At 39.0% G+C, this 227,359-nt stretch overlaps 3 protein-coding genes and 1 pseudogene across 3 annotated transcripts; 2 read left to right on the top strand and 2 right to left on the bottom strand.

Annotated features, from left to right (window-relative positions):
* Window positions 1-80,271: 80,271 nt before the first annotated feature.
* ASCL2 (achaete-scute family bHLH transcription factor 2) lies at window positions 80,272-83,342 on the bottom strand. The gene is made up of 2 exons (XM_026706560.2): window positions 82,308-83,342; window positions 80,272-81,136 (listed from the first exon to the last, which is right to left on the bottom strand). The coding sequence occupies exon 1, from the start codon at window positions 83,073-83,075 to the stop codon at window positions 82,317-82,319; it is 759 nt and encodes a 252-aa protein (XP_026562345.1). The 5' UTR covers window positions 83,076-83,342; the 3' UTR covers window positions 80,272-81,136; window positions 82,308-82,316.
* A 20,682-nt stretch (window positions 83,343-104,024) lies between these two features.
* On the top strand, window positions 104,025-144,647 carry TSPAN32 (tetraspanin 32). Its single transcript, XM_087922969.1, has 9 exons — window positions 104,025-104,131; window positions 106,885-107,002; window positions 108,709-108,806; window positions 119,680-119,754; window positions 129,115-129,216; window positions 131,033-131,125; window positions 133,588-133,671; window positions 137,449-137,594; window positions 144,542-144,647. Exons 1-8 carry the CDS (start codon window positions 104,066-104,068, stop codon window positions 137,557-137,559), a joined length of 747 nt encoding a protein of 248 aa, XP_087779095.1. The 5' UTR covers window positions 104,025-104,065; the 3' UTR covers window positions 137,560-137,594; window positions 144,542-144,647.
* An 11,625-nt stretch (window positions 144,648-156,272) lies between these two features.
* Window positions 156,273-221,498, top strand: CD81 (CD81 molecule). The gene is made up of 8 exons (XM_026706558.2): window positions 156,273-156,540; window positions 186,445-186,559; window positions 201,424-201,521; window positions 202,928-203,002; window positions 208,875-208,985; window positions 213,685-213,756; window positions 215,818-215,907; window positions 216,870-221,498. The coding sequence occupies exons 1-8, from the start codon at window positions 156,475-156,477 to the stop codon at window positions 216,930-216,932; spliced, it is 690 nt and encodes a 229-aa protein (XP_026562343.2). The 5' UTR covers window positions 156,273-156,474; the 3' UTR covers window positions 216,933-221,498.
* On the bottom strand, window positions 171,549-172,015 carry LOC113440274 (rhombotin-2 pseudogene; annotated as a pseudogene).
* Window positions 221,499-227,359: the final 5,861 nt, after the last annotated feature.

Below are 227,359 nucleotides of genomic sequence, written 5' to 3' on the forward strand. Positions count from 1 at the left end.
TAAGCCAGACTTGCTTCAAAAAAAATCAGATACAGGAATACAGAAACCTCTTTGCTATATTTGCAGTTTTTCAGCCCACCTGGTAGTAGAACAAGCAGTAGAAGCTAAGAGAGGGAAAGATAGGGACTATGGAGGAAGTCATGGGGATAAGTCAAGTGTGTTTAGACTAAAAGGATTATGAGCACTGTATTGCTATGGGATAGAATAATAGCCTCCAGGCACAAAGCTAGTCTTCAGATTAGGGGAAGAGTTCATAGGGGGGCCAGAAGGTAGCACTGAGATAGAAAAGGGTGAGATACTTCTATCCCTTTCATTTACTTCCCCCAGTAATAAAGCATTGGTATAATTCCATGAGTATCTTCTGGATAGAAGTTAGACTCTCCATCTGATAATCTGTGGATGTTCTTGCCACAGCTTTTATCTTCTACATTCCTGTCATGTCCACTTGGCATCATGTATTTCTCCGACAAAAGGGCAACCATGAAATATCCACTCAGCCTTTTCCCCTTAGAAAAAAGCAATTGAATTCTCAACTTTGTTCCTTTTGACTCCTTCCCACTCCTTCTTGTACCCTATAAAAGTTGTTCCCCTTCCTGCCAGAATCTTGGAGAAGGGACCTGTCTCCCTTTGGACTGTGAAAAGTGTCATATACTTCAAAAAAATACTGTAACAAGACCTTTCCACATCCAAAACACACTGGTAAAAGAATCATGAGCTGCTTTCACTGCCAATATCTTTCTACCCACATAACTCCTTGCAATTATTTAACATATCATGGAAATCTCAGAGTGAAATGGATGGCATATAAATTTAATAAAAAGTGTTTTGAAAATTGTAGGGCAGTTAAACAAGAACATACACCAGGAGATTTTTCTAGTTATATGGAAGGTATTAGATAGTTACTTGTGTGGGAGACAGCATCAAATAAGAAAATTACACTTTTTAATTTTGATATCAAAATGATCAAGTAGCCGCTTTCCAAAAATAAAGATTATTTAAATTTATTGGCCACCCAACTTCAACGAACTCAAAGTGTCAGACATACTAAAGTTTAAATATCATTCTGAGAGTTAAATATTTTTCATTATTTATGTAGCCTCTGCTTCTTATTTACTTTAGGATTATTTGGGACAATTTCGAACCACAATTTGGATTGAGAGGTTTAATATTTTCCCATCAACCAATTTCCTTGGAGAATTTTTTATCCGATCCTTCACTCCTAGTTTCAACAGGGATATTCTTTCTTTTATCAATTTATATATTCTCCTACTCAGCATCCAGTTCATTAGTAAATAGTAATTGTATCTCTTGCACAGGGAAGAACATTCCTAAATCATAGCAGACAGAGCAGAGTTCATAGAGATTCAGCAGGTTCTGACCAGTTCTGGAGAACCGGTAGTGGAAGTTTTGAGAAGTTCAGAGAACTGGCGGTAACCTTCCCCCAGGAGTGCGGAGGGAATGGAGATTTTACAGCATCCTTCCCCTGCCATGCCCACCAAGCCACGCCCACAGAACTGGTAGTAAAAAAATCTGAATCCCACCACTGAGATGGAAGAAAACATTGAATGGATTTTCTGCACAATATATGGTATTCCTTGACTTACGACCACAACTGAGCCAAAGTTTCTGTCGCTAAGTAAGGAGTCTATTGAGTTTTGCCCCATTTTGCAACCTTTCTTGAGTGAATTAAGAGTTAAGTGACTCACTGCAGGCATTAAGTAAGTAATATGGTTGTGAAGTGAATCTGGCTTCACCATTGACTTTGCTTGTCAAAATGATGCCAGGCCAATGTTACTCTCATAAATATCAGTAAGTTGCTAAGCATTCAAATTCTGACCATGTGGATGCTGCAAGGGACATAAATATGAAAAACAGTCATAAGACACTTTTTTCAATGCCATTTTAACTTTGAATGGTCACTCAGAATAAGTGTTGCAAGCTGGGGACTATCTGTACATAATTAAGACAATGAATATTTTGATATTGTCATAGAGATATTATTGTTGCTATAAACGTACTCTAATATATCTGTTCTTTTTCAGTGGTGCATGTATTTAGTCATAATTCTTCCCCAAATTTACATATAATTCTCTTTGCAAAAGAAATTGTGTGAAATTTCCCATTTGTTTTCATACACAACTTTACATTGTTTATCTTAATATCTGCATTATAATATATTGTATATATGAGATAGAAGCTATGATTGTAACATTTGAGTAGCATAACTTGTATTTCCAGGAAGTGTAAATCATATCATTTCTAGGAAATGTGAATTAGGTGACTTCAATTTAAAGTCAAAACCAACCAAATTTTCCAATGTTTTTAATATGAATTTCAAATTCCCAGAGGTTGTGGGAGGAGCTGCTGGCTGCTTGTGAAGGAAGCAGAGGGTTAGTAGAAAGGAGAGAGGCAGTTTGAATTGCTTCCATTGCATTTCAAATTCCTAGAGGTTGTGGGAGGAGCTGCTGGCTGCTTGTGAAGGAAGCAGAGGGTGAGTAGAAAGGAGAGAGGCAGTTTGAATTGCTTCCATTGCATTTCAAATTCCCAGGGGTTGTGGGAGGAACTGCTGGCTGCTTGTGAAGGAAGCAGAGGGTGAGTAGAAAGGAGAAAGATAGCAGCCTATGTGCCTAATGGTGCACGAATCGTATAACTATAAACAAAGAATACCAATAAGAAATTTAGGATAAGTGCACTTGAGATTGTGATTTTATTTTATTTCAAATTGACCGGCTTTGTTCAGTGTAATAATTGTTTTACAGCTGTCTTTCGCAGTACTCTTTTCAAACTTGGATACTGTCCTCTTTGTAAAAAAAATCACCAGTCTACATGGACAGATTAACTATCTAGAATCTCTAATCTGTGCTCTCCAAGAAGAAATTAGGTACCCAATCCAGCCATCTATTGAGCTGCTGTGCTACCAGGCCCCACTACCACAAAGATCCTCCAGGAAAAGGGCAGTATAGATAACCATGGGATCTGGCAGGGTGAGAGCTGTGGACCATAAACACAAAGCTTTTGCTGTGTCCCAGCATAACAGATACAGTGCCCTTGCTGACCTTAATAGGGACACTAAAGTGACAGGTCAAGGTAGTTGTGATAATGACAACTCAAGTAAGCAGACATGGTCCTAGAAGAAGAACTTACTTTGGAAAGGAGAAAGTGTGAATCAGGTATTACGCACCAGTCACACAACAAGAACAAAGCATCCAAAGAGAGAAACCACCTTCTGGTTGGGGACTCAGTTGTAAGGGATGTAAATTTAGGAAAGGATACTGAGGTTTTGAAAGAGGTCAGGTGTCTACCGGGTGCTACTGTCAGCAGAGACAAAAAGCGTATTCTTAAGATAGTCAAGGACTGTGATGTGGATGCTATTATACATTTTGGTAAAAATGATCAGAAGGATGTACTTTCTGTTCAAAAAGACTTCCAGAGCTTGGGGTATGAACTTAGTAATATGGGCTGTAGGCTTATCTTTTCAGAGGTTCTACCAGTATACAAGGAACAAAAAGGGAAAGGGCAGCGTGTAGCAGAGTTTAATGTGTGGCTAAAGGAGTGATGTAAAAGGGAAGGCTTTGGTTTTATTAGTCATGATGTCTGCAGCTGGTCCAATGAAAAACTGTACAAAAGGGATGGTTTGCATCCATCAAAGAAAGGGACTGAGTTACTTGGCATTAAATTCACAGATTTCCTGGATAAACATTTAAATTGAACAGTGGGGACAGAGAATTAATGGATTCAGAACATTTCTGTCCCCAGCAACCTAAAACTAATAAGGATATCAGTGCATGCAAAGTAGATGTTTGTGCAGGTAAGATTATCAACCTTGATGCCAACCAAAACCAAGCATTTAATAGTGAGTGCCATACCATGCACTAATCAAACAGGTGGCAAGAAAGTAGGGGCAGGCAGGCACAACACAGGTTATGTAGACAGTAAACATAGTCTCAGACATAAAGATCTCAAGTGCCTATATACAAATGCACAAAGTCTGGGGAACAAACAGGGTGAACTTGAACTACGAATACGTGAAGGTAATTATGATATAATTGGAATAACAGAAACTTGGTGAGATGAAACCCATGACTGGAACATACTGGTAGAAGGATACAAACTACTCAAAAAAACCCAGACCCCATAAAAGAGGACGTGGAGTTGCACTGTATGTAAAGGACCACTATATTGCTACAGAAATGCATGAAACCAAAGATGAAAACCTCCTAGAATGCATATGGGTCAATATAAAAGAATGACATGGCCATAGGTGTATATTATAGGCCACCAAATCAAGCAGAAAATCAAGTTTGCCAGCCAACTAACAAATATATGCAGGAAACACACAACAATAGTAATGGGAGACTTCAATTATCCTGATATCAATTGAAAAATTAATTCTGCACCAAGTGAGAAATCAAATAAGTTCCTAACCAACCTAGCTGAGAACTTTGTTGTCCAAAAGGTAGAGAGTGAAACTACAGGGGCAGCCATACTGGACTTAATTTTTACAAACAGAGAAGAAGGGATAGAGGGAGTTGAAACTGCAGGAACCTTGGGTGAGAGTGACCATGTCATACTAGAATTCAACATAACACAAACACAAGCAACAGAACATAATGACACCGGAGTCTTGGACTTTAAAAGAGCTGATTTCAATAAACTCAGAGAAAACTTGGGAAAGATCCCATAGATGAAAATCCTAAAGGGGAAAACAACTCAAGAATCTTGGGAAACTCTAAAAAGTATGATCATAGAAGCCCAGACCAGCACAATACCACCAAGAAAGAAAAACAAGAAATCCAAGAAGAAACCAGCATGGCTACATAAAGATCTCTCTGGCAAATTGAAAGAAACAAAGGACAAGTACAAAAAATGGAAAGAAGGACATACAACTAAGGCAGAATATCAGCAGATAGCCAGAATCTGCAAAGATGAAGTCAGGAAAGCAGAGGCTCAGAACGAACAAAGACTTGCAACAAAAGTCAAAGATAATAAAAAAAAGTTTCTTCCAACATATAAATAACAAGAAAAAAAATCAAGGAAACAGTCAGTCCACAAAGAAAGAAGATGGCAAGGAAGTAATAGGCAATAAAGAGAAAGCAGAACTGCTTAACTCATTCTTTGCATCCATCTTCATGCAAAAAGAAACTATAGCTCAACCCACCAAAAACATAACTGTAAAAGACAGACCAGAAATAAAAGTTAAAATAAGCAAAAAAATAGTAAGAGAACACCTGTCTGATCTTGATGAAAACAAATCACTGGGGCCTGATGGATTACATCCCAGAGTTTTAAAGGAGCTGGCAGAGGTCATCTCAGAACCACTGCACCATATCTTTCAAAAATCCTGGAGCACCGGGGAACTACCAGAGGACTGGAAAAGAGCTGATGTGGTTCCCATCTTCAAAAAAGGAAAAAACAGACCCAGGAAACTATAGATCAATCAGCCTAACATCAATACCTGGGAAGATACTGGAAATAATAATAAAAAAACAGATCTGCCAACATCTAGAAACAAGTAAAGTAATAACTAGCAGTCAGCACGGGTTTGTTAAGAACAGATCATGCCAAACCAATCTTATTTCATTCTTCGACACAGTGACTAAATTAGTAGACCAGCAAAATACTGTGGACATAATATATTTAGATTTCAGCAAGGCATTCGACAAAGTAGACCACAACCTATTTCTTAGTAAGCTAGAAAAAAGTGGAATAGATAGCACCACCACTAGATGGACTCGCAACTGGCTGACAAACCATACTCAACGAGTAGTCCTTAATGGGTCTAAGTCTACATGGAGAGAAGTAAGCAGTAGGGTGCCACAAGTTCCGTCTTAGGCCCAGTACTCTTCAATATCTTCATTAACGACTTAGATGAGGGAATAGAAGGGGAACTTACCAAATTTGCAGATGATACTAAGCTGGCAGGAATAGCTAACACCCAAGAAGATAGGCTCAAGATCCAGATGGATCTTGACAGACTAGAACACTGGGCCATATCTAACAAAATGAAATTCAATGTAGAGAAAAGTAAAGTCCTACACTTAGGCAAGAAAAACCAAAAGTACACATACAGACTGGGTGAAACCATGCTCAGTAGCAATAACTGTGAGAGGGATCTTGGAGTCTTAGTGGACAACCAGCTAAATATGAGCCAGCAGTGTGCAGCAGTAGCCAAAAAAGCTAATGCAATCCTAAATTGTATTAACAGAGGGATACAATCAAGATCAAGGGAGGTACTAATACCACTCTATAAAGCCTTAGTAAGACCACACCTAGAGTACTGCATCCAGTTTTGGCCACCGCATTATAAAAAAGACTCTAGAGTCTTTACTCTAGACAAAGTACAGAGAAGAGCAACCAGGATGATTAGGGGACTAGAGGCTAAAACATACAACAAACAGTTGCAGGAACTGGGCTTGGCTAGTCTACTAAAGAGAAGGACCAGGGGAGACATGAGAGTGGTCTTCCAATATTTGAGGGGCTGCCACAGGGAGGAAAGGGTCAAGCTATTTTCTAAAGCGCCTGTAGGCCAAACAAGGAATAATGGATGGAAACTGAACAAGGAGAGATTTAACCTGGAAATAAGGAGAAACTTTCTGACAGTGAGAACAATCAACCAATGGAACAGCTTGCCCTCGGAAGTTGTGGGAGCGCCATCACTTGAGACTTTCAAGAAGAGATTGGACTGCCATTGGTCAGAAATGGTGTAGGGTCTTCTGCTTGGGTGGGGTGTTGGACTAGATGACCTATAAGGTCCCTTCCAACTCTGATTATCTGTTATCTGATATATGTCCAGAGTACACATCCATATTAATACCCTCAAATTCTAAATTGTTTCCTGTAAGTAAACAACTAGAGTCGAATAAAAAATTGAATGCAATCAGTCTGAGAGTGAAGTCTTTAGTTCTAAGCAAACATAGTAAAGATTGAAAATTTAACCCTACCAATAATTAAGCTTTGCCATTTGGGACAAGTAGAGTAGTATATATAACAAAGAGTAATAAAAAGGGGGAAATTGGGAAAAACTGAAAAAGGAGAACTAATTTTTTCCCTACTAAGGAGAAAAATGAAGAAAATTAGAAAGGAAGGAAAACTGCTTGCTGAACATTGAGAAAAAGACTCATACAACTCTTACACTTGGGCCCTAGCTAGTTCATTGAGATAACTTGCTTCCCTAAAATTTAGTCTTTATATGTGGGAAAATAAATTACTGTATCCCAAAGAAGATCTTCTCTAGGAAATTACCATTCCCTGCTGCTATTAAGTTTATTTATTTATTTATTTCCTTGATTGCATAAATAGTCTACAGTCTTCTTCATGGACTCATATAGGTAGCAATTTATGGCAGGGTGCCAGGAAGGACACATAGAGATGCTATTTTAGTAATATTCCTCTTGACATCATAACACAATCACCTATACAGATTAGAATTACTTTTGTTTTACCAATTGGAATCCTTTTGAAAGATGACTTCATGTTTCCAACTGGCTCAAAATTACAAATCCTCCAAGATTAAATTTAGCTGAAATTGCCATTCCCATTTTGGATTATTTTGTAGAAATCTCATGCTGGTTGACTTGAGAACACATCTTTAAAGCTAATCAAACCAAAGGCAGAAGGTTTTTGAGGAGGGAAAAATGATGATACGATGAAGATAGTGATGAGTATGGTGTGAGGTAGAAGGGAATGAGGCAAAAATATAAACCCTTGAAAATATAATTGTGTTATACTATATAGCATGATGTCAAAACACCGTTTAAGTCCCTGTGCAACAAACACCTGTAGAAGTTTCCCAAAACTCAGTGATATTGAACTACAGTGACCTTGGCAAACAAAACAATCAGGGAGACTAAAAACTTTTGATGGGAATGTTCAAGTGGTTTACATAACCTCCAGTTTTAGTCAGGGGTGGGATTCTACTAGTTCGGACCAGTTCTATAGAATCGGTTGTTACGATTCTGTGCAATTCGGAGAATAGGCATATCGCACCCCTAGCTCCCCTCCCCACCCATCCCGCCCAGGAGGCTTCCCTGGGGCTCAATCAGGGATGATATTCAGGGGGTTAGGGGTGGGAGAAGTGGCCTGAGAGCAGAGCTGAACCTTCCTTAGGATTGAAGCTTCTATTTTTCAGTGCAGACTCAGGCAGCAGATTGCAAAAAGATAGATCTGGGAGTGAAGTTTTGATTCTGCAAGTAGTTCAATCTGCCTGCCTGCTTTGCCTGATTTTGGGTAAAAGTTGCTCTTTTTTAAAAAAAAAATTCAATCTTTACATATATATTTACAATATTTACATACAAGCCATGCCCAGCCATGACCACACCAAATCATACCCACAAATTAGGTCATGCCCACAGAACCGGTTGTTAAGAAATTTGAATCCCACCCCTGGTTTTAGTAGAAAGATTTCAAAGAAGAATATTTACATCAGTCTTGACTAAATCATTATGAACCAACTACTTTTTAAGTAATCACAAGCAAGAGTGGTCAGCTTTAGATCCCTAATGGTCTTCATACTCTTCATACCACAAGCTAGGGACTAATACCTATTATCTATGTGAATGGCTCTCCCGTCTAAATTGTGAGCTCTGCACCAGTTTTATGTCTTTTTTAGTCAGCCATTCTGGCAAGAATAATACTCCTACCTTCTAAACAAGACTGCAAACATTATTTGCATCCACCACGATTAGATTTTTATTTTATTTTACTCTAGCAACAGCTTATTCAGATTACATCTGCAATTTCCAAAGGATTCTAATTTACTGTATGTAAATTTTGTCTGAGACCTCCCTCTGCTCCCCGTATCCTTAATTCCTCTGATTAGTTCCCTAAGCTGCCCAATCAATATCTGAGGTCCCCACCCTATGCAAAATTAAAGTAACCAATGGAGGCCTGATTGTAAGGATAACTTTGATTTGAAGATAAATATGTCCATGTAGAACCTCACGGACATTTTCTTTCTCCTTAAAGCAGGTGTGTCCAACCCATGGCTTGCATGCTGCAGGTGGTCTTGGACAGCTAGTAATGCAGCCCCATGCAATAATAAAAAAAAAAATAAAGGAAGTTTGTTATTTTATAAACATTAACTCTATTGGATATTTTATATGCAGCCCAATATAATTCCTCTCATTCACTCAATGTGGCCCAGGCAAGTCAAAAAATTGGGCAAACGTGCTCTAAAGCATGTCATGAAAATGTGCCATTTTATTTGATTATTTTGTTTTTCATCAGGCTACAATAGTATTGCCACTTGAAGTTCAGGAATGATTCATTGGGATTAAAAATTCCCAGAAGTTTTTTGAATCAGGACAAGTGACTTAAAGCCATTGACCAATCTCAGTGAATATAAAGCTGCCATCAATTCATCAGATTCCGACTTTAGCTTGAGTGAGAGCCCAGTCCTACATTAAGATATGTTATGTGCAATTCCAAATCCATGCTACATTAAAAATTAAAGTGACTTTAAAGAATAGGGAATGAGGAATAACTGTGTCTAAAAAGACTGAAATATAAAATATATTGTGCTTGGATGAAAATGGGAAAGGGCCATCTGGGGAAGATGGGAAAGAAACAGATTTAAGAAATGGATTTGCCCTGCTGTCCATCTCAAGTTTTGAGACTGCAATGCTATTTGAAATCAGACTGAAAGAGGACTCTAAAAAAAGAACCACTGATTCCTGGTGCAAGCAACGGACTCAGACATATCAAAACTAAAGTACTGTGAAGATGCAAGGGACACAAAAATTAATATTGGTACCATGAACAAAGACAAGGAAATATTGGTTAACCATACTTTTGCTGCATTGCAGGGGAAACCCATTGATCAGATCTTCCAGAAATAGAACAGCTACATCCCGGAGCAAACAAATCACAGGTCTGTATTTCAAGCTGCAGCATGCTGGCCATTGATATCAGCAGGTCTCCATCACAAAGTCCCAGTGGCAGCTCCTCCCAGACTATAGAGTTCCCTGCCTGGCAAGAAAGAGAGACGCTGTAAATGACTAAGAGTGAATGGAGAGCCTTGCTCCAGGCAAAATATTTGGACACGTCCACCAAGGCTGAGAAAAGCAGCTAGCATGAGAGGACATGACACAACCTGCTATAGGAATTGTATTGAAACTCCCAAGCATGTCAGAGCAGGAGAGCATCAGAGCAGTGACTGGTGAAAATTAGTTTGGAAGGAAAAAAAGGAATGCTATGTCAAAGAAAACTAGGGGAGGGGGGGGCATAATCAGGGTATGAGCAAAGAAAGGTTGGGTGCAGCCATCAGTTGGATCTGGCCTTTTGCCAAAATACATATATGTTAATTGAGCAATCCTGTTCCACCGCTTTCTGAAGGAAGTAACAAAAGGCTGAAACGTGCAAAGTTGAGTGTGTGTGTGTGTGTGTGGATACGTGTGTGTACTGGGGAGTGGGAGGGGGATTAAGAATGCATCACTGGCAGGGTGGAACTATTTTCAGATCCAGTTTTCACATTTTGAAATGCTGGATTGACCTGGAATGTTCCAGAACTTTGCTCCAAGCATTCTCAAAGGTGAAGTGACTCATTTTGCAATGTCTTCTGAATGTATTATGCTTTGAATTATACTGAGAGAAAATGACTTGTGCTACCAACCATTTATTTGGTATGAGCAACAAGCATTTGGGTCTTTGCACCACTGAGTATCAAATCCGCAATAGCCATTTTACATAAAAGGAAATGAGGTCTTCAAAGAGATCACTTGTCCAAAACCATCCACTGAGTTCACCACTGAGCAGAAACCTTAATCCAAGTTTCAAATTAGTCATATTTTTGGTCTTTTAGATAATTTCACCAAGAAGGACAGAAATGACTCTAAAAACATTTCTTATGAAAATTAAAAACTTATAAAAGCATTATTCATAAACTTATTGACAGATTTCATGGAAAAAGCAAGTAAGAAACCACAAACATCACATGAGTTTGGAGTCAATATATTTTTCATGGTGCAAGGTATAATCCTCCCACTTTCTTTGCAATGTAGGGTATATGGAAGGCATACTTCCCCCCATTTATTCATGAGTTTGACAGGACACTTTCTTCTGATCATTTCATGCTGGCTTGTGAGGAGAGGGGCGGGAGAGACAGATCTGAATCCTTTCAGGTAACTTAGATCATCCCATTATGACTTCATGTGCAAACAAAGTCCTTTAATCAAAACTAGACTTCTAATTCAGCATAATGATGTAGCATAAAAGAGTAGGACAAAAATCAGAAGGTCCTCTTAAAAAAACATAAGTAGTTCTTTCTAGCTAATTGTTACTCTGGTGGATTTCCTAAATTAGTTTCTCTCTTGCATGGTATATTGCTTCCTTAAATATATCAAGATAACAAAAATACCCTTATACACAAAAGTGAGCAGTAATTATCCAGCAGAGAGAAAGAATAATTTATTCAAACTGTCCCTTTCTATTTGCATTCTTGGAAGTGTTGGGGAAAGTTGGTCATTAAGTGAAATAAGAAGCTGGCACAATCTGTTAGTAAGCCAAACAATTCAAGAGATGGGTATTTAAAATGTGGATATAAGGAAGGAAGAGGAGGAAGAAGAAAGGAGTAGTTTCCTCTGGCGCAAAAGATGAGAAGAGTTTAGTCTGAGCTAAATCTTGGGTGTACTTACTTAAGCTTTATGCAGATTAAATTCTGGAGAAACGATTCTTCAAAGAAGAGAGAACCAGAACTTTCCTCCATACCAGACAATCCCACCTAAAACATACAGTTACCTTCAGGGGTGGGCTTCAAAAATTTTAGCAAAGGGTTCTCTGCCCGGTTGCTTTGAGGGTGTGGCCATGGTGGGCATGGCCTAGTCGGCCTCCTGCATCACAGTGGGAGGGGCATTTTTGCCCTCCCCGGGCTCTGGAGGCTTCCCTTGGGCCTCTGGGAAGGTAAAAATGGCTTCCCGGGCTTCAGAGGCTCTCTGGAAGCCAGAAACAGGCCCATTTCTGGCCTTCCTAGACTTCCAAGAGGCCCGTTTTTCACCTTCCACAAGCCTCCACGCATGCCCTGCACTTACCTGCATCCAAAGCAGGTTGCGTGGGGACTCCTGGGAGGGGCGGGACAGGTGGGCTAGGCCAGTCATGAGTGGGATTTGGGGATTCTCCAAACTGCACAGAATCTTAGCTAGGGGCTCTCCCGAACCCCTGTGAACCCCCAGCAGCCCACCCATGGTTACCTTACTCTGAATCACATTTCTCTCTATATGCAATTTCAGACAGGAGTCCTATCCAGCCATGTGAGGAGATGCCATTGAAACAACAACCTGTGAGATAACTTTTACATATTAAGCAGGCATTTCAAAACATAAGACAAGCAGTGATCCTTCCTTGGTGCGTTAATCATGTATATACATGAAGTTCTCTGCATAAATGATTTCAATCAATCCTTAACATAAACTAATCCTTAATACAAACACAGGCTGTAAGGCAACCACATGTCACTCCATTGTTCTACACATTGGGTTTGGATTGAGGTAATACATTTAAATGTGTGTGTATGTGTTTTCAAAAGAATTCTAGAGTGTCTTTTCCACAGTTTAGGACTAAGCATAAAGAATATAAGTGTAAGTGCTATTGCTATCCCTTAGGATAATAGACCACTCTGAACTATATGGACAATAGGTGGGCTCACCTAGTATAAGACATGTTGCTAAATAGAAATCATTTGAAGGTTTGCAGAAAAGTAGACAGGTTCTAAGGGAGTCTTTTGCAACTTGATGCTATTCAGTTCAGCTGGCTGTGGTGGCAGAAGTATCAAGAACTTTTGGGATTATACTAGGCTGAATTAGATCCAAAAACACACTTTTGCAAGTTGTACAATATAGGCAACATATTGGCATGTAAATAGTGCCTTTGCTAGAGCATACTTCATAAAGTCTATTCCAACTCCTACAACTGTTCATGAGCATAAATATCACTACCCACAGAGAACAAAGTCTGAACTCACAATTGGCATACTGTCTAAGAACTTTGTGGTTGTTGTTTTTTTTACAATGAATATTCTAAATCAGATTTGCCTGGCTCTGATGTTTATGGTTTCTACATAATAAATATGTGAGAGCATGTGTGTCAGTTCATCCAGCAAGTAAGTTTTTAGCTGTTGTGCAGAAAGCAATTCAGGACATGCACGAAAGGGAATAATCTTTCCAACTGAAACTGTGAAGTGAAACTAATTGAAATGCCTATTTGTCTAGAGCTCTGAATGTATATGAAAAATGCCCATGGCAGAACCTCTAAAGGCACAAGGATGTTGGTTCAGCACAGTAGTTACTCAGAGAAAACAATCATACAGGCATGGGATAATGAGAGGCAGTGAATCTGTTGACTTGGACAAATGGGTAATGATAGTGAGGCAGCTTTTAAGTTGTTCATTTCCTAGCATTAGAGCTCTATGAAACTCAAAAGCTCTTATTTATCATAAACTAGAGAAAAGGTATCAGCACCTCTCTCTCTTTCTCTCTCTCTGTATTTGTCTTAGTAAGCAAGATCTTAGTTACATGAGCAATATTGTGTGGTGGTTGTTTGAGATATCTGAATATAATGATCATTCTGAGACCATCGAATTAACATGCCCAAATATAGCAAACTTAAATAAGCATTTAGAGGGACAATGTCAGATCAACCGGAAGACTGAGAATTATATGAAGTTCTCCTAAACTTTAGATATATGAGTGAAGCAAAGCCAATGGATACCCCTAGTTTTTTATGGTGTATTTTATATCATTTCAATTTAAAAGCTGGTAATATGTTCTGAAAAGGCATCAATTCAACATCTGAAAAGAAAAGTTCAGTAGTTGACAATGATAAAGAGGAATTTAGGATAGCATGGAAAAGAATCATGTGACAATGGCTATATAGATCAAGTTTTTTTAATGAAAACATGTCCTGTGAATGGAATTTATTATTCTAGAAGCCCCAAATATATATGTATTGAGAGGAATTTGGACTCCAAAGAGTCAACTACTTTAGGGTCCACTTTAGGGGGCCCTCAAGAAAAGGCAAGATGGCACCTGTGGCAGTCCAATTTAAATCCTATCCCTTTCTATACACATGTAATGTTGATGTGCTACCATAATTCCCTTCTTGTCTATTATTACACATATATACACAAACAATACATATAGGGGTAAAATTTCCATTTTTTTTCTCCAAATTTCTTCATTTTCTGGGTATGGGCTCTTGTAAAGTTTGTTTGTTTGCTTGTTTAAAAGATTTGTAAGCCTGTCTCAGAGCACAATTTTAAACAGTCCACAACAATTAAATGTTTCTTAGGTCCACTAAATGACAATATTTAGCAATAGCAATAGCACTTAGACTTATATATTGCTGCACAATGCTTTACAACACTCTCTGGGCAAATTTACAAAGGTCAGCATACATCCCCCAACAATCAGGGCCCTCATTTTATCTACCTTGGAAGATAAATGGAAGGCTGAATCAATCTTGAGCCTGTCAGGATCGAACACCAAGCTGTGGGCAGAGCTAGCCTGCAATACTTCATTCTAACTTCTGTGCCACCACATTTAAGAGAAGGGGCCTGGGTATTGTGACTCTATCTGACCTGGTGAGGTGGGCAAATACTGATAGAAGTCATATTTCAGGCAATGGTGATGTTCATCAGTGTGTAGAAATAGGAATTCATCTGTTGACATGATGGTTAAAATGGGTCTCCCTTGTTCATATTCTGCAAAATAGCTTATCCCTCCTTTCCTTACAAATTTCACAAGATTTTTCTTAAGAAGCCTTACACTATCTAAATCCAGATAGATCTTACTTTACTTGAAAGATGCCATCTTGTTCTAGATGGCATTGAGCCACAGCCAGTTCCTGAAACAGCAAGTCATCTTTAGAAAGGCACCAACATTGGAAGCAAGGATCTTATCCTTTCCATCACACTGTTTAAGGAATCAGGGTTTGCATAAAGGAAGAGCTTCATCAGATGGCAAAACTTTCTCTCTCAGTCTGCAAGGCAAATGGTTTTTCTTTAGATAAGTTGGTAAAAACACGGTTCAGGAAAAGAAATGGAGCGCCTCAGGGACTAAAATTAACCCGAGGAAAAGGTTGTGGGATAAGCCAATTGGAGATCTTCTTCCATTACGGAAAAGGAAGGAAAGAAGGTTTAGTATTTAGTATTTATTTGATTTTTCAATCACTTACAAGATACAGGTATAAGAATAAATATAGTTTTGAATACATGAGATAGATACTTATAAGGAAAAAAAACAATAGGACAGGGATGGTAGGCATGATTGGTGCGCTTATGCACACCCCCTACAGACCTCTTAGGAAGGGGGTGAGTTCAATAGTAGACAGTCTAAGGTTAAAGTTTTTGGGGTTTGGGTAAGAAACCACAGAGTCAGGTAGAGTATTCTAGATATTGACCACTCTGTTGCTGAAGTCGTATTTTCTGCAGTCAAGTTTGGTGCGGTTAACCTTGAGTTTGTATCTATTGTGTGCTCTTGTATTGTTATGATTGAAGCTGAAATATTCATTTGCAGGTAGGACATTGCAATGTATGATTTTATATACTATATTTAGATCGGACCGGAGGCGGTGTAGTTCTAGATTTTCTAGGTCTAGAGTTTCAAGTCTGGTGGCATAAGGTATTCTGCAATGAGTAGAGGAGCGGAGAACTCTTCTTGTGAAATATTTCTGGACTTTTTCAATTGTGTTAATATCAGATACATGATATGGGTTCCAGACTGATGAGCTGTATTCAAGTATAGGTCTAGCAAATGTTTTGTACGCTCTAGTTAGTAGTGTGATATTACCAGAGAAGAAGCTACATAGGATTAGATTAACAACTCTTAATGCCTTTTTGGTTATGTAGTTACAGTGGGCTCTAGTACTTAGATCATTTGAGATGAGTACTCCAAGGTCCTTGACAAAGTTTAGATCCTCAACAAGGTCTTGACTATTTAGCTTGTATTTTATTTTCTGATTTTTTTTCTGCCAATATGTAAGACAGAGCATTTATTTGTTGAGATTTGAAGTTGCCATTTGATTGACCATTCTGATACATAGTCAAGATCTTTTTGAAGGGTAGCAGAATTATCTGTGGTGTTGAATAGCTTTACATCATCAGCAAAGAGAACACAGTTGCTCTTAATATGATCACAGAGGTCATTTATGTAGAGTACGAAGAGAGTTGGTCCTAAAATACTGCCTTGGGGGCAGTGTTTTAGGTCAGGCAAACTTCAACGTAGTTTGAAAATGAGGCTTCTGAACAAACATGAGAAAGAATCTAGTCATTTAAAAGGACTGAATTTCAGGTAAAGCAAATTTTAAAAATCAGGAATATATTCCGGAAGAGAGGTTCCAGAGTACTTAAAGAATTAAGCTAAATGAAAAATGTGAATGCCATGTTTTTTGAAGGAAGTAGTTGCCAAAAGGTAAATTAAAGCATATAGCCAAAAAGATGCCCAAAGTATGTTTTAACCCACAGATCTTTCAGAAGGGTAGGTGTTAGGATTGGACTAGATCAGTTGTTGTTTTTTTCCTGGAGTTGGCTCAGCTGACCAATTTGCAAGTATCTTCATGAGTTTAGCAGTTGGACAATGACTTGGGAATTAGGTAAACATGTGTATGTATCTGCAGCTCCATGGGAGCATAACTAAAGGAAGCATATACTGCAAGTAATTGGGCTCCAATCCCTCTACAGTTCTTGGGAATTCATTTCCATTTCTGGAAGCCATCCAAGCATCTAGTGTGTGCTTTGTTTTTGTTTCTGGAACAAAATAAGATTACTGAGGCAAGGAGCCAGAGAAAATTGCAAGGCATGCTTACATGTGAAAAGAGCCAGTAGGATGAGAGCTGTTGTCTTTCAAATGGTCATGTCGACATGTTATTGCTTTGTAAAATTTAAACTTGCATTTGTTTTCTCTTCTGTCTGGAAATTAACATCCCTACAACTCATTTCCAGACTTATTCTTGTGTAAGCTATTACAAGAATCCTCAATTTACAACACTTCACTTAGCAAACGTTCAAAGTTACAATGGCACTGAATAAAAACGGAGACTTTTGACCATTTTTCACACTTATGTCTGTTGGCCATGGGATTTACATTTGGAGGCTTGACAACTGACTCCCATTTATGATGATTACAGTGACCTGATTTTGTGTGAACCCTTTTTGCAACCTTCTGACAGGCAAAGTCAGTGGAGAAACCAGATTCACTTAACAACCAACCGTGTTTCTAATTTAATAACTACAGTGATTCACTTAACCAAAGTGGCAAGAAAAGCTGTAAAATGGGGCAAAATTCACTCAATGCATTTTTCACTTATCAACATAAATGTTGGGCTCTATTGTGGTTGTAAGTTGAGGACTACCCTTATTATTGATGCAAGCTCTGAAATAATGAAAATTAAATTAGGAAGTGATAAAAAAGATAAACAGCTGTATGTCCATTATCAATTAATCCATGAAAACATCATATTTAAGATTGACAAAAAACATAAGATCCTAACAGGAAATAGACATTTGGAATAGAGGAAAAGAAATCAAAGGACAAAAAAAATGATTTTCTATAAACAGATCGGTCTATCAAGCTTTCATAGACATATCTTTGTAGTTTTTTTAACAAGAGGTTTGCTGCTGTCTTCTTCCAAATCCTCCTCCTGCTCCCATCCCAGTCCAACCAACAGCACTGGTACTCTTTATCCAAACACTAGCCAGGCCAAACACTATTTAGTCTTCCAGGATCACTCTGGGTTACCTAGTTGCTGCAGTAACATAGTTAGCTGCAGTGCAGGAATGAAATATCTGGATCAGGCTTATATTATCTCATCTCTTGTGTGCTTAAGTCACCCTAAAGACAATGCTGTTACTACTACACCCAGTAATACATGTTCAGGCATGTGTGCACAGAGTCACAATCTTAGTTTTAAAATGACCGTATAAGAATATGCTCACAACTCAGGTTGTCTCATGCAAGCACTTGTTGAGGAATCTTTTGGGACACTCATATTTTGCAACACTTACAGAACAACTGCAAGCTCTACCAAAGGCAGCAGAGCTTTCCATCAGACATAAGTCCAGACAAATTATTATCACAATGATACAACTTGTTTGAATGAGAGCCACAGTAGATTAGCCGATTTGTCCCCTGTCATCAACTCCCTCTTTCTCAATCAATGAAGCCCATCAATTTTTGGAGCTAAGTCCCGCTCTGAGGAACGATCACTTCTTTTGGCAGGGTTGGGGTTTTTTGTTTTTTTTTGCTTCAGGTATTTACCGAAGTCCTTGGAATGCAAGGTTACTGACCTCCACGTGGGCCCACACCTACATTCCAGCACACAGAGTGTGCCCTCCAGCAAGCTGGATAAAAGAACCTGCTTGCAATTGGGCGTTTCCATTATACTAAGTGTTTGGATACATAGCTGGAGGCTTCATTTTTTTAAAAAGAAGAAGAAGAAGAAAAGAAAGCAATGTAAAAGCACACACACCGATGACACCACTTTAGTTCTTATAAGCCATTGTGAAATATTTAACCCTTCGAGGCACAGTGGCAAGAAGAAGAGCAGAGACATTAATTTTCTGAGAGATTTGCCTGCAGTCATACCCTAATTCTTGATCTTGCCCAATACAGAATCTGCCCATTCCAAGCCACGTCTATAGTTTGACTCCTGGAATTGGGTTTTCTCAACTTAATGCCATAGTCTGGGTCGTGCATCCTCTAATGTTGGCATATCAAAGAGAAATGGCACAGAAGTGGAATATTTCCTGGCATTCAGTTCATGTCCTAGTCCACATTTTTTGAAGAATGACAATGAATATTTAGGTACCAAATGATGGTTCATCTCTCTACTGTTTGGAAGGATTTGATTATTCACTTGGGAATTGAAATAAGGAATGTTCATAGACTGACTGGTCAGAGTCCTAAAACTTAACCCAGAAGCTGCTAATGATGCATTGAAGAATCATTGCCTATCAGATTTCAATAAATTAAAGTATATCTATAAACTGTATTAGTGCTGATGGCACTTACTCTTGTTTTCAGGATTGCTGTCCATGGCCCTGAAGCATATTGGCCTTGAACTTCAATTTACTGTAGGGATCTAAGATCTGTCCAAGGTCCTGACCTCTTTCATAAAATGTGTTCTTAGGCAATCCTGGCCTTATTTCCCCAAATCTTTTTTGGGCTGCTGTAAAACAATGTGTGTTGTTCTCTATATTTGCAATCCTTGTCTCATCTATATGGAAATACACTCTACCCTCCTGGATTATGTGGTGTTTAGTCAAACATGGTTTTGATTGACACACAGATACATAGACCAGTGAAAATGTATGGATGTGCACATTCAGTTTCAACTGAACACTAGTTCTACTCTAACCAATTCCAACAAATCTCATCCAAAACTGTGAGATACCAGACTGGTACCAAAGGCAAAACACTGCAAGATCTATTGTACAATTCATTCAAATTGAGCTTAGGGACTGTTAATCATGGCATACTTCTTGAAATTGGCTGTCTAGGCCAGTGGTGGCTAACCTTTTTGGGCTCCTGTGCCAAAAATTGTGTGTACACTTGAGTGCACGCACTCATGTACCAGCACCCAGAAGGCAATGTGTGTGCCCCCCAACAACCCCTGTGCATGCATGTGCAATCCCCCTTCCCCCCCCCCGCTGCCACCCCCTTACCTGCACTGTGCCTCCCAGTTGATTTTCAGCCCGCTTGAGGTCTTTTTCAGCCTCCCAGAGGCTTGAGGAAAGCTTCTGCAGGCTTTGCAGGTTGAAAAATGGATATTTCTGGAAATACAGGAAGTGATGGAATGGGCCTATTTTTGGGCCTGCAAAGGCTTTCCTCAAGTCTCTTGGAGGCCAAAAAAGGCCTCAAACAGGCCGAAAATCAGCTGTGAGGCATGCACATGTGCAGTGAAGTAAGTTTGCCTGTGGGTCGTGTGCTGGCACAAATGGCTCAGCGTGCCACCTGTGGCATGCGTGCCATAGGTTCGCCATCACAGGTCTAGGCCCTTTTCTGCTACAATGTAGGAATCCCCACTAGGCTCATAGAGTTTGCCTTGATCAATTCGAACCAGAGCTGTGGTCACATCTGTTTGTTATCATTTACAGGCAATCTACCTGTATTGGTTCTCTGACTATAAATCAATTTAGGCATTTTCCCAATATTTCAGGCAAACATTTCTAGTTTATTAAACAGAGTACACAACCCAGCAGAATATCCTTGCTACATACTATTTTACTGGTAATGATAATGTGCATGAGATTAAGTGATGAAGTATTTTTTGTAGAATCATAACTGAAGTTCACTGTGAAAACAGTCATAATATGACCTTCTAAATGATCAAAGACCTATTCTGAAATGTTGAACCATAATCTTAACTTTCACAATGATTTTTTATTAATGTGTTTATTTTATTATTTATTTGTATCTCACTTTTTTATTTCTACAAATAACACAAGGCAGAGAATATATGCACTTTCCTTCTCCTATTTTCCCCAGAACAGCAGCCCTGTGAGGTGAGGTGAGGTGGATGGAGAGAGAGAATGACTGAGCCAAAATTTTCCCCAACATTCTTGACAAATTCATAGGTGTATTGCTGTATTTCTTTTTGATTAATAAAGCTGTAAATGGCCGAGCCTCTGCTAGGGTTAGAAACTAGGTTCTTTGGGATTACTTAAGAATTGGATAATATAATCTATTTTCAAGCAACAGGTGACCATAGCATAAAAAAAGATAGAGAATTTTACTTATTTAACTGCAGAAATAAGTAAGAACATTACACACCTTAGTGCATGCTTTCTTTTGTTGCATTGTTTTCAAATGCTTTGAAATCCAATGCCTTTAGAATCGAAAGAAGTACACACATACACACACACACACACACATGTATATATCTCATAGAATTGGAAGACAATGAAAATGACTGAAGAAAACAGTCCAGTATGTAGCATTTCCTAAGGGATTAACCAAACTATTTTGTAGATAAATACTACCTGTACAGCTGCAAAGTGTAATGATTGTAATGAATAACTTGGTTTAGGATAAAGAGGGATGATTATATGTGTGTGCAAATGTGCTTTATGAAAGAGGGCACGGCAACCTGGGCTATGGCACAATCGAGGGAAAGCAGAACTGAAATTTCTCTAAATACACATTGACACATCCAGATCAAAACTGCATATGCTTCAAGAAGAGCAACATATTTAGCAAGTCAAACATCTGAGATTCAGTTCCTGGCACCTCCAGCCAGAAGGACCAGGTGATAAACAGGAGCTGGACAACCACTCAGTAGAGAACCACTGATACAACCTATAAGGTAATACTAAGCTAGGTAGACAAATCCTGCATGAACCAAGAGCAAAGATGGAAAAAGAGCAGCACCCAATCTCTGTTCTTCTGAACAGAGTGGTGGGATTCAAAAAAAAAATTACTACTGGTTCTGTGGGTGTGGCTTGGTGGATGTGGTTTGGTGGGCGTGGCAGGGGAAGGTTACTGCAAAATCCCATTCCCTCCCCACCCCACTAATCTGCTTTCCAGCTCCATTCTCCTGTGCAGGGCAACAAAATAAGACCCAGCCAATCAGCTGGGACTCAGGAGGCAGAGAATAGTTGGGGGTGGGCCCAGTCAGAGGTGATATTTGCTGGTTCTCCAAACAACTCAAAATTTCCACTACCGGTTCTCCATCTCAGCCGTTGGTCTGGATATTCCTAGATAAGAAACATGAGTCAGCAAACTAGAAGGTTTGAAGTACTTTATTCTTCTACGCACACAGCATTCAGCAAGAATGGTTTACATCCAATCCAGGTTAGTGCTGGGAGCATCTGCCTTCCAATGCAATTTATTCTAATATCCCACCCACCTAATCGCCTCTAACTCCACCCTAGGAGTATTCTGGAGTATCATTAAAAAATAAATTGATGGCAGAAGATCCACCAAGATCTACCGATATACATTTTTAAATAAATAAAATAACTCATTTACCTGCAGATGGTAGCCCCTTGCAGAGTATAAAGTGCACCTGTTTCAAAAAAAGATCAATTACTGTCCATATTACTGTGAAACTACGACTACTTGGCAGTTCCACTATGAAATCCATGGCAATATCCTGCCATGGTTTGGTAGGATTGGACACCATCTGTAATAATCCAAAGGGTTGTCCAGGACGTGATTTATTAATGGCACATACCGTATATCCTTTGACATAGTGTTCAATGTCTGACCGCATAGAAGGGCACCCAAATTGCTGTTTGGCTAAATGTAGTGTTTTTAAAAACCCATAATGCCCAGTTTGTTTACTGTCATGGCATTGTTGGAATACTTTATTTCTCAATACAACAAGTATGTAGAGTTTTGTTCCCCTCCAAGCCAATCCTTTATGTATATTACATTGTGGTTTGTTCTCCTTTAACCATGAATCATACTTCAATAAACTTGGTAGATCTCCGCCCAACACTCCAGAACTGGTCAGAACCTGCTGAATACTACTATGTTTCTGATCCATGGAACCTGCTCCAACCCCTGCTGAATTTCAGTAGTACAATTACCCCCAAATCAGCTATAGTATCCTGCTGTTTTTAAAGAGAACCCAAGTAAAATGCTGTGTAAGGCTTAGAATAGATTTAATTTTCTCATAACCAAAAAATCCTCCCCATCCCAAAAATGTAAAATGCTATAAAGATGCAATGGCAATCTTCAGCCTGTGTCATCTTGACATTCGCTCGCTTCAAAAAAAAAAAAATGTAAAAAGTCATCAGAAGTCATCTCCCCTTTCAGATGCTGACAATGGGAACTAGTGAGACAGACTACATCAGAGGGGCTAATCTGCGTACGTACATATATAATACCTATGAAGTTGGGCTGGAAACCAACACAGAATAAAGCAATTCTCGCCCTTGGGCTGAAAAATAGCTAGAGATACATCAGAAGGAACTCTGACCCACTAGCAAATGATGGTGGATTTTTTTCCTATTTGGTGTAGCAGGCCTTGTATCATATATTGCCTCCACACAGTTATATTGTATCGGCAGGATTTCAAGTGATTTATCTGCAAGTGACTTATCCAGAACTTTCAGTACCTTTGAGTGTACAGGCACTTATCATTAAGCCGTAATTGTCGATTAAGATAAACAATGGCAGCATGTCATAAATGTCTGTGTTGCAAACTGAAGGGGGAGCACGCACATGTTTTCTTCCACCAGTTTTCTTTTTAAAAAAAATAAGAAAGGAAATAAACGTTTGTACATTTTTATAGCCCCGAAGATAAAAACTGTTTTATTGACAAACGGAATAGAAATCTTTTTCATTCTGAATCATACAGCTTTCAACCAGTAAAATTCATTCACTACTAAGGATTCTATTTGTATAGTCTGGTTTTATATATGTGTGTGTGTGGGTACATAGACATACACACATCCCAAGAAGAATGACTCTCTTATGAATCAGAGAGAGAATTATATTAAAAAATTAAAAAAAAGCCATGCAAGAAAACTAGTCTGGATATGAACTGAGCAAAATTGCAGCCAGCATCTTTAAACTGCCTAGCTGAACAACAAACTTTTGAGATTCCAGTCAGCAGCCAGGTAACATGCAAATGCTGATAGCATAAATAAATAAATGAATGAATGAATGAATGAATGAATGAATGAATGAGTGAGTGAATGAATAAGAATAAGCAGAAAACTGGTTCTCTCCAGAAGCCAAATTCTAAGAAAATTGTACAGAAGAAATTTACTGATATTTTGCCAGCTGGATTAGATCAAGCATTAAATTCTTTGTGATTTGGAAGGACATTTTTAGAATACTTTCTTGTCTTACAATCATCTGTTTTAAGGAAGCATCCTATTTTATTTGTTAACTTGGTACCAGGATTGAGCCAAGAGACAATCAAAAAGGCAAGAGTTCAGATTTGCACTAAGACACATCCAATTTTAAAGAGTTGTCTTGACTCAAAGGCCATTTGGGGTGGAATGGGGACAGTGCAGGACTACAAATACGTTTACTATCAGAAGATTGTTTCAATTTAATCATCTAGCAGCTGTTTAAGCAAATATGCTGCCTTTAAACCTTTTAGCTCCAGATTATTGTAATAATGATTATTTTGAGGGGGCAGGGGAAGATGTTTTTCCCATTATGGATGATCCTACTTTGAAACTGGAACCCCCCATAGATCAAATATAGAATGTCTGCATACAAAACATGGTTCTCTGAATAGGTCACAGTATGGTATAAACTGTGGTTCATTCACCACAATGACTGGCTTTATATATTGCACCAAACCAGAACTACTCAACCCACCTTTTTACTAATTGCATTCCATACAAACCATCTGCCACTGCAAATAAATAATAGGCACCCAAAACAAACAAATCACTAATGTGCAGAAGACTGCAGATGTACAATCCAAGCTTCTCTCTTTATGGGCTAAGCTCCATTGATAAGACTTATACCTTTGACTGCACAGGTTCACCTTGTTAAACACAAGCTGGAACAAAAGATAATTTTCCCCTTGAAATGCAATTGTTATCTTTTAATTAGAAAGACAAACAATTTTGAATGAAAGTAGTGTTTCCACTTAAACTGTTGGCATGAAGAGGTAACTCCACCAGAGAAAATGCAAAGGATCCAAGCTTGACACGATAAGATTTTTCATCATATTCCTCTATGTTTATCCAATACAAATAGGTGTAAGACTCATATGCTCTTTATTATGCCATGCACTTGCCCGAGCAAGAAGTCCCTTTACATTTTCTAGATGCTGTAGGAGAGGGGTTGTCAAACTCTCAGCCCACAGGCTGGATGCGTCAAGTGCTGGCCCCACCCCCGTCCAGTTTAGCGAAGGGGGAAAGAGTCCTGATACATCACATGATACCACCATGATGACATAAGTTTGACAGTCCTGCAGTAGCAGTTGACTCACTGATCCTGTTCGGTAAAAGTTCCCAAGCTGCATTTCCTTACAATTCTTCTACAGTATACTTAAGCATAAGTGGCATGTGGAATTAATCTAGGCCTCCTCCAGAGAAAGATGGATGGATGGATGGATGGATGGATGGATAGATGGATGGATGGACAGAAGGAAGGAAAGGGGAAGGGGGGAGGGAGGGAGGGAGGAAGGAACGAACGAACGAAGGAAGGAAGGAAAGAAAGAAAGAGGGAGGGAGAGAGGACCATATTTTGTGTCTTCAGGAACAAAGTGGTTAATTTCTGTTTCTAATTGCTTTTGCACTTGTATAAAAGCAAAAACAAATATCCAAAAGAAACCATTTGGAAAAAAGCAGAGAATCGTATGCAAACTATAAATAAACTGCATGATGTACAGTACCAAGGAACCTGATCAACAAAACAATGTGAAATGACACTTCCTCTCTCCCTTTTTCTGCTTAAGGTGCTAGTCTCCAAAATGGGGTGTTTTTTATCTTCCAAATGAAAATCAGCAGAATGAACATTTGGCTAAATGAAATAATTAGGGAAACTAGACAGTGTAGGTTTTAAATCAACTGGAATGCCAGCGATCTCTTCTTTTTCATAGTGATCTCATTTTATTTATCACCACTTTTCCTTTTTTTCACAAGTGGCCTATCCCCCCATGGGGAAGTCTGCTGTATGGTTTTCAAAACGGGGGCCACCATGAGATCCTGATCAAAGGGGTCTCAGTAAAGAAAGGGTAAGAAGGGGGCTGTGGTAATTGGCACAGAGAAAAATCTTCCCCGGTGAGGAGCGGACAGGAGCTCTGATTTTGGAGATCCTGGGGCAGCTGCTCCTTTATGAGGAACACAGGGGGATTTGGAGGGAGAGGCTGATGGAAAAAGCAAAATTCCTTTAAACTGGAGATAACTGAAAGGGGAAAAGGAAGCACAAAATGGCCAAACAATAGGAAGGTCAGAGCTAATGAGTTAAAGATATACATGCTCTCTCTGCAGTTTGAATCTGTTTCCTGGAAGAAGTTTTATTTTATTGCCGCTGAAAGGCTGAAAACTCTATGAAGCCCTTGCCAGCTGGAATAGCCTCTTTGCACCTGTCTTTTTGTTTACACAAATCCCTTCTCTAATAGAGCTAATCACTGAGCTTTGATAAATTTGCTAGAACCCCTGATAGGAACTCCATTCTCGTCCTGAGCACTAAACAAACAGAGCATTGTCTCCACCCGGCTAGCCAGCCTGTTAATAGTTAAACTGGGGAGAGTGAGAGAGAGGGGATGGGGGCACCCCACACAGGATGAAGCCTCAGACAGTTGGGTTGCAAAATGAGCAGCTTGTTTATGCAATTTTATGATAATGCACCAAAGCTGGGATATTTGGGACATCTGCTTGCATCTTGCCCAGGACGGAATCGGATGCAAAAATTTTGGTTTCCTGCAAATTGGATTTTTCATTTCTTTGTAATGCAACCGACCAAAAACAACAACAACAACACAAAGGAAGACAAGATTCTTGCTCTTCTGGCTGCCAAGGAAAAATACATAAATGTTTAGGTAGGATCTGTAGAGGTCTCAAGAGCAAGAGACAAAGCTTCTAGTGTGCTAAAGCTGAGCTTTGCTACTGGGTGCAGCTGCCCCTGGCTGACAGCCCTGCTCCCTGCAGAAAAACTCAGCCTGTGCCTTTTGTCCTTCCTTGTCTTGAAGCAACTTTTTAGTGCTTGGCTAAAAGTACCGAATTAACCAAGGATACATGCCAACCTAGATGTGCAGTAAGATGGGCTCTGCAAAGGGCATGATTTGGGCTTACATAGTTCCTGTTTAAATTAAAGTAATTAAAGCTACAGAGATACCGTATAATTTGAGAGAAGGAAAACATCAGAAAAGTGATGTCAGTCAGCCCTGTCTTCTCCCCAGTTTCCCTCTCTAATTGCTGGACCTGGCAGTTCACTGGGAAACTGGGCTACCTACCCACTAATAATGAAGCAATCAGTCTGCCTTCTTTAGCAACGTGCTGAGTCAGCTTCCCTAACCTGGGCACCCTTTTGCAGAAGTCTGGACTTCAACACCCACAATTCCCAACCACAGCTGTGCTTTTTGGAGAATTCTAGGCGTTGAAGATGATAAATATAGAAAATATCAGAGTCATCACCAAGGAATAGGTGAAGTCTGCCACTAGTTAGCAGCACACTATGGATCTTTCCATGAGTTGCTCTCCAGGCTGTTTCTAAAACTGGCAGGCTGGGGGATTGCATGCATCTTGAGGACATATACAGCTATAGTTCTCAATTTACAATGATCCGTTTAATGACTGTTCAAAGCTACAATGGCACTGAAAAAAGTGACTTGCGACCATTTTTCACACTAACAATTGTTGCAGCAACCTCATGATCATGTGATCAAAATTTAAATAGATAACCGATAACAGATTTGGAAGAGTTGGAAGGGACCTTGTAGGTCATCTAGTCCAACGCGCTGCCCAAGCAGGAAACCCTACACCATTTCTGACAAATGGTAGTTCAATCTCTTCTTGAAAGTTTCAAGTGACGGTGCTCCTACAACCTCAGAGGGCAGGCTGTTCCATTCGTTGATTGTTCTCACACTTGGCAGCTGTTTCATATTTATGACGGTTGCCATATCCCAGGGTCATTTGATCTCCTTTTCCAAGCTTCTGACAAGCAAAGTCAATAAGGAAGGCAGATTCACTTAACAAACCTGTTGCTAATTTAACAACTGTAGGGATTTACTTAACGGTGGCAAGAAAAGTTGTAAAATGGGGCAAAATTCACTTAACAACAGTCTCACTTAGCAACAGAAATTTTGGCCTCAGTTGTGGTCATATGTCAAGGATTACCTATAACTATTCAGTGCTGCTGGATATTATATTTATATGGAATATTCAGGATAAAATAATTCTGAGTTAATCTGGGGCAGAAGGCAGTTTTAATCCTTTCCCACTGTGTTACTTTCCCAAAAGAAAACTCCACTCCTATTAAATTATATAGGTACATACAGTTGTAACATACAAACATCTGTTTATATTATCCCCATGATTCAAATAGCCACAACAAAAAATTTTGAACCAGAAAGATCACCCCCGCCCCGATGGGATTCAATTTTTTTAACAATCAGTTCTGTGGGTGTGGCTTAGTTGGTGGGCGTGGCTTGGGTCATGTTATTGGCTGGGCATGGCCAACTCAATATCACTCACATTGAGGCACGGACCTCCTCGCCTGGCCTCTCATGACTGTGGGGATGTGGGGAAATTGTAAGTGTGAAAAATGGTCATAAGTCACTTATTTCAGTGCCATTGTAACTTTGAATGGTTACTCCACACAAGCAAAGTACCAGCAAAGGAGGGGAAAAAAACTCCAGAGAAGTTCCAGAGACAGGAAGTCTAGTCCTGCCAAGAATGTAATAAGGGTTAACAGAGAGGCAGTTCCTGTAAGCAACACCAGAATGTTTCCTTCCTGCCTTCCTTACAGGATTAGGCCAGTAATTTCTTCTAACAACCGGTTCTCCGAACTGCTTAGAATGTCAACAACCGGTTCTAGTGATTAGGTGCGAACTGGTAGAATCCCACCCCTGAACCCGCTTCCAATGAAATACTGATAAATCTTTTATGACAATAATAACTTCCCCCTTGCAAAGCAAGTCCAAAACTTATAAGCCTCTACATCTAGTTGCAACCCCATTGACCTTTCATACACTGCATACATGAAAGCAAAAAAAAAAAAAAAAAACCAACAGTTAAAGGGATAAAACTGTGCAGGAGCACAAGTATAAACTGAAAGGTAACAGCTTCGTCAATTTTACTGGTTTGAAGCAAGTAGAATAGCGGGCTCTTGAGAAAGCGTCTGCAAGTAGTTCTTTGAAAAAGTGAATGGGAAAGGAGATGAGGATCTGAATATTGCATGATGCATACAAATCCTGGCTTGTCAAAACAGTTCTTTACATTTTGCAGTAATCTAATTCTGCTATAACATATCTAATCTAAAAGAAGTGCTGATGTTCTTTGAGAAAGCTAAGTTGCAAAGAGAGGCTTAGTGCACAGGTTCTGCAGGCAACTATCTAGCAAAGAGAATGCGAAATGGTGAAGGCGAGGCAAGGAAAACCCCTTCTCCCATATATCTGGATATTTTCACAAGAGTGGGTAGTGTGAAATCATTGTGAGCCTTCAGATCATGAGATAAAATGCTTCTGTTCAATAATTACCATTCTGTATTTCCTTTGTTTCTTGCATGATTTTTTTTCTTTGCACAATTTAATTATTTTGCTCATTCAAATTGATATGCAGCTTTTTCTTCAAGAGTTCCAAATGTATACATCACATTCCTTGTTTCATTTTTCCCTGTGAAATGAGCTGCATTGAGAGATCGCACTTGGCTCAAAATCATCCATTAAGCTCAAGATAGTAGACTTGAGCCTGGGTCTCTCCATTTCTAGCACATCTTAACCATAATATCAAAACATGGCTCCCTCAAAGGCAGGAGACTGAAAGAAATTAGCATTGTAATGCTGTGCTACACTGGAAATATGCCAGTCACAGACATTCATCTCAGTGTGAAAATTCTGGGGAGTGCATGATTATGATAACAGATAACAGATAATCAGAGTTGGAAGGGATCTTGTAGATCATCTAGTCCAACCCCCTGCCCAAACAGGAGACCCTACACCATTTCTGACACATGGGAGCCCAATTGCCATTCCATATTTGTAGGGCATAAAACTGAAAACACTGCAGCAGGAAAATCTGATGAATAGAAGTAAGGGGTGTGGAAGAAGAACGTACAAATAGAAAATGGGAAGTTTTATGCATGTTTAATAATTACTGAAGCAGTCTGGTGTAGCAGTGAAGGTGGTGGGCTAGAAAGCAGGAGACTGTGTGTACCGCCCGTAGACATGAAACCTGGATGGGGGATGTTGAGTCACTCACTCACTCTAAGATCATCCTGACTCACAGGGTTGTTTTGGGGGGAAATGGGAGCAGGATTAGATATGTTTGCCACCTTGAGTCATATATAAAAATATGGAATAAAATAATAATACCAAAAAGGCTGTGATGGCAATTTAAAAAATCTGTGCATTGACAAAATTTCCATCTGTCAGTTACAAAAGATCACATTGCTTGGAATTGCACATACTATGCTAATACATTACAACATCCTAACTCTATGTGTATGGGATGTTAATTACGTGGAAAGAGAGGAAAATCAAAATAGAATCGATAGAACAGGCCCAAGATTTTTATCAACAGCTCACGGATACGAATGGTCAATCCACTAAAGAAGAACTTAAAAGGAGACCACAGGAGGACCGATATCATCACAGAACCCAAAAGGAACGACTTTCTCCAATTTTAGGAAGTGATAAACCCAATTTGGAAAGATCTAAGGGAAATGCAAAAAGGCTATGATAAAAATGCTGAAGATGAATTTAGCAAAAACCAAATGAAAAAGCTAATAACAATAGTAGAAATGTTTAAAAATCAAGTGGAAATGTTACAAAGGAGATCTGAAAATAATTGCATGACTTTTGGTCAAATATCTGACAAGCTTTTACCCAATTATCACTAAACAGTATAATGAAATATTGCATAAAGGAGACATACATATCTGGTTAATAATTAATAAAAAGTCTTTGATTGAAAAACACCCAGCAAAAGAAGCAATATCAGAAAACTATAGGTCAATAACATGCTTGCCTGCAACGTTTAAATTAATCACAGGCATAATAGTGAACAATATCCAAGATAATTTAGAATAACATTCTTCCAGTAGATCAAAAGATAAATAAAAGGAAAAGCTGAGGTACAAAAGATCAACTTCTAATTGATAAAATTATTCTGAAGAAATTGCAAAAGCCTAAAATACATATGGTCTGGATTAATTATAAAAAGGTGTTTGATCGTTACTGCATAGCTGGTTCATCAAATGTTTGGAAAAAATGGTGTTAATAAAAACATTTAAATGTTTATAGGAAAAGTAATGAAGCAATGAAAGATAAAATTGATGATTGGTAATGGAAAATATGGGCTTGTCAACATTTAGGAGAGGCATCTTATTCCCCTTATTATTCGTCTTTGCCATGATCTCGCTTTCAGTGAATCTGAAGAAAATCAAACTTGGCTATCCAACAGCGAAAAATACTAACAAAACTTGCTTTTGCTTTATAAGGGGTGATCTGAAGCTTTGTGGAAAATCAGAAATCCAGTCATTGAAAAACTGTAAGAATTTTTAGCGCAGATACATCAATGAAATACTTTCACCATCTGCATAACTACAAAAAAAAAGATTAAAAGGGCAGGAGCTAAGGAAAGTTGAGGTACAATTCTTAGAAAGTATTGTGGGTAGGAGCAGTTGTGTAGAGAAAATGGCAAAAGAAAATGGCAGAGGAATTAAGCCTATCACTTTGACTTCTGAGAGTGTGTGTTTTGTGACTGTCCACTCTCTCCATGGAAGACAGTCAGTGAGCATTCATATTAGATGTCCTTAGATTGTATGTCTATGAACCCATAAATAGGAAGCTTGCAACATAAAGTATCATGCACCATCTTCATCTTTTCTTGTCTTTCTTTTGAATCGCCTAAAATTCCCTAGGCAATCTTACAAAACAAAGGTAGTACATGACTGTAGCCCAGAGCTTTGATTTGAAGTGTCTCCTCTGCCCACAAAAAAAAAGAGATAAGCTGGAGTGGTAGAGTGCATCCTGGGGGCAACAGGTTGGAGGAGCAACTTCCCCTGTTTGCCTTCTGATAAATGTCTGATTTGAAATCGACCCTTCCTCCTGTTTTCTGAGCTCTCCTCATGTCCTCCCCTCAATGTGTTCTCAACATTTCCAATAGCCTTGAAACCTTGTCTACTCTCAACCTGGATTAGTTTACTGCTCAGTGTGGATGTAAAATTGTAAACGTTTCCTACTCAAAATTTTTAGGCATTTAATTTACCAGATGAAACCAATCAAATGAAGTGCATACCAGCCAATACAGTACATTTTACCTTTGCCCTCTGTTAAAACATCCAAGTGGAAGTATTGCATGATGCTCCCTCTTGGCCCACACTTTCCTTTTCTCTTTATGGGTTTTGTTTTATTTACAAATTGCTGCTCAGAAATCACTTGTGTTGAAATTCTTTCCCCACCTCCAATCTTATTAACATTCTTTGAACTGGTTTTAATACCCCAAGGGCTTTTCATGGCATGCTCAAATGGTGCAGGCTGCAAAATGAGCTGGTGTCTGAACACCAGGCCTCCTCCTCTTCCTCCATCGATCCTGGAGACTGAGCAACTGCAGGAACAGTGAATTTTATAGTCTTGAATAGTGACTTTCCCAGCAAATATCTGGGAGCAACCCCTCACTCATTTGGCCTTTTTTCTCTGTGTAAAGCTGACTATTAGCTGAATGCCTCTATACCCATCATTTCCATTTGAGAAGCAGACTGAATGCAAGAATCATCCTTAATTCTCCATCTTCATAACTCATTTCATTCTGCAGCCCTCCCTGTATCTTTCAGTCCTCCTTTCTCATTTTTCTTCCTTCATAAATAGACTTTACTAGACTATACCAGAGAGTTTAGATCAATCTAGCATGCCCTGTATTATACCAAATCTTTGTACCAAGTTTACCCATACTTATTGTACATAGCAGATTTTAAATTACCTCATGCTTGTGAGTCAATTGTTTCTTTCTAGAAATCTTACATGTTCCTTTCTCGGAGGCAGTTTTGAGAGTAAACAGTACAAGGGGGAAATCTAACCAACCTATCTCGATGGTCTTGGAAAACTAGATATGGAATGTTGATATTGAGACTTCAGAATGCTAAAGTAAATAGTATGGGAGGGGTTCAGCTCATTAAGGAAGTGCTGATTCATATAATGTAAAATAGTTGTTGCACAGTGTGTGATCTCTTTTCTGATGGACCTATTTCGGCATGTACATGTTTATTCAAACCCAAGCCATTATTAGTATGACTTGAAAACCCAAGTTTTCAAGTCATACTAATAGAGTTGTTGGTCAGAACTCAGCATATATAGTCATCACCCTCCCTCAAAATATGGTTGATCATGTGCCTTCAGAAATAAAAGAGTACCACTGGCATTTAGAAAGCAGTTAAGGGAAATGGGCCTCTGAGATTTTATTTGCAACATATATTGGGCTACACTGTTAGCTGAAGACATTCTGAAAACCTGGCAATAGAAATGAACAAATCAAAAGGATGAAAATGGCTAGATCCTTCTGTCAGGTTCAGGGGTTCTCAAACTCATGACTCACTCACCTCAGCATAGTTTGTGTGGTCTGCACCTCACTCCCACATAGCAGGAAAGTGACACAAGGAATGGAGCAGCAACTTCTTGTTCTCCTGTGTAAATGAAGGTTCAATCATCCAGGCCAAAAGTATCTAAAATGGTCAAATCATGGCAACTGGACCAAAATTGATTAAAACTGAGATGTTTCATTAATCATCCAAGTAACTCCTTTAGTCAAAAAGAGTTGGTTTTTTTTTTCAACCTCTGATTCTCTGCATACCCACATTTTCATTTTGACTGAAGAGGCTATTTGGATGAGTAACGAAACATCTGTTTTAATAAACTTTGGGCCAGTTGCCATGATTTACCAATTTTAGATATCCTTGTTCTTGTTGAATGTTGGATATAACATTTGGGAAAACATAAGCTTATTTCTATTCAGTCATAAAACTCCTGGGTTATTACTGGTTCTTGCCGAGATGTACCTGCTTGACAGAACATGATGCCGGCTGCCTTGGGAAAATAGAAAAATTGGAGCAACATTTCATTAAGCTAATGATCCAATGAGCTTTTCTATTAAGGTTTCTCCATCCCAGTCTTGAAGTCCCTTTGATGATGCCATACCTTGGAGATCAATGCAGAGGCATAGCTCAAAGACTGATTCGTTTAATAAAATTAATACTGTATTGATATTGGCATTTGCAAGGAAAAAATACTTTATTAAATACTTTACCACCAATACTTTATTAAATTTGTGACAGTTATGAATTTATTGACAAGGGCTAGATTATTTTTTTAAGCATGCAATTGAGCCATGCATTTTAAACTGTGAGGCTGACAAGTGAGTGAAACATGCCTCTAACAGTTTGGGTAGCTCTATTTCACACCAAGTCATTTGGTCAGTCAGGCTTAACATCGCTTCTAATTTGGTGGCTTACCAGAGATTGATAAAAGAGAAGCCTCGTATCTCCCTGCCCTGAGAGGTTGAGAATCAAACTTAATACCAGTTGCACGTAAAGCTTGTGCTATGCCACTGAACCTCTGCATCTGCCGTCCATACAGACTTTCCTGTTCTCATCATTTTGAGAGTAAAAGGCAGTATTTAATCTTCATCAGAAAGCTAGGCCAAATAAAAGAATTGGCACTCCAAATCTTGGATTTGTTCAAAAGATTTATTTGTTTGTTTGTTTAATAATTAAAAATTATTGGCCACCCATCTTACCATATAGTCTCTCTCTCTTCCTCTCTCTCCCTCACACACACACACACACACACACGCACACGCACACACACACACATATAAATTAATGACACCTGCTAAAATCCAAATACAGATGGGGAGGCATGGGCAGGGTGTGGGCAGGGTGTGGGCAGGAAGTGGAATCAGTTGTTAGCTGATCAATCACCTCCATTGTGATGCTCCCCCATTGGGGATCCAAGCTAACTGGCATTGAAAGTTTTTAGGTTCTTACTCAAGGTCGGGAGGATAGGGGCCAACTTTACATGGGTGGGGGAGTTTTTTGTCATGTGTTTCTGTTATGGAAGTCTGTACCTTTACAGAGATGCATAGATGTGAGTCAGCCTTGTCTGTTGTTGTGCAGGTACACTGAGAGATTATGCACTGGAGACATATTCGTTATGTGTCTTACCAGGTGGCAAAATAAAGCTATTCTATTCTATTCTATTCTATTCTATTCTATTCTATTCTATTCTATTCTATTCTATTCTATTCCATCCCATCCCATCCAATCCCATTCCAATTGAATGTTGCAAAGGAAGGGTCTCATCAAGGCCTAATAGGACTTAGAGGGCTGAGGGGAATGTCTTTGAAGGACATGACAAAGAGCTGCTACCAAGGCAGAAATCGGATAAACAGGACTTGAGATCGGGCCAAGAAAATAACTTGAGAAAACATCTCAAAAAGCCCCTCCCTAATTCACAGCACAATAAAGGGAGGGATAGGCGAAGTACATTCAGACTTGCAAGGTTCTGAATTGTAACAACTATTACAATAAAAGTAGTTCTGACCTACAGTATATGGCTCTGGTTTCTTATTTTGGTTAACCTTGTTGGGTTGGCCTTGTTGGGAAGCTACATGTCTAAGGATCTTTGCTTCGGGATATTGTTATAAGCAAATTAGCTGTGTCTCAAGATATCTGGTATGTATGTGTCATTCCCAGGACATCTATTTATGTATTCAGGACATATTCCTCAGAATTTATTTTTTTTTGCAACCATAGTAATTTGATTGCTCTATTATCAGGGGACGCAGTGGCTCAGTGGCTAAGATGCTGAGCTTGTCTATCAGAAGATCAGCAGTTCAGCATTTTGAATCCCTAGTGCTGCGTAACAGAGTGAGCTCCTGTTACTTGTCCCAGCTTCTGTCAGCCTAGCAGTTTGAAAGCATATAAAAAATGCAAATAGGAAAATAGGGACCACCTTTGGTGGGAAGGTAGCAGCATTCCATGCACCTTTGGCATTTAGTCATGCGGGCCACATGACCACGGAGATGTCTTTGGACAGCAGTGGCCGAAGGCCTTTGAAATGGAAATGAGCACTGCCCCCTAGAGGCAGAAACGACTAGCATAGGTGTGCAAGGGGAATCTTTACCTTTACCTTTATTACCACATTCAATATAATAAGAAGGAAGAAGTTGACTTAGTTTACATTTCAAGATAGGAAAACTCATTTGGGGGCATTACAGGTTGTCTTTAACCTACAATCATTCATTTAGTGACCATTCAAAGTTACAACAGCACCAAAAAAAAGGGATTTATGACCATTTTTCACACTTGTGACCATTGCAGAATCCCCATGGTCATATGGCCAACATTTGGATGAATGGTGATTGGTTCATATGTATTTATTTATTTAATACATTTTATTAAATTTCTATTTATTACATGTCTCAGTGCTTAATAAACATCATGTTGAATGGGCATTTAAGTTGCTTAACAATACAAATTCCCTTCTTATTCACCACCCCTTTTTCCCAACCATGGAACTTATTTTAGCAACTGGTTCATATTTGTGATGGTTGTAGTATCCTGGAGTCAAGTGATGACGTTCTGCAACCTTCGGACAAGCAAAGTCAACGAGGAAGCCAGATTCACTCAACAAACTTGTTACTAACTTAAGAACTGCACTGATTCACTTATCAACAATAGCAAGCAAGATAATAAAACAAGGCAAAATTTATTTGCTTAGTGATAGAAATTTTGGGCCCAATTGTGATTGTGAATCAAAAACTATCTGTATGGCTTGGGCCTGTAATGAAGATTGCAAACAACCACCTCATCCTGTCCATACAATTTATTACTTATTTACCCATTCCAGCCAAATATTGTAAGGTGGATAAGTTAATATCTTGAGTCAGGTTCTGTACTTACAAACGTTAATGACAACAAAATTCTTGGAACCTTTACTTTCCCAAAATCCATTTTCTACTCTTTGTAGAAGAGTAGAAAATTTGTTTTCCTTTATATGTTCCTTATTTGGAAATGGGTGGGGCTACATTTGCAGCATTCCAGAGTAGAAGGAAATTTAAACACCAATAAAAAGTAATTTGAAATAAGTAATAAATTGTATGCTCAGGATGAGGTGGTTGATTGCAATCTTCATTACAGGCCCAAGCCAAAGTTAATTGAAAATGATTTACATTCCAGTCCCTCTGTTCATGAAGTCCTGATTCATCATTTAGAAATGCGTTGGGTTCTTGTGGTGTCACACATACTACAAATTATGATAGAAATAATAGACACATTAGAAGTAATGTCTATACATTTTTCTTTGCCTAGGTGCCTTAGCCTGAAGTAAAAAAAAAAAAGACTGAGAATGTCTCTGTATGTGGAGCAGATTAACCTCCATTCTGAGAGATCAGAAAAACCTGCTTTAAAAGCCATATATGGTTGGAGGTTTGTATAGGCTCTCTCTCTCTCTCTCTTTCTCTCTCTCTCCCTCTGTGTGTGTGTGTGTGTGAGAGAGAGAGAGAGAGAGAGAGATTTCTATTGTTAAGAGTTAAAGGAGAATTTAGACTAACTAGAAACTAAATAAGTAAAAAAACCAAAATGATTGACTTTACCCATTACCCAAGTATCTCCTATCCTAGTCATCTTGAGGTTGGAATATTGTATTACCCTCTACATGGGATGATCCTTGAAGAGTATTTACAAGCTACAGCTTGCACAGACAGTCCTAGGGGACTCTGAGGGAGTGGGGGACATAAACACTGTTACGTAAGTTGATCTGACTACCTGTTCGCTTTGGGATTCAATTTAAGGTGTTGGTCATTATATTTAAAGCCCTTAATGGCATGGGACCAGGTTACCTTTTTAATGTTTTTAAATATTTTAATGTTTATTTTTTGCCCTCATCGCTCTTTAAGTAACTGAATTACTATCTATCTATCTATCTATCTATCTATCTATCTATCTATCTATCATCTATCATCTATCTCTATCTATCTCTCTATCTCTACCTCTATGTGTGTGTGTGTGTGAATGTGTGTGTGTAATGTAAATAATGAAGTACTAATTGTACTAAGAGTATCACTGAAGATCAATTGTTTCAACTGAATTTAAGTTTAAGTTTAAATGCCATTGAATGGACATCACATGAATTTTAAGTGTGTGTCATTTCTATCTTCACAACATTATTTAACCATCACTGAAGTAACAGAAAGCCTGTCTACATAACTGTTATTTTGGCAGAAAGATGGTTGGATCCCTCTGGAAGACACCCTAAATCATTAGAATAGGAACCACCATTTCCCAGGCCCCATTAGAGAATGGCCTCTGTGGTGCAACTGAAAAGCTTGGCGTGGCTCCATCCCAGAAAAGGCTGTGCACTCCTGCTGTAGAAGGTTATCTCTTGCAACATCCTGTTGAAGCCATGCTTTTGAAGACCTCTAAAAGACAATGAAAAGCTCACGTCTTGATTGCTCTCCTCCTAAAACTACAACCACATATTGAGAAATCATCAGACAAATGAACTCAACATTAATAAAACTGTGGTAGAAATGAGAGGAAGTCTAGTTTGAATGCCTTTGGGGGGGTGGATGGAGACAGAGTCAGTCTCTGACTGAATGGGCCACTGTTTGGTGCAAGACATTCTTAGTGTTTCAAGAGTCAGAGCTTCAAACTTCTTCCAAGGAACTAGGGAGGAGAAATAGTGACAAGTATGGAAGTGCCTGTCTTTTAAAAGAGATAAAATCCGTAATATCCATTTATTCACACTGTTTTCGGTGAATGTATATGTAGCCATTCCAAGAAGTCCTATTCTATTGTTGACTGGCATAAGTACATTTCTTTTACAATCTCAGACTCACTGTCATTCCAAACTGGTAGGAATCCGAATGCTTAGAATGCTTAGAATGAAAATTGTACCCACACGATTAAGCCAAGAAACCATGATTTGAGTCAGGAGGCCTAAGACCCTGCAGAACCAAATCAAAGACGTGGGGCAAATCATAACTGACCATTGGTTTTACTCAGTCTGTTCCTTACGTACAGATCTTTTTTTTTTTCCTTTTCAAAACAAAGCCTTGGGATGCAATGCTAAATCCACTTACCTGGAAAAGGTCCCACTGAATTTGCTGGGGTTTATTCCTAGCAGGCGTGGGCAGGATTATACTGTTAGATAATGCCTCTCTCCTTTTGCACCATTATGAGCTGAATATTCAGGGGAAATTGTAGATCAACACACATATACACCCAAATACAATTAAAGAGCAAAAACCTGTAAGGAAACAATAGAGATTTTAGGACAATGCTAGCTGAGCATTTCAAGGGGGGTGGGGAGGCAGCTTTCCAGAGCACTTTGTAACTTATGTCGCAATAATCCTTGTATGGGAAAGGCTGCCAGGCTTGTCAAAACCTGTTGCAGGTGTATAAGCGATGCCCTGCCTTATGCCTTTCACAGCTCAAAGCTTGAAGCCTAAGGGCAAGAGAAAAGAATGATGGGGGGGGGAGGGGGAGAGAGAGAGAAGATAACATGTTCAGAAATAAATGGAGCAGAAAAAGAAATTTAGATTCTGCACTGCCTCCACCTGCCCATGCCGAACAGGTTCAACCTGATACAAGGGGAGAAAATGCACTAAGAGATTCAGACAGATTGTCTGTTCTCCCCCCACAAACCATCCCCCACATGTCTGGGCTGAAGAGGTATGATGGCATTCTTGAACAAGTCAATCAGCCAAGCTTTAGAAGTAAGGCATGAAAGCCAAGAGGAAATTGGAGGCAAGGAGTAATCTTTTGAGGTTTCTCTCCCCAGCAGTTCTTTTGCAACTTTGATTACAAGGATCTGGTTTTATCATACAGTTCTGTCTGTCTTTCTTTGCCCCCATCTTTCTCTTTCCCAATGGTGTGGCTATAAATCTCCCCACTCTCTGCATCCGTTTTTGGGAACTGCATAGGAAAGGAAGAAAAAAGTAGCCAGGGATGCCTAGCTTCTACTCAGCTCTCCAGCAAAACTCAAGCTTCTGAAAGTATATTTACATAATTGCAGGTGAGCTGATACCAAAGCTGGCCTCAGGATCTCAGTCAATGAGAAGTGCTAACACCGAGCATAGCCTTTGGAGCAAACAATATGTAAGGTGGGGTTTCTTGTGCATTCTTTGTGCACAATAAAAACCTGTTATATAGGGGGCTGGAAAACAAATCTCAGACTCCACCTAGAGAATATTATTAACTCCTGAACCAAATTTGGGAGTCTTGGTCTTCTTTATTCATCTTCCAAATCAACCTGTGTAGGAGATGAAAGGGGATCGCATGAAGCTTGAAGAAGCACCTGCTGTGGCTCAGTGCCTGAAGGTGTGACTATCAAAGAACTGTTAAGTTACTGCAAGAGTCCTGCTTATGGAGTCTCCTCAAATGATTGGAGAGAGATGTTGGAAGTTAGATGACTTCATCAAGAAATAAACATATTTTTGAATAATTAAACCAAAGGGGGTGTCTAAAGGTAAAGTCTGGACATTAACTTCAAATGACCTTTTTTATTCATCCCTGTAGTTTCACGGCAGTAGTGTGAAATTGGTTTGCCCCTGCCTTCTTCTGGATTTTTCTTTTAATTTTCCATTCCAGGCTTTTCCATTCCAGCCAGAAGCCCTCGGGTTGCCTGATAGCTTCCTATTCAAACACTAACCAGATCCAATTTTGTTTAGATTTTTGAAATCAGCCAAAGTGAGATAGCTATTGCCATTGAACTGCCTAAATTATTTCATTCATTTTTCATAAGTGGTTTGGCTCATAGTTTCGAAGTGTATTGTGGGTGAGTAAACTCATCTTGGTTCTATTTAGTTCCCCTTGGGGACTCCTAAATCCCCACCATAGCCTCACCATGTAAGAAACATTTGCCACTTTGCAGATTTTTTTTCATTTCTAGAGAGATAGATCTGATTCACTATAACACCCATAACTTTAGTGCAGGTCTTGCTGGACAGGAATTATGGGATATACAGTATAGGAATGGCTGATGCATGTGTAAAGGGGGCTCAGTTCCAATCAAGTAATCTTAGGCATCTTAACAGTATAATTTCCTGCTAAGCACACCCATTTCTTAGAACCAGAGATAGGAAACTACCATTAAATCACTTGGTATGTCACAGTGGAAGACAGCATAGAACTTCATTGAAGAAAGAAAGGAATAGCATTCATGGAGGTACAGATGTGACATGCTGTAATGTTCCTTTGTTCCCAGGCATCCTCAAACTGACTTCAGAAGTTGTAACATCAAGTGTGGTGAAGAAGAAGAAGAAGAAGAAGAAGAAGAAGAAGAAGAAGAAGAAGAAGAAGAAGAAGAAGAAGAAGAAGAAGAAGAAGAAGAAGAAGAAGAAGAAGAAGAAGAAGAAGAAGAAGAAGAAGAAGAAGAAGAAGAAGAAGAAGAAGAAGAAGAAGAAGAAGAAGAAGAAGAAGAAGAACCTTCTAAGAGAGCTCATTGGTTTGGCTTGGGTATTGCTACACACTTTAACAGAGACTCTCCTCCTCCTCCTCCTCCTCCTCCTCCTCCTCCTCCTCCTCCTCCTCCTCCTCTTCCTCCTCCTCCTTCTATGACTAGATCAAACTTTAAATTGCCAGAATGAAGCCACTGTCTTGGCTTTGTCATTGGTCAAAAGTAAGTCATTATTGATACATGTTTCTGGTAGTAGCCAACGTACCAGCAGATGGGCCAGGCTCTGCATCTCTCCACATTCACAAAGCATGTTGTGATCAACTAAGAGTGTCCACTTGAGCATATTATGTTTACATTTAGACATTTCAACTCTCAACCTATTCAGAGTCTTTCAAGAGGTATAAGGGAGGTCAGATCATTCAGCCATATCCTCTATTAATGTTATTCCTTGTTTGATGGTCTCCTTCCATCTTTTAATTTTATTTTGTTGTGTATCTCAAAATAAAGCTGTTTCTGGATCTGAATCAGCGGTCTTGTGGCATATGTCCTTTCAAAGGATGTCGAGGATCATTTTTTGCTTGATTCTTTTGGCATCTGCTACTAGTTCTCTTCTGATCTTAGTGGGTAATGCCAGCAAGAGGATATATTTTCTCTGTTAGTGTAGATTTGACCTACCTACACAACCTATCACTAAGCATACTGTTTCATTGATGGCAATATCAATTTGTTTCAGGTGTGCAGATGCATCTCACACTGGATCAGCTTACAAGACTTGCCAGACAAAGAAGTGATTGATTCATCCCAGCCTTGGAATCAGGAGACCCTCGTACTTTCAAAACTGTCATATCGTGGATGTCAATAGTGACCTCTGTTTGTCGATCATCCTTTAATGTATTAGCTTTCAACACTGTCTCTCTCTTGTGAGGTCATATTTGGCATGGCAGAAAGATTCAGAAGGAGAAAGGATGCTGAGCAGCATGTGGAATGATCTAATGCAAGGGCAATTGGTCAGGGTGGAGCAAGAGAGAGCAAAATAATAGGGTCTCCCTTGCTCCGACACTTTCACCTTGTGTTTGTGAATTCAGTGGCCTTTAATTAATAATAAATTGTATTCATTCAGTCCAATATGATCTATTTAGTTAGAAGCAACTTATACTTATGCTGACCTGTTTTTCTCGTCCTTCTAATTTTCTGTAAGCTGTTAAACCTATTAGTCTTTTTTCTTTTTAAAAAATATTCATACCATCTGACCAAAATGAAAAGGAAATGCTAGCTGACCAAGATATCACTTTTTTGTCTAATGCAGCTCAGATTCCATTCTCCCAAACCATGGCCATGCTCAGATTGTCACTTTGAAAATGTCTTCCTTTATGGATATTAGCAATAGCACTTATACTTATATACTGGTTCATGATGCTTAATAGTTCTCTCTAAGCAGTTTACAGAGTCAGCATATTGCCTCCAGCAATCTGGGTCCTCATTTTACTGACCTCAGAAGGATGGAAGGTTGAGTCAATCTTTAGCCAGTCAGGATGGAACTTCTGGCTGTGAGCAGAGTTAGCCTGCAGTACAGCATTCTCACCGCTGCACCACTATGGCTCTATTAATCAATTTCATCTTTTCCATCTGGTATCTTTCAAATATGTTGCAACATCAACTCTGAGAATCCCCATTCAGCTGAGACTCAGAAGTAAAGCAATGACAGAGTATGATAGAGTCCCTGCCAATTTGGTGTTAATAAGGTTAATTAATTGTTAATAAGGAGTAGACGTGTGAGTGACACCTGGAACAAGTGATTCAGGTATGTGAATTGAGAGCTATAATAAACAACCATCTTTTTCCCTCTTCAAAAAAGGAAGTCAGATGTCATTAACTGGTATACAAAGCACCTATAGTGACATCCAAACCAGGTCCTCGTGAACTGGGCATCATCCATGAATCCAGGAGGATCCTTTTCCCTTTTTTCAGTATTTTACAAAAGTGAAGTCTGGATAACCTCCAACTATGAAGCCTGCATACTATATCTTATGAGAGTTCCTTTCTTGAGAGAGAAGCTTCATGCATAAATCAATGGAGTGTATTTAACTAGGGTTGGGTTATACCTTAGCATTACTTGAGGTATATAAGATTGCATGAATCCAGGATCTTACCCATCAGCATGTATTATTTTAATATATAGTGTGTGTAGAATGATATATCATAGTACAATTATAGGAGGTTTCAGTTTTGCTATACAACATTTATAATTCATCTTAAAATTAATATATGAGCATTAAGTACTAGCATTTCTGACTACTTGAGCAAGTAATCAGATTTGGTATAGTCAATGCAGTGATAAATGAGGAGGCATATCAAATCATTAACTCTCTGGAGCCAAAGGGAGAACCATTTATCATGCTATGAAAACCAGCATGGTATTATGGTTAGGTAATGATACAGTGGAATGAAAGACATCCTGATTCAAGTCCATCTTTACTTATGGGAAATTACTGGGTGACTTTGAGGCATCCCAATCTACTTCACAGGATTGCTATTGTGAGAGAAGGAGAACAGAACCTCTGGAGAAAAGTGAATCTAAGGAATGAATAAATGTTCAAAGAAAAACAAATCCTGTTATGACTTCCATGAGTTTTATAATGCTATGTCTATTGGTAACCCTAGTGCAGAGTTCCCCAATCTTTCTGGCTTTACAGACCGGTGGAGGTGGGGAGGAGATGGTTTCATGTGAGCGGCCTGCATGCCCACTGCTCACACAAATAGAGAGCATGCACTTGCCCGTTGCATGGGCTCGCCTGTTACTCACGAAAGTGGGGGTGCGAATACGCCCACACTCACCCACTGGTTGCAAACAACTCAGAGGCTGAGGATCCCTGTTCTAGTGTGCAGTTATTGATGGCATTATATTTCAAAATTGAACAATTTGTGTGGATTGCACTGATTCCCACATTAAAGAACATCATTCTGAGAAGAGCATCACATGTACAACCACACACATTATGTTTGGTAAACAGGTGCATTGAAGTGGGTGTCAGATGTCTACCTATAATAACACCTGCAATACAATGTCTGCCTACTGCATAACATGGAAGAGAATGTCCGTATTCATAATTGGATAGAATGAATGAATCACTTTCTGAACATCACTTTCAAATGTGTTTAACTCTACTTTGCTCTGTCTCTTCCCTACATTCATCTATGACTGAAAACAGAACCACGTTTGCACAAATAATCAGTATATGATTTGAACAAACTTTACATTAAGAATGCATACAAAATGTAATTCATCTTGAAGCAGACATTTATACATGTTTTTTAAATGCACATTTAAGGAGAATCTCAATATGCAAATGATCAATGAACATTTTTGTCTCAGAGAAGATCCAGTGATTATTGCTGGGATCTGCAAAGATCTGATTCTTCCAGCTGTCCTTTCCTTGCTATTGTATATATCTCTGAATCTTTTTTGAATGTTGTAGTAGGCTCTTTAGCTGCACGTTAGCAGTGCAGCTCCATTCATTGGCTGTTGATTTCCTTTTAAAGGAGGAACATAATGTTGGGCAGATGAACAAAGTTCAGTTTTATCGATTGCTTCATAAACTTTCTTTCTTGTTAACAACTCCTTCCTGGCACATTTATTGAATGTGTAAAGGCTCAGTCTTTGACCTCATTTAACAGATAGAGAGACAGATCAAAAAAAATGTCTAAGCCGTTTGCATGGAAATATGGGTGTTCTCTTTTTTTAGGGTGTAATCTCTATATTTTAAAGAAATGTACTTATAATCTTCATAAGATTCTTGATGATACTGTATATGTTCGTTGCTAGGTACATAAAGCCCAGTTCACCATCTAGTATAGATACTTTTTTTTCTATTCAAGTCCCAGCCACCCTAAAGTAGCAGCCTTATGCTAAGGCAAATGAATAAAATTATTTGATTCACGGAAGAGATCTGAGCCACTATATCATTTGAAGCCAGCCAGATAACATTAACCTTTTTTTTTTTTTGGATCCTCCCAGCATAATATTCCCCTATGGCGCTACACTGGATTTATTGCTGTCACATTTATTGCTATCTTTCTCCTTAAGGGCTCTTTATGCAATGTTCAAAACCTTACTCTACAAAAAGCAAAGGACCCAAATGTAGGATTTCAAAGAGTCTTCTTAAAGGAGAAACAGATTGAATTTCAAAAATAAAGATCAATTTTTTAATTTTTTTTTAAAGTTTTTCTTTATTAAACAAATAAACAAACACAACACAAACAAAGATACATTTAAAAAGTTGAGCCTGGTACAGTCATTCCTAACATCAATCTTTGTCATTACTTTGCTAAATCTAATAATAATAATACATAATTTCATTCCATATACATCAAATATACATATAATCATTCCTTATTCTCTTGAATCTTCCTCATCTCTAGCCAACCATAAAATTTTTCCCATATTTTATAATAATCCAAATCCTCCTTATTTTTTAGTTCCTTTGTTAGTTTATCCATTTCTGCGCACATCATGATTTTCTTCAATATTTCAAATTCATCTGGGGTATTTTTACTTTTCCAATTCTGTGCGTACGCCAATCTTGCTACAGTAATTATATGAATTATTAAATAAATCTTTTCTTTGTCATGTTTCCTCGTGTTAATCCCTAGCAGAAAGAACTCTGGTCTATGTTCTATTTTCATTCCACAAATTTCTTCTAATCACTTGTGTAGTTTTTGCCAATATTTTTGGCCTCTTTGCAACTCCACCATAGATGGTAGTAGGTTCCTTTATCTTTATTGCATTTCCAGCAAGTGGGAGAAGATTTTGAATACATTACTGCCAATCTTGATGGGGGTATGTGCCCTCTATAAAATAATTTATACAAATTTTCCTTAAATTGTATATCAAGATCAAATTTGACCTAGTAGTATTACTCATAAATATTCCTTGATCAAAACAAGAGATAAAGAAGCTTCATTTCAGTATAATATTAGTATGTCTAACTACTTAAAATTGTTCTGGGCCTTCAACTCAGTTCTTTTTTTTTCTTTTTTTCTTTTTTTTTGTGATTCCCTTCTTTCCCTAAGCTTAACATCCTTCAGATGCATTGGATAATAAAACCCATGTTCCCCATTCAATCTGTGTGTGTAAACTTTGTCTCTTCAAATGAACTTGTCAGGGCATGGAATCTAAGTGGACGTAGACTTCTAGGTTGATAGATGACCACCAGAGAACCCCAGATCTATAGACTGGATTGAAAAGTCAGAAGGCCTTTCTGGAAGAAAGCAATGGCAAGGCAGTTGCATGGATATGCTCATTAATCACATGAATTGAGTTTAATTTGAAGAAGACTTCACTGACTTTCCAGATTATAGAAAGCACATGACACCAGGCAGACCAGAAGGAATGGGAGGAAATATTTCATAAGCCCTTATTTGTAAATCTGTAATGTTCCCACAATTTTTGGATTCCATATACTTGCCAAGCATAGCCAATGGTTGCAGATGAAGAAAGTTGCAATGAAAAACTTCTGAATGACCCATATTTGCACTTGAAAACACCAATGGAAACTTATGGCATACTAAACATATAAAAATGGCATGATCTGAGAAGTCTTAACTACTAGATACCACTATGCCTTTAATGCACTTGGGATCCGTTTCCATTTCCATTGTTGCTACTGTAGCAAGATATCTCATTGTAGGAGTTTCAGAAAATGGCAAACAAAATATTCAAAGATGAAGCACTTCCCTTTTAGAAATATTGTGATGGGCATTAGCTTTAGAAGACAAAAGGAAAAACTGGCAGACCTACTGAAAATTCAGGTCACGAATAAGATCAAGTACTTGGGGATATACTTGACAGCAAGATGCAGTACACTAAAAGAAAATAATTATATCAAACTTAAATAGCAGATAGTGCTAGATTTGGCGAAATGGGAAAATTTACAACTGTCACTAATAGGGAGAATCTCAACAATCAAGATGAATATATTACCCAGAATTTTATATTTGTTTCAAACAATTCCAATTAGGCTTGGAAAAGACTATTTTGAAGATTTAAATAAAATTGTGTTGAAATATATATGGCAAGGTAAGAAAGCGAGAATAAAGTTAAGACTTTTGCAAGATGCTAGAATTAGAGGAGGATTTGGTTTGCCTAATTGGGAGTTGTATTATCAAGCTACAAATTTGATATGGGTTAAGGAATGGATAACATTAAGAAATACTAGATGGTTGACATTAGAAGGACATGATCTGTTGTTGGGGTGGCATGCTTTTTTATGCTATAAAGGAACTAAAACACAGGGTACTTTAGAAGACATTATATACGGGAGTCTCTGTGGTTAAACTGGGAGAAGATTAAAAGACAATGTTATTTGAAAATTCCAGTCTGGCTATCGACTATTGAAGCATTTTCTTATCCTATAATATACAAAAAGGAACAAACAGTTAGATATGGTGAAATATTGAATGAAAAGGGTGAACTTAAATCTATACAAAAACTAGAGGAACAAGGTATAAAGATGAATTGGTTTTCATATGCGCAAATACATTCAAGGTATGATAAAGATTCTAAAACAGAAGGTTTCTATGATAAACTGACTGATTTAGATAAGATTTTGACAGGTACTGATGAAAAAGTGATTAAAAAATTGTATGGATATTTATGAGAAATTAAGCTAGAAGAAGAACAAGTTAAAGAAACTATGATTGCTTGGGGGAAGAACTTTGGATATGGGATTGATCTAGAGAAATGGCAAAAATTGTGGTCTCAAAATTATAAAATGACAATGTCAACAGCTTATAAAGAAAATTTGTATAAGATGTCTTACAGGTGGCATTTCCCCCCGACAAGAATAGCAAGAATGTTCAAGAATAAATCCAAAAAATGTTGGAAATGTCATCAGACACCTGGCTCATATTACCATATGTGGTGGACTTGTGTGGATGCTAAAAAATACTGGACTAAAATTCACATGTGTTTGGAAAAAATGACAAAAAAACATATAGATTTGAAACTAGAGATATTCTTATTGGGAATTTTACCTGAAATATATAGTAAAGACTTGAAATACCTGATTGTAAATGGATTAACAGCGGCTACGATTGTATTTGCTAAAAACTGGAAAAATGAGAAAATACCATCACAGGAGGAAATTATTAAGAAAATATTGGAATGTGCTGAAATGAGCAGATTGACATTTGAAATTAGAGAACAGGATGATAAACAATTTTATAAAGTTTGGGATCTATTCTGTCAATGGTTAGACAATAAAGTATAGTAACAAAATATGTAGACTTTTAGAAAATACTAAATATATAAAGATGTATTTTTTCCTTATTATATCTACAAAATGATTTTAGGATAGATTTGGGATGATAATATGAATTGTCATAAAACAAATTAAGTAAAATATGATTATTTCCTAAAGCATGAATAAATAAAAGTATAGTCAAATGATTGATTAATAATGATACCAATGTATTTAATATTGGATTGAAAATATGAGATCATATACAATGTAATTGTAATTGAAGACTACGAAATGGAAGCACAAAACAATTTGTAAACCAACCGGCACACTGTATGTACATATATGGATGATGACCTGATGTTTTATGTTTTGTTTGTTTATGTTTGTTTTAAAAACCAATAAAAATTTTTAAAAAAGAAGAACTGGAATAGAAGAAACCCTGGGGGACCTCTAGCCAAATCCTTGGCCAGGAAAGGAATCATACCTTTACAGACAGATGGCTGCCTGATCTTTTCTTTCTTTTTTAATAAATTTTATTAATTTTCTATTTATTACATTCCTTAGTGGTTAATAAGCATCATGTTGTTGGGTATTTCATTTGCTTAACAATAGAAATGCCATTTTTATTCTACACCCCTTTTTTCCAACCACTGGTAAAATAAATTCCAAGTTTGATAATATCCTGTGTCTTCTTTCTGCTTGATTTTCAGTGTAAGTCTGGTCTGATCTTTTCTTGAAAACGTTCCACCAGTGATGGAACACTTGTGACTTCAGGAGCCAGTCTGTTTCACTGCTTAATAGTTTTCGCAGTCAGGAAATTCCTCCTTATTTCAAGTCTGAATCTCTCTTAATTAAGTTTCCACCCAATGTCTTAGCCCTCAAGGGTTTCAGAAAATAGACCTACACCCTCTGTTCTGTGACATCCCTTCACATATTGGAAGACTGCTATTACGTGTCCCCTTAGCCTTCTCTTCCTTAGGCTAAACATGCCAAGGTCTTATAATCACTCTTCATGAGATTTATCTTCCAAGGCCCTTCCCATCCTCGTCATTCTTCTTTGCACTTTTCCCAGTTTTGCAGAGGCACTATCCTTTTCCATGATCCCGACTCTGTATCACTGTTGATGCAGCTCAAAATTGCTGTGGCAAATTGCTGGCTCAAGGTCTACCAAGATACTTCTTACAAGTACTACTACTAAGGCAGGTACTACCTCTCTTGTATCCCTACACCTGGATTTTTCTACCTAAGTATAGATTCTTACATTTCTCACCATTAAACAATATTTTGTGAGAAATGGAACCAATGTTCAAGAATATCAACATCCTTTCCAATCCTGTATCTATCTTTTGGGGCATTGATGATCGATCGCTCCCCAAAGTTTTGTGTCGTCTGTAAATTTTATAAGCATCCCTTCTATTCTCTCATTTAAGTTATTTATATAAAAAAAGTACTGGGCCCAGGACAGAACCCTTAAGTTACCCCATTTCATACCATCTCCAAGTGGACACAGACCCATTAAAATTAAAAACCATGTGTGGCAGTGGTAAGATTCAAAAAAATTTACTACCGCTTCTATGGGCGTAGCTTGGTGGACATGGCAGGGGAAGGATACTGTAAAATCTCCAGTCAGAGGTGGTATTTGCTGGTTCTCCAAACTACTCAAAATTTCCGTTACCAGTTCTCCAGAACTGGTCAGAACCTGCTGAATACCAGCTCTGATGTGTGGGCTGTGATTGCTTCAGACTCAGAAAGATAGACAAGGCAACCTATTCTGCTGCCCTGCTGGGCCAAAATCAGGTGACTATCTATTAAACAAATTTTCATTGGCTTACTCCTGATTCAGAGTCATTCAAAAACTGCTCTCTGATTTTTGGCAATTGTTATACTGCATAACATATCAGAATATGGTGGAATGCACTGACTACCACGGAGAGGTAACAACTCCATGTTGTTGGCAGGGGTTGCCAACCTTTTGGACCTCAGGGACTACCAAACTCATAATTTTAAATTCCAGGGACCACTAAACAGTTCTGTGGGTGTGGCCTAATTTGTGGATGTGGCTTGGTGGTCATGTGACTGGCTGGGCATGGCTTGTATGTAAATATTATCAATATTTATATAAATATTGATTTTTTTTATTAAAAAAGAGCAACTTTTACCCAAAATCAGGCAAAACAAGCAGGCAGATTGAGGTGCTCACAGAATCACAGATTCATTCAGAGATCTATCTATCTGCCATCAGCTAGCTCAGTCTGTCACATAAAATTTGCTTACCGTGAGTCTACACTGAATAATAGAACCTTCAGTCCTAAGGGAGATTCGGATGTGCTTAAAAGCAGAGCCGAAGATCTAAAGACTAGCTAGAAAGCAAGAAATCCAATCATTTCCTGCTTCCTAGCTAATCTAAATCTCCTGGCACTGCAGAACAGATGATGGTCGGAAAAATAGCAATTTAGCAGGCACGTTTGCTGAGTAAGGAGTGAGTGGGCAGGGAGGGTTCCCACAGGCCCTGTGGGCAGCACAGCCTTGTGTTTCTGCACAACCTGGATTAATTCCTTTGGGGGGGTGCTCTGGGGGGTGAGATTTCTCTGCGGCCCACCAAAATTTTCTCGCAGCCCACCAGTTGGCAATCGCTGTTCTAGGGAACCTTCTTAACCCTGCGTGAACAACAACTAGATGAAACAGTAACTGCCTTTTTTGCCCCCACCAGTTGGCTTTCCAGAGATATGAGACTGATCACTATGGAAAGCAGCGTGGTATCGCATTACTTACAAATCTGATTCAGGGCAGCTCTTTTTCACGTCTTTCATTCTGCATCAGTTTTGCTCAAGATTTCAAGGGAAACACAGGCCTGAATAAAAGAAAGCATGACTCTAGCTGATCCTTATCAGAATGGTTCCTATCAAAGCTCATATCCCATTTCAGGAAACCAGCATCTCATTCATTTCCAGCTATAGTCTTAATGTTTATACTCCAATTTATTTATTTTCTTTGATCCCTGACAAAATTGCTCAGCTAAAAGCAAATATATATATATATATATATATAGTTTAGGTGCAAAAGCCCTCTCCACCCCCAAAGATAAATTCTGAATGTATAGAGAACATTGGGGAATAGATACTGGAGCTTGGATTAATTCAATATCTTACAGTGGTTTATGTAAAGAAATAAAACTGGCAAGTTGCCCTACCACTAGTTTTGTTGTAGTATTTATACAATGAAAGTCCCATACCTGTTGCACTGAAAAAGCAAGGATAGTAACTTATAAAGGAAGATTTCAAGCCAGGTTTTTGTCTTACTTTTCATTGTATCCAACAGAACCCCATCCCGCTTCAGTTAATTTGAAAGTTTCTGTGCAGGGACAATATTTTTTTGAGTTGCTTGAGTCTTACTTGCCTCACCAGAGGACTTATAATCAAATGTATGCTACATTGCTCCTACCAATCTTTTCTCCAAAATGTAAATTTTTAAAGCTGACAAACAGATACCGATGGGGCAGATTTCAGTGGAAGAATTGTAGTTGGGTGAGGCTGCTGATGCTTAATCTTTTCTTTAGGGCAAGTCATCCCTCCCAAGCTGTGATTTGTTTGTTTTCTTTCCTTTAAGGAAAAAATTAATACTAGTATCAGGGTTGTAGGCTTGACCAGGATTTTTTTTTAAAAAAAAAAAAACCATCCTGGAAGAAAGCAATGGGAAACTATTTCCACATCTTGCCTAGAAAGGTGCATTGATGCCTCAAAAGCAAGCCAAATTTGAGGATTTTACTGTTTCTCATCAATTAAAAGAAAAGAAACCTGGTTTTGCTAAGAGTCCGCATAATATAAGAGCCTAATAGTTCTGTTAGGGTCTTCTTTTTCCCTTTTCTAGCAGAGCTGATTCTTTTTTTCCCACTGTGATCCAAATGTACTTATGTCCCAATGTTAGCCATGTCCCAACTTAGATGTTTAGGAAAGAAAAACCCTCAACTCCATTTGTAGGAAAGGTATACTTTTACTAAAGCCAAGTGGTTGGAGCGTAAGCAAAACCAGATCTGAATATTCCCACATAAACTCGGTGATTTTCCCTCCTCCCCACTTGGTCTTCTTGTCCATGCCAATGATGTTCAAACTAGGTGTTTTGGTAACAGCTCTAAAGGTTGGTGCCTCTTTGATGGAATGTTTGCATTCCATTCCCATCCTGGTGTCGGATCTTTCAACATTTTTCTCTGGTTGGCACTTCCAGTTCCTTAAAAAAAAAAAAACTCTCCCTATATTCCCCCCTCTTCCTTTTTCATGGTAGGATGCCATCACAGCAAAGCAAGCTGAAGTGGTGTGATGGCAGATCTGACACCCATCCCTGATTTATATACTACTAAAATCCATGTCTATTTGATACTGTTACCTTCAATTGGACAAAATGGTGCATCATGAAGCAACAGTGTTTGAATCAACATGTCTAAAATGGGCTAAGCTGAAGAACAGAAGTCCAGTTCCTTGCAGTCTGGGGGTCCTTGAGTTCCCACTCATCCCCCCCAGCAAAATGGCTGGCAGTTCCATAAATCAGCCAGGGAGGAGAAGAAAGTCACCAGGAGACTCCTGAGGATCATAAGAGGAAGTGAAATGGAGTAGGCCTATATTCTAAGTTGAAAGAGAAATGACAAGGACATCACCAGGATGCCTACTGGTGAGATAGGGCGTACTTAAATAACACCAAGTGATAGGTGAACCCTGCTCCTCACTGGAGGGAGGGGGGCTTTGGGACACAGCAGAATGGGGAGTGAGCAGGGGTGGAATACTACTGGTTCTGCCTGGTTCTGTGGAGATGGTAGCTCTGAAGAGCAGCAGACATCGAACCGGTTCTGTGTTTGCTACTGTTTGGCCCATCCGGGCTCTTACCTGTCCTTTATTTCCTGCGTTTTCAACTTCAGCTGCTTTGCACGACACAGCTGAAGTTGAAAAAGCAGGAAAAAAGAGGCTCTTCAAATGTTGCTCGCCTGCGCGCTGCGCTTTTCAACTGCAGAGCTTAAGGTTGTTTTAAGCATGCAGCATAGTCACCGAACCAGTAGTAACACCAGTTGAATCCCACTCCTGGGAGTGAGGGCAGGTTTCTTCACCACCAGTACAAGTAGTCCTCCACTTATGACCACAATTGAGCCCAAAATATCTTGTTGTTAAGCGAGACATTCATTAAGTGAATTTTGCCCCATTTTACAACCATTTTCACCGCAGTTGTTAAGTGAATCACTGCAGCTGTTAAGTTAGGAAACTGTTTCTTAAGTGAACCTTATTTGACTGTGCTTGTCAAAAGGTCACAAAAGAGGATGACATGACCCCGGGACACTGCAACAGTCATAAATATGAGCTAGTTGCCAGGCATCCTAATTTTGATCACATGGTCTTGGGGATGTTGCGAAAACTGTTCATAAGTCACTTTTTTCAGTGCCGTTGTCACTTCAGACACTAAATGAGCTGTTGTAAGTCGAGAATCTCTCTTCATACTCCATCCTTAACTGATTTTTATCCTATTGAAAGAAAGATGCTTGTATCAAATCAGTTCCTTTCTGCGAGAGGGAGAAGAATGAAGATGGAGATTTGGGGTGAAGAGATTTGGAGTGACAGAGAGTAGGTAAAGGCTAGGCATTCTCTTCCCTGTGTTCTTTCAAAATGTATGCCTCAGAAAACACTCTTTTGGTTGGAAAAAATGATAAAACAACACATAGACTTTAAACCAGAGATCTTTTTAATGAGAATTATACCAGAAATATACAATAAAGAGCTGAAACATTTGATTGTAAATGTCTTAACAGCGACTAGAACTGTATTTGCTAAGAATTGGAAAAATGAAAAAATACCTATGCAGGAGGAAGTCATTAAGAAAATTATGGACTGTGCTGAAATGAATAAATTGACATTTGAAATTAGAGAGCAAGAAGATAAGCAATTTTATATGATATGGGATTTGTTTTATCAATGGTTGGACAAAAAGACATGGTAATGTAATAGATTAGATATCTTTGTAATAGAAGTTCAATAGATTGATATAAAACACAATACAGATATGTATAACCATTGAATGAAAGTTCAATATAAATTTTAAAATAAAATTTGGAATATCTCGTATAAAATGATGGAATAAATAGTTCAGTCATGGATGATTAAGAACTGATAAATATATAAGCATATGGTACTTTGACAAGGTGAAAAATTATATAAACTGTGAGTAATGACTACAAAAGGATAGTACAAAAGATTTGTAACCCACTGACACAGTGTATGTATATAAAATGGAAGGTGGTTCTGTGGTTTTATGTTTTATTTGTATATGCTTGTCTTAAAAAATAAAAACTTAAAAAGAAAAAGAAAACACTCTTTTGGGGCTTTCAAACGATGTCCTCGATAACCTGGACTTTGACCTACAATGGCCAACAAAACACTATGTCACAGTTCATTATGCTGAACCATAATTTATTTGAATTCAGTTGGTTTTGGTTTAATGAAATGTGTGCTCCTGGCCATTGTGGTTTGGCGTGTGTGAAACTGGCTTATATGCTTTAATCTTTAAAGTGACACCAGATCCTTTCACCTTTTCTCGGTGCAAAAGGAAGATAGAGGAAGAAGAAAAGAAGGCTAAGTACTGACCGAAATTCCATGACAGATCCAAAACCTCATATAAGTAGCTTTAAATACCACAAATGAGTTTCCTAATTTTGCTGCACAATCACTTCCAAGAGTTTTATCTTCCTTATACCAGACACTCCAGAGTGACTTGAGGCAGACTCATTGACCTGACTCCTGAAAGTATTGTGCTCGAAGGGGTCTTGTAGTTGGTGTAAATATATAATTATAGTCCACAGGCTGTTTCAGAAAGAAAAAAGAGCCACTGAGTTTATTGAGGGCGAAAGATGAAAGCTTTTGAACTTAACTAAAGATGGGTGAGCAATGCGAAAACTATCTTGAATTATGCAAGGTTCCTTCTGACATCTCCAAACATCAAATCTCTAAGTTAAGATGATGACAATACCTGAACATCACTAATGCTTTGCCATCAAAAGATGGCAAACAGTAACCTCAGGCAATTGCTGAAAACAAAACTCTGTTGGGAACGAAGGGGTTTCCACCTCTGTGTAGACTAGTTTGCATCTTTCTTTCTTTCTTTCTTTCTTTCTTTCTTTCTTTCTTTCTTTCTTTCTTTCTTTCTTTCTTTCTTTCTTTCTTTCTTTCTTTCTGTCCCTCCCTCCCTCCCTTTCCATCTTTTTTTCTTTTTCTTTCTTTCTTTCCTTTCTTCCATCCTTCCTCTCTTTCATTCTTTCTTTTCTTTCTCTCTCTCCCTCCCTTTCTTCATTTTTTTGCTTGCTTGCTTTCCACCGTACAGAAGAGAAAAGTAGCTAGTGCCATCAGTTCAATTTCCTTTCTGCCCCCAAATATCTTGCAGTGTAATTTGACTTTATTCTGTCACCTGTCCTAAAAACAAATATCATATCCTAGATCATAAAAATGCTGCTCTTCCTGCCCGCTCCTTTTTTTTTCTTGTTGTTCTTTCTCACTTTTTTATCTGCTGAAATGTTTTGCCTTGTAAACAGTGAAAACACGACCCACATAATACTGGAATAAAAATTAATGCTAATTATGCAAATACACACATTGTTACAGTTACTGAATTTACATTTTGACTTGCTAGACTAATTGTCTGGAGCCCTTAACAAATGGCCATGTTATTTCTTATTCTACTGCTCCAAAGGGAGTCAGAAGTCAATGCCTTTTTTTTTCTTTTTCCCTTGTTCTCTATACTTTTCTCTTTCTTTTCCCCCTCCCCTACTTTTCCTATTATTTGTGTTTGTATTTTGTATTTTATATTATAAACTAGTAAAAAGGAAGGATTTCTCATCCTGAGTTTTTCTAGCCCCATGAAGCTTATTTAGAGAAAAACTTGTATCTTTAAAATCAAAGTATATTTATTATATTTGTCCTCTTTATTTTAAATGCTATGCTTCCATTGTTCTTAGCATTTAATTGTTTCTAATTCCTCAAGGCCTAAATAGGCAGAACACTCCCATTTTTATCCATGACATTGAGTGCCGCTTGCCTTGGGTGAGGTCAGCGGGATGGTAACAGGTGGGTTGTAAAAACAAATGCAGTTTATCAGTGAGAGGAAGGGAGGAAAAGGAAGGTCCCAAAAAGAGAGGGAATTAGCTTTAACTCAAAAACAACTAGCATCAAGCACTTAGCACACAACCAACAAGAAAATGTAAACCTTGACTTCCAAAGTATCTCTACTCCTGAATGTTTTTGGCCAAACACAGCTTACTCTTTTCCAAATGATGAAAAACTATATGAGTTTACATATTATTTGACATAAGTAGGCACTGTTTGCAAACTGGGGGCACATTTTGGATTTGAAAAGTATATAGTGAAAACACTCATACAATGGCTGCCATTAGAGATTTACAACTCTTGTAGATAAACATGATGCCAGAAGCTAAGTGACTGGTTTTGAGCCTCCCAGTTTCCTGGTTTTTCAGTGACTAAATACTGTCGTACATAAGATGCTAAACATCATCTCTGCAACCTCCATAAATACACTATGCACAGCATTTATGGAGAGCATTAAAAAATACCCATAGGAATATGGATCTCTAGTAATGTTGGAGATTTTCAAAATACAGTATTTACTTATTCCATCAGTATTTTTCATATGGCTTTAATGTTTTGAAATAATCATAGGCTTTTACCACTTATAACTTGACCTCTCTATGCAATTTTTCATAGCATTTGGGGATCTGCAACAATTTTTCCAATGGACTCTCTATTGAGACAAATGTCAACAATATATGTCTTTCTTACAAGTGGAATTCTTTTGAATGCAGTTTCTCTAAATGTTAGCTATCAGAAAGAGCATATATTTGATGGATAAAAGCTTTTTCTTTTTGATCATTAGAAATCAAGTTCAACTTGAAATGGGATTTACCTTTTACCTGCTGGAGAATGACATACAATGGGCCTCTCCTTTCGTGCTTCTGTAAAGGCCGGTTTGGGTGGATCATATCAATATATTTCCATAATTAGCATTATTATTAACATTAGGGTGAATTACTTTTGCATTTCCAATAGGAGATATCAAGTTTTACGTGACTCTTCCTTACCTCAATTTTTGAATTAAATAATATATGTTTTAAACTCTACTTGGTCTTCAAAGCTACTTACTAGGTAGACCAACTGTAACCACGAGGATAATTTCAAAAACAGAGCCAGCTGTTTTAATAGGAAACATTTGCTCAGGAGAGAATGGAATACTCTGTGGAGAACACCGTTTAGTCATTCAAATCATATTCACAACTGTGTACTCTGTGCATTACAGTGGTGGGATTCAATTTTTTTTTTTACTACCAGTTCTGGAGTGTGGCTTGGTGGGCGTGGGAAGGATACTGTAAAATCTCCAGTCAGAGGTAGTATTTGCCGGTTCTCTGAACTACTCAAAATTTCTGCTACCAGTTCTCCATAACTGGTCAGAACCTGCTGAATACTACCTCTGGTGCACTACAACAACTTGTTCATGCCAACATAACATTTGGCATAGTACTAGGAATAAGAATATTTAGTGAATAGATAGGATCTAAGAGATCAGATATCGCCTTCATCAGAGGTGGTATTCAGCAGGTTCTGACCAGTTCTGGAAAACCAGTAGAAGAAATTTTGAGTAGTTCAGAGAACTGGCAAATACCACCTCTGACTGGAGATTTTACAGTGTCCTTCCCCTGCCACACCCACCAAGCCACGCCCATAGAATTGGTAGTAAAAAAAAATTGAATCCCACCACTGGCCTTCATCTGTCACATAATTTACTTTTTAGAATATGGAAAATGTTATATACCAGTTATATCACCATTGAGGACCACCTATGGCACTAAGTTCTAAATGCTAAACTGATAGCAAGTGGTGTATGCCTCTTAACCCAGGCCTAACTAAAGAGTACTTAGATACAATGCACTATGCTTTTAAGGCTAACAGTGCACAAAGGACATGCAAATAACAGACAAATATTTGAGATTGATAAAGGGCTACTTCAGAAATGAAACTCGGCAGGTTTTGGGATGGAGCACTGAACTTATTTGAATATTAATTGGATTTTGTTTAATCATTTGCATGCTTATCAGTGGAGGTACAAGCTTTAAAGTGTTCAGGGAGGCTCACTGGCACGTAACACCAGTCCATAAAACTTTGTTTCATTGTGAGTCAAAATATTTGTTTGATTATAGGCCAACTGAAAGGCAGAGAGGAAGAGCAAGACTGAAACACTGGATGTAGTAAAAGTTATAAAAATGCACATCTATGTCTCATTACAGCAAAGCTTGACTTGATTCTTGAATGAGCCCTGAAAGATGCTTCACTTGTTTTGTTTTAGCACCTAAAGAGATAATGTGGGGAAAAGAGAAGGTGGAGGTGGAGGTGGAGGTGGAGGTGGTGTTGGAGAAGGAGGAGGAGGAGGAGAGTGTATGTAATAAAAAGAAAGTGATTGAGTTGAACAATCAAAGATATTGCCCGAATGCCTCTGAGGTCTACCTTAAAATGGAGTTTAAATGTGTGGCATTTCACTGTCATACTTATATCAACCCCCAAGAACAGACCTCCAAGTATCATGAACTTATACAATAGAGAGCAAATTAATAAAGAAATTTCAAGGCAGGGCAGCTTTATACCTTGAACTTAAGTATCTCTGATGCAAAATGCCTCTCTGTATTGCATTGAATTGAACCATGTTGTCAAAGCAATGAAAAATCCTCACCTACTCATTAGTTCTGAACAAAGCAGACAGCTGGGATCTTATTCTTCATTTTCCTTCAATTGCTCCTCTATTGTCCTTCTTAATATTGTTCTATAATAACAGGGTCTTTCTTTTGTCCCATGACTTTTAATTTGATTAAGGCCTAAGTGAGAGAGTCAATGATAAGTTAGTAGCTGCTAGCAGGTGACCAGGAAGGAGGGAGGGAGGGAGGGAGGGAGGGAGGAAGGAAGGAAGGAAGGAAGGAAGGAAGGAAGGAAGGAAGGGTGGATTAAGTCCTGAGTCTTCCTGAAAATCTCTCACCAAAATTAATCCCTGTTGTTTACTTGGTCCAGTGGTGCAGGACTATGCCTCATTGTTGAGGCAACAATAGAAGGAATCAGAAGGGTTCTGTTCCCTGCAATAAGTACCACTGCACAGTGTTTTTTTCCCCTCATAACATTCCTTGACATCCTCATTCACTTTATTTATATAAGGCAGCACACACAACATGCTATGGAATGGCATAATCCTTGTTCACATTTTAAAGAGCTAAGCAATGGAACCTATGCAAAGCAGCTTTCCTCTTGAACTGAGAGGCTCAGTTTGGTGAATGGAGGCTGAGTGAGCCAATCTAATTAAAGAGAGTTGACTCAAAGATGAAATAAGCATGCAGTAGGCTTTGACATGCAGGCCCACCTATCACAAAGATCCTAACATTGGGGATCCTAACACTGTTGCACCAGTATTATTGAAGAAAACCTGTTTCCCCCTGAAAGTAGCTAGGAAGCTTCAAGAAAAAGTGTCCTGTTCTAGGGCTAGGCAACCTTTAGGAGGTTAACATATTCCTTAGTAAGAGAACCGTTTCCTTTTATACCAAGTTGCCATACTGGATACAGGTTTTGTCTTCTGAGAGAGGGAGAGATCCTGCAACACACTTCAAAGAAGGTTTTGATACCCCTCTATTTCAATATGAGAAGAAGAGACCTGTTCTCGAAAGACCTGGAATAGGACTTGTTTTATTTCATTTGATTACTTAGCATGAAGCTTAACAGGGGGAGGAGCACGGGGTTTTAAAGGTTAATCGCAAACCAACTGCTGCATTCATTGCGGGAATGGCAGATTGATGATCACCATTAATCATTGACCATAGAGCAAAGGATAATGTTGAACCACTGGGGTGGGAGTTTGTATAAGGATAAAGGAAGAAGGACAATGATATCCAGACGCGAGCCAGGACCCAATCAGTGAAGACTTCAAGTGGATAGGTGATGGGGAGACATGTGATTTGAACACCTGCTTGCAGCTGGCGAGGCTGAGATACTTTGTGCAGGCTACTTTTCTAGTCTATTGTACTGTGAAGCACCAGATATTCTACAGCAAAAACATGAATTTGTGTCAGAAAAGGAAGGAAGGAAGGAAGAGAGGGAGGGAGGGAGAGAAGGAAGAGAAAGAAAAAGAAGGAAGGAAAGAAGGAAGGAAGGTTGCAAACATATACAATTAGTATTGTTGTTTGCTTAAAATGTTTGAACATGGCCTCCTATTTAAAGGATAGAATAGAATAGAATTCTTTATTGGCCAAGTGTGATTGGCCACACAGATGCACAGATGCACCCAGTGTATATAAAAGAAAAGATACATTCGTCAAGAGTCAAGATCTCAAAGCAGTTGTTCTTTTCATTTCTACATAATAATTCAAGTGAAATGCTTTACTCAACAAATATAGTGCGTTGCTACAGGGAAACAAAAAAGCAAGAGACAAGACTTGATGATTTCTCATTACTAAATAAACTTGTTTGGAATTTTATTTACATAAAGACAAAGTAGTAAACACTTACCCAGGTTATTTTTCTGTGGAACATTCAACATTTCCAAATGTGGTAATGACAGCTATTGTACTTTTTCAGAAAAGCATCTCTAAAATCAAAATTCAAGAAAACAAGAAGAGTAAACTAGATGCATGACCATGAGATACACTTATTTGTACCTGATTTTTGAAGTGGAAAGTATGCACATTTTATGGACAAAATCTTAAAGCTGCTGTGATTCAACCATGAAAATTCAGCAAACAAATGTTTATTACAAGCAACACGGTTTTCCCTAACATGGAACTGGCCTTGAAGTCCACCTGGATTCTGGAAGCTACAGAAATGGAGTGGTGCAAGCAATTACAGGCATTTGCCATTATATCTCTATGAAGGGGTGGGATTCAAATTTCTTAACAACTAGTTCTGTGGGTGTGGCCTAATTTGTGGGTGTGGCTTGGTGGTTATGTGACTGGCTGGACATGGCTTGTATGTAAATATTATAAATATTTATGTAAACATTGCATTTTTTATTTAAAAAGAACAACTTCTACTCAAAATCAGACAGAGCAGGCAGGCAGGCAGATTGAGTTGCTCACAGAATCACAGATTCACTTAGAGATCTGTGTTTCTGCAATCTGCTATCTGAGTCCAATGATTTCCTGCTTTCTAGCTAATCTAAATCTCCCAGCACAGCAGAACAGCTGATGGTCGGAGAAAAAGAAGGAAAAATAGCAACTTAGCAGGCAAGTTTGATGGCGTGCATGGCAGGTAAGGGGTGAGTGGGCAGGGAGGGGAGGGGCCAGCCAATGGCGCAATTTACTGATTCTCCAGCAGGTAGAATCCACCCCTGGTGAGAGTGCATGTATGTAGTCCATTTCCTAAAAACCTCAGCTCTGCCCCCTGACAGCTGACAAGCTCTGCGCTCAGGTACGCAGTGTTTGAAAATCTTCATCTTTCCTGCTTTTTCAACTTCAGCTGTGCTGCACAAAGCAGCTGAGGTTGAAAAAGCAGAAAATAAAGAACAGCCAAGAGCCCAGGCAGGCAGGTAGGCCAAACAGAGCAGCAGACACCAAACCAGTTCGGTGTCTGCTGCTCTTCAGTGCTACCAGTTCTATAGAACCAGGCCGAACCAGTAGCATCCCACCCCTGCCTCTATGTCATTACTGGTATACGAGCTTCTGGGTGCAATTCAAGGTGTTGGTCATCCCCTATAAAGCTCTTTATGACATAGGGCCTGTTTATCTGCTGGACTATTTCCAATCTTCTTTTTTTTTAATCCAGCTGGTGTGTTCAAGCAGACTGTGTGCACTCCAGGTCCCCTCAATGAAACATGGAAGTGTGCCTTCTCTGCCCCACTCTCTGGAATAGCATCCCTCCCCAGAGACACATATGACATCAACTTTCCTGTGAAAGCCTCTGGAAGGTCCTTAACAGCCAACTCTGTTCCCATCACTTAGCAACAGAAATTCTGGTCCCAATTACCATTGTTAACTGAGGACTATCTGTAACTTTATCTACTTAGATTATCTAGGAACAAGAAAGTAGATGGTACACGTGTGTCTTTTTTGAATATAATATATTAAACCAGATGAAGTTAAAAAAAAATAATCTTCTGTGTTATAATAATATTGTGATCTTTATCATCCTAACCTTTAGGGAAGAAGATCATTTTTCCATTTGAGAAAATTTGCAATGCATTTCCCACCATAAGGAAATATTCAAATCTTTTCCTGATTTCCAGGGTCTTGTTCCTACCTGTCTGATCGCAATCAATTTGTTCAGTTTCAAAGTACTGCTTGGATTATCAAAGACTTTGGCAAAGTCATCTTAGGATGTACAATAATTAAATTTCAGTCTAAAAACATTTAACAATTGTACAGGACTACCGCATACTGCATATTGAATAATACAAATCTATCTACAGTTTCTCCAACACATGGGACTTGAAATCTAAATATTGCCTTTTACACAACTGAAAATGAGATTACAATATCACATAAGTAGCAACAGTGATAGTAAAATATCAATTCCCGGTTAAAGCTGTTATGTCCTGAGGACTCAAGGAGTTCTCACTCAGGTCCACTCACTTTGTGTGGGCGATATTCCCCCATTCCCATTGGTTGGTTCTCCCCAGCAGCCAGCTATAAAAGCAGGCTGCGGGGTCCAACTGGTTGCTGATCTCTGCGAGCCAGTTCCAGGCTTGGCAAGCACGGTCAGCCCTTTATTTGTAAAATAAAGTACTGTTGCACTCATGCTCTGGTTCAGCCTCTCATTGCTCAAACTTAACACTGGCGACGAGGATGGGATGGCTACCAGATGCACCATGCAACCGCTGAGTCACTAGCCACCGATCCGCAGCCCAGAGAGAGCGATCGGCTGGCGATAGGGAAACGCTGATCCGCAGCTAGAGAGAGCGGTCAGCTAACAAAACGAGCGATCAAAAAGAGCAAACGCAGATCCGCAGCCAGAGAAAGCGGTCTGAGTCAAAAGTTAGAAGCGTCTGTAGCCGCTTGTTAGCCCCGCTACGGGAAAGTGAAGCGCTGCGAGCCGCAGCCGCTCTGCATTTGGCGCGAAATTCAAACGGGTGTCATTTGAATTTCGAGCCAGTAGGAATCACAGCACAGCGCTGTAGAGAGTCACTAACGCCCACTTTTTTGGCGCGAATCTAGACACCTCCAACGGCTAGCAGCCAACGTGGTAACCCAGAGAGAGAAAGAGAGGTTAGCAAAAACCTCTCCAGAGCTGATTTCACTAGTAACTCACGAGCTCGTAGTCCCAGAGAGATTTTTCCGCAGGTAGCCCAGCCGTTCCAGCACCATGAGTTCCAACCCAGTATTCCCGGCGTTTAAACCAGACGAAGAGAAGTGGGAATCGTATAAGAACCGTTTCAATCATTACATCGATGCGGTCGGCCTGGCGGATGCGGGAGAGCATCGGAAAAAATCCTATTTCCTAATCTACTGCGGAGCCACTGTTTACGATACCGCCGCAGCACTCGTAGCGCCGAGAGAATTAAAAAAACGTTCCGTGGTCCGAGTTGCTTGAGATCCCCACTAACCACTACGCTCCCAGACCTTCACAAATCGCCAGGAGGTTCACGTTCCGTATGAGGAAGCAATCAAGTAAGGAGACCATCAATCAATATATGGCCGCCCTCAGAACAGCAGCCCTGCACTGCGGGTTTGGAACATACCTGGAGGACATGCTCCTCGATCAATTAGTTTGTGGGGTCAAGGATCTCAACCTACAGAGGCGACTGCTAGCTAAAAAGACCTCAACCTTGCGCAAGCGGTAGAGGAGGCCCTAGCAGCTGAGCTAGCAACGAACTCAGCCACCGAAATTCAGGGCCCAAGTGCCAAGCTAGCATCGTTCCCAGTCCATTCCGAAGAGGTGGAAGCGGAGGAAGCCCACAACGATGAGAACGATGTCCATCGCCTCACCAATGACAGACGGTCGCAGGTAGGGGCCAAACAAGAATACACCGGTCCACCCAAGCACATCACGCTGTGCCTAGCCTGTGGGGGATCACATCAAAGGGCCACCTGCAAGTTTAAAGGAGCCGTTTGCAACAACTGCCATAAGAGGGGGCACATTGCGAGAGTCTGCCAAGCCCCCAAAGCGCTGCACACAGACCCCGTCCTCGCACTCGGGACCACAGAGGCAAGTATTAAACTGTCGCACGCACCGCCGTGCCAGGCGTACTGGCCACACTGTTAGTAAAATTTCTCTCTCCGTTTCCCTAGAAGGTAAACCGTGCCACATGGAGGTTGACACAGGGTCAGCGCTCTCAATAATCTCGTGGAACACCCTCAAGAGACTCCACCCCAGCCTATCTACTACCCGGCTTCAGAGATGCCAGTTCGGTCTGAAGGACTACCAGGGAAGGCTATTCCCGTGATCGGCAGAGGCAAGTTCTTTGTCAGTTTTAGAGCTTTTAAAGGCCACCTACCTCTAGTGGTAGTTAACGGCAATCTACCCACCTTATTGGGGCTCGATTGGTTTCCCCACCTCGGCCTAGGGTTAACAGGAGTCCATGCTGTCTCAACCTCAGACACTGACTCCTTATTCGCTGACTACGCAGATGTGTTCAGCGAAGAGCTGGGAGTGTTATAATGGAACCCCCATCTCGTTCACCGTTGACCCCCAGGCAGTCCCAATCAGATTAAAACCACGTAGAGTTCCATTTGCTATTCGACCAAAACTAGACGCTGAATTGGATAAACTACTAAAACAAGGGGTCATTGAGCCAACAGATTTCGCCAAGTGGGAGACGCCCATTGTCACACCCCTCAAAAAGATGGTAGCCTGAGAATTTGCTCGGACTACAAGACAACAATCAATAAATATTTACAAGTTAGCGCCTACCCTGTGCCCGTCATTCAGCACTTATTGCACACATTCGAACCGGGCAGTGTTTTTGCTAAATTGGACATGTCTCAAGCATATCAACAGTTCCCTGTTGATAACCAAACAGCGGAACTTCAGACCATCGTCACTCACAGGGGTGCCTTCCGATGCAAGCGTCTCCAATTTGGCGTAAGTGTTGCCCCGGGTATTTTTCAGTCCCTCATGGAGCGGATTTTACAGGGCCTCCCTGGTGTAGTACCCTACTTCGACGACATCTTGGTCTCGGCCAGGGACAGACCCCAACTCTTCCAGAGAGTGCGAGCAGTGTTAGAGAGGTTCAGACAGCATGGCCTCAAGTTAAAAAAAAGAAAAATGCGCCATTGCCACTAGACAGGTGGACTTTCTGGGTTATAAAATTGACGCCTCTGGCATTCACCCCCTGGAGTCCAAGGTTAGGGCGATCCACGAAGCTCCCACACCGACCTCCAAAACGGAGCTACAAGCTTTCTTGGGGCTCCTAAACTTTATGCATCCTTCTTGCCCCATAAAGCCTCAGTAGCCGAACCCCTACACAGATTACTAGACAAAAAGTCACCGTGGCACTGGGGGCACAAAGAAGACCAGGCGTTTAACGCCGTCAAATCACTACTTACGTCAGAGGCAGTGCTCATCCAATTCGACCCCAACCTTCCTTTAGTACTGGCAGCAGACGCATCCCCTTTTGGAATTGGGGCGGTCCTTAGTCACCGACTCGCCAATGGCGCCGAGGCCCCCATCGCCTTTTTCTCCAGGACGCTCTCGGCCACGGAGCGAAATTACAGCCAAATAGACAAGGAAGCCCTAGCAGCTGTTGCAGCCGTGAAAAAGTTTCACAAATTCCTTTTTGGCCACTTCTTGAACTGGTCACCGACCATAAGCCCCTTCTGGGCCTACTGGCGGCGACAAACAGACACCTCAAGTCCTCTCCCCTCGGATGACACGGTGGACACTTTTCCTAGTGGCCTACTCTTACAAACTTATCCACCGCCCGGCAAAACTCTATCCCACGCTGACGCGCTCAGTCGCTGCCCCTTACCCGCTCCGGCTGAAGACCCAGCTCCTGTCAATGCCATTTTTGAAATCACCCAGTTGGACCTGCCCATCACCGCCCTGACATCGCCGCCAAAACCAAGGCAGACCAAACGCTCGCCCAGGTGCTCGACTGGGTGAGGAGGGGTGGCCGGGAGGCAACGTTGATAACAAATTCGCACCCTTTAAGACTCGCATGCAGGAGCTGTCCAGTTTGCAGGGTTGTCTTCTGTGGGGCACTCGAGTGGTCATTCCGACCTCGCTGCGTACCCGAGTCCTGGAGGCGTTGCACGAGGGACACCCGGCATTGTGAGAATGAAGGCGTTGGCACGCAGCTACGTGTGGTGGCCGGGTCTAGACGAGGACATTGTCAATTGGGTAAGTTCCTGCAGCATTTGCCAGGAATCTCGTCCTGCTCCCCCATCGCCACCCCTACCAGATGGGAGAGCGCCAGCGCCCCTTGGTCTAGAATCCATATCGATCTGGCCGGCCCGTGCATGGAAAGATGTTCCTAGTGGTCGTGGACGCTTATTCCAAGTGGATAGACGTGGCACAGCTATCCACGACCACCACACTAGCAATCACCAACGTGTTAACGCGCCTGTTCGTTACACATGGACTACCCGACTCCGTGGTCTCCGATAATGGCCCACAGTTTGCATCAGTAGAATTCAGCCGTTTTGCAGCCAACCTTGGCATTCGCCACATCTTCACAGCCCCATTTCACCCTGCGGTAATGGGTTGGCTGAAAGGGCCGTCAGGACCACCAAAGAGGCCCTCGCTAGGTTTGGCAGAGATGACTGGCACCACAAACTCTCACGGTTCCTGATGAGCCAGCACTCAACCCCCTGTGCAGTCACCAATAAGTCCCCAGCGGAACTTCTGATGGGCCGGCGCCTGAGGACTGTATTAGATAGACTGCACCCACAATACTGCCCTGACTCTCCCCTCGCTTCCACTTCGGGGTTAGACATTTTATGTTACAGGAGCCGGTATTCGCAAGGAATTTCGCTGGGGACCCGCTTTGGATTCCGGGCGAGGTCATCGCCGTCACCGGGCCGAGATCGTATAGAGTCAGGCTGGAGGATGGTCGCGTCTGGAGGAGGCACATAGACCAACTCAGAAGGCGCCTCAGCAACCTCGCAAACAAGAATCCAGAGCCTCCAGTCGAAGGGGAACCGTCTCATCCGCCGCCCAGCCACACCGCACCCAGCGACCAGTCTGCGCCAGCGGTCGTTCCGGTCAGCCCAAACTCGGACAACAGCGCCCAGAGAGTTGACCAACCTGGTCCAACCCACGAGAGCTCGACCCCAGAAACCAACCCGGTGGTTCCCGAGGATGCCCAGTCCAGAGAGAGTGTTGGCGACACTATGCCAGCTCAACCGTCACAGACTGATACCGAACAGACAGACAATGTTCCCGAGTTGCGCCGCTCCGGGCGCCAACACAAACCCCCCGTCTACCTCAAGGACTATGCGTGTTCGCATCTGGGGGGAAGGGGTGTTATGTCCTGAGGACTCAAGGAGTTCTCACTCAGGTCCACTCACTTTGTGTGGGCGATATTCCCCCATTCCCATTGGTTGGTTCTCCCCAGCAGCCAGCTATAAAAGCAGGCTGCGGGGTCCAACTGGTTGCTGATCGCTGCGAGCCAGTTCCAGGCTTGGCAAGCACGGTCAGCCCTTTATTTGTAAAATAAAGTACTGTTGCACTCATGCTCTGGTTCAGCCTCTCATTGCTCAAACTTAACAAAAGCTATGAAGGAATTCAAAATAATATCAGTTTGGCAAAAAGTTATAAGACCATGTGAACATATCTGGATAAATTTTATTTCTAACATGTTGAAAGTAAAAGGAATGGGGAAAAATCAGTATATCAATTTCTCATGGAGGACAACAAAATATTTCCAGGTAATAAAATAAAAATTATGCTATTCCATTTTTTTGGGCACTCTTCTATGTATGAAACTGACCAGGCAGCTGTGAAGAATAGATGATGTTTGAGATTGACAGAAATATGGTCAAGGGATGTCTACTTATTTTGAATGAGTTTAAATCTCCAGATCCATTGGAACTGCAACCTGGAGAACTGAAGGAATCTGTTGATAGTCTAGGGGTGTCAAACTCAAGGCCCATGGGCTGAATTCAGCCCACGATTGGGCAGTGGGATATGGCCCATGGGGCCATCCTGGCAACAGTGAAGGACAAGCCTGTGGTGCCTCTGTCAGTAAAAACAGAGCTCAAGAGGGCTGCATTCGGCCCTCCTGATCTCTGTTTTCACTGGCAGAGTGCTGGAGGTTGTTACAGCAGAAAGCAGAGCCTGTGAGGGCCCTATAAGGCCCTCTTGAGCTCCATTTTTGCTGGCAGAGGGCTGGAGGAGGACGCCCCCAGCCCTGCCCAGGCCACCACAGGGCCCCCCGGCATGAGTGATGTTGAGCTGGCCACGCCTACCCCAGCTATGCCCCCTGGCCCCCTGAGATCAAACACAATCTAGATGCGGCCCACAATGAAATTGAGTTTGACACCCTGGTCTTGCTGAATATGTAGTATTGCTGAGAAAATGTGGAGAGGTAATAAACAGTCAAATGACTGGAAGCAGCAAATTCTGTCCCTACCTTTGTTGGAAGCAGTATCCTTCTGGGTTCAGTTGCAAGTGTGGAAGAAGACACTGGAAATATGGAGGCTGTTTGGAAATATGGTTTAATGGTGTACAGGACCACATGGCTTGGAGCTCCAAAGTGAAAGGGATGATCACATGCTTCAAGATGTTGGGTGAAGGAAAAGAAGGGCCAAGATGCTGAAAGACCCTTAGTGTTATATCCTGTTGGGCCCCACTTTAGTGTTTTCTGTTCCTGTGTAAGAAATGTATCCCATTGGCTGTCAGACTTCCAGGGGCAGGGGTCTTCGCTGGACCACATGGCTTCACCTGAGTGCTAGCTGATGCAATCTTTCCAGGCCAGGTGGTGAGATAGGTAGAGGCCTTTGTTATATAGAATACTCTGGTCCAGGCCTTAATGGCCCTCCCATTAACAAAGATGGGGCTGAGTTTCTGCTTCTGAGGTGAGTTTCTGCTTCTGAGTTTCTACTTCTCTTTTTAGGGGATATATTCTGCCTTTTTAATATTTCCTAGGATATTTCATTTTTCTAGGAGAGGGGTGGTGCTAACTTCCTACACCTTCAAAAAGCAGAGAACAGAGAATCAGGAGAATTTACAGATTACTTAGCTTGATACTAAACCTGGACTGTTCTAGAACATATCATAAAGCCATCAATCTGTAAGCAGCTTAAAAACACATTAAAATAATTACCAAACGTTAATATAGAGTTTCTGTCTTATCATCATTTCATTTAGGTAGCTTGTTTGGTACTTTAGGAAAATACATCAGAAGGAAGGAAAAATTGACAACACTTTTACTATCTAGTACCTAAATGACCAGAAGGGCAAGATTTGGTCTCTAGCACTCCAGACTGCAGGCAGATTCCATAGAATGTTGGACAGTTAAAAAATGAGAAACTTTCCAATAGTAAAAGCTGGTGGACAATAGAACCCATAACTCAGAGAGTTGGTGGGTTTTCTTTCATTGGATGTATTCAAGCAGAAATTAGGCAGCTGTCTATCTAGGATGTTTTAGTATTCCCCCACTCAGCAAGTGGCTTGACTAAATGGCTTGAACTGTCATTTCCATCTCAATAGTACTAATAGATGACAAGCACTCATGAATACTGCTTTTTAAAGTTGGGATATTTTATAAAACTGTTAATTTATACCCAAAGTGCAACAATACAAGGTTGTTCTTTAACTCATTTGCAGATTAATTCTATACCTAAATCATTACAAGCTGCTTTTGCCTTTTTGAAATGATTTATAGGCTGTGCTCACTGCCAAATCCTAGTGAACCATACCCAACAGCTAATTATATTTAGCCTAGTATGCTGTGTGAACTGAGTCCAGTTTCTGATCCAGGTGTATGTTTACAAAAGCAGATTTAGTAAACAATAATTTGGTAAACTAAAGATAAGCATATCTTGAAAATATAGCTCTAGGGTTCAATTATACAGCAAAAATATTTTTATGTGTTATATTTGATCAAACCATTGTTCTTCTTTGAAGATGTCAGTGTATACGCACAGACATACATTAGATCTAGCTAGCTTTTAAGGGCTGGGAAGGAGTGATTTTCCTCTCTGTTTCATGAAAAATAGGCTGTCCAAAAATCCGATTAACAGACTAGAATATTGTCTAGAATAGCAACAATAGTGCCAGGATATACAAGGAAAAGAGAAATAGGCAAAATACTTGTATAAAAGATTGTATAAAATACTATATATAATAAAGATCCAGCTTGGTCTAGTAGTGAAAGCACCAAGCTAGAAACCAGGAGTCTGTGAGTTCTAGCCTTACCTTAGTCATGAAAGTTAGCTGGGTGAATTTGGGCCAGTCACCTCTCTTGGCCTTAACTCACTTCACAAAATTGTTGCTGGGAAAACAGGAAGAAAGAGTATTAAAAATGTTTGCCATTTTGAGTATTTCTAAAAATACTAAAGGTGGGATAAAAACAATATCTGAATACACCTCCGTTGGTAACATAAAAGCCACAGTTCAGGGAGGGAGGGAGGAAGGAAGGAAGGATTCTCCTTTCTTTCTTAAAAGCACAGGTTTGTGGGCTTTTATTTTACACATATAGTACAGGATATTTATTTATAAAATATTATAGATTTAATGTAAAGGCTCATTACTGATGACAGAGCAGTAAAATTTACATTACTGAGAACAGCATGTAAAAATTAATGTAACAGAGTCTGTCTGATCTATGTTTCTAATTGTTTCCTTAAGTTTCAGATCAGGAGGACAAGTTCAAAGAGGTCCTTCATTGTTGTTTGTTTTGTTCTTAACAATAATACTTCTGTAAATGTCTACAAAGGAGTTCTAAGGTAGCACTATCTCATAATTTTATTACCCTGTAAACATTAATGAAATGATCTGCTATTACTTAGAATTTTTTGTGTATTAGATGCATGCCTTGACTGTTCCATTATTGTACAGAAATTGCTTTGATTGTGTGCTCGAACGATAACAATCAGCATTGACATGCAAATGAATGAATTTCAAAAGGCAAACTATAAATAAAACCAGTTATTGTATAACTAGAACTATAAAAGGGGAATTTTGTTGTCCTAAATTCAACAAATTATGAAACTCCTGATTTGAGAATTCTTATTATTGTAGTTGTGTCACTTAAAGACCTAGCAGCCACATGAGCAAATGCACTAAGTTTGTTAGTTTTAACCCTGGCTTGATTCTAGGTCTCTGCATGTTACACAAGCCTAGTCTGTTTGGTTAATTTATGGCTCTATGTATTATTCAAACTCAGCAAAAGGATTAACTTGTGTTCCAGGTTAACTGTGTGTCTAATCAGCATCCAGATATGACAAAAGTTTGTACATTGTTCCCCAACTCACACCACTCATATAAAGAAATTGTTGAGTGCTGTTTGATGGACAAGACACTTCAAGCCATTTTTATTTTAATTATAACAGCATATTTGCATGGCAAACAACCCATTTTAAAGCAATGAAATAAAATCTGAAAAATGCTATCCCATCTAGCTCAGTGCTGCCTCTTCCACTTAAATATTTCACAAAAATATTTCACAATTTCACAAAAATATTTCACAATTTCAGTATTCACCCAAGTCTTAAAAAACCTCTAAAACTATGAGCCAACGTTATGCGACCAATTATGCAATCATGAACAAAGATATGGTTCAAATTGTAGATAACATTAAAAAATAGGTTATCAAATAAATTGGGGAAAGGAGGTGCTCAGTTTGCATTATCAAATCCTCAGGAGCCATCATCATACCAAAAATCATCTATTTTTAGCAGCAAAACTGAACTAATATTTGTGTTAGATGCTTGCATAGGATAACTATAGATCTTTTAGAATAACAGAGTTGGAAGGGATTTTGTACGTCATCTAGGTCCTTTCCAACTCTGTTAATCTGTAAGATCTGTAGATCTTATAGGTCATCTAGTCCAAACCCCACACCCACCCAAGCAGGAGATCCTACACCATTTCTGACAAATGGCAGTCCAGTCTCTTCTTGGAAGCTTCCAATGAACCTCTCACGATTTCTGAAGGCAAGCTATTCCGTTGGTTGATTGTTCTCACTGTCAGAAAGTTTCTCCTTATTTCCAGGTTGAATCTCTCCTTGTTCAGTTTCCATCCATTGTTCCTTGTCTGCCCTTCATGTGCCTGGGAAAATAGATTCACCCCTTCCTCTCTGTGGCAGCCCCTCAAATATTGAAAGACTACTACCATGTCTCCCCTGATCCTTCTCTTTGCTAGACTAGCCATGCCCAGTTCTTGTAACCGTTCTTCATATGTTTTAGTCGCCAGTCCCCTAATCATCCTAATAAGCTTGGACTACAACTGCCCAGTGCCAGCTTCCATCTTTTCACATGAAATAGTGGCCCACTCAAATAATTCCTTAACAAGATGCTTTGACTAGAGAGATGACTGCGTAATGAAAAATATTATTTGCCTATCTTGTAACAACCATACATATATATACAGGAACATCTTATTTGGCCCAGGAAGATTTTTTTGCTTTGCCTCAGAAAGCAAATTTTCTTTCATTCAGTCGAAGAAGAACTGGTTGGAAATAAATTCAGAAGAATGTCATTGCTGAGCACAAGCTGATTTGCAAATGAGGACCCTATATATTATGTCCTCCAATGACTGTGGCTTATTCTATACAACTATCTGCCCTGTTTCAGTTCAAATTCACCAAGGGACAGGTGAAAGGGGGGGGATCCCTCCCCCCCCCCATTTCAATAGCCTCTCCTCTCCCTCTGCTCCCTTTCACATCTCTTTACCCATTCCCATTCTTCACTCTACAGACTTCATTTACAAGGAGTGGGTCAAGATAATGGGGGAAGACAATGGGGATAATGAAGTGCAAACGGCCTTCACAAAAGGCTGAATTGAGCCAGTTCCAGAGAGGGAGGGGAAGAGTACAAGAGAACCACTTTGATGGTTTTAGAGAAGGAGAGACAGAGGGGAGGGGAAGTGGGGCAAACAGGGAGGAGGCACCAACAACAACAATAAAAGAAAAGAAAACCTCTCCCAGCTGGTACACCAGCTTTATTTAGATGGATAGAGCCAGGCAGAGTAGACATGCTGAAGCATTCCTATTGTTCCAGAAGTTGCTCTGAACAATTTTAGGCCCTTCCTCTGTCCCCAAAGGATATTTTCCTGCCCTTCATTTTGCTTTTGTTCCCTTGTTAATTTTCGTCAGGAAGGGAGGAAGGGTGTCCATAGTTGTATAGGAGAAGAAAAGAGGAGATGGAAAGGGATGGTAATATAAATGGAAAGTGAGTCGTCTATAGCAAAATTACTCTCACCTTATTTGGGAGCATATTTGTAAGGAATGGTTCAGATCACCTGAAATCAGGCTTAATTCTCATCACAGAGAATTGTCTGTCTGTCTGTTTTATCTGTCTGTCTGTCCATCTATCTACCTACCTACAACTCTGTTAATCTGTTAAATTTCTGTGAAACTATCTATCCTTGATATTCTTATAACTCAAGGCAGAAAGCATATGTAATCCTCTTATTTATCCCACAATAGCAATAGCAATAGCACTAAGACTTATATACTGCTTCACAGTGCTTTTGCAGCCCTCTCTAAGCAGTTTAGAGTCAGCATTTTGTCCCCAGCAAACTGGGTCTTCATTTTACCAACCTCAGAAGGATGGAAGGCTGAGTCAACCTTGAGTCTGGTGAGATTCAAACTACCAAATTGCAGGCAGCCGGCAGTCAGCAGAAGTAGCCTGCAATACTGCACTCTAACCACTGTGCCACCAAACAACCCTTTCTGATAGGTCGGGCTGAGAGAACGACTGACCCAAAGTCACCCAGCCAACTTTCATATTTTAGGTGGGACTAGAACTCACTGTCTCCTGGTTTCTAGCCTGGTGTCTTAAACACTAGAACAAACTGGCTGCGTGATGCCCCTTGTGCTAGTTTGTTGGTGTTGGTTTTTACTGAAACCTGAATAAGCATTTTTTCCATGACCTAAACTAAGTTTTTGTTGACTCTAGTAGAAATTTGGTCCACGTACACATAGGATTTAGATCTCAGCCAGATGGAGAAAATACTAAAAGAAAATACTAAAATGAGAATTACTTTTTGAGAAAGTGAAAGCTCGTTTAATAAGCAAACTGCCACCAATGGAATATATACTCTGTGCCTTTTTGTATTTCTGGCATATTTCAGCTACATGGTGATTCAAATTGTGGAAAGATAGCCATTCATATATGTGACATTGATTATTCTGTAAGAGGATAGCCAGTTGATTCCTGGAAATATGGAGATATGAATTCAATATCGAGGGGACATAAAGTCAATAGAATACACCTGCAACCAGATGAGAGGTGCTCTGATCATGGTCACCAGGAGTGACCCAAAAGCTGGAATTCTATGGATTTGGATAATACCAGCTTTGTAATTTGGGTTGACCTGGGAAGCCCAACCCTACACAACCTCTGGCCCTAATATATAAAAAATGTTCTATCTGAATAACTGTTCCATTTAACCCAACTTGCACTTCTGGAACCTACATCTCACGTATGTTTTCTCTGAATTAAGACCCACTACTGGTCACTTTCGTGACATTCCATGACAGATTGTTTTCATTCCAATAATGTAAAGCTAGTTGACAAGTGTCCTCTTCTGGAATGTTACAGTTTTCACTTCCACAACAGAAGTCAATCTGTCCTGATCAGCACTTACACTCCTATAATGACCAACCTGGACAAGATGAAAAACAAGTTCTATGAGGAACTAGATGCCCTACTAACAAGCTGATCATGCTCAACAATTTTAATGCAAGAGTAGGGTGCGAGTCTGCAGCCAGGCAGAGAGTTGTTGGGAGACATGGATGGGCAAGTGTAACAGTAACAGCCTACTCTTACTATAGACCTGTGCAGTATAGTGCCTTCTCATCACTTACTGCCTGCCTATCTGTGATAAGACTTCCTCTATGCACCTCAGCTCTAAGCATTTTATTGACTATGTCACTGGCAGGAGAGAAGACATGCAGGATGTCAAAGTCACCAAGACCAAGCGTGCTGTTGACTGTTGGACAAATCATAGGCTCACATTGTCTCCAAAAGGAAACTCTGCATTACATCCGAGGCAACTACAATGAAGCAAGGCCATAGAAAGAATTTGTGTGGCAGACTTCAGCACTGGCTGGGAAGACTTTGCAACCAAGCTTGGTGACCTATGCCTTGTTGGAAGTGCTGAGGCACACTGGACACACTTCAGGAATGCTGTCTATTCATCTGCACTTCTGAGACCTTCTGTCCATTAGCAGCATGAAAGTTTGATGACAATGAGGAGATAGTGGCTCTACTTGTTGAAAAGCACCGCCTTCATCATGTCTATCAGAATAACTTTTCATCAGTTGCCAAGAAAAATGCCTTTACCAGTGCTTGTAGGAGTCTAGAATAAACCCTGTAAAATACAAGATGCCTAGCTGAGTGCTAAGGCAGACAAAATACAGGGATACACAGACAATAATGACTTAAAGTGGTTCTTAGTTTTTCAAAGTTCCCCCCTCCTGAGTACAGAAGCTACTATTCTCATTACAGAGAAGTCTTGAGATTCTACAGAAATTGATTGAACACTTAAAAGCATCCTCAACCAACTATCATCTTAATAATGATGAGGCAATAGGCAGGATTCCCCAGGTCAACAACAACAGCCTTGGATAGATAGTAGCTTGTAGTAGCTGAACTTACAGACCACTGGCTTTGTAGATCTCTGCAGGTGTGGTAGCTATTCAGTGGCAAAGTTCCAGGGCAGATGCCACACTAGACATCTACAAAAATAGCGGTCCTTTACTTATAGAGAAAGTGAGCAAATTGCTACAGTCTTTCCAGAAGCAAGGATCCATCCCTCAGGAACTTAAAGATGCACATAATGCTACCAAAGGAAGAGCAATTAGCAAGTATGTGACAACTACTGGCTGCTCTCCTTTGCAGGGGGGAAAAAAAACCTTGTAAGAGTCTTGCTAAATCGTTTGGTCACTCATTCAAGGGATGGGCCTCCTGCCAGACTCATAGTGTGGCTTCCATAAAGGTAACAGAACTACTGACATTATTTTTGCTGCACACTTTCAGAAGTATCGGGAGCAGAATTGAGAACTTTACATCTTTTTCTGATCTCACAAAATCCTTTGACCCTGTTACAAGGCTTGTGGGAGATCATGCTGAAGTTCAGCTGTCGTTCATTCAGACAGTATGATAGTTCTATGATGACATGATGGGTGCTGGATGAGGGGGAATCATTTAAGGAAGTTGCACTCATTGGTGTCAAACAGGGTTGGTTGGGTGCTTGCACCCACGTTGTTCAGCACAATGTTTGCTGCCATATTGAATAATGCCTTCCTGATAGAGAGGCTGGAATCAGCCTCACGTACGGAGTGCATGAGAAACTCTTCAAGTTGAGGAAACTTCAAGCTATCAAAAGTGAAGGAGACTGTTCTGAGAGACTGCCTCTTTTATGATGACTGTGGCTTGGATGCTTGCTCAGAACCAGAGATGCAAATCAGTATCGATAAATTCTCCACAACTTGTGATAACTTACTGTAACATCCAAAAGACTGAAGTCATGCACCATCTTGCTCCTCATGCACAGAACCTAAAATCACAAAGAGCATTTACTACAGCCAATGGACTAATTTAATTACCTTGGCAGTGCCCTCTCCTGAGCACGTAACTATTGTTGCAGAAGTTAACTGCGGAATAGCAAAGAAAAGCAGGAGATTGCCCTGCGTTGTGTGGGAACATCAGGGAATCAGTTCAGTGACAAAACTGAAAGCCTTACATGCTCTTGTACTTACTGTTCTTCTCTGAATTCTTCCACTTGACTTGACTTTGCCATCAGATGGCAAGAGAAAGTACCAGACACTGAAATTTTTATCTAGAGTGAATATCCAAGCAGCTCTTTTGGAGTGGAACTCTGCTGGAAGTTGCTCTCATGAAGAGCAGAAGAAACATTTCAAAGACATAAGAAAGATCTCCCTGAAGTCACTTGATATAGACAGGACCACCTGGGAAACTCTGACACAAAACTGCCCTACCTGGCACAGCTTCATCTACAAGGGCTGTCAAACTTATGAAGCAGTGGACAAGCTGCTAAAATGCAAAATAATGTGAGCTGCATAAGACCACAGCCACTAGTACAATTGCAATGCCTATACATGTCTAACATGAGCGAGAACATTTTATGCCCGAATTGGCCTGATCCGTCATCCTTGGATACACCATATCTAGTCTTAACATGATTTAAAATAAAACATGGTGTCAAGGTCTTCATCGACAACAATGGACGAACAACAACAACAACATGGAATTAAAAAAGAGCTACACCTCTACTTTTTCCCCGAAGGACAGGGAGGCTCAAGAAAATGACAATACATAAAAACTTTTCTTCATCCTATAATCCCCTTTCTGTTGGCTAAAGGCATTTTCTCTGCAATTTTTTTTCTCCCTGTCAGTTATAATAAAAGTCAGTAAAAGTAACAGCCATATTAATGAGTTGTTGCTGTTTGCTTTCAGCAAAGGCTGTGTTGTAAGACAACTTCCTGAGCAGGGTATTAGTAATTTTACTGGCACCGCTCAAAACTGTCTCCTCCTCCATCCTTGAGGTCTGCACATTGTCTACTCTCTATAACTGGGTTCACACTTTTCATTGAATATGCTGTAATTTGTTTGGTTGATTGAGCTTTAGTCAGTATATTATGACTGATAAGAGTCATGTTTCATGTCAATCCAATTTATTTAAAAAAATTCTTAATTGAAGTTTAATTGTAAATGTTAAACCATGACTTAGTATGAGTGAAACTAGTCCATGCATTGCATATGGTTGCAAATAACAGCCACTTGAAGAAAAAAGGCATACCATTAATCCATACGTTCTTAGGTAAATTCCATTTGAAAAGGGATGTCACAGGTCTGACTCTTGTTAGTATAGATAAAAGGTTGGTTCTGATTTCCAAAGCTTCCAACACTATATGTTGATGAGAGAGAAGTCCCATTGCCTCTTTCTCTCTTGCAAACATGCTTCCTTTTTATTGTATACTTGACCCATGGAATAAAGAATTACAGCTTTTTCTGTTCCTATCAGCAAAACTGATCAATGTCTGTCTTCTGTTTTATAGTAAAGATATTTCATAAATATTAAAAGAAAGCTTTTTGGACAGATGAACCAGTGAACCCAATAAATGTTTTCATTCAAGACTCAAAGACACGAAGGTTGGAGTCACACACATTGCACGCTAACAAAACCATCCAGCATTACAATTTGAACTACACGTGTTCAGCATACAGTAACTAAGTTTTTTTTAAAAAAAGCATTCCCTACTCCTCACATCATAATACACCACTACATTATTTTTATAAACATGAACCATCTATGTTTAGTGAAGTCCAGCTATTTAGGAAGATCCACTAATACCTTACTGAATATCCTCAAGCCCATGGGACATTTCCACAACTATTCTTATTTATGAATAACATAAATTAGTAAAAAGTTGGTGGCTAGAAAGGGAAGCACTTTTTTGAAGAAAAAAAAAAGCAAAAACCTGTGCTACTTTCTTATTCTGCACATAAAACAAGACTCGGATTTTTGTTTCCAAACAGAGGGATTTGCAGGATCAAAAACTTTCACCAAAACAACTAAGTCAGCATCACTGTCCTGATACAAACTCCACCCCTTTCATACATTACAATGTCCTAAAGCATAGACAGCAACTTTATTACAATGGTGCTGTTAAGTTTCCTTCTACCCTGGGGGGACACCTGCATTTCCAAACAACAAGTTATCTGTTAAAATGGTTTAGCAAACTCTCTTTTCCCATCAGGATTTTCTTTTAAGAACAATTTTATAAACTGAAAAGCGATTTTGAACTACTCAAAAGGAACGCAAAAGAAGATACTTGTCACACTGGGAATCCAGGCGTATCTTTGAAATAGTTCTAAATAATTTAAGGATATACTGGTATGTGGAACAGATAGTCACCAGTCCTTTGTGCTTTCCCCTTTAGGAATAAAGGAAATTCTGATATCCATGGTTAACCCATTTTAATACAACTTAACCTGAGCATACCACAACAGCAAAATAGCATATAACGCAACATAAAGTGATCACACCAGTCTTTAATTTATTGCCATCGAATACCACAACTATTACTTTGGCTGTTCTCTGTGGTTTAATTCAAAATGAAGAAAGATTATTTCATTCAGTTACAAACTAGATTCTGTTGTACCAAATGTTGATCACAGAAAGTAAACCCCAAGTTATTTTTCGTTAACCCAATGGCTTTGTTGTTTTTTAAAAAAATTAATCCCTTTATTATTTCTATAAATAACTCAAGGGGATGAACATACCTTAGTATTGTATTCCTTCCTATTTTCCCACAACAAAAACCCTCTGAGGCTAGTTGGGCTAAGAGTATGTCTGGGCCAAATCAGCCAGCCAGCAACTTTTACAGGTGTCTATTCTTGGATTCCTTTTGATAACTCAATGGATGAGATTACATTAGTTTGCTTTAGTCAGATTTTCAAGGCAATACATAATGGCCTGGTTCACCTATGCTGAGCCATAAATCATGATTCAAAAATTTCAAGAGCCTGATCCACATGTAACCCTTAAACCCAAACTAAGCAAATTAATGTTTAGTGTAATATCGCTACTAGTAGTTTAAATAATGTATGGAGAAATGAAAGAATCCATTCTATTGATAATATGAAGGTAGATATTTAAATCCTAGATTGTGAAAAAGCTATCATTTTCAGTAGTTTTACTTTGTCCCTCTGGTATGTGAAGTAATATTTTTTCCTTGTCAGCACTGAAAATACATAACAATATAAACAGTGTAGTTACCTATTCAGCAATTATATTAACTGAAATGTACAAAGTATTTCTCCATGGCCTTATCTTTCTCACAAACCCTGAAAACAGATGACATTTATGGAAACAGAAGCTATTATAAATAGATTTTATTTATAAAGTTGATTTACATAAAATAGGATACTCTTTAAAAACTGCATATATGCAAGTCAATAAATCTAGCAAGTGCATACAAAAATACCTTCAATACATTAAAAATAAAACTTCAGTTTTTTCTGTTTTTTTAGATAAATGAACCTTCACACCAGACCCAAAATAAACAAGCGAACAAAATCCTCAACACATTTAAGATAAACAGCTCTATGCTTCCTTAGTACAAAATGTTAAGAAATTTGTCTAGATTGGGTAAGTTCTCAAACTTTCTAGCTGATAGGGTTAATAAGCAATTTTCTATAAATCTTTCCTCTTGCATTAAGGAGACTTGCACAAAAATTAATCTTCATATTTGTTCCCATAGGCAGCTCAAGTTACACAAATAAAGTCTACTTCTGACGTTCAAACAGTCTCCTTCCCATTCAGAAAAAGGAAGCATCAAGTTTTAATTATTTCACCCCTGCCCTTATAAAGTCGACAGACATTATGTTGGAAGCCCAACAGATCTCCAGCTGCCACTAGATTCAGAGAAGCCTTTTCATTGGTCGTTCAAGAGTCAAGAGGGTACCATAAACTGCTGTACAACAGCAGATAAAAACTATGGCCCTTAGAATGTATTTACATAATTGCACTTTTTAAAAAAAAAGAATCAAAACCACCAGTCTTTTGTTTCATAAACAAACACCCAGAGATTGTGGTTAGAAAGATCTGACTGTCCAACATCCTTTGCAATGAGGCTTGAAGAGAGTAGGTGGATGTTAAATCAGGACATTCCTGGTGCTCTTCTGCTGCATAGGAGCCTGGGACAATGAGGTACTGAGGTTCTACAGTGTTGCTTTTTCAGTATTGCTAGAAAAGAAAACAGAAAAGCCATTAGGAACATGTGACTGACAGAAAAGATCCAAAGAGCTGCCCAAGGCTTTCCTTCCTGATCCCAAAGCCAGACTAATGGGAGCATTGTGCCCAACTATCAACCTCTGCTAAAGAAATTTATTGTCCCGCATGCCTACACATTCCAAGTACTGTTTGTCCATATGTCGTCTCAGTATCTACCCCTATTTCTATAGGGAGACCAGGTCTATAAATCTACCTTCCTTCTGCTTTCTTTCAGAGGATAGAAAGGGGAAACAATAGCAGCATTCTGATGAAAATTTCCTCTTGCCTAAGTCCCAACCAAATGAACAAAATCCCAAAGAAACTCATGGGCCTTGCCTACTCGATTGCTTAATCCCTCAACGTTCTATGTCAAGGTTGGTTTGTAAATATTAAGTACTGATTGTTATCCATGTTGTTTTTTTCCACCAGGAAACATCGGTGAACAAAAAGTTTGCCACTGGAAACTCAGAATGCAAAGCTGTTTCAGACTGTGCAATATTTTACTTGAGATCATCAAGAACAAAATTGATGTCATCCATTAGATGCAACGTTAAAGCCATTTTACACATTGTGGCCTCCCCCCACTTCAACCCTCAGAAATAGAAGAACACTCCAACGTAACAGAGTCATGAGCTCTCCTGTTCTCTAAGCCCGCTGACCCAGTAACCTTTTTGCATTCGAAAGGACTTTCGTTTTGCAAAGTTGGGACGAGAGGTGCTTGCAGGGGAGCCAAGTAATTGCAGAGACGTTCAAGAGACATATTAGCACTCTTGTCTGGGACTAGCCGGATGCTATTCCTAAATCTTGGCCGAGCAGAATTCTCATCAGCGTTTGTGGTTTTCAAATCGGCGACGCTCCCTTTCAATTGCATCTGCCCGGGTGGGTCTCGCGCGCGCAACGCCATCCCAAAAACCCAGCCCCAAAGGAAGCTTAGATCACCTTGGCTCTCTCTCTCTCTTTTTAATTAACCAGAATGCATTACGTGCTTCCATGGAATTCCCTGCTCTGCCCCCCCAAAAAAAAGTTTTGCAATGGGATATAAAACTATAATGCAGGAGGAAGGTTCTAGGAAGGTCCAAAATAAATAAAGAAATAAGCGCAATCCTAGCGCGCTTCCTCAGAAATCAGCTGGCCGGCGCCTTACCATTCCAGCTCAGCAGCTCCCGAACCAACTGGTGAAATCGAGTAGCTCTTGTTCCTCCGGGCTGAGCGCCCCCTCGTAGCCACTCTCGTCCGACGAATAAGCCGAGTGCGGAGAGCCCGGCACAGAACTGCCCTCGCGGCCGTCAAAAGAGGGCGAAGTGGAGGAATACGAGCTGCTGCCGCTGCCAGCGCAAGCAGCGGAGGCAGCGTCACGGCCGGCCGGCAGGAGACCGTCCTGGAAGGCGGCGCTGACGGCGTCGTGCTCGTCCAACAACTGTTGCAAGGCTCGGATGTATTCCACGGCGGAGCGGAGGGTCTCCACTTTGCTCATCTTCTTGGCGGCGGCGCCGTTGGGCACATGCTGGCGCAAGGTCTGGAAGCCCAGGTTCACCAGCTTGACGCGGTTCCTCTCCCGCTCATTGCGCCGAGCCACAGCGGCCGCGCCGCCGCTGCCGCCGCTTTGCTGGGCTGTCAAACCCGGGAAGGCTAAGCGCCTCTTGCAGCGCAGCAGCTCCGGCGAGCTGGAGCGCCGCTTGGAGCCTTTGCAGCGCGTGGCCGAGTTGGACTGCAGAACCTGGCCGGGACAGCCCGTGGCAGCACCCCACGGTTGGGGCATCCCGGATGAAGAGGAACCCGCGCTCTGTCCTGCTTGCACCTTGATCCCCAAAGATCCGCCGCCGCCGCTGCTGTTGTAACCGTGCAGCGAGTAACTTTTGCAAACCGCGTGGGCTGTTGGTTGCATGGTTGTTCCTAGAGCCCCGCTGTTCATCTTGGGGCATTTACCCCGGTGTTGGTCTTCGGGTAGATGCAGTTTGCGAAAAGCCCGATTTTGCTGCCCAAAATCAGTGGCCGTAAAAAAAATAAAAATAAAAAAGAATTGAAAAATGGGTACTCTGCTTCTTAAGATGTTAAAGTTGAACGCGCAACCTGCGCAAGGACTCCTAGCTGCGCTTCGGAGAAACGCGGGTTCTTTTCTCCTTCCTTGCAGGCTTGTTCCTTGCGCTCTGTCAAGGCGCCTCTGCTGCGAGGTCCTCGCTGCTCCGGCCCCTTATCAACACGCGCTGCTGCTTGCGCCGCTCGCGGGCCCCCGGGAGCAGCACGCGACGCGCCGTGCGCCCCACACACAAACACACACTCACACACAAAATCCCCGCCGCCCGCTTGGCTCCCTAGCCGCCTCCCACCCAATGGGAAGCTCGCTTGGCAACTTCGTACGCCCGGCGCGTGGCTCTGGCGGAGGTTCCATAAACAATCCCTCTTCCTTGCGAGGAGCACGCGCTCCAGCTCATTTGCATCCCAATGCAACCTGGTCGGGGTCTGGGCGTGCTTCTTGCCTGCATTCTAGCACCTGAAAAGTTGTGTTTTGGGAAGGAAAGCAAGCTCTGCTTTGCTCCCGATCGTGGCTTTTTGCCACAAGACCTTTAAACGTTCTTCCCTAATACTCTTAAATTCGGCTCTTCGGGTTGCATTTCAAAGAGAGAAGCATAGAATAATCCTGGCTGCGGATCCATCCGCAAAGCTGCCTTTTTTTGAAAAGGCTGAGTCATTTCAACCCCATTGTCCACTTTGAGTGATAGAATCCCAATGCATGTGAAGTAGATGCCATTATTCAAGTGAACAAGAGGTTAGATCACACACAGGGTCCCTTTTCCAAATCTTCATATACTCAGTACAATGGATTGGAGGACTCTGGATATATGGGGAGGTTGGGGAGGAACTCTCTTCCTGCACCTGGGAGGCTGGCTCTTCTAGATGCCCAAATTGTGCAGATCTAATCTGATATGTTCACCTGAATGGACAAAAACTGTATGGACACTTGGGAGAGAATTTGGGAGAGAATTTACTCATAAACCCATAGCTTTGGAAAGGGAATATCCTTGGAAACCCATAGCCTTGGAAACTCATAGCCTTGGAAAGGGAATTTAGGCTACCAAAGCCAACCTCCTGCTCAGTATGGGAATGTAAATTAAAGCATCTTTCATAGGTAAATATTTGGTGGTGGAGAGAGGCAGGTTACAAGTTTTAGCATACTAGCCTAGTCCTCTTTGTGTCCGTATAGACCTGACTCTCAAGATTTCCCCAAATCCACTTCAAATGACTGAACTTGAAAGTGCATATAAAGAAAAAGTTTCATATTTTGGGGGTAGTATACACACTCCAAGAAAGGCAAGGAGGTTATTAGGAAGAATAAAAAGTATTGGGACCAAAACTAGTGAACTTTCAAACTGAAACAAAGGAGGGATGAAATTATCTGGGAACCAGAGGTGGTATTCAGCAGGTTCTGACCAGTTCTGGAGAACCAGTAGTGGAAATTTTCAGTAGTTCAGAGAACCGGCAAATACCACCTCTGACTGGAGATTTTACAGTATCCTTCCCCTGTCACTCCCACCAAGCCGCGCCCACAGAACCAGTAGTAAAAAAAAATGTGAATCCCACCATTGCTGGGGACATCAAAATAATTTTGCACCTGCTACCACATCCATCTTTGTGCCACAATATTGACAGAATACATGCATGTTCTGAATCGGATCACTTTATCTGCCATCTGATCTGTTGGGACTGCAGGTTTGCACCCTGGGGTCCTTTCTCTGACATTATAGGAATTAGGAAAGGCCATATGCATGCAGGAAGAATGGCCTGCAGCTGAGATATAAGGCCACTGCAACCTTTAGCACTTTCACACCATACATAAATTTGTTGCAAGTGAAGTAATTTTGAGAAACCCCTTTCTAAGACTCAGCCCCTTCCTCCAGCTTCAGAATTGTTTTGCCCACACAGATTGGAGCATCTTCAAACAACAGGACTTCGAGTTATACACAGAGACTGTGCTTTTCTACATGAAGACCTGTGTAGAAAATGTCACTGTGGACATACAGACCTTCCCAAACAGGAAACCCTGGATGACCAGAGAAGTCCAGACTCTGATCAGGGCCTGTGACCTGGCTTTCAGAGCAGGTGACACCTCACAGTAAAGCACTGCCAGAGCTGAGCTGAGAAGGGGCATCAAACATGCTAAGGAGGAAGGTCAAGGGCTATTTTACTGACAGTGGCCCATGGCAGATGTGGAGGGGGATACAGGCCCTGACCAACTGTAAAGGCCAGGGCCCAACAAACAGCGAGAGCAGGAGCACTCTGGCAGAGGAGCTAAACAGCTTTTTCGCACACTTTGAGACCACCAAGAACCTGGACATACTGCCTCACGAGGACCACGACACTGCACCTCTTTCTCTTCAGGTGCATGAGGTGAGAAAAACACTGAGAGCAGTAAATCCCAGGAAAGCTGCTGGGCCTGATGGCATTCCTGGTGCAGTAGTTAAAGCGTGTGTTGACCAGTTGGCAGAAATACTTACAGAGTTGTTCAATCTATCTTTAACACATGCCATCATCCCACAATGCCTGAAGGCTGCAACCATCATTCCTGTCCCCCCAAAAAACAAATATAAACACTCTCAATGACTACAGGCCCATAGCGTTAACAAGCTCCATTATGAAGGTTTTTGAGCAACTAGTTTCACAGCACATCAGAGGCTGCCTCCCACCCTCCTTTGATCAACATCAGTTTGCTTATAGAGCAAACCGATCTACAGAGGATGCTGTGGCCATCACACTTCATAGAGCGCTGAGTCATCTGGAGAACAAACAGAGCTATGTGAGGATGCTCTTTGTGGACAACAGCTCTGCGTTTAACACCATCATCCCAGATATACTAGTAACCAAACTGTATAATCTGCAGGTTCCCATCCGCACATGCTCCTGGATTAAGAAGTTTTTGACAAACAGACCACTGTCTGTTAGACTTGGCCCTCACCTTTCTTCCACTATTACACCCAGTACTGGTTCCCCTCAGGGTTGTGTCTTGAGCCCCCTGCTATATGCCTTGTACACCTCTGACCGCTCACCAAGCCACGCAACAAACACCATCATAAAGTTTGCGGACGACACAACTGTGATTGGTCTCATCTCCGGAGAGGATGAGACGGCATATAGGGCAGAAGTAGAGAACCTGTCTATCTGGTGTTCACAGAACAATCTGTCACTGAATGTCCAAAAAACCAAAGAACTTATTATGGACTTCAGGAAACATGGACAAGACCACACCCCACTCATCATCAACGGAGAATGAGTGGAAACTGTCCCTACGATCAGATTCCTTGGCATCCATATTTCAGCTGATATCTCCTGGTTCCCTAATACCAAGGCCATAGTGAAGAAGGCACAGCAGCGGCTGCACTTCCTGCAGGTTCTCAGGAAGAACAATCTGGATAAGAAGCTGTTGCTGGCTTTATATAAAGCCTCTGTGGAGAGCACTCTGACATACTGTCTGGGTGCGTGATATGCAGCTGAGGACAGGAAAACTGTACAGAGGGTGATAAACACAGCTGAAAAGATCATTGGTTGCCCTCTGCCCTCCCTGGAAGACTTAGCCAGGTCCTGCTGCCAAAGCAGAATCAAGGCCATCATAGAAGACCCCTCACATCCTGGCAATTATCTTTTTGACCTGCTGCCGTCTGGATGGCGTTTTAGGTCAATAAAATCCCACACCACTAGACTAACAAATAGTTTCTTTCCCTGGGCCATCCGAACCGCAAATAAACACAAAGCCACTACCTTATTAAGGTGTGAAAAGATGTGAAATCTCAATACCCCATTCAGATGTATAATAACATATTACAGTACAATCCATCTCTTGTGCATTATACTCGGCTAAGCGTTGCAGTCAGTGTTGGATGTATATTTTGTGTATATTCGTAGATATTGTACTCTCAAATTGCAAATGGAGACGTGGGTACTCTATTTTTCTTATCTTCATTTTTAAGTGCTTTGGTTTCATTGTATTGCGAACAGTTGCTGGGGTGCATCCACAGTTTCGTTGTACAATGACAATAAAGTTCTTCTTCTCTTCTTCTTCTCAGTTCAACCCCAGTAGTGGTTTGGTGTTCTGTCTGAGGTGTGCTAATCAAGGTCTCCAGTTGGTGAACGCTCTTTTTTCTCTTTTGTGTGCCATTTGGGCCCCTCAAAAAGAGAAAAAAAACCCAGTCACTTTCCTTTCAATGGGCAGGTTGAGGAAATGGGGTTTCCATTGACAGACATTTTCTATTATTTTTATTGATGATTCCCTTTTTTTATCTAGCATAGACCAGAGGAAAAGAAAAAGAATTAGAAAGAGCAGAGGTGGTGCAGTGGTTAGAATGCAGTACTGCAGGCTATTTCTGCTGACTGCAATTTGGCAGTTCAATTTTCACTAGGCTCCAGGTTGACTCTGCCTTCCATCCTTCCAAGGTGGGTAATCCAGTTTGTTGGTGGCAAGAGGCTGATTCTGTAAACTGCTTGGAGAGGGCTGTAAAGCGGCATATAAGTCTAACTGCTATCGCGAATGCTATTTGAGCATTCTCCTGTCATTTAGTTAGGGAGAGAAAGAGGTAGAAGCCCTGTCAATTTCACAAAAAGAAAGGGAAGAAGGTCTAGTTTCATGTCTACCAATGAAACTCTCTTTTAAAAAAATTATACCCACTTGGTCTGGAAAGGGAAATTGGCAAAAATGTTGTCAATTTCACACTTTTAAAAAAAATCATGAAAAAACATGTTTTAAAAAAACCTCTTAGAACTGTTTTTGATTTTTAATGTTTTAAATATTTTCTTTTTTTAAAAAAGGCAAGTGTTAGGAATAACATAGGTTGTTTGGGTAAAAAATATATATATAAACTATGATAGTAAGTTTAAGTGTGTGTCACTTTAAACTGCAAAGCATGTAATTTTGGGTGCGGTGTGAAACCGCCATAAGAGGGAGGAAGAGAACCTGACGATTCCTGACGATTGATGGTTTGATGGTTTGATGGTTTGCTAACTGCGTGTTTTTCCCTACTGCTGAGTTGCTGAAGGAAGAGAGGAGTTTTGACTTTTTCATATCTCTACTGCAAGGAGATATATTACTGGACTGATATTTGTAAGTTTACTGACCTCTCTTTTTCGACACTGGAATTTGCAACTGAATAATCCCCGGACGGACTGAACTAGTGAATGATATATGGACTGTTTTGACTATGCTAAAACTATTACTGGAATAAACTATTTAACTAGCACAGTGTATCTGTTTTACTGAGTGTAAGCTACAAAAACGTTTATCTCACATATTTTGCCTGCCTGCCTGCCTGACTGACTGCCGTGCAGATTCTGCTAGGGTGTATCCCTAACAGCAAGCATTGCATTGGTGATCAGAACAAGAGTACAGAAAGCATGAAGTAGAGGTTAAAGGTCAGCATGACCTTTATAAACTAACACCATCACTTCCGACCAATGTATTTGATAAGGGTTGTAGGAAAAAAACTGTTTTATTTAAACAATATTTACATTACATTTACAGGGTTTGATTTTTGGATAGATGAGTGTAAAATAGTGGCCTTCCCTTCTAATGTTTTCATATTGCCTTGATCATTTATACCACATTGCCAACTCCTGTTGGCATGAGTCTTTTTTTGAACTGGAAGCTGGATATAAATTTGAGTATATAATTAAATAAATAATGCACTTGATATGCTTGGACTCTGCCATTGAAACAAACTAGACATGACTTCACAGATTGCCCTTTCATTTAATACTATTTTCAAAAAATCATACTTTCATGGTTGGATCCATTTGCAACTCAAAAATATGTGCCCCCTTGGGTTTTCTTGAGAAATGTTTTGTCAAAGGAAGTTTGGTGGGGAATGAGAGAGAGAGAGAGACAGAGGAAGGAACAGAAGAAAGACTTGTGACACATATTTTCTATAATATATAACATAATTGTTATACAGGTAGTCCTCGACTTACAACAGCTCTTTAAAGTTACAACAGCACTGGAAAAAGTGTCTTATGACCATTTTTCACATGACCATTGCAGCATTCCCCTGGGCATATGATCAAAATTCAGATATTTGGCAACTGACTCTCATTTATGATAGTTGCAATGTCCGGGGATCATGTGATCACCTTTGTGCGACCACGTGACAAAAGCAAAATCAATAGGGAAGCCAGATTCACTTTAACAGCTGTGTGACTAACTTAACAACTGTGGCTAGAAAAGTCATAAAATGGAGCAAAGATGCATTTAACAGCCGTCTCGCTTTAACATAAAATTTTGGGGTCAGTTGTGGTTGTAAGTCAAGGGTGTTAGAAGTTAAAACCCACCCCTCTCCTAGGAAAATGAAATATTTTAGGATATACTAAAAGGGCATAACGTTTCCCCTAAAAGAGAAGTAGAAACTCAGAAGCAGAAACTTACCTCAGAAGCAGATGCTCACCCCCACCTTTGTTAGTGGGCGGGCCATTAAGGCCTGGGTCAGAGTATTCTACATAACACAGGCCTCTACCCACCTCACCACTTGGCCTGCAAAGATTGCATCAGCCAGCACTCAGGTGAAGCCATGTGGTCCAGACAAGGTCTACAAAGTTAGCTAAGACCCCCACCCCTGGGAGTCTGATAGCCAATGGGATACATTTCTTACACAGGAACAGGAAACACTAAGGTGGGACCTAACAGAGGGCATAAAACTCAGGGACTCTCAGCATCTCTTCCCTTTTCTTCTTTTCCTTCACACAACATTTTGAAACATGTGACCATCCTTTTCACTTTGGAGCTCCAAGCCATGTCGTCCTGTCCACCATTAAACCATCTTTCCAAGCAGTCACCATGTTTCCAGTGTTTTTCTTCCCCACTTGGAACTGAACCCAGAGGGATATTTCTTCCAACAATAAGAAAAGAAACAAAGGTGGACACCATGTTAAAAATACTGTTGACTGCATCAACATCATTCTCAAGTATATCCCACCCCACTTCTCTTCTGTTTTAAAAGAAAAAGAGGCATGAAAAAGAGGAGTCACCTGTTTTCCTGGGCTCATTTTCTTTTTACAAGAGGAAACACAGTAGAACCTTGTCTACTTGTTCTTTGCAAACATTGTAAATTCTCAGTGTTACTTACTGCATGGTCTAGATTTGTTTATACAATAACAAACCCTCCGTGCAACATTTATTTAATTGCATACTCAGCTCTTTCATCAACTTAGGGCCGAGTTACAGTTTTAAAGGAATAATCAAAAGAATGTTTAAATACCATTTGTTGCCAAAATAGACTGCTTTGTGTTGTAGAGTTTAAATAAATGTTCGAGATCAGGCTAAAGGAAGAAAGGGGGAAAATATCTCCACAGTTTTGTCTATGGCTTCACTTGTTTAATCTGGATTGGAACTGATACTGTGCCAAACTCAATTTTCCAATCACCTGATTTCCCCCTCACCCACATAGAGACATATGTCTTTCTATGTCATCCCTAAATGGCTGTACCATGTTGTTTTTTAAGGATTTTTACTTGATATTTTTGTATTTATTCCCGAAGGTTGGATGAGGGTAGTCAGTGGTGGTATTCTACCAGTTCGGCCCGGTTCAGCCAAATCAGTAGCTCCGAGGATTATCTGTGAGCAAACAGGTTCGTTCCAACGATCAGCTGCTGGGCCGACCATCCGCCCTGGCTCTATTCTTACCTTTATTTCCTGGTTTTCAAGCTCAGCTGCTTCGTGCGACATAGCGAATTGCCACACATCAACTGTTTTACACACAGGGCTTGCAGCAGGAGGTGCACGCGTACAAAGCACACACTCACGCCGAACCAGTAGGAAGCATTCTTGAAACCCACCACTGAGGGTGCTGTTGTTTTTTCCATATTCCAGGCTTTTAAATCCCTTTGCATTATGTATGGCTGCTCTCACTTCATCTCAAAAATGCCACAGAAGTAGTTCCCCTATCGCAGTGGTGCCTAACCTTTTTTGGCTCCCATGATGAAAATTGGGCTCGTGTGTCAGCACCCAGAAGGCAATGCACGCTGTCCCCCCCCACCCCCTGTGCATGCGCGCTGCCCCCCTGCCTCCTGTGCATACGTGCACCTCTCCTGCACACCCCCACCTCCTTTGCATGTGCACCAGATACCCGACAATCAGCTGTCGGTTGGGCAGCATGTGCGCATGCACAGTGGGGCTCTTCAGGGCAACCTCTTACATGCCAGCAGAAGTGGCTCTGCATGCCACTTCCGGCATGCGTGCCATAGGTTTGCCATCATGGCCCTATTGTCTTCCTTCAGAATGTAATTGATGTGGGAGAAGCCAAGGAAGATGTTGAAGGTTATGGGGCAGCATTGTGGCCTCTGTAGGAAGTCCTCAACTGATGATGACAATTGAGCTGTTGTTTTTTTTGTTGCTAAGTGAAACATGTGTTAGGTGAGCTTTGCCCCATTTTACAAAATGTTTTGTCACAGTTGCTAAGTGAATCACTGCAATTGTTAAATCAGTAACACAGTTGTTAATTGAATTTGGCTTCCCCATTGACTTTGTTTGTCAGAAGGTCGCAGAAGGGGATCACATGAGCCTGGGACACTGCAACCGACCTAAATATGAGACAGTTGCCAAGTGTCTGAATTTTGATCATATGACGGTCAGCGTTCCAGCGTTCTAACTTAGAGCTACTTAATTGAAATCACACACACCCTTCCACTCTCCCAGGCTATGTGGCAGCGTGTAATATGGCTTCCAAAGCTGACAATGACCAGGGAAATGCTGCAATGGTCATAAGTATGAAAAATGGTCCTAAGTCACTTGTTTCAATGTTGTTGTAACTTTGAACTGTCACTAAATGAATAGTTGTAGATTGAGGACTACCTATGTAGACATATATGAATCTAAATAAAAGTTTGCATGCCACCTACTTCAGCCAACTCAATTGTGGTTTACAGGAATACAGTTGTTAAAAATTAAAAACAATACCCCATTTTAACTGTCAAATTAAAAGTAGTTCTGTGATAACAATAGCATAGCACTTAGACCTATCTACCGCTTCATGGTGCTTTACAGCCCTCTCTTAGCTAAACAGAGTCAGCATATTGCCCCTCAACAATCTGGGTCCTCATTTTACCCACCTCGGAAGGATGGAAGGCTGAGTCAACCTTGAATCTTGTAAGATTTGAACTGCCAAATTGCAGGCAGCCGGCAGGCAACAGAAGTAGCCTGCAGTACTGCACTCTAACCACTGCGCCACCACAGCTCATGATCAACCCAAATGCTCTGTGAAATAAACAGGTTAAAGAAACCTCATTCAAATTGTTGTAAGAAGTAGTTGTTCCAGAGTATTGGGGAAGCCCTAGATGAATATCCTTGGGTCCTGATCACTTAACTCCCATGGGCGGGAGACCTTCAGCACCCACCTCATTCAGAACAGTCAAAGCTTGCCAAGATAAATTATTGTGTCTGGTAAGTACCTGGCAGTTCAGTTGTATATGGCTATATTGGTGATAAAAAGCACTTTGATCCAGAAACAAATTGATAACTAGGGTAACAACTACAGTACCGCTGCAACTTTGCCCGTAGTTACTAGACAGTCTGCCACATCTTGGACCGTGAGTAGCTGTTGTCCTCAAATTTGAAGTAGCCATGTAGTATTTTCTGAACAGGTACTCTTTTTCAACATCAATCAATGGGAAATATAGAAAGCATTATAGAGATGCTGCCTACGGAAAGGAAAGGTTTTGTGGTCTTGAAACTTTATTTATAAAAATGTGATGCTTTAAAATGCCAATAAACCTATCACTTGTTTTTTAATAGAGCTGCATAACTTTTGCTAAAGAATAATAGAATGATCTAAATTAATAATCCAATGATCTAAGTGCTAGAGCTCACTATAACTACATAGCCAAAAAGGCATTAAGAGTTGTTAACCTAATCTTATGTAGCTTTTTCTCCGGTAATATTACACTACTAACTAGAGCATACAAAACATTTGCTAGACCAATACTTGGATACAGCTCATCAGTCTGGAACCCATATCATGTGTCTGATATTAACACAATTGAAAAAGTCCAGAAATATTTCGCAAGAAGAGTTCTCCACTCCTTTACTCGTTGCAGAATACCTTATGCCACTAGACTCAAAATTCTAGACCTAGAAAACCTAGAACTACGCTGCCTTCGGTCCAATCTAAGTATAGTATATAAAATTATATATAGCAATGTCCTATCTGTCAATGAATACTTCAGCTTCAACCATAACAATACAAGAGCACACAATAGATACAAACTCAAGGTTAATCGCACCAAACTTGATTGCAGGAAATACGACTTCAGCAACAGAGTGGTCAATGTCTGGAATACTCTACCTGACTCTGTGGCTTCTTCCCCAAACCCCAAAAACTTTAACCTTAGACTTTCTACTATTGATCTCACCCCTTTCCCAAGAGGTCTGTAGGGAGTTTGCATAAGTGCACCAACCTGCCTACCGTTCCTGTCCTATTGTTTCTTTTATTTTTCTTATATGTATCCATGTATTCATAATTATGTTTTTACTTATACCTATTATCTTGTAAGCAATTGACAAACCAAATAAAATAAAATAAAATATAATAAAATAAAATAAAATAAAATAAAATAAAATAAAATAAAATAAAATAAAATGAATATCAGAATAAAATAGTTTCTGAATTCTTTCTAAGTTCTTCAGCTTCCAACCAAAGAATTATAAAACTTAGATGTAGCTTTTCCTTTATTCTTTTACAACCCAATGTTCAACTTCTATACAGCCATTCAGCCAGCTCTATAAAGGAAAGGAGGGGCAGAAAGAAGGGGAGGAAAAAATAAGAGAAAATAAAAGGGTAGAAATGGGGGAGGCTGTATTGAAAGAGAATTTAGGATATGGACTCTTACTTGTTTCAGCCTCACTTCAATATTGGCGCCCACCCCCAAGTAGACTGCACCTTGGAGAATACCACCCCCAAAAGAACAACAGTTTATTTCACTTGAAACTCATTTATTTTTACTGCTAGGAGATGAGAAATAATAGAGTTCTGAGAGCCATTTAAAAGATATAAATGAATAGTCATTGTTTTGTTTGCATTAACAACAATGTTGTGCTGTCCTTCCTTTACAGATACAGGCTCCGTGCCAGCCATACTTACACAATAGACTGAAATTTACCAAATTCAAGGAACAATTCTATAGAATAGGGGTACTAGTTTGGGAGTTCATATATCCAGAACATCACTATACAGTGCAGAGTGAAAGGTTTCTCTCTCTCTCTCTCTCTCTCTCTCTCTCTCTCTATCTCTATCTCTCTCTCTTTTTTTTTTCCTCTGCCAGTTTTTCTCCAAGTTGTTCAGGATAGCCCATATTATTTTCTTTCCTTCACTTCCCTTTTATTTTCACATCATGTGAAATAATTTAACAGTGTTAAGATTTGAACCTGAATCTACTGAACATTGATAATAAATGTTACATATATAAAAATAAAATAAAAAGTGAATTCAACTTAAAAAAAAAACAGATTCCATTCCATTTCCATTTAAAATGTCTCTAAATTTCCTTTGCTTTCTAAGCTCTCTTTTTAATTATTCATGAGCTTAAGTAAAAATGAATGTTAATAATTCTGTCTTCATTTATGTGAGTTCCAAATGGAAATTTGGGAGAGGGAGTGCTAGCTCCTGCACTCCTTATTTTGCAAGAGAAATGAAATGCTTTAATTAAAATGTTTAAAATTTAAAATTTATTATTAGCATGCTGTGGAATAACAAGGAAACTATAAATCCCAGTATGGACTGAGTGAGTCATTGGATTTATATGTCAGAGACACATCATGCAGAGGTAAAGAAACATTCATTTTTAAAAAATGAATTTAAATCTTACATTTCCACTTCAAATCCATATTTTTGTTTACAAAATTCTTTTGGCAATTCTACGTTTGTAATGCCGATGATGTATATTATTTTAAGTTTAATTGCTTGAATTTTCTTTTACATCTGTTTTTTTTTCTCTACAAGATACATGAGAATTTTTTAAAAAAAATAGAAGGGGGGAAATAAACTGAAGACTTTGTGGGCAACATTTTCAAAAGATTTTTCAAGCCATTCTCCTTGGCGTCCCAATCACTCCCTTCAAGCTATTTCGAAACTGTCTAGATACATTCTGAAAACCTTTATACTACCTCGCCTCTTAGCCTCTTTCCCTGCTTTGTGGGAGCTGTATCTGTGTGTGTGCAGAGGGATACTTCTCTTAGTTTGCTCTCTTTTAAGCAAGCCACAGTCAAACTTTGCTTCCATTCATGGTGGAGTCCCATCATGAATGTTAATCCTGGCAACCTCTGGCAGTTTCTCCCTCCCCTCCCCTCCCCTCCCCTTCCTCCACACAACCCCTTCCGCTTCTTCCCTTCTTGCAGAAAGAGAGGGGCCTGGGTTTAAAAGTTTATTTTAGCTTTGATTGGGCGAAGCTGCTAATGCATGTTAATCAGCTTTCACAATGCATCCTTGTGAGGCACCAGAGAATGCAGGCTTGAATTTGTAGGGGCTTTTTGTTCTCAAGTAATTGTGATTGTGAAGGGGAGCTTAGGCTAATTAATTTAGTTAGTGTGTGTTCTGCTGAGGAAAAAGGAACTTGATGATTTATAGTGAATCACTTTTATTCTTTTTAGCAGGCAAACTCTAAAGCGCATATAACCATATTATAGCCAGTAGGTGAAAGACTCAATGCCAGAGTGCCAGAGGAACACCCCCTGTAATGTTCTGCTCTGTTCTGAGACTGGTTTCTGCAGGAAAAAATGAGTTTTTTCAACCCTTGGCTTCCTTGGCTGTCTACAATGAATGTCTGGCGTGAAATTATTTTTGTTTCATCTCAATTCCAGAAGAATTCCCCAAAGATTCAAGCCCTTAGTAATGTTGCCACAAGAAATGCCAGCTGCCCTCAAGTAGTAGAGGACATGTTCTCCAGAACAAAATATTTACTCCACTATGGCTTTCTTCAAAAATTAAAGGCCAAGGCTTTAATACGAAGGTGAGTATCATAGCAGGTCTAATTTGATAACAAGAAATAGAACATTTTCTGGCAGGGAAGAATTAAGAGACATGGAGCGCTTCCACTCCCCCCTCCCAGAAAAGCCTATATTTTTATAGAAAGTGATCTTGATTTCTAGGTACAATGGAAGACAAACATCCTATTGTATTCCTATTCTGACAAAGAAAATTTGGGATTGACCCCTACCTCAAGAGGGCCTACTTTAAAACTAAGTATTATAAATAGCCTTTCCTATAAAAGCCTTTTCTGAAAGACTTCCTTAGGGACAGGTCTTCACGGGAAAAATCTATCTATATATAGTCACCAGGAGTTAAAAGTGAGTTGATGGCATATAATCAGTTGATTTCTAAAAACACTTTAAAATGGAATGCGTGCAATTTGTTTGTCAATAATTAGGTTTTTAACCTTACTACAGTAGCAAGAATCTTAGCAGTTCACAGAAAGTATACGCAAAAATAAAAAGGTCAATGGTAAGAACAAAAATATATAACATTCTAAAATTCTTAAAAATCAAACTTTAAAATTCTTAAAATCAAACAAGTTGTACAGGTATCATACAACTCATCATAGGTCTTCCAGACTATCTAATTTTTCAGGGAGTTTTCTGAAATCCAGAATAGTTGTGTGGGGCAAATTAACTTCTGAGGGTAGTTAAGAGGACATTAGCCCCCTTTCCCTTCAGTTTTGACAGAATAATAAAGAAGATAACGTTGATTGAGTATGTTAAAGTTGTTTGGTGTAACTTTCCAGGTTTCTCCCCCCCCCACTTTTTTTTTTGTCCTTTTAAATTTGAAGTCACTTCACCTTGCTTAGACTGTTGTAAGGAAATAGAGGTTTTGCTAGGTGGTTTGATGCAATAAAATATCAGCTAGCAAGTATTCCTGAAGAAGCATCTTGGAAACTTTTTAGTCAACTTTCAACAAGACTTCAGATGTTGATCAGCTCAAGCTAAGGATCATCATTCTCAGAAGCTTTTGGCACTATTGACCATGATATCGCTTTAGATAATTTGCAAGGATTTTGTGTATGGTGGGAGTTGCCATTTTATTGTAGTTACAGACTTTTCTGAGTGGACGATTCTCCCAGGTGAATGTGAAAGGAGGACTCTTAAACTACCCCAGTTTAAGATGCCCCTCCTCCCCCTGCATCATCTCAACTCTCTAACAGGAGTGGGCACTGGTTCGGGCGAACTGGTAGCTAATTTTATGGCCACTTCAGCAAACCAGCAAATCACACCCTGGCTGGCCACGCCTGCCACGCCCCTCCCAGGAGTCCCCAAGTGACCCATTTTGGATTCCAGGTAAGTGCGGAGGCTCAGGGAGGGCAAAAAATGGACCTCCTGGAAGGACAGAAAAGGGCCCACTTCCAAACTCCAGAGAGCCTCTGGAGCCCGGAGAGGCTGTTTTTGTGCTCCTGGAGACTCAAGGAAAGCCTCCGGAGCCCAGCAGGGCGAAACCCCCCCCACGTGGCCCATTTTCACTCCCAGGCCAGGGTTGTGCAGGGAGCCAACTAGGCCATGCCCCTCATGACCACACACATGCATACACCAACCGGGCAGAGAACCAATTGCTAAATTTTTTTGAAGCCCACCCCTGCCCTCTATCCTATCTTATTTAACATCAACAAGAAGCTGATGGTATCTAATTATACAAGTCTTTCACGTAGGCCAGTCAGGAGATGTACTTGAATCCTTGACCTGATATCTGGAGGCTGTAAAGAACTAGAAGGGAAGAAACAAGCTGACATTCAACCTCAGCAAGACAGAATGACTGATACTTCAGACGTCAACTGACTCTGCAACCATATCCATTTTAGCTCTTAACGGTTTTGGGCTTCCGGCACCTTTGTCCAAAAATGAACCGGTATACAATTTGGGAATTCTAGTGCGGTCTCTACTCCTACTCAAAAAGCAGGTTCTTCCCAGTTGTAATCGACATATCAGTTATGGCCATTGTTTGAAAAAGAGATGCTGGCAATGTTTGTGGAGGAGGAAAAATCCCCATTGAGCTACTTTAGTCAACAGCTTATCTGTTTCTAAAGGTTTGGCTCCCCCTCCTTATAGCACACACACACACAAAAAGAAGAGGATAAGGGAACACAGCCAGAAGGCAAGGTCTCTTGTAGGTTATGATAATACTTGATCTTCTCACCCTGGGAAACCTCCCACTTCATGCCCCCAAGGTTTGTTCTCAAAGTTCTGCAGTTGTGCCTTCTTTATTGTCTTAAAAAAATTTACTCCAAGGTACTGGATTTCCACCCAGCTTGATAGTGGACATGTCTTTAGGTGTAGAATCATAATAGGCTCAGGAGCACGGACCAAGAGAATGCTGGAAATTATCCTTTTCGTATAGAAGTCACAAATGAAGATTCTAATTTAGATATTTTTTCGGGTTTCATAATATCTCAGGAGACTGGGTTGATTGGCAAAGCAAAGGATGGTTCTTTGGTTTGGATTTAAACCAGAAGTAGACAACGTATGACCAGGGGTGAGATTCAAATCTTTTAACAACAGGTTCTGTGGGCGTGGCTAAGTTAGTGGGCATGGCTTGGTGGTCACGTTATTGGCTAGGTGTGACCAACTCAATATTACTCACATCGAGGCACGTATCTCCTCGCCTGGCCTCTCATGACTGTGGGGATGCTGCAACAGTCGTAAGTGTGAAAAATGGTCATAAGTCACTATTAACAGTGCCATTGTAACTTTGAATGGTCACTCCACACAAGCAAAGTACCAGCAAAGGAGGGGAAAAAAACTCCAGAGAAGTTCCTGAGACAGGAAGTCTAATTTCTGCCAAGAATGTAATAAGGGTTAATGGAGAGGCAGTTTCTGTAAGCAACACCAGAATGTTTCCTTCCTGCCTTCCTTACAGGATTAGGCCAGTAATTTCTTCTAACAACCAATTCTCCAAACTGCCTAGAATGTTAACAATTGGTTCTAGCGAATAGGTGCAAACTGGTAGAATCCCACCCCTGTGTATGACCCATTGATACACAGAATGACTCATTCTTTTGACCTGAAGAACCATCAAGATTATGCTGCTGAATTTTTGTTTTGGCAGAAGTGACGGCGGGGGCGAAGGTGTGTGTAGAAGAAACAAAATAAACCCTAGCATGTTTGAATGTTAAAAAATAACTGTTTAAAAAGCAAGTTTCTGCTTCACTATCTCTAGTAAGGTCACTGGGCTATCATCTTATTTTCTAAATGCATCCGTCAGAAGCCTAAAGGAAAAAGAATAATAAAGGAAAATACAAAAAAACAACCTTAAAACATCAGCTTCTTTCTTTTTTGCATTCCTTCTCTTTTTCTTTCTCTCCATCTGAATGGGCAACACAGAAGCTAAGAGAAAATATTTATATGGGAGAACATATTTAAAACATAACCCAAAGACATATTTCTTGATAATATTTTTAAAATATTCACACAGCATAAGATGGAATAGTGAATAAGGAAATATTACATGGTCTAGGTGCAGTATAGAAGGGTTGTCCGTCTCTATCAGAATATTTTGGAACTTCTAAAACCCCTGTAGCATAATGTCATGGCAATCCTTTTTATGCATTAATATTTAAGAAGCAAAGGCTCACGTACCACAAACAAGATGTTTCACAATTTACTATTTTATACAGAGTTGTGCCAAGTATCAAAGACCTGCAACTATTCTAAATATTTATTTGCTTTTTTTAAATCTCTGAGGACCTCTAGTGGAAATATTCTGAAGTTTCCTTGTTTGATTTCTGGAAGGAAAAACAGAGTAATCTATTTATATTCACTCAGTAACAGTAATTCAGTAAAATTTAATATTAGTGTTAATACTGGGCTGGTTCACTAAGAAAATCTAAGAGGTCAAGGGATAAAATTTTGTAATTGTTTTTTTGGTGAGAAGGGGTCAAATTTATTTCATACCAAGGTTTGATTTACATTAAAATTGGCAAAGGTAGGGAATGCAATGGTGTAAATTGTGTAACCAGTTTTTAATATTGGTGGCTGTGTTAATTATTCAGTCAGTTTTCAGTTTGTACCATGCAATGCACTTTCCTTTCCTTCCCTCCCTTCCCTTCCTTTCTCTTCCTTCTTCCCTCTCCCATTTCTTCCAAAAAACCCTCTTTATTTCATTGTTATAGCCAATATTGTTAACTTTTATGTCTAAATAAATAATACTTCATTATTACCTCATCCTCTTTTACATCTATTTGCATTGGGGTTGCCTATTGATATTAACTTAGAGGAAATCTACCTATCCATCTATCTACCATATCTATCTATCATCTATCTACTGGTATCTACCATATCTATCTATCTTTCTATCGATCTATATCTATCATCTATCTATCATTATCTAACATCTATCTATCATCTATCTGGCCATCTGTCTGTCTAATCTCTCTCTCCGCAAAGTAACTTCTTTTATCTTCAATATGTGATTCTTTATATCTTCCTCATTTCCAGGAATTATCATATTAATTGTTGTTTCTCCCACCAATTTTCATTCTAATTTCTGTCTTGTTTGCTTTAATGTTCTTTTGAAGGTTCAGTTGACCTACCCCCCACAAAAAAGGAAACATAAACAGGCTCATTGTATTCAAGTATGATGAAGTATGGTAGGAGCAATGATTCATTGGAATATCTTCAAGAAATACCACTTGCTTGCAAGGAAGAATTGATGGGACCATAAAACAGACTCAGTAATAGAATACGAAGCTGAAGTGCTCTGGGACTTTTGAATTCAAACAGATAAATACCTGCTATTCCACACTTAACTGGATAGTGGACATGGCAGTGAGGCTGTGATCCCTGATAAATTGGACAAGACTGCAAAAATGATCCTCAATCACTATTTGATTCATGTCCTTCCTGGCTTGTTAAGGCCACTCAGAAAATGACATGTGGTTGAGTCCACACAGTAGTGTTGGCTTCTTTGAGGAAGGAGATGGCTCTATCAGGCATAAGGAAGTGGGCATCCTTTTTCAACAAGCCATCACTAGACCCAACAATTTGCACATTTTTCCCCCCAGGGTCCAACTCTCCTTTTTTAGGGAAGGTTACTGAGATGGTGGTCAGGTTACAGCTCTAAATAATTCTGAGGAATGGATTATTTAGACTTATTTTAGTCAGGTTTTAGATCAGGGCATAGCACAGAGACAACACTGAACATTATGACCTTAAATAGAGCTGAAATGGGAGTCATACATCCATCCTGATTTTACTTTGATTTTCTCAGCAAGAGAAAATCAGTCATGGTTGTCAATCATGGTTCTGGACATTGGAAGGAACACAAGAGTGTAGTCTGATTCCCTTGCTAACCAGTTGTGGCAAGGCACAAGCCATACCACAGATGAAAGCAGTGATCAATTAACTTATTAGGGTTAACAGGCAGCAGCATATGGGGCACAAGCTGCTTTGGACGTGAAAGCAGTAACCAATTAACTTATTACGGTCTTATTAAGGCAAGGAACTTGTTAGCTTGTGGTTTGTGCTTGTTAAGCAAGCAGCACACTACGGAAGAAGGCCACTCAGGAAGAGATAGCTTGTTTAAGCAACCTTCCTCCCAGGATTAAGGAAAAGAATGGGTCAATCACGGGGCAGGGAGGGATTCCTTCTTGTATTGGTGACAGCTATGACCAAGATTCATCTTGGGCAACAGATTCATCTTGAGCATCAGTTGTGCTCAGTCCAACATTTGAGAGGTTCTTCAGACAACCACTCATTCTCTGGTGACCTCATGCAGGTGGACTACTACAATATATGGGGCTGCCTTGAAGACTAATCAGTGCATTTGTGTATATAATATATTAAGCAGTAAATACATGCTGAGGTAATAAGTTGTTTTTATATTTTGTAATAAGTTGTTTTTACATTTTGCATCTCTGCTTTGGGATATAACTGACACTGATCTATCATTAACAAGATACATCTCAAATACTGAAGAGTGTATAGACAATAATCTGGGGACTAGACAGTGTTTTGCAGGTACAAGGTTCCAAAAAGCCAAATCTAAAGTCCAAAAGCGCAAAGAGTCAATCCAGTTCCAGAGTCAAGGTGCGAATCCATGAAGGCTCAACGAATACACACACAAGTTGTTCACAGCGTCACTCTGCTCCAGGTCCTGAGTTAAATAGTGGCTAGCCAATGTAGCTCATTAGGAGGAACGAGGCCACCCTCTCGCAAGTAGCCTCGCTGACCTTTGCTAGCCTTTCCACCCTGCATACCCATTGATCAAGTGAACAAGGCAATTCTTCCTCATCTGCATTGGCCAACTGCAGCTGTTCACCTCCCCACCCCTGGTGCTGGCAATGGGGCCTCAGGAGTCTCCAGCTGCCAGTGGGGCCTCTCATGTTTCTGCTTCATCCGGCCCTTCATCTGGTTGTCCCTTTGGTCACCCCTCCAGCGATCTCTCCTCTGTGTTTGGCCCCTCTACTCCTGGCGCAGTCTTCAGTAGCTTCTCATTGCTCCTCCTCACCTCCATCCAAAGTCCCTGGAGCTGGCTCTTCCTCCTCTTCCAAGTTGGCACCTAGGGAAGCTATCACATTATTCTGTGTAAACTACCTAGACAAAGAAGTGAGCAAGCCCCCAAATTTCTTGCATTGCGACTACAATAACAACAAAAAGGCATCAGTACTGTATGTTTTATTAAAATGCAAATGCCTCACGCTTTTCTAAATACTTTCAAATGACGAATATTTATTCACTAATTCTTTTGTTGCACTCATACCTCACCACAGATTAATGACTCTTGAAAACTCACATAATATGTGATGCAGAAAACTATTTAAAACATTCACGGCATGAAAATTAAAATGACTAATTTGAATAACAGCTATGAACCGCAGAAAAACTGCAAACTTCTGGTCAAAAGAAATCACTGTTGTTGAATACTGACAATCACTATAAACATTCAGCTCTATTAATATCTGTAGGTGGATGTCAATATATTAGAGAACCAGACAGACACTGCTTGATATAGGCAGAAGTATGAATGTTATGTGCTGTTCTTTACATTAAAAGACAGGCTAAACAGCCTTTTAAAATATGGTTAGGGAACACACTAATTAATTGTCCAGATAACTGTTATTCAACCAATGCATAGAGAGCATTTATGCATTGATCAGATATCTATGTTGTTAAAACTCTCAAGGTGTCTGCCTGTTGTACCCACAAATTAGCCCAAATGGTGCAAAATACTGCAATAATTTTTGAACCAAGTACCCAAAATGCGCTAACTTAAAGAATGTGTAAAAAAAACTCCTTTACTCCTGTGGAATTAACGTTTCAAACCAGCTTCCCTGTGGCTGCATGATTGTGATTTCTGATGTCTGATATAGACAAAACTGTCAGGAAGTCAGAAGCTGTTTCTGTTTCCACTGTTTTTTTGTTCTTGTTTTGCCCAACCATGGTCATTCTTTTCCTCTGTTTAGCTAAGAAAATATTGACTTCTTATTGAAGTTTATTTGCCACTACAATTATTTCTCTATGATACATACTTTTCTTAAGTGATTATGGGACTGTCCAGCATTGGGGTAAAAAGAAGTATGGCTAGCCTAAAATTTAATGTCCATTCTGGTCACATCAGACCGCACTACCTTCCTTTCAAAGAACAATCCAACAGCTCAGGATCGTCTAGCTTGCCTCTGGATATCCAGTCATTCTATGGTCAAATGAACAATATGCACACATAGTAATTGTGTGTGTGTGTGTGTGTGTGTGTGTGTGCGCCACTGGGAACGTTTTTTCTGGGCTATCAAAAGAAAATTGTTGCATTAAAGTGTACCAAAATGAAACTTACACACACAAACACACGAAACCACAAATGCAGTTCGTCATCATGACTACATTTCCCAAGATGCAATGATGCAACTTTTTCTGGCAGTCCCTTTAGCAACTTCTCTAATAGTTAGTGATAAGAAGTGGAAGGCATGGGAAAGAGATCCTGGGTCCGAGCTATGAAATGCCAGCTGCTGGTGTCCAGCCTCTTCATTATGGTAATAAAATGGGAAACGTAGCAGATGTAGGTTGTACCAGGTTGATTGCTGAAATTTGAATAAGGGGGTAATTTCATTATGCAAGTTATTAGTGGTGCTGAATGTTTAAATAGCTTTAGGAAGTCTGAACTTAAACTGAAGGGTTCTGCAATGCTGAAGGTCTTATCAGGACTGCACAGCTTTATATTGTTTTAACCAGTGGCTTGCGGTTTCTCTTTGTCAGTTGTAGTTAGAAATGTAGTCTTGAAAGTTAGAAAGATCTTAACATTGCAGCCTTTGTGCAGAGGCAGATAAACACACGCTCCTTTGCCCAGAAAGCGTTGTATTATTATCATGTGTGAGAAACACGAACGTAAAGGCTTTTAAAAAATGGAAAGTGATATAGCACCAGGTTTTCAAACAACTTTGCTTCGTAATGTAAATCTTGGGAGATGCAGCTTTGGATGACTTTTAGAATAACTTAAACAGGGGAAGCAAATGGTAGCTTCTGACATTCCTTCCAAGCCCTTTTTCATCAGCAGCCGAAGAAGGTATCTATTCAATGTAAAGAAGTAACCTGTGGCATTTGCGTGTGCTCTTTCTTCCAGATCTAGAGGTGTGCATGTGTATTGTGCACCTGTCTTTGGGCCTTCCACTTGCGTTGAAGCTGTTATGTGTTTTCCCTCTTGATCATGTGACCAGGGAGCTTTAGAATGGAGCAATTGACAACATTCTAAGCACTTCTTACCCCTCCCCTAAGGATTCATTGAGAGTATTTCTTCAGCAACGTTTATCTCTGCAACCCTGGCTGGATCAAGCTCATGAGTCCAAGCTAAACTGCAGCTACATGCAGTAATGCATGGAATGCATGTATGTGATAGACTTGATGAGATCCCCAGCTCGGAGACCCCTATACCTATGGACATCCCCAATACCCATCCACTCCCCGCTTAGCTTGCTGATTCATCAGATCCTTTTAAAGGACTCTTAATGTTTGTTTTTAGAAAAAGCAATGTTGGATGCTAGCATGTTGTGCATGAAGCTCACAGGCATTCTTAGAAAAGGAGAATAAAAGGTGGACAAAGCCCAATGCTTTGTTTCCAAGGGTGTCTACATGCCAGAACAGAAAGACTTCATTAAGGGACTGGCGTTTTGTCCTGGAAATTTGCCCCTTGAAATAATTAGTCTTAGTAACTTCTTTCCCTAAAGACTTCATCTCTTTGTGATAATCTTGCTTTTTTATATATTCCATCCCATACTGTGAAGTGCAAAAAAAAAAAAATGTTGGAAGCTTCTAGATTCAATTCTGGAAGCAGACTGGGAAAATTTTTACAGCCCCATTAAAAACTCCCCTCAAATATATTCCCCAAGGCAAGTTTCTCCCAGTCCACAATCCTGAAAATCCCATGTAATAAAAGTAAGCACATGCTGTTTATTCCCTTCTCATCAGAATATTTCAGAAGCAGCAGCAGCACACCTGCAAACCAAACTAAATTATCTATTTTATTGGAATCAAAAAGTAGTAGCAGAATCTAAGCGCCTGGAACCAAATCACACTTAATCAGTTCAGCTCAATTACTAATGTGTATACAGGTAGCCTCTGTTAACGATCATTTATTTAGTAACCATTCAAACTTGATACAGTTCTACAGAGGAATTGAGTCTGTCATCTGCACCTCTATAACTGTCTGGTTTGGTTCTGCAACCCAACAGGACAGACACAGAGTTCATCAAATAATTAGAACTGCAGACAAAACAATTGCTACCAACCACCCTTCCACTGAGGACCTGTATAATGCTTGAGTCAAAAAGAGGGCTGTAAAAATATTTACAGACCCCTCACATCCTGGACATAAACTGTTTCAGCTCCTACCCTCAAAATGACGCTATAGAGCACTGCACCCCAGAACAACCAGACATGAGAATAGTTTTTTCCTGAACGCCATCACTCTGCTAAACAAATAATTCCCCTAACACTGTCAAACAATTTACTAAGTCTGCATTACTATTACTATTACTATTCATCTTCTCATCCTTCCTTTCACCCATCACCTCCCACTTATGACTGCATGGATGTAACTTTGTTGCTTGTCTCCTTATGATTTTTTTTAATTGACTGTTTACTAACATAATTTGATCTGACTTGATCGCTTATTATTATGTTTCCTAGTATGATTTGATTGCTTATTTGTACCCTTTGACTACTATTAAGTGTTATACCTATGATTCTTGAAGAATGTATTTTTTTTCTTTTTATGAACACTGAGAGCATTTGCACCAAACAAATTCCTTGTGTGTCCAATCACACTTGGCCAAACTCATATTCTGAATTAACTATAAATAAGGAGGCTGTATGTTGCTTAAGAATTGATGAGCCAATGCCGAACTGGCACTTTTTTATATTTCTTGGGTTTCTTTTGTTCTGTTGTTTTGTTTTTGACTGGGATCAATAGGTGAAGATTTGCTAAAATTCTCTAGAATTCTAGAGCTCAGGACTACAAACTTGCAAATGACCACTAGATGGCAGCAACGGACTTTCTGCATCTCTTTGCTGCTCTATAGTGGCAATCTGGAATTCTGTACCTTTCATAAGCTGACCCCAACTTAGTCTTACTTGCCTTTTCCTGCCAGCCTATACAGGTAATAAAACCCAAACAGTTCTATCCGTGTTTTTAATGAATAATTAAGTAAGTCATGATAAATATTGACTTGAGCTTGGCTTTTTCTAGTCCACATCCAACTTTGCAAACATGCCTCTTTTTTTCTCTTCTTAGCTGCTTGGGGTATCAGTTGGCATACTGGCCATTATCACCCACAGTGGGAAACACTTCACTGTTATAAATTCTGCCTCTTCAGAGACAAATTCCTATTATAGAAATTTCCATACTATTGGTAAGTGTTGGGAAATTCAAGATTCAGTCCCTCATACTGGAGTACAAAATTTAAAGTAATTTATTTCACTGATGAGATACGAATTTTGTTCTGTTTGGTATTTGTTTATTTTAAAGATTGATCATGAGCTGAATTTCTGTAATTTACATTCCTTGTATGGAAAATATATATAATTTATTTAAACTTTTTATGGTTTCAATTGGTTTAATTATATACCGATCAGCTAATAAATTTCTTGGTTAATGAACAAATGATAAATTTAATTGGCGGAGTTAGTTAAGATGTTAACTTTGACTGAGGAGACCCATATTCCAAATACTCCCTCAACTTCAGAAAACACTGAGTTTCTCTAGGCTCATTATACTCTTTTAATCCAAACTTAGCTTATAGAGAAGTTGTTAATAAAATTAAGTTGATCTTCTCATAAACTGCCTCAAGAGGAAAAGCAAGATATGAATTCAGTAAATACATGTGGTGAGAATTCTTAAAATACATGACAGTTCTAAGGGGAGATAATTTTCAAGCTGGAATACTTGTATGTAACTGAATTTTAAAACGGAAGTTAAATAATTAAAAGATCAATAGGGAATTGTAATGACTTAGCCAGAGCATAGAACAATGCAAAGAAGTAGTGCAAGAACAGACGACATGGAGAAACCTGGCCCATAGAATCGCCAAGAGTCAGACAAGACTGAATGGATAATCATCATCATCAGTCTACAGAATCATATTGAGTTGGGCGGGGAACTTTTCCCCATCCAGTCCAACCTCCTAATTATAGTAACAAGAGCACTAAGCAGCAGAAAATAAAACAAAATAGAAGGTAGTTCTGAGAACTGAATCACCCACCTGCAGAGAAAATGGAGAAAAAAGAGAATCCCAATTTCCAAAATGAAGATCAAGTGTTCCATGTATCTTGATGGATGTTTGATGTTCAGGATTCTCCTCTGTTAAAGAACAAATAGCATAACACCAATTTTCCATAACTTCACTAGAAAATCAATCTAAAAAAATTTCATTAGTACCCTTATTGCTCTCTCACATACTGGAACTTTATTATGAGAGCCACTGGGTGTCCTAGCTTGGAAAGAAAAGCAAGATATATCCATATAATACTTCTATATACTGGTAGAATTCAACTCAGTAGAAATTATCTTGGGAATTAATGTGTGAAACAAAAACAAATATGAACATCTGACTGAACTTGGTTGAACTCAAAAACACAGTTAAGTCAGGTTTGTATTTTTTCACACTTGAAGTAGGACCCAGATCAGAGATATAGCTGTTACAAAGACATAATATCATCATTCAATGTCAAGGCTACCAAATGCCACTTATAAACTCATTAATTCAGAAAGGAAGAAAGCAAAGTCATTTACATCCTTTCACTACCAATAGCCAATCACCTCTTGCATATGGCTTAATTCTTGGCTACCATAAAGAGTCTAATCTGGCCAATCCATATCTACGAGTTTTTTTGCCAAGTTCAGCTAAGGAGTCAAACTAAGCCATGAAATGTCAGGAGATCAGTGATCTGTTACCAAGTCCCAATCAGAGGATTCTAACAATATTCTTGCCAAAAAAAAAACACATGGGCATGTCCATATTATTTTACTTTACCTACTCTGATTCTGCAGGATAGTTATCAGAAGGGACCTTAATATACAGAGTTTTTAATACTTTTTTCTGTATTACCTTCTTTCCAGTTTCCTACGTCGGGATGTGTCTGAGCATCATTCTGGCTATGGCTTCTCTGATGAGCATTGTTGCCACAATAAAAGAGCTGGAAGGTGCCATGGCAACTGTAAGTAATATCTGCTGTTGAATAATATAAACATGTTAGATTTTTCTAAAAACTATTTTTGAAATAGTTTCAAATTTTTTCTAAAAACTGTATTTAAAATGGGAATGACTTTCAAGGAAGATCCTAAGAAATTCCATCTTGGGATACTTTCTTGAAATGATTATAGATATCAAGATATGTTGGGAAAGTGCCTGTGTGTGATAGCTTGTACAATCTCTACTGCATAGAAAATAATGTACATCAAAATATATGTTAAAATCGACGGCTTCTGGTTTGAGCTTCTTCGGCGACAAACCAAAACCTCATCTCTGAGAGGCTTTGATCCATGCTCGCTGCTGGAGCGCCCCGAGCTGGCTGGTTTCGGGGCTAAGCCACCCCGTAGAGGTGGTGAAGAAGGGGGAGACTGCCTGCAGGGTTGAGGAGAGCCGCATCTCTCCTCCCCAGCTGGCCATTACTCCCTTTCCCGAAGGCGGTTGCAGCGGTGGTCAGAAATGGCCACCCTAAAGAAGAACTCAACTGGAAAAGAATGTGCAGGAGGAAGATAAAAAGAGAAAGTTTTGGTTGACCGGGTCAAACAGCAAAAGCAACAAATAAGGTACCCTGGAATAGAAACTATTAAAAAAAACAATAACATTGTTCCCTAAGAAGATTTTGAAGCTGCGAAGGAGAAAGAAAAGGGAAAATATTTGTTTTTGTTTTTTTCTTTTCCTATACTGACAGCTAAGAGACAGGAAAGGAGAGAAAAAGAATAAAAGGGCAGGATCTGGAAGGGAGGAGACTGCCTGGAATTAAAAAAGAACTTACAGCAAAATCTCAACAAGACTTCCAAAAGATACATTCTAACTGAAATATTGCAACAAAAACCCAGGAAGAGAAAGTGGAAAAAGAAATAAGAAGATATAACTCGGGACTATTTGGATTACTTGATGATTTCTGGATTTTTGGTTATTGTATCTGAATGACTAAAATCAATCGGGTGGTTGTTTAAAACTGTTTAAAATGGCTCCACTTTTGGAAGAACTGAAAATGGAACTTAAAAAGTACAAAGAAGATGCACAAGAAGGGAAAGGTTCTTTTGGCTTCGTATTTCAGTTTTAGAAATAGAGATTTGGAATTATGAGAAACAACAAGAAATGCCTGCAGAACAAGAAGATTGTGACAAAGAAGAAGCCATCTTTAATGAACAAGTATTCTTAGGTGGGGGGGGAGGAAAGGGGGGAAAGAGAATGGAAAGTTTAAGATTGGGAAAAACAACTCCCCCCCCCCAAAAAAAAATAGAGTGAAAAATAAGTAGAAAATCAGAAAGCAACAGAAGAGGGAAATGCAGAAGAGAGAATTAGAAGTAGAGAGACAAGGGGGTAAAGAGGGGAGGGAGAAGATGAGAGAGAAGAAAGAAAGGAAAAGAAGTTATAAAGGACAGAAACAAAATATAGAGAAACAGGGCCTATTTAGAGATAATGGGTGAAAAAATGGAAAAAGGGATTCTGCAAAGGTACATAAGATAGTATTGTTATATTAGAAACACAAATAATTTTAGAAAATATGAAACAAAGTATGATTAAAATGTTTGATAAAATAGCTATCGTAATTCAGTGGAATGCTTGTCAATAAATAAATGTAACAATGAATAAGAGAAATAAGGGAAAAATTAATTATGGAGATTATATGTGTCTTTAAGGAAGTATGGTATTTAATTGAAAAGAAGTGTTAAAGATGTTAAGATTTTAATGATTATTAATGATAGAACTGAATTGGAATGGAATGAGGGTTTATAATTACATATATTTATAATCCTTTTTTAAAAAGAACATAGTGTGTATTATAAGAATGCACCAAGCAGAATTCGATTGGAAGTTATGTATTATGTGTTATATTGAAGGTCATAACCTTAAGGTATATATTGAAGTTTAAATAAGAGTTGAATGGATGTAATTAAAAGATATAAAGGTATCATACTTCAATTAGTAACTACAGGAGAAAATTTGTTTAATGAGAAAAGATAATATGAAATTGAAACAGAAGAGATATAAATATAATGATTTGAATTGAGATGAGATAATCAAAATAAAATTGAGAAAATTAAAAGAGGGGAAAAACTATATAGAAAATGTAGAATAATATAAGATATGGAATAGAACACAAAAGGAGCATGAAATTGAGTTTTGTGTCTGTATAAAGAAGTTCAACCCGGGACCATGCTATTTTCAAAAAAGATGTTTTACTTGTATTTTGTGTGTGAAAACCCAAATAAAACTTTATTAATGTATGTATGTATGTATGTATGTATGTATGTATGTATGTATGTATGTATGTATGGTATTCAGCTTTGTTTGGGTATTTTCCCATGTCATTATAGTTGTGCTTTTTAAATTGTAGCAACATTTCGGCAGAATCTCATCTGCCATCATCAGGCTTCTGCATTGTGTTCGTCTGTGAGTCAGACTTTTACAGTTGTTTCAGTTTTAAATTTGGGGCTAGCCTACTGCTGTGCCAGAATGTTTTTTTCTTCATCCTGATTGGTTGGGAGTCTTGGTCTGTGTTTATTGGTCTTGGAGTTTGCTGTGTTCTGCTTGATTGGTGTTTCTAATATCTTCTGTCTGTTTTGTGGTTTTTTTTGTCTTGGTTGGCTGGCAACATTGTGTTCCTGTATTGGAAGCTTTTAGTGCAGCTTGGCTCTGAGTAAATGGACGGCTATCATTTGTTAGGAAGCTAGGTTTCATCTGGGTGCCTGGTTGGGATGTGTTTGAGCTGGAGGTATCAGGGGGGATCTGTTTGTGCCCAGGTGTTTGCCTGGCTTGTAGAGTGGAGATTTTTTTTGTTTGTGAGTGCAGGCTTCCAAATAATTGACAGTCTGGTGGAATCATCTCTTCTATTCATGCTTTCAGGTCTTTTTTCAATCTCTATGGCTTCTCTGATAATTCTGTAGCTGGGGTTTTCTATAGTGGCTAGGGTTTTGGTGCCATTGAAGTTGATACTATGACCTGTGGCTTTCATGTGTTAGACTAGTGAGGAAGTGTGTTCTAGCTTTTTTACTGCATTTTTGTGTTCATCCAGGTGGGTACTTATTCTTTTATTGGTCTGTCCAATGTATGTGGCCGGGCATGATGCACAGGGGACTTCGTATATGCCTTGGTTTTCCAAGTCAATTTTATCTTTGGGGTTTCTAAGGATGGCTGCTATTTTTCTGTCTGTTTTGAAGGCAGTCTTGATGTGATGCCTGTGTAGTATCTTACTGATTTTGTCTGTAGTACCTCTTATGTAGGGCAGGACAGCTGTTCCATAGGTCTGTTCATCTTCTAGGTACATAAGAAGTACTACAGAGACTTATATGCTGTGTCATAGTGCTTTACAGCCCTCCCTAATTGGTTTACCTATTGCCCCAAACAATCTGAGTCCTCATTTTACTGACCTTGGAAGGATGGAAGGCTGAGTCAACCCTGAGCCAGTCAGAATCGAACTCCTGGAGTGAGCAGTGAGTTAGCCTGTAGTACTGCATTCTAACTATTGAGCCATCACAGTTCATTCATTCAAGTTAAATGAATAATTTCCAATTCTGTTTCAGAATTGGTTTTAGAATTTGCCTAGATTTTCTGAAGCAATTTTTTCAGTTTCTCTAATCAGATCCACATACATATTATTATTTTTTCCACTACACTCTAAACCAGGGATGTCAAACTCAAGACCAGCAGGCCGGATCCGGCCTGTGGGTTGCTTAAATCTGGCCCGTGGTGCCAGCCTGGAAATATCAAAGGATTGGTCCACAGTGCCTCTGCTGGCCAAAATGAGTCACAGGGACCCCGCATGTGGCCCCCCTGCAGTTTGTTTTCACCCTCCATGGCCTTCTGCAGCACTCTGTCGGCCGAAAACAGGCCATGCAGAGACCCCGTGAGGCCCCTGCACAGCCAGTTTTTGGCCTCCTTGGCCTCCAGCAGCACTGCACTGGGCAAAATGGGCTGCGCGAGGCCCCCATGAGGCCCATTTTTGGTCTCCCCTGCCTCCAGCAGCACTTTGCCAGCTTTCAGCTGGCAGAGTGCTGCAGAAGGACTGGATTGGAATCGATTACAATTATCTGGCCTTAAGTAAGTGCCTGACCTGGATAGAAAACAAGCAACATCCTATATTAATACTATAGTTTAATGCCAGATTTACATACTGTAAGTCCATGAATCTGCAATCAGCCATCTATAATTGACAGCCATTTCTATTTACTTTCCTGGAAATTTACCTCTGCTGTTAGATCTTGTATTATCATTTATGCTATTGTATTTTTATTATTAGTTGAATAATAATAATAAAAAAACAATAGTATACGTATTTTTTCTGCCTGGAAAAGCAATTTACTATTAAAGAATGGGGTATAAATTTAGAAATAAAAAGTTTAGTGGCGTATGAAGAATAAGTAATAAATGTTTGCCAGTAATATCTGGTTGAAGAGATAGGAAAATGGTTATAATAAAGAACTGTCAAACGTCTATGTGCCCACCCCCAGCCCTCTGAGGTCAAACAGAACCCTGATGCAGCCTGCAATGAAACTGAGTTTGACACCCCTGCTCTAAACTAAGCATGCCCTTAAAAGTATAGCATAATCACAAGCAATATATCTGATAGATGTGTTATCAGTGACATTAGATAGCATGAGAAATGCCTGCTATATATTTTCACACAATGCTACTGGTACATGGATGTCCTTCTTGGAAAGCAGATAAATTTGAATCCCTGCCCTGTTATTTCAATGCCCTGTGAATAATTCACACAAGCATGTGCAACAGGTCCAGAGAAAATTTAGCATACCCCAAGAATTTTCAGTACCTCTGTCATCCCAAACATCTCATTCCCTGTTGTTACTAGCCTTATTGTCCAGACTTGCTATGACATTGATATATGGTTCTGGGCCACACCAAATTACAAGGTGAAAAATTCTTTTGAGAAGTTGATCTATGTTGAGGGAAGATTCCTCCCCCCCCCCCCACGCCGGCACATATACTGCATTGGATTTGCTCACAGATTCAGAGGTATGTAATAATGAAGGAATTCATGCTGCTATTGTTTAGTTATTTATTTTGAGTATGTGCATGGGGGGTGGGGTGTACTTGTCCAAGTCATAACCATGCCACATCCAGTTTGGTTTGGCACATTTTGTCCAGTATGCCATCAGCATAACCAAAGCCCAAATGTACCCCAAACATGATTATTTTATTCTGTGCAAGTTAGTATATCTGATTTTGCAAGTTGATATATATGCTTGCCTGCATCCTACCACCCAGAAGGTATATGCAGCATACAGTACTGACACATTCACACTTAGGTTGCTAGGAGTTAACCATTTTCTAAATCTAGAGGAAACACATTGGCAAACTTTCTCTAGCAATTCATGTTGGAATCCTTAAGGTTTGGTAGAACACTTCCAGTTCCTCCTAAGAGCTTCATTCTAAAAAGCATCTATTATGAATATGTTTAGCATGATCAAAGAAGACATCATTCCCTTGCTTTGTTAGAAAGTCAAAGAATCAGAATTCGCTATTATGATCTTGGATTTATGGAAGGCCTCTTGCCAGTAAGCAGCTAATTACCATTATTTTTAAGACTATTTTTAATTAAGACTATTAGTACTTCTGAACTATTCTACACAAGTTTAACTCTGCTGGGAACTTATCAGGAGGTTACCAACAAAATTGTCTTGTATTTAAGAGGACATCAAAACAATGGTAGTATTCTACCAGTTCTGCCAAGCTGGTAGCGGCAATGAGCAGCGGAGAGCAAACCGGTTTTCTCCGCTGCTCTGTTGTTGGGCTGACCTGCCCCCCGGGCTCCCATGTTCACCTTTATCCTCTGAATTTGAAGTGCACCTGCTTTGCACAGCACACCAGAGTGTCACGTGGCAGCTGCTGAAGCCACCAGGAGAGTGCAGGCTTGCGGGAGGTGAGTTAGAACGCAAAGGCCTCTGCGCCTGCACAAAGTGCGTGTTTGGCATGTGCACGCACGCACGCACACAAAGTTTACATGTGCACGTGCTCAAAGGGTGCCCACCAAGCCACACCCACTGAACCGGTGGTAAAACTATTTGAATTCTACCACTGCATCAAAATAACAGCTGCTCTGTGAAAGCTATCATTTTTGGATTGAATCATATGGATTTGCAATGTGTTCGATTTTGTCCTTTAAATAATAATAATTTCTAATTTTTTAAAAATAGATGAGATTTCTCCCATTGTTTGCTTCTAATCCTTCTGTGCTCTCTCTTGTTACTGTCTGACTACTCCTAAAAATTGTAGAGCCTGATTTTCCATTTCAGGGGAGACTGACTGAATTTCTATGACACATTCAAGTAACAGCTAACCAATAATTTTTACGAAAATGCTTTAATGTGGATTCCTGCATTGAGCAGATGGTTCGGCTTGATGACCGAAACGGCCTTTTCCAATTCTGTGATTCTTTACTTATAACAATACTAAATCCTTCCATAGTAACCACATGTTCTGGTTGGATTGAAGCATTCTTATCATGCATTGATATTTATTTTTCTGCAAGTCATCTTAGATATTGGACTGCATATTATAGTTGTTGTATATCTGTTTTTTAAAAATGGCTAGCTACTGTACGTAATTCAAAAGGAAACATTAAAGCTCATGTAATAAAGACTGAGTTGCAAATAAATATACATCTTAGTCTCACAAAGTAGGCGATGACAACTTATCCTAATGTCACTTTTCATGTGTCAGCTTTATACAGTAATCAGTGGGCTAATTTATTTCAAGGAAGTGAATGGAACAATATTACATATATACATATACATACCGTGTTTCTCATATAATAAGGCCAGGTCTTTTTTTTTTTTGAGCCCCCCCCCCCAAATGGCTAGGCCATCTTTTTGGGGGTGACTTAATTCCCCCCCCCTTGCATCTTTGGACAGGTGGCGATGGCATGGATGTTGACCTCGGCGTTGGTGGGTCACTTCATATCGGGGTCAACGCAGGCAGCACCATATCCGGGTGTGCAACAAAAGTACTTCCTAACGGCAAGCCCACCATTCCCCCCATTTCGCATGTTTTAATATAGGCCTTAATTTGGGGGAGGGGCTTAATTTCATTTCATGCCTATAAAACATGCTGGGACTTCCTATTAGGGGAGGCCATATTGTTGGAGAAACAGGGTATATTCCAGTTACTATGAAAAAGTAAAGAACAACATACTGGCCTAATAAGCTGCAGTATATTTTTTCCTGTCAAGGGATTAATTAGTGGATTTTGTAACCAGTCTGAGAACTGGTAATTATGACAAGTAAAAGCTTCTTGCAGAAGAAAAGGTAAACATCTTGGTTTAGCTGACTTAGTGTACATGCTGAAACTGTTTGCATTATGTTGCAAAGAAAACTTAATCACCTGCAATAGATCCATATACTGAATGTATTACTTTATATGATTCAGGTGAGATTAATGTGCATGTACAGTACCTAGAACTGATAGCTTTCCTAGCAACATCAACAGTTTTATGTCACAAGAGTAGTGATCAGCATCAGAGGTGGTATTCAGCATGTTCTGACCAGTTCTGGAGAACTGGTAGCAGAAATTTTCAATAGTTTGGAAACCCGGCAAATACATCTCTGACTCATCCCAACCCCATCTATTCCCTGCCTCCTGAGTCCCAGCTGATTGGCTGGATCTTCTTTTGTTGCCCTGCACAGGAGAATGGAGCTGGAAAGCAGGTTAGTGGGATGGGAAGGGAATGGAGATTTTACAGTATTCTTCCCCTAGAGTGTGGTGGTGTTGTGGTTAGCTGGCAGCAGGTATAGATGGCTGAGGAGAGCGAGGACTCAGATGAGGGGCCAGGACCATTAGGAAGTGGACTGATGCCTTTAGAGATGGTGGGGGCTGGCAGCAGTGATGAGGAGGTTCCCGAGGAGCCTGTGCCAAGTGCGCATGCATGCAGGATTTCTTGCAGGAAAGAGCAGCTGCAACAGTACAGGAGACTCGGGAGTAAGGCTGTATGGTAATGGCCTCCCCTTCAAGAAGATAAAAGGCAGCTGTGAAGTGAACGTTCTTTGCAGGTAGCAAAGACGTTTTGAAACTCAGCATCATGGACATTACAGTATTTTAAGTTGGTATTTGAAGACTCTTGTGTTGTGAAATATTTTTTGTGATTCTTGGCAGTCTCGTACAGTTTTGGCAAGGTTTGTGCTTATCAAAGTTAATTAGTTTGCAGCAGCCTTTTAACCAGGGATTCGTAAGACTCATTAAAAGGTTTCTGTTCCCTTTGGTTATTGTTTGTCTTATTGGAAAAGAGTTTGGGTCAGAACCAGTGGTGGGATTCAATATTTTTTAGTACCTGTTCTGTGGGTGTGACTTGGTGGGCGTGGCAGTGGAAGGATACTGTAAAATATCCAGTCAGAGGTGGTATTTGCCAGTTCTCCGAACTACTCCAAATTTCCACTACCAGTTCTCCAGAACTGGTCAGAACTTGCTGAATACCACCTCTGGTCAGAACAGGTTGGAATGGAGATTTCACAGCAGCCTTCCCCTGCCACCCACTAACTCATGCCCACTAAGCCACACCATATCTACTAAGCCACACCAACATAACTAGTAGTAAAAAGTTTTGAATCCCACCACTGATTCAGCATGATAAAATTTGGTTTGGAAACTCATTTTTGTGTTTTGAAGATGATTCAGTTTGGCTCAGTCCAATTGAAAGTGAGTGGTACAAATCTGAGTGGGCGGCTGTATAAATTTGTTTAATAAAAATAGTGATCAACGCTTTTGTGCAATGATACAATGAAAGCAGAACATCCTTCCAAACAAAATACAGTTAAAACTGGTAGAGGTCGGGGGACATAGCTCATAAACTCTAATGAATTAAACAGTCATCAGGGTGGTTTTAAGACCATGTCAGGCAGGCTGTGTATATATTTTAGATTTATAAATCACCTCCAGGCCTGATGGATTGATGTATTTACTTACTAACTTTATGTCAATGTGCTTCCAAAAGACTCATGGCAATCCACAATAAAAATCAAAACATGTCATTACAATTCATATAAATCAACATAATTAAACAATGAATAAAGGCAAATATACATATCCTAGGATCCAATCTGGGTTGGTCACCAGGACCAAAGATTTAGTTTTCCAAGCTTTCAGGCTCATGTTGTGTTACATTCAGTTGAAAGAGAAATTCCTTTCAACACAAGTCTGAAAGTTTGGAGGATCAAACCTTTGGTCCCAGTGACCAACTCAGATTGATCCTGTGTAACTAATCAAACCCAATAGATTTACACATCAGTAATAAAATTAATACAGGCATTCAGTGACCAGAAATCAGCATTTGTATGTGTTTCTAAGTAGCCCTATTTTCAAAGTCTTCCTGAAGTTCAGGAGAAACAGTATTTTCTGGATTTTTGGTAGGAGATTTTCCAAAGGATATCGGGGGGATAACGCCTCATTTCTCACATAGGCCCAAAACTCTTAAGGCAGAGGATCCTGCAATATGTCCATCCAAAGGATGTAATGAGTATTCATTCAGAAAAATTCCAAGTCAGATTTCTAGATCGCCATCTGATTTTATAGTTTAAATAAGAGAACTACAAACTGCAAAGGTTTCCTTTTTTGTGATGCTTACTTTGCTTTAACAAGGATATTGCTGAAAAAGCGATTTTGAAATGTATTCTGGAAATGCAGTGCACGTAATTTTGTTGAATAGTAGATTGCTTCATCTCTTTGATCTCACAACTCGTGACTTCAACTGGTTGTCATGGATATTTAAATCAGACATTTTAAAAAAATGCATTTCCTTTTTTCCATGCATGGACTTGATTGTATATAAATAAAATCTGGTCTGAGCAAACTGGCCAAGTTCTGAAAAGGAGTTTTAAGAGCTTGGCAGTCAGCAGGATTTTGCTCTGTTGGGTTTCCTACATAGAGATAATAATTTCATATTTATTCAATTAATTGCCCTGCTTTTCCTTCAATCGTTTCCACAATTTTGTTCATTTTTATTTTGCCAATCTACTGTAACAAACCAAGTACATCACAAGAAACTAAAGTGACTGCTTTCTTTTATTCAAAAAATAACTGCTTTATTCATGACCTAACCCACTGAAATTAAGTCCTGCACAAAAACATTGAAATAAAAAAATGAAGATTGTTCTTAGGAAGAAATATAGGAAAACATCTAGAAAGAACATGAGTGGAAATAATATGTAGAGCCGAAAGCGATAACTGCTGCACTTCATTTAACTTAAAGCATTTTAGCTGATTAAAACTTGACTTCAGTATCACTTTTACTGTCACTTTTGTCATTTTTGTTCAAATACATGAACTTCTAAGAAAAAAACATATTTACAAAGTGATATATGTCCTTCTAATCATATGTTGCTCACATTCCTTTTATGTTATCAGATTTCTGGTTGCTTTAATGTATAAAAAATAAAGAAAATGAAAAAAAAAACTGAAGACCAGTGCAAAGTTTTGACTGTTAGACAACATCAAGGAAGATCCAGATTGAAGTCTGTCTCCAGCCATGGAAGTTTCTTGGGTAACTGAGCTAATCCCTCACTTTTGGCCCAACCTAACAAAAGAACAAGGGAAACCTTAAGCCAAAATACTTTCTATACACCCGCTCATTCACAGGCAGGCAGAAAAATCCATTTGCTCTTAGAGGAAAAATTACACCGCCATGTCTTTCAATTTAAATCAGTTATGTACACTAGGTTTGAAATTAATTGAAGGAAATAGAAGAAATACTGTTTTTTTATCAATAAGTAGATTTTTGTTCTGTTTATCGCTGTGATGTTTGTATGTTGAAGTATATATACACTAAATACAGTATTTGAAGTAGCAAGGCTTACTAAGGAATTATTTTGGTGTGTTTTTTATTGTAGTGTTTCTTCTGTTTTACTGTGGTTTTCTGTGCTTCGGGAATGGCCACATATTGGACTGTTACCAACAGCATTGTGGTAAGTGAACAAACTGAAAAGATAAATAGTTAAATATTGCACCATACATCAGCTGCCAAAATTGTTCTCCACTTTCAGATATACTAATTACAACGTTCTCATTCATGTAAACTTAGAGCCATAAACCATTCCAAACCTCTCAAGTGTCTTTAGGCCCTTTTTGTTTGTTTCCAAGTCTCTGCAGCAAAGTCTGTAAACTCGATAATTCAAATAAAACATGTTTCTGAAATCTGTTGCATGGTGTTATCCCATAGGAATATTTCACTGGGGCTTATAGGATAATTGTAAGGCTGCTTTTCTGAATTGTGTGTGGCTTCAGTAGGATTGTTATGTGGAAAGACGGAATATAAATCATAGGAATGAAGAGAAAGGGCCGTTATACAGCAATTCTCCTCAGATTTTTTTAATGCCGCTCCTGCCTTGGCTAGTTGAGGGTGTGCTGATCACCTCAGGAAAGGTTCTCTGAATTATGAGACCAGGAGTGATAAGGATACTCTCAGGAAAGCTCAAAAATGCTTCTAAGATTTAGGGAGTGAAAAATCATACTTCTGTGGAAGTGTTTCTACATGGAAAGAGTTCTAGAATTGGAAAGATTTGGAGCAAAGCCAGAAAGGACAGAAACAGATAAATAACAGATAATCAGAATTGGAGGGGCCCTTATAGGTCATCTAGTCCAAGCCCCCGCCCAAGTGGGAGACCCTACACCATTTCTGACAAATGGCGGTCCAATCTCTTCTTGAAAGTCTCAAGTGATGGTGCTCCCACAACCTCCAAGGGCAAAGCTGTTCTATTGGTTGATTGTTCTCACTGTCAGAAAGTTTCTCCTTGTTTCCAGGTTAAATCTTTCCTTGTTTGGTTTCCATCTGTTGTTCCTTGTCTGGCCTTTGGGAAACTACAAGTAATCCTTCACTTACAACCACAATGGAGTCCCAAATTTTTTATTGCTAAGCAAGACATTTTTTAAGTGAGTTTTGCCCCATTTTACAACTTTCCTTGCCACATTTGCTAAGTGAATGACTGCAGTTGTTAAGTTGGTAACACGCTCGTTAAGTGAATCTGGCTCCCTCATTGACTTTGCTTGTCAGAAGGTTGCAAAAAGGGGATCACATGACCCTGCAACCATCATAAATATGAGTCAATTGATCATGTTACCATGAGGATGCTGCAACAGTCCTATGTATAAAAATGGTCATAATTCACTTTTTTTCAGTCCCGTTGTAACTTCAAACGGCCCTTAAATGAACTGTTGTAAATCAAGGATTGCCTGTATGTTACCCCTGATAATGTACTTCAAGAACTAGCTGTGATACCTGTGGGAATGGTTCACACTCACATATTTTTTTTATCTAGGCTCCTGTCATTTCTTTGCACAAAATATCACCTGTGTAAAAGACAATTGCATGTGTCTTCTCTTCACCTCCTTTACAGATTCCTAGCATATTCATACATAAATAACTGCCTTGTGTGAATTGGGTTACTGAGTTCAGTGGGATGAAGTAAGTACAGTTTATTCCTATTACAAAGATTAGGCATGGAAGTGCAATTTTAACCTGAGCAGGTAATTCATTGTTCCATCCCCTGACAAGCAACAGCATTGGAAACATGCAAAAGCTATTGATCACTCCTAGTAGAATTTGTTTCGGCATATTGTAAACTGGGGGTATGAGTGTGTTTAAACGCATACAATTTCTTTTAAACACAGTCGCTTCCAAGTTGGTAATATATTGTTTACCAACAAGTGCATAGAGTTATGCAGTAAAATGAGGACCCAGTTTGTTGAGGGCAATAGGCTGACTCTGTAAACTGCTTAGGGAAGGCTGTAAAATACTGTGAATATAAGTCTTTGTGCTATTGCTATTAGCAAGGAATTTTAATTTCATAATTTAACATCTATCCATTGCTTAAGGAGATGGTCTCACTAATATTCTGCTTCCATGCTTCCATGGATCCAGTGTCATTTATCTGTGATGCATCAGTTTAATTTCCAAAATACTAAATTTGTTGGAATGAGGAAAGCCAACAAGAAAGAAGCTTAACAAAAATAAACATAGGTATAGCTCAGGGTTGAAATGCTCTCTGAGCTTAGTTGTTTTCTTGCAGACGTTTCATTACCCAAGCTAGGTAACATCATCATCAACAACAACACCAAGTTTAAGATCAGACCAATGATCAAACAATACTCCAATCAAGGAACTTCCAAACAAGCTAACAGTAAACAATCTATGTCCACCAAAGTCCCTCCTACCAACACTAACAGGGCAAGCCACTGGCATATAATTGAGTGTATTCCTTACTAGCATTGGTGATGTTACTTAGCTTGGGTAATGAAATGTCTAGAAGAAAACAACCAAGCTTAGAGAGCACCAAGGATAGCTCACACCAGGTTATGGAATCAAATAACTAGATATACAAGGCAACACAGACCCACAAAGGCTTTGGAATGTTCCAGTGACATAGGAAGACCTCCTTGTCTTATGCAAGTCCTGAAGAGGGATTTCACTTTGGTGATGCTTTAAGTGAAGCACTCTTTCAAAGCTGTTTCTAAAGCAATAGGTTCTCCCCATTCCAACTTTAAAAAAATAAGTGAGACTTCTGTATTGCTTTCTTCCAATGGTTTATAGTTGTTACAGTGAGTTATTGGAAGTGAAAGAAGATGTTAAATGTATTCCCATTATTGAACATGCCATAAAAAGTCATCAGAGAAATACAAACCATGAACTGAATCATCAAGGCTTCACACAATTAGAATCACGTCTGAAGGGTGGCCTTGACAAAATGATTTGCTGTCCCCTTGTGCTGTTCCATATGTAGATTATTAAATGATCCAGTAAGCAAACTGAGCAAATGAAGAAGCTACCCTTTAACAAGTGAAAACTTTATCAAAGGAATAGCTACATACAAATTCAACAATTCTTGAGAAAAGCCTCACTATAGCTGTGAAGGAAAGAATATCTCAGTGTAGAGTCTAGACCTTTCACTCCAGCATCCAATCCTCTGGACCAGTGTATCTCAATCTTGGGCACTTGAAGTTGTGTAATTCTCTTGAAGTTGTGTAGTGTTCAACTCCCAGAATTCCCCAGCAAGCCATACCTGGCCAAGGTTGAGACACACAACTTTCCCTACTATCCAAACTAGGAATTATGACTGAGATATGCATATATGTATATGGGAGACCCTGCAGTTAATTTAGATTATTTTGCTTAGGGAAGTGAGCCATGTGGCATGAGATTCTTCAGAGGTTGTTCTTTTCATGCATCAGCATAGTAATGATGACAAAAGAATAGTTTGTGAGCTGCCTTGGCCTGCAGTATTTTGATTAGAGAGCAAAGCTGATATAAACCCATGCAGTTTTACTATGTCGATAGGCCCCCAGAAAAGGGTTTTAGTTTGCTGTGTCTGACTGGCACCAGGTTGGAGAAATCTGACTTAATATAATGTGCTTTAGAGGATTGTCTGCTCATTCGTTATAAGACTTCTGGAACACTAACGCTTTGAAACTATTGAATTTCATCCCAATGACAGTCCAGACTGAAAACACATGGAGTTGCTGTATTTTCAAAACACATGGCATTGCTCTTTGAAAGCCAAGGAAACAGACAATCTGCCATTCTAGCTAATAACCATCTTTCATAGATGTTAATGTGTGGTGTTCTTTTGGAACTTTTAGCTGAGGCTCTAATTATATGTATTCTTAATATAAAAGGGCCTCTTGGCATTACCTACATAAGAGATACAAAAAGTATTGCATCACATGCTTACATCCAGCCTTCAAAGTCAGAAAAGCTCTAAAACTGATTTTTTAAAAATATTAATTGTTTGGGAGAAAATAGATGCTAACTCCACCAATTTATAGAATATGTTCCTTTATGCACAGTGCAAGGTTTACCACTGGTCCTTGAGCAACTAAAGTTGTAGTGTCTTGATTTCAGTATATCATAGAGTGGAATAAATTACATTTTGCAGCATCTTTCATTTTCAAACAGAACTTACTGGTGGTAACAAAAAATTATTAAGAAAACAAACCAACATCCCAGTTGGCCAAAGAAAAAGGTTACGAACATTATATTAACCTAAGCAGCCCTGATAAATTAAGCTGTAGACTACAGGTAGTTCTTAGCTTTTGACCACAACTGAGCCCCAAATTTACTGTTGCTAGGTGAGACATTGTTAAGTGAGTTTTGCCACATTTTACAACTATTCTTGCCACAATTGTTAAGTGAATCACTGCAGTTGTTAAATCACTAACATGATCGTAAAGTGGATCTTCCCCAATGGGTTTCCCCATTGACTTTGCATGTCAGAAGGCTGCAAAAGGTGTTCACATGACCCCAGGACACTGCAACCATCATAAATGTGAGTCAGTTGTCAAGCACCCAAAGGTAAATTACATGATCATGGAGATGCTGCAAAAGTCATAGATGTGAAAAATAGTCATAAGTCATTTTTTTCAGTGCCATAGTAACTTCAAACAGTCATCAAACAAGTTGTTGTAAGTTAAGGACTGCCTGTATATAGCTGTATGTCCTTGCACAGTATTTCTCAACCTTAAGAGCTGTAGAGGCACCGTGGTTAGAATGCAGTACTGCAGGCTACTTCTGCTGACTGCTGGCTACAATTTGGCAGTTCAATTCTCACCAGGCTCAAGGTTGACTCAGCCTTCCATCCTTTCAACGTCAGTAAAATGATGACCCAGATAGTTGGGAGCAATACGTTGACTCTGTAAATGCTTAGAGAGAGAGCTGAAAAAAGCACCGTGAAACGGTGTATAGTCTAAGTGCTATTGCTATTGCTTAGCAACTTTAAGGTGTGAGGATATCAATGCTGGCTGCTGAATTCTGAGAGTTGAAGTCCACATATCTTAAAGTTGAAAAACACTGGTGCAGTCTTTGACTTTGTCAACTAGAGCTGGATAAACCTCTACTGAAAGATTGGAGAATCACTGCTAAACAGTGCTGACAATGCAGTGCTAGAGAAATGAATGGTCTGATTCAATGTGAATTTCCTATGTTCATAATCTGTGTCCCTTTGCTCAGGAAGGGATATTATCATGGTACCGCATTGAATTCAATGTATAGGTCTGCACTTTTGGTCAGTGGAATGAAAATCAGTAGCAAGGGGATAGTTCTGTAATTATAACAATAGATGAAACTTTTTATATTACTCTGTCTACAGTATACATTTAATAGAACTTCAGAAAAGAATAAGAAAAGAGTACATGCATAGGTACACTATGTGTGAGAGGGTAATTTTGTGTACTATTTTTTTTCTTTTAAAATTCTGATAAATACATTTTTTGAAAACTAATTAATTACTTTAATGGAACCAAAGTTTTACTTTCCAAGCAATCCCATGTGTGTTTTCATAAAATCAAGAGGCATTCTACTGAGCATTGCTCCAGGAAATTGAGCCTAAAAGGAAAACTTTATTTTAAATTAATTATGAACACTTAACTTTTAAATCATCTATGAAAAGTGGGGAAACTGTCATATAATATCCTTAAGGATAAAAGTATTCTAAAAGATTTTCCAGAATAATTGTGGTATTAATTTGCTGCTACAAAACAAAGAAACGTTTGCCATTTTAGCACATTTATTACTGCACAAACCTTTTTTGTCCAGAGTTTTGCTCGATGCATCATTGAATCCATTTTGCCTTTGGGAAGTTACTTCAGGAGAAATCAAAGAAATATAAATAATGCAGACTACATAATAAATAATGTACCAAAATCACACATGTAATTGAAAGCAATTGAAGTTACAAGAGAACTTTCTGCCTTTCACTTCTCATCCTTATAATCAACGGAAACTTTTATTTATCTACTTCTCATTTGGCTAGCTTAGAAATTACTTCTGTTATGTCACACAAAGTATAATATGAAAGACAGTAGTTTTGAAATTGTATTCAGCTAAAACAGAACAGAACAATTTTACGCTAACAGGGTTTACTTTGTTTTTCAAAGAAACCTGAAAGTCCTCTAACAGGTGTTTACTACACCTTGAATTAGCCTTCAAGAATACATTTATTTATTCAACTTGTATTTATTCAATTAGAAACCATGAAAAAACATTAAACAATCACATTAAATTAATTTAAAATTGACAATAGGGGAAGGATGGGAACAAGGTGCACATGGGAGGAAGGTGGGAGTCTTGTCCAGTCCGTTAATCGCCTCCAGAATGAATCATCTCCTAACTCCAGGCCAGTTGGCAGAGCCAAGTCTTCAGGTACTTTTGGAGGGCCAAAATATATGAACTGGCAAACCTGCAAAGGACTCCTTAGTTTAGTTTATCCCAATGGTGTCCTTTTCTGGACTGGGAAGCCATTTGGATTACTGCAATGCCCTCTAACTGGGGCTGCCTTTGAAGCCATACAATGTTACATTGGTCCAGAATGTGTAGGTTGGACATTCCTAGGTTCCTTTATTACACCCTGTTGCATGAGCTGCATTGGCTCACAGTTTCTTTTGGGCTACAATTCAAGGTTTATCACATTTAAAGTCCTCAATGGCACAGGACCAGACTATCTCACTGAGGCTATCTGCCCATCCCACTAAAGCAGATAGGGTAGACATACTCCAGGTCCCTTCCCTTAAACATTTCTACCACCTGGCTCCTGGGAAATGTTCCTTTCCTGTTGCAGCCCTTGCCTCATGGTTCATATTTCTCCTTGATATCTGATAAGCCTCCACCCTTTTATCCTACTGGAGAGCACTTAAAACCTGCTTTTCCCCTAAATACTGAGATAGTATTCCCTAAATACTAAGGTGACAGCAGGATAAGAATTCTGTGCAGGGGTGGGATTCTACCGGTTCGGCCCAGTTCTATAGAACCTGTTATGATTCTGCACAGTTCAGAAAACTGGCCAATTGTGCCCCTGTCTGGCCCAGCCCCTCTCCACCCGCCCCCCTCCCTGTTACTCCTTATCACGCATGTGCAACATCATGCACCTGCCCGACATCGCTGACAGCGTTCTCCCCCGCCCTGTCATTCCTCAAGTTATTTATTTTTTTCCCCCCTCCCGACAATCAGCTGTTCTGATGATCAGCTGTGCCAGGATCCCCCTCGCTGTCTTACTGCTTCACCCAGGAGGTTTCTCTGAGGCCCAGGAGGCAAAATAGGAATGAGGGGGCCTGTGCACCCCCCTCTGTGCTCCATTTTTTGCCTTCCTGGGCCCCAGGGAAACTTCCGGGAAGCAAAAGGAGGATTCCCTGGGGCCAGGAGGCAAAAAATAATGGGGGGGGGGGTGCTGCTGCAAAAAATAGAAGGCACACCTATCCAGTCACATGGACACACCCACCTAGCCATTTCCACCTAGCCATGCCCACAGAACCGGTTGTTAAAAAATTTGAATCCCATCCCTGATTCGGTGGGTTCATCAAGGATGGTTTGTGGTGCCAGGTTTCTCTGGTTTTGGTTCTGTTGTCCTCTTTGCATATATAGCTGTAAATATTGTTTCCATTGGTTGCAGATTTGGTTTTAAGATGGGTATCTATACAAATGTAATAAATAAATTAATAACAGAAATTTATATTCAGCACTCAAATCATTTCCGCAGCAAACTTACACATTTTGCTACTGATGTTCGTTGCATATTGAATCATAATATTATTGGAGGTTAGAGAGGAGCTGACATTGTTGTCAGATTAAATGTAGAGATTAAACTTGATTTCATAATAATCAGTTTACTTCCATAATTTTAAATAAACTATGCTTGTTTTTTATTTCCAATCTGCATTTTGGTCAGCTGCTCCAGTAATTATTCAGTTACATTTTCATTGTTTCCACTATACTGTTATATTTTATTGAATCTGAAAATATTTTTAAATAAACCACTTTGTTACATTTTTGAATGGAAAGAGGTATATACGACACATAATTAAATATAATTTTAAAATTTGCAGAAAACAATTTACAAATCAAATCACTGAACACATTTGCACAATATTTAGATATTCATTTTAAAGGGTACTCTGCAGGGTACACTTTATAGTGACACTTTACAATTCCTGCAAATAGAGAGAGGGGATAATGCAGAGATATGAACTGATAAACTACCTGGCAATATAATCTCACACAATATTTTACCCATACATTTCAGTTGCTCAGTGCAAGAAAAAGAATTGGATTATTGCTATTGGTTTGCAAACAGTACATACAGTAAGTGTATATAGTAAAAATATACAGTAAAATTGTAGCCTCCCCTGTTATTTTTAAACTTTTTTGGAGTGATGTCATGCACTGCTACATAAAATGGTTTTGCTTTAAAACAAAGATTTTAAAGTCTCAGTGAAGTCAATAAAATTACATTTATTTTAATGGCCCTTTGATTAGTCCTTTATTGGACTTTTCCTCAGTTTTAATGCACTTTTTATTGAATAATTTTCAACCAATCAGCCAACCCTAACTAACATCAAGCTCATACAATATTCTAAACTTCCCATATTCCAGGCTGCTTTAACAAAATATGCATGTGCTTTTTTAATTAGTTGCTTTTCTATATTTGAAAAGCAATAATCTTGAAAATAAGCACTATGTGGGTGATCGTAAATAATACCCTCTCCAAAAAAAATTTCATCAAGCAGTCAGAATTGCTAGTTATATAATTGTCCACTGAATCCCATATTCATTAAGTTTGAAAAAACAAACAGATATGAGTTGCCTAAAATTGAAAAATAAACGACATTGGGATGCAAGTAAGGCCCTGCAAACATCCAATGCACAAATTGTGTTGAGTACAGAGCCCCCACTCTCATATTTATGTAGAATCTGAAATAGATATTTCTCAATGGAAAAAGTTGGAAAGTATTTCAGAGTAGGGAGAGCAGGAAAAAGACAAAGCCAACAGCAGCTTAGTGTTGGTAGCTAAGAGGAAGTACAAGAAGACAAATCCAGGAAAGATCAAGGGTAGGGTTGGATTTGCTACTCTTAAATTCAAGGGGAGAAGGAGCAGGTGGCAAACTAAGGGAGATGAAAAAAGGAAGGTGCTACAAATATCAGAGGAGAGATGGGTGAACTTCGTTGGATTCAAGTATGGTCTGTCCAGTCCCCATGCACAAAAACATGCAAATGCATACACCACAGAGCTGTGGTGGCACAGTGGTTAGAGTAAAGTACTGCAGGCTACTTCTGTTGATTGCAGGCTGCCTGCAACTTGGCAGTTCAAATCTCACCAGGCTCAGCCTTCCATCCTTCCAAGGTGGGTAAAATGAGGACCCAGATTGTTGGGGGCAATTGACTGACTCTGTAAGCTGCTTTGAGAGGGCTGGAAAGCACTGTGAAGTGGTATATAAGTCTAAGTGCTATTGCTATTTTACCAAATTATTGACATTCACAAATTGTAATGGTAATGTCATCTATATAGGTGGAAAATGCCATGATTGATGTATATGATGCTGTTTATGAAGATGTGAGAAACAACATTTCCAGCACCAGAAGGCATGAGCTATATTCCATTCACAAGATAGTAAGTTACTGCTAGTTTTGGAATAGATTATTTTTGCTCCAGCTTGGTTCACTTTTTATTCTTTCTCTTTTGTCCCAGAACTGTCAGTTGGGATAGCAATGGGCAACTTATCAGTGACAATTCAATGAAGGAGACCTCTGGTTGAGGCATTTTGAACAAAACCGGTTCCAATGGCCATCCAATATTTTATTTCAGCAGAATTCATTTCACATTTTGAATAATATGAAACTAATCATGTTTTGGTAATAATCTGATGCAAGATAAGGGCATTTCAGCCACTGATTTAAATGGAGAAAGTTGAATTGCTTTCTGTAAGAGACTTGAAGAGACCTGAAAATATTAAATTCCTTAGAGTTATTTCCAGGGGTGGGGTTCAAAAATTTTAGAAAAGGGTTCTCTGCCCGGTTGCTGGGTGGATGTGGCCATGTTGGGTGTGGCCTAGTTGGCCTCTTGCACCATGGCAGGGGGGCATTTTTGCCCTTCCTGGGCTCCGGAGGCTTTCTTTGAGCCTCCCGGAGGGTAAAAATGGCCTCTCCGGGCTCTGGAGGCTCTCTGGAAGCTGGAAACAGGTCCATTTCCAGCCTTCCCGAACTTCCGGGAGGCCCATTTTTCACCTTCCCTGAGCCTCATGCACGCCCTGCACTTACATGCGTCCAAAATGGGCCACGTGGGGACTCCTGGGAGGGGCGGGGAGGGGCAGGATGGGCAGGGCCAGCCAGGCGTGGGATTTGGGGATTTTCTGAACTGCACAGAATCTTAGCTAGGGGCTCTCCCGAATCCCTGCGAACTCCCAGCAGCCCACCCCTGTTTATTTCCCTTTATTTATTTCAGAGAATGGGTAAAAAGAAAAAAAAGCCATACAAATAAATATAAAATGTAGTGTCTAAAATATAGTATGTTTAAAAAGAAAATAATAGTCCAAAAGCTTGGGAGAATACAATACCATTCTTGGCACCAAAAAAAAAAAAAATGGATTCTGGCACAGGCAAATCTCTATTTCAAAGTTATCAGCTTTGAAATAAACATGGCACTTTTTGTAACATTGACAAGTCTTTTAGCTTTTTGTAACATTGACAAGTCTTTTAGCTTTTTCTCTGTGGTTTACTGGGGAAAATAGATTAGCAGCTGGAACAATAATTAGTACAGCAAACATCAACAATTCCACTGAACTGAAGAGATAAACTATATTTTGTTTCCTACACAATTAGTTCAAATTTATGTTGGCCCTTTTCTGAGGCTTCATTTGGAGTTGCTCTCACCTCTTTGAGCCTTCAGAAAAGAATTATTTTGCTTAGTCATTAAACACACCAATTCCTACTTTTCCCATACAGTTACATGTGCAGCATATTTCTAAATGAGGAAAAAGTTTACCCTACCAAGGAATTTACAATAGAAGCTAACTAACAGAAGGAAATGGAAGGAAGGTGCAACATGCTGTAACTGAATGACATCTGCAACTCAGCATAGTAACTCTGAATGAGAGGATAGTTAATGAATGAGGCATGAAAAATAGTTGTATTCTGAATATATGAAAAATACTCAAAATGAAGAAGACATTTGTGGGAGGAGAGTTCTATATAAGTCCTCTACAAAAGATGACTAAATGAAATATTTTCCTGTCAGATCATTTTTAAAAAAATCTAACTAAAATATCTAGGGCTATCTAAGAAATTTCTGCTTCTTATACTTAACAGTTCTTGCCTCCGTTCTGTACAAAATTCACTTTTTTTAGAACTCAAAATTCGTAGCTATATTTTATTTTAACTCCAATCTGGTTTATGTCTAAATAAATAATATGTTTAAAATTCTATTTTAGTTTCTATGTTGTGGGAAGAAATCGCCCTTTGGAGAAAGAAACAACACAGAATATGAAATGTGTACATCAGAAATTCTGGAAATAGAAGAAGAGGTAATAGAAAACTGTATTGTGAGGCAATTCCTTTCTCTTCAAGCATTCTTTTTTTACAGTATGGGAGTAACATTAGAATCCCCCCATTTCAATCTTTGTCCGGTGTTCTGCTATTAAGCAGGCTTCTGAGCAGCTCTTATGAAGTTAGAATACAATGTCACTCTGAATAGAATACAGTCACTTTCATCATGGCATTGTAGGGTGAAGCATAGTTCCAAAAAAATATAGTAAACCTCTGAACAGCACTAATAAAAATGGCATTCTTGGCATTTTTGAAGCATATAGTGCTTGGGTGTGAAAATCATCTTGCAGCCCTAGGGTTCAGGACTTAAAATTATTGCTTTCATGGTACCATGGTAGGAAGGTTGAGCATACATTATCAACACTAGAGGCTGAATTATCAAATTGTTTCACTGCCTTTTGAGAAGGCTTATGGGAATTTAAGAAACAAACAAACCTTCACTGCTTTATTAATCCTACTGGAAAGGAATAGCCGAAATGAATAAAATGTAAAGTATGTCAGTTTTATCTCCATTAAAACAAAAGTAGGATTTCCTCTGTTCCAGTGTTCACATGGACATTTTATTTAAAACATGAATCAAAGGCAGTCAAATTCCAGTAATTTGTAGTCTTGCTTCCAGACCTTCCACGTATTTAGTCAGACTCTGTAGAATCTCTTCCTGTTTTGTGAGCTTAGAGAAGCCCTGAGAGAGAAGAAAGAACTTGCTTTGCAAAACTCAAAATGACTCTGCAATCCAAAGTAAGTGATCTGCTCTTTCAGCAGTTAATTAAATAGATGCAACAGTGAGAAAACACAGGGCCATTACAAATGAGTTATGAGGGCATCTGGATCATCCATAAAACTCAGTGGTTGAGCCAGAGAGAGATTGTACTGAAAAAGCTTTTTGAAAGAACATTTATTTGTTCTCTTCTGAGAGGAGATTTGTGGGAAGAATATGCTAGAGGTTTCCCTGGATAATTATTGCCCAAAGATGAAACATGCTGATTTGTTCTTGAAAACAAGATGTATACTCTTAGCTCCAGGTTATGATGAGTCTGAGCCACTCAGAGTCACCATGAGATAGGCAGCAAATAAATTTAATAAAAAGACTAATAATATTATCCTGTAAACCAGAATGAGATACAGTATAATAGTTAATGATTAGCCATTGCAAAAGTAATTATATTGCACTTCCTGTTTTACCCTTTTCCTACTAAGGTGTTCAGCATAGCAAACTATACAACCTGACTTCATTTTATTGTGAACTTCCTTGCATGGAACAGAGACAGAAAGCCCCCAAAATAATAAGATGACATCATGATTAATTCTGAATTACCTTACAGGCCTTTCTAGTACGGCATTTGAGGTAATGCAAAAATACTTATAATTGCACAGCATCTTTCACCTAAATTAAGTGAAACTTCATTTTTATTCTGAAGATCATTTGTATTTTAAATTGTAGAATTTAAAATGCAAGTGTAGCCAGCAATACTAGACATAATAATATGAATATTACAGACCTCAGTGGTAGCATCTTTCAAATGTTTGTTTTCAAAAAATAAATGAAATTTTTTTTGGTTGGAGTCTGCTGCTGCCTATTTGTTTTTAAAATTTATTTTATTTGATAGGTTGCCAAGAAGCCAAGTCTCTGGGCCTGGCAATTGCTTTTATTAACTTCCTTTCCTAAATCTTTCAGTTTAATATTAAGTGAAGTTCCACTTAAGAAGTTTTCCAATTTGTAACAGATAGGCAACACATCATGCTAAATGTAAAGCTTACAATAAAATCTAAATTCTACCTTAATTTCCAGCATAGATAAGAATTGAAATGAGCATCATAGTGCATGAAATGGAGTGGAAAGCCTATCTTCAAACCACCTCACTATCCAAATAAAAATCTCTTTCTTTTCACTTTACAACGTAGCAATAAAGCTCTCCTAGAAAAATGAAATATTTTAGGATATGTTAAAAAGGCATAATATTTCCCCTGAAAGAAAAGTAGAAATTCAGAGAGGCAGAAACTCAGCCCTCCCACCTTTGTTAATGGGCCATAAGGCCTGGGCCATATTCTACATAACAAAGATCTACCTCCTTCAGGCAGAGTTGTTTAATTGCCCTTCATTGTACCACCCACCAAGTTTCAACCAAACTTAGCACACAGACAACCTACAAAGCTAGCTATAACCTCTGACAGCAACCAATCAAGATACTCTTCCTGTGCCCCAGGAAGTTCAAAGCCAGAGAGGATATAAAACCCAGGGACTCTCAGCATCTCTCCCCTTTTTTCATCCAAGATGTCCAAGGTATGTGATCCTGTTCATCAATAAACCTTCTTTCCAAGCAACTTCCGTGATTCCAGTGTCTTTTTCCTCACTTGGAACTGAACCCAAAAGGATATTTCTTCCAACTATTATTTACTCCCACATAATGGATATTAAGTCTATTTTTTTTTCAAATTGCAGGATTGTCTCCAAGAAATCAAATACTTCCTGAAAAAGCATATGGACATTATCTCTGTACTGATGACCATCACAGTTTACTTCATGGTAACTCTTGTGTTCCAGTATCTCTCTCTCTCTCTCTCTCTCTCCCCCCCCCTCTCTCTCTTTCTCGGCGGTGGGGGGCTCCTATTGAGGCAGATTGAAAACTGAGCAAAGAGATAGAACTAAAGTTCAGCAAAAGTTGCATTTTTGCTGAGTAAAATTTAAGTTTTGGTTAAACCAAAAGAACTACAAGAGCTAAATTATTTTTTTTGAACTCAGACTTTTTCTCTATGGTCATCTAAGTGCAAAGAGTTTCCTCTGGGTGAGATGGATGGCACAAAAATCAATCAATCAATCAAACAAACAAACAAACAAACAAATAAATGAGGATCAAATCCAGAGCCCCATAAATGACTTGGTCTGCACTGAATTATTCTTGGGATAGTCCAGTCCAACATAATTTCTAGTGCGGAAATGTGGCTGCTCTTGGCACTCTCTGAGCTTGCTTGTTTTCTTGCAGACATTTCATTACTCTTAACTAGCAATGGTGGGATTCTATTGGTTCGGCCCAGTTTGGGCAAACTGATAATAAAAAAATGCTACTGTTCAGCTGAACGGGTAAAAAAAACAGCTGCCGATTTGTCCAAACTGGTATTTCTTTTTTTCCCTCCTGAAGATCAGCTGTTCTGACTATCAGCTATCCCAGCATTCCCCTTGCTATCTTACTGTTTCATCCAGGAGGTTTCCCTGAGGCCCAGGAGGCCAAAAAATGGAGCCCAGGGGGATGGTGTGTGGGACCCCCCCACTCCATTTTTTTCCTTCTTGCGCTTCAGGGAAGCCTCCTGGGAGCCCCCCACCCAGGAGGCTTCCCTGAGGCACAGGAAGGAAAAAAAACGGAGTGGGGGGTCCCACAAACCATCCCCCTGGGCTCCAAAAGGCATGAGGGGGTGCTGCACAAAAAAAGAAGCCACCCCCCAGTCACATGGCCATGCCCACCTAGCCATTCCCACCTAGCTATGCCCACATAACCATAAATAATAAAATATTTGCATCACACCCATGCTAATTAGGTAACATATTACCTAGTTTGGGTAATGAAGCATCTGCAAGACAACAAGCAAGCTCAGAGAGTGCAAAGGGCCTCTCCTTTCAGACCTGAGCTATAAATATTCTCCTTTATGTGGCTATTCTTCAACTAGTTTTTTCTCTTCATTCTTATCCCAACCAGAAAGTCATCTCCTTCCTAGCATTATGGCAGGTTCCACTTATCCCAACCAGAAAGTAAGGAGAAATCATTTTGGTTGTCATGATTATTAGGCATTACAGTTTTATTTTCTGAAAATAAGAAATTCCAGCTCTGTTATTCTGAAGAAATTATACCACTGAATACAGTCTATCTCTCTGATCCCTATCAGTGAATCACTGTCCTAGATCTAGCAGAAGTGTTTCCATATTGGTTCTCTCTGATCTTTCATAATAAGATCTACACCATCATTTTAAACCAATATGTGATTTATTTAATTTGAGTTTACCACTAAATTTAGCCCAGAGGTCTGCCTTGTGGATCAAGGTTTATGGCTTTATGTGATGTGTGAACCCAACCAATAACCAATTAGAACTCCATAGTATTAGCTTATAGGAATTAACTTACTAATAAAAGTATCATTCAGCCATGATTTTAGATGATTTTAATTTTTTTCACCAAGAAATATAACTCTTTGTTTTCTAATGATCCATTTATTACTCCACTGCATTTATAAATACAAATCTACATGAGACCTGCATAAATTTGCATAGAGGTAAACATTTTTCTTTTATAAAATAATATTTGCTTGTTTTTTATATACATACCTACCCTCTAATAGTGTTTGCCAATAGTTTCTTTTAAGTTAATGAACTAAAAACAACATTAGGTTGTCCTGTAAATAAATATGCCGTATTAAATGATCAAGAAATTCTTCTAATTGATTAATTGTATTAATCAGCTGAGAAACATTACTGCTCCATGCACCTGTATGCAAAATGAAACTTCAGTAAATTCAGTGGGATTTGACTTAGATTTGTATTGGATTAAACTGCAAAATGTATATGCCAATACTGTATGCATATACTATATCACAGTAATGGCTAACCTTTCTGGGCTCCTGTGCCAAAAATTATGCACGCGCTGGTGCTCATGAGCTCACGTGCCAGCACCCAGAAGGCAATGCGCACTCCCTGCGCATGCATGTGCAATTCCCCCACACCGCCCTCTTATCTGCACTATGCCTCACAGTTGATTTTTGGCTGGTTTGAGGTCTTTTTGAGCCTCTGCAAGGCTTTTCAGGCCGAATAATAGGACCATTTCATCACTTCCAGTATTACAGGAAGTGATGAAACAAGCCTATTTTGGCCTGCAGAGGTTTTTTTCAAGTCTCTGGGAGGCCGAAAAAGGTTTCAAACCTGCCGAAAATCAGCTGTGAAGTGCGCGCATGCGCAGTGAGGTTAAGTTTGCCTGCGGCTCGCATACCAGCACAAATGGCTCTGCGTGCCATCTGTCAGTCCAATATAGATATTTCTTTCCCAGCTTGAATGTCAAGACAAGCTCAGGCCTTGTCATTATATAATTAGAAAAGAATTAATGAGCAATATTTTTTTAACCTACTTGAATTTTGACACCGAGGTCAGATAAAGCTGTTCCCCACTGCAGTTTCTTAAGATAAACTCCACTATAGGTAGTGTCTTGCTTTCCCCCCTCCCCAAATCATGATGACTGGATCAAAGTCTTTGTGTTGCATATTCTATTTTGCAGCTGATTTAGGATTAATATAATGACAGAAAGTGCATATACACAGGTAATTGCATTATCTGCATCTGCTTTATCTTGTTTTGTTGCTCCCTTCTCTTTTAGACTTTTATTGCATTTTATTATTGGTTTCTTTAATTGCCAGTAGCTGCATTAGAGTATAAAAGAAATGGATTTCTGGGAAACTGCTTTGAGGAGAAAGAAGGGATAGCAGTGTAAGAATTAAGATGAAAGATTGCAACGTTTCCTAATTATGTTTTAAGAACATCAAGTATTGATCTTCTCCTTTGGAAAGAACATTTGCCTCCTTCCTTGCATTAATCTTTCCATCTTTCGTGGAATTATTGAGGGTGTTACAAGGCTTTGCAAATCACTCCTTTCTGCTAATGGTACGCGATGTCAACTTACTGATCAGCATTTTTTTCTATTCATAGCGACTACCTCTTCCCACTGGAATGGCCTCTCCAGTTGGTTTCTAGTCAGCAGGTGTTATTCTCTCAGCCAGCTTGAAGCTGGTTTGAATAGCAGTAGTAGTTGGTTCACCAACTTCTTATGATAGATTAGAAGAAAATTTTAGCCATGTATTCCAGGACTACGGAGACTTGTCCTGGAAGAAGTGAAAGTTTATTTTTAGTTTAGAGTTTACTTTTAGTTTATTTTTCTGAAAGACGTTCATTTTCTCAGTCATTTCAAGCCCAATCCATTCTGCCTGGTCTTACAGAATGGATTGAGCATTTTTATATATTGAGGAAGGAAAGGAGATAAAATACACTGTGCATGGAGAAGGATGCATGGATAGATGTTGTGTATAGTATGGATGTGGCTGGGTGACACCCAACTCGTGGCTTTGTAGGCATTCTCCAACAAATTATCCATGAGAAAATATGGACCTTGGTCTAAAAAAGTACTCTATTCCTACTTCAAGAGGTTGGTTTTGTTGTAACTGCATTTTGTTGCCGCTGTTCTCATAGCTTGGAAGAACAGTGCAGAAATGTTCTATTGGACCTATATATTTTCAAATGTTTCTTTCCTTGTCATTTATTCATTTTGTCTAGATTTATGGGATGGCATTAACTTCATTCCTTTGGTACTCTATCCATTGTAAGAACAATTTGGATCGAAAGGGCAAATATGTCCTGGCAAAGCTATCTGAAACTGGCTTCTGACCTGCACAGAAGAAGGACCAGGACTTTCCATTGATGTGAGTGAACAATGCGTGATGCTTATTCTCCTTGTCACCTGTTTTCTCCCCACCAATGACCTGTTCCAAATATAGTTGAGTAAAGAGGCAAGTAAGAAGCCTGCACTATTTGTTGATAGGCTATTTAAAATGGTACTCAGCCAGGACCTCACAAGCACACAGTATTGACTGTAAACACAAAGGCATGACATAAACCCAGCAGCAAGAATGGTTCAACCACAAGCATATCCAGCAACTCAAAGCCATCATTTGGGCCCCCCAAAATAGCAAGTCAAAACAGAACTCTAAACTCATTAACTAGCAAACATCTTTTAAAATTCTGCCAGATGAATGAGAGAAAATGCTCAGCTTTTATTTTATTTTTTGTCCATCGATTTTCAGCATAGTTGGTTCTGCTGCAGTACCTGAATTTAAACCTTACTGACACTTTTGTATACTTTTTTGATTTAAATAAACTTCTGGAGATAACTTAACAGTATCTGTCTAATGTAAGTATCAGTCTTGCTACTATGACAGAAATTGAGTTTTGGTTTGTTTCATCATCACTGGATTTCATTTCAATCATCTAAAGTTCATAATCATTTAAGCCGGACTATTAAAGAAATTTATGGAATTGAGTGTGACTTCCCATGCATTCAGCTTTGCTCTGTCTGGTAAAGGCAATGAAAACCATTCACAGTCTTTTCTTCCAAGACAAGTATTGATTGAGAAATTTCAGTCCAATAACCTAAATTTTTAACTTTCTGTAGGAAGTGAAAACCTGTTAGCTCTGAGGATATACTGTACATCAAGTTTTCTTTAATAGGTGTCATGAAAAATATTAGACTTGTCATTTGTAACCGGTCAATTGTTAGAGTAGTGCTGTGCCCCTTTAGATTCACAGAGAAAATGATACTTTAGTGATTCATGGACACTCACCAGTGGTGGGATTCAATTTTTTTTACTACCGGTTCTATGGGCGTGGCTTGGTGGCGTGGTGTGGTGTGGTGTGGTGTGGCTTGGTGGGTGTGGCTTGGTGGGCATGACAGGGGAGGGATACTGTAAAATCTCTATTCCCTCCCCACTCCTAGGGGAAGGTTACAGCAAAATCCCATTCCCTCCCCGTCCCACTAACCTGCTTTCCAGCTTCATTCTCCTGTGCAAGGCAACAAAAGAAGATCCAACCAATTAGTTGGGACTCAGGAGGCAGAGAATAGATGGTGGCAGGGCCAGTCGGAGGTGGTATTTGATGGTTCTCTGAACTACACAAAATTTCTGCTACTGGTTCTCCAGAATTGGTCAGAACCTGCAGAATACCATCTCTGGCACTCACAGAGCATCCAACAGCAACTGCTCCACAAATGTACCTTTTCCAGCATATGCTGCAGCCCTAGAAGGCACTCATGCAATCCTGGGAAGACATAGTTGCTTCAAGGGACTACCAACAGGGGTCATGAAGTTCTCCATGTGCTACAAAAGTACCCATTGAATCCAAAGTAGTACTCAGTCCTATCAGTTCATGATACAGATGCTTACAAAAAGTCAACATATGAATAAATCGCCAAAGAAAAAAAATCCAAGCAGAGCAAGAAAGAGGAAACCAAACCTCAAGCCTTCCAAATCATGACCAGCCAACTGTTTTGTAGGAATGGATCCAAAAGTTTGGCAATTCCTACAATTCTAGTAAAACCACACATAGTATTTATAGCAATAGCACTTGAACTTATATACTGCTTTATAGTGCTTTACAGCCCTCTCTAAGTGGTTTACAGAATCAGCCTATTGCCCCCAACAAACTGGGTTCTCATTTTACCCACCTCAGAAGGGTGGAAGGCTGAGTCAACCTTCAGCCAGTCAGGATCAAACTGTCAAATTGCAAGTAGCCGGCAGTCAGCAGAAATAGTCTTGCACTACTGCACTCTAACCACTGTGCCACCGAGGCTCTTTATTTATTTATACCAGGAGTCAATCAGTTTTAAAAGGGGAGGAAGAGTCATAGCATTTTTTAACCCAGGCAAAGTGAGAGCATGATAAAAATGCCCCAATAAAGGAGAATATTTGTAGCTCAGGTTGAAACGAGGGGTCCTTGGTGCTCAGAGAGCACCAAAGACCCCTCCATCAAAATGTACTCCTGTCTTGCCAATGCAAGCACGTATCAGGTTTACATGGCAAAGCCCAGCATGAGTTTTGAGAGATAGTTAAAATATTGGATCTAGCCATTTGTCAGAGCTAATAGTGATAATAGTGATTTCTGATGTAGCATGTAACAGTATATTTCTACCCTACAGATTTCAGAGGAAGATATTAGTAAAATTAATGACTAATGCACTGGTAATGTTAAGCTAAATCAAGAAAGTATTATGGAAGTTTTGCATCTTAGAGGAAGTAGTGTGATGGTTTCCTGAAATCCTTAACCCAAATGATGTCATTCATTTTATCAACAAGTTGTGGGCATGCAAGTTCATTTATCATTTTGTAATATCTTTCCATTAAAAAAAATGAGAACTCCTGCATAAAACTATTATGGTATTTAATCTACACGCTGGCTTTTAAATGTGTCTCCAAAATCAGCCAAGAACCCAACTAAAACACAGACATTCATCTATTTGCTTTAGTTTTTCTTCACTTGTCACTCCCTTTTCTCTGCCAAATTTACTTAGTGGTCTTTGATCAGAAACATATTCCACATTGCATTATATAATTTATTGAATTTTCACTGGAAATTATTTGAGTTTTCAGCTAACAACACAATATCAACTGCATACTGTGTTACGCCTACATTCACATCAGTGGTGAAATTCAGCCAGTTCGCACCAGTTCGGGAGAACCGGATGTTAACTTTCTGAGCAGTTTGGTAAACTGGTTGTTGGAAGAAATCATTAGGGCAGAGAACCGGTTGTTAAATTATTTGAATCCCACCACTGATTCACATCCCCACAAATATTACTCTATGACTACCACAACCATTCCACATAAATTTATCCATAAAGATATTAAATCAAGAACACAGAATCCTTGACTTACTATTGAACCACCTCTAATAATTCAATTTATGTTTTGTTATTCAAGCACTGCATAATGGAAGCATTCATCAACCATACTTCAATTTCATTCCCTTGAAAAAATACTATATAATTCAAGTCTATTCATTAAATGGCTTCCCTAAACCTATTATATAATAAACTTTTATTATATTTCTCAGTTTATCTGCTGGAAAGCAAAAATCTGTTTTGAAAACCTTCTGCCTAAAACTCCCCAAATGTTGCTCATTGTCACTTCTCATACTATTTCAGTCAAAATTCTACCAACAACTCTGTCACACTTAACAGCTACACTTAAAAAAATGAAATCTCCTGTAGTTTTTGTGTGCATTCTCCCTACTTATATATTAGCAGAGCACAACAGTAGTCCTTGGGTCATCATAGCAATAGAGATAAAGATTCCATCTCTTTCATTTTTAACAACATTCACACTCCCTGATTAATCTGTCTTATTTACTTCTGATACTAACCATTTCTTGGTCTCTTATATCAGCCACACTGAGTCTGACTAGACATGGGAAAGAGTCTATATTGGAATGTTTTTTTTTTCTTCCATCCAACCAACCATGTCCATTTCTTGGAGAGTGCCTGAACAAGTCCCTGCAGTTTTCTTGTCAAGGTTTTTCAGAGGAGGTTTGTCATTGCCTCCTTCCTTGAGACAAAGGCTTTGTACCTGAGACAGGACTGGAACTCATGGTATCCCAGTTTCTAGCATGATGCCTTAGGCTCAGGCTAGGCATAGAAACTACACCAAACTGGATCTCATATTAGAGATTAACTCTAACATGAGATTGTGGCAATAAAGTGATAAATTGCCAATGTTTTCTCACCCTTACTCTATCCCCTGATAGCTGGCCAACACTTCTATTTAAGGTAAACCAGTCCCTATTGGGTAAGAAGAGCCCTCTCAAAAAAAAAATCTGCTGGGCCCTTGGGAGGATTATTCAGGCTGTCTGGCAGATTTGTTTCACCTTGGACTCTGACTGGACAGGTAGGCTGAGTTGCCTGGGGCCTCCAGGATGCATTTGAATCAGTTACTCCTGAGGAAATAAGACAACTCTCCATGTTGTCAAGTAGCCAAGAAGATGAGCTGTGATTGAGTCCCTTCTACAGCATCAGCTTCCTTGATGGTTGGGGTGGTGCGTGCCCTCAGCCTTGAAAGAGTGGTGCCCTCTAAAGAGGCCATCTCTGGACCTTTGATAACTATCAACTATTCCAACCTTCCTTTACTGGTGTAGGTTGCTGAGAGGTTTGCCCTGCAGCTGATGAGAACTTCGGAGGATGTGGATTATCTAAACCACTTTCAGTGAAGCTTCATGCTGGAATTTAGAACTTTGGTCATGCTAAATAAATACAAATAGTAGAACTTTTCATAATTTTCATTAAATATTTTGATTAATTTGTTATTAAAGAATTTAATAGTAAAAGCATATACAGACTAAACTGGGGGGGGGGGGGGGGAGAAATAAAATAATAAAATAAAATAAAAAAATAAAGTGCAAAGAAAGAAAAAGAAGTATAAAGAAAAAGATAAAAATGAAAGTAATGACTTCCAAAAATGACTTTTACTTCATAACAAGTAAAAACAAAATTGATAACTCTTCATCCCATAACCCATCTATAGGCAAATCCTTAAATCAGTATAAAGAAGATTTTTAAAGAGATAAGATTCACTTTTCTCACATGTGTTTGATATGTGTTCTAATTAATGAATTTCTAAAGCAGAATAAGCTAAAGAGCAACTTAAAATTAAACAAGGACTTTTGCTGGCAACGAATAGAGAAACTTTGAAAGGGAAGAACAGTTTTAACAACAGAGATTGGACACTCCAACCTATAAAGCGAAACACTGTATCCTATGCAGCAACCTAATCTTTGTTTTTGTCATGCTGCTTGACAGACTGCAAAGCAAAATAAATGATATGCTATTGATGGGGACCTCCTGAAATCAGGAGATAGAGACATGGTAGACATGACCTGTGGGGCTGATCTTGCAAGAAAAGTGAATAGATACTAATGTCAAGTGACACTCTTCATACATATATTCATGATATATCAAAAGACATTAAATAACAAATGGCTGAAGTTATGAAAACAAGTGAGCAGTTTGATTTGCAGCGGAATGAAACAAGTAATGTGAGTTACATTATTAATTTAAAACTAAAAACCCTATGTGTATATCTTTTCTGCTACTCTATATAAAAGCAATCTCTATCTCTGGAATAAAAATTAACAATTGCATTCAAGCGGAAATCATATTTTTGTTCATTAAACAGCTACAATTTCTTTTTAAGTAAGGTCAAAATAAAAATAGCGTTCCACATATTTTTGCACAGGAAGAAAAAGACAAGGAATGGTGAAAAGGAACAGTCTTAAGGCCTTGATGCCAAACCTATGGCACGCATGCCGGAAGTAGCATGCAGAGCCACTTCTGCCGGCATGCAAGAGGTTGCCAGGAAGAGCCCCACTGCGCATGCGCACATGCTGCGTGCCTGAGAGCAGATTGTTGGGTATCTAGACATAAGACATAAGACATAAGAATTTATTTGTCATTACACTCGCAAGCGGGTGCAACGAAATGAGGTGCTCTTCCACAAGTAAAACTGGACAACACCATTGAAAGAAAAATAAAATTAAACACAACAGACCATACAATAATCTCTATACAATTTAAAAATGTAAATACCCCATTACTCTCAGCCATTAAATTCCACAAAAATCTTATGACCCTGCATTCAAACTCAAAACTGCACTTGGATAAAAACTGTTCTTAAATCTAGTCGTCCTTGTTCTTAATACCCTGAATCTCCTTCTTGATGGTAATAGTTCAAAGAGCTGATGTCCCGGATGAGAGGAGTCATTCAATATATTAAATATCTTCCTCTTACATCTATTCCTATACTGTTCTTCCAAAGAGGGGAGTGAGCAGCCAATGATGTTTTGGGCCATCTTAATCACCCTCTGAATTGCCTTTTTCTCTGCCACTGTGCAGCTCGAGAACCATACACAGAGACAGTAGGATAATATACTCTCAATTGAACTAGGATGTTGGCATACAAGTTGCAGCAGTTCAAGATGTGAAGTTGATTGTCCCAATACTGGAAAGAATTGTTTTGCAACTGTGAAGTGTTTTGTGCATTTGTGTGTTGGAAAATATGACTGCTATTTTTGGTACTTTGATACAAATGCACCCTCATGAACACTAGGTGGTCTAACTGCCTACACTTATATTAGCCTATTCTGAACGAGAAATTGAGGTTGTTTTTAATTGTCTATTTTTGTTCAAGCTGCATATTCATGTCATTCATACAAATTGCTCACTGTACTTTTAAAATAGAGATAAGAAATACGTAGAATCCAGTGCAGATCAGGATATAGGAAGAGAGACAGGAGGGGAGAAATGGCACTTGTTGGTATCAATAAAGGAGAATATTTATAGCTCAGGGTTGAAATGGGGGGTCCTTGGTGCCCTCTGAATTTGCTTGTTTTTTTGCAGATGTTTCATTACACAATTCATTGTTTGTTTCATTGGGTAATGAAATGTCTGCAAGAAAACAACCAAGTTCAGAGACTACCAAGGACCCCTCACTTCTTGTTATGGAAGGAAGTTTCTCTTCCTATGTCAACAGCAAACATCAGAGCTCCAACCAATATTTGGGGCGAGGGAGGCAAAGGGTTAAAGCCAACCAAATTAATATTCTGATCTCAGTAAGGCCTTCCGTGTTTGTTATATATTTTCAAAAGAACATTCTATTCTTAATTATGTGAATGGCATTTCACAGTTTGGTTCTGCTGTTTTCATTTTATATAGAGCAGGATAGAGTGAAATAGAAATTTATCCCATTTGCATGCCAAACTGGCTTCCAAGCAACTTTACTTTAATGCAATCCATTTACTTTAGATATTGTGTCCTCATTTTCCACTGCAGGAAGAAGATGCTTACTGCAACCAAGATAAAGTTTGGAGCCAAACAATGAATTCTTTTAAAGTACTTTCCTGACCAAAAAACAAAAATAAATAACTACAGTAACCAATTCCATATGTTATGGTCAATCAGAGTCCTATTCAGATTCTGAAGTTTATTTAGTCATTGCTGTAACAGGCTGTTTGTTTGTTATTTGGTCTCCGCAACTGGCGACGTGTGACTAACTTTGTCTGGGTTTGGGAGCTAAGCAGTATTGGGTCTGGTTAATATGTGGAGGAGGCCTCCCAGGAATACCAGGATTGTAAACTATACTGAGAAGCTTTTTTTAAAAAAAAAAAACTGTCTCAGAAGATGGCAATACTAAATCATTTCTGGCTTGTGGTCAAGAATACTGTGCTGTGGATATATTGGTGCACTCACCAGGAGTTAAATTCAGACTGAAGGTGTCTTCACTTCTCTTGCTTGTTTAGAACTAGTTTGATGGGAGGAGCACTAGAACCATTTAACATAAACAGTGTCTGCCTTCGCCTGGGAGAAATATAAAACACTTGCTTGGTCTGAGTTCTTCCTATGTTAATGGAATGCTTTAAAATGAAGCCTGAGCTATCCAGCCAGAAATCTTATATTATACTGAAGCAGAGTTTCAAGAACTACAGCCAAACTCGGGCCTGGAAACAATTTGCAAAGCTAGAAACAAATCTGGAATTTGTCTTTTCCACCCCTCAGACACAGACAGAAGCAGCCAGCAATGGAGGCTATGGGGAACAGGAGAAAGAGGATCAGGTTCCAAATTCTTCTTTCCAAGATGAGAACCCAGAGAGGAAATCCAAAATATCCCTGTCAGCATTGGCATGCAAGGGAGAGGCCTAAGGATTGTGCCCTAATTAATCTCAGGCTAAATGCTTGGACCTTCCATCCACCCCCACCTTTTGATCATAACAAATTGAGCTAATTTGTAATCTAGGGCTTGATTGTGTAGTTTGGGGGTCAAAAAATTGATCCTTCACATGTTAAACTATTTGATTACGCTCAGTGGTGGTATTCAGCAAGTTCTGACAGTTCTGGAGAACTGGTAGCAGAAATTTTGAGTAGTTCAGAGAACCGGCAAATACCACTTGTGACTGGATCTTAAAGTATCCTTCCCCTGCCACGCCCACCAAGCCACGCCCACAGAACCGGTAGTAAAAAAAAATTGAATCCCACCACTGATTACGCTACAGGCTTAAATCAAGAGCGAGAGGGGAAATGATTGATCTAGTTCTGCAACACGAGAAGGAGAAGGCCCATCTACAATTTACTCCTTCTGTTCTTGAAAATAGACCTGAATTTCTTAGAATTACACAAAAGTTAATGGTTGGAGGAGAACCACGTTAGTCTACGGTAGCAAAACACCAGAAGAAGCCTTGTAGCATTGTTTCCAGTTAACACATTGTTAAAAGGTATACACTTTCATAAATGGCAGTTCGCTTCATCAAATGCATAGAGGAGCTATATTGATTTTTTTTTTTTTACAAGATTTATTTAAACCGAGAGGTATAGCAAACATTGGAATGAGAAGAACCATGGTAACTGGGTAATTATGCAAAATATTTGGAGTCTTTAGCAAAGCTGAGATGTTGCATTCCCCTCCAGCCCCAGGTTTGGGCTAGGGAGTGTGTGTAGATGTAAAATTATGCTTAAATATTTATTTTGAAGATAGATTATTTTTTTCTTGTTTTTAAAGGTGATTGCAACTGCTCTGATTTATTTAAGAAGATGCAATATGTTGATGCTTGTAATAAATAATGATTATTATAAGCCAAGCCTAGTTTTACATTTCAACTTTCACATGTTACCGCCAAAAGGTATTCTGAGACTACCATATTTACTGGACTATAGAGTGCATCAGAATATAAGCCGCACCCACTTAATTTTAAAATAATTTTTTTTTTTACATATATTAGCCGCACCAGTCTATAAGCCGCAGATATATACGTTGTGAAATGAGATATTTACAGAGAAAGAGAAGAATGCTCTTCGCATGCGGCCAGTTTTTGTGAATGATTTCTCACCGCTGGTCATCCAAGCCTCCCACTCACCTCGGAGTGGCGCTTTAAATGCATGATTCACACTGATGTCAAGTGGCTGCAAAAACTTAGTTGTACCTCCAGGAATCACAGCTGGAATTGAGTTTGTTCTCTTGATGGCTGCTTTCACAGAATCTATTATATGGGCCCTCATACTGTCCAAAACAAGCAATGATTTTTTCCAGTGAAAAAATCCTCCTGGGCACTTACTGTAGCATTCTGTCAGCCATTCAGTCATTAGGCTTTCTATCATCCACTCTTTTCGGGAGTTTTTCTGTTGGCATAGTCATCCGCTTAAAAATCACCATCTTTGGAAGCTTCTGTCTGGATGTGGTGCAGCTCAAAACACACATGAAATGTGTTCTCTCGTGGCCAATTGTTTTCACCATAATGGATGACGCTCCTGTCTTGTTAATAGTTCTAGTTAGAGGCAGGTCAAACGTTAAAGGTACTTCATCCATATTTATGATGTCATCTGGTCTAATGGAATTCTCGGCTAGTTTTGTTTCAATAAATTTGTGGAAGTTTGCAACTTTTTCCTCATAGTCGGAAGGGAGTTGCTGACAGTCATCTGCGCCCTGATGGACAGATCTTTTCATCTCATAAATCTAAAACACCGTGACAGTCCACCTTTAAAATCTTCAATACCCATTTCGCTGGTGATTGTTTTAGCTTTCAGTCAGATCTGCATGGTGGATACACCTCGGCCGTCTGCTCTCTGTGTTCACCCAGTCCTCAAGAATGTTTTCAAGTTTAGGCCATCTGCTTTTATGGCCTCTGAAAACCTTTGTTGTCCTTTGGCATTGAATCAGTTCTTCACGCTGCGGTCTCCAACATCTCACCATTGATTCATTAATGCCAAGCTTATATGCAGCAGCTCTATTTCCTTTCTGGATAGACAGATTGATTGCTTTCAACTTAAAAGTTGCATCATGTGCTTTTCTTCATGTACTTTCCATGATGAGGGTATGAAAAATATTTTGCGTTCGTGCATGTCGTGCTGCTTGTGTCAAGTGCGCCAAAAACTACTGGTAGCGTCTTCTTCTTTGCATTGACCTCTTGCGTCTGTCACATTTTTGCGTCCCCGATGGCAGTTAGCGAAGAAAAATCTATAGATAAGCCGAATTGTTGTACAAGCCACAGGGTTCAAAGCGTCGGAAAAAAAGGAGCGGCTTATAGTCCGGTAAATACGGTAAATGCAGACTTTGGGGAAATGTTGACCTACTGCTAAATTATATGATCTCCAGATATCAACTTTTTCCAGAGGCAATTCTTGCACAGATTTGTACTGATTCTGCAGCCCATTAAAGAAAGATGAGTTTTCATACCAAGACTAATTACAGCACCATACATAAGTCCCTTCTGTCTATCCGTCCGTCTGTCCACCCGTCCATCCATCTATCCAACATCTAAAATAGAAGTAAAAAGACTGTGGCAAAAGAAATCAAAAATAAAATTATTATTATGGTTGGCCACAACCAGTCTATCTTTAACCACCTATCAAGTCCTTTGCAAGGACCTGGGATAGGCAGAAGTTGTTATTTGATGGTATTAAAACCAAGGTCACAAGATTTAAGTTATTCCAAATAAAGTGACTTTTTGCAGCTGACTGGACATTTTGTCAGTGCTAATGGTGTTCAAGTGGTGCTCCAAATACTGTATTTCAGGATTGCATCCAAGACACCTGTTATTATTGGTACTATCTTTTTGCTTTCTTTCACCACAGTGATTTTATTTCTATTTGCAGATTTTTGCATTATCTTCAGTTCTTCCTCTTCTATTCTGCAAAATCAGTAGTACCTTGCAACCTGACTTTCACATTTTGTTCCAACGGCAAAGTCTAAGTCCACTTCCAAAGTAGTCCCACACAGATTACATTGTTCTAGTCTAAAGTACATAAGGATGAGAGCATTAATCACTGTCACCATGGCCTCTCAGGAAGAGCTGCAATTGGGGCATCCAATAACTCCATCTTTCTGAGATTCAATTTAGGCTTGTTTTGTCCAATTTAGTCCCTCACAGCCTCCAAGCATTAGCAAAAGGCGAGAGCTACAACAACATTTCTGTCCTGGGTGACAATCTAGAACAGTATTATCAGCATACTGATAACTTCCCCTCAGATTGACCAGGTGGCCTTTCCCAATGGCTTCATATAGACAAAAGAGAGCCAGGCCCTGGCATCCAATACTGAAGCAGATCCTTGATGGTTCTTTCCTCATTGCCTTTAATTGGAACAATCCACAAAAGGAGAGAATCATCATTAAAAAGTCCTCCTTACTCCCAAACCTTATAGGCAGTCCAACAGGATATATTGGTCAATGTTACTGAATGCTGCCAAGAGATCAAACAGCCAAGAGGTATAAGAAGAAAACAAAGAAGTGTATCTTATTAATTGCTAATAAGGTACATCACAATGTTAAATACAGGATAAATAAAATCAAGGAGGTTCCTTTTTTTTAACCCATATTTTGTTAATCCACGAGAATAGCAAGCAATTCGATTCAAATATTCAGAAAGCCATGTGAAACTTATTTAACTTTTGTGTACTCTTTTTCCATCCCCTGCTCTTTTGCTGTTATATGTAGGCATTCTTCTCATCTTGTTGGAAAGTTCCCCAATTATTGTGACAATAATTAATCTTCCTAAAAGAGTCTTCTAATATAATGATCCTCTTTGTTCTCCATCATTCCTATATAAAACATATCATACTGGATTCAGGTGACCTATAAATTTAATCATATAAATAAATAAAAACAAGTATCTAGCTCATCCTGTTTGAATATAAATCTTTAAGTCTGACAAAAGCCATATTGTACATACTTACATTTAGTTAAGGTTTTTTTTTTAAAGTAAGGAAACAGAAACAGTAAAGGGATACAATCAAGATCAAGGGAGGTACTAATACTACTCTATAAAGCCTTAGTAAGACCACATCTAGAGTACTGCATCCAGTTCTGTTCACCACATTATAAAAAAGATGTTGAGACTGTAGAAAAAGTACAGAGAAGAGCAACCAGGATGATTAAGGGACTGAAGACTAAAACATATGAAGAACGGTTACAGGAACTGGGCTTGGCTAGTCTAGTAAAGAGAAGGACGAGGGGAGACAAGAGAAAGGTCTTCCAATATTTGAGGGGCTGCCACAGAGAGGAAGGGGTCAAGCTATTTTCTAAAGCGCCTGCAGGCCAGACAAGGAATAATAGATGGAAACTGAACAAGGAGAGATTTAACCTGGAAATAAGGAGAAACTTTCTGACAATGAGAACAATCAACCAATGGAACAGCTTGCCCTCGGAAACTGTGGGAGCACCATCACTTGAGACCTTCAAGAAGAGATTGGACTGCCATTTGTCAGAAATGGTGTAGGGTCTCCTGCTTGGGTGGGGGGGATGGACTAGATGACCTACAAGGTCCCTTCCAACTCTGATTATCTGTTATCTGTTATCCTATTTGTCACAGGACATATCCCTGCCAAAATTAAGAACTTTTATACCCCAAAGATTTTGAGAGCAAACTTAAAACTATTATATTAAAACAATGAGATTTTAAACTGCTTGGTTTTGAAAGGATAAGCTCAAAGAATGAGTGTATTCATCTAAAAGAATAGATGAATACGTATGTATAAAATTGATTAAATTCTCAGAAATTCAGAACTATGTGTGATAGATAATTGTAACTTCTATGACTGCTTTTTACTTTACAAAGAGGAAATAAATGTTCCCAGTGGACTGAACAACTTTAGAAATGTTTCTCAATCAGACATGAATAATTTTTTCCACTCTAAAGAGAGCTGCCAGCTATAATTAACACATGACACATTCTGTTAACTCTGTAATGCTCTTTTCAAGTGAATGTCTTGGTTCAGCCTTTTCCCAAATGGCCTGTATAAGATCACACTATAATTCTGAGTGGAATTTTTTTCCAAAAGTAGTCATGTGCCAAGCCAAATAAGCAAGTCTTGTTTAGTTGTTCCCTAGGTTTTTGTTTCACTTTATCATGAATTCCTAACTTACAGCTTCCTGCAACAAGACACTGACCTTGTATGAGGTCCTTTAGAAAGGTGCAAGGATTTTCCACATATCCAAGCCTTTTGCTGAAGCTCCTCTTCCCCTACAACCCTGATGTTTTATACTGAAAAGCCATGAGTTACTATCACCATGAAATAAATTAAAAGTGAATAGGAACCCATTGACAACAATATCAAAATGTGGTTTCATTTTTTTCAGCACATTTGTGAAAATAATACCTTCATTTTTGTATGCAGTTGAATCATCATAAAGCCAAACCTGTTTCATGATCCCACTCACTGTAAAATTCCTAACTGGAGAGATTCACACATGTAATTAATTCAGGAAGAAAAAAATGTAGAGGAGCCTAACAATGATCCACTCAAGTAAGAGAATGTATCCATAATATTGGGAAGGGAGGAGATTTAAAATCTCTAAAATTACTTTTTTTCCTTCTAGAAATCTGGTAAGTAAAAGAGTAGTTCATATCATTTGAAATGGTTCAAGCCAGATTTATTGAATCAGTATTCCTCTAGCTATTAATAAGTTTCAGAAGCTCTAGCAGAACCAATTAGAACTGATGTGAGCTGGTGCCCAAAAACCTCTAGAGCAGGGTTGTCAAACTCCCAGCCCACAGGCCGGATGCGTCACACACTGGCCACGCCCATGTCCAGCTTAGCAAAGGGGTGGGAACTCCCGATATATCACTTGACACCACCATCACAACATGAGTTTGACACGCCTGCTCCAGAGAGCTATATGATCCCTACCCTTGCCTTAGCCTAGCTTTCTCCAACCTTTGGATATGTGGCAGTGCATTTCTAAAATCATTAGTAATTACCTTGCTGGTTGACAAATTTTGCGAGTTAAAATCTGCATATCTGTAGGATACCCAGTTTGGGGACAGCTGCCCTAGACAATAGACACAGAAATGACAAGGTAATCCTGACTTCCGGTTTGTGTTTCTTCGGCGACGGACCGAAATCCGCAATTGTGTGCGGTTTCGATTGTGCTCATCGCCAGAGTGCCCTGAGCCGGCTGGATTTGGGGCAAAGCCACCCTGTAGTGGTGAAGAGAGGGGAGACTGCCAGTAGGGTTGAGGAGAGTTGCATCTCTCTCCTCGGTTGGCCATTACTCCCTTTCCTGAAGGCAGTTGCAGCAGTGGTCAGAAATGGCCACCTCAAAGAAGAACCCAACCGGAAAAGATTGTGCAGGAGGAGGAAGATAAGAAGAGAAAGTTTTGACTGACCAGGTTGAACTGAAAAAGCAACAACATAAGGTACCCTGGAATTTGAACTACAAAGAATAACTTGTTCCCAAAGAAGATTTTTGAAGTGACGAAGGAGAGAGGGAAGGGGAAAGATTTTGTTTTGTTTTTCTTTCCTTCCCCATATTGACAGCTAAGAGACTTAAGTAAGAAATTGATAAAAATGCACTTTGACATTAATAGGCATTTAAGCTGAAAATAAAATGTCAAAGGGATAATAAAGATTTTTGGATATTTAAAGACTTTTAAAAGAAGGAAAGGAGAGAAAAGGAAAAAATAAAAGGGTGGGATCTGGAAAAATGGAGGAGAGCGCCTGGAAGTAAAAGGAATTAACAGTGAAACTTTCACAAGATTCCTAAAAGATACATTTTAACTGAAACTTTGTAACAAGATAAATAGAACCCCAGGAAGAGAAAGTGGAAAAAAGAAGCAAGAATAAACAGCTTTGGATTATTTGGATTATTTTGTGATTTTTGGATTTTGGGTTATTAGATTTAAAGGACTAAAATCAATCAGGTGGTTGTTTAAAAATGTTTAAAATGGCATCACTCTTGGAAGAACTGAAAATGGAACTTAAAAAATAGAAAGAAGATGCACAAGAAGGAAGAGGGTTTTTTTAGCTTTGTATTTCAATTCTTAGAAATGGAGATCCTGAACTATGAGAAACAACAAGAAATGCTTCCAGAACAAGAAGGGCGGGACAAAGAAGAAGCTATCTTTAATGACCAAGTAATTCTATGTGGGGGGAGGAGGAAAGGGGGGAAAGAGAGTGAAAAAGTTAAGATCTGAAAAAACAACCAAAAAAAAAAGAATAGTTTGAAAAGCAATTACAACATTAGGAAAAAACAGAAGAGGGGATTACAGAAGAGATAGTTAGAATTAGAGAGACAAGGGGTCAAAAGGGGGAGGGAGAAGAGGGGGATGAAGGAAAGGAAAAGAAGTTATAAAGGACAGAAACAGGAGATAGAGAAACAGGGAAAACGTATAAGAATTAAAGGTATAAGCCTATTTAGAAGACATAGAGACAATGCGTGAAAATTTAATTGAAAGAGAGGATTCTGCAAGGGTACAAAAGATAGCATTGTTATATTAGAAATAGAAATGAATATAGAAAATATGAAACAAGTGTGATTAAAGTGATAGATAAAATACTTATTGTAATGTAATGAAATGTTTGTTAATAAATAAATGAAATAAAGAGAATGAATGAAATTAGGAAAGGATGGGAACATTTTAATTGTTATTAAGAATTTATAAAAAATTAAGTGAAAAGAAATATGAAAGAAATATGAAAAAAATGGAAATATTATAAGTGTTGCTAAGGAACTATTCTATTTAATTAAAAAGAAATGTTAAAGATTAATGGAAGATTATAATTAACATTAATGATAGAGCTGAATTGGAATCAAATAAGTATTTTATTTATTGTTGTTATATATATTTTTTCTCTTTAAGAACTCGGTGCATGTTTTAAGAATGTACCAAGCAGAATTCGATTGGCAAAATTTATGTGTTATAAAATAGAGGTTAGATACTGAATGTTATAATTGTAAAGGTATAAATTGAAGTTTAAATAAGATTTGAATGGATAAAAACTAAAAGATACAAAGGTGTCACACTCCAATCAGTAACTACAGGGGAAAATTGGTTTAATGAGAAAAGATAATATGAAATTGAAACAGGACAGACAGAAATATAAATATGATCTGAAAGATATCGAAACTTAGAAAAAGATATATAATTGAATTTAGAAAGGAATGAGACAACTAAAAACAAGGCTGAGAAAACTAAGGGAAGGGAAAAACCACTGAGAAAATGCTAAAATGGAATAGAATACAAAGATGAATATGAAATTGAGTTTGTGTCTGTATGGAGAAGTGATAATCCGGGGTCATGCTATTCTCAAAAAAAAATATTTTATTTGTATTATATTTTGTGAAAACCCAAATAAAAATGTTTACAAAAAAAAAAAGAAATTACAAGGTAATCCTGATCCAAAGATTAAAGGCAAAGGATCCTATTTTTACTTTTTGTTTAAAATTAGACACTTCCAAACCACTGAATTTTGAGTCCCAATGCTCTCACTAGATAGTTTGGAACCAGCCTGGAATCATTTTCAGATGTGTTTATTTCAAACTGCAAAAAACAGGCAGGGAACACCATGAGCCAACCTGTGTTTTTCCTTCAGAAGACAAATAGAACAACAACAACAACGCTCTGCAAATAGCCTGACCAATTGCACAACCAGATCCTGGGCTTTGGAAGTTGCCCAATTCATTTCCCATTAACCTAGGTGCTTGTTTGATTTAAATTATGCAAGTTCAGAGGCATGAATTTGGAAGTAGTAAAGCTTCACCCGCATCAAGAAGTTTACAAAATAATTACATATCCCAGGGCATCCATTCTTTTCTCTATTTCCTCTGTTCTTTAATAAAGATAATATTTCCCTCCCCATTCTCCATTCCTGGCAAAAGATATTTCAGAATTTTTCAAAAGTGGCAAAGTTGTAATGGTTGGAGGTCACATTTAATGTATATGTGCAGCTGCATACACACACAAACATGACAATGGACAAAATCGGTGAGTAAACAGTCAGTACCAGCATTTTTCAAGATGGGATCTCTGGGTATCAGGAGAATTTGGAACTTCTTTGTTTTGTTTAAATTATGCAAAGTCTATTTTAGAGGGTTTATTCTGTATTTTTCAGCATCACCCAGCTCAAAATGGCAGCAACTGCAGTAACAGTCAACTCTATCTAAGCTTACAAAAGGGCTCAGGACAGGCTGTGTTTACGAGTCCTAGGCTGTTCACTTTTAAAAGATTTCAGAAACAGATATGCTTAGGCCAGGGCTTCTTTTTATAAACCACCTTCACTACATAGCGAGGGAGTCATAATAGCCCAAGTGTCTGCACAGAAAAGGAAGTTGCTGTTTGCGTACTGTAGAAAGAAGTGGGTAAAAAACTAAAAGGTCCTTTCCAAAACAAAGCTATTTTGACATAAATCTTGGCTATCTTTCAAGCCAAGCCCACAAACTTGTCTGAATTCAGCATAAGCCGTCAAGAAGAATATGACATTTGAAGCCCAGGATCCGTCTGTGTGTGGTGGCTCTTGATGCACTGACTCCAGCCTCAGTCCACTCCTTGTGAAAGTCCCCAACACTTTTGAATGGCCTTTTCCTGACACTCCTCTACAGGCTGAGGTCATCCCTGCTGCTTGTGCACCTTTGTCTTCCACACTTTTCCCTTCCACATAACTTTCTATTAATGTGCTTTGATACAGCAACTTCATTTGCAATTACCTTTTGAGGCTTTCCCTCCTTATGGAGAGTGTCAGTGATGGTTTTCTGCACAACTGCCAGGTCAGCAGTCTTTCCCATGATTGTGATTCCTACTGAACCAGACTGAGAGACCATTTTAAGGCCCAGGAACCCTTTGCAGGTATTATGGCTTAATTAGCTGATTAGAGTGGGACACTTTGAGCCTAGAATATTGAACCTTTTCACAATATTCTAATTTTCTGAGATTGTGGATTTGGGATTTTCATGAGCTGTAAACCATCATCATCTCAATTATGACACATCACGGCTTGAACTATCTTGCTTTGCATGTAATGAGTCTATCTCATATATTAGTTTCACCTTTTAAGTTGCATTACTGAAATAAATGAACTTTTGCACAATATTCTAATTTTTCAAGTTTCACCTGTAGATACAGATAGATAGGTAGGTGTAGATATATATAGACATAGATTAGACAAGAGGATAATCCTACTGGTGGGGAAATAAAGTGAGGAAGAAAAACAAAAACAAGACAGGAGTTTTTTGCTCCATAGAAAAGGCCCTGGCTCAGAAAATATTTGGTCCAATTCTGAACGAACAAACTTATTGCTTGAATCCTGGAGGGTTCTGCTTTCCGGGATGGAAGAGGGTGCTTTCTGTATGAAATAGCAGAGACCGAAAGCAATCACAGACGATTTTATTGCATCAGCGATCAATCCTTTGGATTGGTTCACCTTTTCGTCATTGATACTATCATGAGGACGCCGGGCAGCAGATCGCTTATAAATGTAAAACCTTTGGACGGATTCAAAACAAAACAAAACGCGACGAGCAAGCCTCTTTTCCTCCCTTTGGAGAAAGGGAACGCGAGGGGGGGGGGACTTTTTTCCTTGGTTATACATTGTGGTTCCATTCCAATACAAAACCAGCCCTGCGGTTTGATTTCACCCCAAAAGCCGCATCGGGGACCGCATCCCACGGCTCGGACTTGTTTCTTCCCTTTTACTGAGCCTCATTTCCCCCGCCACCCCCCGCCTGTTGAGACGGCGGCGCCCGGAGCCGCGGCCTCTAGGAGGCAGCGTGCTTATTTTCCCCCGCTTCGCCGCTTCTGGAGCCAGTGGGAGGAGCTACTTGGCTAGTGGGCCAGGGACAAGAAGGAGGGTGTCTGCAACCCCAAGCAAGGGAGGGGAAATCACGGGAAGAGAGAAGGGGTGGCTTGGTTGTCTGAAGAGGGGGGTAAAATATCTCGCCGACCTCGCAGCGACAAGACGCGCAGCTCCTCCTTTCCAAAACAAGAGGCCAAATCCTCGCCGCAGCGATGGGAGTGGAAGGTTGTACCAAGTGCATCAAATATCTGCTGTTTGTCTTCAATTTTGTCTTCTGGGTGAGTGGCGTCTTCCTGGGCCTTCGCTTGCTCCGTCCCGGGTTGGAAGAGGAGGAGGGGGGAAATCTCTCCGCGATTAATGTCGTGTGAGCTGGTGGCTTTTTTTCCTCGCACCAGCAAAACAAAGAAGCGGGCTCCGAGAGGACCCCTGCCCTGGTGCACGAGGAAGTCTGGCCGGGCGAGCCTTTTTCTCCCGGTTTGTCGCGGGGTTGAAGGGATGGCCGCCTCATCCAGGAAGCAAGGCGCGTTTAACCTGGAAAAGCAATCCTCTGCATCGACCGAAAAGGGACTTGGCGTGGAGAGAGAGAGAGAGAGAGCAAGAGCTCAGGACCCGGGTTTGCCCGAAAGCAATCTGGATATGGGGTGGATGAGTAGGAAAATCGAGAGTCGAACGGGCACCGATTCGGAAAAAAAAAACACAAAAAAAACCCCCAAAACCGGTTTTCAAACCTCTTCTTTCTTACGTCTCCCCCTTAACCTGTTGGGTGTTTTTTTTAGCATACAAAGTAGAGAAGCCTCATTTGGCTTTGATGATGCCGTGTGAATGTTTCGTGCAACCGTGACTTGTAGCGTCTTGAAACTTCTACTTAGCCAACTTTTATGTTATTCTTGGTGCTAACTCCCAGCCGAATGCAGATCTGTAATAAGAGACTCTTGTAAGAGCTTTGTTGCGTGGAGCAGATTTGAATCTCCCAAGAGACTTCTTGTCCCTTGTGCCAACTCCGCTCTATAAATCTAGTGGAAAGCATGAGTTTCCTATTCGTTAAACGGCTTTTTTTTTTTAAGGGAGCTTGTATCCCGTAGATTTTGGGGTGGTGGTTTTGGAAAGCTATTTAAATAGGAATGTCTAAGGGGATTTGGTTTTTGTTTTTTTCAAAGTAACATGTCCGAGGAAAAAAAATCTAGCATTTTGCTTCTTTCTATTATTTAATGAATTGTGGAAATTATTTGCATATATCGGCATGAAAATTGAAGTGATTGGGAAGAAGAGTGTTTGTGTCTAGAAAAGAAGAAATTGAATATTCATGTGACCGTTGGTTTAAAATGGATGACTTACAGCATTTTTTTAGACTGCCTTTCATGATCTCATCTTTCCTCCTTGGTTGTTGCACCAACCACACCCCGAATCTCAGAAGGTCTTGAGTTTTTCCAAGTTCCCCTGGTTTCCAGTAGAAAAGAAATTCAGGCCTTCACAGATTATGTAAAATTCATATGGAGAGGAAATTAAGTTTTCACCTTCAGATTTTGACGCTTGCTCTTGGATAAAAATAAAAATTTGTAGCAACGTAGTGTGAAAATGTCTATAATAATTGCTTTCAAATGCTAGCAATGTTGAGTACTTGTTGAGGAAGAGGGCTAAGATATCTGTATATGCTAAATGCTCCTCTGAAACTGTTTGTCCCAGCTAAACCATTTCAATGAGAATCTATATAGAAATGTTTTACAGGCCATCAACCCAGTAAGGGTTTAAAAGTAAATAGCAAGATGTCTGTTTCTTGAATTTTCTCTATAAACAGAAATGTCCATGTAAATATATATACAATGCTAAAACTTATTCATAGGAATTCTTATAGACATATTTGGAAACTCATAAACAGTCTTAAAAAACAATTAGTGTGTATTTTCTTTTATTCTATTCATGCTAGAATTACCCTTTTTCCAAGCTGCCTCACTTTGTGATGCTCTTTAAATCTGTGTCCTGTACTCTTCATTAAACTATGGAAAAAGAAAGGGATTAAGAAGAGGTAGTAAATTACAACTAAATTCATATATTACATTCGTGCCAGTGTGATTATCACTTTTTGAATAAGTAAACCATACGTTTATGTGTTGTGGTATCCTTGTACACCAACAAGAGTCACTATTGTGAGGTAGCCTTATAAAATAAATTTGTAGTTTATAAACGAATGGTGGCTGGTTTCATACATAGCCCTATTTCCCAAATCAAACACCCAGTGTTTTAACTTAATACAAGATATAAACACTTGAACAGCTTTCCCCAATCATTTTTTTCAACGAATGGGATTCATAGAATTCCCAGGATTCTGTGAAAAGAGCTGGACAATTTGCAGACATCTGGTTTGGAGTCTCTGGGAGTTCTTTATAAACAACTTATAAACAGCTGGGTCAATCAAAATTATTTCGTAAGATGTATCTATTGTATGTTTTTGTATGTATAAATAAGCATACATATACATGCACATTCACCTACAGGAGCAATGAGCACTTCATTGGAAGACCTAGAAGCCCAAGTAGGGACAGCTCACCATGGAGAATATCTGTGTGGTCTATAAGAGTCGCCAAGAACTTGATGACAGAATACATATATATCATATATTTAATATGCTTGAAAAAAACTTAAGCTTGAAATTTCATTCTTATTTTTTTTATGATTTGTTACATAAAGACTGGCTAGAGTACATTCATGTACTCTTGGTATACTTAATCTGTTCCTAGAATCTTAAATTTGAAGACAAAAGGTGAGTGTGGAGAAAGGCTCTCAGATCAGTCTTCATGGATGCACCAGCTGCAGTTCATTAATTACCCGTTAGCTTCACTCAAGGAGGCTAACTGTGACAATGTTATAGGACTCTGTTTTTCAGACTCAAAATTCAGTTTGAATTTGGGATTCTGGGAAATATAAGGGTCCTGGCTTAAAAGGATTCTGATCAAGTACCAGAAAAGAGTTGAAGGACAGAAAAAGGGATAGTTGCAAATGAAGTTATAGTTATTATTATAATAGACATTGAACAGATGGAGAGAGAATTATGAATAAATATGCATAAGAGATTTGCAATATGTTGAAAACTGGGGAATAAGTCCCTGAATGTATTCCAAAAAAATTGAATTGACTAAAGCAAAATGGATAAAATTACTATAATCTCATATCATTCTGTTCTTCCTCCCAAAATAGGGAAGGGGAGAAAAAAAAAATAACATCTGCATCTCTCCCCACTTTCTCCTTATCTATATCTTTAGGTAGTGTTTGATAGTATGTTGACATAATATTTATAAAGTAAAATGGTAAAAGCTGAAAAAGCTGAAACAAGAAAGCTATGTAAGAATTATTGTGCAATTAATCAGTTCAGATTTTTCTTCTGTTGTGTTACCAAACATTTGTTTTCTGCTTCTTGTGATGATTTCTTAAACTTTCCTCACAGTTTTGTCCTTTCAGTTCCAGATTTTCTTGTGATTAATTGCTTAATAATAGAATTTTCTACAGTATAACTATGCTTGCAGTTATTGCCATTTCTTTCTGCCTCCATTAGTCCACTTCCAAATACTTTATAAAGACAAATATAGGAATGTTGCACACAGGTGTCAGGAAACATTGCATTCAGAGAAGATCTAATTAAGATATATTTATGGGGGTTTTGTGCATTGGGTACAGAAAAGCATAATGTTTCCTGCCTCATTTATAAAAATGATTTTGTTTCTTCAATTTCCTTAGGGAAAAATGATAATTCATTAAAAACTCAAATTTAGTTTCTTGGCCACAATTCGGAAATGGTTTCCCTTTTTCTGGAATATATTTGTCTTCTCAAACAAGAATGGTATTTCCTGACAGTCCCAACAGCAGAATCGGATAGAGTCAAATGGAAGGGATTAGCTTTTGGTGAAACTTAGAGAATTTCATGCTAAATATTTCCTCAGAATAAGAAAAATAAATCTCATGTTCAAGAATAGAAGTAAGGACATTGGGCTGATCTGATCATTCCTCGTAGCATTTTTATGAGTTGTACAAACTTTAAGGCCATTCCATGAGAAACAAGGCATACTGTAGCCTGTCATAAAATAGTTGTGATTGGGAAGAAAAATCTCTGTTCTGAAAAATGGGGAGTGGGCTTAAAATTAGCTTGAAATGTAAAGAAGCAGCACATTGGAAAAACAATGCAGTGAGATAATTTTTGCATTTTTCCAAAGTGAACTATTATGGGAAATGATCCTATTAATATTAGCACACATGTTTTCTTTCATTTTCTACAAAGTCTGCATAAATAAAGTCCATAAATGTAGAGCGTTTATGATTGGTATTGGGCACAATGAGTTAGCAAATTCTTATAAACAACCACTTGCCAAAAAGTGCTTACAAAATTGAAGAGAAGCAGGGAGAAATAAATTATATTTCCAGCTGCAAATGGCTTTGCCAATAACATTTCAATCAAGCCTGTTCCTTGGTGCTTTTATACCAGTTAGGATTTACATCTAGATAAATATTTACCTCTATTCTTCCTATAATAGAACTCTCATAGCAAGCAGCAGTCCCCAGGAACTATACTGGGTGTGCAGTTCACTAAATACCACAGTTGGAAGAATTGCAAAATCTAAGAATTTTTATCCTTACCAGAACTGAAAAGTGACTATACTGGGGACAAATGAAATATTGAGGGCATAGACGTTAACCTTTGTTGCAAATCATGTTAATTATGATTCAGAACTTAATCATGATTCTTGTTTGATCATGTCCCCAGACACTCTATGGCAGGGGTGTCCAAACTTTTGGAAGGAGGGCCAGATTTCATGAGGTGAAAGTGTGTGGGGGCCAACCATTCAGCCTGACATTCTTTGAACCATTAACATTAAATGGGAAAAATGCCAGCCAGCGGGGACGAGTGACAGGCTGAGCCGGAAGGGAGAAGAACAGGGGTAGGATTCAACCAGTTCTGTCTACTTCTGTAGAACCGGTTGCTCTGAAAAGCAGCAAACAGAGAGCATACATAGAACTAGTTCTATATCTGCTGCTGTTTTGGCCCACCCGCCTGCCCGGCCTCTTAGCTGACCTTTATTTCCTACGTTTTCAGCTGCAGCTGTTTTGCGCGACACAGCTGCAGTTGAAAAGGCAGGAAAAAAGGGGCTTTTTCAACAGCTGTGTACCCACGCGCAGTGCTGCTCAGCTGTTTAGGCAGCTAGATGACGATATACACACGTGCACAAAATGTAAATCACCGAACCGGTAGTTACACCGGTCGCATCCCACCACTGGAGAAGAGGCCACAGGCTGCTCGAAATTTGAAAACGGGCCGCAATTGGCCCCCGAGCCAGACTTTGGACATGCCTGCTCTATGGCTTCCAAGCAAACAAAAGTGTAAGTAAGCAAGTCAGAAGAGTCCCTTAAAAGTGTCCTCAAACCTAATCATCATAAGGCAAATTTGATCTCTCATACTCCTTTCTCAGGATTCATTGACTTATCTGTTGTATTGGCACTGAAAGCAGAAAGATTTATGAAGCTGAACAACAATTAGCTTTGTGAAGTCAGTGGAAAACCTTGTTTGGAGGCTATGGAAAAAGAAAAACAGTATGAATGTTGATTGTACAATCATACAAAAAGTCCTCCCATTTTTCATTTTAATCTTGTATTAAGCTCTAGTATAAATAAACAAACCAGCAGATTCTTCTTGAGAGGTATTTAAAATAGCTCTGTACATCCATAAGTCTTTCACTCTTTTCAGTTGATCTTTCCAGTTCTTTTCAAACTGAGCAATCTGCAATTAATTAAGACAGTAAATATTTGGAGGAAAAGGAGATGAAGGATGCAACATTGTTTAATTGCAAATGATTCTTGTAGTTGTAGAAACCAAGAGTTAAAACTTGGGCACTTTGGGGGCAAAGTAAGTCAGCTGTCTCATGGCAGCTTCTGGTGATCTGAGAACAAAGATAAGATGTTTCGGAGCATTTGAACATCCCACCTGTATTCTTGCAACTAATCTATTATTTTTAGGTGAGTTGAAAACTTTTCCTATCAACAAAGTTGAAATAAACATCAACTACAAGTATGGCAAACACCTGAGTATGAAATTAAGAGGAACTGCTTTTATTTATTTTGCTTATCACACTTATCTGGCCACCTATCTCATTCTTTTACTTAGCTTTGAGGAAAAGGAAAATGTTTTGATGTGGTCGTATAATGCTGTTCCTGCTTTCCCTCTTTCTGGATTGTGTTTACAGTATTTTGCTGTGAAGTCCAAACTGGGTAAACTATTTAGTGAAAAGAGTTTGTAAAACTATGGCTTTTAAATCAACTTGTTTAGCAGCTTATGGTTTTACACAAGGACTCCTGAATGAAAGAGACAATTGATGAGGATAAGGGAGAAAAGCCCATGGAACATTCCTAATTCCCCAACCATGGTTGAAGCAACATCTGAATTGAGGTTTCATCTCCTACTGTTCTGCCACTTCTGAGTTTTTGTTCTTGTTTTTGAGAACTCTGGAACTGTCTCTTAAATCTCATGAACATTAAAGATACTATGGAAGGAAAAGTATTGGATATCCCATTGGAGATTTTATGTTGTTCATAAAATACTTCATAATATAGTATTTATAATATAATAAAGAAGTAAAGGCAGGCTCTATTCTTTTAAAAAATCTCTATACTGCTAACATTGCCTCTATTAGGCTGATTCCCATAGCAGTTGAATTGATGCAACGGCATTTGTCTTTTGATCTCAAATGTTACCGAGGGTTACCTCACACCTGTGCTCCTAAAGGACAGTATACTTGTATTTTAGACAATGTTTGAAGAGATGTGGGCAGAATTCCTGCAGTTCCAGTTCCCTCCACTTTTTTTCCTAATAACTATGGGTTATATGTGACTTATCAGGCTACAGGAACCGTCCCCTGTTATGTACTTTTTTTTAACTAGTAAAGCATTTCTAAAGTATATCTGGCAAACATCAGTCAAGGTATTTATTGAAGAATCAGAGATGTGACCTTTCTTGATGGTTTGCTCTAAGTATTCAGCTGCTGTTTAGTAAATATTTACTCAGCTGTGACTTCCTATTTAGTGTAAATCTGTTTCCCTATTACCGTTGTTGCCTTGGAGCAAATGCCTAATGTTAATAACTTAAAGCTGTTATAGCCATTTTGCCCTCTGGGCTAAGTACCCCAATTGATCTTAATCTTGTTGGATTGCTTTATATTTTGTTAGTCTCTTTGAATCTTGGAATATTAACTTGGATGTTGTTCCTAATGTAGCTGCATTATCTTTGTCTATTTCTTCCTACTTTCAGGATAAAAATCCACTCGCAACAGCTTATAAATAATAGAAACAATTAAAAATGAAAAGTACAATAGATAGAATTTTAAAAGAAATGTTGAAGGGCTAGTGATCCAGCAGATTGATTTCCCATTCATGGAAAGGAAGGTACAATATTTGTTTGCTGAATTCTTGTTAGCAGATAATAGAAGAAGGAAGAATGACTGACATTTTTTCCCTTTCCAATAACAGGAGGTTTTTTTAAACACTATTACAAATACTCAATTATATGTGAACATCAAGTTGTGCATATTGTAACAGTCCAAGATTTTCAGTTATTATTCATACTTATTTTGGAAATGGTTTACTTAATAAGCATAGTTTTTAACCAATATATTGAGGAATAGATGCTGTACAAGATAAGGAACTAAGGATTGTTGTTGTTTTTTTCATTTTAGATGTATAATTATCTAAGCCCAAGTTTCATAGATATCATGATTTTAACGCAGAGATCTCCAAACTTGGCAACTTTAAGACTTATGGACTTCAATTCACAGTTTTCCTCAGCCAGAAAAGCTGGCTGGAGAATTCTGGAAGTCCACAAGTCTTAAAGTTGCCAAGTTTGGGGACCCCTGTTTTAAGGGGATATGAAGGCAAATCATGTTGTTGTGTCTGAGCAAATTTTACTTTTGTTCACAAAGAATTCTGCTGAACAACAAAGAGCAATTCCACATCATCTGACTTCTTGGGAGGAGCCGTTTTGGTTTTTAAAGCTTTTTAAAAAGTATCATGTCAGGATACAGACCATACAGATGTATAGAGGTGGGGATTCTATCCAGACAGCAGGTACTGTGACAGAAAAGCCCACCTCTAGGTTCCCATTATATGACATTATTTTGACTAGCACTGCCTAGCACTGATGATGTTACCTAGTTTGGGTAATGAAATGTCTGTAAAAAAACAAGCAAGCTCAGAGAACACCAAGGACCACTCATTATGTAGACTTGGACCTGGACCATGTCAGTTCTCTCCAATTCTATACTCTACTACTACTTTTACCACTTTGGGTGTTGATGGAAATCATATGGTTACTTTAAAATAGACAATTCTTCAGATAGCCAGGTTCTATGTCATGAAGAGCTTTAAAGGTGGCAACCAGCATCTTTAAGAGCCATGGTGGCTCAGTAGTTAGAATGCAGTATTGCAGACTACCTCTGCCCACTGCCAGGAGTTTGATCTTGACTCAGTCTCCCATCCTTCCAAGGTCAGTAAAATGAGGACCCAGATTGTTGGGGGCAATATGCTGACTCTGTAAACTTAGAGGGAGCTTTAAAACACTCTGAAGTAGTATATAAGGCTAAGTGCTATTGCTATTTAAATTTGCCCAGAAGCCAATTGACACATTTTCTGAAGCAATAGTGTAACTTGACCTTCCCACTGCAACTTCTGAGTGGTCTTTAAGGGCCTCAATACACATTACAGACATGAGGTAACTAGGGCATGATTATCTGAAGGACTTCCCAATCCACAAACAGGCATAACTTGTGCACCTGATGGATCTCTGCAAAGGCTATCTTGGCCACTTTTATCATCTGCTTTTTAAGCAGGAGCAATGAGTCTAGGAAAATTCCTAGATTGTGTCCCAGTCTTGAATTGAATGTCCTACTCCATCCTGGACAAAGAAAAGGGGGAAATTTCGGGCCTTGGGTGACCCAAATATCCTCTTTTGTCTTGATCTTGACTCTCACTTGCCATCCAGACCTTTACAGCCCTTGGGTATTGGACAAACTGCATCATTTGATTGATCTGAGGTCCAGAAGTTTAGGTGGTGACACCTGCTCCAAAACCAATGGATGACCTTACCTAGTAAATGCTAAACAAAAGAGGCAATTGTGTCAATCTCTAGGGCACCCCACCTCTCTAAATAAGAGCTTCAGGCTCAGTTTCTCCCCCTAATAACATAGACTCAGTCTTCTCAGCAGGACTTGCCTAATCAGAGTTCAGTTCCAAAGGAATCCAAACAACTTTATCTGTTAGATAACTAAAATATTTCTCATGCATCCTGCTTAAAAAGCAGATGATAAAAGTGGCCAAGATAGCCTTTGCAGAGATCCATCTGGGGCAACTTGAAACTGGGGCAGCTGTCCAGATCAAGAGCATGCATTTAACACTGCAAACTGGGTCAACAGTAACAATGCATTTCCATTGTATCTTCCACTCCTAAACTTCGCACACATATTTTCTGTTTCTTGTGGTGGCTGTAAACATGATATAGACCTAAAATAAGAGATTTGAGGTATGTATGTTGGCTTTTTTATTTCATTGAGATTATGTACATTCTCATTAGCTGTTGGCTATTTCCTGAGCAAGAACTGTGATTAGAATCCTCATTCATGGTCTTCGTAGGTGTCAATTTTAAAACAGAAGACCTTCTGTTACTATGTTGTTTTAATTGCTTATCTACAGTATAGTTAGATGGATTATATGTTACTAAATTTTGCAAGTTCTAATCTACTTTATTTAGCTATGGCACTTACAGCTTTGTTTTTCACACAAGGATTTTGGAACATTTGGATGTTATCTTTTGTAGGACAAATGTCTTAGCCATTGGGTAAAAAGCTGCTCTGGAAGTTAAAACCACCAGTATGGGATTGAGGGAGCATTGGAGAGTGGCTCAAGTGCTGTGAGGATGGTTTCTTGATCGCAGCCTCTTAACTGCTGCTGTCTCGGGAGGAGGTGGGGTTAGAGAAATATATTTATAAATATACTATAATTATAGAACCACTGGCTTTGTTTGGCAATTGCAATTCTGATTAAACAAACCCTCACAGCCAAATACATCTCAAAATTACAATTTGAAATCTAGTTTAATTATATTTGGTTATGCTGACAGTGTACAGGCAATACATGTTATGACAGTGTTTGAGGGATACGTATTAATGTTTCTTAATTTCAAAACATAACATTCTTTTCTGACAATTGTAGTTTTTTTTTCCTTTTAAGAATAATTCATGGATTTGCTTATCTTAGATGCTTTATCCAGGAATAATACAGGTGTTCTCTTCAACAATTTGAGTTAACACAGCTTGTAACACAGCTTGTTTTCAAGGTTCATTTCAAGTTCAGTTTATAGTAATTCATAACAACCCAACTGAGAGATTGTACTCCATAATATATTTTGTCACTGAATATTTCATATATTGTTGTAAAACATAAAATGATTTTAGTGACTGTAGCTCAGCAGTGAATCATATGTTGACTTACAGAATATCTATGAGAGCTCTGTCCAAGACCTTTTGCCTATCAAAGTCACAATATAGGGCTAGATCAGGGCTGCCAAATTCACAGCCTGTGGGCCAGGTGCGTCATGTGCTGGCCACGCCCAGTTTAGCGAAGGAGGAAAAGTCATGATATGTCATGTGATGCTGCCATGATGACGTGAGTTTGACACCCCTGGGCTAGATTAATAAAATAGCCTGATCTTAAGACAGTTTAATAAAATATAATATTTGCTGACTCAAGTAGGGATAATCTGAACATGTCTCAGAGTTGTTTTGTGGGGGATGGGTGGCTATATAAATGATTAATAAGTAAATGTGTTTTTTTTTGACAGCAATACAGTATCTACCAATGTCTACTTCCAGAACATTCTTTTCAATTTTCATATCTAATTTATAGACCTAAGATTTATTGCGTCTTGTCATCAAAGTGATAGCATGTCTGATCTTGTTTAGCTCTTTGAGATTAGCCAGGATTAACTAGGTGTGGCCACTATAATATAACAGTCTTCAAGTTGATCTTGATCCTTGGTGACTTCATAAACAGAAATTAGTTTTGCTTAATAAGACAAAAGTGATTCTCTGCACAAACCTCAGTACAAATGCTCCAAAATAGGAACGTGCCAGATTAAGCAGTTGTGTTTTCAAGTCACCTGCAGTTTGATTACAAATAAGTAACCATATCATAACTTTAAATGAATAACATTAGTTTTTATTTAATGTATACAAAAATGCTTTAATTAATAAGCAAAAGTAACAACATGTCTTTCTGGATTTCTGGTGAATGAATTGCTTTCTTCCGCGGGACAAGCTTGCCTCTGTGTATTTGATACAGTTTTTCCTGTATAAATCTGTCACAGATGTCCCAGGGAAATGTTGGAAACAGCCAGGTCAATTTGCAGTTTTGGCCATGAGCCTAACGGCTTTAATGTGGAAGGTCAAATTATTTCAATAGAATGATTTCCACGTAATGTGTGTTTATCACTATTGCTTCTCCTGGTTTGCTTTGCTGCTTTAATGATGATTTCTGGTTTGCATTAAGGGATTTTTTTTTTTTTAGTCTAGGGAGTCACCCATTTGAATGGCTTACAATTCACATCTATTTTTGGATTGTATTGCATGCTGTTCTTTGCCAGTATTGGAGGTGGCCAACTGGTCTGTTCATAGATAAATATTCCATTCTCCTCAGAGGCATCAGTAACGGGAACTGTTACTTCCCTCCCACCCTCTATGCACTTTTTTTACTTTGTAAATAAACTGTTATTTACTGTTAGTTACTGATCCACGTGTTCATAATGTACTCAGCATAGTTTCTTACATTCATATTATGATAACTTATTTCTTTGAAAACCCCATAAGGTTTAATGAGATTTATGTTCATGATGCTACTATTGTCTGCATATTGTTATTATGATTAATCTACAATTAAACTCACGGTCATTGAATAATTGATGAAGATTATGATGCAACAACATTCAAAAATGATAGTGACAAATTGGAGCAAATTCATTGATAACAAAGAACCTGAGAACCAAGCTCTACAAGGAATAAGAAAAATACATGAATATGTTAACTTATAGAAGAGGTGAATGAAGGGTGATATGAAGATTTGTCATACAGAAGAAAAAGTGAACTTAGAGGGCAGTAACAAAGTCTGTGGTTTGACAGTACCAGAAGAAGTATCTGGCTAAAAAGAACTTCCTTAGCCGAGCCTGTGGAACAGGTTGCTAAATGAAATGGTTAGTTTTGCTTTGGTGGAGTTCTTCATACAGCTGAATGATCATCTACCAGAAATGCTGTAAGGATTCAAAGTGCCATTCTTTTAGTTTCTTCATTTGCTATAAGTTGTAAAGTCCCATATTATCTACTATCTCCTCCATTTAATGCTCATATAGCAATAGCACTTAGATTTATATACCACTTTATAGTGCTTTACAGCCCTCTCTAAGCAGTTTACAGATTGCTTCCAACAATTTGGGTCCTCATTTTACCCACCTCTGAAGGATGGAAGGATGGAAGGTTTAGTCAACTGAAGGATGGAAGGTTTAGTCAACCTCGAGCCTGGTGAGATTTGATCTGCCAAATTTCAGGCAGCTGGCTGCAGCAGAAGTAGCTTGCAGTACTATACTCTAACCACTGCACCACCGAGGGTCTTGGAAATATATTGGAAAACTATTATTTTCTACTCCCCCAAAGGTTGTAAAATAATGAGCTACTGTACATGTCTTCTCTTGCTAAAGTGAAATGCAGAGGAGGAATCTAGAGGTAACCAAACAGAGCTTCACAATGCTGTATTTTTTAGCAGCACTGATACTTCTTCTGGTAGATTAGATCAGCCTTTGTGAGACCCTTGTTCTATGTCTAGAGCAGGGGTCTCCAACCTTGGCAACTTTAAGATTTGTGGACTTCAACTCCCAGAGTTCCTCATCCAGCAACCCCTGGTCTAAAATGTGGAACGAACAAGTCTTATTTTGTGTTTGAAAAATCTTGCCCTTATTTACGTTTCTGAAGGCCATATTATACTTGTGTACTGAAACACTTCCCTGTGGGAAAACCGTTAATTAGAATATGAATTTTGTTAACATCTTATCCCGTAGTATAGTAGTTATAAACTGCTACGCTTAACATTTCCTTCTATAACCCAGTGTCCTCCAGAATTGCTGATCTAAAACACAGAATTCTCAACCTAGCATGTTGAAGAACATCTGGAGGGCAAATAATATAATTATTATGGATCAGTTAACTTGTGTGATCCAGTATTATTTTCTAGTAGACAAATATAAAACAATTGAATGTAATAGCTTACATTCTAGTAATAATATAATATTTTATATTATTTTTAATTATAATTTAATTTTAATTATTGGATTTGTGTGCTGTTATTATTATTATGTCCAATGTAAGCCAGTCCAGTGTAAATTGAAATTATAGGTGTGACATGCACCAGGTACAACAGTATCTACTGTGGCCAGATTTTGCTTGTTACTGCAATAACTAATATTTTTATGTTATTGTAAAGAAGGGTTTTGTTTTTGTTTTATTGCTATGGTATCACAGACCTATAGAATCATTCTACAAATATACTTTGTTTAAATCTTTCTGGTGAGTAATGTGGCTATGGTGCTGCTTAGAAAAATAAAAAAAATATTTATTTTAGATTATTTATCTCTTGTTCCATTCCTATGATACTGTGCAGTTTAGGACAATTAAAACAAATCAGTCACTAAAAAACAGATACTTGCTATTAGCGTAAAATTAAAAAAAAACTTCTCTGTGATAAATATAAGAAGGTACTCTAGGTCCAGATCAAGCTGTTAAGCCTTTTAAAACCAATGACAAAAATGCTATCAATTATTTTTCTACTCCAGACTTTTCTTTTAATTTTTCGGTGCCTTCTAGTCAGTACAGTATTGCAGTTTTCTTACAAAGATTTTGGAAACTATTAAGCATTTGATCATATTCCAAACTAGCTTTCTATAGTAAACCATTGATTTAAAAGGCCTTAGTTTAACAGACATTAGATTTAAGAAACAAAACTTGCTGATTCAGAGTTTTATCCAAAATTGAGGAACTTTATGGCTTTGGTCTGAATGGTTTATGCTGCTTCTATTCAATGTACAACGTACATCAGCAAAATAGACTTTATCTTGTATGAATAATTTTGGTTCAAACCCCCCCTCCCCTTTGTTTTTTAATGAATGCTCTTTTTTAAATAAGAAACAGATAAATCTTGGCTTCTGTTTTTTGGGGAGGGGATGTTTGTATTGTTTTATTGTTTTTTTTATTGTTTTAACTATTTATAGTTTTCAAATTGAAGGCCACCCAGATTAACTTGGCTGAGATGAGTTACTAGAAATTGAATAAAAAATAAAACTATTTAAAATATTTTTAATTTAGGGCCCTCTGAAAATAGGAGGCAATCGCTTTCTCAGTCGTCTTCTCTTCAAAGGGAGATAGAGCAAAAGTCATTTAGGGATGGCTTCTTAAGAAGTGTGTGTGTGAGTGGGGAGACAACCACTTCCTGAAAGCATAAAGAAACTGCCCCTTTCTCAAGGATACATTAATCACACCCAGAACCACCCATATATCCTTTCTGCCCTGTGTTGGCCAATTAGGATGGACATGGATCCAAAATTGAAGTTGCAGAACTTACAATTTAAAGAATCTTATTCATTTCTTCAGGATTAAAGTCAGTACTGATAATTTACTTAGGATATAGTGCAATTCAAGGTGCTGGTTATTATCGTACAACACTATATGGCATAGGATCCTGGCATTTTGGGGACTACTTTACTCTCATTGTTTCTATCCATCCCATTAAGTCTGGGGTCTTCAAACTTGACAGCTTTAAGACTTGTGGACTTCAACTCCCACAATTCCTCCTCCAATCATGTTAGCTCAGGAATTCTGGGAGTTGAATTCAACAAGTCTTAAACTTGTCAAGTTTGAAGACCCTTGCATTAGGTCATGTAGGAGGAGCATGCTCTAGGTCTCATCTGTTTGGAGTGTTAGCTAGTGAGAAGCAGGAAGCATGCCTTTTATCGCTATATTTTTTTCTAAAATTACACATCTTTGTAAGATGGTCTTGTTAGTCATTTAAATTGCATTGGTAAGATATATATTTTTAATTTCACTTATTTTATTAGATGCAGTGTATTCTGTTTCATTTCCCCCTTCCTTAAAGAAATCACATAGATGTGAGCAATAACCTCGCCATAGCCAAAAGTATATGTCACTCATGAAATGTATTTGAGACCATGTGGCACAAGTGAGTTATATGATCCCATTGATCTTAGTCCACTTGTAGATGTCTTGCTCATAAACTATATCTGAGTTTATGAGAAGGCATCTGTCACCAACGCAAAAATATTTCTGGCAAGCAGCACACTTGGAAGCATTCCAGATGGTACATTTTGTCCTTTACTCTCATGGTCATCTCATAGGCTCGGATTCTCTTCTCACAGAAGAGGTAGCTTCTTTGACAGAGCTTTCTGCCCAGTTTATCATATAGTCTCCTTCCCACTTCTCCAAGTTGACACCCACATAAGTAACAGCTTAGACAGTCTTCATGCCAGTACTGGTCAGTGGCTTTAAGGAAGTATCAATCCCCAATGTTTTGCTGACAACCTCCACATGTTAACAAGGAAGGGGGGATTTGGAGCACCTCATCCACTGGCTCCTTGGAGGGCTCAAGGCTCTTCCTTTTGGTGGCCGATGATGACATTGCCAGGGGTCGCTCTTTTGTAACAGTAACATTGTGATTTTCGGCTTGTCCGTGACGAGGTCTATCCCCCTACAAAGGCTGCCAGCTCCCGAATGCCTTTTCAGGGCGGCAAACAGAGCAACACCTCCACCCTCAATGACATCCACAGGGTGGCCCGCCTGTAATGCTGAGGGATGGAGGGGGAGGCTGGCGGCATGCAGGCAAGAGCGAGACAGACCACGACTTCCTAGCCACACATGCTCTGGAGGTGGTCAGCCATATAAATTGATATAATCAAACCAGATACACTTTTAACCTTGTACATAAATCCTGATATTTCTTTCTGAATAACTGAATCAATTTAGTTCTCAATTATGTGGATTGCTAAAGAAAAAGTAGGGTGTGGTAGACATACTATTACAAGTGGTTTCCTGAGTTCAAATGAGTCATGGTGCTGTTTAAAGACAGTTGTGCAAAGATAGTTGTGGATAGAGTTTGTCTGTTTCTCCTTTCCACTCCACACTCCTCCAACTACAATTTCTAAATACAAAGGCAAGAAGCTATCAAATAAGGATCCCAAATAAGAGACTCTTTAACAGGACTGACAGAAGTAAACATTTTTGTGATACTGAATGATTTGGATCTATTGCAGAGACAAGGACATCACCATTTAAAACCAAGAGTTAGTTTCCAGTTTTGTTTTCAGTAACCTAAACTTCCTTTTTATAGGTTGGAGATGGGAAGTAACTTTTGTCACAATTTAATATATTCTAGCTGGGCTACTTTGTGAAATATTTCCAGGGTCAAATTTCTTCTCAGCTCCTGTCCAATTACTCCATAAGAATGTGAGGCAGGGGGTAGGTAGAAGCAAAGTTGAGAATTTCAGTATTTCTTCCTCGAAACAGTATCTCTGTGGCTGGAGGAAAAGGAAGAAAGGAGGCTGTCTGTGTCTATGATCTTGTGTACACAGGAATTTGTATGCATTAAGGAATGTTTTCCTTCCAAGGTCAAAAGCCTTTTTTATGGTCCCCCTGAGGCTATGCCATCTGAACACTGCAAATTTGGTTTCCTTCCTTCAATTTCCTGTCTGACTTCTCTGCAGAATTTCGTCACAGAATTGGCCAAACCTTTAGTCATTTCTTGTTTCTGTTTCCCAAGGCCATTTTCAAAGGATTATTATCTCTGATAAACGCCTAGTGAGTTTTCAAAAAGGAAATCCCATAGCCTCCCTAGAGTAGGGATACAGAGATGATAAATTATGGTCTATAAATATATAAGTATTGATTTGTAATAAAATTGGCCAGGATGTCTAGCTTCCATTGGTTTAGCCACAGTAGCAGTAAAATGGCACTTCCCCAGATTAATTCAGTATTGCTTCTTACTCCATTTTGGTGATATACAGTGTTTGTAAGTCACCAAGGGAACATCAGTTATAGAGTTGCTGTGTTACAGGAATGCAACAACATATAAATCAGTTGAAACACAGAAAGCTTGAGGTTAGCAGAAGGAATATTTGTGTGAAATTACTGTGTAGTTTAAATTATTATACACTTTATACCTGACTTCATTTGGCAAATGAGTTCTAGTTAAAAAAGATCCCAAACATTTGTTGTTTCCCTTTCTCTCTGAGGATCTGATTGTAGTGCAAATAAGATGTTTGAGTACACAGAGTATTTTCCTATTTTGAAAGTAACTTTTGTAATCACTGGTGAAATAAAGCATCTTTTGAAATATTTGAAGAGAGATCACATTATCTTTTAAAACTGCCTTTTAAAAACTGTTCTTGTAAAATCTTTTCTTTGTGTGTGTGTGGGGGGCTTAAACTCTTGAAATTGTTTGAAATAATAAAGTTTCACCTCTGAAGCGTTAGTTGTGCCAGCCAGTGATTACAGCTTAAAGTATATTTTACTAAAAAAAAAATTACAGGGATTTCTTGATAGGAAATGACCCAGGAAAGGGTTCCCCACAAAGAAGAAATCAAAGGGGGAAATAATCTGCATGGTGATACTGTCAGTCAGAAGTAAGAGATGTAGAAAGTACTAGATAACCCATAATTCATTGGGTCATCCTTTCAGAGAGATTTTCTTACCTAAACAGATAAACAGAATAACTACAGGCAAGCAAAAATGCAGTGGGAGTGAGGGTAATTGCCAACTTCCTCCTGGTTTCCTTATTAACTTTGCTTGTGGGAGGTTGGCAGGGAGCATTGGAAATTGTGACCATATGACTGTGGCTGGTACAACTGGTGTGAAGATCCTTAAAATATGAATTACATGGGAGTAATGGGATTTTATACCAGTTCTTTAAATTAATGAATTTGAGGTATCTTTGTTTTTTAAAAATGTTCTGTGGTACAACTTTTGGGCTAGTTGAAGGTTACAAACAGGCTTTTAGTACTGCATAGATTTTGCAGTGCGCAAACTCAACTAGCTTCCAGATGAAATAGAGATCCCCAAGCAAATCTAGGGGTGGGTTAAATTCAGCTTGTCTTCTGCTAAATCAGTGGTTTGTAACTGCAGTTTATCGCAAGTGTGTGGTGAATTGACAAGTACAACAGCAACTATGATTTCTCAAAATTCATATTTGTCCACCAGCCCCTTAAAAATGGAGTTCCTCTTACGGGGAAAATTATGCCAAACTCTTAATATGGGGTTGGCGAAATGTGCATTAATAAGCATAAGTAGAATTATTAGCATACATTGGTTGCTATAATGTGCTCATATAAAAATAAACGAAGATTTATAACAGATGATAAAAATCCACGGGAATGAATTTGGTGGCCCTATTGCAAGCATCTGGAACAAAGTAAAGAGATTAAAAGGAAGCAATACTATTGTCTGTGCTCACTTCCAGCCAAGCACATTACTATTTCTTGCCCTATTCAAAGATTTGCAAAGATGGCAGATTAATTATCCTAACATCCTGACAAATTCTACCAAGCACGTCTTCTCTAGGAAATTCCTGACTTGCCTGGCTGACAGATTCCTCCTGAAGAATCCTAGATGAGGATTCAAGGGGATCAGCTGTTTTTGATTTTATCCTAAACAAAGAAAAGATTAGGAGAAAGATTGGAAACTATTCTAATGGGGAGGAAATGCAATAGAACACAGTAGAAGGAAACAAATGTAACTCCCCCCCCCCCCAAAAAAAAAAAAAAACCTAACCAAAAGCAAAAAGGAGGATGCATATTAGAAATGGAGAAGCAGGCAGTAAAGATCGCATACCCAGCTGACCTGGAACTGTCACAGAATTCAACTTATTATTGTAATAGCCTTCAGGTTTTAAGAAATAGACAATAATGTTGAATTCCATAGCAGGAGAAACTAGTAGAAATATAAAAGATGGAGAGAGATTAGAAATTATTCAAATAAGGAGGAAATAAAAAAGAACACATAGAGGAGCTAAAGGTAACTGCCAGAAAAAAAATAAACAAAATTGGGGCACATTGGAAATGGAGAGGCAGTCCAATAGTAGGGAGAGGTCTTTCTGAGACTTTTACTTGAGTTACTTTCTTGGCCTGAGCTTAGCCCCTTTTAATCTGACATTTGTTTTGATCATGGTTCTTTCTTCTGTCCTTCAAGGTCGTTCCCTCCGCCCTCTACAAGAGTGTAGATGTTCCAGGAGCAATTGAAAAGAATAGATTGAAGGAATATAATTACATCTAGAGCTTGATAGAGGCATAATCAGGAATACCTACTTATATTGAAGTACCAGCATATTAAACCTCCAGTGATAGAATGAATGTGTCCTAAAGGGATCTGATAAAATTCGGCTGCATCTTATATGTATTGAGAAATTCTGGAGAACGAAGATGCTTAAAGGGCAGCAAATGTTCTTATCTTTAAAGTATGAGAAAGGAAATTTGGGGAAAAGAAAAAATACTCAATTGATGACTGAGTGTTGGAAATAAATTATATTTTACTGTAAATAGTAGAGAGCCAGTTTAATGCAATGGTCAAGGCACCAGGTTAGAAATCATGAGACTGTGAATTCTAGTCCTGTCTTAGGCACAAAGCCAATTTTGGTACCTTGGGCCAGTCAGTGTCATCACTATGGCAAATGCCAAATCAATTCTGAAAATGATGCTTACAAAACTGCAGGGATTCAAGCAACCACCACGAATCAATAACAACTTGTAGGCACCTACCCCCACCCCCCAGTATGTAGAATATTATTGGGCATTTACATTTGTGCTTGTATCTAAATCCTAGGAATAGTATGTGCGCCTATTTTTGAAGGAAAAGTTTGATTAACAAATCTAACAAATATATAGAGACAGACAGACAGAGTGGACAATTGTTTCCTGTTGAAGCTTTTTTTTTTGGTGCTTTATCAGTCCAGACAAAATTAAAGGATTTCCTTTTTGTGATTCAGTATTAATCTAAGTGAATTTCAAAAGGATAAAAAGGACTTTATATATAGTTAGGAAAACAATTTACCAGTTTGATTCCAAATCAAAGGACAGCTGGAGGAAATACATGTTATCTTTATGACCTCATATATACTTCCTTCTCTCAGCATGACTTAACAGTGATATGGTACACTTAATAAACGTTATATTTAAAAAGTAAAAGATCGAGAGGGCCCTTTATAATCCTAGGCAGGAGTGGAATTTCAGTCTTAATTATAACAAGCAGATTGATATGAATTATATTCCCAGCAGCTATTTGAATTTACTTTTTATATATTCTATTACAATAACATGAGGACCTTTTTTAGATTAAGAAGATAGAAATGAAAAAAAGGAATTGATCCAGTCTCCCTAACACCTCACTTAGAGGCCTAATGGAGTGCTGGCCTCATCTGGGAATCTGATGTAAGAGTCTAATTAGCTTTTCCAATAGAAATTTGGCATGCTATAGCACTTAAAGATTAAAAACACATCTTGGAGCCTAGATACAATGCAATTTGCTGGAGACTGGATCCTTTTGACATTTATATCCAACAAAACATTCTTTTTTTTTTTTCAAAACCAAGCTTTGATTAAGCGCATAAAAATTCACTTCTAAAACCATCTTTACGATCATTGAAAACAGATATACAGGGGTGGGATTCTACTGGTTCAGACCGGTTTTGGTGAACCAGATGTTAAATTTATGTCTGGTTCACCGAACCCGTAGTTGAAATGACCAACTGGCCCCACCCCATCCCTCCTTCCCCAGGAATCTCCATGTGGCCCGTTTTGGATCAGGTAAGTGCAGGGTCCGCACGGAGGCTCTGGGAGGATGAAAAACAGGACTTCCAGAAATCCTGAAATGGACTTATTTCCAGCTTCCAGAGGGCCTCTGGACCCTGGGGGAGGTTGTTTTCACCCTCCCAGAGGCCCAAGGGAAGCCTCCGGACCCTGGGGAAGGTGAAAAACAGCTCTCCTGGAAGCCCAGAAACCCGGAAACGTGCTCTTCCCAAAAGGAAAAAAACCTTAATTATTTGAAAAAAATGAAACAATGTAATCTGTTTACAAGAAACACATATAAGAAAAAAAAGTTGTGAAGTGTTTCATTTATAGGACTTTGGGTAAAGAATTTATATTAGCAAGTTTGAAAAATATTGTGAATAGTTTGTATCCACAATTCAATCCAAAGCTGCTATTGCCATTTTATATAGCATTGATTTCCCTATCATATTTAGTGGAAAGGTTTGGAAAGAAGAATTATGAATTTGAAAAGGGTAAGACTAATTTTGTTTTGGAGTTGTGATGTATAAACTTTCATTGAAAATTGAAGAACGAGTTAAAGATTGTATGATAAAATGGGCAAAAATGTTGGATATATAAAGTGGGGACCAATGGGAGAGTATGTGGAAGAAAGGATTGAAATTTACATTAAATTACATTCTTAAAAGAGAATTTATGTAAAATTAGGTATTGCAGGTAAATGACAAAAATGTACAAGGAACATTCTCCTCCATGCTGCATCGAGAGCCCAGGATGGGTTGACTCCTTCCTATGATGTCATTTAGCTGAGTCTGTACTAAGATATAAAAGCCAGCCCCCGGAAGAGACCTCAGCTTTTGACTCAGCTCCTTTCAGTCAGTAGCTGTATCTCTGAAAGCTTCTGTTAGATAACACTCACTAGCGATCTTCAGTGCCATTTTTCCTCGTTTCAAGCAGCCCCCATGATCTGGGCAGCTGCTCTTCCAGGAGAACAGGGCTCTCTCACTCTCTCTCCTGCAAGGTTGGGAGCAGCGTTGCCAGAGCGCTGTTCAGGCAAGTTGGGCAGCGTCTGTAGACCTCCCCCACGCCTGCAGTTTGAGCGGTCGTAAAAAGCGAGCAGCAAACCGATAACAGCTTCAGCCAGCTGAGGTTCTGTTGATAGCACTCGGTGAAGATCACGGTGAGGCATCAACAGAACCTCAGCTGAGGTTCTGTTGATAGCACTCACCAGTGATCTTCAGTACCTTTTTTTCCTTGCTTCAGCAGCTCCCAGGATCTGGGCAGCTGCTCTTCCAGGAGAGCAGGGCTCTCTCTTTCCTGCAGCGTTGGGAGCAGCATTGCCAGAGTGCTGTTCAGGCAAGCTGGGCAGTCTGTAGACCTCCCCCATGCCTGCAGTTTGAGCAGTCGTAAAAAGCAATCGGCAAACCGATACCAGCGTCAGCCAGCTGATCGTGTGGCGAGCGGCTGCCCTTTCCTTCGCTGACTTCACTTGGGGCTCTTTATAGCCTAGGGAGAAATTCTTCTATCTCGGAGCCTGTTTCCCATAGTCAGTGGCCATCTTGGATTGAAGCCTTCCACCACGAGGTGAGCGGCCATTTTGTAAGCCCGGGGGCCAATTTATACCCTAAGGGGCTTAATACAGAAAATTTACAAACAGTTTCTTTCCATCGTAAGAGCCTTTATTCTTCAAATGGAGCAAGATAAGGGTCAGGCAGAGCTTTTCCCCCCAGTGGAACAGTCTCTTAAGACTGGTTGGGCAACGCATCCAGTCAGTCCAGAGGGAGGTGGCTGCTAAAATGAGAGCTAAGGCTCTAGCCCCTAAGAAGCCAACTCAGGCTGAGTTGAGGGCAGAAAAGCGCAGACATGCAGCTCTAGAGAGGCAGTTCAACAGAACTATTCAACAGAAGGGAGTGCAATTACAGCATGTTTCAGGTGATACTTGTGGGCCCCAGCCAAGCCCTCCCAGGGGAGGAGAAGTTATCTATGAGCCTTTCCATCCTCCATCCTAGTCTCCTGAGGCCTTTGCAGTACAATATGATCCTCGGGATCTAAGCAGATCTGGGCCTTATTTCCAACAGGCTTCTGAGCCCTATGCTCCTCCCCCTCCCTCCAGGCCTCGGACCTCTTCTCAATCTAGGCCTGAAGCCACCTTCACTCCCACAGCAGTGGGCCTTCTGCCTTCTGCCTCTACCTTTGAGCATAGACCAGAGGATATCCAAGATGTTGTTTCTTTGGCCATTAGGCAGGGATTGGCTGAAGGCTTCAAGCAAATCCTTTGACTTCTGGAAAGGGTTCAGGCCCTTCTCCCTTCTAAATCTATAAGTTCCTTGCCTCATCACCCTGATTTACACAGGCCCCAGGACCTCAGGGTCCATTCTTCTCTACCAGAATGGGAGGAGGTTGATGAGGAGGGAAGGGCTTCACCATCTGAACACAGTTACTCCTCTCATTCAGAACGTGAAGAGGGCGAGACCTTTGACCAAACTCTTTCAGAGGAAGAGCACTCTCACCCAGAGCAGACATCCTCTGCATTGGTCTTCAATCCTTCTCTCTTCAGGCCATTACTCAGCAAGGCTTTGGTCACTGCCAAGCTGTCGCCAGAGTAAGTGGCTCCCGAGCCACAAGGAAATCCCTCTAGCCAGGGAGACTCACTCTTCTCCCAGCCTGTAGTGCATGCAGGGGTTTTGCCTTCTCCCACTTTGTTCCTGGATATGGTCAAGGAACAGTGCGCTTCCCCTTCGGCAGGTCCTCACCCATCTTCGCTGGATAAGTGTTTCTACAACATCAGCACAGCCCTGGACAATACCCTGGCAGTGCCTTCTGTTGACATTCCGGTTCTGGCCTCATTCTCATCTCCTTGCACTCACGTGGGCATCCATACAGTGGTTGCACTAACGCCAGATTAGATTGCCTACATCTGACCTTCGGTCTCACCAAGGCCTTAATAAGATTATCGCAGCGGCGGAATTCACTGCAGATGCCACTCTCAATTCCGCCAAATTTTCATCTAGGGCCATGGCATCTTCAGTAGCAGCAAGAAGATTGTTATGGCTCAGAAATTGGCAGGCGGAGTCACACCATAAATGGAAGCTGCCTTCAGTTCCATTCGCAGGCAATAAGCTTTTTGGCGATGCTCTGGAACCTTATCTCATCAAAACCAGAGATAAACGTAAAATTCTCTCTTCCTCTGGGAAGAGAGCCGACTATTGCCCAGCTCCTTATACTGGTAAACAGCCCTTTCGGGAGGGTGGGGGTCGTTCTCCCCACCCATTGGAGGTCGTCTAGCCTTCTTTGCCTCCAAATGGGAGGAGTCACAGTGGATGCCTGCATGCTCAGCACTATTAGGTCAGGATTACAAGTGGACTTCCTAATGCCACCCCCCCCAATTTTTTGATCTGTCCTGTCTCTTGGGACATTTCAAGGCAAGACCTCATGAATCAGGCCATTCAACTACTTCTTGAAATCCGAGCTATTCATCCCTGTTCCCCCTCTCAACGGGGACGTGGGCTTACTCTCGCCTTTTCATCGTTCCCAAAGCCTTCGGGGGTGGGGGGTAGCGAACCATCCTGGATCTAAATTTCTCAACCAATTTGTAAAGTGCAGGCAATTTAAAATGCAGACTCTGCATTCTATTTTAGAGAGCATTTGGGGGGGCGATCTCCTCTCTTCCACTGATCTCACATGGAGGCTTCCTCCACATCCCCATTTGGCCTCATCATCGCCAGTTTCTCCATTTCTGTTATCAGAATACCCATTACCAGTATCGAACACTTCCCTTTGGCCTCTCATCGGCTTCAAGGGTCTTCACGAAGGTTCTGGCAGCATTGATGGCATCTCTGCTTTCTGTTCCAGTGAGGATCCAATGCTATTTGGACAACATTTTGATTCTCTTAGAATATACATTAATATTCGAAGGACTTCCTCCTTCAGGAAGTCGGAAGCCATTTTGTTTCCTTTTCCCTTGTCACTTGGGGCACAAGGCCTCTTCTACTATTAGCAGGTGGGTCAGATCTTGCATTGAGCAGGCCTACAAAGCTGCGGCCCTTCGAGTTCCTCGAGGTCTGACTGCGCACTCTACCAGAAACACGGCCACTTCGGCTGCCTGGGCGACCCAAGCACCCTTGGAGAAGATCTGTCGTGTGGCCACATGGACATCTCCATCTCCTTTCATCAGATACTACCGTCTGGATGCCTTTGCCTCGGCAACTGCAACCTTCAGCAGACGGGTACTTCAACGAGTGGTTCAACTGAGTCAGACAAGGACCCGCCCGTGGACATGCAAGCTTTGGTATGTCCATCCTGGGCTCTCGATGCAGCAAGGGGGAGAATGGGCGTTGATAGAAGTGACCCTGAACGCCCTTTCTATCTATGCTGCGAGAGAGCCCAGCCCATCCCTTGATTCGTCCGGAGAGGGTAAGTCATATTTCTGTATTCGTTTGTGCTTTCAGAGACACCTTTCAGTCTGTCAAGTATCTTCGCCAAAGATGGGGTCTTTTCCGGGGGCTGGCTTTTATATCTTAGTACAGACTCAGCTAAATGACATCATAGGAAGGAGTCAACCCATCCTGGGCTCTCTCGCAGCATAGATAGAAAGGGCGTTCAGGGTAACTTCTACCAAAGCCCATTTTTGTGTTTGTGTTTGCATGACAGCTTCAGTCCACCTTTAACCTAGGAAAGCATGTTACCTCAAAAAGTTCTGTTGGTAAGTAGAGGTACTGGTAAATATACAACAATGGTTATATACATACTTTTTGTTGCTTCATACTAAATCTATAAAAAGTTAATGAACACATTCTTAGTTTATGATTTTTAACAATTGCACTAATGCGCACACATGCTTGGTCTCTCTCTCTCACACACACATACACACACCCCTACCAGAATCCTATTAACACTTACTAAAACCAGAATATTTAATTGTTCTGTTAGCATGTGAAATAAAGGCTGTTTTTGGTTCAGAGAATGCTGCTGCTTGGTTATGTCATGGCATATTTCTCAAATTCTCTAACTTTCCTTTATCTTAAAGAACCAGACACAGATTCTAAGTTTTTCTGTTCCTGTGGCAGAAGCTGTTTAGAAGCTTCTATCTCTACTCCAGCATGTGTTGCTTTCTTGCTAAAAGAGTCGGTGTTATCTGCCATCGGTGAGCACATCTGGAGGAGTTGGCCTTCAACAATAAGCATCTTAATTAAGTCAAAGGAGTTGCTACATCAATTCTTTATAAATTTTTTAAGTGCTGATGAATTAAATGTCCTAGGTGGAGATTTAATTTAAACAGACTCCCTATGGAAGCCCAAAATTATCAATTCTGTTTGGATAATGTTGGACTTCCATAGGAATCTGATCAAGTTTGGAACCATCCCATCAGTTCCAAATGACAATTTAATGCAGTGATGGTGACACCAGCCCATCCTATTCACGTTTAATTTTCTAGAGCTGCAGAGACCACAATGAGACTGGTGTGCTCTTGCCTCCAGATCCTCTGAAAATTGCATGCGAGGGCCATCATGAGAAAAATCACATGAGAGAATGGCATCTTTCCTGCACTTTTTGGAGACTTCAGAGGTGATGCGAGAGCATGCCCTCCTACAGGATTTCCAGAGGTCACGCAAGAGCACCCCCCCCCATTTCTTACGCAGCCTCTGCTGTGCCAAAAAGCACAGGAAATCACAAGGTTTTCAGAGGCTCTAGAGGCCATGCAAAAATAGGTGTGCTCTCTCCTGCAACCTCTGGATCCTTTGAAAATCATGGGAAGAACAGAAATGCCTTTTCACACTTTTTGGAGGCTGCAAGGTCAAGCAAGAGTATTCTGAAATTATATCCACGATGAAGGTCTCACACAATCTAGAGCTGCCTCTGATAGAATTTTTTGTTTCCTGAGAGAGATCTGGGACTGGGCAGAATAATTATTTTTTTTGTAGGGTTTCATGTATAGAAGCTAACTAAACTTTAAAAAAGCATGCAACATGCAAGCATGGTGAATACAAATATTTACAGTCTTGTTTTTAAGAGGTTCTAAATGTTTATAAAAATGTAAAATTAGCAGAAGCACAAAAAGGAGAAAGCCAGAAATTGGATAGTCTTTTTTCCTTTCTTTATTTTTTGGTATTTTAATTGCCAAAATTGCTCTATCTTCCTTTTTCCTTTTTCAGTATGCACAAAACATTAAGTAACGGTACAGTGAAAATCTTATTACTACATAATCGGCTGAAGACTAAAATCTTTAATCTACAATGAATACTTTGGTATAATCTGCAGCCTTTTTTAGTGTTATATTCAATTCTGGATGAAAAAGCCAAATAATGTTACACTCATTAATATTGACATTAAAAAACTAACCTTAGGTTTTAAAAAACCCTGTAAGACATAGGGCTTTATGATATTAATGATTTCATCTTTTTAATAGCTATGGTTTTCCTAAAATTGAACACAAAGAATATTCATAATATAAAGAATAATTTCAGTTATTTTTCCTTCTGAAAAAGAACTAGAGATTGAACAAGGAAAGTTTCTTAAAAAAACTTTGACATCTATAAAATCTGTTTGGCTAAAGTTTTGGAAGTTAGCAATTAATTGAGGCATATTTAAATGAATGTAAGCCCATTGTTTTAGCCATGTGCTGTAATTGCAGAGAAGGGCTTGTAATCTTCTGAAGGGCATTTAGAACAATTTGCTTGGGAAGATGGGGATTGATGAGTTTTCCATTTGTCGATGGTTTTTTTGTTTTGCATGAAAAAACCATTTTGGAATTTATCAGAGTGTTTCAGTTTCTTATTCCTATGTATGAACAGCAATGCAATTTCTTTCTTTTATCTGGTGGTACAATACAAACCAGCTTACTGTGCCAATACTAAATAGTTTCTTTAGTTCTAAAAAGGAGCTAAATAAAATCCAAGTAAACTTTAACATTTTGGCTGATTGTTTGATATACTTGCCAGCTGAACGTACGCAGGCTGCAAATGAAGTTTGCTGACTTGATTAATTCTCCTTTTGAGTCAGTGGATTTTATCTTTATTTTTCATCTTACACTATGACTTGACATTAAAATTCTAACATTATAGGTCTTCCAGTTTTACTGATGTGTTAGTGCCTTTAAATCTTGTACATTTGTAACTCTTAATATTTGTTAAGTCTACCGCATAAAGGACTTCGGTTATTGTGTAATATAATGATGTGATGAATATACATTTTTTGTGGGGGAGCGGGGAAGCTTAGAAGTTCATTTTGGTATACTTTGTCTTTGGCCAAATTTCCCAAACCACCAATGGGTGGAAATAATGATTGCGACTGTATCTGTGTCTGTATAAAAATATGTTGCAGATTACCTCTCGGTATAAGTAACATTTGCTAATGGAGTAGTTAACATTTCTGTTTGATGCTTGAATATTTTTTCTCGCATATTTACAACATCACTTTTATTTTTCTGTTCTAGTGCTAGACTCTTAATTTGCATGTCCTTTATGCTGGAAATTTGCCAGGTAGAAGTGGAATTAATACAAGCAGCCTTTAAAATAATGTCAATTCATTTCTTATTGTATAGCACTAATTCTGCAGATTATGAAAAGTTGTACAGCGATCTGAGGAAAGATCTGAAGCCTAGTGAACTTTCTGTAAAGAAGTAAACATTCTTGAGGAAAGGGTTTTTGGGAAATCTTAGATTTTCTATCCTTGCTGGTCCTTGCTGTTACAGTACGCATTGTTTATTATTGGATAGTTTTTAATCTCCTGTTTTTTTCAATGTATGCCTGTCTGAGTGTCACAGAAATGTTAGTAATGAAAAGTAATAAAGTGCCATTGCTGCTTAATCCCCTTTCATACTTTCCTATTTAAATCTCTCACTGAAACCATTAGTATTTTAATTTGCATTCTTGTCTAATGACCCAGTTTGTGTATGCTTTCTCTGCATTTCAGTTCTTTCCATGGTCTTATTCAGATCCTGTAACTGGGGCTAATTATTGCAACTGCCAAGCTAGCAAGATGAATTCACACATACATATTCATTACTTGACAATCACTATGTACAAAAGACTCTTCATAGGTCAAAAGTACCCAGATGGGACTTTTTTGTCTTTTTTTTGTAGCACTTTTCACCCTGTATCAGTTTCTGCTCATGTTGTTAGTAAACTGGATACTTCAAGATACGGTTTTTAAAAACTGTATTTAAAATACAGATATAGAAAAAAAAAAAGTCTGTCGCCAACTCAAAAAAGGGTGAATAGTGATTATCTTGTGGGGGGAAAAGCCAGAAGCTAAATATAGTGATTAAAATAAACTTTTAAAAAATTACCTGTAATTATCAGGGGAAATAGCCATAGAATAACTATAAATAGCCATATAAATTAATTCAGTTGTGAAACCTAATATTACATCAAGACCATAAACATGTTGTATCATTTTCTCACTTTTAGAATAGAGACTTTCCCAAAGTAGATTAACAAATTAATATCATGGATCCATTCCTTAACATTTGGAGGACAACCTTTTTCCAGTTACCTAAAATAATCCTCTTTTGCCATATTCCAAGATTAATAGAGCCAAAGTTCTTCATGAGATAACAATGCCATGTTTAGAAATATAATTTAACATCACATTGGGTTTGTTAATTTCCAATTTTTCATATCACATTTAAATATATAACAAATGCTAACTTTCATTTCATGTTTTATAAAATTGAATTGTTGGTTTCTATTCAAACACTCTTTTAACCATTGGAAGTAAGTCAAATTGAAAACATCATTTCTTAAAAGTTTTGAAATAAGCGATTCAAAATCAGCTATTTTAAAATATTAATCATTTATTTAGTTCAACTATTCCAGTAAAACAGCTTTCTTGTTATTTTTATATTTAAGTTGCACCACAGCATGTAATTTTGATTAAAATGTAAACAGTTATTAATAAATATATCTAGTAGCTTTCAAAGCAGAAGATGAAAATCTTGTTTTAGTGTACTTGTCAAACTTTCAAATATGTACATTTGCTTCTATCAAAAGATTCCTTGTTATTGTGGTGAAAATAGGAGGAGGAAGGAGTATTAGTTATCCTCACTGACTTGAGTTATTTCGAAAAATAAAAGCCAGAAACTATTCGTATAAAATATCGTGTAAATATGGGATTTTTTAAATTTTGTAGGTCAGTTGTTTTTATGAATATGATGATTGGTTGTTTTTTCAGAATGTAGATTTCTATATATACTGTTTGTCTATGAAGTGTTTATAGTTTCTTCCGTTTATTTAATGAGATCCCTGAAGTACTCATCTGCTTTCTTCCTCTCCCCCTCCCCTCCCCAATGTCTTTTCAGCTGGCAGGAGGGATCATTCTTGGTGTCGGGTTATGGATTCGTCATGATTCACAAACCTCCCTAATCTTGCAGTCATCACTAGAAGACCAGCCCGCTCCTAACACATTCTACATTGGTAAGATTAAAAAAAGCTATGTAACTAGGATTTCTAACATAATGGGAGGGAATCAAAAGTCAAATTATTTGGGCTTGTTATTTTTTCCCCCCTTTGCATCTATGGAGCCTCTGCAACTGACCATCACTGAATTACGGGAGAAAAAAAATCCTACTTCCTTGCTTAACATCTATTTATTTGTTTATGCTATTTTTATAGTTGCCCATTTCACAAAAATGATTCTAGGTGGCTTACTAAATTAAAACACAAGCCATCAAATACAACACATGCGCATAGATACATATCCATATTCAAAGATAAATAATTGAACCCATTCACTATCAGCAGTACCACCTGGCCCAAATGACTAGGAAAACAGAACTCCAATGCTTTGTCAAAGGGTAACAAGAATTGGAGCCTTCTGAATCTCCAGTTATCTCCATTGTGGGTTAACACATTTCTTACTGGCTTGAGAAGAGTAAAAGAATAGAATGCCTCTTTCTGATCCCCTGTTCCCCACCCCCATGCCCCCCACCCCAAAATGAGCCACAGGAAAATAAAATATAAGAGCAAACCAACAATTCATAACTGGATAGATTCTCAGAGGTCGTCCATTTAAATCCATAACTGTTGCAGAACCATTATTGCAAATCTGATGGGTGTTCATCCTACTTTTTTTTCTGTTTACAACCTGTAATCCCTTAATTCTGGGTAGGGTTGGGGCAAGTGAATGGAGCCGAGTGTTTACTGGCAGGATACCCTTCCTGATGCTTACGTGGAGTTTGCAACAGATACTTTCTCTTAGTGCCATGAGAGAGAGAAATCAGTCGTTATCTAGGATTGAACTCTCAATCTTCTGAGGGGGAGACAAGCATCTTCACTACTAGGCCATAACACCTCTCTGTAGTTCATTCCACTGCAACCCAAAAATACTTATGAAAAGAGATTTCACATTTCAAGACAGTCTGTTCCACAGTTGAGTGCTTATATTATCAAGTGACTCAATCTTTATGTTTAACTTTTTATTATTCTCATTGCTGTTTAATACCCATTGGTCCAAGTTGTCTTTCCCTCCCCACAAACAAAATAGGATAAGAGGATAATAATAATAGAAAAAGACTTGAGTCTCAGTTTCACTGACATTTAATTGTCAGAACTAGTTATGTGCAAGACAAAAGTCTTGTTGCCAGAATGTTCTGTTTTCTTCTAGAACGTTAGGTTTTATCTCAAAAAAACTGGCATAACTGAAAATCTCAGGGAAATTTATATATTTTGAGGCTAAATTGCAACTGGGATAAAATGTACCGCTTCCTGTTCTAATAGGGGTTTGCCAGTGGAGTTCAAAAAGAGAAAAAGACAATAGAAGTGATAGAACAAGAAAGAGCTGTATACCAGGAATTGTGTGCTGACCTGCATGATACAAGGAGATTATTTTGAGAGATATTGATTACCCAGGTGAATAGCTGAGGGCTCATTCACGCAGACACCTTTCCTCAGCTGTAAAAGTCCCTCTTATACCAGGTTGAGGACCTTTACTCACAGGAGAACCTCAGTCTCATTGTCAGCCTGCTGCTGAGCTAGGCTGAAAATGTTCCTCCAAGATGTTCCTACACAATAGTAGTATTTTCCTTGGCAGACAAAAGATTGGAGACAATCTTTGTCACATGGAGGAAGAAAGTTGCCAACCCCAATTGCCACACTTTAGCAAGAAGAGTTCTGTGCCTCCTTGGCCATTTTTGCTGTGGCTGTTGGAGAGCTTGTATAGCAAATCAGGTTTTAATAAAAAAAAATAAGGGCTTTTGGCAAGAGAAATTAGTGGAAAAGGAGCCCAAGTTGAGTGGGAGTTCCCAAAAATGAGCTACCAAAAGTGAGGTATTGTGGGGTCCTTAGTGCTTTCTGAGCTTGGTTGTTTTCTTGCAGACATTTCATTACCCAAGGACTAGCACTGATGGTGTTACCTAGCTTGGGTAATGAAACTTCTGCAAGAAAACAACCAAGACCTCATTCAACCCCAAGCTATAAATATTCTCCTTCATTAGGAAGAGAATTGTAAAAATTGCAAGAGTTGTGCTAACATTTAAGATAGCCACCCTGCATTCCTCTGGACCTGAGGATGAAGAGCAGGAGGAGGAAGATCTGAATCTGAGATCATGGCATGTGATGGTAGTGGTAAATGAGACACAGTCATGAGTGAGTCACTCACCGTAACCAAAGTAGGACACAGAGCTACTAAGGACATGGTAAGTGAGCATAGTAGAGCTATTCTGAAAACTTATGCCTTACTGTGTGGGTGTTCCACGCATCTCATGATATAGTCATGTTGGCCACATAACCACAGAAATGTCTTGGTTGGAAGTCACTGGCTCCCTCGGCTAAGAAACAGAGATGAGTACCACCCTCTAGAGTCAGACACAACTGGAAAGGGGAAACTTACTTTTTACCTTTAGTTTGAGAAGAGGGGAAATCTTGTAAGAAAAATAAAACTGTTCTGAGGCTGAGCATGTTTAGAATGTAAGTTACTCTGGGACCTTCTAAGTAGGTTACTTCGATATTTCTGCCAATTTCCCTGGGGAGATGCCAGCACCGAGTTAAACACTCACCGTTCTGTTTTCTGATTCAAAGTAAGAGTAAGTAAAACTAATACAGAACTTACACCTATTCGTTTAATAACTGCTTAAAGTTACAGTGGCACTGAAAAAAAGTGACTTAGGACTGGTTTTCACTCTTATGACCATGGGTGCTTGGCCCCTAGCATGTATTTATGACAGTTTCACTATCCTGGGGTCATGCGATTGCCATTTGTAACCTTCCCAGCCAATTTCTGACAGACAAAGTTAATGATGGAAGGCAGATTTGTTTAATGACTGCATTCACTTATCATTCTTTTGATTCACTTAACAACCGTGGCAAAAAAAAGTCATAAAATAGGGTGCAGCTCACTTAACTGTCTTGCTTAACAATGGAAATTTGGGGCTCTAGTGTGGACATAAGTTGAGGACTACCTGATTGTCCCTCTTCCTGAATTCTGAAAAATAAAAATTTCAAAGTAGCAGTAAAACTAGAGAGACTATACCAGACTATACCAGTCTAGAAACTGGAACGCCATGAGTTCTACTCCTGTCTTAAGAACACAGCCTGCTGTATGACCTTGGGCCAGGCACTTTCTCCTAGCCAAAGGAAAAAGGCAAGGGCAAACCATTTCTGAAAAGCACTGGCCAAGAAGATTGCAGGAACTAGTCCACCAGGCAGTTGCCAGGAGTCAACAGTGACTTGAAAGCACCTTAATAAATGCTAAAGCTAGGCATCTGGGAAACCTACCCAAACTTTTTTTTTCTTTTGAAACAGTCTATGTTTGGCAGTTTAAGCAATATTTTTAAAAAGCTCTGCTTAGATTCCTTAAGTTATTTGTCATTTCCTTTTAATAACAATGCCTTTTCTACACCTGCTCCATAGCCATTTTCCCAGATCTTTCATGATATACAACTGGGATTTTTGCTCCACCTGGTTTGCTCCAAATTCTTCTTCTCATTGTAATTTTCCTGTTTCCTGGAGGAAAAAAAAAGGCACATGCCGCTGCATTACTCACTTCTGCCCCTGTTCTTTACAACATATCTCAGATGTTTTTCAGACATATTCGAAAGTAAAGCTGCCTTATCCAAGAAACATCCTAGTGATTGGGACTCATTTTAGAAAAATACATAGATTTTTTTTTTATACACTGATGTGCTTTATTTTATGGTATGCCAAATTTTAACAGTTTATATATATAATTTGTCAGTGGAAAGTTTCCAATATATAACATAGGGTGTTTGATTTCTTTGGGAGATGATGAATGAGGAAATACGTGTCCAATGTATAAATGAAATGGCACAAACAATAGCCATTTAATATATATATGGTAATTATGCTAAAGTTCTTTTTCTCATACCACAGTCCTTATCACACATCTCTAGAAACTTCCTTTGCTTATTTTGTAGTCACTGCCAACTAACATATGATCCTCCATTTCCTCCCCTGCTCAAAATTTTTTCTTAAAATAAAAGTTGAAATTTCCAGGATTGTATTCCATCTGCTGAATTTATCCAAAAGTTCTAACGGAGTCTTTTAGTTAGATAACTCTTAGAATTTGCACCCAGAAAGTGCTCAAAGCCAGAAAGAACAAGGCAGTTTCTTTAGAAGCCAGTTGGTTATTTCATCAAAGACAAGAAGGTGATTTATTATTTTATGGTACTTTTGATGCCTATGTGAAGGGCTTTGGTGCCAAACTGAACTGAATGGACTTGGGTCTCTCTACTCCAGAATAGCTGTGGCATATCCTGGCCAGTTTTAAAAAAGCTTGATGGTAAAATATGTAGAAACGTCTCCCAAATTTATTTATTTTTTTTGGGGGGGAGCCAATCATTGAAAAAGAATTGCCTGTTACAGTCACATTTACCAAAGTTTAGACTACAGACAGCACTTGGGGGTACACTGCCTGAGGAATGGGAAGCAAAAGGTAGCCACAAAAGACCTCAGAAAATAGGTCTGTCTCTTGGGTGTAAACTCTTGGCCGGGTTTGGGCCTGGATTATTTCCTCTCCCTTCTCTGAGCTGGAGTTCCTTGCCTGCTAGAAGAGATGTGAAGAGATCTCTCCCACTCCATCATCCTCTTTTTCTCTGTTTCTATTCCAGCAGTTTTATTTCCACCCTGGGAAGCAGCTGTATGTTTCTTTCCATGATAGGAAAGGGAGGAGGGAGGGTTTGCTCTGTTCCATCTCTGGCTGGGTCTCCAGGCTGTAGAGCCTGGTTACTGTCTGTGGAAGAAGGGGGAAAAAAAAGAGTTCCTGGAAGTGAAGCAGAGACAAACATTCAGCAATAGAAAATGGAGGGGGGTGGGGAAAAGAAGCATTTCCCTTGTAACAGTGCTAGGATCCAAAGATCAAACAATCTGCAACCTGAAATTATGAGATATCTAGAGCAGGACAACTCAAGATTTTTGGTTTTTCTTTGTAGATGTTTCACTTCTTATCCATACTGAAGAAGCTTCTTGGATGAGAAGTGAAGCATCTTCAAAGAAAAACCAGAAAAGTTGCCTCTTGAAAAAAGCACCTTTGGGACAACCATGACCTGGATGGCTGAGAATCTCCATAGATGTAGAGTGGGACAAGTTTCTTTGCTTATTTTAGGAAGAAAATTCCAATATTATTCTTATTTACACATTGGTATGTTACTTTTCAAAACTGAATTATTCTATATTAAAAATGATAATATTAAAAAAGTATTAATTATAACCTTGATATGTAAACAATAAAACCTGAATAGTACACAAGTGAATTCAAGCTAATTCAGTGTATTACATGTTTTGAACTGGAGCTATTTCACATTCAGAGTGAGCTGTTTTGCACCTGAAATGGTCTGTTTCAACCATCCTTCAAGCATTTTGAAAAATTCTGCCCTAGTGTGAAATTTCTATTCAGTTGAAAACAAGTGCGGAAACAACTCATAAAGCTCAATTCTAAGACACGTTGAGTTTTGGTTTCCTTGCAGGCTCTGTCTTTCCTATCCTTTAGTTTTGTATACTCTTCCTAGTTTTGGGAAGAGCAAAAGTGAGGGAGGGGAGAGCTACTTTCAGACTTGCAAGACTGCTACTGCAAACTTACAATAAGTAATTTTAGTATTCATGGTTGGCGCTTCTTATCTGGACTACTTCAAAGGACTGACACAGCCTTAGAGTAATGTATCAAATGCAAAATAAGGTTTTCTTTTTAATAACTTCAAACAAATTACTGTAATTGAATTTGCCTTGCTATAAATAAATATACATGTTTTCCATTTAATTTGAAAATAAATGAACGCCCTACAGGTAGGTATCTTGTACAGTAAATGTTCTCATTTTTTTATCAAACATGTGGCATTTGGTTCTTGGAACAGAATACAAATTCTGTTAATTCTTCTTGATGTCTGTTTTATTCCTGCCTTGACATAGTTGTGAGGTGTTAAAATGTCAATCTTGATTCTCTCTCAGTCTTTCCTCCTTGTACCAAACCATGTTACTTGCAACTCAGTATACTATGGTCTTCTTATCGGTCTGACTTTTAGGTTTAACTTTTCATCTTAGCCAGGTTGTACATTTGCTTTGCAAATTCGTTTGTATGTGTGAATGAAGTTAGTTATAAATTGATCTTTATTATTTCTTGGTGTTTGAGAAAGAATAGAAGTTTAGACTATAATTTAACTTCTAATTCAGATGCATAGCCAACATTTAACCTTTCTGTTGAAACCTGTTTATCCTCACATCCAGTTTCTCTTTCCTTTTGTTTTATACTGATTTTTTACTTTCGTTATTATTGCCTTTTTAAAAAATATTGCTTTACCCCTCGCTTGTGAAGGATTTAATAGAAATCTGTCCCTTAAACATTTTTTCTATTGGATATAACCTTAGAATCAATTAAAAGAGAGGGATGTTTGTGGGTGGTTAAGCTTATGAGAAAAGCAGCGGAATCAACCTACTGCAAAATTAAACAAAAGCAAAGAAAATAGAGGTCCTTTGATATTATGTATTTGGTCATTTTGCTGATCTGGGAATTTATCAACATGAAGCCCAGCAGATCTACAACACAGACAGCAAACAGACCACAAATTCCAGAGATGTTTCTATGGAAAGTTCTTGCTCCCTTCCAGATGGATAGGAATGGCTTCTAGTCATAGCCACATCTGAATAACTCTGCTCCAACTCTAGACTTGTGCTTAGTGCATCTGCTAATAATTGCCATGCTTAGCAATGTGGTGCACACTTGCTACTGGTGGAAGGTGATCAAGAGTTTTAAGAAAGCAGACGAGCAATCCTCTCCAGAAGGTGGACTGGAGAGCAGAGCTAAGTAGCAAAGCAGGAGAATGTAAATTTCCATCCCCTATTCACCATGATAAGTGTGGAAATATGGAAATTGTTATCTCTCTGTAATACTTTTTTTATTGGCAAGTATGAGTCTTGTACATGAAATGTGCAAAGAGATTCTGTGAAAGAACTCATTGTTTATAGAAAAACTATCCTTAGGTCTCCTGTTCTTTTTATTAAATTTATATGCTGCCTATCTACCTGAAAAAAAGATGATTCTTGCATGTGATGCTTTGTGTCTTGGAAAAGTCTGAGCATTTGCAAAGAAGGGACAGCTACAAAACTTTCAAGGTGCTTTCCTTCTGAACAATTTAGAAACAGCTGTGAGAAGTGAGAGTGAAAAGTCTGTGGCTTACCCTCTAGAACAAAATTTCCCAAACTGAGGTGTACAGTACCTCAGTGTATCTCCCTTGTGGACCTTTTTTTAATCCTTAAGTCTGAGGATCTCTACAGACTTTTAGCTATACAATTTGGGATGAACACCCTTTGAATGGTGTGTGAGTAGGAATGGATTTCCAAAGGGCAGGGGGGATTACAGATTACAAGAACCAGAAGCACTACTCAGGTGACCCCAAGATAAACCTCCAAGTGTTTCAATGACTCTCTAAAAGGATATAAATATAAATCCTGCCATTCCCCACTATCCTGTCAGAGCTGAAGAAGCTTCTTGGGTGAGTAGCAAAAGGTCTTCAAAGAAAAAAACAAGATAGTCCAGTTGCCTCCTGAAAAAGCATATTTTCAGGCAAATGTGGTGGCAAAAAGAAAACCAATTAGGTCTAGTAGGTAAGGCATCAGGTCAGAAAGCAGGAGACCATACGTTCTAGGCATGAGTTCACGCCTTTGCCATGAATGCTGTCTAGGTGACCTTGGGCCAGTCTCTTTCTCAATCCAACCCATCTGACAGGACGGTTGTAGTGTGGAAAATAGGAGGAAGTGTTGGATATGTTCGGTACACTGAATTCTAAAAAATAATAATAAAGGTGAGATACAAATACATAAATAAAATACAGTTGGGGACTCCCAGACCGAGGGAATAGAAGGCAGGATGAGGCAAAAGTTCCTGACAATGGCATAATGTCTTCACCACAGAGCTTCGATTGTTAAAAACAATTAGCTAATTCCTGGCACACAGAGTCAACTGGGGAGCAATGAGATGTGGAGCCAATCCTTGAGCGACAACTTCTGCCATGCAGAGGTACACTTTGCCTTAGTTATCTCTGTATAAACTTGGTACATTCTCCGAACGCTGCTACTATGACTCAGTTTAAGGAAGTGAAGCTGTTTGGTACATAAAATATTTTTAGATATCCTGTATGTGGAGGTGGAGGGGTATAGTTACATTTGTCCTTTAGGTATGATATGGTTTAAAATGTCTGTGACCCATAACAAAATACTTTGAATTGATGTGAACTGAATTAAGATCATTTACTATCCACACACTAGATTCTACAGTTACAGTGTTAGCTGCTGATTTTCTTCCATCACATTTCATAGTCTTTTCCAAATGAAGAAGGAGAGCCAAGGATTGGGCTTCCATTCCTGGCGTTCAAAGCATTTCATTTTTTTACTAAGCAGTGCTGTATATTTATTTGGGCAACTTTCAGAAACAAAAGTTAGTTTGGAAATTCTAGCCTGGGGATGTGGGGAGTTTATGCTTGGCTGTTTTTGCTCAAGAGGCCTTTTCTCTCTTCCGTTGCTCAACGTTTTTAAAAGCTTAGCCTTAAGCCACAGAAAACGGCAATACCACAAGAGGATTCTGGCATTTTTTCTAGGTATTTCCTAGTTATTTCCAATTCCTAGGGAATTGCCTGAGAGTTGCAATACTTTTGCATGGCTGCTCCTACATTAAGGAACTCCCTCTTACCACCAGAAGGCCATCAAGACATTGCTTTATACCCAAACACTGGGATTGTTACCCAGAAAAGAAGTACAACAAAAGTATTATTTCGACTGTAAGGATACATGAAACAGAATCTTGTATTTCTCCCCTCCTCTCTCTTTTAGTTTCTGGGAAACTAGGGAGGCTCTCTTGTGAAAAGCCTTCTTTTTCCCCACCTGCTGTCTGTGCTGCCTCTTATCACACCATTGCCTAGGCTGTGGGTCTTCCTCCTTTTTCTTGAGGTCATTCCCACATACCATTAGAGCAGGAGTGTCAAACTCAAGACCCAGGGACCGGATGCGGCCCGCAGGGTACTTAGATCTGGCCCACGAGGCCACCCTGGAAGCAGCAAAGGACCAGGCCGCAGTGCTTCTGCCAGCGAAAACACACTCCGGTTTTGGCTGCCAGGGCCTGCCACCCTCTGCCAGTGAAAACAGAGCTCGGGAGGGCTGCATGCGGATTGCTGCAGACCCTGGCAGCTGAAAACGGAGCTCGGGAGCCTGTTTTCGCTGGCAGAGCACTCAGGCCACCACAGGCGCCCCCATCACAAATGAAGTCGAGCTGGCCACACTTAATCCTGCCCTTGGTACTCATCCTGATAAAATAACTAAATAAGTTAGTAACTCCCGATTATAGTGTGAATGTCTTTAGATGTCTGTTTTCAGTTTGATAACAGCATCAAAAACATAAGGGTAACAGAAAAGGCTTTTGTCTGATCAGGGCATTTTTAATCATTCACTGCTAGTAACCCTAAAACCACAAGAGTGGATTATGGGTGGATTAGTTAGGGTTGCAGCAGCTGTATCATTAGTTCACTGATGACTAAGAAATACGTTCTTGGGAAAGAGAATGGAGTTTTCCATCACTTTTTTTCCCCCAGCCACTAATTCACATGATAAAGAGTTGACACAATAGCAATGTGAACAAAACCAGCAGTTAAAAGAGATATGCCCCTTTTGATTCTAGCTACAGGTAGTTCTCGGTTAACAATGGTAATTGGGTTAGGCTTTCCACCCCAACTTCCGCCGCTAAGCAAAGCGGTCATAGTTTGTGATCATAAATATTGACACCATAAGACTGCATTGACGAGGGATAGCAATCCCCATTGCCACATGAACTGATTTCTTGATAGATGTATTCTTTTAGATACCAGAAAAATTCCCTTTCACACTTAGAAGTCTTTTTTTAGTACTTGAACACAAGGCTTACAGCTACGTATTTATATATGATGTTTTAAATGTCTTTCTGTTAACATTATAAGCTGCCCAGAGTTGCTTTGAATTTAGGGGGGGTGGGGGATAAATTTAAAAATCAATCAATCCATCTATCCATGTATCCATCTTACGGAGGTTTAATGGCAGCTACCTTATATGGTTTCTAAATACGAATAAACCATTTAGTGATGGTTGGAGGTCAGAATCATATCCTGAATTTGCCACATAGGCTCCACAATTTTAACAAGAAATCAGCTGCAAATTACACTTGCTTTCCTGCAACCTTACATTTTCCTCTCTTTCTGAAACAAAAGCCTTAAGAATGTTGCATGAGAATAAGAAAAATATTCTCCCAAACTTCCCCTTATGGTAGCACTTCCTTTTTTTTTTTTTTACAAGATTAAGGAGAAGAAAGGGCAGTCAGAGAAAGGCTATGCCTTTCACACATTTCTAATGAGGCATCTGTTGCCTACCTACCAGTTTCTGTTTTGTTTTGTTTTTCCATTTTATTGTTTTGGATGCAGTTCGGAATGTTTCAGCATTTTCCAGCTTAATGATTTCCAAATAATTCTCTGTCTAGAACATTTGATTCATAACTATGTGGCATTTTAGTCCAGGTTTTGAGAAGAGAATTTGAGCTAATTCAGATGCTTCACATTCACTAATAAGATGACAGTGTTAAATAATTATGCAATACAAGTTTCAGGGAATTGGTGCCTCAGAAAGGACTTTCTGGTTTCTTCTACAGAGATGACTGTGTAGTTGCTGCCACAGGAGGGGTCATTATGGTTTTTTATTATATGATGGCTTTTAAAAATTTTGTGAACCATCCTGAGTCAACTATGTGTGAGTTGGGTGGATATTTAAATTTGCTTTATGATAGAGAGAGGGAGATATTTGATTGAATGCCAAGAGAAGCTTGAACATATTTTTGTAACCTAAGGAAATATAACACTACTAAAAATCTATGACACTCTCTTTTGATTTGCTCAAATAATGTTGTCTGATGTAGAAGGTCACTGCATGTTTGGGTATTTTGCTATTGTTTGTGTTTTAAATTAAATTGCACAAAATAGTCTCATTTTATTAGTCTTCAGTTGTCTGCTTAGCTCTGCTATTAGGGACAAACTCAATAAAGGCTATTTGTCTGTATTTCAGAAAAATTCTGGCTCTACTCCCAATAGCTTCTCAATTATTTTATTACTTCCTGGCTGCCATTAAGTGATCAAATCTCTCTTTCTCTCTTCCCATTATGTTGCATCCTATCCACTTCTCCCCCTTTTTGCTTTTTGCAAGCTGGTTGAAAATTTGGCAGAATTGTTGTGCTGATGCCTTCCGGTGAGAAAACTTTAATTCATCCTGGAGCTCCTCTGATTTCAGGGAATGTAAATCCTATCACATCCCACCCAAAATAAGAAAAAGGTGTTCGATGAAGATGAAATCAAATGTAATGCATGAGATTTTTTAAAACAAATGAAATGTTGCAGCCTCTGCAACTCACTGATTTTTCTTTACTTGTGAGTAAAGGTAAAGGAGTCCCTATGGGTTTTACTCAGCTAGTCATTGCCGACTTTAGGGGGCAGTGGGCATCTCTGTTTCAAGAACCATTGAGCCAGTGCTGATTGAAGACATTTCTACGGTCATGTGGCCAGCATAATATCATAGAACACTGTTACTTTCCCACCAAAGTGGCACCTATTTATCTATTTGCAGTTGCATGCTTTTGAACTGCTAGGTTGGCAGGAGCTAGGGTGAGTATGGGAGCTCAGCTCATCATATGACACTTGGGTCTTGAACCTGGGCTGTTAGCTTTCCTAGCCGACAAGCCCAGCATCTGAACTGCTGAGCTATTGCATCGCTCTTCTACTGCTTAACTTGTGAATAGCCAGCAATAAATTGGTATTTTATCCTGTAGAATGCTATTGTGAATTCAATGAGTTTTAAGTTGGATTGCAAAAGGGAAGTTCAGGCCATGTGATATTGTTTTCCTTTTATGGTATTTGTGATTTTATTACTGGTAATGTGCACAGTTGTCTTACAGTTTTGGAATTCTAGTGTTAAAAAAAATCACACATTAAAAACAGTTATGCTTACATGAGTACACAATATTTTGTATTTCTACCATTCCAGTTTTACCAAACTAAAAAAGAAATATATGGGATGTTGCATAAAAACAACTGGAAATGTGCTTATAATTAATACACTGTTGTGAATGAGAGATTGAGATGCATTCAACAAACAATTTTCAGGTTTGCTTAGAGAAAGTAAAAGATAAAGGTTTCCCTATCAGTTGTGTCAGCTCCAGGGCATGATGCTTATCTCCATTTCTTGGCCAAGCGAGCCAGCATTTTCCGACGACAATTTCCATGGTCATGTGGTCAGCATAGTTACATGCCAGAGGTGCACGAAGAGCTGTTATCTTCCCAACAAAGTGGTACCTTTATATAAATGCAGCGTGGTGCCCCTTTTTTCACAGTCATATATAAAAAGGGCTATAGCCCTAGGAAGAAGGAAATGGCAAACAACTTATGAAACCTTGCCAAAGAAACTACAGGGACTTGCCAGGCGCACCTTCAAGTAAGTGTTGACTCTTGACAACTGCCTGTCAAGTCCCTGTAGTTTCTTTGGCAAGGTTTCATAAGTTGTTTGCCATTTCCTTCTTCCTAGGGCTGAGAGGGAATGACTGGCCTAAAGTCACCCAGCTGTCTTTGTGCCTAAGGTCGGATTAGAATTCACTTAATAACTACAGCAAACTGGCTTTTTTAAGAACGATACTAATAGAACCAAATAAACGAACAGACCAGTTGTATTCCTTGAAAGTATTGTTAGCTTTCAAACAAGTGGAACTAAATGAGCCCGAAATGTAAAATACAGGTCGTTCTCAACTTACAACAGTTCATTTCGTGACCATTTGAAGTTACAACAGCACTGAAAAAAAGTGTTTTATGACCATTTTTCACACTTGTGACCGTTGCAGCATCTCCACAGTCACGTGACCAAAATTCATATGCTTGGCAACTGACTCTTATTTATGCTGGTTGCAGGGTCCCAGGGTCAACTGTTCACCTTTGTGGCCTTCTGATAAGCAAAAGTCATGGGGAAGCCAGATTCACTTAACAACCATGTTACCAATTTACCAGCTACAGTGATTCACTATAACAACTGTGGCAAAATTCACTTAACAACAGTTTCGCTTACAAACATTTTGAGCTCAATTGTGGTCATAAGTGGAGGACTACCTACCTGTAGTCAGGGTCCTCCTTGGTTTCACCATAGCTTGACGCAGGACAGGATGTGTCTGTTACCAGAGATTGGCTGAAAGAGGACTCTGTTCCTTCAGTTCAAAGAACTTCTCTTCTTTTGAATCCCTTCATCTCTCCCAGCCCAGTGCACTAAAATGAAGTCTTTGCAAATGGTTTCTTGCTGCTCTCCTGGCCTCCAGCCAGTCTTCTGAATGCATCGTACTCATGGCAGCAACTCCCAATCTTTTTACTTTATGTGCATCACCATATAATCAACAAAAGCTTTTGTGAGTCACAAGGCGCCATGATTCACCTAATTCTCCACAGGGTGTCTGTGGGATCCGAACTTAAATTTAAAATGTTTTTAGTGGCCAAAAATCTTGATAGATTTTTGGTCAGGAATGCCAATATTTCATTATCTCTGTTCTTTGTACATAACAAGCCTTCAGGTCTCCTCTGTAGTTATGATCTGCTTGAGAAATGTTATTTTAATAACTTTCCAATGGAAGGACATCTGCATAAGATTTAGGCTGTAGTTTGCTACAAAGCTGTGCATTTGCATCACTGAATTTCAATTCTGCTTCTACATTTTTACCAGTTTTGAGAAGTATGTTGTAGTGTCTCCATTTTAAAAAGCCAGTTCTGTATATCTCTTGGTGTTTTGTGGAAAACAAGATAAATCTAAGTGCAGAGCTGTCAGCATTTTTCAAGCTGTTATTTTTTTCCCTTCATATTCCAACAGTACTGTATGTCCAGTACTGTCAAACTATAGACACCACCGCCATCACTCTTCCCACAGTCATGCGTTTTAATTTAATTATTGGTTGGTAGTCTTTTGACACAGCCCCAAAAGAAACATTGTCATAACAACCATTTGTTTTGTGACCATTCAAAGTTTCAATAGCAGTGAAAAAAGTGAATTATGACTGGTCCTTGCACAATTATCGCAGCATCCCCATGGTCGTGTGATAAAAACATGGGTGCTTGGCAACTGGCATGTATTTACAATGATTGCAGTGCCCTGTCGTCATGTGATCACCATTTACAATTCTCCTAGCCAGCTTCCCACAGTCAATGGGGAAATCAGATTTTCTTAACAACCACAACAGTAGTGATTCACTTACCAAACATGGCAAAAGGTCATTATTTCAGGCTTGATTCCCTTAATAATGAGAGAGAGAGAAAGAGAAAGAGGAGAGAGACAGAGAGGGAGAGACCTACTGCCTAGCTTTTATTTATATATGTGTGTGTGTTTATTTATTTTAGGAGCTATGGGAACTGGGGAGTAAGGTTCGTTCCTCAATGCTTAACTGACCTATAGCTTTCATTGCTATTAGTTTTATGCCGTTAAAAAGGAATTTGACCAACTGCAGCATTGGAAGTGATCATTAGAAGGCTTCCATCTACAGAAGCTCCCTTGATTTGAACAAGAAGTGCTGATAAAAAATCCTTTCATTCATGTCTTTGTGAGGTATTCTGAAGCATCTGATTCACTACTTTTAAAAACAGAAAGTCGTTCAAAGCGTAGCTTTTGTTTCATCCAATCTGATTCATATTTATGAGGTGGATTGTTGTCCTCCTGCCTCTGTTCACAGAATATCCATGCCTGTTAATTACATAACAAGATATGATCCTCCTGAGTTAATGAACTTGCCTTTCTTTTGTCTTCCCCTGCAGGAATCTACATTTTGATTGCAGTTGGAGCAGTGATGATGTTTGTAGGTTTCCTAGGATGTTATGGAGCTATCCAGGAATCACAGTGCCTTCTGGGAACAGTAAGAGATCTTTTATACTCTTGTTTACATTTTCCAGCATTTCCTGTGAGACTTTTATTGAATTTAATGATTACTATTACAATGGCGAACAGTAGAAAGAGTTAATGATCACAAGGCACTCTTATTGTTCCATAGAACTTCCTAGGGTATGTATCAATAATTATGATTTACTGTATTATTTTCCTAACTGAATCTAGTCCAGACATGGGGGGAGGAGGGAGAGGGAGGGAGAGGGAGAGAGAGAGCGCTATGAGGACACATAGAGTTGTTTGGAGAAGACATGAAACATTCCTATATAATACAAGCCTGGATTTAAGTGTTTTCTGCATTTAAGAAAAGCCGTTCACTTTCCCTCCCACTAACTCAATCATTTGAGATAGTGACAACTGTTTTGTTGTAACCTTTAGGCCAAGATGGCTTCCTCTTGGTTGCTTCTGCATTTATTTGTTACTTTCACAGTCACATATAAAAAGGGCCCTTTCTAACTCCAACACCAACAGCTTTCCCTGAAAAGGTGTCCTGGATTTGGAGTGCCGTCCCACTTGAGGACAATACTGAATTCTTTTCAGCACCAAGTTAAAAACATAATAGAACATACAATTCAATATGTTGTCTTTATATATGTAAATGTTTCTAAGCTGGTTGATTCAGATGTTTTAGATTTCAATATTAGTCTAAACATTACAAGACATTATGGGAATTACAACCCAAAACATCTGGGCACTAGACTACTCACTTCTGTTTATTGTACTGATTTTTTTTCTTTTACATACACTGGGCATAGCTCCTTTCTGGAATGAAAATTTGGGATATACATTTCTGAAATAAATTTGGACACTACATCGTAGAAAGCTTTTCTACTATAGGTCCTCAGGGAAGAACTGTACCACTCTGCACAACCTCCATTGACATTAGAAGTGTGTTATAACTGAGTCTTACAATTTTGGAGACTTATTTTTCCAGAACACATGCTATTAGATTACCTTTAGCATCTTCAGAGGAAGAGAATGAATAATCAAGATCTGCATCTCTACAGATTTCCTTTGAGCGAGCCCCTTCCACTACATCAGCATGATAGATAGAATAACTGGCTTTTGAGACTGTAATTCATCTGGGAGGTATTTTCTCTGTTTCTTTTTATTCCAATCCTCCTATATACAGTGTGAATATGAAGCAAACTGGTAGCGGTCTTGAATGGAAGGTTAAACAAAATGTTTGCCTTATTAACTGAGGGCTAAAACCAATAACGGCTTTAAGAACACAAGTAAAAACAGTATTTAATCATTTGGTGCTCAACAGCTGAGTCAATCACTGCAAAATATATGGATGAACCAAAGACTTTGTCTTCAATGGAAATGCCTATAGATTTCCTTAACCTGATATTTATCTTTTTTTTAAAATTTCAGTTTTTTACATGCCTCGTCATCTTATTTGCTTGTGAAGTGGCTGCTGGCATCTGGGGATTTGTTAATAAGGATCAGGTAAACATTATGACTGTCTATTTTATTGTTTTATGTTTATGATGCATCTGAGAGCTTTACAACTACTTGAGGGTTAGAAGTTTAATGTTTGTTGTGGCATAGGTATCCCAGATGTTCAAAGCCACTTTGTTTTCGTTTTCCCAGTCTCCCAACCTCCCAGTAGGTTGGTTTGATTGACTGCCAGGCTAAATATTTATAGAAGATAGGGTTGTCCTGCTGCGTCTTTACTTGCTTTTTGCTTCTGATGAGTAGCATGAACAGTTTCATAAGATATTCTTCTCAATACCTCCCTGCTCTGTGCTAGCCAACCTGCTGCAGCAGAAAGCGTATATTGCCGTAATTTGCAATTAATGGAGTACAAGAAAATAATGGTATTTGATATATTACATCGAAAGGTGAGAAAGATGGGATAAGCAACAATTCTAAATCCTAACTTCTCAAAGAAAGCTGGTGGTAATGAAAGCTTGCCAGTGAGCTTCCTGATTTACTAGGAATTGAGTCTTGGATTTGTTTCCTCTGAAACCAATCCTGGGGTCATGTCACTTCAGCAGCTATGAAATGGTGTCAGTTTTAATACATTAAGGATGTTCAGTCCCTGGAGAGCAGCACGATGCCCCACCTGCTGGTGCCATAACAAACTATTTGTCTGCTGTCCTCGCTTCCTTTCCATTTGTTTTGGAAAGCAGGCTCCAATTCTGGAAGCTTAATAAAAATATATATATACTGCAACTATCTACCTGTCACCTGGAGCTGCTATGATGCATACATAGATGGTGCTTTTACAAGTGTCATGATAGGCAGGAGACAAATCCTTGTCCCTAAGAGTTTAACAATCCTGATTTCAGGATAGGGTGAGAAAAAAGACTGTTGAAGCGGTGGGTCTTAGAATGTAAGGTTGCTGTGTAGTACAGATATTCCCAACCTTTTCAGTTTTGCAGACAGGCAGGGGAGGAGAGGGATGGTTCCACACGCGTGGTTGGCACGTCCATGCACACACAGCTCCATTTGCGCAAGCGGAAGGCATGGGTGTCTGCTGCTGCACAAATGGAGTGTGTTCACCCACAGGTCACATGACTGAGGATGCACGCACACTCACCACTTTCATAGCCAGTTCCGAAAGGCTCAAGGCCCAGTGGTGGGCCACAGCCGGGGTTGGGGATCCCTGAAGTAGAAGGCTGCTATTTCCTATATTAACCTGTCAATCATTCTTCTTCTATCTGGCTTCCTTCCTGAATTTTTTATAGCAGTCACATACCAATTATTCTTCAGTCCCGTCGAACCTCCTAAGGATGTGTTTCTGCAAACTTTAGGGTCCCTCAGATCATCTATTTGTTCTCTCTTGAATGTAAATTATGCTGTTTTTCCTACTTAAGAATTGGTCTTTAGAGAACTGAATTTGCAGTTTTTTCCATGGCCGTTCTAGTTTCTAAGGCACATGGATTTTGCATGTTCTTGTAATTCATCAAAACATCTGTAACAAGGCACTACTGAGATACGAAAAAACACATGCACTTTTTTGAATTGTCGTATTTCCTTTTATTCTCTCTCTCAAAATATATGTACTGTAAAGTGAATGCCAGTATAACAAGACTAGATCTTGAGGAAGGATTCATGTACTGCTGAGTTGATTTGTTCAATGTTCCCTTTGTTTCTTTTCTTGGCTATCCATGTTATTCTCAGCTCCAACACCTAAATTCAGAAGTATCAAATGGTGTTTTGTTTTGTTTTTTCCACATCCAGCTTTTTCAGAGAGCAACTTTCACTTCCATAAGGTGTCATAGGGAATATCATTGCCTGCACTATTCTGATCTTTTTAGGTACAGACATATAGTATATGAATATCTTTTCCAAGGCCTTTATGGCTGCTTTACTATATGACATACTTCTTGACTGCATGTTTTGTTATTTTTAATAGTTATACTAAAAGACAAGCGCTCTCTGCAGCTTCAATATCTTTGAAGTCAATTCTAAGGCTCATTGTTATAGCTGTTTTCATTAATTTTTATTTATGTCTAATCTGAATCCTATTTTTTTCACTTGGCTTATGTTACTACAGTACACAGGTCTTTTGCCTTTCAGAGCTATCAGAGTAGTGCCATCAGCTTAGTGCAGACTATTACTAATGCTTCTTCCTCCAATTTTAAAACCATCCTTATTTTCTTCCAATGAAGCTTCCCTTATATTCAGCATATAAATTGAATAAATTAGGTTACAATATTTGGCTTTGTCATAATCCTTTGCAAGTCTATTTTGCCATGTTCTATGACTTTCCACCTCTATAGGTTTCCCACAAATTGTTTTGGGATTCCCACTTTTCTAAGCATATTCTCCAATTTGACCATCAACCCAATTATATTCTCCCAGTAACTATATTATTACTTATTTGCAGAAATTGGTAGCAATATTATTCATTCATTGAATCAGTGAATTAATGTATCCTTTTTTGGAGTGTATGTTTGGATTATCATAAAATCTTACTAACCTTGTTAGTAGTACTATTATTTCCTTTCCTAAAGGCAAATAAAAGTTTTCTTTTTCTTTCTTGTTGCTCTCTGGCTGAATCTCTCCTCCCTTGTCTGGTTTCTTTCTACCCAACCTCACTCATTGCTCCAAAATGATTACACCAGTGAAGAGACAATAATATGAATCTGATATATTATTCTATATTCCATTTATCCTGCTTTCAGAGATGTAGTTTTAGTTTTGATTATGCACAAAGGAAGTGCACAAGAATAATTTAACTGACCTATATCCATTTTTCAGTATCAAATAGCCACTTCGTTTTAATTACTACTGCTATCTTATAAAACCCTAAGTGTACAAATGGTGAAAATTGTATTGTACCTTTTTCCAATAGTCCGTTCCAAGTAGGACATGGGCATTATGTTACATTTAAAACTCTTTCCCCAAGGCAAATTATTCCAAAAATTTTCTGTTTTTAAATTAAATCAGACATCCAACTTCTTAGCTGCTCACATTTCAAGGGGGAATTTAGAATGGGAAAAACAACTTTACTGTATGTAGCATGTTAGTGAACAGCTGGCTCTGATGTCTAATTGTCGGTATAATTGCTCATTGTTGACATTTTGTCCAAAGCAAGAGAATGGGATGAATTTCTTTAAAAATAGAAATAGCATTTTAGGCTTATATACCATCCCATAGTGTTTTACATGCACTCTCTGGGCAGTTTACAGTGTAAGCATTATTTGCATATTGCTCCCAACAATCTGGATTCTCATTTTACCAACTTCATAAGGATGAAAGGCTGAGTCAACTTTGAGCTGGTCAGGATCAAACTCCAAGTTGTGGGCAGAGTTAGCCTGAAATACTACACTTTAACCACTATGCCACCACTTCAGTACACTATCTTATTCACTCTGCAGTATTATTATGAATTATTATATAAAATGATAGCTTTGGAATTGTGGATTGCAACATTCAGGATGATTGATTTACTACTCTTTTTTAAACTCACAAGGGGGAATTCAATATTTTGCTTGCATATTTCAGCTTGGATATATAAAATTAAGAGATCAAAGCAATCTCACAGATGCAAAGAGAGAGCAGGATTTTTCTGTTTGTATCTTCTTCCAGATAGTGCCTTTTATTTTTCTTTGATGTTTTGTTTATTTACCCTGTTTTCTTATACAGTTTTGAACTACTTTTAAACAATTTTACGAAACATAGTGTATTATTTCTTTATTGATGCTGTCTGGATGTATCAGACCAGGGATGTCAAACTAGTGGCCCACGGGCTGGATGAATCATGCATAGGCCTTGCCCATCCCAGCTCCACGAATGGGAAAAATGTCACAAAACATCATCTGATGGCAATGTGACACAACGAGTTTGACACCAGTGTATTAGACTATAAAAGTCTTTACAGACATTAAGGTGCCAAGTTGTGGAAGCCTGAAAACAAATATTGATAGTGTCTTTTTTGTTTCAAACTGAATTCATAGCAGAATTAAGATAAAACAAGAGAAGATGTTTAAAGTAGTTCTTCTGGAATAATTTGTATTCTATAATCATATCCTGAAAAGCTTTCAAGATCTGTCCAAAAGGACTAACAAAGGCTACATGTTGTGTTTGAGGTGAAAACGTGAAGAATCTCTTTTAAAAAAACACTGTTACTCTTAGTTCTGGTCATTCTTCTCTTTTAATGAAAGAATCATTCCTTGCAAAGGCACTTCATACTGTTCTCTAGTCAAAACATTTTCATAGTTTAAAGATGAAAAATGACACTCCAGAGGTTGTCTAGAAGTGGTAATAGGCAGAGAAAGGAGTACTAGTATATTACAATCAACATGACTGTTTTTAATACAAATAAATGCTACAGAACAAGGGTCTCCAACCTTGTCAACTTTAAGACTTGTGGACTTCAACTCCCAGAATTCCTCAGCCAGCACAAAATTATCTGCTACAGTGTCCTACCAGTCAATGACTACTTCAGCTTCAACCACAACAATACAAGAGCACACAACGGATGCAAACTCAATGTAAACTGCTCCAAAGTTGATTGCAGAAAGTATGACTTCAGCAACAAAGTGGTCAATGCCTGGAATGTACTACCTGACTCTGTAGTTACATCCTCAAACCCCCACTCCTTTAACCTCCAAACTAGCTCACCCCATTCCTAAGAGGTCTGTAAGGGGCGTGCATAAGTACACCACCGTGCCACCCGTCCCTGTCCTAATGTCCCCATTTAATCGTACCTATTTTCTGTATTCATGTTTATACTTATACCTATTATCTTGTAAGCGATTGACAAATCAAATAAATAAATATATATATAAATAAATAAATTCTGAGAGTTGAAGTCCACAAGTCTTAAAGTTGACAAGTTGGAGACCCCTGCTACAGAATACAGTAGCAATTAAAACTCTTCAGGGATTTCCAGACTCATCCTCATGGTCAGGTCAGGGTCTTCAGCATACACACAATAGGAACAATACTGTATCCTTTTCTGCACCTGTTTCCTTTCCCAAACATTTTTGGAAGCTGATGTATACAATTACAACAGCCGTTGGAACCTAAGATACGTCAAAAACACTACATCTTTTCTTTCAAAGGAGATACAAGACAATTCACGCTCTGCCCGGGCTAGTCACCAAGCCACCTTCCTTAAGCACATTTTGTCCAAATCAAGCTTCATTTGATTTTTTTTTTATCTTGCTCGCTGATTCTCAAAAAGTAGCTACCCATGACACTGTATTAGTTAAAAAAAAAAAAACCTCTTGGTGACATTACCAGACCCCAGGAAGCAGCACATAAGACATATGCACTGTGTAATGTTTCCTATGTTAAGGTTTACATATTACTTCTACAGTACAACTGAATGTTGTCCTAAGTTATTTTATTGTGCATAGAGTCCCTGCTCATCAGTATAGTTTATACCATGATTCATGTTGTGTAATTTTCTCATCACTACTAAACACTTCCTGTTTAGAGTTTCCACAATCCTTGAATGCTTAGTAGGCTGTTTTACGCCACAGTTAGGACGTTTAACAGTAGGTATTTTTCCCCCACTCCCACTGGAAGCAGAGTATTTAAAAAAGTTCTGATATTCCCCAGTGACAGAGTTATACCCCTTCTCTAATTTTAGAATAACAAGCCAGAATGGGGGTGGGGGGGACCCTTCACAATAAGTCCGGTGTACTATTTCGTGGATACATAGTTCCGTATTGTCAACTAGCTTCAACTAAGTGGTGATTGTGGATCTGAAAATTTAATTCAGGTGTCTTTGTTGTTTGGTTATCCAGTTGTTAAGATTATTGGAATCCGCAAGATCAAGCAGCTGAATAGACCAATGGGGAAAGAGTACCTGTAAAAGCCCATAAGAGAGTATATTGTCCCCTATTCTCTTTTGCAGATTGCCAAAGATCTCAAACAGTTTTATGATCAAGCATTGACTCAATCAAAAGACAATAATGAGAACAAAGCAAAAAAGGCAACTGCTGTTGTGAAAACCTTCCAAGAAACAGTAAGTAATATAGTACACTTTTGTTGGGGATCAAATTTAATCTTCACAATATTTTGCTTTCTCAGTTAGTTGGTTAAATACCTGCTTGAAGTAACTGTCGATTAGAGGTAGTCCTTGTTCAGTAATCACAATTGAGACCAGCAACTGGATCATTAAGCAAAATGGCTGCTAAGTGTAACTGTGACTGTACTTACAATCTAAACTTCAGCTCAATAACTCTTGAGTGGCTTACAGTTCAAAAATATATTAAAATATATTAAAATTAATTTTAATAAAAATAAAAACATCCAAAGTAGTCATGTATTTGTGTACTATACAAATACATTTATATATATATATTTAAACGTATATTTATATGTTTGATTTAGTAATACGTAACTCAAAAATGGTAGGTAGCCATTAAAGTAGCACAATAGTATGTAAAAGTATTATTTGATTAATTTACATCTCACATTTATTTTACAACCTGGAATGACATACAACTGTGATATGATATCCTGTCCTTTCTTTAAAAAATAAAAAATACTTTAGTACTTATTAAAATAGCTATTTAAAAAATAGAATTACAAAATGGCATTCAGCTATAAATTAAAGTACAATCTAAATTATAATTACTGTAATTTACAGTAAATGTGTGATGAACTTAAAATGGCCTCACACACAACTGTTTTTCATGCCATTAGTTGTAATAAAAAAATTGCAGGACACATACATAGAAAGTGCCTTCCTTGCTAATGACAGGGTGATGAAGCAATTTAACTTGATTTATAGCTTACACGGACAAGGCTTGCAGTCACTTGTCCAGAAGGAACCAAAATGCAAGAAAGACAGTATAATTTATAAGTTGTACAATGAATCCAAAGAAGAAAATATTCAACAATGTGGTTTGGGGAATCTTTTTTTAGGTCATTGCCATGGAAAGTTCATTTTTAAAACAACTGGACAAGAATAGTTATTACTAGATTTTTTTTTATTACTAGATTTTGTACATACATGCAAACATACATAGATGCATATTTTATACATACATTTACAAAATATTTTACACAATTTCTACGATTAATTCAGCATAGCTACCCCTGTATCTATTTTCCTATTACATGTTTCATTTAAGGACAAGCTGCATTTTCAAAATATATTATGTTTCCTTTCTGCCATGCCATTTACACAAGCCTTCCAAATGTATACAGGCAGTTCTTGGTTAAAGAACAAGCCCAGTTCCTAACTTTGTATTTAACTCAAATTTGCATTTAAATCAGAATTTGTCAAACATAAAACACCACACATGAAGGATCAATTAAACAAATTTTGTCGGTAAAAGCCTATATGTAGGAATCTTCTCAACTATACCTGCTTAGAGTTAGATAAGAATCAACAGCACTGGGGGGGGGGGTGAGCATATAGGGATTCTAGGCTGATTCCCCTTTTCACTCCACCCCCAGGTTCTGCCATCTCTTCTCCTACAGAACTTGTGCTTAGCCTACTTCTAAAAATGGCAAATGGCATTCCTCAAACCAGCAACCCACTGAAGCCACACAATGCTTTCAGGAAGCACTGAAAACAGGCTGTATATTGAAAACGTATGGCTTCAATGGTTCCTGGAAGCATTGCACAGCTTTAGTAGTTAATCAGCTCAGTACCATCTACCACTTTTTGTAATAGGCAATCTGTTTTTATCTGGGAGTTGTCCTTAGGTTGTGTGCTACCCTGCTTCACCCCCCACCACACACAGCAAGAGTTCCAAAAATGTTTATTCAAATGCCTCCAAATAAGTTTTCAGGAAGTATCCACAATGATTAGTTTTGGAGTCCAGGCTTGGCACAGAAAGAGTCCATTGGGAAACTTAGTCCAACACATACACAGAGTCTAAGGAAACAGTCTGCGAAGTAAATGGGTGTATACCCCTGTTAGAATCTGACTCTGAGGGAGAGGAGGAACAGCCGACAGGGAGCGGGAGTGGCTCTGGAGGTTGTGGAGAAAACTGGGGAAGGGCACAGGCCAGCTGGGCATTTAGAGGAAAACCCAGGTCCATCCCCTCTTTATCCTAGGACACACAGGAAGGAGCAGATAAGGGAGAAACGTGAATGATGTGATCTATGGGGGAGGAAAGGGCCTCGATCCCCTTCATGGGCTGCAGCTGTGAGGACTGTTTAAAAGGACAAACTGCGCATGGGCCAGTGCTGGAAGGAAAGCGTGAAAATATTTTTAGTCTGTCCGTTCTTATCGGAGTTCTGGCATCCTTCCCAGTGTGTGTATTTTGATATCTGTGGACGTCTTCAAGCCCTTATCCTGCCTGGTCTCCTTAATTGCTTCAGTGTGATCTGTGTTTTTTTTCTATTTATAATTTATATGTATTTTGAGTTTGAATGGAAATTCTTCCTTTTCACAACTGTTTGTGGGGGAGATTTTTCTCCAGTCAATGATATTTGGACCTTTGAAGCCAAGTTAAAGGAATTAAAGGGACTTCACCTGTTTTTGTGGTTTTGTTGCTTTTGTATCCCATCCTGGGTGATCACAATGGATACAAGGCACACAAACACAAGCGCGCGTGCACACGCACACACACAGCAAGGAACTTGGGCACATTGGTCCAGCTCAAGTCTTCAGGGAGAGATTAACTAGGTGATGCTGCCAGTGGGTCCCTTCACAAGGGGTGAGGTTGCCTCCTCGTGAGTAGTCTGGCCATCTAGTGTTGCACCTGTCTCCTCTCTGCCCTACACGTCCTTGGATCGGGAGGAGGTGTGGACTCCACTTCTTCCTCATCATTAACAGCCGGCAGCTGCTCCCACCTCCTGGCCAACTCATTGGTCCTGTGACTTACAGTATTTTCCCTCAGCCTGTAGTTCATCCGATTGACCCAGCTGAGACTGCTCTGTCAGGCTAGACCCTCCAAGCCCCAATCCTGGCCATTGTACGGCTTCACTGCTTTCCTTTGCCAACCCAAATTCTTCTTCCTCCGCTGAACTTGCGCCAGGAGAGGAGTCGGGTAGCAGATCCATGACAATTGGACATTCTTAACCCAGGAACTGCCTGAACCCATGTGATGAACACAAGAAAAATGGATGGCAACAGACTTGGGCCATTGCTTCCATGTGCTGATGGGCTTCTACTGCAAACAGTATTTTGAAGTAAAAGAAACGAGTGACAGATTGCTTTGGCATACTTGGCCCCTAGTTCTTTACATTCCCTTAAAAAGTCTTCTGCAAAGAAGAAATGGATCGTATGGAACAAGAGTGATTAAAATGAAAATGACAAAGAGCAAAACAGTAATTGTAACTAAAAAAAAAGTAAATATTAAAAACCTTCACCTGCTAATACACCTAAGAATAAAGCTAATGGCATTAAAATAAATGACTGGGGTAAATATAAAATATAGTTTTGATTAAAAGAAAAAAGTTCACTTAAAAATATGAGTAATTTGGACTAGTTTGAAAGTCAGTAAGTCCTGAATTTACTATAAGGAATAAACAAGCAGGTTCTATGCAGAGGTGGTATTCAGTAGGTTCTGACCAGTTCTGGAGAACCGATAGCAGAAATTTTGAGTAGTTCGGAGAATTGGCAAATACCACCTCTGACTAGCCCCGCCCCCATCTATTCTCTGCCTCCTATCGAGTCCCAGCTGATTGGCTGGTCTTCTTTGGTTGCCCTGCACAGGAGAAGGGAGCTGGAAAGCAGGTTAGTGGAGTGGGGAGGGAATGGGGATTTTACAGTATCCTTCCCCTGGAGTGGGGTGGGCATGGAGATTTTGCAGTATCCTTCCCCTGCCACACCCACCAAGACACGCCCACAGAACCGGTGGTAAAAAAAAATTGAATCCCACCACTGGTTCTATGGCTTTTAGTTGGTGTATGCATTATTTTACATGCACCCATACAGAGCTGGGTTATAGGTAATCCTCGACTTACAACCGTTCATTTATTAACTGTTCCAAGTTGCAACAGCAGTGCAGCATCCCCGTGGTCACATCATCAAAATTTGGGTGCCTGGAACTGGCTCATATTTATGGCGGCGGCTGTGTCTTGAAGTCACGTGATCACCTTTTGTGACCTTCTGGCAAGCAAAATCAATGAGGAAATCAGATTCAGTTAACTGTATTAGTAGCTTGCTGTGATTCCCTTAACATCTGTGGTTAGAAAGATTGTAAAATGAGGCAAAGCTGGCTTAACCGATTTCTCATTTAGTAACAGAAATTTTGGGCTCAGTTGTGGTCATAAGTCAAGGACTACCTGTAATCATAAACCTTCCATTTTATTAGACTGCTTCTAATGGCATGGTGATCTGTTTATAAAAAACAGGAAGAGAAGGGAAATAATTCTGCTCTTCTTTGTGAAGTAAAACTCTTCATTGGGATCTTAGCTTCTACATAATTTCACTTAAAAATTATTTTTCCAGTTATTATTGCCTGTTTTTGAGATTCCGGCCTTTTAAGAGTTTTGAAAATCAAGGGATTTGGTTTCCTTTCTGGTTGATAGCTCTCTTTTATAACGATTCTGATACACAATCTCCCCTGTATCCCTGCATGATATGATACAAATTCACTGCAGATGATGAATAAGTAATAGGAGGAAAGTTCAGGTTATTACCATAGGATGAAAATTGGGGTCTTTGAAAAAAAATGTAGTTTAAAATATTTGTAGAAAATATTTACAATTAATTTGTTTTTCTTTTTCTCTCTCTTCCCCCATCCCCGCCCTCCTAGCTAAATTGCTGTGGCAGAGATTCTGTGTTACCTTTGGTCACCAGTGAATGCACTCTAGGAGAAAATATACAAGTAAGGAAATCATCAATATATACATATTTACGCCACTAGACCATTTTATTTTTTTTCCAATTCAACAAAACGCTGGAAAGAAATCATGGAAAGGGGCTTAAGCATTCTCGTCTGATTGGCTGCTCATCAGGAAAATAGCTCTCTGGCATTTGAGCTGAATGAGACCAAATGTATATGATGGGAGAAGCTGACAGTAATGAGATTGAGTTTGAAAATGGTCTGATCCAATCACCCAACACATCCCATGGGGCAAGCATTTGGGGAGCTGCTTGGAATTTGATGACTCTTGCTTTCTAAATCCTCCCCCTTCCAAATTATATGAGCCACAGCATCTGCATCCAGATGCAGAAAGCCACATATATTGTATAGACATGCTGCATTTTGCTGTGTTATCCAGAAGAAATTACAGACGCCTTCTGTAGCCATTGCCAAAGCCGTCTTCTGTGTGATTTCTCTGCTTATCTTATTCGTTTTACAGCACTAGCAGCTGTTGTGGGAGGACTCCTGCCTTAACGTCTTCCATTCCCACAGTTAGAATTTTCAGTGAGTCTAAAGTTCTGTGAGGTTCTAGGTTAAAGTTGTAGTGATGCAAAGTAGGGATGTGCAGAATAATTTAAATTTAAAGGCAGTTCCAATTCAGAGCAAGACATGCATGTGTTTTTTTTTTCCTGCCATGAATTTGGTTCAGATATGGAACAAAACACATTCATTTTATGCAGAATTGTTTTGAGTGTCTCATGCTACTTTAGGTGGTGTGAGTTTATCATGCTGCAAAAGTGGGCGGGAAGAACAGTAAGCTTCATACACTTTTAAATGCCAAGAGGGAAAGAAACAGCCTGGGTACGTGGTTGTCTGTAAGATTAAGTTTATGCACGCACAAGTTAGATTAAACAGTTTTGAAATAAACCCCATTTCTATTAATGATGTGCTTAAAATTAATTTTCTTCCAAGATGTTCTCTTGTCCAAAGGAGATATTTGATTTGAATTGGTCTGCTGACAGGGAAGGGGGAAAGGGAGCCTGGTAATGTCTTTTCGTATTCCTTTCAATTAGCTTGGCTCATGGCAATAGAAAAAGGATATATTTAGATCTGAATTCAAAGAAGGAAGACTAGGAGGAGGATGAAACAAAAGCTTTTATGTCTTGGCTTCAGGTTAGTCAAGTGATGCTGTTAAAATTCTTGTCCCAGCATCTGGAGACTAAACCAGCTCCAGTTTAATCCTACCAAGACTGAGTAGCTGTGGATATTAGGATTACCCCAGATCTGTGGATTCTCCAGCTTCAGTATTGGGATTAGGTATCTCTGATCAAAATTAGTGGCCAACCTGGAGATCACCTTCCACTCATATCTCCTGCTTGAAGAATAGGTGGCAGCTGTGGCCAAGAAGAATTTGCATGACTTGAGGGCCACATACTCCTTCCTGATCAAGAGAAGCAGACAATCACTCATGCCCTGGTCACTTTGCAGTTTGATTGCTGCAGTGAACACTACATGGCACTGACCTTGAAGGCTCCCTTCATGCTCCAACTGATCCAGAATGCAGTAGCATAGGCAGCCATGGGCATACCTCATTGTGCCCATGTGCTATCATTGCCTTGTGAGCTATACCGAGGTGCTTCCAGGTTCAATTCAAGATGCACATGTAAAGTTCTAGATGACCCCAGGGCCAAAATATCTGAGAAACTCTGTATGTCTCATAGTTTCTGCCCAGCAGACAAAAACTAGCAGAGTTGGCACACTCCAATTCCCTTTGATTAAACAGTGTCTTCTGTCAAGAGCCATGTTGTGTGTCTTCTCTACTGTAAAGCCTGCTCTCTGGAAATCATTCTAGATATTTATATAGGTCTTAAAATATACATGATGTCTTTGTAAACCTGGTTGCTCTCTAAGATCTTGGGGACAAGATAAGTATTGTCTCCTTGCCAGGTGGGTTTCTGTCTGTATAATTTGTTTTTCAGAAAAAATGTTGATTTTGTTTCTTATTGTTGCATGTTTTATATTGTGAATTGTCCAGAGCAATACTGAAAATGTAATAAATAAATCTGTACTCTTTTACTTCAGCTAAGCAGTTGTCACTCTAAAATTGATGAGCTGTTCTCTGGAAAGCTGTACTTGATTGGCATTGCTGCCATAGTAGTGGCTGTAATCATGGTAAGTGCTGGCTTTGTTGTGCACAGTGGAATGTTCCTAAAGAGCAAAATACATTGCCACACTTTCAGGAATTCTGTGTAGCTGGACATTGAGAGGTTAAAAAGGGGGGAGGGGAGCTTGACCTTCCAATCATGTATTATCCTATTCACCAGGTTTGTGGTTTTGGATTGGGGAAGGGAGTTTATTACCAAGATGAATTTGTTGCCAAGAATAAGCTTGGAAAGCAAAGATACGCAAGAGCTCTTTCCATCTCATTGAATAATATTCGGTCTTGCTAAGAAGAAATAACAGACATGCCACTCCCCTCTTCGATTGTGATGGCTGTGAAGATAATTTCCTGTATCTATCAAGGGATCTTTGTCCCTGGGGAAGCTGATGTGCATTATCCCAAAGAGAAAAGAGGCCCTGCCACTTCTGCCAATATTCCTTAATGTTCTCCTTCTCTGGCAGAAAAAGCTGCAGGTTGACCATGCAAAAGCCTTTCTCTTGGGCCTCCAGGCAGCAAGGCTGAGAAAGGGAACCTTTTAGCTCAGCCTTTCCCAGGTTGGATACACTTCAGTGTATGAAGATCAATTCCAGAATTTCCTAAACAGGAGAATTCATGCTGGGAATGCATCTGGAAGGGACAAAAGTTGAGGAAAGGCTGTTGCAGGCAAGCAACTCACACAAACAACTGGGACTCACCCTCCTTGAATCAGGGCACATTAAGCATCCCTTTTTGCCTTTTTGATGAAGATGGTGGATTTTGTTATGTTGGTTTCCTTCTAGAAGAGGTTTCCTTTATGGTAGTCTTCAGTTTGTGACAGCAAGTGAGACTGGGATTGCTGGTGCTAAGTGACATAAAGGCCATGTCACACAACCACATTATTTAGCATGGTCACTAAACAAACTGTTGCAAGCCGAGGACTATCCGTAATGTGGCTGGAGTCTCATTGTCCTTGTCTTTTTTTCTCGGCCTGCAGATCTTTGAGATGATCCTGAGCATGGTGCTGTGCTGTGGCATTAGGAATAGTTCTGTCTATTGAGCAGAAGTGGAAGAAGAGTGCAAAGTGGTGGTGCCAGTGTGACCCGAAGTGCCACTGCCTGATCAGGAGACACTTGTAACAAAGAAAGAAAGAAAGAAAATTATGTATATAACTTTTCAGATATTATTCTACGGAGCATATCATTCTTACTTGGAAGTCTTCTTGTTCATTTTAAAGGATGGGGGAAAGGGGAGTTTTCTGTATATTTGTGGCAAAATTAGTTACACTCCAATTTATGGGTTATTAAAAAAAAAGCTATCCTGCTGGTGGTTCCGGGCTTTTATTAAAATAGCATTTCTCTCCCTCTTCAGCCATTTTATCAAGAGGGGAATTTAAGAATTTATTCTTCAAGGGGTTTATCCTTATGAGGAACGTGGAAAGTTTTTTGCTTTTTTTGTCCTCTGGTGGAGATAAAGTAAAATCTTCCTGTTCCAACTTTTTTGTCTTGATTATAAGAACTCTTGGATTCTTGGACTAAATGTGTGAGCATAAATGTACAAGAGTCCCTGAGCAGAATTAAACTGTTTTTCTATTCTGTTGCTAAACATGCACATTTGTCAGTATTTTTTATAATAATAACCCCACCTTCATTAAAAAAATATTTTAACCAATTTTTGCATAAATCTATTACCTTGATGTCCATTATGTTTTCTGGAGACAAAGCAAGAATCCAAGTCACAAATCTTCACAAAATACTAATTTACAGAAAGGAAGAGTTAGCCCCCAACCTGGTTTTTAATTTTGATATAATTCTCTCTCTCTTTTTTTTTTTAGATGTAGGTCTAATAACAGAATATACACTCTTTCAATATCTTAACACCCACATTGCTTACATTATTACTTCCACTGCAAATATTGCCTAAGGTTTGCTTGATAGATGTGTAGTATTCTAATGCCAAACATAATTATTGGGGGGAACCAATTAAATAATTTCTGGAAGCCTGTTCATTAAATGTAATTTGTTGGTTTATAAGAAAGCAACTATTCTGTGTCATTGAAAAGACTTTGAATAAAGCTAAATAATGTTGCTCAAGATACATAAATGGGGGTATGACCCCAAAAGTAAAACTTTGAACCTGTTTTCCAGTAGGCAACCTGTACAAATCGTTATGACAAAGAAATATTTTTTAAAATTGCATCGTCACAGAGCAAACCTAAGCTTTTCATACTTGTGTTCTGGCATCAGACACAAGTAGCCAAATCACAAGGTTTTTGCATCATCACATGCACCTCATTGTTTGTCCCATTCCCTGCAGATCCCCGTTTCCTCGTCCACACACCAGAAATAGAACAAGAAAACTATGAGCTGGGCAGTTTTCCAGAACTCCTAACCTCATCCATCATGTTTCCGTATAGATACCTCTTTCATATCTATCCAGCTGAGAGTTTACAAAATGATCTTGTCTTTGATTTGCTTATGATTTCTGACCATTCTTTTCCACTTATCCATCCTTAGTTCAAAACTGGAAATTGTCTTGTTCTTTCCCCAGTTCTGCTAACTGTATTTTCTGTTAGCTTTCAGATGTTTGAAAATTGTATCATCTGGGACAATTGTTGTCCAATACATCTGGAAATTCCCACTCAGGGAATATTCACTATGCCATAGAATGGCGATATACATAGTTTTGATTTTGAAATACAGAATTCACTAATACAGATATAATTTTATCCTGTTTACCACTTCTTAGTTCCTCAAATTTATCTTCCACACTGTTTTCATGCTGTTCTTGAAGAAATCATTTTAATCTTGGTTTCTTCTGCCGTACCACATCAGCTGCAGTAGATTCAGTGTCCTTTAAAATAGTAGTTAGAACAGAGGAGCTGGATGTGAACTGAATCAATCCACATTTACCTAAAAGGAAGACAATTCTAAAGTAAAAAATACTAGTCTCTTCCCATTGAAAGAAAGGGGGTGGGGGACTTAATTGCCTCCTTGACTGTATTCTTGTTTCTTTTTAAGGTAAATTATTTGAAGTAAAAAAATAGTTTTCCCTTCAGTCAGGCAAAGCAAATATAACAATCTGTAAATTAGAATCTCAAGGTACACAAGACAGATCAGAAAATGACTCTGTTGATTAGACATTTATTTCTCTCGGTCCCACCACACACTGCCTCTTGTTCTCGCTTTCTGGTGTAGGCAGCAATCAGATTCAATTCCTCCATAGGGGCTCTTTAAATATCTATCCCAAATCAAAAAACATTTTGTTTCTGGCATCCTTAGGAAACTATGTCTCAAGAGTCTTGTTGATTATGCTTGCAGGAAGTGAGGAAGACATCTTTTAGCCTTAGAAATAGCCTTAAAGCAACACTGCCCTGAATGTCAACATTGCATGCACGAAAAGCAAAATTGATTCTGCCAGTTTTCAAAGGCTTTGGGGTTACATGGTCCAATATAGTAGACTACACTATATGTACAAATCCTAGGTACCACTTGTGCATGTACATTTTATCTACATACATATATTGTCTGTGCGTGTGCATGTGCATTGGGATCACCAGAGTACAGAATGGATATGTGTAACTCACAGCCTTTTATTGGGTGTCCATGAGAAATGTGTATAAATGTACAACTAAATAGTCTGTCTTGTTTTTCCTATATCGTAATTGAATATTGTTCAGTGTTCAGTTGGTGATATGTAAGCAGCCAGGGTTCTCTTTTGAAGATTAATTACTCTGTCCTCTAGCAACTGAAATGGATTAAGTGCATTATTAGGACAAAAAGTTAGCCTTGAGCAAAGGACACTTTTTAAATAGAAAGTGTGGTATGTAGGCCAGTGTTTTCAAACTTAGAAACTTTTAAGATGTGTGGACTTCCAACTCCCTGAATTCCCCAGCCAGCATGCTTGAGCTTTAAAAGTTGTTGAGGTTGGTAAATACTGGTGTAGATGATGATGATTGGATGTCCTGACTCAATATAAATGTTAATAGTCCAAAAGAAAATCAAGGAAGTTTTTCTCCAGGTTGTTGGCAAAACCTGCCTATTTGGATGAAATGGCAAAGAGAAGGGGATGCTTAAAAAGATATCTGCCATTTTAGAAGTTTTTGTTAGAAGCAAAATGCTTTTTGTGCAATATATTGAATGTGTACCTCTCTAAATCAAGTACTGTGGAGACTGCTAGATTTTTTAATTTGTACTTTTTATTAAAAAAAAGAAAAGGCAAGTATGTTGCTTTTGCTCCTGGGATTAGAAAAGCAAAAGTGTTCACAAGTTTGATATCTTGATTCACAGAATCAAATTCCTTTTCTAAAAAAAGAAAATTGGGTAGCAATTGAGCCAATTTGGTTGACTTGAGCAGCGTGACTGTACACAACATTTCCAAAACAAGCAGTTTGTAATGCTTAGTCAACAACAGAGAAGATAAGAAGTGCCTTCCAGCTGTTTTGAATTTCTACTCCCAAGATTCTTTGCTTTTGTGCTCGGTCTGATGGGAGTTGCAGTCCAAAACATCTGGAAGATACCAGATTGATTAAATCTAGTCTAGAGAAACTGAAGATCCCATTGGAAAACAAGTTACCCGCTCTTATTACTTCAAGCTGCAGCTGACAAATGATTTACAGAAATGAAATTCATATATTGAAAACCAGATGATGGAGAGCTTTTTCTTGATACATTGGGGTTCCCCCACCCCGTATGTAGATTCCCTTCCCTCCGTCTAGCAGAGCACGCACGTGCATGCTGTCTGAAATGATGCAGTCTGATGAGTCATATTGTGTGAACTGCTGTTTGTGTAAATGTGCCTAAGTCCTTTTTCAGTACCAGTAATGACAGGACCAGTTTCTTTAATCTGTCTACAAAGAGCTGAAGGATTAGCAAAAGAGATACAGATGCCTTCCAGATTCAAAAACTGGCTGATAAATTGGCTAATGAAGTATCCCATGTGTGGTACCATCTGCCATAAAAATCAAGCCATAAAAGTGCCTATGTTGAGATTGAAGGAATAGAAGCGAGGGGAATCTTTCTCAGTACGGCTCTATTGTTTGGAGGAAAGTGGAAGAATGGAAAATGTTCATTTTTAATCTGAGATGAACGGCTTTGACAGAACGAAGGCTTCATGCCAATTGGAGCCAAGTTCAACAAACTGAAGCTTTATCTTCACAAGAATTTGTGTTTGATCTAAGAAAATTCACCCTGGTTATGGGTCCCAGATGATGTAAATTGGCAAAATTGGAATATGGATATGCCTCAGTCTTAATTCTTTAAGATGCTTGAGGAAGGGTGGGAGGGAGGGAAAAATTATGATAGAGAAAAAAATGCCTTATTAAAAGCCAGTGCAAAGTCAACATGCTCTTTTAAGACGGCTTATGTAAGGAGGGTAAACTTTCTCAATCCTTTCTTCTCTGCAATGTTTGGGGGATTCTAAGAAGTGAAATCCATTATTCTGGAGGGGACCAGATTGTGGAAGGTCAGTATACTATACTGGGAGGCCAAATTGAGCTGCTGGCAACATGGAACTGAATGCTTTGTTTTGTTTTATATAAGAGAACCTGTCACAAGCTATGTTAACTTTTCTTCTTTGGCTTTTTTTTTTACTTTTGAATATTTCAATAAACATTTTCTCTAGCGTGTGTTGTGCTAGGAAACTCTCTTTTTTTTTAACAACCAGTCAATCATAACACCTGAGTACTTCAACTATCACATCTCTCTGTCAATAGCAGAGACAGCCCTGGGAATAAAGAACAAGGGGACACAGGCCAAAAGATATACAGGAAGGGCACCACAGCTGTTAGCCATTTCCATTTAATCTTGCTTATTTCTTAGAAAAGCCTAAAACTCCATCTATGCTCAGATTCTGTATGTTTAATTAGAGGGTAAGTGCAGCATGTACTTTTCCAAAGTGGTCAGTCTTTTACTTGTGTGGTAAATTGTAGATATTTGAAGAATGTTGTTATAGCGAGGTACAAACACTAACAACAAACCTTCTTTCAAATCTAAGGGCAAAACATGGAGTCGGGATCCTGCAAATGGAGTTTTTTTTTCTCCTGCAGAACAAATCTTGCCACTTCCCATCTCACTCTTATTGTTTGGCTAGTCTTGTGCCCTCAAATCACATCTATTTACTGTTGTCCTGTTTATTTATTGAATGTTAAAATATCTCTCAAAATAACTTTTAAAACAAATAATTTAAGCAGCCAAAATGGTACATTGTTAAATTTACTCTTGGCTTAGTATGGGTGTGCTAACCCACATTCTGGATGAAATCCAATTTCACTTTGCTCTTTATATACTTTTTTCCTGTTTAAAAACAGTCCACTTCCTATTCCCCAAAATATATGTAAAAATTGAATTTACATTGAAACTCAAGTATGCTTCATCCTGGTATTGTGTAAGATGACTCCAGTATGTCCTGTGTCAGAAAGCCCAGTTGTGTTAAATATCTCCAGAAGGATATCAAGAACAAAGTTGATAGAAACTGCAGAAACATATGATGGTAATATGAAGGAAGAATAGTTTTCTGTTCAGCTTCAGAAATCTGAATAACCTGAAATATAAGAAAAGAAATTTAAACTGGACTTTTTAAAACTGGAATTTTACGCTTGTTTGTTCATGCAAGTACATACATACTATCTGGCATACAATTACCACTAAATATAATTCTCAAGTCTTGGTTCTGTTCAAGTAAGTGGCCCACTTAAAGTGAGAGAACTCCAGCTTTATTCACCATTTGATTACCAAGTACCATAAACTGGTTTTATGCCCCAGTTCAGAGTGTCCCTTAAATCCAGATTTATTACTTGTTGTTTGCAGCCATTCATAGAATTAACTAGCAACAATGACATTTCAAACAATAGTGCAAATTATATTTAATTCACAAGCCTTTTGTGAGGGTAAAGTCTGAACAAAGAATGTATCTAGTGAATTAAAAGTTTGCTGATCAGTGTGTATTAAAAGGGGGAATAATTTATATTATAGCTAATTGTTCCAGTTTTAAACCTTTTATGTACATAACTAGAATAGAGATGGGGGAGTAAGGCATCCAGTGGTCCCTCTGTTCTATACTTTAAAGGGAATAATTTGGTGAGTGGAGATAATGTACCCAACAGAAACTATGCTTCCCATCCACAAGTTCTTCGACTTGTTGAGATTCTAACGCTTTCAAGACTTTGATTTCCCTATCCTTTATAGTTCTGGGGTTTTTTCCACTCAAGATCTATCAGCTTAACTGACTTTTGGCTGACCTAAGATGATTCTTGCTTAACCTTTGGATCATGGATCAACTGAAGAAGCTTCTTGGATAAGAAGTGAAACATTTTCAAAGGAAAAAAACAAGGAAGTCCAGTTGCCTTTGGGAAAAAGCACCTTGGGGACAACCACGACCTGAGAATTTCGAAAGACAACTGGTAGTTATGGCAGAGGAGACTTTGGCTCTGCTTTGGCTTTGCTTTCATTATTACGATGCCATTTTGGAGGACATGGCTTCCCATTACCCTAACCCCCACCCTCACCCCTGGATACTACCATTAATACTAAAAGCTAATATTCTGTATTATTGGGTCTGTTCAAAATTATATGTCCCAATTACTCTTGATCTTCCTTGAACCTAAAAGGAAGAGAATTTCAAAAGTAACAAAAAGAAGATTATAAAATGTTGTGTGATTAATTTTCATGTCCTACTGAACTGCTAAATTAGAGAAAGGAATAGAGTTGATACCTTGGTCTCAACTATTATAACACCCAAACAAGGCTTTGCTTAATGAAGTTATCCAAATAAATTAACTGCCCTGGAAGCAGTTCAAAAGACCAAATGCCTTTTCGGGTAGTGACTTCAACATCGAAATAGCATTGAGTAATCAACATAATGTAGTTGATTTCAAAATGGAAGAAAGGACATCCCTCCATTTTAAATTAAAAATTCAGATCAATTAAAAATTTACACTTGCTGAGCCTAGATATGGAAGCCTCTGAATCTAAACTTTTTAAAGAATATTAAAGTCCCTATCCCTCATTGTTTATACACTATCCTTGCCATGCATTCCTGTATCTTTAATAGCATATACTGTATAATAGAAATAAATTTATTAAATTTATTTGCTGCCCATCTTGTTTCAAAAACTGGGTGGCTTACGGCATAAGAAACATTAAAAGAAACATTAAAATCATTAGATATAAAATGACAGAGCAGACAAAATACAAGGTGGAGAATGCAGCCGGATAAATGGGGAGGGGGAAGGTATGTTTAGCCTTTACTAAGTCAACGACCTCCAGTGTAAAACTCCTCCATTGGTACCCCAAGCCATTTGGCAGAACCAGGTTTTAAGAGTCTTATGAAAAGTCAGGAGAGTGGAAGACAATCTCACCACAGGGGATATGATATTCCAAAGGGCAAGAGCTTTGGCAGAGAAGGCTCTTCTCTTTTCTCTAATCAATAGGAATATCAAGTATAGTGCAAAAAACCATAGAAAAAACCAAGTTACTGACTTCTGCTCTACTATCAGTATGTAGCTCCATTTCAATGGCAGTGAAATTTGATTTTTAGTTTTATTTTTGGTATTTTGTGAATGAGAAAATGTACCAAATGACTGAGGACTGGATCCTCTGGAAAAACCTTTAAAGATTTCCACTGAATTTTTTTTCCCAAAAAAACCCCAGGTGATTACTTTCCACTGTTGCTACTGAATGAATATGAAAAATAGCTCATCTTACAAACAACCATCAAACAACATATAGATTGAAATAGTGATGCCAGTTATAGAAAAGCTAATGATATAAGAGATAATGAAAAAAAAATCAATTTTTAAGACAAACTGATCAATTGTTTGCAATCTCAATTGTACAACTTAATCTTCAAGACACATAGTCTGAGGAAGGACTTCAAGAAGGAAATGGCAGACTGGAAGAAAAGCAGAGTTGACACTAGCAGTACTAACAATCCTCTCTGGATCAAACAGAGACGTGAAATCACCCGAACTATTTCTTACAGTTGCTCCTTTTCCTCATAAATGGACCATAAGTCAGCGATTCCTGGTGGAGGGTAATTGGGACACAGGGACACAGGAGGGATATGGATTCACTATATTTACTCCAGCTGCAAATAGAGTTCTTTAAAGGGTAGTAAGTTTCTGCACTTCTCTTGCTAACTATTTTGAGAAATTGCCTATTAATGGCTTCAATGAAGTTAGACTGGGGTGGGATTTAAATTTTTTAACAACCGGTTCTGTGGGTGTGGCTTAGTTGGTGGGTGTGGCTTGGTGATCATGTGACTGGATGGATGTGGCTTGGTGGTCATGTGACTGGCTGGCCGTGGCCAACTCAATATCACTCACATTGAGGCACGCATCTCCTCGCCTGGCCTCATGACTGTGGGGATGCTGCAACAGTCATAAGTCACTTTTTTCAGTGCCATTGTAACTTTGAATGGTCACTCCACACAAGCAAAGTACCAGCAAAGAAGGGGAAAAAAACTCCAGAGAAGTTCCTGAGACAGGAAGTCTAGTCCTGCCAAAAATGTAATAAGGGTTAACGGAGAGGCAGTTTCTGTAAGCAACACCAGAATGTTTCCTTCCTGCCTTCCTTATAGGAGTAGGCCAGTAATTTCTTCTAATAACCAGTTCTCTGAACTGCTTAGAATGCTAACAACTGGTTCTAGCGAATAGGGGCAAACTGGTAGAATCCCACCCCTGAGTTAGACACCCGCAAAATGACAACGTTGGAAATATCGGGTGAGTGCCGTCAATCCTCAGTAAAAGTTATTTTAAAATTTATTTTTATAATCTTTTAAAACTCAAAATGAACAGCAAAAAGCAAGGCAAGGTTTTGGCCTCAAAGTTTTATAGGGTCAGAAAACACTGAGCTTTGGACTTTGAATATTAAAACTTTGAAACTATTTTTTAAAGGTAAATGTACGCTTGCTTGCGAGAACGAAAAAATGTTTTTGAGATTGGAGATGTAACAAGACAAATAATCTATAATGGCATTTTGAGGCATCTTTGAGGAACAGGGACCTGCTTCATGAATTTAATTCAATTATTGTGTCTTCTTGAGAACAGTTTATTCCCCGATGGTGTTACAGAACAATATATGCAGCAAAATTTACCCTACAAAAGTATGAAGGAGACTCTGAATAAAAATTTGTCACCAGATATAAAGAGAAAACTGACTGTGGTTTTAAAAATTAAGAAGAAATTAAAAATTATAATCCCAGAGAACAATTTCAATAACTTCCTTTTGTTGGATTTACAAGGGACTGCTTAAAGTGCTAAAGAAAGCTGTAACAAGTATCAACAACCACCTGAATGGATTACAGAAAAAGATAGTTTTGTATGGAAGAAAAAAATATTTATGTTAACTGTTTCTTTTTTTATTAAAGTAAGGAATTTTAGAAAACTTTTTTACAGATAAATTATTCTTTAAGTTAAATTATAATAATTCATTTATATTAGCATATTGGTATTTGTAAAATGTGGATGTTTATAGTTTAGAGCAGAGATGTAATTAAAATTTGAACTGGATAAATTGGATTGGGAATTTTTTTTAGAACTGTTGATATTTGAATTGGGAAAAATATGTATTGGGGTTTATTTTTGTTAAGGAGAAATGGTTTTTGTTATGTACACTTTGGTTTTCTATTGTTTATATTAGGATATTGAGACCATTTTATTCCTTTTAAGAGAGATTTTGTTACAGTTAAAGAGTTGTGATTGGAATGCTGAGTTTTATATATGCTAATTAATATTAAAATCCTAGCATTCTGTTTGGACCTTTTGCTGATAACAGGATTAAGATGTGACTTTCTTGATTTGCTGATTATGAGATGAAGTACTTATTAGTAAAGAGGAAGTGAAGAAAACATGGGGTTGCCCATGAGGGTTTAGGCTTTTCTGTAGGGGGTTGTTTCTATATATTTTTCCTTGTATCTTTTTATTATTGTTTTCACTTCTAGTTTGTATTAATGTCTTTATGAGGATAACCTGAAGACCGCCAGCTTTTCGATCTTAAGAACTTTTCACAGTTTAGTGGGAAAAAATCTTCTTCAGGATGGTTTTTCATTTTCACAGTCTAGTCTGCAGCCCTGAAATCTGATCAATTATTGAGGTCATTTCGACTTGTCTCTTCCAGATCAACAAGGTGTTACTATCTGCTGTATCCAAGAATGACCTTTGCAAAACTACCGTTGAGTTTCCATAGATGGACTTAAATGTGGGTCTCCCAGTGCCAGTTTTGATCCCGACAGATCTTGAGTCCCTGGCTGATGAAATGCACTGCTAAATTTCTGGACGAATGGAAGCAGTCATCAAAAAAAACGTTTTTGCAAACCTAAATCTAAATTAACTCTCCGAACTCTAGCATAAAAGGAAATAAAATAAACTTAGTAAACTGCATTTATTATTATATCGATAGCAAGGCTGTACAAAGCATCCAAAAGCTGTTGCAGTTTTCTCTGCACCGTTAACTGTAGTCGGATACTCTGGCTCCGGCAATAGTACTGTAG

The sequence above is a fragment of the Pseudonaja textilis genome, chromosome 1, assembly GCF_049901715.1.
Source record: "Pseudonaja textilis isolate UNSWEBS1 chromosome 1, rPseTex1.2, whole genome shotgun sequence".
Lineage (NCBI taxonomy): Eukaryota > Metazoa > Chordata > Lepidosauria > Squamata > Elapidae > Pseudonaja > Pseudonaja textilis.

What these genes read in the sequence shown, in the direction of transcription:
- ASCL2 (XM_026706560.2), bottom strand. Translation starts at nt 83,075, where the DNA reads ATGAACAGCGGGGCTCTAGGAACAACCATGCAACCAACAGCCCACGCG.
- TSPAN32 (XM_087922969.1), top strand. Translation starts at nt 104,066, where the DNA reads ATGGGAAAGAGATCCTGGGTCCGAGCTATGAAATGCCAGCTGCTGGTG. An exon ending in TGGAAGGTGCCATGGCAACT is followed by an intron (nt 108,807 to 119,679) that starts GTAAGTAATATC and finishes TTTTTATTGTAG; the next exon opens with TGTTTCTTCTGTTTTACTGT. An exon ending in CTGTTACCAACAGCATTGTG is followed by an intron (nt 119,755 to 129,114) that starts GTAAGTGAACAA and finishes TCATCTATATAG; the next exon opens with GTGGAAAATGCCATGATTGA.
- CD81 (XM_026706558.2), top strand. Translation starts at nt 156,475, where the DNA reads ATGGGAGTGGAAGGTTGTACCAAGTGCATCAAATATCTGCTGTTTGTC. An exon ending in CACAGTGCCTTCTGGGAACA is followed by an intron (nt 201,522 to 202,927) that starts GTAAGAGATCTT and finishes TTAAAATTTCAG; the next exon opens with TTTTTTACATGCCTCGTCAT. An exon ending in GATTTGTTAATAAGGATCAG is followed by an intron (nt 203,003 to 208,874) that starts GTAAACATTATG and finishes TCTCTTTTGCAG; the next exon opens with ATTGCCAAAGATCTCAAACA.